We start from the raw sequence: 286,006 nt of genomic DNA, 5'->3' as shown, positions 1-286,006 counted from the left end.
TAACGTATAACGTTATGTAGCATGACGTTAGAACGTATAACGTTATATACTATTACCTTATAACGTATAAAGTAATGTAGCAATACGATATAACGTATAACGTTATATACTACTAACTTATACCGTTGTACGTTACATACTAGTACCTAATACCGTTATACATAATTAACTGTTATCCTGTAACGTTATACGTTATATACTATTATCTTATAACGTATAACGTTATATACTATTACCTTATAACGTATAACGTTATGTAGCATTACGGTATACCGTGTAACGTTATATAATATTACCTTACACCGTTATACGTTATATACTATTACCTTATAACATATAAGGTTATGTAGCGTTACGTTGTAACGTGTATCGTTATATACTATTACCTTATAACGTATAACAGTATGTAGCATTACGTTAAAACGTATAACGTTATATACGATTACCTTATAACGTATAACGTTATGTAGCATTACGGTATACCGTGAAACGTTATATAATATTACCTTACACCGTTATACGTTATATACTACTACCTTATAACATATAAGGTTATGTAGCGTTACGTTATAACGTATAACGTTGTATACTATTACGTTATAACTTATAACGTTATGTAGCACTACGTTATCACGTATAACGCTATATACTATTACCTTATAACGTATAACGTTATATACTATTACCTTCAAACGTTATACGCTATCTGCTATTACCTTATAACGATTTACGTTATATATTGTTACCTTATAACGTTATACGTTTTTATGCTATTACCTTATAACGTATAATGTTATATACTATTACCTTATAACGTATAACGATAAGTAGCACTACGTTATCACGTATGACGTAATATACTATTACCTTATAACGTATAACGTTATGTAGCACTACGTTATCACGTATGACGTAATATACTATTACCTTATAACGTATAACGTTATGTAGCATTACGTTATTACGTATAACGTTGTATACTATTACGTTATAACGTATAAGGTTATGTAGCACTACGTTATCACGTATAGCGTTATATACTATTACCTTATAACGTATAACGTTATGTCGCACTACGTTATCACGTATAACGTTATATACTATTACCTTAAAACGTATAGCGATGTATACTATTACCCTATAACGTATAACGTTATGTAGCTTTACGTTATAACGTATAACGTTATATACTATTACTTTACAACGTTATACGTTATATACTATTACCTTATAATGTATAACGTTATATGCTAATACCTTATAACGGGTAACGTTATATACTGTAACCTTATATCGTATAACGTTATACGTTATTACCTTATAACGTATAACGTTATATGCTATTACCTTATAACGTATAACGTTATATACCATTACCTTATAACGCATAACGTTATGTAGCATTCCGTTATAACGTATAACGTTATGTAACAGTACGATATAACCTATAACGATATATACTATTACCTCATATCATATAACGTTATGTAGCATTATGTTATAACGTATAACGTTGTATACTATTACGTTATAACGTATAACGTTATGTAGCATTACGGTATAACGTATAACGTTATGTAGCATTACGTTATAACGTTATACGTTATATACTATTACTTTATTACGTATAACGTTATATACTACTACCTTATAACGTATAACGTTATATAGCATTACGTTAGAACGTATGACGTTATATACTATTACCTTATAACGTTATACGTTATATGCTATTACCTTATAACGTATATCGTTATATGTTATAACCTTGTAACGTATAACGTTATATACTATTACCTTATAACATATAAGGTTATGTAGCGTTACGTTATAACGTATAACGTGGTATACTATTACGTTATAACGTATAACGTTATGTAGCACTACGTTATCACTTATAATGTTATATACTATTACCTTATAACGCATAACGTTATATACTATTACCTTATACCGTATAACGTTATATGCTATTACCCTATAACGTATAACGTTACATACTACTACCTTATAACGTATAACGTTATGTAGCATTACGTTATCACTTATAATGTTATATACTATTACCTTATAACGCATAACGTTATATGCTATTACCTTATAACGTATAACGTTATGTAGCATTACATTATGACGTATAACGTTATATACTATTACCTTATAACGTATAACGTTATATACTATTACCTTATAACGTATAACGTTATATGCGATTACCTTATGACGTATAACGTTATATACTATTACCTTATAACGTATAACGTTATATACTATTGCCTTATAACGTATAACGCTGTATACTATTACCTTATAACGTGTAACGTTATGTGACATTACGTTATAACGTATAACGTTATATACTGTTACCTTATTGCGTAAAACGTCATATACTATTACCATATAACGTATAACGTTATGTAGCATTACGGTATAACGTATAACGTTATGTAGCATTACGTTATAACGTTATACGTTATATACTATTAATTTATTACGTATAACGTTATGTACTGTTACCTTATTGCGTAAAACGTCATATACTATTACCATATAACGTATAACGTTATGTGGCATTACGTTATAACGTATAACGTTATATACTATTACCTTATAACGTATAACGTTATGTAGCATTACGTTAGAACGTATAACGTTATATACTATTACCTTATAACGTTATACGTTATATGCTATTACCTTATAACGTATATCGTTATATGTTATAACCTTGTAACGTATAACGTTATATACTATTACCTTATAACGGATAACGTTATATACTATTACCTTATAACGTATAACGCTGTGTACTATTACCATATAACGTATAACGTTATGTAGCATTACGTTATAACGTATCACGTTATATACTATTACCTTACAACGTTATAGGTTATATATTGTACCCGTATAACGTTACACGTTATATACTATCACCTTATAACGTATAACGTTATATACTATTACCTTATAACGTATAACGCTGTATACTATTATCTTATAACGTGTAACGTTATGTGACATTACGTTATAACGTATAACGTTATATACTGTTACCTTATTGCGTAAAACGTCATATACTATTACCATATAACGTATAACGTTATGTAGCATTACGGTATAACGTATAACGTTATGTAACATTACGTTATAACGTTATACGTTATATACTATTACTTTATTACGTATAACGTTATATACTGTTACCTTATAACGTATAACGCTGTATACTATTGTCTTATAACGTGTAACGTTATGTGACATTACGTTATAACGTATAACGTTATGTACTACTAACTTATACCGTTGTACGTTACATACTATTACCTAATATCGCTATACGTTATACACTGTTATCCTATAACGTTATACGTTATATACTATTACCTTCTAACGTGTAACGTTATATACTATTACCTTATAACGTATTACGTTATGTAGCATTACGTTAAAACGTATAACGTTATATACTATTACCTTATAACGTATAACGTTACGTAGCATTACGTTAGAACGTATAACGTTATATACTATTACCTTATAACGTTATACGTTATATGCTATTACCTTATAACGTATATCGTTATATGTTATAACCTTGTACCGTATAACGTTATATGCTATTACCTTATAACGTATATCGGTATATGTTATAACCTTGTACCGTATAACGTTATATACTATTACATTACATCGTTATACGTTATATACTATTACCTTGTAACGTATAACGTTATGTAGCATTACGTTAGAACGTATAACGTTCTATACTATTACGTTATAACGTATAACGTTATGTAGCACTACGTTATCACTTATAATGTTATATACTATTACCTTATAACGCATAACGTTATATACTATTACCTTATAACGTATAACGTTATATGCTATTGCCTTATAACGTATAACGTTATATGCTATTACCTTATAACGTATAACGTTATGTAGCATTACGGTATAACGTATAACGTTATGTAGCATTACGTTATAACGTATAACGTTATATACTATTACATTACATCGTTATACGTTATATACTATTACCTTATAACGTATAACGTCATGTAGCATTACGTTAGAACGTATAACGTTATATACTATTACCTTATAACGCTATACGTTATATGCTATTACCTTATAACGTATATCGTTATATGTTATAACCTTGTAACGTATAACGTTATATACTATTACCTTCTAACGTATAACGTTATATTCTATTACCTTATAACGTATAACGCTGTATACTATTACCATATAACGTATAACGTTATGTAGCATTACGTTATAACGTATCACGTTATATACTATTACCTTACAACGTTATAGGTTATATATTGTACCCGTATAACGTTACACGTTATATACTATCACCTTATAACGTATAACGTTATATACTATTACCTTATAACGTATAACGCTGTATACTATTACCTTATAACGTGTAACGTTATGTGACATTACGTTATAACGTATAACGTTATATACTGTTACCTTATTGCGTAAAACGTCATATACTATTACCATATAACGTATAACGTTATGTAGCATTAGGGTATAACGTATAACGTTATGTAGCATTACGTTATAACGTTATACGTTATATACTATTACTTTATTACGTATAACGTTATATACTATTACCTTATAACGTATAACGTTACGTAGCATTACGTTAGAACGTATAACATTATATACTACTACCTTATAACGTATAACGTTATGTAGCATTACGTTAGAACGTATGACGTTATATACTATTACCTTATAACGCTATACGTTATATGCTATTACCTTATAACGTATATCGTTATATGTTATAACCTTGTAACGTATAACGTTATATACTATTACCTTCTAACGTATAACGTTATGTAGCACTACGTTATCACTTATAATGTTATATACTATTACCTTATAACGCATAACGTTATATGCTATTACCTTATAACGTATAACGTTATGTAGCATTACGTTATAACGTATAACGTTATATACTATTACCTTATAACGTATAACGTTATATACTATTACCTTATAACGTATAACGTTATATGCGATTACCTTATGACGAATAACGTTGTATACTATTACCATGTAACGTGTAACGTTATGTAGCATTACGGTATAACGTATAACGTTATGTAGCATTACGTTATAACGTATAACGTTATATACTATTACCTTATAACGTATAACGTTATATGCTATTACCTTATAACGTATAACGTTATGTAGCATTACGTTGTAACGTATAACATTATATACTATTACCTTATAACGTATAACGTTATGTAGCATTACGTTAGAACGTATAACGTTATATACTATTACCTTATAACGTATAACGTTATGTAGCATTACGGTGTACCGTGAAACTTTATATAATATTACCTTACACCGTTATACGTTATATACTATTACCTTATAACATATAAGGTTATGTAGCGTTACGTTATAACGTATAACGTTGTATACTATTACCTTATAACGTATAACGTTATGTTGCATTACGCTACATCGTATAACGTTATATACTATTACATTACATCGTTATACGTTATATACTATTACCTTATAACGTATAACGTCATGTAGCATTACGTTAGAACGTATAACGTTATATACTATTACCTTATAACGTTATACGTTATATACTATTACCTTATAACGTATAACGTTATATGCTATTACCTTATAACGTATAACGTTATGTAGCATTACGTTGTAACGTATAACATTATATACTATTACCTTATAACGTATAACGTTATGTAGCATTACGTTAGAACGTATAACGTTATATACTATTACCTTATAACGTATAAAGTAATGTAGCAATACGATATAACGTATAACGTTATATACTACTAACTTATACCGTTGTACGTTACATACTATTACCTAATATCGTTATACTTAATTAACTGTTATCCTGTAACGTTATACGTTATATACTATTATCTTATAACGGGTAACATTATATACTATTACCTTATAACGTATAACAGTATGTAGCATTACGTTAAAACGTATAACGTTATATACTATTACCTTATAACGTATAAAGTAATGTAGCAATACGATATAACGTATAACGTTATATACTACTAACTTATACCGTTGTACGTTACATACTATTACCTAATATCGTTATACTTAATTAACTGTTATCCTGTAACGTTATACGTTATATACTATTATCTTATAACGGGTAACATTATATACTATTACCTTATAACGTATAACGTTATGTAGCATTACCTTATAGCGTATATCGTTGTATACTATTACGTTATAACGTATAACGTTATGTAGCCGTACGATAATAGCATATAACGTATAACGTTATAAGGTAATAATATATAACGTATAACGTTATACGGTAATATTATATAACGTTATACGTTATAAGGTTATTGAATACAACCTTATACGTTATAATGCAATGCTACATAACGTTAAACGTTATAAGGTAATAGTATATAACGTTATACGTTATAAGGTAACAATATATAACGTATAACGTTAGAAGGTAATAGTATATAACGTATAATGTTATAAGATAACAGTATATAACGTATAACGTTGTAAGGTAATAGTATATAGCGTTATACGTTATATGGGAATAGTATGCACCGTTATACGTTATAAGGTAATAGTATATAACGTTATACGTGATATCGTAGTACTACATAACGTTATACGTTATAACGTAATAGTACACAACGTTATACGTTATAAGGTATTAGTATATATATGTAGTATATATAGCGTAAAACGTTATAAGGTAATGGTATATAACGTATAATGTTATAGGGTAACAGTATATAACGTATAACGATATAAGGTAATAGTATATAACGTTACACGTTATAAGGTAATAGTATATAACGTAAAACGTTATAAGGTAATAGTATATAACGTATAATGTTATAAGGTAACAGTATATAACGTATAACGATATAAGGTAATAGTATATAACGTTATACGTTATAAGGTAATTGTATATAACGTATAACGATATAAGGTAGTAGTATATAACGTTATACGTTATGAAGTAATGCTACATAACGTTATACGTTATAAGGTAATACTATATAACGATATGCGTTATAAGGTAATAGTATATAATGATATGCGTTATAAGGTAATAGTATATAACGTTATACGTGATAACGTAGTGCTACATAACGTTATACGTTATAACGTAATAGTATACAACGTTATACGTTTTAACGTAATGCTACATAACGTTATATGATATAAGGTAATAGTATATAATGTTATACGTTATTAGGTAATAGTATATAACGTATAACGTTATAAGGTAACAATATATAACGTATAACGTTATAAGGTAATAGTATATAACGTATAATGTTATAAGGTAACAGTATATAACGTATAACGATATAAGGTAATAGTATATAACGTTATACGTAATAACGTAATGCTACATTACGTTATACGCTATAAGGGAATAGTATGCACCTTTATACGTTATAAGGTAATAGTATATAACGTTATACGTGATATCGTAGTGCTACGTAACGTTATACGGTATAACGTAGTAGCATATAACGTTATACGTTATAAGGTAATAGTATATAACGTTATACGTTATAACGTAATGCTACATAACGTTACACGTTATAAGGTAATAGCATATAACGTTATACGTTATAAGATAATAGTACATAACGTTATACGTGATATCGTAGTTCTATATAACGTTATACGTTACAACGTAAAAGTATACAACGTTATAATTTATAAGGTGATAGTATATAACGTATAACGTTATACGTGATATCGTAGTGCTACATAACGCTAGACGTTATATCGTAATATTATACAACGTTATACGTTATAAGGTAATAGTATATGACGTTATACGTTATAAGGTAATAGTATATATCGTAAAACGTTAGAAGGTAATAGTATATAACGTATAATGTTATAAGATAACAGTATATAACGTATAACGTTGTAAGGTAATAGTATATAGCGTTATACGTTATATGGGAATAGTATGCACCGTTATACGTTATAAGGTAATAGTATATAACGTTATACGTGATATCGTAGTACTACATAACGTTATACGTTATAACGTAATAGTACACAACGTTATACGTTATAAGGTATTAGTATATATATATAGTATATATAGCGTAAAACGTTATAAGGTAATGGTATATAACGTATAATGTTATAGGGTAACAGTATATAACGTATAACGATATAAGGTAATAGTATATAACGTTACACGTTATAAGGTAATAGTATATAACGTAAAACGTTATAAGGTAATAGTATATAACGTATAATGTTATAAGGTAACAGTATATAACGTATAACGATATAAGGTAATAGTATATAACGTTATACGTTATAAGGTAATTGTATATAACGTATAACGTAATAAGGTAATAGTACATAACGTATAACGTTATAAGGTAATAGTATATAACGTTATACGTTATAACGTAATGCTACATAAAGTTACACCTTATAAGGTAATAGCATATAACGTTATACGTTATAAGGTTATAGTATATAACGTATAACGTTATACGGGCACAATATATAACGTATAACGTTGTAATTTAATAGTATATAACGTTATACGTTATAACGTAATGCTACATAACGTTATACGTTATAACGTAATGCTACATAACGTTACACGTTATAAGGTAATAGCATATGACGTTATACGTTATAAGGTAATACTATATAACGTATATCGTTATACGGGTACAATATATAACGTATAACGTTGTAAGATAATAGTATATAACGTTATACGTTATAACGTAATGCTAGATAACGTTATACGTTATAAGGTAATAACATATAACGTTATACGTTATAAGGTAATAGTATATAACGTTATACGTTATAAGGTAATAGTATATAACGTTATACGTTATAACGTAATTGTTACGTCGCGTGAGTCGGTACCTGCGACGTCCCTCATGGTCAGGCCGCCGAGGCCTGCACATCGTCACACTGACCCGCAATAAACCCAAGGAATCACCATAGCCCACATCTGTTAACAATAAAGTTATATTCTTTGCATACATTCGGTCTATGAGTGGCCCCTTAAATGGGTCCTTAGGTTTATTGCACGCTCGTACTCATTACGGAGAAAGCGAAGGTTTGCCCAGCGAGGTAATGGGTTTTTCCCAAGGACAGAAACAAACGTGATTCATATTTGCCGAGGACTGTCCCCTCGTATTTAATTCATTAACATTGGGAATACCCAATGGGCATCGCGGATCGTTACCCTCACTTTTCTACCGAAAAGTGTGAACTACGAATCCGCGTTCTTAGTTCATCAAGGATACACCCACGACGAGCTTTCTTCCTAAATAGTACGAGACGGGTCAATCACTGTTCTACTAGCCTTCAGACAGTCAAGTCCTCTGCTTTAAGATCCTTTGGACAACCAAGTCCACTGTTCTACTAACCCTCAGACAGTCAAGCACTGCTCTAAGATCCCCTGGACAGTCAAGTCCACTGTTCTACTAGTCCTCGGACAGTTAACTTCAAGTTCTAACATGTCAATCAAGCTCTCGCCTCTATAACTACCACGTCTAGCAACCTTCGGGTTCATCAACACGCTTTCCAAACACGGTCTGTTCACATCAAGTGGTGTAATCCAATATAAATAAATATATATATAATATAACTGTGAAGTCCAGTTATATTCCAACCCAATCACCCCTTATTCTCCCACAAGAAATAAGGGGATCGTCTAATTCGTGGTGTCGATTCGTGCAATCGTAGCGGGAATTTACGACTCCCGTTGACGCGCTATAACGCGACGTCTCCCCGCGACTGGACGAAAATACAGTAATGCTACATAACGTTACACGTTATAAGGTTATAGCATATAACGTTATACGTTATAAGGTAGTAGTATACAACGTATAACGTTATACGGTAACAATATATAACGTATAACGTTGTAAGGTACTAGTATATAACGTTATACGTTATAACGTAATGCTACATAACGTTATACGTTATATGGGAATAGTACGCACCGTTATACGTTATAGGGTAATAGTATATAACGTTATACGTGATATCGTAGTGCTACTGTCACGTCGGAGGCACAAAAGATCGCGAAATTAACAAATCGCAGGTGATATCCTCGCGCCGCGGCACGAATGAAACGATTCTTTCACAAGTAGGGTGAAGAAAATAGAATTTGATACGCATAGATCAAATTTATTATAGAAAATCCAACTGAGTAACGGTTACAACGGATAGATTCGAAGTATCACAATAGACTGTATTTGCGCTCGTTTAGGAAGGTCGCTCTACCGAGGATCTAGTCCCTTTGGAGGGGGTCTCGTTAATCCATTGTTTCAACGGGTGTGGCCTTCAGAGTGTTCGGTCTATTTATTTACTAATCAGATGATTCCTTGAGTGTGTGACATTCCCCCCTTCTTAGATTCGCTTTACTCCGTGGAAGCTTATGGATCTGGTGGGTCGTCTGATTTGGATGACCCCGCTATTTTCATCATCTGCGATGATTTGGTAAGTGACCGTCCTTGGTGCTGTTGATGTTTGATCGATCCTGTTTACTCGAGCGGTAGGACAGAGTATTCTGATACATACATTTTTGGGAAGTGATCGGTGTAGACATTCGAAAAGTTTACATTTGTACATTTTTCGTAGGAATGATAATATAATGGTTTCCTGTCTGCAAAGGCACGAACATCAATCCTTCCAATTTGAAGACAGCAGTTGGGCAAGTTTTGACTGTCTGTTGATTATTAATTAATTCTGACCCGCATTCTGGTGAATTTTATTGCGTTCGGTTGAATTCTTTTAGAAATGTGGATGATTGCTGTTCGTTTACAATATTTGTCTAGGTAGTGACTATCGGTTAAGATGTATTGTTCTGAGTTGGTTAATATCAAGTCAGTTTCCATTATACAGAATTACAGAGAATACAGAGATTTGTTTGAAAGGTATCGGATAAATTTTAGTTATTTTACATTCATTGTGGTTTTCAATCTTGTGTATATTGTTGGCAAGGTTTTCGAGTTGATCTGTTTTGGTGTCGTCTACCATGCGTTTGATAAGTGCGGTTTGGTATTTCAATTTCTCGCGCACATTGTATAGAAACGAAACCTCGCCGCCTCAACAATCAAGAATTGACTATTATTTCACTTTAATATAATTTGTTCTAATTTTGTACGTTTATTTAAATCATTGATTTTGTTTTGTACAGTTCATTGATTAATTGCAGAAATGAATAATAGAATAATTAGCATTCTATTCTATGTTTTTTTTTTTTCATACAGTAATGTTTAGTAACATTTGATTTATGATATGACAATCATGTATACCACATATATATATCAATGGTATAAATATATACATAGACATATTTAACGTAATACAACTAAATTATACGTAATTCTATGGTTTCTTTTAAGAATACTAAGGTGGAACTAGGCGCAATTAAACAAGAAATTATTACTTTCAGAGAGTTCAAATATCTTCAACGTTTCTTTTATTTTAAATAACTTTTTTCCTTGATCTGTATTGCAAAATAGAGTTTTGAACAATTCGATAAAATAATTAATACATTCTCAATTGAAATTAAAATAAAAATTGAAATACTTTTTTGATTTTTTTTTTTTTTTTTCTCTCTTTTTTTCTTTTTTTTTCTTTTTTCTTTGTCTATCGCTTTCTTCACCATCGTCATTTATAAAGTCTTCGTAACGCGTAGTTCTGGCTCTAGTGCTTCGTCGTACAGACCGCGAATCTCCTTTTCTACTACGTCGTTTTACGTCAGCAAAAGTGCTTTCATCAGAAGATGTTATATGGTCATCAAAATATTCTTCTTCTTCGGAACTCGTACCTTTAAAATCTTCGTCACTTTCAGGATCATCTTCGCTGCTTATATCGAGACTATTCAGCTTACGATGTTTCTTACGCGACAAGAATTTCTTTACTGCTCCTTTGTGTTGTTCTTCTTCTTCCTCATCAATACCATCCTCACATTCCATCTTATACTCTTTATCGCTCTCTTTTTCTGATTTTTTGTCAATGTCATCTTTACCTTCTGGAGCTTCTTCAATGTTTGATACTTCATTCTTAAAATGCAGCTGCGCTTCTTCTTTTCCCGCATTCACTATAGTTGCAATGTCTTTTCCTCTTCCTTGATTTCCAGCTCCCTGAACTGCTTCTACTTCGTCTTGGATTGCAGCATTGATCATGGCATCATAGTCATTAAATTTATATTTGTTAGCGGATCGTCTTTCACGTAACTGATATACAGGTTCACTTTCTTCACTACTAGATGTTTCTGTACTTGTCGAAGATGATGCTGATGAAGATTCATTATCAGATTCTTGGCTAGAGGCTTTTGATCCTTTCTGATGACGTTGTGATTCATTTTTGTGAAGAACATTATCTAGACTTATACCAACAAATGCTAGTCTCTTCTTTCTTAAAACTTCATTTTCATGTCTTTTCGTCAATTGATCGTACATTTTTAAGCTGTCTCTTAATTTAATCACTAGTAAGTTGTGCTGACATGGAGGACAGAACCAATCACCCTCTGGTATTAACATGAGAGCAGGTCTCAAGCAAGAACAGTGCCACCCTTTATCACAAGAATCACATAAAAGTATCCATTCTGGATGATCTGCCTTACCACATTTTTGACAAGCATACTCATCATCTGCCTCTTCAACATCACTTTGAGCCTTTTGCACAGTCCTTGCCCTTCTTAATGGCTCTGATTCTTGATCTTTTTCAAGATCACTTTCGGGCGAAAACTCATGATCGCTTTTAAAAAACACAGATCCTTCGCTTTCTATTTCTTCTTCTTCATCCTCTTCTTCATCATTCTCATTTTCATCATCACTACTAGAACCTGAAGAACTCTGCCATGGATTTGCTTCATTAAATTTAGCAGACATTTTCTTCCTTTTCCTTTTTCTACGTTTCTTTATAGATTTCTTTTCTTTCTCTATTTCTTTTATTACTATTTCCTCTTCGCTTTCAAGCTTTGGTTTCTTCCGCTTCTTTCTTTCCTTTTTATTTGATTCCTTTTTAGATAATTCACTTTATATTACTGTTAACAATTCATTAACTGTAGAGTTGTTTAAACTTTTTAATTTTTGTATTAAATTGTACTTTTTAGGTTCATCAATGAATGTCACAAAACTAGCTATTTGCAATAAATGTTCCCCAGGATAAGGATTTGAATATAAATATCGTAATGCATTGAGATAATCTTCTCTGTCTGTGTTGGAGATCATAAGATTTGGCATATATGAATCTAATTCAACAGAATATGGAAAATATGCATTAAAATTTTTGCTACATTCTCGATGGGAACTTTTGAAATTTTCTATTTCTTTATATAGTTCTAATACATTTTCATCTACAGAAGTTCTAAAATATAAATAAGTGTCATTTACTTCATCGTCATTTCGTATTTCTGGATAAACACATAAGAGAGCTTTCTTTTGTACTCTATAAAATACTTTGAGCATTTCAACGTGTTTCTGATATATGAACTTTTGTATAGATTCTTTCATTACTTCCATTACATTATTTAATAATTTGATTTCAAAATTTTTCCAAATAAATGCCTGTTTCAATAATATTTCCTCGTCATTTGAACATAATTCATCACAAAATGTATTAGAATCTTTCATATATTCTGTGAGATGAGAATTCAATTCTTCTAGAATGGAAACATCTGTGCTATTTTGAACATTATTTGAGATAGTTATCAGAGTATCAGCAATTACATCACTCTTTTTCTGAATTTTTTGTTCTGAGTCTTGTTTCTGCATTTCATTATGTACAGTACTTCTAGAAATGGTATCTTCAGAATGTACATTAATATTCACGTAATTATGATGGAAAGATTTTTCTGTATTTTTACTTTGAAAATTATATTTTGTAAATTCAATAATCATATCAATATTAGAATTTGATAAATCATCTTCTTGTAAATCTGATAAATCAACTTCAGATATCACATTTTCATTGTTTTTCTGCCAGCTGGAAGGATTATTGATTGAGGCATCCAATGTAAAACTATGTATAATTTTGGGCTTAGACACATTGTACGACATGATTGTAGTCTCTTCTTCAATCCTTCGTCTATCTGCTTCTTCTTTAATTTTTAATTGTGCTATTCTTCTAGACTGCCTTACAGGTGTTTCATCTTGAGTTAATCCTGTTTGTGTTTCAGGAACAATATCTCTACCTACCTCTAGGCCCAACACCATTTTTCTTTTCTTTCGTTTTTTCTGTGAAATTGGTGTCATATTTAAGGAATCGTTATTGCTTGGTGTTTCATCAAGATGGATCTCAGATGATACCTCAGAAGTTTGAATACTCTGAAATTCAGAATGTTTTGGTCGAGCTGAACGTCCACTTCCTCTATAACGCCTTCGTTTTCCTCTAGGACGTCCTCTTGTTTTCCTTCCAATTGCAACCGAATGAGTAGTACTTTGGTCATCGCTGACATCCTTAACTTCTTGATCTTCTGACTTTTCAGGACTACATTTTACAGCCTCGTCTTCTGAACTTGTTGTTACAACGCGATTTTCCTCCACAGATTTTCGCAATTGTTTATCAGGTATTCGTTTCGCACGTAATTTTATTCTTTTACCTCCTATTATTTCTTCATCATTTTGTTTTGCAATTATATCTTCAGAATTTGATTCATGGGAACTATTACGTCGCTTATGGGATACTCTTGGTGATTCAGTGGAATCCAGTTTCCATTCATCATAAACAAGTTCAGATACGGGTTTAACCCGTAACCCTATTTTTGGAGTAGAGATATCACTCTGCTCGTTATCGTTTAATTTTTTAAATGTATCATCGTCAGTACATGCTAAAGGATCCATTTCCTCGGGAACTGTACTGAATAAATTTTCATTGTCTACTTCCATTGAATCGTCAGATGATACAGGGACTGTTTTCGCTTCGATACTTTGAATTTCTGAGCTCGTTTGGTCAACACCGATTGCTAAAGCCGTGCTCGTGAGCGCTTGGTCAGTTTCGATGTTGTACCTTAGTTCCATAGCCTTTGCAAGGCCTCGTATTTCTTTGGCCTGACTTCTATCACAAGTTTCCACGAATTCTTTTATATTCTTAATACTTTGATCAGTATTACTTTTAAGGTTTCTGAACTCGTGAGTAAGAATTTGAAGTTGTTCGATCACAGTCATAATTAATTCGCTCTGCTTTGCCGTACTCATGTCAGTTGGATTCATCTTGATAGACGCGATATTTTCGGAAGAGTCACTATCTTCAGAACGTATTTTGGGTTTAGGATTTCGATAATATTCGAAAACCAGCTTACCGAGATTCTTCGTAGATCCTTCTTTTGATCAAAGAGGTGACCGTGGTCCTTCGCTGTAGAATCCGTAGACTTCCCTTTGAAGTTTCCCCTTGATGCGATGAATGGATCGTGGCAGGATCGCCAATTTTGTCACGTCGGAGGCACAAAAGATCGCGAAATTAACAAATCGCAGGTGATATCCTCGCGCCGCGGCACGAATGAAATGATTCTTTCACAAATAGGGTGAAGAAAATAGAATTTGATACGCAAAGATCAAATTTATTATAGAAAATCCAACTGAGTAACGGTTACAACGGATAGATTCGAAGTATCACAATAGACTGTATTTACGCTCGTTTAGGAAGGTCGCTCTACCGAGGATCTAGTCCCTTTGGAGGGGGTCTCGTTAATCCATTGTTTCAACGGGTGTGGCCTTTAGAGTGTTCGGTCTATTTTTTTACTAATCAGATGATTCCTTGAGTGTGTGACAGCTTAGTATCCCGCCGCATTTTCGTGACAGACTGAAACTCGAGAATCTCCTATCTAATAGACACCGGCGCTGATATTTGTGTATATCCGCGCAACAAAGTACACGGATCCGCGAACAGAAGTGAGTACGAACTGTTCGCGGCCAATGGGACACGGATCGCAACATACGGCACCATCGCGATTAATCTAAACCTGTCCCTACGACGAGCCTTCAAATGGCACTTTACATTAGCCGACGTCCAAACGTCCATCATCGGCATGGATTTCTTTTTAGCTATTATGGGTTGCTCGTGGACCCGCGAAACAAAAGACTCCTCGACACGACATCCCAATTGTCAACAATGGGATACGTTGCCACGGCCACCGAACTATCGATGAAAACCATTATCAGCGAATCAGTATACCAGCAACTCTTGGCGAAATTTCCGGACCTAACTCGTCCACTCACTTTCGGAAGAAAGAAGACTCGACAGGGTGTGGTACAGCACATCGAAACCACACCCAGCCCACCCGTCTACGGCAAACCCTGCCGCCTCGCACCTGATCGACTTAAACAGATTAAGGCGAAGTTTGAACTGATGATCGAACAAGGCGTGTTGCGACCATCGAAAAGCCCGTGGGCATCATCCCTGCACGTTGTACCGAAGAAGGACGGAAACCTGCGACCATGTGGCGACTATCATGCGCTGAACTCTCGCACAGTACCCGACAAGTACACACCGCCACACATCGAAGACTTCGTACACCACCTACACGGTAAGAACATCTTTTCCAAAATCGATCTTCATCGACATCGAGAAAACTGCGATAACGACACTTTTCTTACTTTTCGAAGCAGCAAACATAATGTTTGGACTTCGAAACGCCGCGCAAACATGTCAGCGATTCGTCGACGAAATCACACGTGGTCTCGATTTCGTCTACTTGTACATCGATGATTTTCTCATAGCCTCGAAAAACGAAAAACAACATCGCGAACACTTGCGAATACTGTTCAACCGCCTCAACAATTACAGCGTAGTAATCAACCCTAACCCAAACAATTTGGTTGTTTCTTTCGAGTCAAATAGTTATTTTAATGTCGTTCGCAAATACTAATATTTTAAGATAATTCCTACTTAAAAGAAGAAATTATAAGAACTTTGTTAAAGATTATTATCAAAGAAGATAATTGATAATGGTCGTTTTACCCTCGACTATTAAAACGATGGCTGTGTTAGAATTTTGACCGCCTTTATTCTGATCCGTCTGTCATCATGTCACGCAAAGCAATACAAAAATGCACAGCGTTGAACAGGTACTGAAATAATATCAATTTCTTATCATACGTTGTCATAGATTAACCTGTTAATTGGGGAAAACCTAACGTCGTTTCATATCATATAAATATATCATATTTACACTTGTAAAGTCTAAAACCAATCAAAATGAAATTGGCTTACCTTTATTAACTTCTAATTCCCTAATGACAGAAGTTGATTATTAGGAGGCGATTCCATTGACAGGTTAATTCTCTTATTATTAGACTGAGAATGTTTACATATTTATATCGATTAATACGAAAAATTGAACAAAAATAAGAAAAACTGTAAAAGCCCGTAGAGTATAAAAGGTAGAATGCACGTTACAATATACAGAATATCAGACATACCTTTATTCGTTATTCAATTCTTAATCACTGTAAAAATATAAATCTCCGAAAGCCGCGATATACTCACGATCATAATCATTAGTGGCATTACATAGTTGAAGTGTGCAGCATTAGACGGATGCAAAATGAAATTCTTATGAACCGACGTTAATATTCATATAGCAAAACGTTCTTTGAAAAAATTAAAATTATGTATGTACAATAAGCTACATATTCAGTTTCTCATAAAATGGCTCTTATTCGCAATACGAAAAGCTATAACTTGAACAAAGAACGAAGCGTTACATCCAGGAAATCTGTCAATACGAGTTCCTTTTAAGACAAACCCACATTCGTCTCGATAGTATCGTTGTAGTATCCTGTTTATTAGTTATAACTGATACAACAAAAAGATGAGAACAGTAATCAAATGTAGAGAAATTACAAGTAGAACAGTTCGTACGATACACAAATTGACAATCTAGCAACGCTTCTGTCTCATTTGTTTACGTTTTAAAAAAGTTTCACTTTTGGTGTATAAATATTCTCATCGACACAATTAGTTTTGAAACTCCACGCATAACTATCATTTTGTGATGTCTAATCTCCACTATTAGCTACTTAGACACATTTATTTTGGCTCGTCTTGTACCATAGCACTCAAACCAGTACAGAAGAACAGAGCGTTGGATACAAACTGCAATCGTATCAATTCGTTACTTACGTACATATTATTCTTAATTAACCTGTTAACCAGAGAAACGAGCTAGTTAAGCAGGGAAAAACTCATCACGACTTGAAGATAGCAGTCTTTCTACTTAAAGGCTCTCTACATTCTTACGAATCATTTTATTTGTGTTAAAAGCGAATTGCAAACACTAAAGTCGACCAAAATGATTTTCCTGTGTTAACCTAAAATTTTATGGACATAGAAGTTACTCATTAAAAGGTCAACAGATTAATTCATTTGTTATTAGATTACCGACGTTCATATACTGATACCAAGTACAAGAATGCAAAAGTAAGCAAAAGTCAGCAGAAATGTCTTACCGGGCAAAAGAAAATGCAAAGTAAGCTCTGTCATTAAACCAGAGACAGAAAGTGTTACTGGCTTCTGATAAACCAATACATTCAGTATGTCCTTCTGCGTTTCTAAAGACTGTTCATACAAATTAATATCATACGCACTTCTTGAAACGTTTTCGCTTTAGGAATTATACAATATTAACCATACGTAATCAATTATACTTAACATAACTGTACCTATGTAAATAATTACGCATAAACACTCATTACATCCTACACTAAATCAGCTGGCCACGTATACATGTAAATGTGAATGAGAGAGAATGAACTGTGACACAAGAACTCTATCTTCGTAACTGCTGGAATATCCTGTTCACAAATGGCATCATCGATTCATTACGTACTGTCGGCAAAACACCATACGTTATACTTAATATAATTTATAAAAACTACAATCAATATAACTCCCAATCCTGTCACGAAAAATGTTGCTAATAATAAAAAATAAAATACTATAAAGCGTAAATAGCCGATCACCCTCCTTAAATATAATTGTTTTTTAACACAATAGATCAACATACATATCAATCATTTTCTCGATTTCCACGGCGAAACATTCGAACCTTGCGGCAGAAAATCACATTATACGCTGTAATATATTTTTAATATTAATGCATTTTATACGAAGCAAATATTGCGAAAACGCAAGACCGTATTTACTTGCGAAGAATCGGTCTTCTTCCAACATATAAAAGTCTGAACAACAACTACAGTGCTATATATCATGTGACAGATACATCTAAACAGGAAAGTTATATCGTCTAAGTATAAGGAAATGGAATATAACGAAGGTGCAAGAAGCATGCACGTGCTGATAACAGCACTGACATGTAGATCCTTAAATCAAAGAGTAGTCGTGTCATTTGTTGCTACTGTCAGGAAGCGGCCAACAAAAATTTGAAACTAGGCTAAACTGAACAAACTGGATTACTCTCTGCGGTCTTATTTGTTTCAACATAATTTCAACAAATCTCTTATGAATCGAACTAAACACGTTGTGATTCGCATAATAGGAAGAAACGTCCAGGTTCTTGGGAGCCAGGAAATTATTACTTTCTTTTAAACGTAATTACCTAATCACAGTTTTGCCGTTGTAAAATTTTCCTATACGCAGAAGTTAATCAATAAATGATGCACATAATACGTAGAAATAACAGGTGGCATTGAGACTTCCTAGAAAGTATTTCTCTCAATGCTAATTGACTCGACGATAATAATTATTAATTTCATTATGCATCAACGTCTAACACGCTATTAGACGGCACCAAAGGAAGGTTATTACGCTCAATAATTCGTGTATCAAGCCATCTCTTCGAGGTCTCATACAGCAGAGCACTCACAACAAAAAAAACGATAAGTAGAACAAAAAACCAAATGTTAATATGATCGCCTAGAACATGTATCGACCCGTGTTGTTTCTTTGACAATTTCAATTTCCCCCCGAGGATATTATTTACTGATAAGGCAATATTTAATAAATGTGTAATAACAAATATACGTAGCAAACATTTCTGGGTACGTGAAATCCACACGCATTAAGAGTGAGGTGTTGTAGAAGTAATAGTAGTTTATGGAGTGATAGTGCGCTACTGCTAGTGTAGATGTCGCTGCTGGAATACTGCTACTTTTTTCTTATTTTTGCATCGTGGATAGAAAAATCGGACTACAATCGCCGGGATTTGAAACCCGGGTCCCGAACGTTCGTAATCTTTTTTTTTTTTTATTGATTGTTTGTTAAATTTTTACAATTTGTCCAGAAGGACATTTGGTAAAATATTATAGCTTAGAGAATAAAAGAATAAAAAAAAATAAAAAATAAAAGAAATAAATAAAAATAAATAAAATATAGCATGTGGATGGTTACCCCCAGCGGGGTTCCATCTTCTAGGTTTTCTATTGCATCTCTATTTCGAGGTCTGCGGGATGCTTCCTCTTCAGTCTTCTTTCTATTTTGGTTTTATTTGTTTCAGCAGCCAGCTGGTTTGGGTGTGCTGCAAGTCTTTCTTTGTACTTTTTTGCGTATCTAGCGATTTCCTCTTTGACTGTTGGAATTTTTAGATCTTTTCGTAGGTCTTCATTTCTGACGTACCATGGAGCGTTAACTATTGTCCTTAAAATTTTTGCTTGCTCTATTTCTATTTTGCTTATGTGACTCATTGCTGCCGTCCCCCATAATGGGACTCCGTATGTCCAGATTGGTTTGATTATTGTTTTGTATATATTTAGTTTATTCATTGTGCTTAATTTAGATTTTCTATTGATTAACCAGTACATCTACTTCCTTTTTGCACTTATTCTGTTTATTATTGATTTTATATGGTGCTTCCATGTAAAGTGTGTGTCTAAATTTATTCCTAGATATTTGACTTGCTTTGTTTGTGCTATGTGGGCGCCGTTCAGTTGAATATCTGGTGTTTTTCCTTTTCTAAGTGTAAATGTTATGTGGTTGCACTTGCTGGTGTTCACTTTTATTTGTTTGTTTTGCAGCCATTTTTCTATTTTTGTAGTGTGTTCTTGTAGTAGTGCGGCGGCCGTTTCTAGATTTGCATGCCTCACTAGTATGGCCGTATCGTCCGCAAACGTCAGTGTTTTACTGTTGACAGTTGTTGGTATATCTGCCGTGTATAGTGTGTATAATATTGGCCCTAAGACACTTCCTTGCGGTACTCCTGCCTTGATGTCCTGAATTTCAGAGTATGCATCATTTATTTTTACTACAAAGGTTCTGTTGTTTAAGTAAGATTTGAGTAGTTTGTAGATTTGTTCTGGAAATTGCTTTTTGATTGTTTGAAGAAGTTTTTCATGGTTAACTTTGTCGAATGCTTTTTCGATATCCATAAAGAGTGCTGTGCAGTATTCTATATGCAACAAAATCTTTAGGGAAAGGATTGCGTGGTTTGGGGGAAACAGTTGCATCTAGTTTAACTGGCAATTCAGTATCACCAGTAGTCATTAATAATACCAGCAGTGACGTAATCCAACCAGGAGTGATTACGATATTAGATCTCCAAGCAGCAAAAGAGGAGAAAGAATTAGATGATGCGAATATAGAGACTGTCGTTGCTCATTTTACTGCCCATAGTGATGCAATCGTTGCTATGACTTTTGATTTAAGTGGTGCATTGCTAATGACCGCTGACAAAAGGGGGCATGATTTTCATGTATTTAGAATTCAGCCACATCCAGGTGGTCCCACTTTGGCAGCAGTACATCATTTGTATATTCTACATCGTGGAGATACTACTGCGAAAGTGCAGGTACATATCTCTTTAAATCAAATTTTAATGTCTGTGCTTTTAAGACTTTATGTGTTTTAAAGATTCGTGTTTTATTATAATAGGATATGACTTTCTCGAGTGATACTCGATGGGCTGCGATATCAACTGTGCGGGGCACTACTCATGTGTTTCCTGTTGCACCATATGGTGGACCAGTAGGAATACGAACTCATTCCACACCTCATGTTGTAAATAGACTTTCAAGATTTCATAGAAGTGCAGGTTTAATGGACGACGGCACCAGATCTCATTCTCCCGTATCTCATACAGAGTTGCCTTTATCGGCACGAAATATTAATATAAATATTAATATAATATATAAATATTATTTGCCATCATTTCCATCCATTTTCTTATCTGAATCAGCTGATTATTGTTTTCGTATTTTCAACGAATCTGCCCGTTAAACAAAATTCATTTTTTATAACCGCAGCTACGCCTACGTCCCCTTGCTCTTTCAAACTTTCGACCCTTAGAGCGTACCAATGGTTTTGTATGGGAATGTGGTACGCCAGGTGCAGGTCCGAAGTGCTTAGCTGCTTCACGAGCTTTCCTGCGACCTTGCATAAGAACAGTTTGTTTGCCGGTAGGTGCACGTAATGCTAATTGATCGAATGTGATTACTTCACCTCCAGCTTCTAATATTCGTGCTCTAGCTTTTTCAGTAACACGTAGAGCACATACCTATAAAAAATTATGAAATTATACATTAATAATTTTTCCAACCAAATACAAAATAACATTTTATTTATACAAACTCAAAATTAAATTCTGATAATTATTTCTATTGCTTACTATAAGTCTAGGAATTTCAAAAATCCTAGCATCATCTGTCACTGTACCAACAATTACTGCAATTGCATATCTTCGTTCAGGTTTCTTCATAAACCTGACAATACGTGCAAGAGATATGGGAGGACGATGTATTTTACTCATAAAAAGTCTCTTAAGAACAATCTTATTAAACTTAGAATTTGTACGTCTTGCTAGGAAACGGTAAAGCTATAACAAAAATAAAACCATATACTTCCATATTTTTATTGTATAAAAAAATACTTTGATAAAAAATCACAATAATGTTTTACCAGTTTCATTGCGAAATTATAAAAAAAAAAAAAAAATACAAAATACAAATAATGTATCATTTCCTAATTAGAAATATGAACTTTTATAAACTTTCTGAGTAGCATTGTGTCAGCTAATATAATCGTCTTTTACATAAAGAAAAAAGACGGAATAGGAAAGTTGACTAAATTTTTCTAGCGAACGTTCAAATTGGATCAGACCATAATAGTACTGACACAGAGTGCGGTTCGCAAAAGAAATTTATCTGTTTCAAAACTCACGTGTTTATGACAACAATATAGTATTACATCAATTGTAATACGCAATTAATTTTCAACACAAGTTACAAGAGTAGCGTTAGTTTGTAAATAAAATACAAAATACAACTGGTACAAAATTAAAGAGGTAATAAGAAATATATATATTTAGAAATGCATGTAAAACACTTACTTTGACGAGAAGTCGTAAGTAGACATCTTGCGACTTAGGTTCTGTGCGCCGAACTTTCCTATCGTGTTTGTGGTTTATATCGATACCCTGTAAAGAAAATAATTTTTGTTAACTTACTTTAATATTTTTCAAATTTAACAAAGAATTTTATTTATATCGATTAACACAAATGAATCAAAACTCTATTGATTTTATAAATATAACAACGCCACTGCGCCACCTTACCATGTTGATACACCGGAAAAGAAACAGAGGAGCTTATAGACAGATCAGATAGACCCGTGGAAACGAATGTCCAAGGGGGCGCTGTTAGACAATGGAAAATTGGCACGATGAATACTATGTAAAAACTATGGAGTGAACACCTTAATGTACAAATTTATATTAATTTTTCATCCAAATGAAAGTGGAAATAAACTTAAAAATAAACAAATTTATTCATTATTTAGGTTAGTAATTTTGATATGTATATAAATGTATCACTAAATCAGAATTGCCAAAATAAAGAAAAAAAATTATTTAAAATAAATTTTAGAAACTACTATATACAATCGTTAAAAAAATATATTATATATAACTTTTTTAAACACAAACTTTTACATGAAGAAATAAAACAATCATTTTTTAAATATTTAATTTAAGCTACGTACAATATTCAGTAACGTGCTTAGTATATTATACATACATATGTTTGGATACAGTTTAAATTAATATAAATTTTTATTTTTTTTTTTTTAATCTATTTTTTGAAGAAATTAATTTATAATTTTCACTCGATATTATTTATGTAGGAATAAATTAATTTCTAAAAGGAAATGTATTTGTTTCATTTGGTAAAAGCAGTAAATAAGATGGAAACAAGTTTTATACGTTTTCAATTTGTTTAATGATAAATACATTTATATATATATATATATGTACAACTAGAACAATTTTTTTACATATAGTACAATATATGTCGGAGAAGAATATAAACTGAAATTAAAACTGAAATATTTATTTAGTATTATTAAAAAAATATATATCATATTGCACCTGTAGAACAGTAGAAATTCACTTTCCTTTATTTACGTTTTACATTAATGTACATTTTATTTATTTGTTAGAATAGTTCTTTTAATTTTTGTCCTTAATTTCAGAGTATGCATCATTTATTTTTACTACAAAGGTTCTGTTATTTAAGTAAGATTTGAGTAGTTTGTAGATTTGTTCTGGAAATTGCTTTTTGATTGTTTGAAGAAGTTTTTCATGGTTAACTTTGTCGAATGCTTTTTCGATATCCATAAAGAGTGCTGTGCAGTATTGTTTTGTTTCGAGCGACTGTAAGATTTCATTGACGAGTCTATGCATTTGTTCTATTGTGGAGTGTTTATTCCTGAATCCAAATTGATGGTTCGGTATTAGTTTTTCTTTTTCTATTGTTGGTTTTAAGCGGTTATATATTATTTTCTCTAATAATTTGGAAAACGCAGGTAGTAATGATATCGGCCTGTAGGATGCAGTTAGATGTGGGTGTTTGTTTGGTTTGGGTAACATCACTATCTGTGCTATTTTCCATAGTGTAGGAAAGTACTGTATTCTTAGAATTGCGTTAAATATTATCGTTGTTAGTCTTATTGCCTTTGGGGGAAGGTTTTTTAAGATTTTCCCATTGATCAAGTCAAATCCTGGTGCTTTACTTGTCTTTGTTGCCTCAATTAAGTTTTTAACTTCTTGCGCTGTTGTGCTGAGTATGGTGCAGCGTTTATCAGTTGTGTTGCTGGCATTTTCCACTTCTTCATTTGTTTGCCATCCAGGGATGCTGTTATTAATTTCATACGGCGAAAATATATTTTGTAGGTGCTTTGAGAATTCTTCTGCCTGTTCTTCGTTGGTTCTGGCCCATGTGTTGTCCATTTTTCTGATTGCTGGGATTGTTTTTATTGTTTTCTTAATTTTGTTAGTGACTTTCCATAGGGAGTAGTCGGTATTCTCATGCGCGGATAATGATTCGATGAATTTTGAGAATTCGTTATTATGATGTTCCCTTATTTTATTCTTTAGTTCCTTTGCAAGTTTATTTAGGTTTTTCTTATTTTCTCGTGTTCTCTGTTTTTGCCATTTTGCTTTCGCTTTTCTTTTTTCCCTGATTTTGTCTAGGATGTCCTGCGGAATAATTTTTGATTGCCTGCTATTTGTTTCATAGGTGGTGGTTGCCCACGCTGCTTCCTGTATTATTTCTGTCAAAGTTGCTACTGCCTGCTCAATGTGTTCAGGTGTTTTCAACGGGATATTGCAGTTGATTTTGTTTTCGATCAGCTCTTTGAAAGTTTGCCAGTTGGTGGTTTTATTGCAAAGCGACTCTGACTTGTTATAAAGTAGTGGTTTGCTTGTATATTCTATTATAATTGATGTATGGTCGGAGTTAAGCTCGAGGCTGGTTGCTATTTTTAATTTGCTTACATTTAGCCCTTTTGTTACTGCAAAATCCAACAGGTCAGGTATTTTATTGGGGTCTGTCGGCCAGTACGTTGGTTTTCCTGTAGATAGTACGTTGAGGTTGCTGCTTCTAATGTATTTTTCCAATGTTCTACCTCTCGGCGTGCTAATTCTCGAACCCCATAATGTGTGCTTTGCATTAAAGTCTCCTGCCGCTATATATTTGTCGCCTAAGGTTTGAAAGTACTCTTCCCATTTTTTAAGTGTCATTTTGTGTCTCGGAGGTACATATACTGCTGACATCTGGAAGTAATTGTCATTGGTTTGTATTGTGACAGTGGTTGCTTGTAGGTGTTCTTGATTTGTTTGACTATGTAAGTGATGCTTGATGTCATTTTTTATTATTACTTCAGTTCCTCCATGTGCTTTACCTGAGGGATGTTTGGTATCGTATATGGTGTAGTACGGTATTTTCATGTAGTTTTTTAGGGTGAAATGTGTTTCTGAGACAAGTAGTATGTCAATATTATTTTCATACAAAAATATTTTAGTTTCGTGGGCTCGCTGTTGCAAGCCATTGGAGTTCCAGACTGATATTTTCAAAATGTCCATCTCTATTTTTTACTTAACAAGTTAGTGAGTAGTTGTAACATGATTGTTGTTTGTTGTGCTTGTTGTCTTAGTATTGTGTTTAGATCACTTACCATTTTTCCTAACATTTCCATACCTTTAATGGATTGTTTGAGCATTTCTTTAATGTCTGTAACGTCTTCGATGTTATTGTTTTCATTCTGATTGATTGCAAGCGTTGCTTTGCTAATGTTTTTAGTTACTTGTGCGTAGCTTCGGTTACCTTGGGGATCTATGTTTCTGTTTATAGCGTTTAGTTCGTATTGTGCTTTCAATGTTGTTTCGTTATCCGTTATACTTTGTTGTGGTTGATGGTTATTGTGTGATCTGTTGCGAAGTGGAGGAAACAGTTTACGTTGTATTTGTTTCCTTATTTCACATCCTTTGTAGCTGGCTGGGTGGTTTCCGTTACAATTATAGCATTTAACTTCTTCTATTTTTCCTGTGTATGGGCAGTGTATTGTTAGGTGATTTTTTGCACATTTAACACATGCCGGGCTTCTGTTGCAATAATTTTTTGTGTGTCCGTATTGTTGACACCGCATACATTGTGGTATATCTTTTTTGTAGCGTGCTGGTTCCACTGTTACAATTGTATTTAGTATTTTTTTGATTTCATAAATTTCCTTGTTATTGGTTCTGGGTTCCAGTTCTATTAAGAATAATGGCAATGGTTGCTTCGTATCGTATCTTGTCATATTGTTTATTGCTCTTGTTTCATGGCCAATTTTTCCTAATTCTTCACTTAATTTTTTTGTGTTAGTTTTTGGATGTAAACCTCTTATAACTATTTTATAGCTCCTTTCTGTTTTGAGTTGGTACGTGTGGTATATAGCATTTTTTTCCTTTAGTTCATTTATCACTTTCCTATAAACTTCTGGGGTGTTTGTTTGAATTTTTACTTGTTCTAATTTTGTTTGTTTTATTGTGTAGTTATCCTTCCCGACTATATTGTTTAGTAGATCAATAAGCGGGTCTATTATTTGGGCCTCAACAAATATTGGTGGTGGTTTTGATATGTAAGGTGTTTTAGTTGTGGTTTTGCTTGTCGGGTCATTGTCTATTTCTTCCGTTAATGAGCTGAAGGAGTTTCTTAAAGGTAATTCTTGCAGCCATCGCTACTTTTCTGTATCTGGGTTTCCTGCAGCATTTGTGCCTGGAATTATTTTACGTTTTTTGCTAGTCTTTGCTAGCTTCCAGTTTTCGTCCTGGTAACTTATTTCGTTGTCGTGTCTGCACTCCTCCTGTCTCCGCTGCTCTTCCATTTCTTCTATTTCCATATCATTTTGGTTGTTATTATTTTGCTGTTGTTGCTGTAAGCCTGGTAAATCTGACGACCCTTTTATGTAATATTTTTCTCCATTGGTTGCTATCTTGATCGTTGATATCTGCTGCTGCATTGTTTGTCACTATCACTATTCGTAGCACTTCTCTGAATCACTTGACTGGAGCACACGTTTGCTTACACACATCTGTTCGCCTCGGTTGCCCGAGCGAGACTCGTTCGTAATCTAAGGCGCTAATCACTGCGCTGCCGTCGTCCGACACTAGTTGCTGTCGTCCGGTGGTATTTGCTGTCGAGTACCGCCACAAGAGAAGGTCCATGCAGGATTGTGCACCATCATATTCTACTAACGCAGTGCAAAAACACTTGACCTTGCTGTTTTCAAAACAGGTGGGTCGATCGAAAAGAATCTGTGCTTTGGCCTGCTCGGTCCCCAGATTTAAATCCCTTCTACTTTTATTTCTGGGGACACGAGAACACAATACGACAAAATTTTAAAAGAAGAGTCAGGCTCTGTTTACAAGAAAACGGAGGACATATCGAATATCTATTGTATTTTGTTGTATTTTTTGTGGACACATGCTGCCGCGATAATCGCGGTGCGTGTGTAATTTTACTGAAGACACTCGCGGGCGGGACAATTGCAGTTTACATCTTGCAGGAGTATTCTGGCCGACTTTGAATTGTCAATAATTAAAAGACAAAGCCGAAAAGGCAATTTTTTTATTTTTGATTTTCGTCTTATTTCAGATTGAAGAATCGCCCCTTCAATTTCCTGACACCTGTAGCAGAACACCCTGTATGTGGTTTAGACCACATTGTTTTGTGTTTTATGCGTTTAATGCCTCACTACTAAAATTCGAGTAAAATTAGAAAATGATATTGCAAACGGGCATTCGTGCAGCGTTCGGCGAAAAAATAAGCGAATTATTTCATGGTACATTTTTGCATCTTATACATGTTTGGTTATGTTTAAATGACAGTTTCGATCACAGGCGTTTCGTTTAAATGACAGTTTTGTTCGTCGCAGAGGCATAACCACACTTTCATTTTGTAGCGGCACTCGACAGTAAACTTTCCAACGGTTTCTATTCCGTGGCTCGCTACACAAAGACTCTATTCTTCGGATAAGATGATTGCCAGATGTCGATACATCCTCACAGAATATTTTCAGCTAGCCTATAGACCTGCTATAAATCTTAGGATTTATTTAGCTAAGGTTCTCCCAAGAAACAAACAGTCTTTCTCTTAGCAGTCCCTAAATGTATCACCTACTACGGGAAAATACGAGATATCTGCTTTTCTCACGTACGACGCTTCCCGCTAGCAACTTTCTTTCAAGAGCTGTTAGCATCCTTTTCCAACCACCAACACAAAATTAGCCAATTAACAACGACGTCTATTTCCCTCACTTCCCGAACCAAGGTTTTCCTTAACGAATCCGATGATCTCGCATCCTTAAATACACCCCATCACAGTTTTCCTTCGCGGCATCATCGTGGCGGAAAGTCAGTCGTTACATATCGGTCCGAAGTAATAGCTGGTAGTTCGTAATAATTTTTTTTTTTTTTTTTTTTTATTGATTATTTGTTAAAATTTTTACAATTTGTCCAGAAGGACATTTGGTAAAATATTATAGCTTAAAGAATAAAAATATAGCATGTGGATGGTTACCCTCAGCGGGGTTCCATCTTCTAGGTTTCCTATTGCATCTCTATTGCGAGGTCTGCGGGATGCTTCCTCTTCAATCTTCTTTCTATTTTGGTTTTATTTGTTTCAGCAACCAGCTGGTTTGGGTGTGCTGCAAGTCTTTCTTTGTACTTTTTTGCGTATCTAGCGATTTCCTCTTTGACTGTTGGAATTTTTAGATCTTTTCGTAGGTCTTCATTTCTGACGTACCATGGAGCGTTAACTATTGTCCTTAAAATTTTTGCTTGCTCTATTTCTATTTTGCTTATGTGACTCATTGCTGCCGTCCCCCATAGTGGGACTCCGTATGTCCAGATTGGTTTGATTATTGTTTTGTATATATTTAGTTTATTCATTATGCTTAATTTAGATTTTCTATTGATTAACCAGTACATCTGCTTCCTTTTTGCACTTATTCTGTTTATTATTGATTTTATATGGTGCTTCCATGTAAAGTGTGTGTCTAAATGTATTCCTAGATATTTGACTTGCTTTGTTTGTGCTATGTGGGCGCCGTTCAGTTGAATATCTGGTGTTTTTCCTTTTCTAAGTGTAAATGTTATGTGGTTGCACTTGCTGGTGTTCACTTTTATTTGTTTGTTTTGCAGCCATTTTTCTATTTTTGTAGTGTGTTCTTGTAGTAGTGCGGCGGCCGTTTCTAGATTTGCATGCCTCACTAGTATGGCCGTATCGTCCGCAAACGTCAGTGTTTTACTGTTGACAGTTGTTGGTATATCTGCCGTGTGTTCGTAATAATTGATCAGAGTTCCTCGGCATCTTAAGCAATCATCATCCGAATTTATATCGCGCATCAAACGCATCGACCAGAAGTCGAACTTGTAATTGCGAATCGCGAACCGTTAATAATAATAATCACGAACCGCTAATATAATAATCGCGGGTTTTACGCAAAGTGTATATATTGAATATATTATAATAAATTTCTATTGTTAAATATACTCAAGTGTTTCTTCCTATCACTATCACCATCCATCACCTCAATTTTATCAAATTTTTCTAGAGTTGCAGAACAACGAACATTCGCCCGGTTGGTCTAATATCTAAAAGTGTAAGACTAAACGCACCATTATCATAATGCAAATGAAATATCACACACTCAGTGTTACGACCGTCCGCGGAGAGACGCGGTCGCGAGGAAAACGCGTCAGCGAGAGGCGTAAATTCTCGCTACGATTCGGCTAATCGACGCCGCGAAATAGTCGTTCCCCGTGTTTCGGTTAGGATAACAGGGGTGGTTAATTGAAATTAACACTGTGTTAACAGGTTAATATGACATATATATTCAACAATGGATTACACAATATTATGAGCGTCACAAGTATTTGACGATGAGTACAGCTTATGCGTTACAGAAAATATGACCCGACTTGACGATATCTCTCGATGAGTTTAGTTAGACTTTACGAAACGGATTGATTTAAAGGTAGAACCGTGGTAGACTAGTTGACTGTTCTGACGACGAAAATGAACTGCTCTGAGAGTGACGATGCTGTGTCAGAGGAGAGCTAGGAAAGGGTGTGTCTAGCGCACGGGATCATCCGATTTGTTGATGATAGTTTTTGGCCAGGAAAGCGAGGGTAATAGACATTGTTTCTATTGGCTATTACGATTGTTGGTGGACTAGGAGGGGCCTTACCGCCCTCGATGGAAGGTTGGTGGTGGGAAGCATCGCACGTGTGAAAAGAACTAATTTTAAAGTGTTTTCCGGACACAGACCAGAAATCTTAGAAAACGCCTTCGTAGAAAAGATCTTTGTTCGATCTGAATGACTCTAGTTGGAATTTTCTAAGATTTATGGTCGGTCCTTGAGATTCTTAAGGGTACGCAATAAGGATGTGCAGACATATGGTTGCATAACACTCACATTAACACTCAGTTAAGATACATATTTGAAATTATTCTGTAAATGCCTAGTTACGGCACATAATATATATTTGTTGAATTCAAGCATTGAATATCGACATTACAGACAATTGACTCTAGAAGAAAGCTTAATTCCAAAAGACAACGAGCCCGAACATCGTGGTAACATAATCATGTTTGCAGAAAATAAAATAAGGAAACTCCATTGCTACAGTAAATTGGCCATCTGAATCTTCGTACGTCACATAACTTCTTCATATATGTATATTTTTTACATGAAAGACAAATTTTCATGAAGATTCTCATAGATACAATTTGCGATTACTTCTATGGATATCTTTCGTAACAAATTTTCCTCCATAGAGCTTAAAGTGAAGATGGATCTCCGACCATAATACGCAATGCGTTAAAGTATGATAAAGACGTGTATAGGTACTAGAAAAGATAAGAAAATAATTAGTACCTAATCATGAATGCAAGAATGCAACAAACGTATTACCTTCGCGTAATGAGACAGCGAAAGTTGCGGTACAACACCGCTGATCCCGATAGTTTCAAGTTTTTGAGATCTCAAAATAATGTGGAATACTTTTCTTTGTACGCTGATATCTCTGTTATACCAAGCCGTGTCGTAAACGCTTGCAGCAGCTCTCGCACTCTACGGTAAAATGAAATTGAACGTTTCACACTGTTAATTGAAATATGCACTGTGATTATTTCATTACCATACGCATCATTCCATCGGCTGGCCAAGCGTACATGAAAAGTTCCACGCTGGCACTGAACACTACGATAGCGTATAGAGTTTTCAAAATTAAAGGTTGATTCTATATAAAATTTCGAAGCCATCATTTATATATTCGACTATCGTACTTAAACTAAGAAACGTTTACTTACTGCGATTAAGTTTAAGCTACCAAAAATCACGGCGATAGTAGTCGTTGCGATTGTCGCCAGAACTAGATACTTGATAGATAGGCGGATTTCTTTCGTATACCTAAATATGTATATCGAAGTTGTGCAAATTATGCATTATTACACACAATATTTTCAATTAACACAAAAATGTGCTACTGATAAAAAGTAAATAATGGTTAAATAACTTGGTCTTAATAATTGGAAAGTACATGAAAACCAAGTGACTCGAATTGAAGATCAAGTTACTTGCTCAAATTCGAGTAACTTGACTAATCTAAATGGGGCTTTATAGATGAAGCATATAATTGAATGATTATTCTAACGCGTAACAGACGCATCGTATAGTATTATATATTTGACAGTCATTTTAACATAAAATAGCTTGTAATATTATACCTTAAAATTTCAATATGCTTCTGTATGCAGGCATTGACCTCACTATTGGTCTTCGCGTTGCGTAATTGGATTCCTAAAAGCTCGAATCTGGCAGTTGCGTATCGTAAAAGAAGAGCAACTTGAGTATCGATGCCCATACCTGACGATGCTTGAAAACCAACCAACGATTGATGGAAGAAAATTAGACTATTACATGGTTGGTGCTTCACTGAAAACGGATATATCGCATGCGTGGGAAACGTTTGAGACGAGTATAGTGGGCCACATATGACGAAAGCCGTGGTTATGAAAGACCATAGTACGTAAATGCAGTGAAAATATTTATATTTATCCACGTATCGTTCCAGGACCATTCTTTCCGTTTTTGTGGCATGCTTGCAGAAATTTTCCATATCGAAGTACAACATCTGAAATTATTTTACCGACAACGTTTAATTAAAATATTTTAATCGGTCCTCTATTTATTATTATTATATATCATTATATATTATTAGAAATTATAATTACACGATTACATTTCTCTTACTTCGATTTGAAAGTTGGAAACCAATAATTGCTACAAATAGATAATAAAATAGAATGATATGGCGATACGTGAGTAAAATAAAATTCAAAAAATATAAATACACGGGAATGTCATATTCAAGCAGCTATGGAAACTAAAAAATTTTATTTCTGTTTTATCCGAAAAAGAATAATTGACTTACTTGAAAACGTTTCTGCTGCAAACGACATATTATCATTTTGATTACCACTTGGGCAACAGCCGAGGCAAGACTCACTGTTTTTCCAAGAATAATAGGACTTTTGTGGTACTCGTAAATCGCGGCCAATAATGGTAAGAATAACGCCACAGAACTAGCAAACGCCGTGCACCATAATGTATTAAATAACAGAAGTCGATTTTTAGTTGCCAAAGGAGAAGGCGGCCAGGAACACGTCAAAGCAACGCTGAGTTTCGTGAAGAAAATCGCTCTCTCTAACTGTGCAACTCGTTTTACCATCTTGTTTTTATGTCGACTGCGTGTATATTAAAAAGACGTTAGTACGATACACTAGGTATTCTATTCTAGCTCTATCGTCTAAGTATTCTATTATTTTCCACGTGGAGACTAGTAATTCACAAAGGGTAAAAATGTAATGCGAATGGTACTTTGCAATCAAAGTACATACACACATACACAAATAGGTACTTGTCCATAAAAGCTTGCTGTATTTTTTAACACTTTGATTAATGATCGAATATTATTCCGATCGATACTTGCAAAATATAAAGTATTATCGGTTGATAATGTTCACTGTTACTACCAACTTGAAATGGTACCGTACTTTTCTTCGTATTCCATCAAACGGGGCATTAATAATACGCGATAAATAACGCGTAGCTTGTATACCATGTAATCAAGATTCGTGGATGGGTGTAATTATTTTACTGCTTCGTAAGAATACAGCGTGTACTTCGAATATGTAAAATCAACGAAATAATAACTGTTTCTTAGACGATGCCTATTTCCAGTTATCAAAGAGAAGTTCTGCAGTGTACTGCAAACCATGCGAGTTAAAGGATAGATATGTAACGATAGCTAGTAGTAATGAAAGAACTTAATGTCTTGTAGACTTACATCTTGGTAGGACTTTGCTTGGTTATAGATTGTAAAAAGATCCCGAAAAATCTATGATCATTATAGATTCAAATAACACTGACAAACAAATTTGAATTTTTTTCCGATTTTGTAACCTTCGCTACACGATACTTCTAAATATTTGTGAGTTAAATACAGATTTTTTCAAATTGCAAATTTTCAAGTTTGAAAATGTTTTGTGCTTTTACTATAGCTTCTATTCAATTGCTATTGAAACAAAAAAATTTTGTGGACTTTCCCGAATAAAATGGTATACATTAGAAAAATTTGTGTTCCAAATGATATTAGAAAGTGCAATCATGTTTTGTTTCTAGTATTAAGGCCAAATAGTTTGGCAAAATATGCGGCGACGGCGACAGTGATACTCAATGCTGGCGATTAACAATCGCATACGTATAAAACGGTTCCGTCGTGTCGAGCGGAAGACAAAGCATACAGTATCACTAACTGAAAAGTGAAAATCGTTTTATTGCAACGTATTCTACTCATCACGAAGAACAAAAGTATTAAACCAACCATAGTTCGTAAATGACCTCGTTTCCTGGAAGAAAATGTTACAGTTTTAATAATTTTCAAACTGGCTTTATTCACAATGTGAATTTACATTTATATTCACATTTAATAAGAAAGTAGCATGCTATTTACAAAACAACAAGAAATCATGGATTCGTGAAATCGAGAATATCAAAATATGGGAATAATGGGAGGTCTCTGCGTTCACAAGATATTTCGTGATAATGCGATTTTCAACTGCTAAGTTAACTAGGTGATCAGAAATTAGTATTGTATACAAATGACTATGCATTCGAAGGAAAATTTTACCGTTGAGTGCTACATAAGTTGCAATGGATTCTGCATTTTTTTTATAACGTGTATTATTTACGAATGAAAGTTTACGGACGAAATGCAAGGATTTGAACTTAAAGAAATTTACATGCAATAGTTAATGGATTTAACCACGAACGATTCGCCATAAACGTATGGGCAGAAATTATTGGATATTATATTATTGGCTGTATCTTTTTACTTACATCAATTACAAGTGCGATATATTTGTGACTTTTACGCTCATACCTTTTAACTGAATTATGCGAAACTATACCACGCCAAAGTTGTCATTTCATCCATTTTATGCACTCTGGTATACGCCTTCATCTCACTATAGCCGATCGGTATGACAATTTTTAAACAAAATGTTTGGCTAAGACGCATATCTGTTCCTCACATGCGGTCTCCTGGATTATGAGATTTGACAACAATGGATCTTTTTCTTTTAGAGAAAAATTGTTTATAGATCCAATAAACAAGTTACATGCGTTAAATTGTTACAACATCTGATTGAATGTTGTTTTTACTGCACAAAATCAATACGTAATCTTGGGAAGGAACTTGGCAAAATGACAGAGGAAAGGAAGATATGGAATATACAATGGTGGATCTGGAGCGATAATATTTACGTGCAAATAAATCTGCGTTCTAACTGCAGAATGTAAATACATTGTGAATAAAGCCATTTAAAAAATATTAAAACTTTAACACTCTTTTCCGTGATAAATAGATTATATTGCAATAAAACAAAATGCTGACCTTGAAAATCATGCTCAAAGTCAATTTTTTTACCAATTTCTATCAATCCAGAGGTGTAAAATTACGCTACGGTGGTTTTTACATTTCATTTTTATACAATCTGTATAAGAATCAGCTATTGAGTTTCGAACTGAGAGTGTAATATTAAAGGTTGCTTATAATTGAGAATTTATTTACAAATTTATATCTTAGGTGGGTAAATTCTCGTACGTGAAAGGCATATAGGTAAAATGTGGTTAAAGTGGGTCTCTATACGCAGCAATCTCCACATGGTGAGACCTGGGCAATCGATATTATTTGATATTTAATTACTATTTTCATCACTGGGTGATGCAATTGTAAATTATATAGCAACTGATACGATCTGATTGACTGCAAGCACGATTACGTTTTTATTCAACTTTAATTCTAATTACCAGAAATAGAATTGAATCTTTAAGGTTCTGTGCTCCATCGGTGGATGAATCTCATTCTGCGCTTAGTCGGTAATGTTGGAAATGACACAAAATAGAAGAGTAGGATAAAAAGATTTATTAGGTAATACATCCATGCTATATCTAGTCTTTCGTGTAGACATTATCTAAAAATAATAAATCATTATCGATAGATAAAATGAGTTAAATTTGAATTATACAAAGTTTTATTATTAAACTTTAAAATCGAACAAGAAGTAGAGAAAATATTATAATATTGTAATTTCTATATTACTTAATATGTATGTATAAAATTTATTGGTTTTTGTTTTATTTCATAGATCAGATTTTACAGAAATTATTATAACTAGAAAATACGACACGTAACATATTTCATTCTAAATAATATTATTATTTAGCATAACTTATTTCCTATAATATATTTACATGGAATATTAGTGTAAGATTTTATGCTTTGTACATGTGATTCTCAGTATCGCGTACACAGGAATCTTATAAATGAAAACATTATAATTTAACGTCATTACGCTAATTAGTTTCACAACAATTAATCTAGCAAGTATAATACTTATATTATGTTTTTCAATCTTTATATTACTTTTGTTATTAATATAAGCATAGAGAAGCAATATTAATATTAATATACAGTTTCAATTGTTTGCAATATGAAGTTAAGTTGCAAAAATCATTATTTAGATTTATCCTAATAAATGCCCGGAGAACTAAAACTAAGCTGAATTATTTGTAATAATTACGTACACTTATTGCTCCTCGCAAGGATTTGTTTATCCGCATTCCCGAAAAGATTATAAATTAATCGAGAGTAGTTTCACTATAGATAATTAAAACATAAACTTCTTCTTTAATAAAATATACAACTTTGGTCAAAGTATTTATTCTACTACTTTTACTATCTACTCTAAAATTTTTAAACATCTTCCACTTGTTTCGCTTCTATCATTCTACATTTTAGATAATTTAGATGTCACGAAAATACCTTTAGAATATTTTTATTACACAAATTTCGAATAATTTTCATTATATCTATGTCGTGATATTTATTAGTACCCAAGTAGATAAAAAAAAGTCTTTCAAACAACAATAAACCGTCGATTAGAATATAAAGTTATTGAATTTTAAGTGGCTTGAGGTGACGATACTTTACTCGAATGCGAATGCGTCGGTTTCGGTCCAGTGGTCGGTAGTTTGCTAGAAACTGGACACAAAACTTGCTTATAGGCCTCTCTGTACAGCTTGTTAGTGCCAGCATAAATGAAAGGATTAATTACAGAGGAGGCCCACGCAAGTACAGAACCTATCACATGAAAAACCGGGACTTTTATTTTGTCATCGATCACGTTGACCAGCATCAATGGCATGAAACACAAAAGGAAACACAAAAATATGGTCAACATCAATCTGGTCACTCTAGAATCCTCTCTTCGTTGAAATCCTCCAGCTTTCCTCCTGGAGGCTCCAGTATGAGCCTCCAGATTCTTTCTGCTCTTTCTTACACGCCAATAAATGCAAAGATAAGATACGCTTATAACCACGCAAGGCACGACAAATCCTAGAACGAACAAGAATTTCTTTGGGCTCGCACCATTCTTCTTTAGAATCGTACAGGAAAATGTAGATGGTTCTAAGCCGAGTGTCCCCCAAAAACCGAGTAATGGCGGCAAAAGTAGGGAGAAACTCAGCGTCCAAATGGCGATCAGCATTAGAATGATCCGTTGCGTGGTGTATAATTGAGCGTATATTTCGGATCTCGAGATCAGTATATATCTGAAATTTATCGATTAATCAGTTTTATATTTAGGGTTCCTTTCCGAATAATTTATTATTTATTTATTTGAGCTATTGCAACTGTTACTAGAAGCGGATTTATTCTAACACTTTGGCAATATATTAAAGTCGCTTATATTTATAGAAAAAAGAATATCGATGTTAATGCAGTTAATGTCTGTTCATAATTTGGCGGACTAAAAATCACAGTGATGTAAGTGAAAATTTTGATTTTCATTTCATTTTTCATTTCAATTCTTAAGAGTATCGTTCCTTTAGTTTCATAATTACTTACGAATGCAGAACTTTATTCTTTACTACGATACGTTTCCATGGTTTAGAAGAAATATGATGAATTTTATATTATAGTAGATGCGAAACATTATTTTGCAAAAAATATCAGCGGACTGACTTGTGAGTCTCTAAAACATTTCTTCAACAAGCAGTTGTAATTTTTTAATAAAGGTATCGATGCAAATTCAATGAGGCCGATAATTTAATACAATATCAGGAGCAGCTGTTGGTATTGGATTTATCATGCGTACACTTGATCCTATTCGGATGAGTAATAAACGATTAAGTTCCATAGAAGTATGCTGACTTTGTAAAATCAATAGTATAATTCGTCAGCATATCTTAAAATAAACTGAACCAAACACTTTGTCGAGACCAGGTGTTTCGTTATACGCCAAAGTATTAGAAACAATAGAATAATTATTAATATGCTCTAAGTCTATAACGAATATGATTAAATCTATTTTATACAAACCGATTGATCGTAATCGCCACCATACTGAGCAAAGACACTGCTACATTCCCATAAAAAAAGAGCGGAAATATTTTGCATAGGGTTTCACCCAGTACCCACGCCTCGTTTAAATATCTGCTCGCAGTTAATGGTAAATTTACGGCAGAGAAAATCAAGTCTGAAATACTAAGACTTATCACGAATGCGGTCGTAGCATGTCGTCTCAACCTTGTATATTTTAACAGTGCTATCACCGTTACCAAATTACCTGAAATGTAAGAAAATGTTTAGGAAAGGAAAAAAGGTAAAGTGGAAGCTATGTCTTCATTCTTAAGAAATTCATTCAGAGATTAATGATTAATTATTCGAATTTTAATTCAACGCTCTGTCATTCTCAAACATGTGAATAGTATTGTGTTTAAAAGGATATACAGAGAAATTTAACAACGAATTTCTGAAAGTATTTCTTCAAAACAATTCTCGTGATTGCAACTGAAACATTGCCACCGTAAAGAGAGTGCAGACACAAGTGAACAATTGAAAAAGGAGATATTAATCGGTCTAATTCCTGACACTCTCTGGCATAAATTAGGGGCGTTAATAAGTCATAAACCGAGAAACGCCACCCATGGGTCAACGAGGACTTAACCATAGAATTTAAACTTCCAATTAAGGGTTTATCCATTATGAACTTACATCTGTAGGCTACTTTCTTCGTATACTATAACAAATATCTCTAGAACTTCTTCCAACAATAAAATCTCTAAAATTAATTTTTCAAACTTTTACGAACGTTATGATCAAATTTAATTTTTGCTCTAAGTCGTATTTCGTAAACTTATGAATGACTTAATTTTCTGTATCTTCCATATTTGATTAACTAATTTTGTAATTTCGTTGCAGCTTTTCTATTTATAGTTTGTGACAAAGGGTAATGTGTACGCAATTACGATAAGGTAATTTTTAAAGAACCTCATTCATAATCGCATGTATTACAAGCGTAAAGTTGAAGAAACTGGATTTTACCCGCAACTCCGACGATGCTAAAAATTATCGCACAAACCGCAGCTGCGATAGTAACTGATCGTGGAAAATGCTTGAGGCTCTCATCTCCGGATGCGAGATCGAAAATTGTGCCGTTTGTTAGAGAATCGTCCATTTTGTATCGTGTTCATGTGCTCCTTCGTTGTGACAGGTTTTCAATAAGTGAAATGCAAAACGGAATGAACACGCTTTAAAAAAAGGAAATGATATCATTAAAGAACACTTGCGCTTAATAATGGCAAGATATTTACAATATACTCTGACCGTTGTAGAAAATTTATAAATTTTCATTTATATCTTTTAAATGAACGGTATTAAGACGTATACGTATATATAAAATTCTAAGTAATTTTTTAAATTTGAGTTAAGTATATATCGTACTTACGTGTCGGTATCAATATTAGTCATCGTATCTTCACGTAAAATCACAAGGTCTCGATTCTCTTCTCTTTAAAATTCATAATCCAATTATGTACTTCGAAATTTTTGTACGAGATTCCATTTACGTCGTACTCAATATTTTTAGCATCGCTGCATAAAAATACGTAAAACAAATATTTACCAGGCAAGAATTTTCCAATGGTTTCCATTGACTCCACAAAAAAGTACCTCCTCTAAAACAGAAGTAACCACGTACTGTGATTAAATTTATTATCCATAATTAATAGAAAATCTCCATTTATTAATCAAGATCAATAGCAACAAATTTTTGATCGAATCATTTTCGAGCGAATAGCACTTTTCATAACTCCAAAACTTTCCTTCGTTACAACATCAATCCTTTCCTTATCTTTATACACGAATTAAAAAGATCCATACGGTATCAGAAAACAAATTAGTTTCATTTATTTAAAACATACTAGCGTCACGTTTCCATGAACAAGATGATCCCTTTATCCAGCAATTCGGAAACGGAAAACGAAATCTGAAAATCCAACGAACCGATTAGCCACAACATTTCTTATTATTCGAACGACACACAAATGCCACTCTCGATTTGCATATGCATTCAACGATACAGTCGTTGCTCCGACGACCCTCGACAGTGTCTGGAACGATAAAACGCACGAGGGTTCCTTATCCGAGGCAAACCATTCAAATATGATTCTCTCTACGCGTTTCGTCTTCTTTTTGCTCGTTAGTTAGCAGCTTCGTTAACTCGTTCTATTCGTATCGTTCGTCGATTTTCTTGCCATCTCTGTGGCGACGTCAAAAAAACGGGACGAGAGAGTCCTTTAGACGTTGACCTCGAGGAAAGAATTTCCTCTTATAGCCCTTTCGTCTCTCAGGCGGGATTTCAACTTGTTGCGACAGCCGCCTTCTACTCTGAACTATCAGAGTCCGATGAACTTCGACCTTGTCTTATTGAAAATAATTGATTTTCGCCGCTTTCTCGGAAATACTGTCGACGCGTTTCCTCTGATACGATACGTTCGTATTTGTTGATAATCACTTTCTTCTTGGTCTTGAGAAACGCTTTCGTAATCTTGAAAAGCAATCGGTGAACGTATTGAAAATCTTGGATCGTTCTTAATTTTTAATTTGTCCTAATAGTCTTACAAATTCCGAATTAAGTATTTTTAAATGAATTAATATCGTAATAGCGACCTATCGATTCCTTCGTTCGGCATCATCGCTTTCACGATTCTAGCTTGATTAAGCAAATCCAATCGTAATTGAAAAGATAATCGCTCGATGATAGCTATTTTGGAATATTTTCAGCCATCTATGTGGTTTGAATTTCTCACTCCTTCCTTCTCTTTTTATATCAAATCACTATCGATAACGCTTCACAAAGGGTCGCATTCAGTTCAAATGCCTGTTGTTCAGTAGCACACTCTATTTCACTATTCCATCCTTCACTAGCAAAACAGCTTTAACGTACGGGATAACATGTTATCCTAATTCTATAACCTTCATTTGCTCAATCAATCGTAACTCGACTATTTATATCATCTTCATTAATTGTTCACAAAAATATCTAAGCAAAAACAACTGTCGTTTACAATTAACAAAAAAAGGAAACTATTTGTCATATATAGTATCGATACTATATTATAAAATTCTAAGGCACACTTTGTCCATAAAAAGAACCTTGTACAATTATAATTTACTGCAATTTTCCGACAATTCTTCGAGACAAGAACACTTGTTGAGTCTTGTAATCTAGCTGGCACAACGAACATTCGTCGACTGACCAACTTGGTCGACGTATTACTCCCCTTTTACACGAGGAATACACGAGGTCTCCTTATCTGCCACTTCTTTCACTTAACTCTCTCGCTTCCTCCGCCGCTGCCTTTTTTCGGCTGTTTCGTATTCCGCTCTCCGAACCCTTGCCTCTTTCACTCGAGCACCACTGCCGCCAAGGAATCATAATTAATTAATCTCTCTTTGGAGATCATTGTTAAGTACAAGCATCGTTCAAGTACAATCGAGCGAAATGATACTACTCCTCGAGCTATGCCGGCCGTCGCGTCATGTCGTGAGAATTCTTGGATCCTTATTCTGCACCTTTCAAACGATTTCTCTTTCATAGCAATGGAATTCTTTCGATTTACATATTCCACATTCTATTATTTTTTATTTCGATAGTAAAGCTTCGCATACTTTATTATTAGACAGCAAATCCGTATGCAAATTCATATTCTCACAAACACATCTAAAAGCTAGAACCTAGGTATAGATTTGTTTCACCTACTAAATATTATAACGAATGTTATATTGAATATTTTATATATTTCTATGTATTATGTACATTCTATGCGTCTTAGCATCTACGAATTCTCCATAGATGCATAAAAGTCGGCTATCTATTTATTATTCATTCCCTCCGTTTACTTTTTTCTTTTTTTTGGGGGGGGGGGATTTATATGTGAAATTTAAAGATATGCTTATAATGGGTCAGAACTAAATTTAATACAAAGAATGAATATTTAAATTATAAAATATAGGAACTTTTCAATTTTCTCATTAGCTATAATAAACACTGTTATTTCTATGCTAATGAAACAAAGCATTCAATTTGATCTTCATCATATGCAATGTGAAGGTAAAAATTGTGAATGGACATACTATATTATGCAAAGGTGGAAAAATTACTACCTACAAGTACACATTTCACGTGTTCTATCTAATCTGCTAAAATTGCTTCCTTAGGAGTTTGCGTAGATTGCGTAGGCTTAATAGTCTGCTAAAATTAGCATATTGTCTGATAGAAAATAATAACTTCGAAATCAAATTTGTATAGAATTTAAGACATTCGTAAGATTCTATTTATTTAATATAATATAATCGATACGAAATTCCGGATATTCTTCCTTTCTACAAAATTTTTGCTTTACAAGAATTTTTTTCGTATATGGATGGCTATAAATATATAATGGGAAAACTAGAACAATAAACGTCATAGTAAAATTTGATGTTCCAATTTATTTCTTTTCTATTGCCATCGTCCATGCACGAATATGACACGATGACTGCATTATTGTGTAATAGAAAAATAATGTAAAATTACAAAGTGAATGATTTAAATATTTCGACTATTCGTGTTAAAGGAAAACAAGAATGTTTTAGTTGTATAAAATAAATGTGGATCTTTTTTTAAAAATCAATACTATGTATGAACATTACGTAAAAAGATAACACGTAAATAGCTAAAAAGGGAATGATATTCATAAATTTAGAGAGTCTTCTATAAAAAAAAAGACTTAACGTCACGAGGGTAGATAATAGCGATGTGCATTTCTCTCTTCTACTTGATGAATATATGCTGGTGAAGTCACTTTCTTTAATTTTGCTCTACATTCATCTTCTTTAGTATTATTTACACCTCATGATTGAAATTTCATATATGATTTAAACCACATTTTTCTTTACTTTGTAGTACTTCCGCTTTGAATAGCAGCAAAGCTCTAAACAAAAAGATAGCCCAGGTGTGCTATCTTTAATTTCTCAATGACGCGTGTAAAGTTTTTCGTCTGTAACGTATAATATCAAAACATTATGAGCTCAGAATATGCGGTTCGTTGAAAATAATTAAAAATATTATGAGGTTTAGTGTGTAACAAAAAAAATTGTTTTATTTTAAGAACGAAATGATAGCACATGTGCAATAAGAAAATAATAATCAACATAAATTATAACTAACAATAATTACTTATCAAACATATATATTTATTTAATAATGAGTAGATCCTCCTTTATTTTCTATTACTTCTATTGTATGATTTGCTATCGATGTATATAGTTTCTAGATATAATTTTGGTTTAACGCATCCCATTCGCGTACGATTGCATTTTTGAATTCTTGTACGTGTTGATACTGCTTTCCATTCGCATATACGCCGTGAATAAGTTCTGCCCAGCAATTTTCAATAATATTAAGGTCCGGGGAGCGTGCAGGCCACGGCAAAATAGATATATTATTTTCATTAAAATATGACTGGACTAATCTTGATGTGTGTACAGATGCATTATGTTGTTGAAAGATGTAATCAGGTTCAGAAATGCGTTCTGCATGATTATTTACTTGTTCTTTGATTAAATTTATGTATCGGACACTATTCATTCTCTCATTGATGAACTTGATACATGTCTTACCGAAATAACGGATGCCGGTCCAAACGATCACGCTGCCTTCTCCTATTTGTCGTCGAATTGCTGATATTGTTTCTTTTCTTATGTCATGAAAATAATATTGGAATCCATCAAGACCATCCAAGTTGAATCTTTTATTGTCTGAAAATAGTACCCTTCTCCATTTCTTTTTCCAATGCACTCTTTCTTTTGCAAAGCGTAAACGTTCTACTTTGTGTTTCGTTGTTAACGAGGGTTTCCTTTTCAATTTTAGTCTCTTAATATCTTTGCGGGATAGTAGAACTCGACGAACACTTGAAACACTGACATTAACACTAGATTTTTCCATTGTTAACTTCGTTGTTAACTGCGAGTTGGAAGCTACACACTCGGATCGGATAACGATGACGGTCGTCCAGTACTTTTATTTTTGCCATAATCTTCAACATTTTTAAAGAAATTGTGTATCACTTTATTACTTCTTCTTATTACTTTCGATATTTTTGCTACTGATAACTGTTGCTGTTTTAGTTCAAGAATTTGTTTTTTTCAGACTCGTTTAATTTTTTTCCACGTCCCACACTTACAAATTTATATAATATTGTACTGTAATCTTTACTCGTTGATAGATCATGGAGTACTGAGCAATTTCTAAACATATTAACAGAGTGTGCTAGCATTTCAATCTTAATATGGAACAGTTTTCGTTGTATACAAACATCTACGACATTGTGACTTATTTCCAGCGAGCCGCATATTCTGAGCTCATAATGTTTTGATATTATACGTTACAGACGAAAAACTTTACACACGTCATTGAGAAATTAAAGATAACACCTAAGTTATCATTTTGGCGAAAAGGTAAGAAATCTAGTTTAGAAAAGATAAACTGTGAAAAAATGAGATATAAAAATTATTTCTAGCATCTACAACGTACATTCAGATCAAACAATATTTAAATAAATTGTTTGCTATTCGTTTATACAAATAAATAATAAAAAATTATTTAGATTTAAGAAATGTTTTACTTCTCTCAAATGAAAAATTGCTATATAAATATAAATATAAATAAAAAATTGTATGTATTGAAAAGTAACTATTTTCCTTGATAAAAATATTATTTATGTTGTTGATGAATATACTACTTTTTACAAATAATCTACAGAAAAAGATTGCGTAAATTACGATTCTCAACATAACAAATATTGCGACAATATATTTATAAGTCTTTGGCATTTACCTCAAATCACCAATTCTTCAATAGCATTTTTCTCGATTACAATCCGTCCTTCTACTATATCTAATACTACTTTAATTGAATAATTAAATAATAATTAATTACTACTTTAACTAAATCCTACTTTAATTAATCGAAACACAACTGCATTCTTTTTCACATAGAACTACAAGTCACGTCACATTCACATTTCTCTTTTTCCATGAATCAATTTACTTCAATGTAAAGGAAGAAACATGTAACACAATTGCAGTGACAAAAATCGGAAGGGAATTATTTCTTTGAATTATTAAAGTCTTGCTTTTTAACTGTTATTAATGCGTTGAAAGTTTCACCCTGTAAACGACTCGTTTGAAAACACAATCTCTAAAGTTCCAAGCTTTACGGTTGGTTCGTTCCTCGCGGCACGCGTTTCACGTACTGACGGTTGTTCCTTATAGCGAGATCGGACTGATGGTGAAAACAGTCGAGGGATCGGTGGTCGAGACACGATTGGCACGCGCTGGAATTAACGCGTCAACCGGCTGCAAGAGGGTGGCGACGAATGGCAACGTTTGCACATTTTTCCTCCTGCACGGGCCATTAATTCTTCCATTAATTTAGTGTATCGATTGGACATTATTGGCGCAAAGTGTCGAGTAATAACTTACTTACATTGTTATCAGCCGATTATCCGATGAAAATGTAATAATTCAATTGGAAAACAAGTATGTAATATACTTGATATTTGAAGAACGAATCGTATAAAAATCATTGAACTTTCGATGGAGATTAATTAATTGATTCTTCATTGGATACTCAATAGTCGGATAATTAAGTTACTTTAATTTGTTTAAACTCTTCCAAACTTGTTCTCAATCGAGAATTATTTTAAATTTTCAATTAATATATTGTTGCACTACTCGATCATTTTATTTGAGCCTTTAAACAGTAATCAGTTGTTAAAATTCAATTAATATATGGAGCATGAACTACGCCCATACACAGACGAAATGTGAAATAATATTTTAATAATATCCTGATTATTATTTACGTACTACGATAGAAAATAATCGTATAATTTTTACTAGAGTTAGGACAATGCAGTATTATTATTTTACCATATCTTTTTATCCACAGCACGAGTCCCATCAAGCGTACTAAACGTAATTATGCGTCGACTTTCTCATGAAAAATTTCAATGCAACTTAACTCCCCATTGATGTTAAAAGATAGCTATAAAGACGACTTACCACCCCGGAGGCCAGCTGTTGGCGGACTGGGCACAAAGCTAGAGCTTAACAATCGAAAGGAACGGTCCAACAAACAAAACTTACCCTCCGCGTCCCTTTCATCCCCTCGATAAGTTTCACCTGGTCCTCTACCCTGTGATTAAAAGTAAACTTGGAAAATTCTCGTTGGCCTGTCGATCCTAAATCCGAGAATCATTAATTCGCAAAAACTAAGAGAAATACATATCTGTTCTTTTTATTCCAATTTTTATTATTACCTTTTTTTCTGTTTCTACATTTGTTAATCTACCTAGAAAATTTAATTAAACCAATGTGTAGCAAAAATACGTATTTAATTTCAAAACGATGTAAAAAATAATATTAGGACTGATTAATAGCGTATCAAATTTTAAAATTGCTCTTCCATAACAAACGGAAGATTTGGCTTGTATTTAAAGTATAAAAGCTTGAGGAAAGTATAATATAAATCGTTAACATCAAATTCTATAGAATTTATTTCCAAACCTTAAAGCTAGACACACGTCTCATACCTTTTTGTTATAGAATATTCTACTAATTCCACTAATTCTTCTTTTTATTTCTTTCGTCTTGCTAAACATCTATACATTTTAATGCAATGCTTTTCTTCCGTTCCTTTGTCAGGAAAATTCCATACGAATTCGTTCTTTTCTCCAAAGTAACACGAAAATACCAGAAAATCGCCTCGCCTTCCAAACCGAGGCTGTTTTGCATAACCAACCCCGATTGGACCGGTTCACGTAACCTGCCTAGTAAAGGAATGCACCGTGAGAAGAACAGTATTCTTATAGCCGTTTTCAGGACAACGAAGACTAAACTTTTAAACTTAGGGCGAAAGGTTCGTGTAATCAGACTGTGCATACAATGGACATTTTACCTAAACCTTCGCTATCGTTACAACAATATTTCATCTTTGAGAAGAAAAGGAATTCATCTCGTTATTTTCGCTTTCGTCCTTTCGAAAATAATTTTCTATTTACATAGCATGTTGTTTTATGATTACAGGAAGGTTTTTGCGTCTATAAACTAGCTAAGTTTTACATCATTGGCAAATATTCTTGAGAATAGAATTGAAATTGTGTAACTACTACGAAAGGACTTTTTCGCTGAAAATATCTCTTAAGATAAATTATATATCGTAAATATGTGTCTGAACCATTGAAAATTTTTCAATTGCATTTATTATCGATTTTTATCCACTTATTATTTATTTCTTATCGATTTTTTGGTTGTGTTCCAAATATTTGAGGCAAATATATAGATAAAGCTAGTGTAAAAACGCCGGAATTCCGTCGTCTATATTTATTACCGATAAGCTATCTACGATAAAGCATCCAAAAGCAGGCCTCGTCTTATATGCATTCACACTTTCACACTGATTAATTTTTTTCTATTCAATAACCAGTGGTGCTTTTAAGCTTTAATATAGAAATTTCACTATTTCACTCGAATACATACTATAATAGTGTATTATAACAATAATCGAATCATACACTACGAGTAAATTTAATAAACAATTATTTGAAAAAATGATAAATTTCGTCTATAATTTAGCACTTTTCAATTATTCGATTAAATATAAATATAAATATCGATAACATCAAATACGATAAAAATATTAGGACGAAACAGAATAAAATAACCAACAGCGAAAATGACCACGTTAATATTTACAATGATTTCCACATATACTTGTAAGAAAGTTATTTTACTGCCTACGAAGTATAATTAACGATTTCTTTACGGCAACCGATTATAACTTTATACTTTACATCCTGATCGGAGAGACTAAGAATCTGACCGTACATAATGCTTACTAATATATATGCATTTGCAGATAGTCATAATCTTCGTCCAATAAAAGTAATCGGTTTTATAAGTTTCACGAGGCATCAATGATAAAGGTCGTGAATTGTGCATTGAAAAACTCTTTGTTAATGATGAATCACCATTAGACCGAGATACTTTCCTCTGTATCACGAATCAAAATTACGCGTTTTCAATTTCCACTAAACGATTTTCACATGCGTAAGTAAATGATCATTTTTTTAAATATATGTACTTGCTTGAAGTTGTTTAGAATTTCAAAATTCTGTTTCTAATAGTAATGTCGGACAACCACTGGTGCGCGTTCTGAATGAACTCATTATGCATAGTACCATGAGCCCATACACCATTTCAATTCAACAGTGCTGCCTATTCACGAAATACTACAGCGTCTGAAGTCGATTCTAAAAGCCAAAAGGCTTAAGCACAAATAGGTGCGTCGAAATAATGAATGAAAAAGATTCATCTGCAAGAAGAGAAGTCTTCGACAATTGATATGTAAGTGCTTTTTAAAACATAACCATAAAAGTTCATCATCATAAAAGTTTTATCTTGATGCGTGCGTTCTTTACATTTGGTTTCTAACAAAACGACAATAATTTCAGATATATGTTTATAATTCTTAATTCGTTTATTTAATTGTTTCTAAGCTTCTAAAAAATAAAAAGAATAATAAAATCACGTGGAAATAGAGTAAAATGAGAACCTCTGTTAGATTCGACACGAATCGAGGAAGTTCAAATGCAGACAGACGGGACACGATGTCAAGATTTTTGACAGGGGCACGAAACAGCGGGGTGCACGTGTAGATCGAAACCAGACTCTGCGATAATAAACTACAAATACTATTTTTATAAAGGAGTCGTTACACATGTATCAACCAAACTGAAATATTCTGGGAACTTTCCTGACAACCTATCCTAATTTTCTCTTATAGGAAGGACTAATAATAAGTACAAGAAAGATTCAAAGTTGCTAAATCCATTTTATGAAAAATATTTCAAATAAGAGTTTTTTGTTCACTTATGATATATACCAAATAATTTTTCATGCTAATAATGCTTCGCTTTAATATGCTGTATGATTAATGATATACTTACGACATAGAGTAAATTCGAATAATACAGAACATACCAAGGTCATATTTTAACACGGGATCTTTATTTAAAATAAAATCCTAACAACGAAAATATTTTATCACCGCGGTTCCATGTTTCCGGCAAGTCCTTCCGTCTTTTGACAGCGACACAGCCATACGTTAAGGAAATATTGTTATCAGGTCGAAATCCACGATATTTCATGTTATCGTCGGATAAGATTTTCTTTGTGTTTTCAAATTCAAACAAATTCAAAATAACGTTAAATATAACTTTTTAATAAATGAAATGAAAAATTTCGTCTTTTCAATATTATTTATTTTTTTTTAACCTGTATTTCTCTCTCGTTGTACAAACGTAGCTGTTCATTAAATACAATTAATAATCGTTTGGTTCGTTTAAAGCTTTGTTCCATTTCTCGTCCGAACAAGAACAGATATGCAATAATGGCTGTTACTGACAATATCAATAGTTCGGTTGTTACTCTAAAACATTGATTTATAAATAACTATAATGCTTTTTTCATCGAGGAATTCTCTTTTTGGTATTTTTAATAATTTCCTCGACACGTATTATTCGTACATTTCAAATCTCGTAGCTTCCATAACATAACACATTTATACAACTGCCTAATATTCTACAATAATTTATCGAAATTCTATTATATTCATTAAAAATATGTAATCAGTGGAAAAATGCAGTTTTGCGAAAAGACGTAATAATATATTTACAAACTATTGATAAAAATTTTATCTATCTATTGCACCCGTGTCTTATTACAAATGCAATGTATGTAATAAATGCAACATATTTTATATAAGTACAAATCTTATCTTGAGATGTATAAAACAATAACATTTATTGTGAGTCAGGTATCGATATTGATACTTTAATTTCTATTATATATTAACTAGCTCAATCATTTTTCTCGAATAGTAAACGGTTTATGCGGTGTTCGGTTCATTTCAAAATGTTTGGTCCATGATAATAAATGCAATGAAAAAATTCGATTTTCGTTTATTGGCACTTTTTGCGGTTATTTGGAAAACGATTTAAAGGATTCTCCATTATTAGATTTTCTAAAAGTTACGTACGAATGCGTGTATAAAATACGTAGTATGTCAAAAAATAAATGGCCCCTTCGTTTACCATTATGGCACTAGAAAAATTGTTTCCTTCGTTTCTTTAGAATCAGTATACTTTATTATAGAATCCGAATAATTCTTAGGAAAAATAAGTCTCGGTTTAAGATTTCACGATCCTCTCTTTGAAGTGGCCTGTATTCTATATATTATTTCTTTATATCCTCATTCATTCGGTCATAGTAATGTATGTTACTTCTTTACGTTTTAATTACAGTCACTCAAGGAGTACAGTGCTTGTACCGTTGGGCTTTTTGTTCGATTTCCGCCAAATATTTCTCCATCTCTCCATTTAAAGAATCAACCTCCGCCATCAAATCGGATAGCATTCTTTCGTTATCTCTGTAGACACTCTCCATACCGTCCAAGTCCTTCAATTTCGTCGAAGTATCGGCTGTCAACTCGGAGGCTTTTTGTAAGAGCTTCTTCGCCCTCGATATATTCCCTTTGCTCTTGTTTGCCCTCGAATTCAACGCTTCGTCTGCTTTTCTGTATTCCATAGCGAGTTCCTTCGTCTTAGCATCGACCTTTTGCGCTTCATCAGCTACTTTCCGCGCCTCGACCCTGATTTCTTCATTCAAAACAAAATCGTTTCTGACCGATTGCGTTTGTAATTGTTTCAAGCGAGCGTCCAGAGAGTCGACCGTCTGAGTGGTGCTGTTTGCCTGCATCTGAGCTCCCCTGGTCACCTCCGCTATCTCTTCCAAGTCATTTTCGAATCTCCTGACATCGCGTTCAGCTTGATCGATCGCTGCTTGAGCTCGATCTTGAGCTCTCTGAGCATCACTTAATAAAATTACCACTTTGTTAGCTAGATTTTGTTTCGCAATCGCTTCCTCTTTCGCTTTGTCAGCATCGTTCTTTAACTTTTCGGCCAACTGAAGGTCGTCCCTGGTATCCGCGAGGATTTTCTCAGAATCGGTCAAGGAACCGACGATGCTCTTAATACGATCGGCTAATATTTTGATCTCGTCAGGCTTTAGTTTGATGTTTTTAGCCAATACTTCGTTGGCCAAGTCTCTGACCATAGCTGGTGTGGGTTGGTCCTCCTCCAAGATGTTACGGAGTCGCTTGTTTATGTCAGCGAGATCTTTGCTCAAGGTATCGGTTAGATTACGAGCTCTTAAGGCGTGATTGAAGGCATCTTGAGCATTCGACCTGGCTGCCGTTGCGTCGCGTTTCACTTGAACCATCTGGACAAACAAAATTTGAATTAACATAGAAAACTTCGAAATAAAAGATCCGTTTTAGCAAATTTATGAAATAAAATTGAAAAAAATATGTCAGAACTTACATTACGAAGTAACTGTTCAGCCTCGTCCTTGTGGTTCTTAATCTCAGCAGCCTGTTTCTTAGCTACGTCCAGAGCTTGATTAGCCTTGGTCACAGCACCCGCATCGCAAGACAATCCACCACAGAAACCACAGCCAGCGCCACCACAGACACTGCTGCAATCCGTCACGTTATCTCCACACATTTCAAGATTTAATCCTGGCATAATTCCATCGAAGTTTTTCAATTTCTCATTTATTTTATTCAATGACTCTTGGTTTCTCTCCTGTGCCTCTATCACGAAGGCACGATTCTTAGCTAACAAGCTCTCAGTATGTTTGCGGAATCTTTCAGCGTCGGCCAGAACGTTGCTAGTGTCATTGGCCATTTTTTCCGCTTGTCTAGACTGTTCCGCCATTTGCTGGGTAACGTTAAGAGCGCCTAGGACATTCTCTTCCTGCAATCTAGTCGCATTTTCTTTGAGATCAGCAGCAGCTTGGTGCAAGTTGTTCGTTCTATTCTTCAAATTTTTAAGAGCAGCATCCCCTAGATTTACTCTTTGACTGACATTCTCCAGAAGATTGTTCACTTCTTCTAATTTCTTGGTGGATTCTAATTTCTTATTATTCAAATCTATAGCCAAATCATTTAATTCGTCCAAATCTTGACTTCTGATGGAAGCGTTACTGATCAGTGCTTGGACTTGATCCAGAGATTCGACCATGTCGTCGAATTCTTGGCTGTAGACACCGGTCGTTCCAACCTTTTGAATTCTCGATGCCTCTTCGATTACAAGATTCGTCTTGTTTCTCAAACCAGTCAGCGTCAAGTCCCAATTGTCGAAACATTCTCCGCAAGGATTGCACTGAGGCGCATTTCCATAGTAGCCACGATCGCACTGATCACATTTTTCGCCACCGATTCCCTTGTGACAGACGCACATTCCTGTTTCTCTGTCGCACTGCTGGCTGGCAGAACCGGTTAAATCACAATCACACGGATAACATTCGACATTAGGGTTTCCCCAGTAGTTGGTTTGGCACTCGTTACAACGTCTTCCTCCGAAACCTGGTCTGCACTCGCAAGTACCGTCGTACGGGTTACATCTATAGACGAAAATAGTGGAAAGTACATTTTAAAAATCGATTTTTTTTTTAGGCAAATTTGTTTGAAAATATTTAAATATTTAATAAAAATTGGACCTGTCGGAAACGCTGCCAACTGCGTCACACTCGCAAGGATCGCAACCTTGGCCACTGGCGATTCTCCAATGATTCTCTTCACAAGAATCGCAGAGTAAACCGATAACGTGAGGCAAGCAGGAACACTGTCCAGTTCGATGGTCACAAGGACCAGCATTTCTATCTGTACCCAAAACGTCGCACATGCAATCCTCGCAATCCTGTTCCAGAGCATTTCCGTAAAATCCTGCCTTGCAAATCTGACAGTTGGCTCCATCAGTGTTATAGAGACATTGAAGACAGCGTCCAGTCTCAGGATCGCAATTTCCGGGTCGACGTAAGTCCGTGTTATTGTTGCAATTACAGGGCTCACAGCTACCACCGGGAACTTCAGGATTACCGAAATAGTTCTCCGCGCAACTTTCACAGCGCGGACCGGTGTATCCATCGAAACATTCGCAAATCACATCGTGAGTCACCGGGTCTAGGGAACAACTCTCGGCGTACGAATGTCCAGAGTCTATGGTTCCTGTAAATTTGTGAAAAATTGGCGAATGAATAACACTTTAGTAAATAAAAATTATGCATGTGGGATCTATATAAAATAGCCGACAAGATACCATGGAAATTTTATATCTATATATAGTATATATATATTACTATATTATTTATATTTCATTACTAATCTAATCCAACTTACCCGGACAAGGGCACGCTCTACATGGAATATCCACACCGATCCTAGGATCACCGTAATACGTCTCGATGCATCTATCGCAATTGTGTCCGGTCGTGTAGTCCCGACAATTTATACAGGCGCCAGTCTTGGAATCACAACTTTCAGCATGACCATTACACTCGCACCGTTGACAATGAGGGAAATTCCAGAAGCCAGGCTCGCATTGACCGCAAGTTCTACCATAAGTATTTGGTCGACACTTGCATCGACCTGTTTCAATGTCGCAAAAATTATCCAGCGCTCCTACACCGTCACAATCACAGGGAATGCAACCCTCTGGACTAAATCCGTAAGTACCAGGCGCGCAACGATCGCAACGCCTGCCAACAACGTTTTGTTTACAAGGACACGTGCCTCCGTAATTTTCACACAGCAAACTGTGCGATCCAGTCGGATTACACTCGCAAGAATGTGCTCCGTCATAAACGTAGTAACCGATACTATTTTGATACTTCTTGCAAACTTCCGGGATATTATTCGTTATGGCGTTAAAATCGTTATAGAAATCACTACAATGATATATTTCGTATTCCTGCCGACGAAGTTCGCCAACTACAGGCGTTTTAAAGAAAGGAATGGAGTCTATTTTCGGTCTCAGAACGATAGAGTCGACTAAAATGGACGCGGACGGTGTATCCATGTGATTATTGAATTTACGGAATTGTAACAGAATATTGTATCGTTTCCCTGCTTCCAAACAAACGGATGGTTGCACAACGACGCTTCTCGATCTTAAAGGAAGTTGCGCATATAGTTGATCGTACTCGGGTCTCCATTCGGCGCAAGGACCATTCGGATCCACTGGACTTTCTCTCTCGATGATTATTTGAACATTCTCCCAAGATCCAGCCTGAACTGGTTCATATCGTACAATGATATCGTACCACAAACTTTTACGTATATCGTCGATCGTGAAATTCAACACTGAACCTTCGAGCGCTTTCATAAAGCCAGTTCCGGTCCACGTACTATTCCTTCCGTCGCGATAGGGCTCTCTTATCACGACTTGGCAATTCTAAAATAGATTGTATTACAAACAAAGTTATTAAATATTCGCAAGAAGAAATTGTGTTCTACATTTCGGCAATCTATAAGTTGACCTTTTAATTATTTTTAACCAGAAAAAAATTGAATAGTTACATCGCTGGCTCTGGATAATTCACCCTCGTAAATGAGAAAGTCTAACGATCCAGTGTAGTAGCTTTGTTCAGGTTGGTTACAAGTTCTGCCGCTGACGTGAGGTCTACAGCGGCACTGGCCAGTGACTACGTCGCAAGAATTCTCGTAGGAACCACCAAGATCGCAATCGCAAGGTTTGCAGCCGTCTGGATCTTCCGAAAGTCCCCAATACTCTGGGAGACATTGGTTACAATCGCGAGCAGTAACGTAACGCTTGCAAGTACACTCGCCAGTCACCATATTACATCCACGATTGTCGATGGTACCCAGGATGTTGCAGGTGCAAGCTAAATAAAACAATTTATTGTTACTTCTTGTTTTAATTTTGGAAATTTAAATATCGTCTGCTGCTTGAAAAATCTGGAGAAAGATTTAACCAGACGTATCCTAAATTGTAAAAGAAAAATTCGTGCCGAACCGTTTACTAATCAGTACCTTGACATCCCTCAGGATTTTCAGGATCGAAGTTCCAGAAACCATTTTTACAACGATCGCAACGACGACCTTCGACATTTGCTTTACAGTTACAGCGGCCAGATTCGCCTCCGGTGAGAGGATTGGTTATCGAATCGCATATACCGTCGTCCAAGGAACCACCTAAGTCGCAGTCACAAGCTACGAACATAAGAAAAAAGAGAGTTTAAAATTTCACCTATCATAAAGTACACTGTGAAGAAAAATTCGGAGTATCTTTAAATTTCCCATAGATGTATAAAAATCCAAAGTCTTCTAATGGAACAAAATCTATCAAAGATGTGATTGATAGTAGTAATAGATAAGCAACTTACGCAGACATGCTTCAGGATGAGTAATATCTTTGGTCACGTCGTGATAGAAGAATGGTTTGCAGAGTTCGCAGTTCTTTCCCATAGTATTGTGTTGACAGTCATCGCAAACACCGCCAGATACTCTTCCAGAATTTTCATAAACAGCTTCGTCGAAATGGCAAGAGTTCGTGTGATTGTTACAAATACAAGGTCTACAAGCGTTCGTCTGCTTTCCAACAGCTGGTTTCCACGGAAGATCATTGTAGAAGTCTTGACATTTTTCACAATTCAATCCCGTAGTATTGTGAGTACACTCGCATCTGCCGTGCACCATGTTTTCCTCATCAGGGACTCCAGGAAGCGGAAGGCATCTAGACGCGTGACCGTAACAGGAACAAGATCCGCGAATCACTATGTTTTGGATGGCATAGTAATATTTCTCCCGAATTTCTGCACGGTCGTCGAGAAGATCGTCTCCTAGAGTGTGCAACCTAGTCATGTTTATGCGAAGGTTCGTTATTTTCAATTGATTCTGCACTTCCTTGGAGTAGGGGTTGTCTATCTCCAAATTCTGAGGCAATACTCTGGAAACAATGAAGAATTTATTCAATTGTTGTTCGGATAAGTAAAGTAATTGTGTTTAACACTTAGCCAACCGCGCGCGCCACAGCGAGCTATACGTTACTCACCGCGCTCGGACAAGCCAATTTATACGCTGTCCACCGCGCATTTTTGCAATTATCGAGGACTAATGTTCACTACTTAAAAAACAAAGAAGTCTAAAAATTATTTAAGTGGTCAATTATATTTTGTGGTAATGATCTTACTTAAAGATTTCACATATCGTTTATACAAAACATCAAATCAGAAGTATATATTACAAGTATAAAAAATATAGGTAAAATTAAAAACATTAAAGATGATTAAAGATAAATAACACGACTTGAACGTAAAATTAAAAATTCATGCATTTTAATATTTTCTTACAATGTGGTATAGTTCGATTATAACTTTATTTAGTCATAATTGATAGTGTAACTTTTTAATTAATTTTAACACCACAAAATTGGTGTATTTTATCATATACTGTACTTTATAAAAGCAGAAAAAGTGGCGCAATTAATTGGGAACAATTCCAGGTAAGTAATAACTGATAATAACAAAAAAAAAAAAGAAACGCGTTGCAAAAGTCAAAAAGGGAGATCTCCCTATTCAGTTGGCTAAGTGTTAATCCATTGAGAACCAAATTATTTGTCATAAATTAAAAAATGTAAACATAAAATCATTTTCATCTATCACACTTTCTTTATACGACGATTCTTAATTATTTTCCATCAAAATAATTATATACATAAAATCATATCTCGAATTACAAGACACGTACTCTGTAAATTAATCGCTGAAAGATGTAATCATTAGAAATGTCAGTTGCATGCAACGTATCTAAAGGCAGCGTTATGCTATTGAAGTTAAATGATCCCTGGTTATCGTTATTTACATACCTAAAGATAACATCACCTCCAGACGATGGCGCCACGGCGGAATACCTCGTCTCGCAGATAACATCCGTCAGTCTCTGAGGTTGTTCCGTAGACACTCCAGGGAAGTACTTTTCGCAGTTGTGCGCGAAGTATCGATATACTTGCCACGTTTTACCAAAATCAGACGATCGTTCGATCAACATCTTCGCCGGTCTAAACGTTTTGAAACGGATGATGCTGTGGGTAAAATGGAACTCCGCTTCCAGATCGAAGCGTATCGTTACGTTCTCCACGCCATTTTCCGCTTGCCACCAATTTTTACTGTTGGATTAAACGAGTAACATTACGACGTCATTATGTAAGAATGATATAAATATAAGTAATAGCACCAAAGTAGAAATTTTATTTTTTTTATTCAAGATAAGTGTTTCAATAAAAGTGATAAAAGATATTTTTATATAAAAAAAAAAAAGGAAGAATTGAAAAACATAAACGTATAATTTAATGGATTACTTACTCGGTAACAACATTTTCGATGTTATGTTGCTTGTTGGGCGACGATGCGTCGCAAAAAAAGCACTTTTTCCGCTCCTTTAAATGCGAAACGATGCAGTACCTTTCAGGTTTTGTAAGACCGCAAGTAGATGATGCGGCCAATCGATTTTTCCGACCGATTAATAAATTTCCTGTAGAGGGGTAACACGAGCTCTGCTCGCAGGGATGCTTCCTCTTTATTTGTGCACCTACAGAGAACATAATCGAATTTTAACAAATTTCTTCACGAAAGAAGAATCGAGTTAGCTATTATTTTAGTAATTTATCTCCATCCCCTTCAGCCAGTTCAAGTATCCTTACATCGTCAATTGGTAATTACATTAATCGACTGTTTGTTATTTACACTGGGTTAACGAGATTCCCAGATACCAAAAGTTAGTGATCAAAAATATAGTGTCCAGATATAATTGCCTCAACCAAATTAAAAAGAAACGAGGAAAGAAATGTAGGATTACTCGCTGATCTTGACCTTCTGCTTCGAAAAATGAAACGTGAATGTAAGTCATCGACTTGCATAAGACAGGAAAGATCTATGTTAGATCGTTCGAACGATGTAGCAAAAATTATTTTAATCAACAAGAAGTACTGTCGATATTAATCATGTACACCTGTGATAGTTTAATCATAGAACATGTCATTCCATGTAGACAATAGATTAAGCAACGTTATCATTATAACGATAATAGAGCAGCTCTATCATGCTGGTTTTAATTATCTGTGAACAATGAGTAACGTGAGTTTTTGAAACCAGCGAGAACGGACTACCTCTTGCACTGTGAATGATCTGCCTTGGCCAATAATGGCGATCTTCGTTCACCTCCGTAGGTGACATATCTCCTCTCTGGATTGATCCTATAACACCCCGCTTTTATCTCCAATGCTCACTGCTATCTAATTCTACGTATTTTTACAAAAAATTTCTTAACGGTTGTTCCAAACTTTATTTTGGTATAAATTCTTTAAAATGAATCTTTTATTTTAATGTATATTTTGGAGATCCAAAGTATTTCCTATGTATTATGTCCTGTATATGTGTACATAAAAACTATATATGTATTGTAATTTATATCAAAAATACTAATGTTCTCAAATTGAAATGAAATATTGATCATTGAGTTGCATTCGCGGTCTGCCGATTCTTTTTATTGTTTTTTTATTATTTTGAAGTAATCGAAAAGATATTGAGGCTCACCTCTAGCTGGAATAACCCTTTCCCTGGCATATTGAGGCTCCGCGATATCTGAAAGCGGAAATGATCTGGCTAAAAAACTATTTTGTAGACTTTAATATCTCTGTACATGTTTTATCATTCGTCGTTTAAACCGATAAACACAGACTATCTTACATAAAATAATCAACATGAATTTCTTTTACTAAAAATTTCCTCGAAAATATGGGAAATCTTTTAACATTTTTTTTTTTTTAATCTACAAATCTAAAGAATAGTGTTTATTTTTTGGAGACACTGGACATGGATAATAAATATAGGATGAAAATTAATAGCTACGATTTTTCGGAGAAAAGTTTAAACGAAGATAGAATTATTCAGTTATCACGTAGAGTTCTACTACCGGTTGAAGCTATCGCAAGTAACAACCGGATGTTTATGATGTAGCTTCTCTAGAGACCGTTAAAAATGAATGAAAATTCTCCAAAACTCATAAAAAATTACGTTTTATTGATTTTAAATTTCTGATAACTCTATTATGTTATTCACTAACAAGAATTCTTACTTTTTCTAAATTCTTACGTTATCATACATAAATATTTCAATATAATATTATATAGAATATTTCACCGTAAAATTATTCTGTTCTATAACAATTATAATTTTAAAGAAAATAAAATGCTACTAGATATCTTCCCATATTTTCTTAGAATATTTAAATTGTAAATGTTGGGATAAAATGAAAGATTTAAACGAGTAAATGCTTTACAAGAACATTTTTTAATGATCTACTGATGTTAAACGCCTTTTGATCTTATTCCTTGAGATTTCTAGAGCGCTTAGATTTTGGAGACTGAAATAAACTTGAGAAATTCAGAAGAAAGGCAGGTCGAGGGGTCGAATCGCTATCTAATCGTGTGGATAAAGTGTCTTCCAGGCCACATTAAGAATAATAACTGGATAGCATGTTAAAATCAAGACGAATTTCAACTATACTGTTTTAACCTAATTTTTTTTTCTTCTTGTTCAACCAGAAGTACATATCAACAATTGAAATATTCAAAGTAAATTTTAGGAATCTTCAATTTTCTTTAATCAATCTTTATGAAGAAAACCGTAATTTTACAAATATATTAAGTTGACACCGGGAAATTTTTATTCCAATTTTTTCGAAATAATTATTATCTTATAATCTTATTCTATCTTACAAAACGTTATTAAAGTCATGTATACAAATGCTCGATAAGTATAAATGCGAAAAAATTAATGATAACTGCGGCAAACATGTGTTGAATTAAACGTATTAATAAATAATACTTACCCGACACGATAGTTATTGCAAATAATAGTATTGCAAAAATTGCCTGAAAAGATGCTCGAGCCATTTTTTCTCCTCCCCCCTATCGTTTAAATTTCTTGAACAGAATTTAAGTCATCGGCATTATATTCTGGAAACAAAAAACATTTGCTTTTTACAAATAAAATTTATTTCGTCTATGAACAACAATGGCAAAATGATATTAAAGGCGATAATAGCTGAAATTTTTCTTTGAAGTTCGATGAATAACCAAACTTATCTCAAAGTAAGTCCATTCCAGAAAGATTTGAAATCTTGGAATTCTTATTTTCTTGGAATTCTATAGAGAAAATTTACTTTGAACGCTGTAGATTTTATAATGTGTTTCTGTCAGTCATAAGTCTTTCCAATATCTGATATTTACTATTTTTTTGGAGATGTAATGAATCACCACGGTTGTAGATACCCAGTAAGATTTTATTTTCAATGTGTGTTTTGTGTTGTAAAAAACCTCCCAAAAAACTAGAATTCAGATTTCGTTAGTTTTATATCAATAATATTAATTGCTTTCGCATAAATTTATAAACATAGTAAACAAACATAATGCTCGTATATTAAACAATTTGAGCAATAAATAAGTGCAGGTTTTATCTACAATGTATTAAGAATCACGATGTTTGCCATACATATTTCGAATCGTCAATGAAGCACTTTCGATACAGAGAATCACATTAGCTATTACTACATTTTTATAAACGATAAAATATATAAAACTTTAATCTTTCAATTATTTAATATTGGCGTATAAAAAGAATCATTACTAATGAACTCCAGTTTTGTAAATGTTTATCGCGCATAGTTCAATGACCAAACGCTTTTGTAGATCTGGAACGTCTGATAAGTTGTTAAATGTTCACGTTCAACGAATATCTTTTTTTTTAATGTTTCAGATTCGAATATTTTAAGTAACGTAATTGAGATCATCCTAATTCATTATTTTAGCAATATATTAAAAAATACATATATCATCTCTCAATATTCAAGACAACTTTATATTAAATGTAATAATTACAAATATTGTATATCACAAATATTGTCTTTGTTATATTATATTCAAAATATACTACCTCTAGTATACTACACTCAAATATTACTGTACTTTATTTTATTCCAACTTCCTTATTCCAAAAAGTTTTACACATTTCCATATAAATAATTACTTCTTATCAAACCTATGTCTGAAATTTAAAATTACAAAACTCTCAATCTGCAATTCTAAAATTTGAAGCTAACTTCTAAATCAATTTACACTTTACATATCAACAATTTTTGGTCATTCGATATTTCTATTCCGAAATAATAGCTATCTTTAAACGTCAAATTCTTCCATGCAATTCTCCAGAAGGACAATGTCAACAACTAATATTTGCACAATTTGTAAACCGCGTCTAATTAAAACCACACATACGCATTCACATACATATATGTACATAAGTTTTCTTTCGTATCGGCAGATTTTTAATACATCATTACTCGACAAAAAAAAAAGCAGTAAACCGTTATTTCTAAAATGATGAGGCTTACAGACAAGTAAACGATCCTGATACGGTCGAGAGCGAAGCAACGTCGAATGAGGAAATGAGAATAGCAAGAACAAACTGCGAGAAACGTCTTACCTAACTCTGTGTATTGTGTATCTCCCTTGAGAGAGTGTCTCGTGTTGTGAGCTGGCACACGCCTCGATAGATTCACGACGAAAATCGAACGACACAAGTGAACTGATTGAAAAGCCAATGATCCGGGGGCACTCGATCCCGGCGATACACCGTTCCGATCAATGAGATGAGGAATGGACGAGAAACAAAGTCGTTGTGAACGCCTCTGGTGACGCGTCTCTCTCACGGTGTTTCTCGGTTAAGGAGAGCCTCCGACAGTGGCCAGTGCCGTACGTAGAATGAGGTCCCTTCCTTGCCGGCTCGTGACAAGGGTGCTGACACAGGCTGAGGGGCAATGCGAAGTTTCTTAGAACGATATCGGAGTGGGGGAACGAATGCGGGGGCGTCTATCAAGAAAAGGTTTACTTAAGGATTAGCCGCTTGCAATAATTTTATCTGCAAACAAGGAGACTCGTTTTGTTTCTCTTTGTTTATTTGATAGATTAAAGGATCCTAAACGAGATTAAACAAAAGGTCAAATTGAGAAAGACGAAATGATTCACCGATTATTATAGTTGGCTTAGACTTAGTGATAGGTCAGAAAAGTTGTGTATTTATTTCGAAGATTCGAAGATTCCATTCGTGGGAATTGATGTATTAAGTTTTTAATTAGAGGTCTGAGAAATTGTTTTGTGAAAGGTATTTAAAAATTCTTTAAAAATTTGTATACTTACATTTGTGTATATTTTAGATATTTTATATGTATATTTATTTTATATTGTACCTTGAAAGTATTAAAATTAATAAAATCTTTAACAATAAAGCAATATAATCTTTAAAATATCATAATTACTGTAAATTATTAATTTCAGACTACGTACATATGTATATTGAGCAAGCGTTTGATAAACTATTGTGTTTCGTTTAGCCCATCATATACTAAGAGAAACAACTTAATTTATGGCACCCTCAAATGTCTTCTCTTTTTCTCCTTAAAATCGAGGATGACAAAAGTTAGACGATCGCCCCAAGCGTCAAGGCTTTTTTACATATATACATACATATATGTATGTATGTTAAAAGGAGGAGGTAAGTTATTGTTATTTTAAAACTAAAAAACTAGATTGTCTCTGTGTAACAAAAATTATATTCGGGCATTAATAATACGTAAAAAGTTATTGTGTGATAATGCAAAATTATTGCTGATATAGTAGTATATGTACTGTATACATAAAAGATATGCTGTCCTGTGATATTCACAAGGCGTTGTGTCGCGCTGCGATGTCCATTACATCAACCAGTTGGCTACAGTTCACATGTGCAGCACACTTGTATTCGGTTTCCTTTATTTCTTTTCGCTTCGGTTTATAGCTGGCACACCAAACTGTTGAGACTGACTGACCAGTATCTCGGTTGTTGGCTATAATCGGAGGTCTTCTCTACAAAAACGACTTAGTACAATCGTTTGAGAAAATCCCCTCCTCCTTTTGAATTTAGATAGAATTACAAATATCTACAATTTTTATAACATATTAAAATTAATTAAAATATTATGCAAATAGTATTGATAAATCTTTGGTATTTGCTGTCCATGGTTATATAATCTTGTAATTTAAAATTGTTTGAAATTGTATCTTTTTAATCTGCCATATTTTGAAATATCGACTAATTTTGTTTTAAGTTCAAAATGGAACAAGAATATAATGACCTTTATAACAGAAGTGCAGTAATGAAGTAGAACTCGTACACGTGAAATGTGACAAACGAATGTGATCATCGAAAAGGAAGGAAGAGTAGTGTGGGCTGTTTTATCACTATAACGTATCCCGGTTATGATAGTAACGTACGATTGCCTCCTCATTCTTGCCTTTTCTCTTTTACATGTCTTCCCTATTCTTCTTTTTTCATTTTTTTTTTTTTTTTTTAACTAACACACCGACACAGAATCAACGACTAATAAATCACCCATACATTCGATAATGAATTTTTAAAAGATTTCTCTGAAATATTTATAACTGATATAGCAATTCCTTGAAAACTGTTCCAACGTAAAAATGACATTCTTAAATAAAATTATTATTTTAATTTGCACTAAAACAAATGTAACATCTTTATTTCGTAAAATGAAAATTAAATTTTGTTTGTGTTATACATTTTTTTTAATAATCATACAAAATATAACAATAACATTAATGTATAAAAAATATAATTTTATTGCAATTGTTCGAATTCATTAGTAGATTCATTAGGAGATTCATTAGTAAATTCATTAAGTAGTAGATCTATATAGGCATTTGCTATCAAATCTTCATGTTTTATATCTAATTTAGACATTAAGTCCTGAGCAATCTTCTCACCAGTTTCTATATCCTGTTCATCAGTCAAGACTACCTAAAATAATGACACTACTATATTATTTTACAGGTGCAAATGTGTAATAATCCATTCCTTATGGCTCTACGAACCTCTAATTCCAAAAAAGTTCCTAAACCTTCAACATCATCAATATGTACACGAGTTTGACCAATCATAAACACTTTTCTAATCTTTTTTACAATGCCTAGACAACCATTTGATGCACTTAAAATATTGGCGATACGACTACAAGCAGATTTGTTTAGGGTTACTTTTTCATAATTGGAAAGCTTTGGACCAAACTTAGTAGATCTTTTGTAGTAAATTAATTCTCCTGAGTCATCCTATGTGAGAAATATATTTATCTTATTACATAATTAGGTGACTGTTAAGATCAATAGTAATAGTTATTCTCTCTTATTTTGCTGTGTCATTGAAAGCATCGTCATTGCTTTTTGACTGGTTTTATCTTTTGCATCAGGTTCTAATATATAATATTTCTATCGAATTGATAATTACTGTTATATGAAGAGGAGAAGAAATAGAAACAGGAATTAAAAAATGTATAACTATTTATTCTCTGAAACCTTGTATAATAAACACTGTTATTTATATGTATATAGTTCTTATATATAGTAACACACACACATATATATATATATACACACATATACACATATACACATACACACACGCACACACACACGCACGCACACACACACACACACATATATATATGTATATAGAAAATAAGAAAGTAACAATCCTATATAAAAACGTAATTAATTTCTTACTTGGAATTTTCGTAATTTTAATCTTCCTTCCCTGACTTTAAAAAAAGTATCATGCTGTTTCATGACTTTCATGATACCGTTCTGCTTTGTTAATTGTATAACTCGACAAATCTTAAGGTCTGGATCATCAATTTTTGCTTTTATTTCGATATTACGCATTGTTAATGATTTATAATAATAATTATTGTATTTTGATATAAATCACTCACGAATACTACTTTTGTATACTACTTTTGTACTCGATGCTTAAACTACCATAGACGAAGCATAAGATAGATCTATCATTCAACAGCTCAACACGTATATTACGTCACATGAACCGAAAACTAGGCAGACTGTTACCATTTTCATGTCACTTCCTACATTACCGATCTAACACTGAGTAAGTTTAATTTACCACAGAAAAGATATATTTTTTTATATAAATGACATAAAACGATATTTATTCATTTTACCAATTTCAATGGTTGAATATATACATATATATCATTATCTATATAAATATAATTATATATATAATATAAATAATATATATATATAATTTGTTAAATGTAAATTTGTTACATGGTCGGTGTTTTGGTTTCCATGCTAGATCTATGCAGTACATCATCTATGATTAAAACCTAACCAATATCTCTCTACCAACATAAAGTTAGCAAAAAAATTTAAAGATTTGAATCAAGACGAGATAAGATATGAATTTAAGTTTGAAAATTTAAAAATTTGAGTGGAAGTTTGTAATCAACGTATTAACATTCTCCTTCTGACTTCTAAACATTTAATCCGAAATAAAATAAATGAATCGCATCGCTGTAAATGGAATAAACTAAACTAAATGAACTAATTAATAAAATCAAACACATACCAAATTAAGATAAAAGTAAAATAGTAAAAGAAAATAAAAAAGTAAAGAATTCAACAACCACAAAAGTGATACAGTTATCATTATCAATTTAATATGTAATAGGCGACGTTATTCTTATATTAAATATTACGTAATGTACAATGATGTGCTTGAAAATGATTTTGCTCTAAAGGAGACGTAATGTTAAAGCAATCTTTTACATTTCCTAATAGACCTTATTGTTTCTTTCTTTCCGCTTAAATCAGCGGACGAACACCTTTTAAATTCAATAATTATATGTATTATGGGGTATTAATTTAAAACATTTTTATTTTTTTCGTACCTTTAAAAATCTAGCAATTAATTAATAACATAATATATATAGATTGATTGGATTTCTATATTCTACAATAGATTGTTTGAACTTTTGATTAAAATTTTATTTCATTCAAAGTGCGAAAACAATCGTATTAACGTTCTTAATTTTTTATCGAAAGTATGTAATCGTTAAAATTAATATCGTATCGAGAAAACTAAAACATCGATTTTAATCGATCGTGGGGAGTATTCAAAACGATATCATATATCGTTTCTATCAATCAATTTTTTAATGAAATGAAATGGTAGTAACATTAAATTAAAAATGGTAGAAATTACCAGAGCGTATATTGTTTTCTCTTAAATATAGAACAGGGATGTCTATTTACGTGTCACCTTTTAACTCTTTGAGGTGGTCGTATTTTAGTGAGAGATAAAAGAGCGGAAAAAATGCATTCTCAAAATCCTTGAAAACATAGAAGACTGATCCTCAACAGCAACGCAATTTTTAATATTTAGGACATTCTTCAACGTATTTTAAACATAGAATAAATAATGAACTTTTGTTCGAGTTAGAATATAATAACGGCAATCCGATAATCGTAAAGAAATTGAAAAATTAATAAAACAAATATATTTAAATAAAAATTAATTCGTAAATTTTTTCGTAATTCGAATTATGAGATTTTTTATTTTTATGTTTACATTTTTCCGAATTTGTTACGCGTTAGAAGTTTAAATAAATGAATGCATCTTGAATGTTTCTCAACCTATTGGTTTTAACAGTATTACACATACTATCAATCATAAGTTCGATACCACCTCTTAAGAAATTAGTTTACAGAAATTTTAACAATTCACGCACAGGTCTACCTATTACTTAAAGAGGAAAAATTGTTCCTATTACTATTAAAACGACCACTTTTAACTGTGTAATTCCCAATCTAAATGCGCTTCAAACGTACCTGTCTTTGAATTCTAGTGCATTATTATTATGTGTCTCGTTGCTCAAAATAATAATTAAATCGAATCAAACTATACTGCATATATATACTGCATGCAAGTAAATGACAATTACTTGTGATTTGTAAATATAACTGTTTACTTACTATCCTTCAAATTGTAATACTGAAAAAGATAGTGTTAATTCTAAATTACTAATATGTATAATTAACTTATATTTAGGTTAATTTTATATTTTCCAGAGCCCCCTCCGCAACACGCTTGGTACGACCACCTTGGGGTTTTAGTCGGTAAGTCCGACATTACCACGCGGTCCATGAGGATTTTCCCGCATAAAAAGAAACTTGACTTTATATTTATGATGTACTGTTTGCGTGTGTGTACAACTAAAACAAGAACTTTAAGAAAAACCATAAAATGTCTAAAATATTAAGAAATATAATATACACTTTAGAAAATATAAAAACTTTTATGATAATAGGTAAAGGTGGTAATCGGAAATAAAACTTATGATCCATAGTATAGATAAACAGTAAAAGATTGAAATATAAAGCTGCATAAAGTTTATGACAGTCAGAAATGAATTTGGGCACCTCTTGTACGAAAGACCAAAAAGAGAAAATCAGTATGACACATTTACGAGTAAACGCCATCATATTTCGGCCGGATTTGTAAATATAGTATTGTACTAGTTTTCTCAAACGAAACAAGTGTTCTGCTACGTCTATTTGCTGTACAAGTGCGTTCAACGCATAGCGTTAATTAAAAGTCTTCGAACCAGAGTTATGTAAAAATCCGTAAATACTGGAGATTTGAATTAGGTCAAATAACGTACTAGAAATCCACAATTCTACAATTTTCTCACATTTATGCATAAGTGATTCGAATCTTTCTATTCGAAACGTTCATTTTATATCCATTTTACGTTACGTTTCATTCAATGTTTCCCGTATTTTCGTGAGCGTTTTAAGTACTGCATTCTCTTCTCTTTCTCCTTCTTCTGTTTAATATCATGACTACATTATATATATATATATATATATTTATATTTATATTATATATAAATATAAATACTAATTTATATTAATTATTGTAATTTATATTTATATTATATATAAATATAAATATGTATATGTATGTTATATTGTATATCTAGATTATTTATGTATATAGATATGTATCTATAAATGTAGACTATATATATATATATATATATACATATATAGCCTACATTTGTTATTCATTCGTGCCGCCGCGATAAAATTTCGCTAAGAAAGATTTAGAGTTTAGAATTTTATTCTATAACAATTTTTATATTTTTTCATCGAAGTTTCTGGAACGACATGTGTTTCACTTAAATTCCATATTTTGTAATTACTTTGATATCGTAGCGCTGTGACGTACGCGGTAAACATGTTACAAATAACCTCGGAAGCGAAAATTTCAAAAATTACAACGAGATGATCAAGCTTTCTCGGAAAAAGGATATTCATTATAGAAACATTTTAGCCGTAAAGATATGAGAATACTCTCGTGTAATATCTTCTCATATTTGATAATCATTGTTAGTAAACGGAAAGACAGCGAACAGAATGTAACGATCTTGTTACAACACCTGTCCACTGTTAATTTACTAGTTAGTTTAATTAGATTTACGTTAACAATTGTACAGTTATCAATTATTAACAATTAATTCAGCGACATTTATCATCAATGAGTAAGTTCTTACAACAAAACACATATTATCTTTTAACAATAGTATAATTATAAATTTAAAACAATTTAATAGTAGATTCTCGAATATTTTAATATGCTTTTTCAATATTTCACTTTTTGTAATCTAACGTGAAACAATTGTGAAATTATTGAACGGATCAAACGGTGCATTCAAACAGTTCCATATTCCACTTATCATGAACGAATATATGTGCAAATTCTTCGATACAGTCATACAACTTTTAATATTCACTCAGACGCATCGATCACCGTTAACTACTGTTTCGCGTATCTTTTTTCTCTTTTTTTTTTTTTCTCTCCCTTCGTTCGCTCGTAATGAAAAGGATAAAACAGCGTACTAATCGACGCCTTTAAAAGAATACAATTAACGATCGCTTATTTTCTCGTATCACTTTTCTGCCGTCATTGTGTTCTCATTTTCCTTTGAGTTACGATTCGATAAATGAACGTACAGTTTATATTTGTAATCAATGGATTTTATTATACGAAGTATATATCACGTGTATTCATTAAGTAGAGTGGGTTGAAAATAACGGTGCAATGGAGAAGAAAGTCAACTTTTTTTGTCCACAAAGAAATAGTCAAGTTCGATACTTTTCACTTCCATTCAAACATAAACTCTATAAAATTATATATACAAGACCTCAACAAGTTTTCCGATTTTTAGATTATTCAAAAATTTTGAGCAACCTTCCTTTTTTTATAAGAAGAAAACGCTTTTGTTTATTGCTTCTACATGTTCTTCTTCATTGTACCAAGATTCTTCCATCTACTCTATGCAACTTGAAACCCTCGATCTCTACCAGTGTTCTATCAATTAGGGCAACGACCTGAACAAAAACAAGCTTATCAATGAAGATTCACTTTCAGAATCGACTTTCGATCTGTAACACTTTCTCAATGAAAACATTCTATTCGACCGTATCCTTCAAGAATACAGCTACGATCAGGATTCGTTTCCGCATCTTCTTCCAACGTCGTCTCTTCCTTTTAGTCTGATATCTCGTTTTTCAACATCGACGTTTCCATTTCTATTTGTTCGAGCTCGTTGCAATCGGTTTCCACGATAACTTAAATATACTCGGCGAACATTATCCAGTAAGTTACATTTAATACGGCGAATAAGAAAGGGAAGAAGACACGAGAGACTCGATCGATGTTGAGGGCACGCATTCGCGCCCTTTGGGCAGGTGTAGGGCCTGGCGGTGGACCGGTTGTCGATTTCTGCGATCGGCCGGATAACAATATTGTGTTCTCCTGCGTGATAACGATCGCAACTTGAACTGCCGCTGTGCAGACAACGCTTCTGTGCCTCGGAGCCGCGGAGAGATGAACGCGTGGTCGATAACGCGGTGAAATAATTTTCATACCTTCCATCGAGGAACCTTCTAATTTCTTTCTCTTTTTCACCGCGCCGATAGATTTTGGTCTTGGTACGTTACCTTCAATATACTTTTTTGTTCAAAGCTGCAAAGTTGCAGATGTTAACATAAAATTGCTCAAATATCTCTTTCGTAAAAACACGATGAAGTAAAAAATATCATTGCGTCTACATTTTATGATTCTTAAAGAAGATGATTGTGTTTCAGCTATCGATTTTGAATCAAATTTTATTTAATTTCAAAGTTTCTGCAAAGTAACAAGCTCGTTCAAATAATTGTAAGAACTACTTACGTTAGAATTATCTTTAAAAATATCCGACAACCATCTGTCTGGGATGTTATTTAAAACACGATAAAAAGGCATCAACGTTTGTTGTTAAAGATGATGCGAAGGACATAAAACGTTATAAATTTGGATAAATCAACTTTCTTTAAGCCAATCATATTTTCTACGCAATTTTCAGAAACGCAAACGATAGAACGAACTTTTATCCTCCTTCTCCGAGGCACAGAAGCTGTCTGAGTCATTTAGATGTTCATCCAGGCGTTACCTTAGTAGCGATGTCGAAAATTTTATCGAGCTTTGCGGCATCGGTGCCGCTGGAAGATGGCGGCTGAGGCGGAGGTGCCGGTTTCGGAGGCGTATCCGAGTCGCCGAGAACGATGTTGACCAAGCAATACTCCATCAACGCCATGAACACGAAGACAGTGCAAACCGACATAAACGCATCTACGGCCTTTAGATACGAAACAGGAGGCAAGGAAGCTTGACTCTTCGCGTGTTGCGTTGAAAGGGTCAGCAAGGAAGTTACACCTAGCGTTACCCTGGCTGGCGCCGCTTCCGGTTTTATCCAAAAGGAAACCCACTACGCAAGATATAAGTAACTGATTTCGAAATAAAGGCAACGTTATAAATGTTACGAAATTAATAGGAAAAGTATTAAAATAAATGGCTGATAAATTGTCTTCATAAGAGTTAGAAGTTAAACGAAGTATGATTAACATCGGATCAAAAGTTTGAAATATGAAGAAAGAGATTATATCTCTAAGAAACAGATCAATTGGTCTATATTTAAATACGACAAAGTAAGATTGCAGGATTGTAGAAATGAAATAAAAAATTGATTAATCGTTATAGAAAAAATATCTAGGATGTTAATAATTTTAAAAGCATAGTGTGTTCTATGATAACAGAAAAATAAGACATTTTTTATTATCCGTATTTCAACCTCGAACTTACCGACATGATAACGATTAGACAGGTAGGAACGTAAGTATGAAACAAGTAATAACCAAGTCTACGTTTCAAGACGAACACTACCTCGAGGCAAGTGAAGTTACCTGAACATTAAAAAGTTTCAATTAATTCTATTAATTCATCTACGCTCGACTCTGAACCTTTCTTAACTTAATAACGCGAAGACACACCAGACATCAACATTTATCCACGAACAACACCATTCACTTTCAAGCGAAACTGATTCTTGCTTGGTTGACGTTCCTTTTTGATTTCGAGGCATATTTAAAACAGTTAATTAGGAAGAAAAAGAGTGTTCTTTCTTCCATGGCTAAAAACAACGTCGACACGGAGCGTCACTTACCAGTAGAGTAGACTTGCGTGCAATCGGCCGTGTAATTCTTAACCAGTTGCAGCTGTGGCAGCTCAATGTTTTCATCGACGACGAGTGGCACGTCAGGATCCCATTGGAAGATCATTTCATCCGTCGTGTGCGATACTGTTGACCGAGTTGTTTTGTTCTTGTGAAATGGCACGGCATTCACTTCGTAAAATTAAAGGAATATTCATGCAGGTCTACGGTACCGTTCCGAAATAAAACACGATTGTCCGATCTCCTTTGACTCAACTCGATTGTCGCTGATATTGGACGTCTTTCGAGGACTTTTTTTATACTATATCAGCGACACCGCGTTTTCTATCGATATCTATCGATCGTTTTCTATGTTTTAAGGAATCGTAGCGAATTGGATGGAAAATTGGAACGCAGATAAAAATGTATTATCGAAAAGTGGAGATAAAGTAGACTGTGTGATAATAATAGAAGGAAATCGTAAGAATTCCTGAAAATTGTGTATGGAAGAAACTGTAATGAATTAAATGGTAAGATTAGAGCGCAGATGATGAAAATGAATCGTTATTAAATGAGGATAAAATAAAGTGTATGGCAACGATCGAAGATATAAGATATATAACATTCTATTTTACTACAGGTAAAATATAAAGTCAAGGATTTAGAAGTTGATATAGAGGGGAAGCGTCACTCACAGCTTTCCATTTGTAATTTACACTCTTGCGTGTCGTGAGGATAGATCAGGAAGTTCATGGCACAGGATAACTTCAGCGTTAATCTGAAACATCGTACAAAAATTTTGTTTCTTTAATGAAGGAAAAGAAGAGACAAAGGTGAGAAATAAAAGCTTTCTAATCAAGAGCTAAAACAAACTATACTACTATTACTACCACTGTAAAAATAGAATAAAAATGATCGACAATAGTATTGAGAATCTTGGAGCTTTCTTTTCTTACTTGACCATGTATAAAATAGTCTTGTCTTTATACAACCATAAGTAATGATTCGGTATAGTCATCGTTTGAAAAGTCACCGATTTGGCATTCTTGAAGAACGAATCCGGCCGCCACATATTCTTCAACCAATCGACTTCCAGCAATCTTGAACGATACATTTGATAATTTTTCACGTATATTTATAAAACAGAAAAAAAATAGTATAAAGAACACTATGCCTAAAAATATTTTCCTTTAATTGGAATTTTCGACTAAGAAAACAATATTTTTTAAATTAAATCATGATAATTCCACATACCTGTATTCAGATGTCATATTTTCTGGCAACCGTAATCTGTTATCTTTCCAAGTTTGAGCGAAGAATATATCAGCTGCGTAGGTCTGCAAAAGTAAATCACGAAAATCGACATATCAAAGTTTAATATCAATTACCCATTAAAGCTTAAGTACTCTAATTTCTTTTGTGAAACAGAATATAGCATTTATGATTAAAGTAAACATTTTGAAATCATTTCAGCGATGCAAAAATTAACAGCCACGAAAGTTACGAGAATTTCTTTGAACTTGAGATCACATCCATGTTAAGGCCATAAGTAGTTTAAGAACGATGTAATGGTTAGTGAATTTAAAAAATCCTTTTAATTTAAAAATTGCACCTTACCATTGAATTTTCATCTATGGAATCAAGACCCATAACAGTAACATGGAAATAAACGATAGTCGCCTGTCCATCTTTCTTTGGCGGTCGCATTTTATCGTACAGTTTAGGATCTTCCGGCAGCAGATCGAAGAACTCCAAACTCCTCCTGAAATTTCGGGTCGCAATTTAAAAAAAGTTCAGACATTTTGTTAATCGAATTATATAGTCTGTGTATAAATTTCCACATAAATATTTCGTGTTAATATTAATCCATAAATCAGAATTATCCTCATATCTTGTTAGCACCAAAATTTTATAACGAAACAAAATCTTAAGCGATTAAAACATAGAAGTGATTTGCGCAAAATTTTTCTCGGATTCACTTCCAGAAATTTCTTTCACAAACGTTTCACTATTTTTTAACTTGTAGTTTTATACCGTCGCGAAAGAAAAATAAGATTTCACTGTATGTTTCAATGTTTCTTAAACACACTGTGTACGAAACACATGAAGCGAAAAATTACGACTGAAATTCATAAAAGCTCAGAACTGCTTCTTCACACTCTCTCGCGTTCGTTTATTATGCATCGTTGATAATCTTTTCACCGTTTTTAACACGTTGCTTTACGACACTTTAATATCATACACATATTTGCACAACTACTTGGAATTATCATTATTTTGACATGAACAACAATTTTATTACACGCTACACACTGCGCTTTATCGACTTCACTGCAATTTTGTTTAATACTTTAAACTTTTACTTCCGAGTTTCTTCGAAAGTATCTCAAATTCTTCATAGTGATTTCATCGGGTTTGGTATCCTCTGCTTGCGGTGTTCTGAAGATTTCATATACCAACTAAATATAATATTTTATTCAAATTTTTTCAGAAAACGTTTAGGTGCCTACATTAATAATTTTTACGTACGAAATTCATTAGAAGTAATCAAAAAATATCTATATGTTACAATTTCCTGAATACTATTCTGAATATGAAAAAATTGATATTTTGCTAATAAATAAAAAGCATTACAATTTTGTTTCAGATTGTCTATCGAAAGAAACCTTTTTAGAATTAAAATCTTACTCAAGGAAATAACAAAAATTTCCACTTGAAAAACCAACAAACTCTAAAACAGGGAAAAAATATAACTACAAAAACAACGGTATTCGGTATAGTTATTGCAGTATCTTTGCATCGGAGAATCCTACATTCGTGGGGAACATTTCTTACTAACAATTATTTCTTACGAACAAATTACTCGTAAGACGAAAAAATTCTACAATTACGTCCCTCCAACGAGATATGTCGTTAAGATGTTGGAATTCCCGAGAATCTTGGTACAAAGATATAAACCGAAGGAGAGGATCTGGCCTTGCGGAAGAGCTTAAGATGGCCGGCAATGTCGATTGGAAAAGCGGAAGAGGAAGAGGCCATCTACGGAGAAGAATCTTACTGAGCGTCTGCGGTGCGTCCGAGCAGGAGAAGAAGCACGATCGAGGAAAGGATTGCGGAAACCATGCTGCCTCCATGCGTCTCGTCCATCGACATTCTTCGTCGATCAGTTCTCAGCGCATCTTCCTCGTGTCAGAAGCGGAACGAACCAACAGCGAAGCGGAGAACAGCGAAGAAGCGTTCCGGACAGTGAAGACGACAGACGAACGACGAGGAAGAAGGCGAGACGGAAGAGAAAGGAGAAAAGAACGTTGTTTGCGGCAGCCCCTGGCTAGAAGACAAGGCGATTCTCAGTTGGTGACAGTGACTGCGACTCTTTTGCTTCTTTCTTCTCTCTTCCCCCTGACCGCTATTCCCCGAATCGCGAGGACGTACAACCGTCGACTGACTTCTTCAAACGACTTTGCCGAAGCTGCAGAATCCTCATCGTTGCTTCGTAGAGAGGCAGAGGTGGAGGTGGATGCTCGATGGTAGCGCGGTGGTGGTAGCGATGGAGGTGGTGGACCAGCAAGTACCACCGGAGGTACATCCCAATATACCTCGCCGCCACCCCGCCGTTTCTTCCTCTTAACTCGATACAGAGGGATGAAGAAAGGGGAAAGAAGGGGTAACTCTCTCTCGCGAGCTTGGTGACGTGTACAGAAAACGAAGACAGGGGTTGGAAAGGGTCGAGAAAGAGAGAGTACCGCGCGAGGACCGACGTGTTGAAAGAAGTGGTGGTAATCCCCGGTGGGTCCCTAAAGCGTTACGAGATGGTTCCGACGACACGAATTTACCCCAATGCGGCATGTCCGTGACATCCTCCGCTTTAGATAGGTGCCGTAATCGCGCACAACTCGCAACACACTCTACCACCGCATGTTAATTGCCACGATGAATACTACGAGGTAAGAATAACGCACCGATGAATAAGGGACCATGCGGAATTTGCACGTGTTTCGTTCGCCCGCTTCGCGTCGTTACATCATGATGTCATTACGTATTTTTCTTCTCAGTAGATTTGTTTCCTGGAATTTTAAAGCGCACTTGGGATTTAATGTTGTTTAGAGAAATTATTAAGCCATTGATAGAATAGCACGAATTAATTTCTCATACTCACTTTCTATTCTATTCTCTGTTCACAAGAACATCATACTTTAAAGCAACGCTACAGAGGTGTCGGTGGAACGGTTAAATTGTTTTTCATTGCCGGAGATTCATTAGCAGAATTCATTCCGCACGATGAAAACGTGTCTATTCGCTAGGTTTAGAATACTCCACGGAGAAGCGCGTAACGAGTGGTGAAGAACAGAATATCAAGGCACAGCTTTCTTTGATGTGGTTGCAACCTAAGGACGTATACAAAACCATCTTTCGTTTTCTGATAAGATCTCTAAGAAGAAGAAGGATCAGGAAGAAGACGTTTAATGTAATTAGCGAAAAATAATTTTTATTTGATATTTTGAAATTTCATATACAAAACATCAACAAAACGAGCCAAATATATTAGAAATATTATAAAAGCATTGAAATATTCAATCTTCAAATTGCAAAGAAGATCTAACTACGACACATATATTTCTTTGAAATAAAAAAGTAATTACAGACATCGTTGAACGCAAATAAACGTTCACAGGCCAAGATCGTGAATTTTGCTTGATGCATACATGCATTCTTAATCTCAAAATAATTAGAAAAAGACAGATTTCCATAATTGATACTTAAAACTCTCCAAAACAACTGGTACGCGATCATCGAAAATCAAAGATCTGATAATCGACAAAACGAACCCAATGAAAAATTGAAAGACCAATCGAAATTACGATGAAAACACGGGCAGGAAGAAAAAGAGAAGAGTGGAGAGGAAGCACGTCACCGTTGACGAGAGGAAGAGAAAGCAGAAGAATCGAGGTGGAAAGGAAAGGAATGGATCCTGCAATCTCTCCTCTCGCTCTCGCCACCCTCCTTAAGGGTGACTCTCAGAGACGTTAACTACCGTGCTATTTGAAGACATTGTCGTCGACCAACGGGACACGCCGCTCGATATATCGATCCTCGAAAATTGTGCCGCGAATAGAATGCTACGTGTTCGCGTCGCTCGTGCATCGTGAAGTGGACGCTCTTCGAGAAGGTATATAGACACGCATGAGCACTCTCGCGCGCGCGCACGTACACATGTTCACTCACTTCCCCGAAATTATGTATACAATCTCGTCTATAGTCACCGGACACTTACGAACTTTAAATATAAACTTCCCTAAATCAGACTTATCATAGAATATTCGATGTATAATATATTTTCGTTTTTCCTATAATACACAGACTTAATGAGTTTTAACGTCATTTAATAATTGAGGGATTCAGAAGAAAAGTAATATAACTGAGGAAATCCATAGTTTAAAAAAATCCTAAAATTCAATTTTTAATACTAAAAGGTATTAGAGGCTTATGGATACTAACATATATATAAGTGCATGGTCTTTTCGACACCTGCTGTGGAATATATCTTCATAACGATGTCTCTATTAGTCGTTAACAATGGGATTTAGAAATTTATTGGAAGCCTGGAGTATTAACAATAGAGTATTACCTTTTAGAATCCTCTTATGTAAAAGATAGGAAGCGAGAAATATTAAGTGACGAGAAAGAGATAGGCGTTAAAACTCGAGGAGATACCTGCGGTATATCTCACTATAGAAATGCACTTCTCTGCAAGGGTGGCTCGACATCAAAAGTGGTCCCGATCGTTATCAATGATTCCCAGAAACTTTGCATTGTTATCAATAGCCTAAAGCACGCTCGTCGTTGTCCTTATCCCGAAGTCATCACTTTATGTTCACCTTTTTAAGAACAAGGTCGTTATTTTTCCTACACAACATTCAAAAAGTGCATCTATTCTGTCTTTTATATGAAACGTTTGAAATATAATAGTTTTAAAATAAGGGAGGAGGGAGATATTATTTCTATCGAAAGACTGTTACTTAGAGTAGAGAATTTAATATGCATGTTAGAAATAATTGGAACCACCGATATAAAATATACTTATTCATCAGTGATACATCTCCGTATTTCCTGAAATGTTTTTCATTCGAAGTATTAAATCGTTCTTATTTCTCAACTTATAGTCAAATAATCATTACATATAACTATTCTCATTAAACGAATGATACTGATACTATCATTAACAGTGGAGGATAATCGAGATCAATGTTCTACCTTAAAATGACACTTCTTTACCACGTGACACGTAAGGAAGAAGCTGTGTTCGCTCTCATTAGTATATACCACCACAATTAACGACATAAGTTTCCTCAGAAATTTTAATACTCTTCCTCTACGTGGAACCGTAATTCACGTCACGGTAACGTTTACGAAAATTCCTCCCGATCGAATTTTGTTGGTTTACGTATACGTACATTTAATAGAGTAATGTGTAACGTCCATATTTAAAAATTAATTATTTAATTTTGGTGTAATAAAGCGATATACGTGTTTTCAACAAGGTACGAAGAAGTTTTCGTATTTCTTCATGTATAAAACTTTTCTTTCATTTTAGGAATACGAAATAGTTAAAAAGATAAAGGAAGAAAGAAGTTTTATGAAGGGCTGCAAATCATAAGATCATTGATCTTTTTATAAATGCCAGGGACCCCACAGTTTATTAAAATTATTAATTAAAAGGTTACAAACAAATTGTGAACACCCAAAATTAAACACTTTAAGAGAAATTTGATAAAAGAATGTGTATAAAACATGAAATCGCGAAGAAAAGTGGAAATTTAATATCGTCGTGTAATTAATGAATAATACTTAGTCAGGGCGAGTATATTTACTTCTACCTTGACCTCGTGACATTACCTTGAAAATGATAAGAACGAATTCCTTTTCCCTTCACTGATTCTAAGTCGTAGTATCGACCAGCCTCTTTGAAAGACGCGTTTCCACAATGCCTTTCTAATTGTTGAGTGCTGTATGCGATATGGCAACACATTGGCGCAGACATTGCTACGTCTGGATTCCTTTGAGAAGGAAAATTATCAAGAAAAATAAAAAATTCAATGTTGCTTCTACATTCGGACAGTACGATAAATATCTCTTGAAATCGGTACCTTTGTCTTTAAAGATGAGTTTACATTCTTCCTCCAATGAGAAACACTGAAATTGATTTATCATAGGATCTGCTTTAATTGTGTCTTTTATATTACATTCGAAACTTAAAACATATTAGGGTTAGCGGCCTCAAAAAAGTAAATTTTATTTATTGGAAATATTTTGCTTTGTTTCCAGTTGAGTGGTAGTGTTTCTTTAACATTTAACATTGAGGGCCAACGTTAAAACAACGGTTTGTTTGTAATCTTTTTCAATTATCTCATTTATGATAAAAAGGTGGTTGTACAAACTATAAGTAGTAAATTCTAAAGTGAATTTCACAGAATAATGTTAATAACATCATCGCTTTTTTTTTACTTTTCAATCTATGATATTGATAAGCATGATTTATATATGATTCATAAAGAGCAATAAAATACACTGCACTTTCGAATTTCCCATAAATGTATAAACATCCTAATTACTGTATTAAAGAATATAAATAACCAACTGAGATACTTCCTTTTTGTATATCTTGAAAAACTCCCTTATTTCGCTAGAATAAAACCGATATTGACCGATATTCCTAGGTTCACGGCAATACGATGACAAACATACATGACACATGCCAAAATCGGATATATATTTCGATGCGTCTGGTGACGTCATTTTTCGTAGTACTGACGTCGATACTGCAGCTGGCTGTCGTTAGAAAGGAAAGAGCCGAGAAATGGATTGCTGAAGGAGCGGTTCGAGTGGTTCACGGCATTCTGCTATTCCCAGTGGTGTTGCAGGCCCAATGACCTGATTGTCGAGGTAAAAAGAAGCTGCTCTCGATGGTTCGTTACCACGAGCCGCCCCTCTCCGTCCCCTGACAGCAGGATCATGTCTGCGGCATTTCTACCAGTGAAAAGTGTCTCGCCGTCTATTGCCACAATTTTCGGATTCATTTTTTCTATTCCTTCGAGACCGTTCCATTCGTGTAACTCGCTCGCCACTTTTAACGAATGGAGTCGACGAGCATGAATTGGAAATCTTGCACGATGCTCGATGATACATGAATAAGACGGCTTGGATGATTGATTACAGGATATGTGTAACGTTTCAGAAGAACGATACAGCTTTCTTCGGTAAGTGATTTTGTGTCATTGAAAAATACAATGGAATAGTTTGTAAAGTATTGTCCTTAAATTTCAGTTTATGAGTATGATCAAATTTTAAGAGTAGGTGTAATCTTAGTTCTGGTTTTCGGGAAAATTTCTTACCATGGAAAAGAGAAATGTTATCCGACGCAAATTATTCTTAAAATCTGAATTCTCTTAAAAGTATTATGAGGATTATTGTTGAAGTAAATACTTCAAAAAAAAGTCTACACTTTTTCTTTTGTATATCCGTGACCTGGAGAATAGAATTTAGTGAAACAAAAAATTCGAAATAAGGAGAGGTCCATATTATTGTGCCCTTGAATATAAATTTTGTTTTGGCTTACAAGGTCTAAAAACAAAAGAGCTATAAGTAGATTTCTGTTGTTGTTTCTTGTAACCTTCGGCTAGAGGTTAACCAAGGCTAATGATAATGTCCTTTTTCCTATAAATATATACTATCATAGCTTCTTCTATTGTATCGTAACACTGTAAGAGTGAGGATCTGGATCAGCATACACAATACCCGTACTTATATATTTATTTCAATATATATTCTATTACAATGTATATATATATTCATATATATTCTATTACATTCGATATATTTTCTATTACAAATTCATCCACTTGTTCCTCTATCAGACAACCTCAACAAGTATTATCACAAACTTTCAAGCTCATTCTTATATATGAGCTATTAGGAAGCAACATTGATCAACTTTGTTAATTGAAAAGTACAAAAGAGTCATATTCCTACGGTTGAAAGCCTTCTGAGAATTGAATATTAATCGTGTATTTATATAATGAAACTAAAAATCTATTTTAATATGTCAAAGATAGCAATTTTGTCGTTTCTTCCGCATGCTGTTAAACACTTTTTCTTTTGGTGAAGGTTTCCCGATAAGAGGAAGCGATTATCGGAACAAGATCATCCTATTATCGAATTTAAAGATCTATATTTGACTCGCTCGAGGATGAACGCGGGGATGAACGTTTAAAAAATCGAACTCGTCTCAAGTGGCCGAAGTGTTGCCAGCTTCTCTTCGATCACCAACGACGAAGCATTTACGTCAAAGACTGTATGACGTCACCCAATGAGCTATAGTGTCAGTTAAAAACGTTAAATATATTTTTTTTCTGCAAATTCATTTGTCAAAAATCATTTGTCTTCGAAGAAAAGAAAGATCGGTGTTGAAATGTTTCGCGTTCTAAAATCTTTCCTTTACAGAGAAAACATAGAGCTGCCCTTTTATATCGGTCGTTTTCAATCTTACTACAAAGCTGTCTACGAAGAATTTCGCATCGAGGGAACGTTGAATAATATCTTCCGAATATCAAGATGTAGAAGAAATTTTAAGATTACACATACTTTCTATTTCCTCGAATGATGGTTAAAAGTATAAGTGTCCTAATAATTTTCACAATTAGAAATTTTTCATTTTATAGTGACAAATGACCATACTTATCAAAATAAACATAAATTTCATTCTACCACAGTTTTCCTATTTTCATTTATATTGAAAGTTATACCTTGCATCTCCTTATAGAAATATATTTTCTATAAAATTTTATAAATTAGACATTATCTGTCTTCTAAACGTAGGATGACAGGTTCTTACAAAAAGTAATTGTATGAAAAAAGTGTCTGTAAAAACAATGATATCTATCGATTATTAAAATCAACAAAGATTTGTCATTGATGTCGATGGTTGAGTGCTGACTACGTTACGTCGTGATATTGCACTTTGAGAAATAAGACATTGTAACTGTGACACGTACCTCTAATTATAAGAAAAAAACTCGTTCTATGAGAATATCATAATATCTGCTATCTCCGAAAATATAAAGTTTGTCTTCACCTATAAATAGACACAACTGGTACTTAGTGGATTAAGCATCATGTTTTCAGCTATCCGGATCTCTTATGTAATTCATTCTGTTTTCACGATCGTACCATTTTTCTTTTTTAATTATGCACTGCTCAAGTATATCAACTGCGTTGTAATTAATAAATCAAGTATCATTGGAGTCTCTTTAATTGTCAGTCTTTGAATTAACAAGGGTCAATTTCGTAATATTTCCCTGGAATATTAAGGCATGATCTCATTCTACGATCGAAGCTCGATCTTAAGGAAAATAATGAATACATATCCTAACGTCCCACGAACGCGAAATCGCTTCTATCAGTCGACAGTATAAAATGAATATGTATATGCTCCTTCGTGTAAGACGTACGTTTTCGTATATAACTTCATTTCATCTTTATATCAAAGGTAATATCTCAAAATCTGCCAAATGTTTAGAGATTACACGATACCGATGAACAAAACAATGAATATTATTATATCAGAAAGAGCTTTCACCTTTTAATCAATTAAAGTTTTATCGAATTGGTGAACAATAATCCAGATGAATATTTATAGATGAATGGACAAATCATCGCAAGGTAAACACCAGTAGCAGTGTTTCGTTCGTGTTCCGTTAGATCTAACAACAATACTACGAACGCAGCTCATGCCGAAATCAAGCCTCGAGTTTGAAAATTGAACGATCATTGAAATAACGATTGACACAACGACGATCGATCGATCGATGTTACGATATTCAACGAAGCAAATATTATCGATGAACGTTGACACACAGCATGGTCAAAGGAAATTAGAGAGAATGGGTTGGAAGATCCTGCGGTCGAGTGTAAGTACACGATGACACACGTCGTGTCATCGGTAGTGTTTTTGCGATGTCAGCTGAGGTACTCTTGGCCGAGGCACATCGAGAAGTACGGTCGGCTGTGGAGGGACACCGGTCGGGCTTAGCTTGCCGTTGGAGAAGCGTTTCGAGGCAGCTGGAGACGATGCACGATAAGCACGCCCGTTCCTCTTTCTTCTGACCTCATGCCGTTTTTTATCCCCCTCCCTCACCCCGCCGAGCCGAAACTCTACCCCACCGAACGCCTGTCTATTATTTTCGACCGATTGCCAATTGTCGTGCAACTGCCGACGTAGCTGCTCCTGCTGGAGAATTCTGGTTCGCCGGAGAAAGGTAACAGGACTCCTGGAACTATCGTTGCCACTCGATCCTCCAATTTTCGCTCTTCGTAGCTCAATCTTCTATCTTCTTTCCTCTCTCTCTCTCTCTCTTTGATTTCATTCGATGACGTACCCGAAGTGGATTTTAGAAGAGATAGATCTATACAGTGGCTATAGAAAGTACCTTTTCACCATTATATTTTTTATATATTTTAGCATTTACATACTAATTGATTAAACCGTCTACCAAATTTCGTATCGATAGTACTCTTATGACTAGAAAAATTTATGCATTACGAAAGTATACAGAACTCGATAAAAAATAATCCTTCGCGAAAGAAACGTATATGTAAATACTTTTTGTAGCTACTGCATTTTTAAGAGAATAGGTCTTTCGATGATGGTGTATGGGTACAGTTTATTAGGCGTGTGATATAGATAACGTTATAAGATTTCATGGTTGATACGAAGTATCGTAATCGCTTTGTTTCGTTCTATGTGTAATATGTTGAATATTCTGTTGATTTGTTTCCTATGGGACTGCTTTGCGACTATATCTCAATCTGTATACAGAACGTGCTTTCTTTGCCAAAATTAAGGTACTATAAATAATTGTTGACACTGAAATACAAGACTGATCGTGGTAATTTACTAGAGAATTATGGCATAGCAATTATCGGAACTGCTTAAAGGAAGACATTTCGGAGAAAAGCAATAATTGATCGACGATCGAATTAATAATCGGCGGTGGCCGATGACGCGCAAGATCGCCCCGTTTTCTCGAGATTTCGAGGTCGATCACGTCCTCGTCCCAGAAACCCAGGGATGAGGATGCACTCTCCGTTTATCCCACGGAAAATGGCATACTCGGCTACTTGAATTAATTATTTCGGTGCGTCAAACATTTGACATTTTTTTAAGTGCTTACGCTTGTGAGCTTACATAATCAACAGAAACAATCTCGTAATAGTGATTCAACTGTTTTCTATCATAATCTGTCTGTACTTAAATCTTCCATGTTTCTTGGTTATGCTATTATCTTTCATTTATTTTATTTTCCGTTTAAACATATCAAAATATACTTTTGTCAAATTTATATTTCAGAATGAAATAGTAAATGTCCTATCAATCCTGCAAAACGATAAAAATGATAAAAATTGAGATGACGCGCTAAATTTTTTTAACCATTTTTCATTACCTGTAACCATGTTCTCGAATGTCTTCGCGATATAAGCTTCCTGAAAAAACGTGTTTCAAAAATGGAATGTTCGTGCTTGTCGTAAGTTCGATAAAGGAAAAAGAAATGCTTGATAATAGTAAATGCTTTAATACATACTTATCTTAAATAAAGTATTGGTATCTGAAATTGAACGAGAGCACTTAGTATAAAGACCTGGAAATAGTGACACGAAATAAACAGACGATAAAAGTCCAAGCACACGACAACCCTGTTAAGACTTAAGGTTTTATAAAACACAATTTGCGCGCAATACAATCAGTTCATCCGACAAATTTATCGTGAAATTTCGATAATATTAACATCTTAGAAAAAATAACGAAAATAAAAAGAATCCACACTTCCTTCTCTTCTCTCTTCATTTTTAACCATTTTTAACCATTTTTAACACGATTCGATACAGATTCGATCTTTCGAATGTGCTTGTACAATTAGGAAAAAGATCGATGAATTTGTAAAAATTGTCCTCGTACAAATAGTCTCACGTGTTTGATTAAGTAACCTACTCCTCTCTGAAACGAAATTACGAATGTTTGTCCGTGACATTCATTCTTCTTCCACTATTTCTGTCTCATTGAAACGAACCATCTCAGTTCGCTATACCGAAAGATAAATATTTCCACGAACATCGAGTGTGATTGTGTCTTACGCAATTGTACCATTAAAAAAGTGTACGTGACCCTTCCAGATTTGAAAAACCTGATCAACATTGATACATCGAGGGAGTATCGTTCAAAAATTCCAGCATAATTGCGAGTGTTCATATATTTGTAGGAAATTTAAAGATAAAAAAATACACACAATATAGAAAAATGTATAAAATATTCAAAGTAAAGTATTCGTTATGATATAATAACTTTTTTTTGTAATATTACTTTCCATTTCTTTAGTTACGTTCGTGTATTATATAAACATCTGCCCTCTAATAGTTAGATAAATGAAATTCTCCTTGCGTATAATGGACTCAGTATGAAATTTATGCTGAAAAACAAATAAAAAGATAACAGTACAACAGGTTACTATACGTATGATAGTCCGATGATCCGATCTACTGAACAAATCTCAGGTGAAGATTCATGTCTGGAAGAATCGATAGACAAATTAGCAGCGACGGTGCTAACAAACATTTATGTTATCATACAAAGAAATGCGTATATTGTATTCTTAAATGTGTAAAACCAAAAAATTGACCGTCTAAGTGAAGATCCCCGTTTTCTTCTTGACTTTATCTTTGTACTCTGCAAGCGTATTGCTATTATTAATTTGGTAACTCGTGTGTATTGAACGCTTCCTCCAAAAATCGGCATTCGTACCATCAAAAGACATGGAAATGCGCGTTGATTTTAAACGACTCAAAATCTTAATTTTTGCTTCAAGTATTTAAAGTCGTTGATTTACAAGGAGAGGCAATTCGTCAATTGGTAGTACGAAAGTTAAAAGCATACAGTGAATCTATTGAATTTCATACATACACATATCTGCTTGAGATTTAATCCTTGTGACTTACGACACACTGAATCGAAGTATTTGCTTAATAAACTTACTTTATCACGGCGCAGCGTTATAAACGATCGTTAGCATTACGTTTGTGGAAACACAGAAGTATCGATTATCTTGTGATATACAGTATGGACCGAATGTATAATGGAATAAGAAAGAAGGAATGTTTTTGATAAAATCTATTGAATATGGTAATATTTGAGGAAAATTATCTCCCAAAATTGTAAGTTAAGTTGAATTTTTGTTAAATTTCAAAGTTTAAAAATCAGTTCTATAAACAGTACTATTATCGACAGGAAGATTTCCTTTCGTTTTTCACGAGAGACACAATCTTATCCTTTGGACTCTATTGCCGTTTCTCAGTCCATTCTGTATAGCTTTTCTGAAACTTTCAATAAATTTCTGCTAAACGCAAAACATTTTTCGGTCGTTGGCACTTTTTAGAGATAACATTAAAGAAATTCGGAATGGAATCAGGCCAAGAAACGCATACCATTTTCTTTGCGACCTCTCGAAATGCAATCCGTCGATAAAAATTAAATGAGAAAATCGCTAAAAAAGAAAGATGAACGGAACATGTATTAAATTTCGAAGAAATCATTGGTGGACATGCTACGGCAAAATAGCTATTCGCTGTTCTCTTCATCGGATAAAAGCCAGCGAAGTCGAGAAGCATTCGAGAATTTCAAGCTCGTTCCTTCATGCGCTTATATGCCACTAAGAAAAGTCCGATAACATTCGAACAGACGGATAAGTTAGAACAAAAACGTTGAACAGAATGCGTGGAATATTCAAACACGTTCCGTTTTGTTTCGCTAAAACGTGAATGCTTCAAACCTTCGTTCGTTAACACAAGTCGCAAAAATCCTCGCAATCTCACGTAAAAGTTTTATAAAAATAATTATTGTCCTCGTAAGTTTTAATTTCTCGTGTTTAATTAGCGAAGATCTCCCGGAATTTCTGCTCGATACGTCCAATTAAAGAAGCAAAAAGAAGAATATCGACTCGAAAGCTACAGGATCTGAGAATCTCGCGTAATAGGTCAGTCGCAGAAAGCCTATGAATGGGAACTTATATGAGAAACGGCTGTACTTACTTATATAACTCTCTTAAAGCTCTCTATTAGATTAACACGTTCAGTATCCGAGATTTAAATTGACTGAAACTAGCCCTTGCGTCAGAAATATGGGTCGTTCAGAAAACACGTTGGTCAATTCCATAAATCGAAAAGCGATGGTATTACAAATATGCATCATTTGTTTCTCGGCAATTAAATATAATATTAAAAAGTAACAAAAAATAGAGTTAATTAATTTGGTTTCTCAGATTCATATATTATTTGAAATTTCATACATCCTTATATATGGCGTATATTATGACTTATTGTTAACGAATTATGAACGTGTTAATCGTTAATAAACTGCGGATATTTATGCATTTATGAGAAATATGAATGATGTAAAAATGTACAAGAACGTGTACAAATGCAAATTCTAAAAAAAATCAAAAGTATGATGCATATTGTTGCATTTAAAAAATAGAACATTATTTCATTCGAGTTGAAATTGTTTGTCTGCATCTGTAAAGACATGAATCTGCATAAAGATCCGCGGCCTAATCGTTAGCTGTTAGCTATAGATTTCGATCGGCCGATCTCTTGACAGAACGTTCATGCGACCCGGATTAATATGCAACGCGTCGCACTGCATATACGATATTAGACAATATAATTTAATGACCGTCATTGTGTGACTTGATAATGTGCATCGCGTATCGGAGCTTGCGAACTCGCTTATGATCCCTATAAAAATGAATCTCTCAACGACATGAGACGACGTTTTAGAAAGTAAAAGGTAGAAAAATATATTGCATACGCCGCTTTACCCGTTTCTCTGTGATCTCGTACCGCGTGCAGATGTGTCCTTGGAAAGCTTTCATTCTGCGTCCCCTGTATTCTTCTATTTTTCACCTCTGACACTTCGTTCACCCACCGCGGATACACGCTGAGCTTTGTAGAAACTTACGGTAAAAGGGGAATGCGAATTTTTTAACAGTCTCTACGAAGCTTTCTACGTTCTCTTATCGTGTTTTTCTCATCACATCGTTCAATCCGTCGAGTTTTCAACGTTTCACACGACGCTCTCTCACGTTATACTGGCTCTGAAATATCGATGGACCCCTTTCGCTTATGCACCGCTTCCGGAGATTCTATGTTCTATTTGTACTTTATAGTTTACACTAACACTAGCGATCGAACATTCTTCGATTATACTTTATTCTTTAACGATGCTAATTTATGCTGAAACCATATAAATAAAAACAAAGCGGTGGATAGAAGTGGATTACTATTCGTGTATGATAAAAATAACTGTAGATTGCTAAATTGAAATCGTGCCCTTTTGGTATATAATTTTGCCAGCATTGCTCCTTAGTTTGTCGAATTTGGAAGTATAAAATTGTATAAGATGCATTGATCTTGGCACAGTATCCTGGGATAAGACACCAGTGCTGATAGATTATTCTAGTATAAAATATGTTATCGCTTATTATTACACAGTAGACAGCAAACGGAAACGAAAATCTGCAACTTTCGATTCAACTAGCCGCATCAACGATAAAAATTATTTACCAAAAGGATACAATTTACAGCAATAATCGTATAATTTGCAGATATTAATTTCCAGATTATTAATTTCCAAATATTAATGCAAGAAATGAAACTATTCTTTTTCTAGATCACACACTTCTATAACCAATGAGGAAAATCAAAACGAAGAGTAGGGGGTCCATCGCGCTGCAACACGGTAATAAACTCTTCCCAACAGACAGAGCACCACTTTCATTCTACGCGACTACGACACATTCGAATAAAAAACCTCGCTTATTAAATAAACTCCTTCCACTGTTGCTTCTTTGCCTTTCGAACCATTCCAAAATTTGAATCTTTTCGTTAAACGTCACGCTTGCAGTAAAAGCAACACTCGAAGGGTCATCGTGGCTGATCAACTTCGTGCTACATTGCTTTCTCGAGTCCGGAAGATGCAGATCGCGAGCACGATTCCTGAATAATTTATTCCTTTACTGTTATATCTTTTCTTTTTTTTCACGAACCTGAAAAGAAGCGGCCACCGAATCGTTTCGTTGTCGAATAATCGACCAAAACACCGAAAGAGGAGGAGAGATTCGTTTTCGCTATCACACTCTCATCGTTTTCGTACAGCGTTCGATCTTGTCGTTCTTTCAGAACCAAGGAAACCCTTGTGTCCTGTCAGAACGAATTCTGAAAACGTTACGCAGTGATTCTTTCCGTTTTCCATGTTCTTTTTTTTTTTTTTTTTGCCGTTTCTTCTTTTTCTTCGACTGTTTTTTCTCTATCTTTCAAACGTGGTGCACATTTACAAACGCGCTCTCGATTTGGACTGTTACACGACTTTTACAGATGGATCGATGTAAAAAAAGGGAATGGTTTCAAAAGAATCGAAGGAAATCGACAGATAGAGAAAGATACACGGCTCTTTCGTTTCTGGCCGTTCGCACGATACAGCATTCTCCGCATTCTTTCGCATAAAAGCAACTCGATCATTCCTGTATAAACTGATCTTATCTGTACAAATGTGTGATTACACTCTGTTTTCTTGGTTTCTTGTCTTTTTTTTGCTTTTTTTTTTCATTTTTTCCCACTGTTCAACAATTTTTCTCGGTGTTTTTCTTTTCTTTTTTCCTTTTTTATAAAATGTCGCGGTTTCCTTTACTTTTTTTTTGTTACTTCCTCTTTTAAATATTCGTACTAAAAATTGGTCATCGAACGATACGAGAGGCAGTCATTGGATCTTCTCTTCTTCTCCATACAAAATCCTCGAATGTAACAAGAAAATCGAACAAAATTGACAAGCAGTTGAAAGTTAAAGCAAAAGAAAAATTTGTATAAACATTCACGAGGTTACTATCAATCCTCAAAATGATCCGAGAAAGAAACGAGAGGAACCTCCTTGTAATAAAAAAAAATGCGCCATGACTGCAACTCGTATAGTGGCATGAAACTAAAAGATTTGAACGATAACCGTAACACGTCCCAATACCCTCTCATTTGGCGCGTAGAAAGGCTAAAATTGTTATCAATAAAAGAAGAAATGCATTGATTAAAAGATCAAAGAACATTTTTCAAGCTCCGTAATAAGCAGCAAATCTCGTTATATATGTATAGTGATAACAATCGAATCTCGCGCTTACGCTTAAAGAGTATAAAATGCAATTGTATCCTTTTTTTTTTTTTTTGTTTGCTTTACCACTGGAAGTAGAATATTTTTTTCTTTTTTTTTTTTTGCTTACATTCGTCATTCGGTGGTTACCAAAAGCTACGTAATATACGAAGATACGATTAAAAACGGTCGGTTATCATGCGTAATTACCCTTATTATATAAAACTTTCAAAAAAGGAAAGAAAAGAAAGATTCAGCGATTTTATATCACCTCGCATATTTTTTTTTCTTTTTTTTGCTTTTTCTTTTTTTTTTTCTCTCTTAGTGTTCTAGAACAGCATGTGCTATTCAAGAACGAACAAAAATAACGCTGTTCGCTCCTATGCCACTGAATTTTGTACAATCTTATATGATGCACTGACCGAAGCGTTTCATGGCCGGAAAGAAGAAACAAATTTATTCGACTCCGTTTATCACTTTCCTTTCAACTTCTACGCATATCTAATATCGTACGAAAATAGAATACTTCACGCGTTGCAAAATTGATATCGTGTCTCATGTAAGCAGACTTTTTTCTTCTACACCTGGGATTCTCAAACTGTCATAATTTCCAGCACGGTTGCAGGCTATTTTTACAGAAAATTGTTCACCAGCGAAATTATTTTCATAGGAAATTTTGTCATCACAATTTTTAGCATTTATTTATTTCAGTATCACTCTGAGTTTTATATGACTGTAACACCGAGTTTTTTTTATAAATAAATGAAGTGATCTTAGAATGTTTTTTTATACGAATGTAACGAAGGATCGCAGATATTTGAATTATTATAAAGAAGAATAATAACTCGCGACAGTTTGGGAAACCCTGTTGTAAGTCTTTCGCATAGTGGTTATCTTTTTCTTTAACCCACTCGATAACAGTCTCAATTATTTATTATATAAAATAAAATTAGCCTGAAGGAAATGTCGTCCTTCATCGAAACAGAAAGCGTACTCATCAATGTAATGGATACATTGTTTTAATTATCATGGTCTGTTCTTTACCAGTAAACATGTTAACAAATTCTATAGTCGATTAACTCGAATTAACAGACCTATCAGATCAATTAAAAGTTCGTACAAGATACGTATCTATATAAAACCCCGTGGAATATTTTCACGATAATCGCTCGAACCTTTCTTGATATTGTAGATCATAGATGAGTACTTCTGTTCCAATCTAACGGTACCAGTCGATAAATTAATCCATTAAGAAGATAGAAATATACGAAAAACCCAATTTTAATGAGAAAGCGATCAACGTATATAAATAAGTAAAAATGTAAACCTTATCTTATCTAAGTGTTAAAAATTATCCTCGAAACAATTTCTCCGAAGTTTCTTCTTTCCAAACGAACGTCTCGGTCGACTCGCGTTTTCTCTATAGTCTCTCCAAGAAAGTTCGAGGTAAAAAGAAATTTGGTTACCGCGCGAGTATCGCGTGCAAATTTTTTGGGAGAGGGAGGAGAAAGCTCACAGAAATGGCACAGCGGTATACTTCCTTTTGTTGTTTCTTTAGTTATGCTTTTCCTTTTTATCTCCGCAAATCCCCGGCTTGTTTGAGCAGAAAATCGGAATTACTTGCAGTGGCACAGAGCCAGTAACGATTCTCGTACGATTTATCTGAGACAGCGCAACCATTTCGGTAACAGGGCTGCGCATCTCAAATAATCTCAAATGGATCCGCTACTATCACCAGGAAAGACCATCATGTTTTCAGCACCATAGGAAGGTGTTGGCGAACCCCTTGCATCCAGGGAAGCTCTGCTTGCCGAACTAAAGCTACTCGAACTTAGGTCCTCGTAACTGGCAACCGATTGGCTACCACCTGCAACAGATAAAACCAGTTTTTCTTTTTCACGTCTTCGTATCTATTGATTTTACGGCCATACATTTACTGATTTATATGTTTCGCCTAAACATTCATTTTTATCATTCTAAAATATTCAATCGACGTGTTAAAGAATGTTGGAGTTGTATTTCCTACATAATGGAAGATCTCAATTGTTAAACAAGAAACAATAAGAAAATTCGTAATTATCATTTTATTAAAATCAATTTTCTGAGATCTATTTTCGTAATCGTAGTTCTATCGTTTATTCGTTAGTGGCTTTTACTTACTAGAATTCAAATTTTATCTCAAGTAATATCACGATTAACGTGTATTTTGTACATACTTGCTTTAGATAACTAATCGACACACACACACACACAGTGTGTTTACATTCAAAATTGAATTACGGATTCTCGAATTTCTTCTTATCAGTGGTGACACAAAAATCAGGAAAGACAAAATTGTTGTATGCTGAAAAGCGGGTAGCTTCCCAAAATGAAGCAGACTAAGCCTGGGTGCGACGCTAATATTTTTATTTCTGTCGTATTCTTCTGTGCTCTCCCCTATTATAAATCTATTAATATCGAATTGCTCCTTTTCGTAAATAAAGATTCTGCGTATCAGTTTATCTTTGTTATACTTCTCTTTTTGTTCACAATTATCTTTAAAAACAATTACATACATATATATATGCATGAGTATCGTGCACTTTACATTACAATAGATCTTTTCCCCGGACATTCGAAATTCAACCTCAACTATTCGGCTGTCAACAACGAATGAAAACGATAGCGTCGAATTTTTCGTTTTTTCCTCATTCCTTCTTTTTTACATTCTCACATACGATCCGTGTATTCTCGTACGACGAAACTGACTGTTAGATTCAGTTAGGTAAAAATATATAATGAAATCGCTAGACACATTAAATACGCAATAGATACAATTCAATCATATAATTTCTCTTTAGCGTGAACATTCGTCTAAATCGCTATTGGTCGTCTAATGGATCGTAGGATATTTAGAACAGGTTGAAACATTAATCACTGTTATCATGATTAATTTCAAAACTACCAGAATGATCGAAATTAGCAATTCGTATTCTTTTTATAGAAATTTTGTAAATTCGTTAGCGTGCCTCTTTGTTTTCTCTTTGACACAAAGACTTTATATTTTAGTCTTAGGTAGTTCTGATGTTGATCTCTATAGTTTATTGTGCTCTGTAATATAGCGATCTATCGAAACGGGATATAATTTTATGAGGAAGAGCAGATTTACATGTGACTTAATGCGAACTAGTTTCTAGCATGTTTCGCGTCTTATTTTACTATCTTAAATGTTCATAAATATTTGCGCAGTGATCAATGTCCTGTCCTATGTCGCAGAAAAATTTTCCTCTTTTCTTTACGATTCCTCTATTAACAAAGTAAATACATTCGTGACAGAAATTTACAAATTTTCTACGAACATTGGGCATTAACTTTAAATTATCACACAACGTTCGAATCTCTTATTGTTAGTCGTTTGTCATTCGCAAAACACAGGTTTCTCAATCACATAAAACTCGCTTGATAAAGCTAATTCGCAAGTTATAACGGAAATAATATCCGAATACATGTAATCCAGTAATTATCTAAAGATTCATCACACGCGATCGTAATGCAAGTTATTAAACTAAGTACTTCGTCGAAGCTGCTTAATCTTCTAGCGACCGGAGAATAATTACGACGTGTCGTGTTTGGGACCTCTTAAAATGATAAATTAATAGTACCACTTGTTTCTGATTTGTTCTCTGATTGGCAGTTGTTGCAGATTATCACCGGGTATAACTTTCTGTTTTTAACCCATAGAATCGGCAAAACGATGACGCAAATCGATAGCACATTAACACAAACACGATATTACAATCCATACGTACACATACATCGAGTATAATAATTACATTCTTCATTGTTCGTATGATAAAGAAAGCTACGCGTAAAACGCATTTCGCTAAAACAATTGCTAAATAATTATATTTTCTCGTTATATTGTTATGTATTTATAAATCGTCAATTATTACTCTAAGTAATTGGTAAATATTATTATCAACGCATCGACTGCCGAATAGCTACATTTTGTACGTGTTCGCTTTATTAGAAACTAAGATTCTTTAATCTGTTTACAATTCGTTTAATACAACCGTCCCTCAATTTACGCGGAGTATCCCTTCAATGTGCATTCATTTTCACGTAAATTCAAAATCGCGTAAATAAAGTCTATCAGTACAAAAGAAACAATATATACACGTATGATGACTAGCACAACGTAATGTACTTTTATTCTTATCTCATACAGCACTGACGAGTTTCAACGGAATAAGTTACACTTGTTACTTTTCAAACTTCTAGGAAAATATATTTTCTGGCCGCGTAAGTTGAGATCGCGCATAAAAACTACCGCGTAAATTGCACTATAATCTTTCGCGTAAATTAAGGGACGGCTGTGCTTTATATTGTACCATTGAATAATTATCGAAGATTTTCCCAATATGACTGTTTATTTCATCTAAACCGCTTTAATTAATTCCAACATGGCCAATAACAATCAATGATGATTAGAAGGTCAGTGACAACTATAGACTTTCAGAGCAGTCAACGTGTTGATCACGCATAGACCTATATAACGTATAAAATACACACTCCTCGAAGCTACCTACGGTCCACGCGACTCTCACCGGCGTTTAGAGGATTAAATCGCCGAAATAAATACACTACTATCATCTTTCTTCGTCGAAAGAAATATGGGACAAAAGTGAGTGGCTGAGGTAGTGAAAATAAAAGAGAGAGAGAGAGAGAGAGAAAGAGAGAAAGAAAGATACGTGTGTTATACTGTAATATGAAGAAAAGGAAGTTGCAAAAAAATTTCACAATTTGCTGTTAACTTGTGATCTTTTTTTTTCTCTCGAAAAATTAATTCTTTTGCTCGAAGCAGAGCAATGCACTTGTGTCTGCTATACACTTTATGCAAAAAAAAAAAGAGTCACGCGTTTTACCCAGAAATACAACGTTCCGTATTTTGTTAGATACTATGTGTATAATTCGTCGGTTTTTTCTTTTTCGCATCAAGTTGTGAGTATTTATAATAAATTCGATGCATTCACTCAAATAGTTTCGTATTTTTTCGTCCGTTACGAACGATTTTTGCGGAAATCGAAGGAGGGATAGAGGATTCAAGGATTTGCAGACAATTGGTACCTAAGTTTATTCGATAAAGGGACGAATATGCTTTCGCTTGAATTATACGTGTAACTTTGCATTCTAACGAAACCTCTATAATACAAAATAAAAGTATTCTGGTGGTATGCACCATCATTGAAATCTCTGCGTTTTTTAATACCAACGAATGCCCTCGATGACACTGCATTTGCTACGTCGAGAGAAGCACAAACTCTTTTAGTTATCGAACAGTAAATCCATCTAATACTTCATAATACAGAATCATTGTTCTCGTTTTATGAGAAAAATGACATTTATGGCTCGCCTTTGATTATTTTAAAAGGTTCAATTACGAACTACGTACCTAGAAATTTAAATTACTAATAAAACAACTTTTGAAATATTATCACGTGCGTCGCATGAATTTATATATTACTAAAATATTCCTAATAGACATTAGGTTGACTTTTGATTAAAAAATAAATTTTAATATTAGTTATTTCATAACTAGCAACCAGCTATGTTTACTGTATTAGTCGCTATAAAGAAATGCAAAACGAAACATTCAAACTACAGATATTTTCTTCAATAAATATGAAAACAAATAAAACGAAAAATATTCTACTTTCGATATACAATAAAAATCTATCACCAAGTTAGTAAATTATATTATATATTCACTGAGTAATTTATATTGAACACATAAAACGCGTTTAAAGACAAAATTCTTTCTAATATCAGCCAAGATTATTTATTTTTATATTATTCACAGAATAATAGAATGATCTTATTAAAATTAATTTTTTATAATTATATATACCTATGGCAGAAATCATCATGTTATTACTATATCTTGATAAAAAGATGATTTATAAGTTACCCTAAACTTTACAGATTTTCACTTGAGACAGATGTAATATTTATATTTTGATATTTAATACTTCATTATAAGATTAGTATTTTTTTTATACATTATATTTCTATAGAATCGCGATAATTCTATAAATATATTGATTAAGAAGAAAATACTAGAATGCACATATCCACAAGATTATTCCACAAAAATGAGTGTTAGCATAAAAAGTTAAAAATGTAACAAAAAACATCACATAAATTAAATGAAGGAAACCTACTCACACTCAAAAGATTGTACTTTAAAAAAGACCTCAAACACTATACATATAACAAAACAGTAGCACTCTCATGATAAGTATGATTGACTTTTAAATTAATGTATGAATATGAGTCAAGAATATCAGAAACAAAGAGTAGTATGATGTATCAATGCTGATTAGTACAATCCCCTTATTAAAAACTAATTTTTATTTTTTTTAATACCACTTTTGTTATTGGCAGTCAACGTTATGATTTTGTAAGTGAAGATCATAAATTTAAGAGAAACTCACGATTTTATTATATGTCTATAATTACTGCATTTAGTAACATAAATGAATAAAAAACAAACAGTAAAAAGTAATATATGTTGAAGTAATTCTCACTTCTAGGAAAACTCTACATCTTTCTTTTGTATACCCGTTACCTGAACACCGAAGGAAATAGAATTTAGTAAAGCAAAAAAAAAAAAATAAAAAAAAAAGCAATATTATTGTGCCCTTGAATGTAAATAATGAGCTATAAATAGATTTTTATTGCTGTCTCTTGTAACTTTCAGTTAGAGTTACATACCAAGGTTAATTTTTTTGTAAATTTTGTAAATATATCAACGTGCTCTCTATCACCTTCAATTGTAATGTAATTATTAAAATTGTAATGTACTTATATTTATAACCTCGACAATACGTAATAATAGAGGATACGATTAATTTAAATCTAAAAAAAACAAAACAAACAGCATCATAGCAGATGTTTCTGCAAAACTAACTACTGGTCAATCTCATCGTACAAAATTTTATTTACTCCTTCGATTCTTGCTTTCCTTCAAGACCACACGAATTGGAAAAAATATAAAAAAAGAACGAAGCAAGGAAAATGTTAACAAAAACAACTCATCGCACCAAGAATAGCGTACACGTGATAAATAATTACTCTAAGTAAGTTACTGCTAATGATTGCCCCAACTCGAATTAATAAATACTTCTTCCTTTGGTAAAGGAATTGAAGAAATCGTCGTTAAAATTCTAATAAAAATAAGCTTGAAGAACGATATCTTCGTTAAAAGCATTGCATCTACTTTTCGATTTTTGTTCGTTGTTTCTTTATGAAAAAAAAAAAAAAAAAGAAAGGGGGAAAATATGATGAGATGTTTCCCTCGACGTAGCAGCGAATAGATACAGTGAATCACGAAACATAATCACAGCATTTACGAGGACGAAAGTGATGATTAGAAGCTTTGTACTAAATCTCACGGCTAAATCCTCGAAAAGAGACCTTGTTCGTTCCACCGAAAAGATCTCAACGTTTTCCATTTGTACTAGCAACAAACTCTAACGAGTTAGAAGTTATATATATATTTATATATATTTATATCTATATAAACGAACAATCGATTTGTTGCTCGACACATGATTCTCTATTAAACACGAGAGTGGTTTCAACCGATCGGTGATCAAAATGTTCAACAAAAGGCAAAAGAACACAAAAGGAAGGAAGAAAGAAGAGATATCAGAGATTTTGGCCAAACTCTCTGAAAGAAAACATATAAATAGAACATGATTACTTGTAAAAAAAAAAAAAAAAAAAACAGGGAAACGTACAGAAAAGAATTGGACTAAGTAATAGAGTCGAAGATCTTAGTCAAAAACTTCCCGATTTTCTTTGATCGTTGGTACAATCAGAAAGCGGTAATTCTGCGTGAAAAAATAAGCCAAGAAGATAGACTAAAATTTTGCTCGAACTCTAAAACAATCATATATTTTGATTGTATGATACTTTTAATTTCTTCGGAATACACAATGAATTTAATATTGCTCCATAGATAAAAATCAAGCGAAGGTTAACCCAGATATACCAGGCAAATATTTTAAGTCAATTTTCTCGGAAACAAAGTCCCTTCTTCGTGTAGAATCAACCCTTTGCCGATTATACCACCAACTACAAAATACCTTATATGAAATGAGAACCTCTTCTCCGTGAAAGTATTAAATAGAAGATAGAAATAATAACGACATTTCTCGATTCGCGTAATACAACTGTACAGTGCTATTGTGTATTTGTTAAAATTGTTCTAAGATACCTATTTTCACTAAGGATCCGCGATACTAACATCTTCTCCGTAAAACTAAACGAACAATTCTGCGGCATAAGCTATTATTCACGAAATTACATGTCATTTGGATTATTAAAGTGCTGAAAATAAAACTATAGTCCCCACACTACTAACGTTTCCGCTTATGCAACTAATCGATTACAACCCATCTTTGGCTCTTCAGGAATTCTTTCTCCTTTTTTTCCAAGGTTACCTAGCAACACCTAATTCGCGGTTACGGGTTTAAGGAGGGTAGTTATCTGTGATGAAACGTGTCAAAAATATATATATGCTATTTTGTTGTTCGTGTGATCTAACACCTACGCAGAAATTGTATCGAAAAAATATCGAGGTAAGAGATTATAGCAAGAACCTCGAGTATTTACAATTTCGAAAAGTTTCTGAAGCCACTGATATCTATCACACGATAAACGTAGTAATCTGGAGAATTGAATCAATGGGATGAGTTTATCTGTTGCGTCCTTAGTGAACGGAAACTATTAAGATATTAAATATTATAAATTCGAAAGCTTTTGAGGAGAACCAAGAACGTGCGTACGTAACCAGGTACGACAAATGAAAAGATTATCTAGCATACTGGAACTGAGATTCTGGATCGATATGACATACATACAGAATCCCGTTTCCCTTTTCAAACTCTTGCTCGTATACAATGCAAGAATTATTACGTTCGTACTTTACGCACATCGATATTACATGACAAACCCTTGCTCGTATACAATGCAAGAATTATTACTCTCGTACTTTACGCACATCGATATTACACGACAAATTCTTGTTCGTATACGATGCAAGAATTATTACGCTCGTACTTTACGCACATCGATATTACACGACAAACATCCAATCATTATATGAATTATGGATTTATACCATCGATAATTTTCACAATAAAATATGCAGTGAATGTTCACTTGTTTCGCACGATTTGTATTACAAATCAACTAAAATCCTTTGGATTCAAAAACAAATATTTTTGCAAAATAGATTTACGTTAGATTTACATTATACGTAGATACGCATATATGTATAACGCAATGTAATACAATTTAGGTATACTTTATATAACACTTATTTTATACGTTTCATTCTACCGATACCGTAGATATTCTAAACTACGCGTTATCAACGAATTTCTTTCATTCAGAAAAAAAAGTTTCCACGAATATCAACCAAAGACCATTTCCTCGTTCGGATATACGATTGTCGATATAATAATCGACAAAAACGAAGAACAACGATTTTTCAGTTAATTTTATCCAAGTCTGAACACCACTTAGCGAAACTCGATCTTTTACTATATTAGAAATAGATATCTCACTTCGCAATATACAGGGCTGTTGCATAAACAAATCGTTAAAATTCCCGGAGAACTCGGAACAGCCAAAGGGAAGTTTTCATTCGTTAAACGCGATTAATCGGTTCGAACAAATTTCCTCTGGATCCGTGAAAATATATTACGGATGGCTTTCATGGAAAGCATGTCTCGACGGTGGATATAAAAAATAGAGACGAGCGCGACGATTTCGATCGGACATATTTTTGTATGGAGGCGGATGCGAGTAGCTTTGTGCTAAACCGAAACGTGTATTGTAATGAATCTGTGAAAAGCCACACTGATCGAATTCCACTTTTTGTTAATTTATATAATTTCACTACATAAATTCATGATTAATGTTCAATTCTTAAATTCATTTATCACAAGAAGATGACACAAATAATAGTAAACCTTAAGGCAAATCTAAGAAACAGTGTTTATAACATCACTTTTCTATATTTTTCAATTTACAGAGTTGATCAATGCGGCTTCTTCTGAACCGCTCATATGTATACAACTTGCTCGTGCTATTAGTTCTCAATATCTTTTTCTCTTTTCCTCTTTATTTTTCCTAAATAATAGATTTTTGATAGCAAAATAGGAAATGACAACGTTTAGTCAATTTTTATACGCAATACACTGATGATTATGAATTTATATTCATTATCGTATGAATGCAATTAAATTCAATTTTAAAATTCAATTTTAGAATGAGAATTTCCACTTTTCCGTCCTTGTAACTACAGTAGCTCACAATAATATTTGAACACTTATGGAAACATTTTGTGAATATATTGTATGTTTTATAAAAAAACATTTTGAAATTTTATTAACATTGTAATGAGACACGACTATTGCGGTTATTAACAAGACGCAATAATTAGTGAAACTATCTTTAGACTAACTGTATGTTTAAAACCATGATTCATGCTGTATAGTAATTTTTTACTAAGTGTTATGTTCGTAAGAAATGTCTTGTTACTTTTATATATAGTTTTGGATTGATTTGGTTTTCAAATTTTATAAAAGCAATCACGACACCGGTATCACTACAATGATAATGAAATTTTAAAAAGTTTCGTATATCGCACATAATATATTCATAACAATACTACTGTACATTCTTTGTGTTAGGGCTGCACATACTTATTACATAAAAACCATGTCAGATTAAAGAAATTTGTTCGTTATATCGCCGATAAAAGGTAGTAAAATTTTAATCTTTTCTATTCTCTTTCTCCAGAAAGTTTCATATCATTTATAAATAAAGATTCTTGGAACTAATAACGTGAAAATCCTTTAACAGTACGAATCGAAACGCAAGGCAGTCGCCGTATTAAAGAAGTATTTAAAGTGCTTAAATTATCGGTGAATAGCTGCGAATCGATTTGTCCATTTCATCTGAATTTCATCGATGGTAATAAAAAGCTAGAACACTTCTCGTATGCACCACACGGACAACGTACAACGCATTCTCGTTCGACTCGACGTCGATGTAAGGCAGTCGGAACAGAAATCGCTATATGTGTTTCATTTTTTTTTTTTTTTCTCATTTTTTCTCTTTTTGATTTTCCTTTAGATATCTATGTGTATGTATATATATATTTATATATACAGGGTGCATCACAATATGTGGAACCTACTGCAGAAGTGAACAGGGGTCACAAAAACAATGAAAAAAGTTCACATATGGACATAAATCCGACCTGGTTTTCTTTCGAATTTATAGCCACTTTAACGTTTCAATAATCCGCAACTGTTCAATGAAATGACTACCTTCGTAGTGTCAAAGAATTTCGTAATTTTTCAAAAATTCCACGTGTATGTCGAATAATACAAATCGAGGGTGGCCATTGAGTATGGACCATCTTCTATGAAGATAGGTAGTTGTGGACTTAAAATGAAAAACGGCTATAAATTTGAAACAAGGTCAAATAAAACATATGTTGATATGAACCTTGCTCATTGTTTTTATGCCTTCTGTCCACTCTTAAAGTCGGTCCCATATGATATACTTTGTATATAGAAGTTTTTGTTTCTTATTTTAACATTTAGCCAACCGAATAGGAATATCTCTCCTCTGTGAGTAACATCGTTACGTGACCGAACGGAGAGATCTCCCTTTTTGACCTTAGCATCGTGTTTCCTTTTCTTTTTTGTTGATGTTGTTATTATCAGTTATTGTTTACCTGGAATTGTTCCCAATTAATTGCACCACTTTTTCTGCTTTTATAAAGTACAATATATAATAAAATATACCAATTTAGTGGTGTTAAAATTAATTAACAAGTATAACTAGTATCAATTATAAATAAATAAAGTTATAATCAAACCATACTACACTGCAAAAAAATATTAAAGTGCATTATAAATTTTTAATTTCACGCTCAACTCGTGTTACCTTTAATGTTTTTAATTTTACCTATATTTTTGTATAATTTTAACATATACTTTTAATTTGAGATTTTGTATAAACAATATGTGAAATAAATAAAATCATTACCGCGAAATATAGTTAATCGTTTAAATAACTTTTAGACTTCTTTGTTTTTTAAGTAGTGAATATTAATCCTCGATACGTAGAAAAATGCGCGATGGACAGCGCATAGGTTGGCTTGTCCGAGCGCGATGGAAACGTATACCTCGCTGCGGCGCGCGCGGTTGGCTGAGTGTTAAGTGTGTATCTCGTATGTGTGTCTGTATTATTTCCAATTGTTTATTTGTTCCACAAATTCGAATTGAATATTAGCGGACGTAAATCCAATGATTACAGCCTTGCCCTTGTTATTATCATAGGAAATTTCATCGAGTGCCTCTAGAACGTTCTTTCATGTTGATTCTTTTCTAACGCGGTTACTAAATCAAAATATATGTACTACTGCTATTTCTATTTGTTCGATAATTCCTCTTTTCTCTTTTTTTTTTTTTAGAAAATATTTTCAAAAATATCAAATCTGACAAGATGCCAGACACTTGTCGTTCCATGAAAACGGAGCTACAGCTTGCTCCACTCGTGAAAAGTGATTATATAACACGTGCTTCCTAAGATAATTGTTCTTCGATAAAACGACCATGCTAACTTGATTAGAATGAAAATCGGAAACGCGAATTGTTCCCGGTCTATACTCCTGCTAATCAACCCCAGTTACTTGCATCAGGAGTATATAAAGGGCAAGGCTGGCCCTAGGTACATCCATGCAATCCTCTACTCATCTGCGTTTTTTTTTCTTTGACCTATTGCCTTTCTTGGACGTGGCACAAACTGAGGTGTTCGTCGCGCTTCTCTCAGCTGTCTCACGACCCGAATACTCTCCTTCGACGTTCGTGACCACGTTTGGATTCAACTCGTCCGAAGAAGTCGAACGTTCAGGCACGATCTCTTGCTCCGAATCGCTCCTCTTCTCTGGCTCGGTATCTCTTTCAGGTTCCGAGGAATCTTCTTTCCTAAACGTTGCACCTACCAACGGTCCACCGACGTCCCACTTGTTTGAATCGTTTGGATCTTTTTCATCGATCTCGCTTACAGCTTCTAATTTGGAAACTTTCTCGGATGAGATGCTTTCACTTGTAGATGAATTTGTTTCGTGCTCATTTTTAGTTTCCGACAAATTGGTCGGTAGATCCAGCTTTTTGTGAATTTTCTGTTCGCCAATTTTCTTTCTCGTAGACTCGCTTTCTGTGGTGGAAACAGGTTTTTTCTTAACGATGAAACTCCCAGATCCTTCCGTTGCATGTACAAATGGTTCTTCCACGGTTGTTTCCTTAACAGTTTCTTTCAATTGATCCACCATCGTTGAGGATGGATCAGTCAAAGATTCCTCTTCTCGACAAATTTTCCTTTCTTCATTGCTCGCATCTTCCGCTATTGGATCGAGGTCAGATTCCTTCTTTGTCTCATTCTCAGCAGAGAAAGTGTTTTTCTTTTTGACGATGGAGCTCCAGGAAATTTCCTCTTCGGGATATAATTCCAAGTTACCCTCTCGAACTTTGTCTACCATCTGAGAACTCGAACTCTTTTTGTCTAAATTCTTTCTCAACGAAGACTCGTGTATCTTCTTCTTCAAAGACTCTATTTTCTCCAAGATAGGCGTGCACGACGAGACTTCGATAGGATTGAACGATTCGGTTTTCAGCTTATCCTCGACTTTATCTTCTCTTCGCGTTTCTGACTCAGCCACGGGAGAACCATTTTTCTTCTTTACTACAGCGCTCCAGGTAAACAATTCAGGTAACGGTTCTTGCGAACTTGATTCCTTTGAAATATCTTCGACAGGTTTTACAGGCTCGGTGGAAGCTTCGGAAATTTGTACGTTGCTTTCGTTGGTGGCTTTCTTACTCTTTCGATACTTCTTCGCACGAGTCCCACAGACCTCGGGTCCAGCGAGGATCTTACATTCAGAAACGGATGTAGTATCGATTAGTACTTTCATCTCAGCTTTCTGCATCGCGTCGATGTCGATTATCTCAATTCCTGCTTGCGATCGTTTGGATGCGACGTTTGAAGGAGATGTTTTAGCGGAACGAACCTTAGTTTTTCTTAGTGGACTAACATTTTCAGTAGCCGGGATATCTTTTGTGTTATCAGATTCTTCCAGTTCCTCTTTTCTCTCTGTATTCTTATTCTTCCAACTATCAACCGGTTTAAAGATTACAGTCACATCAGCATCCGATGTGTCGCTTTCGATCACCACGATATCCTTTGTCTTCTTAGCATTCTTAGATGCCAACGCTGATTCTGCTGTAATCTCCTGAGATCTCCTCGTGCTTCTTTCACACGCATCCTTAGATCTTTCAGATGGTACATCATAGACGTCCGAATGGTATATGTGTTCCATATCGTCGTCAGACGACGAAGGTTTGCTCCTTGTCGTGGCCGATTCACTATCGCTAGCTTTACTAATTTCAAACTTCGAATCTTCCTTGCAAATTTTGTCAGATGTTTCTACTAGTTCAGAAGCATGTATGTACTCTATATCGTCATCAGATATCGTATTCTTGCTGTTCTTCCTCTGCATAATAGGTGAAGAACCTGCGCAACTTATCACGTCCACGCATTTATCGCTGTCGATGCATTCAGCCTGCTGTAATTGAATGATCTCGGAGCTTTGGATATGTTCAATGTCTTCGTCGGACTGAATCGAAGTACCATGTTTGTTGCAACAAGGTGTATCGACGATGTGATATTCACTGGAACTGAAATCGTCGTTCGAGTCCGATGTCGATGATTTATATTTATCAGTTTCTTTAGTTAATACATCCGCACTTATAGTCGGCTTGAAATCTTCCTTCTTACCGGTTTCTTCGATTACAACATCCATTTCTATGATCGGTTCTACCTGCTTCAACGAATTGCTTTTATTTTCCACAAGAAATTCAACTTTTTCTTTGTAATTCTGAGCCGTGGAAGACTTTGATTTGTTTTTACATTTCCCAATTACAGTTTCTTTCGAATACTCTCCGCTTTTACTTTCAGAAATTTTACTGTCCGTATCTTCGATCACGCTTTTTCCGCATCCTTCCTTCTGGCTGCAATTATTCTTAGAATCGTCGCAAGTAATGTCTTCGATAATGATACTATCTCCGTGTTCTTTTAGGATATACTTCTTAGTCCCGGTTTGTTTACTAGAGGATACAGACAACCCAATCTTCTCCGACTTCTTCACAACCTTTTCAAACTCGCAAGTTTTTTTACTCTCAGTTTTACAATGCACCGATGTATTCTTTTTTTCATGAGCAGCCTTATTTTCCATCAAAACTACATTACCCTCGTCATAGTTGACTACGTATTGTGCCTCGGATACATTCCTCTCGTGAGTCCCTCTGTCTTCCCTTTTATCAACTTTCTTGCACCAAGCAGCTTCCTTTGCCTGGGTCATAGGACTGCTGGGGATTTCACCCTGTTCTACGCACAGACTCAAGCTGGTCGGTACATCGCGGAAGGCTTCTTCTTTCTCGAAGTCAATAGTAGAGTTCCCAGGGTTCGTAATTGAAGCGATCTCGACGCACAACGCTTTTCTTTCCTTCACCTCGCAGATGTTCTCATCCGGCACGCTGTCGATCGCAGGCTCGCCAGCTGAGTGCATTTCCGCGCAGATCTCGGTGAGATCGCGCAGAGTTTGACTCTCCGGCTCGAAATCGCCGAGAGAAGCCGGACCTTCTTCGGCGCACACGCTCCTAGGTGGTTCCGGCACGTGGCTCTCCTTCGCGAAATCGAACTCCTGACTGGAGTTAATGTCCTCCTCATCGGCCGATACAGTAATCACGGTGCCCAGAGGGTTGACGACTTTAGTTACCGGTTGACCCACCCTCTCAAATACCGATCGCCTCCCTAGTAACAGAAAAAGCCGTTGGCAGGTATCAATATCGAGTCACAATATCTCTCTTGTTTGTTTTTCTGTTTGGCCTTTTTTATGAGATACATCGCCTGAGGTATAATGAGGTATTATTGTTCTCGATACGGTTCGGCAATGGAGAGAGATTTTAAGTGACATCATCGAATACTAATTCAAATGTTGCATCGTAAGGAAATACAGAGTTACGAGAACGGGGTACGTGAAAGATAAAGAGAGAAAGAGAGAAAATAAAAGAGTAATTAATCTTGACTTCTAATGTAAAGCTGATATATATACTCGATCCGAGTCGTCACACTGCACACCACAAAAACACAAACTTCACGTCACAATATACGTGTCGAGATCGAATGATACATTGTAAAGAGAACAAGTTAGAACAGTTGCTTTCAACCTATGTAATTTCTTTCGTGTTCATTGGTACTTCAAAAAGGAAAAGATTCTTATAGGATTAGTAACTGCGACTGCCCGCAGCCATTCGCAACTGTTTACCTCGACTTAAAGGGTAGACGTTGATAAAATGTATCGTTGTTAGTGATTAAATGTAGCATCGATAAAGGGGAGGGGGGGGGAGGACGGAGATACCTGCCTCTGGCCAGTTCTGTATCCATACAAACTTACAATCTAAGAATCATCCGTCACCAAATGCAGAAAACACGAATATCGTATCCATATTTAAAAATATTTGCTTGGAAAAATTATCAAATACTCCCACAAATTCAAATTACAAGATTCTAGAATAAAGTAAAACATGATCTATATTTTGCATTTTACAATTTTTTCAATCAAGACGTAATTGCAATCAGTGATGATCTGATTTAAACAGATAAAATTAATTTAGTCGCGTTGGAATTAACTTTACTGCATTTAGCAGGAAGATCTTCATGATTGTAAGAACCATAAATTCAAGAATCTATTAAAATCGCGTATTTGAGGCACTCAGAAATATAAGTTTCCAAATATCCAAATCATATAGAATGCTTTCGTTCTTCTTACTAATCACAACAATGTATAGAAATTTTACGAAATATCGGCAATTGGGATATATCAGGATTCGTGATCTTCTACTTCAAAGCAAAGCATCACAAGTTCTATGTAATTATTAATGTAATTATTACTTACCTGGAGCACGGTGTGGTGCGATCGATGTCTCTAGCATAGCTTCAGCCAAATCTTCTCTCAATTGATTTTCACCACCGCCAACACCAGCATTTTCACTATCTAAGGGATCACCATACGCTTCCATAAATCTTGGAGACTGCTCATAACTGCCTAAACAATAAAAGGAATCCACATGAACGTGCAGTACAAATATTAAATGAATTGAATACAAATTTAATCTTAACAACAAAAATAAATATGGTAATATAATATTTAAGAAATAATATGAACTTACTTCCTGATCCATCAATGACCACAGGTACCAATGATCTGGATGCAGCATGCGGCATGTTGACTGGATTTGATCTCGCAGGACGAGATCCACCGGTTACTCCAATTTCAACAGCCTCTGCTTCGACAAGATTGACAGTAGCTCTACATTAATAAAATTTTATTGTAATGATGTTACAATCTTAAAAACAATGTTACATATGTTACATCTCTAGAAAACTAACCCACTAGTTGCATTATAGGTTTTAAAAACAAACTGAGGTCCCATCCAAAGTCGCCTATGTGGACCAGCGTGTGTTACAATTTCTACTTGACTTAACCAACGATCCTCCGCTAAATCGCTATCTTGAATGTCTTTCGGTATAATATTGACATTTAGTAAAGGGCTAGACGTTGGCAAAGGTGGTACAATCTCTAAAGAATTCGGAGATCTTAGAAGAGGCCATTGACCTTTGGCTTCGACCTCTAATTCTATCATCGTATCGTCACATACTTTTTCTTTTGGTATACCTAAAATGTGTCATTAAATAGTACTTACATATTATAATAGATATATATTGACATTAATCCTGACCTAAATTAATATTTTATTCACCTGCAGCTGGTTTGGGTTCTAAATCATATTGTATCATATTTCCGTGACATGCCATAATAAACAAAGAATCAACTGCTCTCTTCATAACTTTTGCAGTAGATTCCCTTTGCGCATACATCCAAGCTCTTGGAGGTGCAAAACAAGCACATATTTTTAATGGTAATGTTCCACTATCGTCCGAGTGCAATCGTTGTCGTTGCTGTGGCCTGCTATATAATATACAACAAATAAATTTATTCAATAATAGTAAATTCCGTAGATAATAATAATTACCTTTGTTGAACTTGACTGTTTATATGATTTAATGAAGATGGTTGTCGTATCTGTGCCAGAGGATGTAGTACAGTTGGATGAGGATACGGAGGGAGTCTTGGATTAGAATATGGATACACCGATAAAGGCAACTCTGTATGAGATACGGGAGAATGAGATCTGGTGCCGTCGTCCATTAAACCTGCACTTCTATGAAATCTTGAAAGCCTATTTACAACATGAGGTGTGGAATGAGTTCGTATTCCTACTGGTCCACCATATGGTGCAACAGGAAACACATGAGTAGTGCCCCGCACAGTTGATATCGCAGCCCATCGAGTATCACTCGAGAAAGCCATATCCTATTATAATAAAACACGAATCTTTAAAACACATAAAGTCTTAAAAGCACAGACATTAAAATTTGATTTAAAGAGATATGTACCTGCACTTTCGCAGTAGTATCTCCACGATGTAGAATATACAAATGATGTACTGCTGCCAAAGTGGGACCACCTGGATGTGGCTGAATTCTAAATACATGAAAATCATGCCCCCTTTTGTCAGCGGTCATTAGCAATGCACCACTTAAATCAAAAGTCATAGCAACGATTGCATCACTATGGGCAGTAAAATGAGCAACGACAGTCTCTATATTCGCATCATCTAATTCTTTCTCCTCTTTTGCTGCTTGGAGATCTAATATCGTAATCACTCCTGGTTGGGTTACGTCACTGCTGGTATTATTAATGACTACTGGTGATACTGAATTGCCAGTTAAACTAGATGCAACTGTTTCCCCCAAACCACGCAATCCTTTCCCTAAAGATTTTGCTGCATATAGAACAGTTGCTGTATAACTTTGAACTCCTTCACTTTCGCAACCACCGCTACTTCTTTTTGCTGGTAGTAACTTTTTTTCGCTAAAAATATTTTCTATTATAACAAAACGTAATTTACTTTAAATAACTGCTAAGATTTTATAATCATGGGGATTTTTACCTGTAAGCAAGCCATCTTGTGCCTAAAGTAACAGGATTTGGATTTGGACCAGGACTGGCATAGCAAGTAGTAACTGTTAATACATCTTCCAATGTTCGAGCATCGAACACCGCGATCTTTTCTAAAAATGTTACTACTATGGATCGTTTATTTACCAAAATGTCACAAACAGGATTTTTAAATTTTATGCTTTTAGCTTGTTCCCCAGTTTTTAATGAAATGAAACTAATGTTGCAAAATTGTGGTCCAGGTCCAGCTGAATCACATATTGCTACCATTGGCCGTTTCAATTCAAACAAATCAACATGTTCATCATCAGTCTTTGGATTTGGTAAAATTCTCAGAGTACGAACGACACCTTGTCGCCATGATAACACTTCAGTTCCTTCTCCGGTTGCTGCTATCAACCATACCTATATTAAATAACTTGTTACTTTGACTTTACAATATCACTTTTAAAACAACATTATAATATAAGATACAACATTATATTCTATAATAATTATGAGTTTTCTAAACAAAGTTTAAAGCATAAATGCTCAACTTAAATATATGAATTCTTTTATATGATCAAACTTCAAATATCATATTATTATCTCTGCAAACTACATGTACCTTGATATTTTGATAATGAATGTGCTTGTTTACATATTATGCCTCCTAGATAAAATAAGATTCAAGTCATTCATAAACACAGACACAGTTTTAAAGCTACTACACAAGAACAGTGTTCTATAATTAGAAACTTGATAAATCTATAAAGACCCCTCATGCTCAGTATCTAATATGTACACTTAACTTAAATCATATTTCAATTGATACATATTCATATATGTTCTTTGAAGAATATTTCCTACTTTAAGACTGTCTAAATTGCATATAACTTTTAAAGAACACCAAAGACATTGCAAAAAATTATTTTAACACGCAATCTTTTGCACAAGTAATGTAAATACTTAAAGAACAAGTGAACAAGATCAAACCTGAACTCCAGTTGTATAGCCAAGTACCAATAATAAAGGTGGTGTATTAGAGCCTTCATTGTAGTCTGGATACAGGGTAGGATCATTAATGTCTGCATATTCAAACCTTGCCCATGATATAGACTCTTTGTTCTCAGAATTTGGTGTGCCAGTATAAGCCTATATTTAAACAATATAATATGTATCTTAATAAAAGATCATCAACAGAATATTTTAATGTACCAACCTGTGGAACAATATCATTAATTATTCCTGCAACACTATCTATAATTGAACGATCAACTATTGGCTGAGGTGATACAACTTGTACTCCTTTATGCACACCACGCCTTGGAGAGTCTGCAGACATTTTTTCTTTCCCAAACTGAATATTTTTACCTAACAATAAATACATATAAAGTAATATTAACTATATATTACTGCATTAAACAATAATAACATAATCATTTATAATATTTAATAAGTCATGAAGAAAAGAAAATTATATTAATATCATTATGGATGAATATATGGAAACAATATTGTACATTTATTTTTATTATATTTATTATTATAAAAATATAATGATCAAACAATTTTTAATAATTTCCACAAACAATAAATAAACTGTAATCTCAATAAACTCGATATTTTGTGTTGTTAAATCTTCTCATTAAAAATTTATTTAAAGTTAACAAAAATCGCTATATAACAAGGTCATATTTCAATTATAAATATCTCTGAAGAAACATAATTTAAATTTATGATACATTACGTACATTGTGTTAATATGAAACAGAAAAACTTGTAAATTTAAACACCAAAATATTACATTATATAAACCTGAAACAGGTATTTAAATTAAAAAGTATAGTAATGTGCAAAAAATATAGATTAATAATCTGTATACATTACATATTCATAATTTATTTGCATAAATATCAAATATATGCAACACACATTTCTATTAATAATAATATGAGATATAACAGATAAAAATTAAGCGAAACGACGAAATAAATAATTAATCAAAGATATTGTTATTATTTGTATAAGGAAATTTACGAAATATTATATCTGTATATTTGATAATATAAAAATGAGTAACAGAAAAGTAGTGGGAGAATCTATTTTACTTATTAAAGAATATTACACAATCCAACTACAGCTGTTCGTCGTGTACGCTCAGGGACGATTAGTAAAAAAGAAACACAAATGTCAAAAGACGATGAAACGAAAACTTTCATGATCTCTGTTGCAATAATACGAATATATTAAATTTGAATAAAATAAATGAACACTGACATTAAAATAACGACCCTGACATTTCGTCGAACAAAGGGGTAGAAAGCAGTTTCTCACAACAAAGCTATCTCTCCTTTCCCGACCATCGTTATTATTTGTCTTACGAGCAAATTTTTTCCGCTTCGATCGTTTTTGAATTAACAGAAAATAGAATCTCCGATTTACCTCGCCATAAAATTGTATTTTCATACTGGGAAGCTCGCCATCTCTGAGACGACCTTCTACTGCGTCATTCTGTAAGTGACTGACACAACACAACCAGAAAACGATAGTGATGTCACCCCGCCCGCGAAACGTTAATCTTTTTGTTCGAAATATTCAAGCGCGTCGATGGTGTTCCTTATTGTAAGAGATCGTCTGATCCGCTCTCCGTTTTGACGCGCCGACGAGTTCTCCCGGAAAGACGTTCGTTAAAAGGTATCACGTATCATAACTACTGTAACGGGCAGATTCGTTGAAAATACGAAAACAATAATCAGCTGATTCAGATAAGGAAATGGATGGAAAGGAGGGGAGAATAAGAGAAAAGCGAACTCTAATACTCGTATCTAAAATACATCTAGATGGCGTAATCGATGTTCAAATTTCATTTCATCTGTATTGTTAACGGTAAATGTATATGTAAATGGATGATTGCGTGTTAATCATATCTTTTGTTTTAATGGAAAAACTATTTAAACTAAAACTACATGGCTCTACATTGATTATAAATAACAGAATTTTTCATGACATCTTTCTCAATTCTAGAATGCAAGAAAAAATATAAGTTATAAAGATTAACTTAAGAATGTTGAAAAAATTAAAAGAACTATTCTAACAAATAAATAAAATATACATTAATGTAAAACGTAAATAATTTTATTTATTATTATAGTGGTAGCACTGCGCAAGTTTGTATTGTACAACCTGAAATGTTATGCTGCTAAAATATCTTAATATTATAAAATGAAATTATCATCTTTACCACGTTTTATTATCATGTTTCAAAGTGCTGATTAAATATTTAATATAACGCAACAAAATGCCATGATGTTAGTGAGGAATATAATATAAAGTTATATATTTTGTGTAACATAAGCTACCATTGAAAGAAATTATGAATATATACATATGTATGTATATTATATCAATCGATGCATTATTTTCTACGTGGAGACTGATGCATTCATTAGTGTTTTATCATAAAAATTACTTTACAAGAGCGGTGTTTTTATAAAATTCCATCACTTGGTGCTAACGCCACCTAGGAGTACAATACTATTTAAATTGAATCGGTATGTCCACAATATGCATACATAATAATTGATATTTTATTTAAGGAGTTACAATAGCAAATTTAAACTTTATATTTAATCAAGCCTATAATTTTCAAAAAATGAATAAAAATATTTTTTTCTATACATTTTATTTTATTTTATTCTATATTATCACTAATATATCACTAATATCACTAATTTTAATTAAGCTGTTGAAGTAATTACTTCAAGAAAAACTCTACACTTCTTCTTTTGTATATCCGTGACCTGGAGATCGCTGTTATGAATAGAATTTAGTGAAACAAAAAATTCGAAATAAGGATATTTTATTATTGTGCCATATTATTGTGCCCTTGAATATAAATTTTGTTTTGGCTTACAAGGTCTAGAAACAGAAGAGCTAGAAGTAGATTTCTGTTGTTGTTTCTTGTAACCTTCGGTTCGAGCTACAAGGCTAATGATAATGTCCTTTTTGCTATAAATATATACTATCATAGCTTCTTCTATTGTATCGTAACACTGTAAGAGTGAGGATCTGGATCAGTATACGCTATACCTGTACTTATACCTATACCTATACTTATTTCAATATATTTTCTATTACAAATTCATCCACTCGTTCCTCTATCAGACAACCTCAATATGAGCAATTTTAGCATGTCTATATTGCGTGTTACTTCATAATTGTGTCATTATCTATAGACACGAACATTTTACATGGTATATAATTATGACAAAACATAAATTTGAGAGGGACAAAGATATAAATGTATACATTTTTTAATGGAACATATTTCATTTTTCACTGATTATGTAGATGAATTTAGGAAGCAAAAATTTCAGATACGTATTCTCTTTTTTCAAAAATTATTAAACGTAAAAGTTATAAGCAATTAAAAATTAAACAATCCGAACGTTTCGGATCACGTATCGAATATATCGGAAGAACATCATGACGTCACAAGTGTGCGACGGCGCTATACAACTCGCTTTCTTAATTCGCTATACAACATCGGACTGGCGCGCGTACACACCAGAGCATGATCGAGTACGTATACGATCATGCAGAAAGGCATACTCGTGATATCACAAGGATAGATGGCAATCAAGAAAGGCACATTCCAACGCCACTCAAATATCAGCAAAGTTTTAATTTATTTACTTTGATTCGATTTATTAAGTAAATATATGTAACGAAAACATGACCTAATTGTTTCTAGTAATCCAAAGTTTTGTTTTCAGTAGTATTTTTAACCAAAAAGAATGCAATAACCGGAATTAAAATATACATTTCTTAAAATAAAATATAAAATCAAATAGAGAAAGATTTTTCTACGAGAAAATTTCTTCACGAAAAGGAAAGGAAAGTGAATTTCTACTATCATAAAATAATACGGAAGTAATATATTACACGCGGTCTCGCTATCCATCATTCAAATAGAAAAGAAAGAAATAGCTTTCCTGCTGTCTCATAATCGATTTAATATGTACAATGATTAAATTTATATCTTTTGACAGGAGCTTCATAATGTAGTAGGATTATAGTGCAACTATTCATGCAACTCGATAAATCGTGCTTATGAACCATAGTACCGATACACGCAGTTATAATTGCAGAATTTAGGCCAACGTTAATATTTCATGTCGGTAGGAAAACGTAGGAAATTCTTACCGTATTATCCTTAGACTACTAGTGTACTGTAATTATCTGTGCGTGTATTTGTGCAGCGAGAAGCCAACTTAATCGGTAGCGTTTGCGTGTTCTCCATGTCACCGATGTCCCCGTGCAATAAATCGGAAGGGAATGGTCCTCCTCCTCCGAGATATTCCGTTACTACAGTTCCTTCCTGCACTTCGTTCGAGACAGATCAAAGGAATAGTAACTTAAATCCAGTGTTATTAAAAAACAAAATATCTTGATTTTAAAAAAAGTTTAATATATTTCAAACATGATGCGACGAAAAAGGGTACTTTGCTCTTTACCCGCGTTCTTCCGATCATTGCAAACTATAATTAATTTTTAAATTCCATTCTGTTCGTGTACTTTAATGAAATGATTTAAAATCTTCGATCATTAAATAGATTACCATTAGATATTAGATAGACTAGATAAGTCTATTAAATGTTAAATAGATTATTATTATCAGAGTCTGAGAACTCAAAAATGATTAATTTTTTATAGGGTGGTTTAAAGACTGTGCGGAAGATGGCTAAAAAGACAACACCGGCGGCATTACAAACTGAAATTTCTAATAACGAGGAATGGGAGAAGCTTCTTACAAAACCAGGATTAATAGGAATGTATAAGTTACCTATTTAAAACTGAGCTTGGATAGAAACTTAAAAAATGTTACGTGTAAAGTTTTTAATAATCTTTCAGTGGTCGACATATATTCAGAATGGAGTGGGCCCTGCACAGGGATGGTAAGCACCCTTAAAAAAATCAAAATGGAAATTGGAGGAGATACGTTGAGTTACGCCATGGTAATTTTATAATTGTAAATAATTATAGATGTTAAGTAAATAATTAATGTGTATTGCTATAAATATAGGCAATGTGCGATTATATCACGAACTTAGAACGTTTTCAAGGGAAAAGTGAACCAACATGGATGTTCATACACGTAAGTTTAATATATAATTAACATAAATTTTAAAGCTACAATAAATGCAATCCTACTAGAATGGTCGAATGGTAAATCTTATATTTGGTGCTGACTGTCCACAATTATTAAAAGTATTAACAATGGAATTGCAACGAGTACAAAATAACGAGGAACATGAGTATGTAAAATACATAATTTTTAGTAAAACAAATAGCCATTAAAAATTAGCATTGTTGAAATAGAAGTTATTAAAATAAACGCACACGTGTAGGTTTTCTTTAGATGTATCGGAAAGAAGTCCAGAAGAAATAAAACGATTAAAAATTATTGAAGAAACTAGAATAGCTAAAGAAACGGCAAAGAAGGCTCGAAAAGGTTTCGCAAGATCTCTCATAAAAAGGATACAGATATATTACTATAACGATTACCCTGCACGTACACACAAACAGATCATTATTTCTTTATTTATTTTAAATTTTACATAAAGAAAAACCTCTGTTGTCCTGGAGTCACATAATGCACGCTTTATTTTTTAATTGGTTATTAGATATATATAAATATAACACCACAGTGAAATATCTAATTTTCATTATTTGTAATAACAAATTTTCGTGTAATTTCTATTTAATATAGAAGCGGAAGCTATAGCACGATATGAAGCCGAAATGTTGTATCTGACTACTTCACTAAGCAAAGAAACTTGCCTTTTACTTTTTCCGTGGGTTTTTAAGGATGAAGAATGTCATAAAAGAGATAAAAGATCTAGCCCTCCGTACATAGAATTGGTTGAAGAAATACTAATAGGAAATTACACCGTCGAACAAGAAATACGAAAACGACTCGATGAAGATATTCTATCTACGATGTTTAATGAAGTAATATATTTGATATGTCACTAACAAAAATTATTCAGAAGCAGACATTCCAAATTAAACAATTTTACAGTCTCATTACGTATTATCACCAAATGCTAAACAACTACTTTTAGATGGGAAATGTATGTTTATGCGATTAAAAGTTAGCGAAACAAAGCCAGAAATTGATATTCATAAATACTTGTTAAATCTTTTATTTGGAGAACCGGAATTACCCAATACGGAAACAATTCTTAATGAAGAATGGTACGTAAATACATAGAACGTATAATATTTAAAATTATATATCTTTCATAAAAACACAATTTGTGGTAGGAAAATTCTAAAATTAACTTTCACATTAATCCAAATTTAAGCAACTTCCTTTTTTTCTTTAGTTACGCTGGTCGACATCGTCCTGCGTATATAACAAGCGAAAATGAAATTTTTCCAATCGTATGGACACCACCAAATTGTCGAAATAAGGCAATTGTTTTTCGCACTATTTTTCCAACATATACCAATACTACATATCACGTAAGTTTTAAATTTAATATGTCTAAAGTAAATATTATATGTCACATATTATAATTTTAAAGTATGAAGATAAAGCTACGAAGGTACCTATAGTAGTATTCAAATATGACTACATGAGAAAGAATGAGCTGAAAATGGTTTTGCAAGAATTTGAAGATGAAGTAGTTAACTTTGGCATTTTCGAATCTGATAAGCCACTAGAAGCAAAACTTATAGCAAAGAATATTACGGAATTTGAATTGAATACAAGGGAAAGAACAGGGTAAATATTAAGAAAAATTGGAAATTTATAATTAAAGATAAAAATGTAATGTCGATTTTCAGATACGAGATATTTGTATGTGTTGTAAAAAAGGTAGGATGTGAAGCGTTTTTAGGATTTGCAGGTATTGGACCTTATCATGTAAGTGAAAATCTGGAAAAGGGTATAGAGGAATCAAAACAATACTTCCCAGATGTTACTACTTCTGAAGAAACACAATCAGACGACGAAGAAAAACCGGAAGAGTTAATAGAAAATGCAGCAGAAAACAAAAATGGAACGTGAAATATTACTTACAGGTGTATCTAAATTTACATCTTATTTGAAATTATAATTTCAATTGTACATTTCATAAAAAGTGACGGAATTAATAACATATAAAAATGTTGTTATGAAGCCAACATTTATTTTCCAGCCGCCTAAACTTGTTATATGAAAGATAGTAGAAATAAACACATTGTCCAAATATTGCAAATCAATGTAAGGTTATGGTACAATAAATGATGGCAAATAATATTTATATATTATATTAATATTTATATTAATTTTTCATCCAAATGAAAGTGGAAATAAACTTAAAAATAAACAAATTTATTCATTATTTAGGTTAGTAATTTTGATATGTATATAAAAGTATCACTAAATCAGAATTGCCAAAATAAAGAAAAAAAATTATTTAATATAAATTTTAGAAACTACTATATACAATCGTTAAAAAAATATATTATATATAACTTTTTTAAACACAAACTTTTACATGAAGAAATAAAACAATCATTTTTTTAATATTTAATTTAAGCTACGTACAATATTCAGTAATGTGCTTAGTATATTATACATACATATGTTTGGATACAGTTTAAATTAATACAAATTTTTATTTTTTTTTTAATCTATTTTTTGAAGAAATTAATTTATAATTTTCACTCGATATTATTTATGTAGGAATAAATTAATTTCTAAAAGGAAATGTATTTGTTTCATTTGGTAAAAGCAGTAAATAAGATGGAAACAAGTTTTATACGTTTTCAATTTGTTTAATGATAAATACATTTATATATATATATATATATATATATATGTACAACTAGAACAATTTTTTTACATATAGTACAATATATGTCGGAGAAGAATATAAACTGAAATCAAAACTGAAATATTTATTTAGTATTATTAAAAAAAAATATATCACATTGCACCTGTAGAACAGTAGAAATTCACTTTCCTTTATTTACGTTTTACATTAATGTATATTTTATTTATTTGTTAGAATAGTTCTTTTAATTTTTTCAACATTCTTAAGTTAATCTTTATAACTTTCCTGTTGCACCATATGGTGGACCAGTAGGAATACGAACTCATATAAATATTAATATAATATATAGATATTATTTGCCATCATTTCCATCCATTTTCTTATCTGAATCAGCTGATTATTGTTTTCGTATTTTCAACGAATCTGCCCGTTAAACAAAATTCATTTTTTATAACCGCAGCTACGCCTACGTCCCCTTGCTCTTTCAAACTTTCGACCCTTAGAGCGTACCAATGGTTTTGTATGGGAATGTGGTACGCCAGGTGCAGGTCCGAAATGCTTAGCTGCTTCACGAGCTTTCCTGCGACCTTGCATAAGAACAGTTTGTTTGCCGGTAGGTGCACGTAATGCTAATTGATCGAATGTGATTACTTCACCTCCAGCTTCTAATATTCGTGCTCTGGCTCTTTCAGTAACACGTAGAGCACATACCTATAAAAAATTATGAAATTATACATTAATAATTTTTCCAACCAAATACAAAATAACATTTTATTTATACAAACTCAAAATTAAATTCTGATAATTATTTCTATTGCTTACTATAAGTCTAGGAATTTCAAAAATCCTAGCATCATCTGTCACTGTACCAACAATTACTGCAATTGCATATCTTCGTTCAGGTTTCTTCATAAACCTGACAATGCGTGCAAGAGATATGGGAGGACGGTGTATTTTACTCATAAAAAGTCTCTTAAGAACAATCTTATTAAACTTAGAATTTGTACGTCTTGCTAGGAAACGGTAAAGCTATAACAAAAATAAAACCATATACTTCTATATTTTTATTGTATAAAAAAATACTTTGATAAAAAATCACAATAATGTTTTACCAGTTTCATTGCGAAATTATAAAAAAAAAAAAAAAAAATACAAATTTTGCATTAAAACGCAATAATGTATCATTTCCTAATTAGAAATATGAACTTTTATAAACTTTCTGAGTAGCGTTGTGTCAGCTAATATAATCGTCTTTTACATAAAGAAAAAAGACGGAATAGGAAAGTTGACTAAATTTTTCTAGCGAACGTTCAAATTGGATCAGATCATAATACAAACCACTGACACAGAGTGCGGTTCGCAAAAGAAATTTATCTGTTTCAAAACTCACGTGTTTATGACAACAATATAGTATTACATCAATTGTAATACGCAATTAATTTTCAACACAAGTTACAAGAGTAGCGTTAGTTTGTAAATAAAATACAAAATACAACTGGTACAAAATTAAAGAGATAATAAAAAATATATATATTTAGAAATGCATGTAAAACACTTACTTTGACGAGAAGTCGTAAGTAGACATCTTGCGATTTAGGTTCTGTGCGCCGAACTTTCCTATCGTGTTTGTGGTTTATATCGATACCCTGTAAAGAAAATAATTTTTGTTAACTTACTTTAATATTTTTCAAATTTAACAAAGAATTTTATTTATATCGATTAACACAAATAAATCAAAACTCTATTGATTTTATAAATATAACAACGCCACTGCGCCACCCTACCATGTTGATACACCGGAAAAGAAACAGAGGAGCTTATAGACAGATCAGATAGACCCGTGGAAACGAATGTCCAAGGGGGCGCTGTTAGACAATGGAAAATTGGCACGATGAATACTATGTAAAAACTATGGAGTGAACACCTTAATGTACAAATTTATATTAATTTTTCATCCAAATGAAAGTGGAAATAAACTTAAAAATAAACAAATTTATTCATTATTTAGGTTAGTAATTTTGATATGTATATAAATGTATCACTAAATCAGAATTGCCAAAATAAAGAAAAAAAATTATTTAATATAAATTTTAGAAACTACTATGTACAATCGTTAAAAAAATATATTATATATAACTTTTTTAAACACAAACTTTTACATGAAGAAATAAAACAATCATTTTTTTAATATTTAATTTAAGCTACGTACAATATTCAGTAATGTGCTTAGTATATTATACATACATATGTTTGGTTACAGTTTAAATTAATATAAATTTTTATTTTTTTTTTTTAATCTATTTTTTGAAGAAATTAATTTATAATTTTCACTCGATATTATTTATGTAGGAATAAATTAATTTCTAAAAGGAAATGTATTTGTTTCATTTGGTAAAAGCAGTAAATAAGATGGAAACAAGTTTTATACGTTTTCAATTTGTTTAATGATAAATACATTTATGTATATATATATATATATATATATATATATGTACAACTAGAACAATTTTTTTACATATAGTACAATATATGTCGGAGAAGAATATAAACTGAAATCAAAACTGAAATATTTATTTAGTATTATTAAAAAAAAATATATCACATTGCACCTGTAGAACAGTAGAAATTCACTTTCCTTTATTTACGTTTTACATTAATGTACATTTTATTTATTTGTTAGAATAGTTCTTTTAATTTTTGTCCTTAATTTCAGAGTATGCATCATTTATTTTTACTACAAAGGTTCTGTTATTTAAGTAAGATTTGAGTAGTTTGTAGATTTGTTCTGGAAATTGCTTTTTGATTGTTTGAAGAAGTTTTTCATGGTTAACTTTGTCGAATGCTTTTTCGATATCCATAAAGAGTGCTGTGCAGTATTGTTTTGTTTCGAGCGACTGTAAGATTTCATTGACGAGTCTATGCATTTGTTCTCTTGTGGAGTGTTTATTCCTGAATCCAAATTGATGGTTCGGTATTAGTTTTTCTTTTTCTATTGTTGGTTTTAAGCGGTTATATATTATTTTCTCTAATAATTTGGAAAACGCAGGTAGTAATGATATCGGCCTGTAGGATGCAGTTAGATGTGGGTGTTTGTTTGGTTTGGGTAACATCACTATCTGTGCTATTTTCCATAGTGTAGGAAAGTACTGTATTCTTAGAATTGCGTTAAATATAATCGTTGTTAGTCTTATTGCCTTTGGGGGAAGGTTTTTTAAGATTTTCCCATTGATCAAGTCAAATCCTGGTGCTTTACTTGTCTTTGTTGCCTCAATTAAGTTTTTAACTTCTTGCGCTGTTGTGCTGAGTATGGTGCAGCGTTTATCAGTTGTGTTGCTGGCATTTTCCACTTCTTCATTTGTTTGCCATCCAGGGATGCTGTTATTAATTTCATACGGTGAAAATATATTTTGTAGGTGCTTTGAGAATTCTTCTGCCTGTTCTTCGTTGGTTCTGGTCCATGTGTTGTCCATTTTTCTGATTGCTGGGATTGTTTTTACTGTTTTCTTAATTTTGTTAGTGACTTTCCATAGGGAGTAGTCGGTATTCTCATGCGCGGATAGTGATTCGATGAATTTTGAGAATTCGTTATTATGATGTTCCCTTATTTTATTCTTTAGTTCCTTTGCAAGTTTATTTAGGTTTTTCTTGTTTTCTCGTGTTCTCTGTTTTTGCCATTTTGCTTTCGCTTTTCTTTTTTCCCTGATTTTGTCTAGGATGTCCTGCGGAATAATTTTTGATTGCCTGCTATTTGTTTCATAGGTGGTGGTTGCCCACGCTGCTTCCTGTATTATTTCTGTCAAAGTTGCTACTGCCTGCTCAATGTGTTCAGGTGTTTTCAACGGGATATTGCAGTTGATTTTGTTTTCGATCAGTTCTTTGAAAGTTTGCCAGTTGGTGGTTTTATTGCAAAGCGACTCTGACTTGTTATAAAGTAGAGGTTTGCTTGTATATTCTATTATAATTGGTGTATGGTCGGAGTTAAGCTCGAGGCTGGTTGTTATTTTTAATTTGCTTACATTTAGCCCTTTTGTTACTGCAAAATCCAACAGGTCAGGTATTTTATTGGGGTCTGTCGGCCAGTACGTTGGTTTTCCTGTAGATAGTACATTGAGGTTGCTGCTTCTAATGTATTTTTCCAATGTTCTACCTCTCGGTGTGCTAATTCTCGAACCCCATAATGTGTGCTTTGCATTAAAGTCTCCTGCCGCTATATATTTGTCGCCTAAGGATTGGAAGTACTCTTCCCATTTTTTAAGTGTCATTTTGTGTCTCGGAGGTGCATATACTGCTGACATCTGGAAGTAATTGTCATTGGTTTGTATTGTGACAGTGGTTGCTTGTAGGTGTTCTTGATTTGTTTGACTATGTAAGTGATGCTTGATGTCATTTTTTATTATTACTGCAGTTCCTCCATGTGCTTTACCTGAGGGATGTTTGGTATCGTATATGGTGTAGTACGGTATTTTCATGTAGTTTTTTAGGGTGAAATGTGTTTCTGAGACAAGTAGTATATCAATATTATTTTTATACAAAAATATTTTAGTTTCGTGGGCTCGCTGTTGCAAGCCATTGGAGTTCCAGACTGCTATTTTCAAAATGTCCATCTCTATTTTTTACTTAGCAAGTTAGTGAGTAGTTGTAACATGATTGTTGTTTGTTGTGCTTGTTGTCTTAGTATTGTGTTTAGATCACTTACCATTTTTCCTAACATTTCCATACCTTTAATGGATTGTTTGAGCATTTCTTTGATGTCTGTAACGTCTTCGATGTTATTGTTTTCATTCTGATTGTTTGCAAGCGTTGGTTTGCTAATGTTTTTAGTTACTTGTGCGTAGCTTCGTTTACCTTGGGGATCTATGTTTCTGCTTATAGCGTTTAGTTCCTGTTGTGCTTTCAATGTTGTTTCGTTATCCGTTATACTTTGTTGTGGTTGATGGTCATTGTGTGATTTGTTGCGAAGTGGAGGAAACAGTTTACGTTGTATTTGTTTCCTTATTTCACATCCTTTGTAGCTGGCTGGGTGGTTTCCGTTACAATTATAGCATTTAACTTCTTCTATTTTGCCTATGTATGGGCAGTGTATTGTTAGGTGATTTTTTGCACATTTAACACATGCCGGGCTTCTGTTGCAATAATTTTTTGTGTGTCCGTATTGTTGACACCGCATGCATTGTGGTATATCTTTTTTGTAGCGTGGTGGTTCCACTGTTACAATTGTATTTAGTATTTTTTTGATTTCATAAATTTCCTTGTTATTGGTTCTGGGTTCCAGTTCTATTAAGAATAGTGGCAATGGTTGCTTCGTATCGTATCTTGTCATATTGTTTATTGCTCTTGTTTCATGGCCAATTTTTCCTAATTCTTCACTTAATTTTTTGTGTTAGTTTTTGGATGTAAACCTCTTATAACTATTTTATAGCTCCTTTCTGTTTTGAATTGGTACGTGTGGTATATAGCATTTTTTTCCTTTAGTTCATTTATCACTTTCCTATAAACTTCTGGGGTGTTTGTTTGAATTTTTACTTGTTCTAATTTTGTTTGTTTTATTGTGTAGTTATCCTTCCCGACTATATTGTTTAATAGATCAATAAGCGGGTCTATTATTTGGGCCTCAACAAATATTGGTGGTGGTTTTGATATGTAAGGTGTTTTAGTTGTGGTTTTGCTTGTCGGGTCATTGTCTATTTCTTCCGTTAGTGAGCTGAAGGAGTTTCTTAAAGGTAATTCTTGCAGCCATCGCTGCTTTCCTGTATCTGGGTTTCCTGCAGCATTTGTGCCTGGAATTATTTTAGGTTTTTTGCTAGTCTTTGCTAGCTACCAGTTTTCGTCCTGGTAACTTATTTTGTTGTCGTGTCTGCACTCCTCCTGTCTCCGCTGCTCTTCCATTTCTTCTATTTCCATATCATTTTGGTTGTTATCATTTTGCTGTTGTTGCTGTAAGCCTGGTAAATCTGACGACCCTTTTATGTAATATTTTTCTCCATTGGTTGCAATCTTGATCGTTGATATCTGCTGTTGCATTGTTTGTCACTATCACTATTCGTAGTACTTCTCTGAATCACTTGACTGGAGCACACGTTTGCTTACACACATCTGTTCGCCTCGGTTGCCCGAGCGATACTGCCTGAGGAAGGTGTCAGCCTCTTCTTCGCGTAGTGGAAAGCGTTCATCTCCGTAATAAATTGGTCCCGAGTCTTAACGTCGCTCGTAAGCGCTATTTTCTCGACACGCTCGTCGCGTAGACTCAGATGATGAAGAACGGTGGCGTTGACTATTTTGACTGCTGTCAGATGGTCCCACCTTGCTACAAGGAGGAAACAGAGGCGTGTGCCATAGGCTCCCAGAGATTCGCCCTCCAGCTGAGGTTCGGCTAGCATCTTCATCAACGCTGAGGTTGCCGTCTCTTTCCCGCCAAAACGTGCAAGAAAAAGTTCTTGAAACCTTGGCCAAGTGTAGTTTTCGTCGACAGGTATCTGCGTGAGCCACTGCGAGGCAGTACCCTTTAGTGCACGGCTTACGGTGAGAAATAATTCGTCGCCTTGAATGGGCCTTCTCTTCATGAACCGGTTGGCGATTAAGCACCAAAAAAGAGAATACGTATCCGAAATTTTTGCTTCCTAAATTCATCTACATAATCAGTGAAAAATGAAATATGTTCCATTAAAAAATGTATACATTTGTATCTTTGTCCCTCTCAAATTTATGTTTTGTCATAATTATATACCATGTAAAATGTTCGTGTCTATAGATAATGACACAATTATGAAGTAACACGCAATATAGACATGCTAAAATTGCTCATATTGAAGTTGTCTGATAGAGGAACGAGTGGATGAATTTGTAATAGAAAATATATTGAAATAAGTATAGGTATAGGTATAAGTACAGGTATAGCGTATACTGATCCAGATCCTCACTCTTACAGTGTTACGATACAATAGAAGAAGCTATGATAGTATATATTTATAGCAAAAAGCACATTATCATTAGCCTTGTAGCTCTAGCCGAAGGTTACAAGAAACAACAACAGAAATCTACTTCTAGCTCTTCTGTTTCTAGACCTTGTAAGCCAAAACAAAATTTATATTCAAGGGCACAATAACATGGACCTCTCCTTATTTCGAATTTTTTGTTTCACTAAATTCTATTCATAACAGCGATCTCCAGGTCACGGATATACAAAAGAAGAAGTGTAGAGTTTTTCTTGAAGTAATTACCTCAACAGCTTAATTAAAATTAGTGATATTAGTGATATATTAGTGATAATATAGAATAAAATAAAATAAAATGTATAGAAAAAAATATTTTTATTCATTTTTTGAAAATTATAAGGCTTGATTAAATATAAAGTTTAAATTTGCTATTGTAACTCCTTAAATAAAATATCAATTATTATGTATGCATATTGTGGACATACCGATTCAATTTAAATAGTATTGTACTCCTAGGTGGCGTTAGCACAAAGTGATGGAATTTTATAAAAACACCGCTCTTGTAAAGTAATTTTTATGATAAAACACTAATGAATGCATCAGTCTCCACGTAGAAAATAATGCATCGATTGATATAATATACATACATATGTATATATTCATAATTTCTTTCAATGGCAGCTTATGTTACACAAAATATATAACTTTATATTATATTCCACACTAGCATCATGGCATTTTGTTGCGTTATATTAAATATTTAATCAGCACTTTGAAACATGATAATAAAACGTGGTAAAGATGATAATTTCATTTTATAATATTAAGATATTTTAGCAGCATAACATTTCAGGTTGTACAATACAAACTTGTGCAGTGCTACCACTATAATAATAAATAAAATTATTTACGTTTTACATTAATGTATATTTTATTTATTTGTTAGAATAGTTCTTTTAATTTTTTCAACATTCTTAAGTTAATCTTTATAAGTTTCATGTTGCACCATATGGTGGACCAGTAGGAATACGAACTCATTCCACACATGTTGTAAATAGACTTTCAAGATTTCATAGAAGTGCAGGTTTAATGGACGACGGCACCAGATCGCATTCTCCCGTATCTCATACAGAGTTGCATTTATCGGCACGAAAAATTAATATAAATATTAATATAATATATAAATATTATATTAATATAAATATTAATATAATATATAAATATTATTTGCCATCATTTCCATCCATTTCCTTATCTGAATCAGCTGATTATTGTTTTCGTATTTTCAACGAATCTGCCCGTTAAACAAAATTCATTTTTTATAACCGCAGCTACGCCTACGTCCCCTTGCTCTTTCAAACTTTCGACCCTTAGAGCGTACCAATGGTTTTGTATGGGAATGTGGTACGCCAGGTGCAGGTCCGAAATGCTTAGCTGCTTCACGAGCTTTCCTGCGACCTTGCATAAGAACAGTTTGTTTTCCGGTAGGTGCACGTAATGCTAATTGATCGAATGTGATTACTTCACCTCCAGCTTCTAATATTCGTGCTCTGGCTCTTTCAGTAACACGTAGAGCACATACCTATAAAAAATTATGAAATTATACATTAATAATTTTTCCAACCAAATACAAAATAACATTTTATTTATACAAACTCAAAATTAAAATCTGATAATTATTTCTATTGCTTACTATAAGTCTAGGAATTTCAAAAATCCTAGCATCATCTGTCACTGTACCAACAATTACTGCAATTGCATATCTTCGTTCAGGTTTCTTCATAAACCTGACAATGCGTGCAAGAGATATGGGAGGACGGTGTATTTTACTCATAAAAAGTCTCTTAAGAACAATCTTATTAAACTTAGAATTTGTACGTCTTGCTAGGAAACGGTAAAGCTATAACAAAAATAAAACCATATACTTCCATATTTTTATTGTATAAAAAAATACTTTGATAAAAAATCACAATAATGTTTTACCAGTTTCATTGCGAAATTATAAAAAAAAAAAAAAAAATACAAATTTTGCATTAAAACGCAATAATGTATCATTTCCTAATTAGAAATATGAACTTTTATAAACTTTCTGAGTAGCGTTGTGTCAGCTAATATAATCGTCTTTTACATAAAGAAAAAAGACGGAATAGGAAAGTTGACTAAATTTTTCTAGCGAACGTTCAAATTGGATCAGACCATAATAGTACTGACACAGAGTGCGGTTCGCAAAAGAAATTTATCTGTTTCAAAACTCACGTGTTTATGACAACAATATAGTATTACATCAATTGTAATACGCAATTAATTTTCAACACAAGTTACAAGAGTAGCGTTAGTTTGTAAATAAAATACAAAATACAACTGGTACAAAATTAAAGAGGTAATAAAAAATATATATATTTAGAAATGCATGTAAAACACTTACTTTGACGAGAAGTCGTAAGTAGACATCTTGCGATTTAGGTTCTGTGCGCCGAACTTTCCTATCGTGTTTGTGGTTTATATCGATACCCTGTAAAGAAAATAATTTTTGTTAACTTACTTTAATATTTTTCAAATTTAACAAAGAATTTTATTTATATCGATTAACACAAATAAATCAAAACTCTATTGATTTTATAAATATAACAACGCCACTGCGCCACCCTACCATGTTGATACACCGGAAAAGAAACAGAGGAGCTTATAGACAGATCAGATAGACCCGTGGAAACGAATGTCCAAGGGGGCGCTGTTAGACAATGGAAAATTGGCACGATGAATACTATGTAAAAACTATGGAGTGAACACCTTAATGTACAAATTTATATTAATTTTTCATCCAAATGAAAGTGGAAATAAACTTAAAAATAAACAAATTTATTCATTATTTAGGTTAGTAATTTTGATATGTATATAAATGTATCACTAAATCAGAATTGCCAAAATAAAGAAAAAAAATTATTTAATATAAATTTTAGAAACTACTATATACAATCGTTAAAAAAATATATTATATATAACTTTTTTAAACACAAACTTTTACATGAAGAAATAAAACAATCATTTTTTTAATATTTAATTTAAGCTACGTACAATATTCAGTAATGTGCTTAGTATATTATACATACATATGTTTGGATACAGTTTAAATTAATATAAATTTTTATTTTTTTTTTTAATCTATTTTTTGAAGAAATTAATTTATAATTTTCACTCGATATTATTTATGTAGGAATAAATTAATTTCTAAAAGGAAATGTATTTGTTTCATTTGGTAAAAGCAGTAAATAAGATGGAAACAAGTTTTATACGTTTTCAATTTGTTTAATGATAAATACATTTATGTATATATATATATATATATATGTACAACTAGAACAATTTTTTTACATATAGTACAATATATGTCGGAGAAGAATATAAACTGAAATCAAAACTGAAATATTTATTTAGTATTATTAAAAAAAAATATATCACATTGCACCTGTAGAACAGTAGAAATTCACTTTCCTTTATTTACGTTTTACATTAATGTACATTTTATTTATTTGTTAGAATAGTTCTTTTAATTTTTGTCCTTAATTTCAGAGTATGCATCATTTATTTTTACTACAAAGGTTCTGTTATTTAAGCAAGATTTGAGTAGTTTGTAGATTTGTTCTGGAAATTGCTTTTTGATTGTTTGAAGAAGTTTTTCATGGTTAACTTTGTCGAATGCTTTTTCGATATCCATAAAGAGTGCTGTGCAGTATTCTATATGCAGCAAAATCTTTAGGGAAAGGATTGCGTGGTTTGGGGGAGACAGTTGCATCTAGTTTAACTGGCAATTCAGTATCACCAGTAGTCATTAATAATACCAGCAGTGACGTAACCCAACCAGGAGTGATTACGATATTAGATCTCCAAGCAGCAAAAGAGGAGAAAGAATTAGATGATGCGAATATAGAGACTGTCGTTGCTCACATTTTACTGCCCATAGTGATGCAATCGTTGCTATGACTTTTGATTTAAGTGGTGCATTGCTAATGACCGCTGACAAAAGGGGGCATGATTTTCATGTATTTAGAATTCAGCCACATCCAGGTGGTCCCACTTTGGCAGCAGTACATCATTTGTATATTCTACATCGTGGAGATACTACTGCGAAAGTGCAGGTACATATCTCTTTAAATCAAATTTTAATGTCTGTGCTTTTAAGACTTTATGTGTTTTAAAGATTCGTGTTTTATTATAATAGGATATGACTTTCTCGAGTGATACTCGATGGGCTGCGATATCAACTGTGCGGGACACTACTCATGTGTTTCCTGTTGCACCATATGGTGGACCAGTAGGAATACGAACTCATTCCACACCTCATGTTGTAAATAGACTTTCAAGATTTCATAGAAGTGCAGGTTTAATGGACGACGGCACCAGATCTCATTCTCCCGTATCTCATACAGAGTTGCCTTTATCGGCACGAAATATTAATATAAATATTAATATAATATATAAATATTATTTGCCATCATTTCCATCCATTTTCTTATCTGAATCAGCTGATTATTGTTTTCGTATTTTCAACGAATCTGCCCGTTAAACAAAATTCATTTTTTATAACCGCAGCTACGCCTACGTCCCCTTGCTCTTTCAAACTTTCGACCCTTAGAGCGTACCAATGGTTTTGTATGGGAATGTGGTACGCCAGGTGCAGGTCCGAAATGCTTAGCTGCTTCACGAGCTTTCCTGCGACCTTGCATAAGAACAGTTTGTTTTCCGGTAGGTGCACGTAATGCTAATTGATCGAATGTGATTACTTCACCTCCAGCTTCTAATATTCGTGCTCTGGCTCTTTCAGTAACACGTAGAGCACATACCTATAAAAAATTATGAAATTATACATTAATAATTTTTCCAACCAAATACAAAATAACATTTTATTTATACAAACTCAAAATTAAATTCTGATAATTATTTCTATTGCTTACTATAAGTCTAGGAATTTCAAAAATCCTAGCATCATCTGTCACTGTACCAACAATTACTGCAATTGCATATCTTCGTTCAGGTTTCTTCATAAACCTGACAATGCGTGCAAGAGATATGGGAGGACGGTGTATTTTACTCATAAAAAGTCTCTTAAGAACAATCTTATTAAACTTAGAATTTGTACGTCTTGCTAGGAAACGGTAAAGCTATAACAAAAATAAAACCATATACTTCTATATTTTTATTGTATAAAAAAATACTTTGATAAAAAATCACAATAATGTTTTACCAGTTTCATTGCGAAATTATAAAAAAAAAAAAAAAAAAAATACAAATTTTGCATTAAAACGCAATAATGTATCATTTCCTAATTAGAAATATGAACTTTTATAAACTTTCTGAGTAGCGTTGTGTCAGCTAATATAATCGTCTTTTACATAAAGAAAAAAGACGGAATAGGAAAGTTGACTAAATTTTTCTAGCGAACGTTCAAATTGGATCAGATCATAATACAAACCACTGACACAGAGTGCGGTTCGCAAAAGAAATTTATCTGTTTCAAAACTCACGTGTTTATGACAACAATATAGTATTACATCAATTGTAATACGCAATTAATTTTCAACACAAGTTACAAGAGTAGCGTTAGTTTGTAAATAAAATACAAAATACAACTGGTACAAAATTAAAGAGATAATAAAAAATATATATATTTAGAAATGCATGTAAAACACTTACTTTGACGAGAAGTCGTAAGTAGACATCTTGCGATTTAGGTTCTGTGCGCCGAACTTTCCTATCGTGTTTGTGGTTTATATCGATACCCTGTAAAGAAAATAATTTTTGTTAACTTACTTTAATATTTTTCAAATTTAACAAAGAATTTTATTTATATCGATTAACACAAATAAATCAAAACTCTATTGATTTTATAAATATAACAACGCCACTGCGCCACCCTACCATGTTGATACACCGGAAAAGAAACAGAGGAGCTTATAGACAGATCAGATAGACCCGTGGAAACGAATGTCCAAGGGGGCGCTGTTAGACAATGGAAAATTGGCACGATGAATACTATGTAAAAACTATGGAGTGAACACCTTAATGTACAAATTTATATTAATTTTTCATCCAAATGAAAGTGGAAATAAACTTAAAAATAAACAAATTTATTCATTATTTAGGTTAGTAATTTTGATATGTATATAAATGTATCACTAAATCAGAATTGCCAAAATAAAGAAAAAAAATTATTTAATATAAATTTTAGAAACTACTATGTACAATCGTTAAAAAAATATATTATATATAACTTTTTTAAACACAAACTTTTACATGAAGAAATAAAACAATCATTTTTTTAATATTTAATTTAAGCTACGTACAATATTCAGTAATGTGCTTAGTATATTATACATACATATGTTTGGATACAGTTTAAATTAATATAAATTTTTATTTTTTTTTTTTAATCTATTTTTTGAAGAAATTAATTTATAATTTTCACTCGATATTATTTATGTAGGAATAAATTAATTTCTAAAAGGAAATGTATTTGTTTCATTTGGTAAAAGCAGTAAATAAGATGGAAACAAGTTTTATACGTTTTCAATTTGTTTAATGATAAATACATTTATGTATATATATATATATATATATGTACAACTAGAACAATTTTTTTACATATAGTACAATATATGTCGGAGAAGAATATAAACTGAAATCAAAACTGAAATATTTATTTAGTATTATTAAAAAAAAATATATCACATTGCACCTGTAGAACAGTAGAAATTCACTTTCCTTTATTTACGTTTTACATTAATGTATATTTTATTTATTTGTTAGAATAGTTCTTTTAATTTTTTCAACATTCTTAAGTTAATCTTTATAACTTTCCTGTTGCACCATATGGTGGACCAGTAGGAATACGAACTCATATAAATATTAATATAATATATAGATATTATTTGCCATCATTTCCATCCATTTTCTTATCTGAATCAGCTGATTATTGTTTTCGTATTTTCAACGAATCTGCCCGTTAAACAAAATTCATTTTTTATAACCGCAGCTACGCCTACGTCCCCTTGCTCTTTCAAACTTTCGACCCTTAGAGCGTACCAATGGTTTTGTATGGGAATGTGGTACGCCAGGTGCAGGTCCGAAATGCTTAGCTGCTTCACGAGCTTTCCTGCGACCTTGCATAAGAACAGTTTGTTTTCCGGTAGGTGCACGTAATGCTAATTGATCGAATGTGATTACTTCACCTCCAGCTTCTAATATTCGTGCTCTGGCTCTTTCAGTAACACGTAGAGCACATACCTATAAAAAATTATGAAATTATACATTAATAATTTTTCCAACCAAATACAAAATAACATTTTATTTATACAAACTCAAAATTAAATTCTGATAATTATTTCTATTGCTTACTATAAGTCTAGGAATTTCAAAAATCCTAGCATCATCTGTCACTGTACCAACAATTACTGCAATTGCATATCTTCGTTCAGGTTTCTTCATAAACCTGACAATGCGTGCAAGAGATATGGGAGGACGGTGTATTTTACTCATAAAAAGTCTCTTAAGAACAATCTTATTAAACTTAGAATTTGTACGTCTTGCTAGGAAACGGTAAAGCTATAACAAAAATAAAACCATATACTTCTATATTTTTATTGTATAAAAAAATACTTTGATAAAAAATCACAATAATGTTTTACCAGTTTCATTGCGAAATTATAAAAAAAAAAAAAAAAAAAAATACAAATTTTGCATTAAAACGCAATAATGTATCATTTCCTAATTAGAAATATGAACTTTTATAAACTTTCTGAGTAGCGTTGTGTCAGCTAATATAATCGTCTTTTACATAAAGAAAAAAGACGGAATAGGAAAGTTGACTAAATTTTTCTAGCGAACGTTCAAATTGGATCAGATCATAATACAAACCACTGACACAGAGTGCGGTTCGCAAAAGAAATTTATCTGTTTCAAAACTCACGTGTTTATGACAACAATATAGTATTACATCAATTGTAATACGCAATTAATTTTCAACACAAGTTACAAGAGTAGCGTTAGTTTGTAAATAAAATACAAAATACAACTGGTACAAAATTAAAGAGATAATAAAAAATATATATATTTAGAAATGCATGTAAAACACTTACTTTGACGAGAAGTCGTAAGTAGACATCTTGCGATTTAGGTTCTGTGCGCCGAACTTTCCTATCGTGTTTGTGGTTTATATCGATACCCTGTAAAGAAAATAATTTTTGTTAACTTACTTTAATATTTTTCAAATTTAACAAAGAATTTTATTTATATCGATTAACACAAATAAATCAAAACTCTATTGATTTTATAAATATAACAACGCCACTGCGCCACCCTACCATGTTGATACACCGGAAAAGAAACAGAGGAGCTTATAGACAGATCAGATAGACCCGTGGAAACGAATGTCCAAGGGGGCGCTGTTAGACAATGGAAAATTGGCACGATGAATACTATGTAAAAACTATGGAGTGAACACCTTAATGTACAAATTTATATTAATTTTTCATCCAAATGAAAGTGGAAATAAACTTAAAAATAAACAAATTTATTCATTATTTAGGTTAGTAATTTTGATATGTATATAAATGTATCACTAAATCAGAATTGCCAAAATAAAGAAAAAAAATTATTTAATATAAATTTTAGAAACTACTATGTACAATCGTTAAAAAAATATATTATATATAACTTTTTTAAACACAAACTTTTACATGAAGAAATAAAACAATCATTTTTTTAATATTTAATTTAAGCTACGTACAATATTCAGTAATGTGCTTAGTATATTATACATACATATGTTTGGATACAGTTTAAATTAATATAAATTTTTATTTTTTTTTTTTAATCTATTTTTTGAAGAAATTAATTTATAATTTTCACTCGATATTATTTATGTAGGAATAAATTAATTTCTAAAAGGAAATGTATTTGTTTCATTTGGTAAAAGCAGTAAATAAGATGGAAACAAGTTTTATACGTTTTCAATTTGTTTAATGATAAATACATTTATGTATATATATATATATATATATATATATATGTACAACTAGAACAATTTTTTTACATATAGTACAATATATGTCGGAGAAGAATATAAACTGAAATCAAAACTGAAATATTTATTTAGTATTATTAAAAAAAAAATATGGAGAAAAAATATATATAAAAACAATCAATCTTAATTCTACAGATTAGATAAATCTATAATTTATAAAGACAATTTATAAAGAAAGCGAACTATTTTTTTAAGCTTTAGTAAAAAATCACAAGTATAGTTTGTAGAATCGATATAGTAAACTCATAAATTAAAATACTAAATGTCAACGATCGATTGATATAGCCCTACTCAGAGCCGGTATTTGGAAATTTTATGTAATATGTACATATATATATACATATATTCTGTAAAAATAACAGGTTTTATATATCTAAAATGAATTATTATATGAACCTTTTTTAAATATACTACAAAACAAGAAACAATTCTTACATTGTACGGTCCTGAACAGGGCCCCAGTTCCTTATCTACCCCAATAGGTTTTAAATACCTGTTTTGATTGTCGGAACATGTAAATTTAACGTTTCGTAGAGTTTACGACTATTTTTATGACTTCGTCAACTCGTTTTTGCCAACTGTACAAAATCTCACCGTCATACTAAATATACATATGTAGTTTCCTTGCACAAGAAACATGTCGGTGAATTGCAATTTACCAACACAAGGTAGCGCTGGGGTGCTCCAGGAATCGGTCCGTCAAGTTTCAAGTTTCACATAAACAGTATATGCCGTGATTTCGGTGTGTTCGAAGCAGTTTGATGTTCGAATGCGCGCAAGTACAGAAGAAGCCGAGATAATGGTGAGATAATTTCTTTTAATCGAAATACAGAATAGTGTGAGTTCGGAAAAAACCTTGACTATGTTACGTGGTCGCGATTTAAATACCGTCCTCCCGTAAAATGGATTCTTTAATGAGAGATAATGTTATGAGTGTATTACTCTGGAAACTGCACGTGCTTTATTAAATTCGCAACACAACAGTTCAAGTAATTAAATGATGAAAAAATGTCTGAGAAAATGAAAGAATCTAGCAAGAGAAATTAACTCGTTAAGTGAATTGGGAACTCTTTCTTAAATGGAATGGTACGAAGCAACAATTCTTTACCGTGGCAATAAAGGAAACTTTATCAAGATAGGAAAGAGATGTCTGTTTATCACGTGCCTTAATTACTACGATAATGATCTTCTTATGGTATAATTATCAATGTGATTGGTGTATCTTATTGAATGACAGACAATCATCAGTGTGTCATGGAGGACGGTGGTCAAGTGCATTCTAACACTCTTCTTGAGGAAACATTTTATGTTACATCGAAGAAAAACACTTACTACAAGGTGAGACTAACAGAAAAGGGTCTCAGCTTGGAGAAAGACAATAATGGTGCGACGAAGGTTGAAACGATTGTTCTAAACGACATAATAGGGTGCAGATGTATGCGTTCGAAACGCAAAAGCGCGGGAAGCTGTGTTTGTGGACCAGGTACCTCGAGATCTCAATTTAAGCTGGTCGAGTCTGTGGAAGCATATCAATCCTACGACGAGTTTGACACTTCGGCCTATCTTTATATTTATGCGTACACGTTGAAGAAGGCACGTATGAAAGGTATCAAGAGACGAGAAAGGACCACGATCACACTACGATTCCGCAGCTTTGACAAATACGAAGATAATCTACGAGAGGCCAGCAGGTGGCGATTAGCTATAAAATGTCTCATTGTTGGTTTGCCTGTGCCTAAAAGTTTTATGAGCCCCAGTCACGAGAATCTGGAATCGTTGATTAGCGGTGAGTTCAATCTCTTTTTCGTTTTCTTTTTCTTCTTCATCGTAACAAGACATTCACATAGCGATAATTCGATAAATTATGTTTCTTTTGCCACCCTTCTAACGAAAACGTTTAAGGTAGGATCATGTTAGGTAATCAATGCTAGAAATTACGAAATAATAAAACGTGAAGAAGCTTCATTAAAATTTCTTCTACATATTTACGCTAATGAACTTATACATTATGGATGAATCTAAGTACTAATGATTGAATGTTAATTTCAATAACATGATTGTGTCTTATTGAGATGAAAATAGTTAATAAATCAGGAATGATATTGTAACATGGGATGAAAGGTAATTTAATATAAAATATTGTTTATTAATGGTAATTAACATTTGTAAATATAATCAATTATTTTGCAAATATAGTTTAAATTATAGTAGGTACATTGTTATATATATAGTCATCTCAAATGCTTTCTATTATATATCTAATATATGCAAGCCAAACGCCAATATTTCTTTTCTTGAGTAGGTCTAGATTCTAGATAATGTGTATTAGAATAACTGTACTTTCATTTGCAGCAAATGCTTTTCTTTCTGCACATCATTTTTAACATTTATTTTTTTCCTTTTTAAATACATTATTGTTTATTGTTTATAGAAATATATTCGTTTGAATAATGATAGTTAAATTTTTTAATAATCGATTACATAGAATTCTACTTAATGTTCCAGTAAGACAATATCGAAACGGAGGAAGTTGTATGTTGTCGTTATATGAATACATTTTTACAATGATTAATATATCTGAAATTCAACAAAAATGATTGTATGAATAAAAGAATCCCAGGTACGGAGTTAAATTATACGCACGTCATTCTACGCACAATCTCCTTAATTATATCTAAAGGAATATCAAATTACACACACACAAAACAATTTACAAGTTTCTTACGTAGATTCATGCAAAGATTAATATTTTTTATTTGTATTTCCAGAAGAAATTTTTAATACGCACACTATCAGTCATTTGCAATATCATACGAACGAATTTCCACGTACATTCATTTCAGATAAACGATGCAATAATTTTCTATATCTCGATACATAACCATTGCAACTTATTTAATTTTTAAATTTGAAAAAATTTATTCATTTAAAACGTATTCATAAAATTAAACATTGGAAGAAATTTAGATTTATATCACCTTTAATTACTTCATTCATTTAAAATGCATTTACTCACCATATTTATAAATATTGCAGTCATGTGGAAATCAAAGATTCATACGCACACATATTTTTCAATGTTTGCTTTCATTTGCGAATCGTAGGTATTCGTAGGTATTCGTTTCAATATTTCTTGTACTTACATTTTCTCCAGAAACATAAAAGATGCGTTAGAACTATTAAATACATTACTAAAAAAGTGTTTGCGTCAAAGACGATTTTATTGCTTTAATTGGATTTAAAACAATTTAAATGAGTAAACTCCAAAGTTTTAAATCAGTGTCCTGAAAGAAACATTTATGTACTGTAAAATTCAGTACAGATCAATGCTTAGAAAAGATATTGTGTCATTTCGTGGAAATAAAATGTTCTAGTTACTTTGAGCAATATACTTTAAAGTTTTTTAAACATTTTATTTAAAGTTGCAACGGCTACCATATGGTCATCTTTAAAGTTGTATTTACATATTATTAGAATAAGTATGTCTTGTCTTATTAGTGTTAGAACACTAACAATTGAAAATTTTTACAGATTTCGCGTTTCTTCTTCTCTCAGATTTCTGCTTCAAACTTTTGGACTATGCCCATGCTCTTTTTGAATTTTCGAAATATCGTAAAACAAAGTTTCACCTTTTACGTATCTGTTCCATTTTGCCTCCTTAACCTTCTTTTACGCAATAGAACATCTGCAATTGAGCAAAAAAATCATTATTCACCGTCTCTGAATCGTAATTATAATTCTTGCAGAATTTATGTTTCTTCTCGTCCTACTTCAAACTTTTCGAATATTGTTACCCTTCTGTATTTTCGAAATGTCTGCCAACATATTTCCATCAAAAGTTTTTCAATCTCCTTTAATGCGTCATGCTTACCTCCGGTTATTAAAAGTTTTCTGGACATTAAGAATCGACAGAGCGAGAGTTATATTTTCGCATTTTATTCTTAAATAATATTTATTTTGACTGAAATATTTCTCTGGTTCACAATGTCAATAATGTTATGTTAATTTAGAAGCTACACAGGTTAACGTCGTGTTGTATATGCGTGTCGTTAAAAGGTGTAAATCTCAGAATTATGTAACTTCTAATGGAATCTGATTGTGCCCATTTATAAATTAAAGGCAATAAATCGCGTCTATATTGGGAATTTGTTATTAAAATTTCGAAATAGAAAAATTAAGCATTATTGTATTTTTTAAGAACAAAAATTTATATTTATCCTCCTAATGCTCTTCTTGTACCATATTCTTTTTATCTCTTATTTAAAAAGTAATTTTAAAATTATGATTTTCGATATTTTTGGTATAGACTAAAAATAATGATATGATAATAATAGGACTTGTTGATTTACTAATTACTCGTATGCTGTAATTATTACACTTTCCGTATATATACATGCTTGTCATTCAAGAACATTGCTAGTCATTGCATTTATTTGCAAGACAGTATAACAACATGGTAATAATAAGCGTGAATGATGTTTTTCAGGAACAGAACTTTAAACGAAGTAATATTGAATAAAGTCATTATGACTTCCCCGAAATTGAACTATCTTAGTTTAAAAACTAAACGAAGTTCAGCTTCGCATTTTTCCTCGTTTAATTCATCTTTGCTGTATGTTTCTACATAATTCTATGTATATATTGAGTACATTATCCTTTTTATATATTATTATACAGTAACGATAACTCAGTTATAGATATACATTTTTAGAATTAGTATTAAATAAATTGCTTAAATAAATAAGAAACTGGTTATTACAAGTCATCGGGCACTTTATTTCTCTTTTTGCTTTTCAATCAATTTTGTTCTTACGTCAGTAAAGTAAGTCTGTAAGTCAGAATTCTGAGAATTTGAATTAATCATGTTTTTCAACTGCTGAAAATATGTGTTTAGTTTTGCAGTAAGCATCATTTTATCAAAAAAGCAGTGGTCTGGCATACGTCATTGTAAATTAATAATTAACAACATTACATAATTAAATCTTATATATCAACAAAATATTCCTATAATAATGCTTGTGAAATCGCTTATGTCATAGATAATGTAACACGTTTCTCATAGTCAATATTCAAAATAATGATACTACTTATCTTGTAAACAGGATATGATCGTTTTGTGATTATCCATTAAGTGTTGAAAATTCCAAATGTGAAAAAAATGTGAGAAATGAAAAACTCAAGTGTTTGTTAAATTTTTAAAAAGTCAATAAAATTCGTAATCATAATTTATTTTCGAAAAAGTTTTAATCTTTTGTCTTCATCCTTTTTCAATATTATTGTATTACTAATTTTATTACTAATTGAAAATCAGTAAATAAATACACAATACTTTGTTGAAATGTTATTCGATAAAAGTTATTCATTAGATTCAAGTACCCCGTTTTTTATCAACTTTCACGTTCATAAATATTTTATTCATTGAAAATTGATATCAGATTCCCTTGCTTGATAACTCGGCAAGGCTTCGTGAAATATTTTAATTTACCGCAATCGAATGTGATTCACTTTGAATTTTCACTTCACTATGTGTATACAACGCATATGTTTTCACTTGAGAAGAAAAAGACGTACAATTGTACACCTTTTTTATAGCACGATCCGCTTTGAAATTTAGTTACACAAATTAAAGCGGTTCAGTATAAAGTATGGAACACAAGAGAGTAATCTTTTCACCACATATGTATTTAACAAAAGTTTCAAATAAGTTATACTTTGTAATGATAAAATACACGATGTTAATAAATGATGAAAATTCAGAATAGTAATAGTCAATAGTATCTAGTATTTCGATGTTTTATGAAATGTTATTTTAAATAATAATTAGTATTTACTGATAATTGCAGTGCTGTTGTTATTGTTCGTTATTGGCTCGTTATTACAAGCATTGTGTTGTGCTCTGATGCATGAAATGTTAGTTTTCAATTGTATAACGCAATAAAAAGGTCGTGTAATTGTATCTGGTATGATGCAACTCTGTAATAAAGATACATTTTTATGAACTCGAGGAAGAACTGAGTTTGCACAGAAAAATTTAAATGTAATAATTATTTAAATTTTGTTTATTATTTAATATTATTTTAAAGAAATATATATATATATATAATATGGCATGAAATTATGCGTTTAATAAATTTAGATATAAAATAGAAATTTATTAACCCACTACGAGATTATTACCATTCGGACTTTTAAAGGTAACTGATTCCAAGATTTTGCTGCATCAATGCCAAGATTTTGTCTCTTTAATAACACCAACAACCTGTGGAATAGTGAGAATTGTGTGACTAATGAATCGGTTTCTTTATCGTCAAAAATATTTGATGATAATATTTTTGTATTTTTATCCTACTCGATAAAGAAGTTATTTTAGTAAGAAATTGAGTTTGATTAAAATAAAGATAGTTTAATACATTAATAGCAGCAATATTTTTGATTTATATTCTGTTTATTTTGAATTCGCGTAGACAAATTGTATACTATAAGAAAATTAGGAACTATGGGAAAATGGATTAGAAATAAATGTTTGCTATTAATCTTTTCAATTTTGAACAACAATAATAGCAAATAGTAATTAAATTACATACAATATTGTAAATTGTAAAGTATATAAATAATTTTAGTACTAATATTGCTGTGAATGGTACTGTCAATGGTGTTAGTCTAACATTCCAATACTATCAATAGTTTGGTTAAATATTATTTATAATAGATACATGAATTGATTTTTTTTATTTACAATTGTCTGTATCAGTATTACAATTTATGATATGGCATACTTTTCTATTGCATTATATGATTCTTCATTTTAAAGATCTTTTATTTATTTAAAGTCCTGTATTTACTTACCATTGATTATAATTCTTTAATATGACATCTAGGAATACAATTATTACTAAGAAAAGTTGGTTAATGTCAATAATAATACTATTATAATTATAACAAAATCTAATATTTTAATGATAATGTAAAGCTGTTTATTTATAGACCTATGGTTCTTAAATTTTCAAGTCAAATTATATAGAATTAAAAATAAGGTTTAATTGGTATTTTCGATCACTGATATAACCATAGATAAACATATATTATTGATTAAAAAGTGATATCTATCGGAGCTAATATCTTCAACATTAGCAAAGTTCATAAAAAAAAAATTACAAATTGTTTTATAACATCCATTTTACGTCACTTTGCGCAAAAACAGTACATAATAGGCTAATTTGAACGTTACATGACGCACTAAACTTTAATACGATAAAAATGTTATTTATTTGATACTGATATTATCAATAGAGAAAGACTTTTAATAAACTATGGAAATTTATTCGCATCGATATACATGTATTTTAGTTAAAAAACAAATTAGCAAATCTAGAGAAGACAGACTTTTGCAGTAATCAAAACGTTATTGTGTGTTAGTAATATTTTATTTTATCGTTATTACGCTTACAAAAATTTATAATAACCAGAATCTTTTTCCTTTCTTTTATTATGCTTATGAAATAATTAGTATTTTCGAATCGTGAATTTTTTAAACTAATATTTGCGAAGCAAAGGAAAAACGAATTTTATTGCATAAAAAATATTTACGTCGGTCTCGCTGATTATTACGATTAGATGCATAAGTATTAAAACGCCGTCATGCCATGGTTGCTAAAAATTTATCGCATTTATGTCCAAGGCAAGAAAATTATCTCGTCAGTCGGACTCGGTCGAAGTTCGATATTTCCAATGATCTACCGATAGCTTATTCTTTCTCAGATTGAATATTTTTTATTCGTTAATGTTTGTAAACATACGCACATGTTTAATGTATTGATGTTTGAATCTATGCATATCCATATTTAATATTATAAAATGTATAATAGTGTAAAATATATAGAATAAATAAAATGCAATAATAAATAGTGTAATATAGTAAAAAGACTAAACCAAATCGCATAAAGTAAACAACCAAAAAACCAGCATATCTTTTTTATAGATGAATTATGATACTTGCACGACGCACAATAATGAAATAATTCACCAACGTGTAGATTCTGACCGAATGAGTGAAAAAGGTTAATTGTCATTGCAGCCTATTCATTTCGTGTTTTTCCGTCACTTTTCTCAAATAATACCCATGTATTTATTTGATATAGCGTGAATTTTCATGTTAATATCTTATCGAATATTCTGCCAGCGGTTAATTTATAAACAAAAACGTTTAATGCTACTTATATAAGTACTACATACTACATACATACATATGTGTATATATTTGTATATGGTTCGATGTTGCGTGTTACAAAGTATATACATATCAAGTTGTAATCAATACAAAATCTCTGCTCGTCAATGGTTCAGTGTATTAATACTATAATGTATATACCATTACTATCTGCACTAATGAAATTTTTTCATTACAATATCTGCCAAAATCTACTCGCTGATAGTATAATATTATGCATAGTACAATGTTATACCATTATAGTTTTTTATTCATATCAGTAAAACTGTTATAAATTTTTTGGCACGGAAGCTATTTGTTGATAGTACACAACAACGTATCTCCGAGTTTTCATCGCTATTTATCTTCAGTGATGAAATTTTCACATATTTTCGAATGGCTGTTTCATACAGAATGACCAAATTTAATATGTTTTAATTTGATAATTTAATAAAATCGAATTGCATTCGAAAAATAATAAAACAAACATACACATTTTTTTCATCTCTCACGAAATCAATAATTGAGGCAATATTTCAAATATCATGTTTTCCGGAACATCCTGTTTTCATCCAGACAATTTCGCTTTATATCAAATTGCAGGTTAATTTATATTTTATTGTTGGCGCAAAGGCAATCGATATTGGTTAAGAGGAAGAGATTTATCCTGCATGGTAATGTTTGACCATTAGTTCCAACGTGCGTTTCCGTTAGAATAATGTTTTACCATGGGACATGTTTGAAACTCTCGAAAGGGAGTAACTTTAATGGAGCTCTGAGAATAGAAAAGAAGATTAAACGAGAGGAAATACATATTATGAAAAACGTTTTTTACTCAAGTTTTGATCTTATTTTCTTCTTCTCTTTGTTTTTTTCTTCAAAAGGATACAGTTGCAAGGATTAATTTCTCCGCTTTTTATCAGTCTGTTGTTCAATAAAACACAAGGCCTCGTACTAAATACATTGAACTATTGCTGTGCATTTCGTTTACGTCACTCTTTGATTTATTGTGCATTGACGAAAATAACCATCCATCTACTCTGCTCCTCTTTTGACACAGTCCTTTGAGATCGATGTAGTTCAATAATTCACACTAATTTTTGAAGATAGTCTCGAATATACAGATCACAGTGGCTGATATATAGGTACCTACATATTGTACATATATTTTATACTAGTCGATATCATATAATTTATTTCAAGTTTCATATTAGCATACTTAAAGAACTTTTATGTTTAATAAAGTATCGTTTATATTATTCAATAATATATGGCGAATGGATGAATGGTGTGTTTATTTTATATTGGTTTAGTGGATTAGATATATTAAATAATAAATTGATCGATGCTATACGCTGATCACATGTTATTTCACATTCCAAAGTGTGTTATTTACCTGTATCGATACATACTAATCCCTAACATCAACATACTGTTGAGTTTATTCCACAAGCGTAACATTAATTCAGTACGTCTAGCTTACTTTAACGTATAATGTTAACATAAATTATTTATGTTGTAATAAGTAATACATTAAGAGTAAAATCATTACCATTTTTTCACGTTCCATATTTTTGTTGTAGCTTTTATAATGCTTTTAAAAACTTTTGTCCATATGACATAATACTATAAAATATGTTGGAAAAATTTATATGGAGTTCTGCTATTACATATCTAATATTATTTATTTTGTTATTAAGTAATATTTAGTAATATATTACACAATATTATTCACTGCACAATACATACCGTTCTGAATTCGCTAAGGATACGTTTCGCTTAATAATGCTTTCTAAAATTTTTTTGGAAACTTACACTTGGCACGTACCGTTCAACCCTAAAAATGCTCACCCTCGCAAATATATAAATATATTACACATTCGCGTATAGCTTGAGTATTGTGGTATGTCCATGCATTCACAGGGTTCTAATTTCTAAACCCAACAGGCGCATACTTTCCTCTTCAAATATTCTCTCGTGTGTCGTTGCAACGCTGGGACACAAATGATTACCAGAGTGGAGCTAGAATATTTATTCGTGTGTGATTTTCTGCTTTTTTAGAAGGCTTTAAAGTGACGCCAGTTTCATGCGAACTACAGACTTTCAAGTCCTGGAGGTGCTTTAAAGTAATAACTTTAATTAAAATGCTGTTGTGAGTCAAGCATATTTAAAACACGGATGCTACTTATATCTTACAAAAGTATTGGAATACTTAGTATAGAAACTTTTTATCAATAGGATCGTAAGATTCGTTTCAAATTCTACCCTTATAATTACGAGCCGTGTTTTACAGTACTAATGAAATTTCAAATTGTTTTTTTATATGTTGATAGCTTCCATAAATAGATACAGTAAACATATATAGTATAGTCTATCAAGTTTCTATAAGTAGGTATTCAAACACTCTCGTGAAACAATGTGTTATTTGAAATGCCAACAGTAAAAAGAGCAGTAAAAAATAAAACATAAATTGGTAAATAGTCGAAGTCCGTAGGTCCAAACACGTAACAACGATGATGAACGATCTCTTCTTTCTCCATCTATTCGAGATATGTCGCGAGAATACGAATAGCATTCGGAATCGGAAATAATACATTCATAGCTTAAATCTGACCACCGGTTTGAATAGTTGGTGATCAGGATACGCTAAAAGTTTCATAGCGACTGGCTGATTCCGTCAATTCTCAAATTGTTCTCTTGACAAGTTTGTTTACAGTGCGCGTTTAAATGGTCACGTATTACTTACGTGGTCATCCGTTATATAACATTCAGCCATATGGATAGATCCTTTATTTATGAGCTTATCAGTAATATCGACGTGAAACAAATGTGGCAAACCGTGCGTACATAAGATGCAAGACAAAAGAACAATTGGGTCGTGTATATGTCGCGTCTTCGCGTCGCCAGAAGTGTTTCGACATTTTTCTCAAGCAACGGACCATGTGGCTACCAGCCAAATTAATTCAAAATGACCTACATAAAATTGCTGATTGCATCTCGTTACAGGGATCGATCGTTGTTCGTTGTTTGCGGTTATCGAATATTGGTTCAGTTGCCCAAACTCAAAGCTTTTCGGTTTGTTGCTCCTCGAATCGGAGCCGATTCTGTGATGGAATTGGATAAGGGCGAAATTTATTTGCATATTTGGTCAGGAATCGTTTCACGATATCTGTTATCTTTGATAATATATTTTTTTGCACTTATGTATCTATGCATGTATATATACGTATATTATAAATATAGGTATAGCATATGGCGTAGATCAGTATGCGAAAGATGGCCGGTGGTATGAGAATAATCTGTGCAAAATACACGTGTACTTTATTATCGTCGACCTTCAATTCTAATTTGCAGAAAAAGTGATTTTTATAAAGCGATGCTAAAATTTTTTGACTTTAACTTTGATTGAAAACTGTTTTCAGTTTCTAGTAAAAATTGTCGCAAATGGTTTTAATAAATTCTTATCTTCCTATTAAAAATCTTAAATAAGTCAAATTAGCCATAAATACATTTTGGAAACTAAATCGCGCATGTCATATTTTTCGCAAGATAATTTTGCAAAGTTTAGCATAAAATGGTAAAGAGATTAAGTAACAGAGTCACGCACGACGATTATGTTATACCTTTTTTATCCGCTATGCTGAATACAATTTTTGTCAAATTATATAAATAAAGCTACGAGAAATGATATAAGATGATATACGTTTAATTCACTCCAAAAGTTTTCTCTCGACTCTCAGACCTTTTATAGTTGGTGTTACCTTATCTGTACTTTCACTAGTTGCGTTTAACGATCCATAACTCCTAGGTTTACGTAAATACAAGCAGAGCCTGTTTAAATTGCTGCTCAGACAGAAAATAGTAACGTTCGTAAATTTGGTAACCTATTTTCTCCATTTTTCTCCCGGAAATGTAGGCAACACATTTTTCAGAAAATGAACTTTTTCGTTCTATAAATTCGATCGAACACAAATTTTTTACGTTGTTAGGTTTTATATAAATAAACGCAACCATCGGTATAAAATCTGTTTTGCAAAGTCGTACCAAATATTTATTTGACTATACCACACATAATTTTAAAAAATTTGTTACTATGTACTTTTATAAAATCAGTTACCCACATTTATATAAATATTTAGTAGTAAGCTTATTCCAATGATAGTCCATACATCTCGATTAATTAAGAAATGTTCAATTATTATCGCAGTAATCAATTCCCTTGTTCATCTTTTATCGTATTTCAATCTCAACTAATTGCGAGCAAAGGAATCCTTCATGTAATTCAGAATTATTAAATAGGAAATATAATTTTATAAAAATGCATAAATTATAAGCGAATTAACCAATAATCGTATATAATTAACAGAAAATTGTATCGCAAATATTTTACGCAAAAATAAACAGCATACTTCATGATAAAATAAAAACTAGGTATACATTAAAATACATTTGTAAGAAATTATTCAAGATAATCGAACACGACTGAACTGCAGAGAAATCTCTGCAAAGGGGTTTGCTGCGGTGGCGTCTGCAGGGGCGTCTTCTAAAGATTAAAACACGCTCGTTGCGTTACACGTCACGTAATCATCCAGGGGTTTCTTGCTTCGTAGAAATTTTCTTTACCCTCGATTAACTTCTCCTTATTGTACGAGATTATATGGCCAAAGATTTCTCATAAAATTTTCAAAGATATTCTAGACCTCAAGATTAACAAAATACAATCAAACTCGGGTCTGAAACATATATAGATTCTAGTCTTCTACTGTAAAATTGAGAAAAAATATTTTAGCTTTTAAAATTAACGGAAAAGTTTCAGTAAACATAAACACGAAGACCACAAAGAACCAAAAAGAAAGTAAAGCCAATTTTAAGTATAGCATGAATTACTCGCGTGACTTCGAAGCTGAAATGATTGTCAAGAAAACGGTCTGTATTGCAGCACTCAGGAATTGCAATGACGTGCACAATGTGCCTACGGTTTCATAAGAAATCACCCATAAATTGTACGCGTAACACGAGTAAACGTGATTGTATCTTGATACATTACCAACTAAACAAGTCAAATACTGAAGAAATATTTTTAGAAAAATTAATACAAAATATATGACATAATATAAACTTGGAAAATAATAATAATAGTCTAACTTTTGACAAAAGAAAATTTCTGTAATATATAAAGAATTGTTTCTCCTAAAGTAGCAGTCTCCGCTTTCATTAGATTCATTCATTTTTTATTAAAAAAATCTTTTAGTTTTTTGAAGTTATGAAAACGTACCACGGTTAAGAATAAAGCTATAACTTAATTAATTATGAAACTAAAGTTAAATGATAGTTTTAATATTTGAAACATAACTAAATCCTAATTTTCAAAATCATCGCTTACATTACTATGATCTTCAACCCGCCATATGACATTGCGGCGTACAAATGAAAAAAGAACAGGAAAAAGGAAGCAAAAACTCCTTTGAATTGATTGCAGCGTGTCCAGGTGAACAACGAAAGATTCTGGTGTTGCTGAATCCAAAGTCGGGTCCAGGAAGAGGTCGAGAAACGTTCCAGAAAAGGATCCATCCGATTTTATCGGAAGCTGAGAGGCCTTATGATGTTCACATCACCAAGTGTCCCAATTACGCACGCGAGTTCGTGCGTACGAGGGACATCTATCAATGGAGCGGGCTGCTGATGGTCGGAGGCGACGGTATCGTGTTCGAAGTAGTAAATGGGCTTTTTCAAAGGCCTGATTGGGAGAAAGCTCTGAAGGAATTATCCCTTGGTGTGATACCCTGTGGTTCCGGTAATGGTCTGGCGAAATCCATCGCGTACGCTAAACAGTAAGTCTCTTTTAGGATCATCCGGGTTCGTGATTTATTTTATGTGTCTGGCTCGGTCGTTCCGAGGAAGTCGTTATTTCCGCCCGCAACCGGCTCGTTCAGTTTATATGCATGCTCGTAGAAAGGCGTTTCTGCAATTTCGGCAAACGATGGATTTGTTTTAATAATGATTTTACTAAAATCTTCGACAAAATTCTTCTCACTCGTATATACCTTGTATTTATGTATTATAGAATTTCTGTACTGTTTAATTAAGTTCAAATATATTAAATTTAGTATCATGAAATTGAAATATACAACCTGATAAAAAACCTGTTTTATTGGCAAATAAGAATATTCTTTTTCTAATCATTATATTTTGTAGCCATCTTTTTGTACTATATAACGTACTGTAATTTTACACTATCCTTGTCTCATTCTTTTAATTTTCTGTTGAAAAATGTTATAATCTTATACCGTTACCGTGCTTCAAACATGTTGTTGGACGATAGAATGATAGTTATATGTATGTTACAAGAATGAAATTATTTTAGAAAGCACTTAAAATAAAAATTGAGTGATTTGATAAATAAATTGTTATAGAATATCGAAGATCGCATAGAGAAAACAGATACAGGCGTCATTTAAAGAAGATATTAGTAAGCGAGTGCATCAATCTGCACCATATTGGTTCATTGTATCGAATATTGTTGCAGAGCAAAGGGTTAATTATACACATGTGAGCGACATAACATCGCTTAACAGGCATCACTGTTATCAATTTATTCTGTGAATTAGTATGAATTTCGCGACAGGCAAGTTGCAATCTTCGAACATAGGCATTGTTACAAGCACATAGTCTGTATCATTTATTTTAATTTTCCTTAACTTTTAAACAGAATTTTAGGATAGATAGATAGGATAAAAAAGATTTAAATAGAATGAAACTAATTTTCATAAACGAAAATTTATATGCAGTAATCTATTTATCCTTTCATTAATACATACATAAGATGAAATATTCAAGGTCTACTGGCTTAGATTTATGATACGATGATTAACTCGGTGCATTGCAAATTTTCCGATCAATGAATTTGTAATTTTTCAGCAGCTATGACTAATCTACAACGTGATAAAATTTCATGTTTTTAAGGATCGGACGATAACTCGGATGAGCACCGTAGACTAACGATAAATCGACCTAATTTTCGTTTAGCCATTAAAGCGTCGAGGACTACACGTGCCCCTGCATTTTTCGTCAAATTCAATTGCTTTCATTATCTTTCATTTAGCTTTTCCTCTCATTCATATTTCCTACGTCATAACAAATTTCTAATATCTATCCCACATCATATTCATAAAATGAATCATGAAACTATAAAACGATTATGATATTATCATCGTTTTACCGACGTTAAACATTTATTGAAAATATTTATTAGATAAAAAATTGCAACAAATTATAAAACTGCAATATAATTTTAAACTCCTATTTATTTTTAATTTCCTTTAAGTAAACTTATAATGTAATAACATTGTAATATAACGATTGCATATATATTTGTTCTTTGAAGTATTATCGAGTAGATAGTATCGAAATAAGTATGCTATTATTTCTTATGAAATAGCTGACGCATATTAGAGTAATCAGCATCAAGCTAACAAGAAATTTGCACATTTCTTGATATCCGTGGGTTTCATGCCTATTTAAAGAATCAGGTGGATTTTTCCGCTTGTTAACTGCTCACCTGTTACCGTCAATAGTCGTAAAAAATTCGTTAAAATGTTGTATAACTAGACGATATATGCGATAACGAGATATAAATATGTTTTAGAAAAAAATATTCATATACTTTTGTATTGTTATCGTTTATCATTATCGTTACTGTTGTTAAAGATGCGTAAGCCACTTGTTGAATATCTGTGCAATAAAGAGTAAAAAAAAAAAGTATTGCACAGTCAGTAACATTCTACGCTATAGTAGATATATTGAATCTTCATGTCTGAAAGCAATATTGTTCTAATAATTTAAAAACGATCGTTTGTTCATTATATTTTCATTAATATTTTTGAAATTAAGAAACCAATACTTTAATTTCATGAATATTAAAAAAAAGTAAGTTGCACATTATAAGATAATAATTATTTACATTAACTTATCATTGTAATGAGAGAACTACATATGTAGTTAGTATCAGTCATCGGGTGACGTTACGTATCTTATGTAACTTAAGAGAACACTATCATATCGATGTAAAACTAAAGCGTTTTTTACTCCCGCACGTTTAATACTAATGTGTTTTAACGTTTCAATGTGTTTCACCATCCTTGAAGTATACTTTCCATTCTGTAATTATGATCATATCAAGCAACAACCGAGATGAGAAATACCAACAACAATATTCATGGTATATGGTACAGATAATGAAAGAAATTTGCATGATCGAAGAGATATTTAACGTAGAATATCTTTCGAACTACATATGTAGCTTGTTGATGACGTTGTACACAAGTCGATACCTAGTACGTGAGTCTTTAATTTTTTGTTCGAACTTTGTTCTTTAATTGTAACGAGAGGTAATGCGTTGTAAATGACCTTGTTTCATTTCATTCGATATCGGTCTTTATGAACACGATTTTGGTTTCTCACAACACTTCGTTTTATAAAACATACGCTATTCTATGAGTCATTTGAAACTACTATTCGTTTCGTAAAATTTGTGTTGATTATCTAGGAAAATTATAGACTTTGCGGTTTAATTATTGAACATTTCTTTTCCTATAAATGACCCCCATCCACACACATACACACACAGACATATGTAAAATTTGTAAAATGTATGTGAAAGAAAATTAAATATTACAAAGCTCCAATTGAGATTATTCTGCGTTTCCTGTTTTGAGCACATAGCTTAGTATCGATTTTACATTGAGAAATAGAGGCAATTGGATGAAACGCGACGATAACGACAAAAAGTAGTTATTTAATACGCGTTTAGCGAAAAGAGAAAAATTGTAAAGGAAATTTCATTGTTACAAAATTACAGTAATTATGATATAAGGACGGAAGAAAGACGCCATTTTCTTGATGCAGCATTAAAATAAACTAGATAGTCGATCATTATTCTCTTGTGGTCATCCGTAATATTATCGATTCTTAGTTACAAAACACAAACAGCTCCAAATTTCACATTTCATTTTCGTACACAGAAAATTAAAAAACCGAATAATTATATTAATAATAATAAAATTAACCCTATCGTTCTCTTTAGCATTTAAATATATCACCCGAAATAGATTTTATATCTTTCAATAGATATTACTAAAATAGAGAAATATTTGGTGTCTATATTCAATATAATTTTACTTACCTTATGTATACTTCACGTTTTTTATGAGATAAAGTACCCTAAAAAAGAAAACATTTGTAACGATACAAACGTATAAAAGAAGTGAGGAGAATAGCAGGATCAATGGAAATCGTGCTATAATTAAATAATTACAATTATTTTATTTAAGAAAAATCGTAATTTGCTTTAAAAATAATAATCATGCGCATTTACCAATAGTAACGGATTCTATTTCAGGGAGCCGTACGATTATAATCCTCTTCTCGTCAGCGCACTGTCCGTGGTGAAGTTTAAAAAGGCACAGATGGACCTGGTACGCGTTGAAACGAGGAATCAGATTCTATTTTCGTTTTTATCGGTCGGCTGGGGTTTACTCGCCGACATTGACATTGAGAGTGAACGTCTCCGTGCAATAGGCGGTCAAAGATTCACCATATGGACTATCGCCCGACTGATAGGTTTGAGGACATACAAAGGAAAAGTATCTTATTTAGCTTGCGATAAAGTACCGTCCGTGGAGAATTTGGGTAATGGCAAGGCCTACAATGAGTACGCACAGGAAACGCAGATATCGCATTCAAGGAGCTGTGGCGATGATTTAGATCGGTACGTTATTGCCTTATCACGCATTACCTCTATTATTTGCGCATGAAAATTGCCAAGTGAAACAAGCATCATGTTCGACAAGATAATTCTTTGACAAAATTCTGAGATCAAATGGAAAAGATGGAGTGAAAATTTTCGCTTAATAGATAACAGACTAGTACGAATACAAACTTCAATTATCTGTTCTTTGAAGTAACGATACTCTTGTGCAAACATCTTATTTTCTCGCAAAGTATTATATCGATTAACGTATTATAAAAGTAGTAAGAAATATGTAAATACACTTGTCAAGTTTATGTAAGTTTATAGAAACTGAAATAATACTTTGCATATGGATGTCTCGAGTTTACGTAACATTCTGAATACATACATATGCATTGTAGTTACACGAGATACGGTCTCTATTAATTTTATATTGACCATGAAATAAGAATATCATTATCACGAAAAAAGATTTACGTAGAATGTCTGTAAAATAACGCAAAATGTCAAACGAGAGATATTTTTGTATTCAGTATCTGGAATATTGGGGAGATTTTATTTGAATTTAAAATGACATATGATATAATTCGTTCAAAGTTTCATCTGCTTTGTGAATTTATTCTTAATAAATCCGATAAAAATAACATCGAAAATAATCGTTTAAAGTCTCAACATTAGGAACTCATAAAAATTTTATTTGTGGTTTGCATTTATCAGCATACAAATTCAATTTTCAAATTACAATATTTTGTAAATTGACGTTTGAAATGTATATTCTTAGAAAATGCTTAAATAATAGTAATAAAATATGAGTTTTTTTAATATTATTCTATCATATGTTTAGATACAGCAAAATCAGTGAATCGAAAAGCTTCCATGATGCAATCGATGGAGATCCTGCTATTTTTGATGGATCTTTTGATAGCTGTGACGATAACGAAATAATAAGCGATAATATCACTCTGGAAACAGAAGCTGAGAGAAGACAGAGGCTAGACAGTTTCTACTCTGCGACATCCGCAAAGTCAACTTATTTTAGTACGGGATCAGTTTCTAGTTACCATAGCATCGATGATACCAATAATGAAGATATTGGTAAGCTTTTAATTCATACATTAATAATTTTCATATCTCGGCGAAACGTTTTTCTTATTGTGTGCTGTTACTCTCATATCATATTTTTACCTTATCTACTTTAAGATGCTCGTTTGTAAACGTTTTATGTATTATTACATATTATGTTCTTAGAAACTAAGAGTAGATAAAAAAATTGGTCTAATTTCTTGATTAATTTAGTACATTACAAGCATTTGAATTAATTTAAAGTTGCTGTACTCTGTACTTCTTCCTAAAATAACAATATGTCTATAATTAAGATCCAGAGAACAGTAGTCAAGTTATGTATGGCCCATCCTCCAGGCTGCCCGCTCTAACTTCAGAAGTATCAAATTCTTGGACGCAAATTGAAGGTAATATCTTTAATAGTTTCTAAAATAACAAATAATAATTTTTATTATTTTTAATAATTCCCTTCTAAGGTAGTAAAAAGTACCGTTAAAATAGAGAGTAATATTTAATGTCTATTACCTAATGCATATGAAATCAGATGATAAGTTACAATTTATGCAAGGCAAATGTATGCTAGTTTAGCCCTTAATAGTCTGCATGCATCTTACGTTGCGTTTCTTTACACATTATGTAATTCGCAGCTTTATCTGCCACGATGCTAAACTTGATAATGCTGGTACACTTGCTTCCCGTTGAAAAATGGCATCGGGAACAGCATCGCAAGGACAAACATTGTTGCAAATAGCATTACTAACCATAATCCATACTTGTACATAGTGTACACAGTTAGCTTGTGAGTAAAGCTATGAAAATGCGTACAATATAAGTAGAACTGGAATATACTAAGAAAATGTGCAAACAAATGTACCAACATTATTATGCCATTTATACAATAGTATCCTAGACTTAAGCGCTTAATTTAAATGATGTTATAATAGGATATTTTAATTTGAATGATATTTTCAATATAAATCAATGAATATATTATTTAATGAATTTGTTTGTGTGCTTGAAATTTCAGGAGAGTTCATTATGGTTCACGCGGCATATCAGTCTCATTTGGGCCAGGATTATTTCTTTGCACCTCGTGCCAAATTGGCGGACGGTGTTATTTGGCTTATGATAATAAAAGCCGGAATTACTCGAGCTAATTTACTCCAGGTAAATAGTTCGATTAAAAACAATGTCTCTGGCTTATCTAATTCTAACTCATTGCCAAACAAATGAAATGTTTTTAAAAGCGAAACGCTTATTAGGTGCTTATTTATTGATAAAGTAATTTAACCCTTTGTGATCTATTCGTTGTTTTAAGTAATACAATGAACTTCCATTTCTCGATTTATCTTAGATATATACCCATATATATAAATTATAAAGAACATTATCATAAAAACATATCTGAGCTATGTTACTGTCACGTCGGAGGCACAAAAGATCGCGAAATTAACAAATCGCAAATGATATCCTCGCGCCGCGGCACGAATGAAACGATTCTTTCACAAATAGGGTGAAGAAAATAGAATTTGATACGCAAAGATCAAATTTATTATAGAAAATCCAACTGAGTAACGGTTACAATATATAGATTCGAAGTATCACAATAGACTGTATTTACGCTCGTTTTGGAAGGTCGCTCTACCGAGGATCTAGTCCCTTTGGAGGGGGTCTCGTTAATCCATTGTTTCAACGGGTGTGGACTTTAGAGTGTTCGGTCTATTTATTTACTAATCAGATGATTCCTTGAGTGTGTGACACTCCCCCCTTCTTAGATTCGCTTTACTCCGTGGAAGCGTATGGTTCTGGTGGGTCGTCTGATTTGGATGACCCCGCTATTTTCATCATCTGCGATGATTTGGTAAGTGACCGTCCTTGGTGCTGATGTTTGATCGATCCTGTTTACTCGAGCGGTAGGACAGAGTATTCTGATACATACATTTTTGGGAAGTGATCGGTGTAGACATTCGAAAAGTTTACATTTGTACATTTTTGGTAGGAATGATAATATAATGGTTTCCTGTCTGCAAAGGCACGAACATCAATCCTTCCAATTTGAAGACAGCAGTTGGGCAAGTTTTGACTGTCTGTTGATTATTAATTAATTTTGACCCGCATTCTGGTGAATTTTATTGCGTTCGGTTGAATTCTTTTAGAAATGTGGATGATTGCTGTTCGTTTACAATATTTGTCTAGGTAGTGACTATCGGCTAAGATGTATTGTTCTGAGTTGGTTAATATCAAGTCAGTTTCCATTATACAGAATTACAGAGAATACAGAGATTTGTTTGAAAGGTATCGGATAAATTTTAGTTATTTTACATTCATTGTGGTTTTCAATCTTGTGTATATTGTTGACAAGGTTTACGAGTTGATCTGTTTCGGTGTCGTCTACCATGCGTTTGATAAGTGCGGTTTGGTATTTCAATTTCTCGCGCACATTGTATAGAAACGAAACCTCGCCGCCTCAACAATCAAGAATTGACTATTATTTCACTTTAATATAATTTGTTCTAATTTTGTACGTTTATGTCTACGTCTAAATACGTTTATTTAAATCATTGATTTTGTTTTGTACAGTTCATTGATTAATTGCAGAAATGAATAATAGAATAATTAGCATTCTATTCTATGTTTTTTTTTTTTTTTTTTTTTTTTTTTTTTTTCTTTCATACAGTAATGTTTAGTAACATTTGATTTATGATATGACAATCATGTATACCACATATATGTATCAATGGTATAAATATATACATAGACATGCAATATTTAATGTAATACAACTAAATTATACGTAATTCTATGGTTTCTTTTAAGAATACTAAGGTGGAACTAGGCGCGATTAAACAAGAAATTATTACTTTCAGAGAGTTCAAATATCTTCAATGTTTCTTTTATTTTAAATAACCTTTTTCCTTGATCTGTATTGTAAAATAGAGTTTTGAACAATTCGATAAAATAATTAGTACATTCTCAATTGAAATTAAAATAAAAATTGAAATATTTTTTTGATTTTTTTTTTTTTTTTTTTTTTTTTGTCGCCATGAATTATCGCTATCTTCGTTATCTGAATCCCATGTAGACCGAGATTTTTTTTTTTTTTTTTTTTCTCTCTCTTTTCTTTTTTTTTTTTTTTCTTCTTTTTTCTTTGTCTATCGCTTTCTTCACCATCGTCATTTATAAAGTCTTCGTAACGCGTAGTTCTGGCTCTAGTGCTTCGTCGTACAGACCGCGAATCTCCTTTTCTACTACGTCGTTTTACGTCAGCAAAAGTGCTTTCATCAGAAGATGTTATATGGTCATCAAAATATTCTTCTTCTTCGGAACTCGTACCTTTAAAATCTTCGTCACTTTCAGGATCATCTTCGCTGCTTATATCGAGACTATTCAGCTTACGATATTTCTTACGCGACAAGAATTTCTTTACTGCTCCTTTGTGTTGTTCTTCTTCTTCCTTATCAATACCATCCTCACATTCCATCTTATACTCTTCATCGCTCTCTTTTTCTGATTTTTTGTCAATGTCATCTTTACCTTCTGGAGCTTCTTCAATGTTTGATACTTCATTCTTAAAATGCAGCTGCGCTTCTTCTTTTTCCGCATTCACTATAGTTGCAATGTCCTTTCCTCTTCCTTGATTTCCAGCTCCCTGAACTGCTTCTACTTCGTCTTGGATTGCAGCATTGATCATGGCATCGTAGTCATTAAATTTATATTTGTTAGCGGATCGTCTTTCACGTAACTGATATACAGGTTCACTTTCTTCACTACTAGATGTTTCTGTACTTGTCGAAGATGATGCTGATGAAGATTCATTATCAGACTCTTGGCTAGAGGCTTTTGATCCTTTCTGATGACGTTGTGATTCATTTTTGTGAAGAACATTATCTAGACTTATACCAACAAATGCTAGTCTCTTCTTTCTTAAAACTTCATTTTCATGTCTTTTCGTCAATTGATCGTACATTTTTAAGCTGTCTCTTAATTTAATCACTAGTAAGTTGTGCTGACATGGAGGACAGAACCAATCACCCTCTGGTATTAACATGAGAGCAGGTCTCAAGCAAGAACAGTGCCACCCTTTATCACAAGAATCACATAAAAGTATCCATTCTGGATGATCTGCCTTACCACATTTTTGACAAGCATACTCATTATCTGCTTCTTCAACATCACTTTGAGCCTTTTGCGCAGTCCTTGCCCTTCTTAATGGCTCTGATTCTTGATCTTTTTCAAGATCACTTTCGGACGAAAACTCATGATCGCTTTTAAAAAGTATAGATCCTTCGCTTTCTATTTCTTCTTCTTCATCCTCTTCTTCATCATTCTCATTTTCATCATCACTACTAGAACCTGAAGAACTCTGCCATGGATTTGCTTCATTAAATTTAGCAGACATTTTCTTCCTTTTCCTTTTTCTACGTTTCTTTTTAGACTTCTTTTCTTTTTCTATTTCTTTTATTACTATTTCCTCTTCGCTTTCAAGCTTTGGTTTCTTCCGCTTCTTTCTTTCCTTTTTATTTGATTCCTTCTTAGATAATTCACTTTGTATTACTGTTAACAATTCATTAACTGTAGAGTTGTTTAAACTTTTTAATTTTTGTATTAAATTGTACCTTTTAGGCTCATCAATGAATGTCACAAAACTAGCTATTTGCAATAAATGTTCCCCAGGATAAGGATTTGAATATAAATATCGTAATGCATTGAGATAATCTTCTCTGTCTGTGTTGGAGATCATAAGATTTGGCATATATGAATCTAATTCAACAGGATATGGAAAATATGCATTAAAATTTTTGCTACATTTTCGATGGGAACTTTTGAAATTTTCTATTTCTTTATATAGTTCTAATACATTTTCATCTACAGAAGTTCTAAAATATAAATAAGTGTCATTTACTTCATCGTCATTTCGTATTTCTGGATAAACACATAAGAGAGCTTTCTTTTGTACTCTATAAAATACTTTGAGCATTTCAACGTATTTCTGATATATGAACTTTTGTATAGATTCTTTCATTACTTCCATTACATTATTTAATAATTTGATTTCAAAATTTTTCCAAATAAATGCCTGTTTCAATAATATTTCCTCGTCATTTGAACATAATTCATCACAAAATGTATTAGAATCTTTCATATATTCTGTGAGATGAGAATTCAATTCTTCTAGAATGGAAACATCTGTGCTATTTTGAACATTATTTGAGATAGTTATCAGAGTATCAGCAATTACATCACTCTTTTTCTGAATTTTTTGTTCTGAGTCTTGTTTCTGCATTTCATTATGTACAGTACTTCTAGAAATGGTATCTTCAGAATGTACATTAATATTCACGTAATTGTGATGGAAAGATTTTTCTGTATTTTTACTTTGAAAATTATATTTTGTAAATTCAATAATCATATCAGTATTAGAATTTGATAAATCATCTTCTTGTAAATCTGATAAATCAACTTCAGATATCACATTTTCATTGTTTTTCTGCCAGCTGGAAGGATTATTGATTGAGGCATCCAATGTAAAACTATGTATAATTTTGGGCTTAGACACATTGTACGACATGATTGTAGTCTCTTCTTCAATCCTTCGTCTATCTGCTTCTTCTTTAATTTTTAATTGTGCTATTCTTCTAGACTGCCTTACAGGTGTTTCATCTTGAGTTAATCCTGTTTGTGTTTCAGGAACAATATCTCTACCTACCTCTAGGCCCAACACCATTTTTCTTTGCTTTCGTTTTTTCTGTGAAATTGGTGTCATATTTAAAGAATCGTTATTGCTTGGTGTTTCATCAAGATGGATCTCAGATGATACCTCAGAAGTTTGAATACTCTGAAATTCAGAATGTTTTGGTCGAGCTGAACGTCCACTTCCTCTATAACGCCTTCGTTTTCCTCTAGGACGTCCTCTTGTTTTCCTTCCAATTGCAACCGAATGAGTAGTACTTTGGTCATCGCTGACATCCTTAACTTCTTGATCTTCTGACTTTTCAGGACTACATTTTACAGCCTCGTCTTCTGAACTTATTGTTACAACGCGATTTTCCTCCACAGATTTTCGCAATTGCTTATCAGGTATTCGTTTCGCACGTAATTTTATTCTTTTACCTCCTATTATTTCTTCATCATTTTGTTTTGCAATTATATCTTCAGAATTTGATTCATGGGAACTATTACGTCGCTTATGGGATACTCTTGGTGATTCAGTGGAATCCAGTTTCCATCCATCATAAACAAGTTCAGATACGGGTTTAACCCGTAAGCCTATTTTTGGAGTAGAGATATCACTCTGCTCGTTATCGTTTAATTTTTTAAATGTATCATCGTCAGTACATGCTAAAGGATCCATTTCCTCGGGAACTGTACTGAATAAATTTTCATTGTCTACTTCCATTGAATCGTCAGATGATACAGGGACTGTTTTCGTTTCGATACTTTGAATTTCTGAGCTCCTTTGGTCAACACCGATTGCTAAAGCCGTGCTCGTGAGCACTTGGTCAGTTTCGATGTTGTACCTTAGTTTCATAGCCTTTGCAAGGCCTCGTATTTCTTTGGCCTGATTTCTATCACAAGTTTCCACGAATTCTATTATATTCTTAATACTTTGATCAGTATCACTTTTAAGGTTTCTGAACTCGTGAGTAAGAATTTGAAGTTGTTCGATCACAGTCGCAATTTCGCTCTGCTTTACCGTACTCATGTCAGTTGGATTCATCTCGATAGACGCGATATTTTCGGAAGAGTCACTATCTTCAGAACGTATTTTGGGTTTAGGATTTCGATAATATTCGAAAACCAGCTTACCGAGATTCGTAGATCCTTCTTTTGATCAAAGAGGTGACCGTGGTCCTTCGCTGTAGAATCCGTAGACTTCCCTTTGAAGTTTCCCCTTGATGCGATGAATGGATCGTGGCAGGATCGCCAATTTGTCACGTCGGAGGCACAAAAGATCGCGAAATTAACAAATCGCAAATGATATCCTCGCGCCGCGGCACGAATGAAACGATTCTTTCACAAATAGGGTGAAGAAAATAGAATTTGATACGCAAAGATCAAATTTATTATAGAAAATCCAACTGAGTAACGGTTACAATATATAGATTCGAAGTATCACAATAGACTGTATTTACGCTCGTTTTGGAAGGTCGCTCTACCGAGGATCTAGTCCCTTTGGAGGGGGTCTCGTTAATCCATTGTTTCAACGGGTGTGGACTTTAGAGTGTTCGGTCTATTTATTTACTAATCAGATGATTCCTTGAGTGTGTGACATTACCAAAAGATCTGCACATCTGAATTCCATCATCTGAATTTCACAATTTATACACATAGTTCAATGGCGGCTGGTTCAGGAATGAGAATGCTTCTGCAATTCAAATAGATTTACGGATTTTTCAGTGACATAGCTCAACTGTGATTCAAAACAGGCTTTAAAAATATACGAGCTTGATAGATAAATGAAAAGTAAACAAGATTATGCTTGCGAATCAAACACGTGCTTAGAATGTTTTAGCAATTTATCAAGTTATTATTAACGAACAAATCTAAACAACTTTATTGAAACACATCTTGAAACAATTCGTACATTGCCAAAACCTTGATCACAAAGAACTAGCCAATTTTACTATAAGAAATCTAAATTAACATATGAAAAATTTTAACCATTTCTAATGTAAGTAAGAAAATGCAACTTTTTTTATAAGGTATTATGATGTAATTATGATGGAATTAAAATGAAGTTAGAAGCAGATTCAACATATTATAAATACGATATCAACATATTAAGAATTATTTATTGTGTCTGTTAGTTCCTGTTGGGATTAAATAATGGTACCCATGTAACACGGTCTGGCGTCGACATGATACCGGTAAAGGCGTTTCGAATAGAACCAGAAGAAGGAGCGAACGGTTACATTACGGTGGATGGAGAAAAAGTAGATTATGGACCTTTGCAAGCCGAGATATTCCCATCTTTAGCGTCGGTAATGTCTCCTTGATACAAATTAGCATTATACTTCGTACAGAGTTAACAATGGAAATCAAATTGTACAATCCTAAAATCTTAAGTTCAATAAGATATATGTTATGGTAGCATGGTCCTGGTGACAATACTGTATTAATAAATTCCAGTTCGCAATACGTAAATATGATTTAGCTCAAAGAATTGCGATAGATGTACATCCTAAGCTATGATATTAAATCATTTCATCAGATGTATACGAGTACATATGTATAAATTAGCGATATTAATGTAGCTATAATTTGTATAGGCTCAACTTGTTATTTTCTAGAGGTTTATCGTTTGTACGACATAATCCGATGCTGTTATTTGAAACTTTACAAACGTGTTTTACGCATCAAAATTAAATACATTGAAAATACTAATTAAATTAAAACCTTTTTTTATTTTAATTAATTTTTTTATCTCGAGATAATTTTATATCAGCAGTTTTAACTATAATAAAAATTAAAGTATTCCCCATGCATTTTTAAATACATTCCTAATTGCATCTCATAAATAAAACTCGATTGAATTTGCATCCAAAGGAGATACAAATTTCAAAAATTCATATGATTTCTCTCCTACAACGCACTTAGTTTTCAAAAAAAGTCATTTAAAGATTAACGGCTATTTAACATTCCTTTGTATAACTATAAAAATTGTATAGCTTAATTCACTTTAGAACCTTTCAATTTATTAATATTATAAGTATCTTAAGCACGTAAGTTTTTTAATTGTTTAAAATGTATAAAACGTCTAGAAATTTTCGAAAGCGATTGATGAACCATACCATGTAATACCGTTCAATAGTGCTTACTAACTAATTATCTGTAATTTTATTAATTAGCCTAAATCCTATGCGACGTATAATAGTATAACTTTAAAATATTTCATGGATTTTATGCTTGTTTTCAAGTACTATTGTTGAGCTTGATAACGTACTGGTCAAATGATGTACACCTAATCCTCGATCTACACAACGAATTGGTCATGAAAGTTAGATATAAATCGAAATCAATATTATAACAATATAATAATAAGTTGAGTAATTCGATGATTAGATGTATCTTGCTCCTCGTTATTTACCAAAGGGTATCATTAAAATTCATCAAGGATTAACGATCATTTCCTCCGTTCAATACCTTCTGGTTGTTCTTTCAGTGATGTAAATAAATATATGTATTGTATTTCTTAAACGATTGTATAGTATATAATACGTTGTAGCTTCCATTGTAAGCATAAAAAAATTAATTTCGATCTTCTCGATCGAATTTGTAAAGATTCTAATTTTTTAAGCTTGTATGTATTTTATCGACCAGGTTGTTATTGTCACGTGGTCTAAATGCTGGCATACAGTATTGATTTAATCGCGATAGTTCTCAAATCTTGTACATTTAGACGCATTTTAGATTAAAGAAAGAACATGTTAATCTTTCGATACAACGCACAGATACCGTCTTTTGATCTTACGCTTACGAAATATTTTTTCGATTCATCATTAGCCGCAATAAGAACGACATAAGAACATATCATGATAATTAACAGATAATATGCGGCACGTTAATATCTGATTCATAAGAGTGCATAATTTAAAAAGAAAAGAAAAACTAATATCGAGGGGACACTAAAGAGATATTTGATACTGTTATATAGTTGCGCTTTAATATTGAAACGAAGAACTTTCATTTGTTATAGAAAAATTTCATCGATGTTCTCTTAGTTGCTAAAAGCATTTTTATAGAGATAATCGATATAACGTTTAACAAATATTACGATGATTATAATTTGTATAAATTGTATTATTTTATACGTGTAAATTTGTGCCAAGAGATGCGTAAAGATAATTAAGAAGTATATAGATGATTTTCTTTTTCTCTATATTATTTCTTTTGAGGTTTTATTATTCTTTCTTTAGTTTCGTGCCAAATCTTGTATTTATGCTTGTGTCATAAATGCCAAGGATCATCATGTACATTCGCATATATTTCGAGAGGTAAAAACTTTTCACAAAACAAAGAAACCAATTATATATATTTATTATTTTATTTATCGTTACATGCTGTGCAGTACAAAAGGATTTGTAAATTGTTAATGTTTTCCCAAAAATCAAAGGAACACAAGAATTTTATTCACAAAAGGCACAAAACAAAAGAACAGTAAATAATATTGACATAGTTCCATTTGTACTATCTTCAGACAATCAATTTCATTTTATAGTACAGTCAACAAGAAAAAATCAAAATTATCACCTTATAGATTATGTACAAAATATATTGCAAATTCAGTATGAATAAGATTTCAATGACACACATGTAATAGAGAATTAATGATCCTTTATAATTGCGGATATGTTTACGATTGCTAGGAAGAGTTCTAGTTGATCCTTTCTAGTCACATAACACATTTGTATACTCCTTGATGCTATCATTTTGGTATCGATTTAAGTATATATAAAACTTTTCCAAGAAATGAATTTACTTCAATTAAGACACATTTTTTCACAATGTATGCACCAATATAGTAATGAGCTAAGAAACAATTGTAAATATTGAAGAATGCTTAGAACCTCTAAGGATCGATAATCAAAGTTTTGAGGTTAACTATAATGATTAAAGAATTATTTTATAAAAATGTTTTTTGTAGAAATGTGACTAATAAGGGTTTTTAACTTAAAGCATAAGGCTGTAAATGACATTTTTGTTCGATATTTGTTCCAAAATTTTCAACAAATGTAATTGTGTTACACATGATCTTTTTCTAATTTTTTTCATTTCTATTAGTTCCCTTCTATATATATTATGCCATTAAAAATAGGAAAAATAGTCATCTCGTTATAAAAAAGTAAAGAAGCGCTACATTTTTGCATATTCTTAGAAAAACGCTACATTACCGCTCAAAGGAAAAAATTTGTCATCGATGAGATCAATATTGTAATGTATATTGATTTTTGTTATTCCGCTATTTTTCGGCGGAACGATCGTTAATGTTTTTGAGAATAATGAAAGTTATTTAGTATGATAGCAAATATATATGATAATAAATTTCTTTACATAAAACCTCTGTCATCCCGTGGTTTGCTTAGAACTATTGTAGTTAATGAATATTATTTCTGTGCCTAAAAATTGCATATTTATAGTTGCCAGTGTGTAACATATTAGAGTATACCAATATAAATGTGAGTCATCCTGAATCATATTTATAATTTGATGAGTATTACAGAAGTTGCAAGTTATAAAAAAGACATTACTCTCTATATTTAACGATGATAGCACAAAAATTAATTACAAATTATTTATAATTTACAAAAACATTAACACACTTATAAAATTATGTATATAAAAAAGAAACTCTAGTTTATTACTTATTTATTTCGATATTGATACAAGGAAAATCACTACAAAATTTCTTTCAATCTGATTAATCAAACCAAGCTTCTTTCAATCAGATATAACTATAATTTTTCCAGTGTTATACACACTTTTATTTGCATACAGTTACGACATAACCAGAAAAAATGAACGAAAAGGAACTGATATATATCAGAAAGGAATATAAGGAAAACTCACAGTTTTCTTTAATACACTTGATTGAAGTAGCTTATACACGGGGAAAATTAGAGTTTAACATAAATTCCTATGAAACAAGGTACTTCTTTTTTTATTTATAGATCTGCCGTAAGTACTGCTAACAGGGAAATCATTTATTTACAGTTCATATATAAAGTAGTTACACATAAGTTGCTTATAAGTTTATATATGGATATAGAACACAAAACACGATCCTTCACGATTGTCAGTTCTAGTTTTACAAAAGTATCGCAACCATAAATTGTATTTCCATCATAGCAAAACTCGTATCATGATATATATAGAACTTAGCTTTCAATAATACACTAGAAAAATCATTCTAATTCAGGCATCATACACCATACTTGAAAAATTACACCAATTTTCACTATCATCTTAATATTGTATAAGAATAAAAAGTACTATAAGATTCAAACAGAATTTCATTTAGTTAATATCATTCAATGTTATGTAAATGAATAATTTGCAAGAAGTCATACAAAACCTTAATTATGTTCAATGTTAAAGATTAAATATTTCAGTTGAGAATATCAATGTAAAGATATATATTTACAAGGTAAATGCTAACAATTTGAATTTCACATAATTTGTTCATATGTTCACACATTTATATAATTCTCATAGTTAGTGTTGAGGCTGCAAACAGAGTGAAAGAATATATACAATAATGCGACAACTACAATATTTAACAAAATTGACACACTGTTGTAGCACACAATATTTCATATGAGAATCGAAATATTTTGAAGACGTTTATTAGGAATGCACTTTAAGATTCTATTTGGAATTTTTTATGAAAATGAATGAGAATATATGTTTAAATTTTAAAAATGTCATATATCCTAAAATAGTAATGAAAATACAAAGTATGTATATACTACAATATATCTTGCAGCCTACTTTTATATCTTTATTGTTTTGTATTGGTTGAAAACCTAAAAAGGGGGACATAAAGTTCAATATCAATGAGATATTTAATAACTCAAAAGATATGTATAGAAAATATTAATATAAAAAGAAATTATTAAAAAACAAAATAATATACATGTAAATGTGTATATTATGTAAAATAAATATATAAAAAATAAAACAAAATCCTTTTTTCAAAATATATAGAGATAAATTTACATAAGCAATCTTACTCTATCAATATCTATAAATTGTATAAATTTCAGCTTTCATTTTTGCACTCTATTTGCAGCTTTATAAACTTAAAAAAGTTAATGTAACATATCATGTTTTAATCGTCTTGGAGAAAAACTATTTGCACATTATATGCATAACAACTTATCAAAATCAAATCATATTAATTTTTTAAATTAATAACCCTATTGTTATTTACCCATTATTATTTAAACCAACTAGTTGAGTAAAGAAAAGGAAAATACAAACTTTCATATTAGTGTATAGTTAATATATAATAATGAATTGAAATTTATGAGGATTATGGTTTGTATCAAATACATATTTGATATAATGATGTGATATCCTACGATTTATTTTTTTGTACTGTATGGAATCCGCATTAAGTTTTGTAAATACAATAAATCCAAAACAATAGTAATTTAAAAAACATGAAAATATAGCACACAAAAATATAATACTCTGAGGCCAAGATGAAATTTATAAAATGCGTTTCATAAAATATTTATAGCTAATTATCGAAACTTGATTTGTTTTGTAGCCCATAGAAACATACAGAATCAAGTCAGAATAATAAGCGAGCGAAATATAGTTTGACTATAAGGAAATGTAAATATTTCTTTTTATCGTCAATGAGTCAAAGTTGAAATAATGCAGAGCGCAAGGATATCGACAATATCACAAGCATACATAAATAGAGCTACCCAATGTAATAATTACATACTTCCTAATCCGCGATGCTTTACTTTGTTAACATTCGCACAACTTTCCAAATTATAGCTCTACTCTGTTCTACTGTATATCAAAACTTTACCGTTATCTTGCGCACTTATATAAATTAGAAAAAATTTTTTCAGTGTGTAAATTAATTGATTAAAATGAACTCATTACGAGCAACCTAAATTTAACGCATACTGTTAATCACTTTTTTAGTTTTATATCAATTTATTTATAAAACTATTAGTTTGATAAAGTGAATAAGTGATTACTGTGTTATAGATAGAGCATTTAAATTAGCCAACAAATCTTTCACATCATCCTGAACTTGATTCGACGTGTTTGATAAAGATAAACGTGAACACAAACTATTCAAGATTTCCATATTTTTGTGAGTATCTTTATACTTCTGTAAATATGCCAACAACATACTAATTATACTTTGCACTTCCTCTTTGATCTTCATCATATCTTTCCCTTTACAGTTTTGCAATAACTTTAATTTTGTTTGTGCTAAGTGTAATGGATTATAACCATATTGATCCAAGCATAAGGGATCCGTTCCGGCATTTAAAAGGAGTGTAACTACAGATATTTTGCTTGTCACGGCTGCTAAATGTAATGGTGTATTACCTACAGAATCACGAAGATTGGGATCTGCACCATGTTCCAATAACAAACGGACCATTTCTGTATAACCCCTGTAATAGTATATAATATTACTACTATGAAATATTTATTAAAAATTGGTAATTTAGTGTTGGTTATGCGGGTCAAATTTACCTGCAAGAGGCAAGATGAAGAGGAGTTCGTCCTTGTTTATCACAAGTATTAGGTGAAGCACCAGAATTTAAAAGATTTCTCATCATCATGGTGTTGTTTGTAGCTGCTGCAATTCTCATTCTATGTTCAATAAGACGAGTGTGAACATCAAACACAGGAAGAAGGTGACGGTTTCTACGTTTTTCATTAACAAATTTTATTTTGCTACAATAGACATATCCTAAAAAGAAGAATGCAGAACATTATTATAAAAAGATAATTATGTTGTTGAAATATGTATAAGGTAATCATTAATATTTTCTTGTTATATATATATTTTGTTAATTATTATTGCACAAAAATTTGGATTTCTGTAATTTGAATTGAAGGTACCAAAATTAGAAAGGATTTACACATTAACTTACTATCTATTAAAAGTGTTCTAGCTGTTGATGAATCAATAGAATGACACTTGCAAGGAAACTTAATTTCTAAAACCTGCAACAAATTATTTTTGATGACATACTTTATACATTATATTGTGATTACTTCTCAAAATTTGTACGATATTTTCTTAATAAGAAAAATAAGTAATTATATTAATCACCTCTATTTTATTATACGTAATCTAATTATTCGCTATAATTTATTGTAGCATAAATTAATAATTTCATATACTAACAATAATTAGTATGTAAAAATATTTTATATAAAAAAATAATACTTACATTAGGGGATACATCAACACATGGTCTTGAACTACTTCCTGCTGTAGAATTTTGAACATCATCGTGTATATTTGATAAGAAAACAGGCCAATTTGGATTAAGTTTAGTGTAAGTAATGCCGGGTTTAATTTCTTGTATTTCATTCTGATTATTATTGCAGGTTATTATTGCAGGAGTTGAACTGGCATTACCAATTTCTTCTATTGTCATATCTTCACTTTGAGCGATCGAACTATCGTCTGAATTATTACTTGTTTCGATTCCTGAATCTACAGATGTCATTTTGCATTTAAACATTCACCAACGTATTAGATACAAAACACTTCTCTTCCTAAACCCAACTTATACTGCGTATATATTCTCATACCAGGGGCCAGGACTCAAGACTGTGTCGGTAAGACAATAATAACAGTTCTGAAATTAGTCACTTAGGTTTACACCATATTGCCAACTTTATAATTCGTTTTAGTCTACCACAAAGTGAAATCAGAAGATTCTTTGATGGTGTTGAGTGGCTTTCCCAACAGTTGGGGAATTTGGCACGGTTGCAGCCCGTGAAGTGCTGAACCACTCTGCTCGTGTTGCAACTTCAAACAATTCGACGTTTAAATGAAGAAATACATAACAATAAAGATTAACTCGAACAATAATTTTTTTTAAAAACTAAGTATTTATAATAGATTGACTATTTTAACAAGATTTGTACTTCAATGAAATTTATTCAGACACTGAGCTCAGTGTGACGGTTCTAACGATCCAACGATTCTAACGTTTCTCTAATTTTTTTAGGTCACAGAGTGACCCATTTATTCGCTTGGATTTACATTAATTTGTTATCCAATAAGACAAATTCTCACTAACTAATGCTAGTAAACATTATTTTGATTGGAATTTACAATATTAGAAAGCGAGCGATTTGACAATGCCTTGTTGACAATGTTCTTTCCCATGGTAACGAAAATACATACGAAATTTGAGAGTAATCACAGTTGTTACTGATAAATAATTTTAAAATTTAATCAATAAATTTGTTAAATAACTTTTGTTCGTTGCATCAGCTACGCCGCTGCACAGTTAAATTCGCGACATTAGAATTTACCCTATATCATACAAAATATTTACACTAAAGGGAGCCACCAGTAAAGTTATGTATAAAAAATTTTGTTTTTAATATACATATAAAATAAATAGGTACAGTATATAAAAAATATTAATAAATTATATCTTTATGTATTTCCTTTATCACGTAAAATATAAACATTAAATGTAGTCTACCTCATTAATACATATTCTATGGTTTATGTACCTAGTATCACCAGAGGTATCACTTAAATGAACTGTATTATAAATATAAATAACTGTATTATAAATATTCCTTAAAAATATTACCGAAATAAAATGTCTTTATATACGGCAAAAACAATACTTCGAACAAGCTACTCGACGCGTTAGTGTGAAATAGTTTTTTTAGTTTCTATGAGTAATTATTTAAAATAGTTATTTAAAATAATTACAATATGATGAAATAATTACTCTACCAAAACCATATATATATTCCATCACAATTGTTAAACTTCTTTTACTATTTTTATACAATAACCAAAAAATTTGTTCAGATATTAACTATCTTTTTGTTTTTTAGATTTTACTGTTGCTATCAATAAATTTCATACATCTTTCCCAGTATATTTGGATCAGAAATGGAGGGTGGCGTAAGGATAAATTTTATGTAACATATAAACTTATATCTATATATATTAGTTGTGAAATGTCATATGATTTAATAATTACAGAAGAAATTTGGCAAAAAATCCAAATACTACTGGTCCATTGATTACTTTGTCTGATTATTCTTTCAAAGATAATAAACCTGTCCCATATGGTTCAAGACAGTTGAAGCGTATACAAAAGCATCAAGAATATATGGTATTATTTCAAACATCATTTTCTTAATAAAATTTTTAGCAAAATGGTGTAATAAATAAAATGCTTAATTTACAGAGAAAAATTGTTAAACTAGTTGGAGAAATTGATTTTGCAGTTGAACGACATAGTAGATTATTGAAAGAAAAGGAAGAACAAAAACAAAAAATTTTGGATAGTCAATTGAAACCTAAAGGTGTGTTGCCAATTATCAATCAATAATATTTTTTAATTCATTTCACAATTTGTAAATAAATATAAAAAGTAAAATATGCTATATGAATTTTACTGCTTTATTTTTCAATATCTTCCCATTACTTTCATGTGACAATTTATCAAAATGAAGCAAACAAATTTTTTAAAATAGTATGATAATTTATTTTAAATCTATATATATATATATATACAACTTTATTTGAGTTGGTAATCACTGGGATATTTTATAAGTCGTGGAATTTTATCTCTTTCCTCTTGTGGAATATCACACAGTTTAACTGGAACAGATCTTAATTGTTTGATCTGATTGGTAACATTATCTAACATTTCTTTGGGTACGTTATCATCAGGAAAAATGTGTAACCTCTGCATGGTATATCTTCTTTGCAGAGTTCCATCCATTGCTTTATAAACTGCTTTCTTAACAATCTATATGTTATAAATAAAAAAATATATATAGTGTAATAATATATTCAAATTTTTTAATATATTAGTAATTTATAGAAATCTGTTAATTACCATAGTAGGATCTTTACTATGTAATTCCCATGCAAGAGTCCAAGTAGCTCCACCATGGAATCCAGTATGATGAAAATATACTCGCTTTTGCCACTCATCTCCACGCAATGCAATTTCTTTGCTATTTATTACTATTACATGGTCACCACACTGATCTATATAAAAATTAACATTTGGAATATCATTTATGCCAATCTTGCAATCTATGCTATTATATGTATATGTATGTATTTCATTTAACTCACTCATAGGATGATATATAGGTTTGTATAATCCCATAAGGTATTTTTTTATCAAATGTGCACTTTTATATGGGTCTTGCCAAGTTGCATCGAAAATATGCCAAACACATGCAAAAGTACCCCAATGCTAGAAGTGAAATAAATAGATGATAAATTAATCAATTAGTGTAATATCAAAATGTAGTGACAAACATTTAAGGTGCACTTAACGAAAAAATTTTTAAAGATTGTTTTTAAATTCATTAACCTACAAAATTTAAGAAAACATATAATGAAATGAAGTAAATAAAACAACTAACCTGTCCTTTACGCAGAAGAGACATTCTGCAGTTTCTATTCAAAATTTAGTTTTGAATGTACAAATAATAATATATATTTTTAGATTGTGTTAAACATCGTATTTTTAGGGTTAAATTCTTATATCAAGTGTACGATCTTCTAACTAAAATTTTCCTAACGTTGGTAATACTTGGACTATAAAACATTATTACCATCTAACGGTGAATGGATGGAACTAATCGAGGTGGTAAAATCAGAAAATCCAAATTTTTCAGCTGCTGGACAGCATTTTTTAACTTTTGAGGGCTAAAATGAAAGTTCAGAATCTAAGGAATCAATTAAACAAGGTTAGTTACAAGCAAGTTAGTCTAACCAAGAATTTTTAATTTTACTGCCTGTCGATAAAACGTGTAATATAATCATGTGATTTATATCCTTCCAATTTAAAATTACTCTTTCGTTTGTAAGATACCACTTCAAGGTCATTGTAATTAAGTTGCCAAAGTTGTTTTTACGTATATTACAATATCGCATTATGCAAAATATATGTTGACATACAAACAAATTTTAATGAAACGTTTGAAACACTACCAAGATGACCTTCACAGGCCTTTTTTTCGTCACAACCAAATGCACACATCGAAAACATTTAAGTCCTCTTTTAGTCTTTGCCTTAATAATGTCGGAAATAATTTAAATATTTAATTTAAAATTAACACTCTATATACTTAATAATACACGAAATATTTCTGTTCTTGCGCAACATTATCAGATAGATAAGTTTTACATTTATTTACATATTTAAAATATCATTTTAGAACCAAATTACAAAAGTTATTAAAATAAATTTGAAGAGGAGTTTTTTTGGTAATGATAATGAAACTGTATTTCAAATGTGTTGAATTTGTCTATTAATACAGACAAAATATAACATATAAATTATTGAAACTAATCTTTATATAATATTCAAGTATAAAAAAATTAAAGTAATAATAACAAATTAAATCTATTTAGATCCTGACTTCCTGATACTTTTATCAATACCTTATGATGTAAGTTCAAAACGTATAGAGTAATACATTAAACAAATTTAAAATTATAGAAAAATAAAGAATGCTAGGATTTCTTTGTGCAGGTAAAAGAATGTAAAAAAGTTACAAGATAATTTACAATTTATAAGTATTTTAATGCAATAATAATATAATAATAATAATAATCAATAATATCAACTAATAATGTTATTAAATACTTTATACATATACATAGTAATGTATTTATAATTATTCGCATTTTATCATTAAGGAATTATTAGTATTTAGTAGCAAAGATTTTATGTAAACAGGTAAGTCTTTTTCGCACGATCAGTCCTTTGTTACAAAAAGTAGTACATTTTGTCACTCCAACTGTGTTTTCTAATTCGAAAGTATCATTGATAAACCAATATTAGTATTAATTAAACGGCAGTAAAATATTTTTTATAATATTTCACCTATGCATGATTCTATATATTTATTTATTATAAATTCATTTGAGAAAGTGTTTTACATTAGTTATAGTGTTTTCTTATCTATGAATATTGATAATTTTGAAGTTACCAATCATGTTCAGGATTCTACAAATAGTATACAAATCTTTGTTTACTTTCTTATTTCTATTTCTAAATTCCATTATAATCAAAAGAGGAACTTGATTGTTCATTTAGGCAAGTATAGCACCAAGAGGTAAATATTGTTTTCCAAAGCAAATGTTGTTAGTAAATAATATGGAAAAGTCAACAGGATAGATACAAATTCATAAGTTTGTTCTCATGTTTATACAGTTTTACATAATAATGAAAAGCATCATTATATATACATATATGCATACTGATTGTATAAATGGCATGGACATTAATTTTTGAATTTCGTGATTTTTCTATAATAAGTAAATACTATTTTATAAATTAATTTTTACTAAAAGGAAGTCTTGTTGTAAAGAAAGTAAAAGGATTTAATTTTTCTCTCTTACAAAAGATTCAGAATGTGTGATTTATGATGCCTAATGCATTATAAGTAGGTACATTTTAATTATACTTCATGAATTATTACTTAGAATGGTTTGGTTCTAAACAATTCTTTAAATTTTATTACAAGTTCGTTATTAGTAATATGTATTAAAAAATTCTTAAATACTTTTTGTAAACAAACTTTTATGATTCTTTATGTTAGATTTTATGTCGAACTAAATGCTTGTGCTTTTCAAGTTATTAAGAAGAAGGTAAAAAGATCAGAAAAAACAAGGGTTAAATAATTAAATAAAGTATCGACAAAAGAATTGAAATGAAACTATGAACTAATACACTGTATTAATGTGATTTATAAATTTTAATAACTTAATTGTTTTTCTATCTTTTAAAAGTTAAATACATTTAACTATATATTAAGAATAAAGTTTTTAATAAATTTGTTGGTCAAAATTTAATTATTTTCAACTCATTGTTATTGTAAACTATTGGTAAGAATATAGAATAGAATTATTCTTAGTATTATATGAAATTCAGCTATTTCATTTTTGTTTTACTAACTTTAGTAAATTTTTGAATTGACTTTACATTGGTTTAAGTTATTGTAATTGTTGTAAAAGTACTATAAATTATAAAAATAATACTTCAAAGCTGCAATAATTTTAATAATAATAATCATAGTCATGATAATAATAATAATAAATATTAGGATGCAAACACATTTGCCTTATGTTTTGTATCATAACAGAAATAATATGATATATTATGTTAATAATTACCATTAGGTGCTTTTCGTTTAATTGATACAATTTAGAAATCAATCAGCATTTCCGCCTCTGGATCGAATATCCTGAACATTTGGTTACGAAATATAAGGAAAGTATGTAAAAGCGTGTTATCAATGATAACTAGTTGAAAATCGTTATTTTCCATTAATATATGTTTTGCATTTTTTTATATACTTTGAAATATCGACGCATCTTCTGATCATATATCTTTATATAAATGTAAATTATATTTCATGACTATTGAATTATTATAGTAACACAGTTGGTTCCAAATATGCCATAGCAGATCACAAAAGGTAGTTTCTTGAAACGAACGACTAAGTTGCGCTAAACGTATACAACACATTTACGTAAATGTTTCTGTATAAAATGCACTAGTAATAAGTATTTCATAGTAGCTTCGAAAGAGTTGACTTGTTTCCTAAAAAGCATCTTAAGGAAAGATTTTCAGTATACAATCGATGTATATAAAACAATATGTTATAGAAATCGATATCATTCAAGACATGATTTAACAAATTTTATACAATAAGTATTATTAGAGTACTATAACAGTGTAGATTTTAAAATAATTCACAGTAAAAGAATTCTTCAATAATCATATAAAGCTCCTACTTAAATTATTAATCTATGTATTTGTGTGTAGTATATGTGTGTGTGTGTGTGTGTGTGTGCGCGCGCGCGCGTGTGTGAAATAGAGAGAGAGATTAAACTTGAGTTATAGCAATCTATATGGGATTCTCTTTTTGAACAGATTTCCTTCACCATATTATTTCAGAAATTCCGTCGTTATACTATTGGTAATAAAAAATTTATGTAATTTCCAGTCATTGATATAATATGACGTATGCGCGCCATGCTACTACGTCATGTAGATCCAGTTACATAAAATCTTTGGCAAAGGTATGATTAATCATTGACCCATGACTCTGTAAATATGTATCTAATATTATTGTATTCCATAAACAGCTACTCGCCATTTGTCATTTTTTACATAATTTTGATTTCTTCCAGTATGAGCATTCGGAAACGATCTTGCTCGTAAAATGCACCTGGTCGACATTATTTTGATACAATAATCATGCACGTTTCAACCAACACTATCCCCCATTACTATTGTTTCTGTTTCATGTTCTATGTGTTCCGATTCTTCATTTGTCTCAGATTCACCACGTGCATCTACAAATTCCTGTGAACAGAGTAATATTAAATTTGACATAAATAGTCTAAGGAGAAGTTAGAAATGGGATTAATTTACTAGCACGATAAATTAAGATCCTTACATCACGAGTGGGATCGTCAATACTGCTATCTGCATTTAAAACTTCACCTAAAAACCCCCCCAAAAAAAGAAAGAAATTAATATTCCGAGAATATCTTTATTCCAAGAAATGAGGTGCTTTGTAAGTATTATGATTCAAGCTATTGATTCTATAGCGGACAACCTACTTATGTACGTTGCAGCTTTTGTAATTAAAACAAGTAAAATTTAATTTCGTCAACCGTACGTAAGTATATGGTCGTCATTGTAGATCAACGAACATTATCAACCTACATTCTGAAAAATTGAAAAAGTAATGAACTAACTGGATTTCGTTTGTGTTTGACTTGACACAGTGCATGTTTCTGAAAATTCACGACGTTGTATATCTGCATCAAGGGCATGAAGACGTTCTCTACTTCTGCGTAACTCTTTTCTCAACGTTTCACGTTCCTCTTCCCTTTCTTTTATAATTTCCTAGAATATATAAGAAAATACATTTTACTGAAAAAGCATTGTTTTTTTTAACCTTTTCTTTAACTTTAAGTATTAGGTTGTCCCAAAAGCTTTTTTCGTTTTATAAGGAAGTAATAGATGCACAAAATTTTTTGCTTTATTTTATTTTACTCAATTATGTATGGTCCATTTGATTACAGAACAAAACATAAAATGTTGTTCTTTTATTACTTCTAACTATAACTTATTACTTCTTTATAAAACGAAAGAGATTTTTGGGACAATCTAATACACAGGTACATTGTCAAAAGTGGAGTATTACCAGTAATTGTGACAATTGAGAGGTCAAAGAGTGACACACTGGTTGTAAACTCGCAATTGATATCGCTGGTTGCTGAGGATGAAGGTGCAATCGTGGTGATGGACAGCCAGTTGCTTCGCAACTTGGTGGTGTTGCTAATGCCGATACCCCACGCGATGCAAGAACAGTTTCCGTTTCACTTACATTTAACGCGGAATTTAACATTCCTACTAATTGATTCGCTGCGAAAATAAAATAAAATATTACATATCTCTAGAAATATTGATAGGATTAATAGACTAACAATTTATTCGAGAAATTTCTGAGAGATAATTTATATATGATGATAAAACAAACATTATTTATTAATAAAAATACCTTGACTAATAGCAGCGAGTATAAGCTCAGATGGTTCTTTTTCCATGCTCGATGGCTCGGACGCCATGTCTGCCACATGTTCGAAATCTTCTTTCGGAATATTTAATATATCTGCTACCAATAATTGTTTTTCGATTAAAGCTTGTTTAATAATCTCGTCTTTTCTTCTAAGACATTCTGAAAATTTAGAGAAAATAATCGTGTCGCTTATGAAATATCTATTATATCAACTGTTAAACTAACAAAAGAGATACATATCATATAATAAATAAATAACATACCTATTGGTGTAAGCACCGGTTCCGCAACATGTACAGGCGGTACTTCTACGTGAACTTCAAGAGGGTCAATTAACGATGCTTGTGTACAAGTAACTAATCGTAATGGTTCTCCTGTACCAAATACAAAAAAGAATATCACACATTATGTAACAAATATTCTACACAAGATAATCTTTAAAATTTTACTTCAAAAAACAACAGAACAATATACTAGATCATAATAAAAGACACAAAACCTGTTGTCGAAGGTTCAGACGAGTGTTGGTGTGGCTGTTGCTGTTTCGTTTGATCAGTCCTTGAAATCTCAGGCCCAGAAGTATTAGGCAGCTCTCCTTCTTGCTCCACGCTAGTATCTTGCGCAGATTCCTTTGTTTCTAGTTCATGTTCCTGTTCGTGATCCGTTTTATTAGGAATATTGTCATGTTCCATCGAAGAAGGATCTTCAATCGTAGGTCCAGGTTCTTCTGGCAGTGTAGTAGGCGGAGTAGGTCTTCTACCTTGCTTATCACGAGCCTTATACGCTTCAGCTGCCTCGGAGATGTGCTTAAACCATTGCTTTTGTTCCGCAGGCGAAGCTGCGACTAAATCGTGGATTTGCGCACCGTTTTGCGATGTGTTGACCAGATAGAGAGAATTTTTGTCCACGGCGTTATTCCTGACGAGAACAGTGGATACCTTTACGATAGGACTCAATACAGAGTTCGCTTGGTTTGGGTTGATGAATTTTAGCAGGTACTTTTCGTCCTGTCGATGCAACAGGAGTATCGTGTCGTCGAGTAACACCACATGCAGATCGACCGGTTTCGCTCGATTTTGTTCAGTTCTGCGCCACTGCAACGGACCTTCGTATATCAATTTACGTTTTGTAATGTCTAGATTCTTGAATTCCTGAACGGTCGGATGATCGAATTTATCGAATGCAGATCTATCAATTGTACGTTGGATTTCTGCCAACCTTTGATAATCTTCAGCCTCGCGTACGGCTTGGTTAACACAACTGAGAATTTCCTTGCTTCGATCGAGACTTCGCAAAACCGCGGCTCGTTCCTTTTCGTTACTCTCCGGCGTGAATTTCGCCAAATTCTCAAAGAGCAGAGGGTATTTGGTCAATCGAAGCATTCCCGTCAGGATATGATCTTTGAGCTGTAGCCTTCGACAAAGGGGATTAGCCTCGATCTCGTTCAGAAAGGAATTCAATTTCGGATCCTTGCGACGACGGTCTCGCAAGGCATCCAAGGCTACTTGCTGTTTCGCACAGTAGGTGGATGCGGCTCTCTCAAACGCCTCTCCGTTCTCGCCGTCGAACATCTCTAGGAGAAGATCTCCGACATCACCAACACACGGGTTTTCCTTCTTCTTGCGTTTCATTGTTTGATTGAAGCGCGAATGAATCGTTAACATTTCGTCTAAATTGGAAAATAGTAATTGTATTTGGTCTAAGGGAAGTACTTGAGATTCAAGGAGCGGCTTGTGGAAGACGTGTGACAATACTCTAAGCGCCCGCACGTGAGATCGCTCCGTGTGAAAGAGTTCTGAAAAACAAGAAATACACAGAAATTACGTTTTACAGAGAACTTTTACAGTAACTATTCCTTGTTCCACAAGAAATATAGAATAATGTCTAATTTCTAAGATAAAGCCTTTATAGCAAAGTACAAAATAATTTTTTAATAAAACTAATTCGTAATTATTAATAATAATAATTAATAATTATTAATAATTATGAATTAAATACAGTATCACATCAGGAATAATTTAAGAGTTGTAGGGAAAAATAGTGTCATCATAAGGGTTAAATAAAAAAAAATGGACAAAGGGTCGTCTATGTATGTCACAATGAAATAGAAGGAGAAACAAACCATTGATAACTTCTTGTCGTTTTTTCTCCGCGTTACTGAGTCGCGCAAGTACATCCTCGGCAACGCCTTGACTCCAATCTGGTGGATCCGGTTCAACATCAACATCGCTGTCCCACGAGGTCGATGTGTTGGTTGCAGAGGTTGCTGGGTGTACCTGTTCCAGGCTGGTACTGGGACTGTCCAAACTTCTCGTCGACAGGCTACTGTTCGACGAACTGCCCGCTGAATTCCCAGGAAATGTCCCAGCTTGCTCGCAGTCACTGAAACCAGCCCTATAGTCAATCGTTAGCGAATGAAGCATTCTACTACGTTTAAACTGTACCGCTACCACAGCCATTTGAAACCTTTTCAATACCTATACGCAAATTCGCTGATCTCACTGCCAATTATGCTTCCTCGGATTTCCTCGGAAATTAGACTATCGTTAAATATATTTTATAACAAAGAATACTATATCTATTTCTACTATAATATTTTCTTTTCTTTATAATCTTTCTTTTTCTTAAATTGAATATTTGTTAATTGTATCTGACACGATTATTGAGTCAACCTAATGAAAGCAAGAAATACGCTTTTATCGATTTTGTATACTTATAGGTATGATAAGGTATTTTGCGATCAAATTTTCTATAAATCACAAATGTTGATCAATGAACTTTTCTCACAGTTTCACTAAATTTTCACTAACTCTGATAAATTGCCCAAGCGTCAAACTTCACTGCTTATCAAAAGCAAATTTATACAACATCAAAATTGTACGTATTAATTTCCCCTTTTTTAAATCTTCGACTTTAATTTCTTTCAAATTTCAATCTCCAATCACCTACACTGTCTAATATCCGCTAATTTTTTATAAGAATATATTTATTTTTCAAGCAATAATATAAAAGTTGCAAACTTGTAGATACAAATCAATCATCAGGGTATCAAACAAGTAACAAAACGTTAGATAAAGAATTATACCTCTCGGACCTTGTACGACGTTCATTAACACCGCGTCTCTCGTGATTAGGGGCGTCGTTAGGAAGTTCTTGTAGCCGTTCTTCGATGTTCGAGCAGCCCGGTGAAATGTCGTTTGACTGATCAAAGGGGGATGACGATTCCGTAGAGGATATCGGACTAGTTAAATTTTCGTTGCCGCGAGAATTAGGTCGAGGACGGACACGTCGAGAACCACGTTGTCTCATCTTTTATATCTCCTTAGCCCTAAAGGGCTTCCTCGATGGGGTAAAGCTGGCAGGCATGTGCTGCCTCTGCTGTAAACGCGATGATGTTACGTATGGACATTTTTGTGCGGGACTTCCCCAGTGGAGGAATATTACGTTAGATCCACGAATAATTCCACTGATTCTTTTCTTTCGTTTTCTTTTCTTTTTTCTTTTTCTTTTTCTTTATTCAACAACGTATACGATTTAAGATTTTAAACGAGAGATTAGAATTTGTATTATTTAAGACTAGAATTATCAAAATGAGACTTTTTGTATACTTTTGTATTCTATTAATTTAATTTTATTCATCTATGTATAGGATATTTATTGTAGCGTATGAAAGGTCGGTCATATAGAGTTAAAGTGTAAGTGGCAATTAGATTGGATGAAATTTGGTGGTGTATGAAGATGAAACTGTTCAGTTCGTTAAGATACCTTTTTAATTTGTAGGTACTTTCCGTATTAGAGCAATAAATACCAAACGTTTGAAATAACCCATAACTTCACTGACAAATAAATTTTGTAAGTGGATTGGTAGAAGCAAATTATTATGTTAGAAGATTTCACCAGCTTAAAGGTTACGCGTTCTTTCTACGTCAAAAGTCGGTTGACAGTACATTGGCATTTTGGCTAGATCGTCGCATTTATTATACCTTTGCTTGTATACCCTTTCCACCGAGTTCCAAGACAATTACCAAAAAGCGAGAAGATCTTAAAGAAAATACTATCCCTTTAATGTCTCGGTTATTTTTAAAATTATGACATATTTAGTCACGATCGATATACGAAAATATAAATTTAATCAGGAAAAATAATTACTTTCATATTTTAAAAATAAAACGATTCAGATCTCAGTTGCTAAATAATTGATTGAACGATTTTCTCCGGATTTTCAGAGATTTTTTGTTTATTTGAAATAATCGAATAGCGAGGTCGATAAGATGTATCAAGTAAAAATGAGAACTTAATTGACATCGATCAAGCTAAGGCTTATCGAAGCCGCTCCTTCATCACTTTAATCAACTCCGTAGATATAGAAATGACATCGACTTGTGGCTGATACACTGCCTTGTGCATACAGTTGTACGTACTCATCAATGGTACCACTATTCTTCCGAAGTGTACAAAATTGACGTATATAGTTCTTTGTTTGGCGTTGATGCCTCCTTTAACAAACGTTTGAAATTTGTTATGAAATCCTTTGAAATCACGCGCAAGAAATCGAGCTTTCTTATCGACTCGACAAATTTTACCAAATTAATGATTTCTTAGCTAGGAATTACAATATATAATTTTTTACTGGGCGAAATCATCGATCGATGTTTATCGATAATTCGAATAGTTTCCTTCAATTTGAAGATACTAGTCAATTGTAGCTGGCATAGTCTCAAAATTTAATTGAGACATCCAACAATGATGAATTATTGGTGGCGATTTTGATTATGAAAAAATTGACGCGTGTGAATTAACGCAGAATGGGCCAACGATAAAGAGGCTGCAAAAGAAGCTAAGCGTAAGGCCGATGTATTGATTCCAAAGTATCGATTGCCTCAAAAATAAAGGACAAGACATCTATCCGTAGCCTGATATCGTTTTGGTTCTCGTTTACAGTCGTGTACACGTATTACGGCCGGATCGATACAAAACGGATCACTTTCTTTTTCCTCCCCATTTATGCGCATCGATCTTTTTAAAACCAGATGCATTAGCCGGCTAATTCATGCGAATCGTACTAATAGCCATGAGATATTAATGACTAAAAATGTATACGTGGGATAGAGGAAATAAACTCTCTATTGCATTGCATTCATCTATAACCTTTTGGAAGCATTAAGCTTTTCGTTTCGTCTTCTATTTATTTACTTAAATTAAAAATGATAAAAAAGATATAAAATTATATTAGAAGCTTCAGAAAATATTATTGACATTATGGTGTTTGTATTTAATTCAAGCCCATGATTGTTTTAAAAGAGAGAAGAAGAATGATTCTGGGAGATAAGGAAATTTGTCAATGTCATGAACATTTTCTAATTGTTGTTTATTGATTTTAATTGTGATGAACGTGACCCATATGTCGGACAGTTATTCCCAGAAACCTATCCCTCCATTATGCGAAACGCGTTCATATCAAGTTAATAATTTTCAATGAACTAATTGCCCCCAAATCGATTCTATGCATCACTAAGCTAAGCACTGAATCGTTGAGAATTTTTTTTCTCCGTGTTTGATGGACGTAATCAAATGTTTCAATAAGTCGACGAACAAAGAGAAAGACTAGGGTACGATAAACAAAAAATAAAAGGTATCGTACCGTTGTTGGCGGAAGAGAAAGCTATAAAAGAGTAATTAACCATAATGTACCTCGCTGAAATTAGGATCCAACGTGCTCGACTGCATGTTCTATCGAACAGTCATAAAAGGGATGGCTATTTCTAATTTAAGATTTAAACGATATTTACTTTAACTAATTACCTTTAAATATTATTTTACCAACAGATCGAACATTTTTCCTTCATTTAAAACTCTAATAAGAATAATAAAAAATTTTTTATTAATGCCTATTTATCCACGAGATATTTGCAGTAATTTCTATACTCACAACAATCCAACCAGATTCTAATATTTATTGAATGACGTTTAAACACAGACGTCACTGACAGCGGTTCAAACGAAAATAAAGTCCAGATACAGTGAAATTCTTTGCAAGCACTCTTTCTCTTTTAAAAATTATGAGAAAAGAAATAAAGAGACTTTCATCTCTCTCATGAGAGACGATTTATAACATTCCTACTCCCGACGCGTGCTTGTAAGGCGTTTTACGTCTCTCATGCTCGAATCATTAAATCACCAACGCATTAGCCGCAAACCTTGCTACACGTGTATTTTTACTAGAGACAACGAATGCGCGCGCCGTGGTTTGATTTTTATTAATGATATCACGAAATTATTATTGTTCGCGTTTTTCCAAAAATAAACGCACGACAATGACGAAGATACCGACACCAGTTATTTATTTATCGAACCACGGACTCAAAGAGCCGCAATGTAGTTTCATGCTTCATCAAGTAAAAGTGAACTTCACAGTTGTTCCGTGAGGTCAATAATCTTGTGTAGTTTTTCAAAGAAAAAAAAAAAAAAAAGAGAAAGGAGACAATAAAAAAAAAAAAAAAAAAAAAAAAAGGGAGAAGAAAGAAAGAAAGACGGGAAAGAAGAAAGTAAAAATACACCAACGATTGTAAAATCCTCAAGGACATTAACAATCCGCGAGTACAATTCATTGGTAGATTAATCGTCGATTCATTGGATTTTAAACGCGAAGTAATAATTATTCTTCCGTTTCCTCATTGAGAATTGACATCGACTTAAGCTCTGGAGCATTACTGTACACGAGGGATGCGATGTCACTACCATGTCAAGCTGATGTGATTCGACCTATATTTCCAATAATGCGATACGAAAGTATACCGCTGTAAGTGATAAACAAAAATTGCAACGATGCTGCAGATTTAAAACTACTGTAACGCACTTCATAATTGTAGAATTGTAAAATAATAAAAAATTGCAGAAATTATCAGTATGCAGAATTTAAGTATTGAACATTCTTTGAATTTTCTATCGAAGAAATTTGCTCCTAAAGATGAATACTGATGAAAGAATGTTTCGTAATAAAAATAAAGAAAATGTAAATAAAATTTTCAATCCAATTTTAAAAAATTAGGTAAATAGTAAACAACGAATGATTCTTTGTCGTTTAATGTAAATGTTCAATTTTATTCATGCTATGAGGTAACTAAAATACAATTAATTGTAAGTATTCCAAAGTGCGTTATCATGTTCATTGACGTAGCGTCACCAATGCGAGAATCATAATGACATCGCATCGCTTGTATGCACCTATTGTTCTTCATAGACTGATAATGGATGAACAACTCGCGAAATACAATTTAACTGTTCAGATATGTTTCTAAAAAATGGAATGAAAAGGTTTGGATTCTGAATAAACGAGTTAGTTAGTTAGTTTTAATAGGATAAAATAGATGAATTCGATAAAGTACTAACAACTTGGAAATTTTGGACAACGAAAGAAATTGTAACTGGAATTATAAATGATTGTGAAATGTCGGTATGGTCAATTGACTCGTTTGTTCTTTTGCATTCTATTATAATATTGTACTTATTATAACAAGATATCAATTTTCTTTTTAATTTAAACGTTTTAATAAAGAATTCCTGAAATTTACGATCAAACAATTTATAACACCGTGTGTAGCGTGTAAGTGACAATGTTGTGTGTGATTAAAACGAGTGACATCCATATGCGTAGTTTAGGAATAATTTTCACTTCCTTTAATTTCACTAATTTAAATACTTTTATCTCATGGCGCTAATGCTTCGTACAATTGTAGTTATTCTACTTAATTCGATTTTTACTTTATTAGGACGTAAATTCTAATAGAAGTATGGACTTGTACAATATTACTATATTATAGGATATCTTTATATAACAATTCCGTGTGAAAAATTTCAATATACATTGCCTGAAGAAAAGGCATTGAAGTCACCAGATAGAGACTCGAAATTTTTATGATATTGTTAAAATCATCTGTCAAAAAAATTAAGAAAGGTTCTTTACTAAAACATTTTGCAGTATCTGAACGACTTAAACTTAACAAAAGTTAACTGTCAAATGAAATCGATCGACCCGCATGATCTTATTCGAACATTAAAAATCGTAAATTAAATACTAACTTCGTCCAGTACAACATTTTAATTCTGATTACTGTACATTTAAATAATGCCAACGTTTCACAATCATCGTCTGTTTATTTTTAAATTAATGAAAACCTACTCTCGTTCCCTCCAAAAGTCCAATTTCAGCCGTCGGTGCTTAACTACTATTGGCTATAATTCCAACTGGATCAATCATAATATGCATCACGGCCTCGAACAATTATATAATCTAATGTACGAAGTTAAAAATTTGTCTGGCACAAAAAATGCGATCGTTCGATCAATTTACACGAAGAACAAATCGATCGATAGACACCCCAATGAGTTTAATCTCGATTCGCGGACAACACGAGCGATCGTCAGAAACGATCAATTAGAAGTCAAGTCGACAGACAGAAGGAAATCGCGAACCGAAACCGTGGAACAACAATCGATGTTCGATGCGTTTCGGGAAAACGGAACGGGTGAGCGCGTGGGTGTTTCGTACTGTCGAAGCGACGCAATAGCTACCCGCGGAATTGAACGTTTAACGTCAGACTGAAGGTCTTCTGACTGGCATGCATACACACCTTTGCCAGAGGAAGAGCAACGAGTCGAGTCTGCGCTGTTTGCACGTGGACGTGGATCTAGAGCGTCAAGAAACAAGAAGTCGCCGGTTAAGAACCGGAGGACTCTGCCAAAAATCTATACACGGTGTGTCTGCAAAATTCCAGGCCCGAGTGAAAAGCCGGGAATAGACTTTCCAGCTGATCTTCGAACTACGGATCAAACGTGCGTCTGATATTATGGACGAACAAAAGGAGGAGATGAATATGTCAGGAAATAAAGGAAGGTATTAAGGACTTTATTAGATATTTAACTGATTAGAATATGTTGAAATTGTGGATATAAGTATAGTCTTCGAAACTATAGTGTTAAAGTAAGATAATCGAATAGCTTTTTATCTAATGAAGATATGACGAAGGAGATGACGTAAAGGAATATATCTGACAAATGAAATGTAGGTTTTAGTTTTGGTAAGTCAGTTAGTTATAATATTACATAAAAATGAAATACCCAAAGATAGTAAAATATAGAGGTAAACAAATCTTTATGATGTCTTTTCCCATTACTCCTTACATTTAAAATTTATTATTTTGGCATAGATTATTCTGTCCGTCTGTGGTCAACATGTCATCAACGAAATATTCGAATAAAATATGGGAAACGTAAGAAATTGAGCGAACTTGTATATTTCAGCTTTCAGAGATAAATTGCACGAGAAGGTAGGAAAAGTATAAAAATTAGAATAATCAAAGTAAAATGATGGAAGTTCGTTATATGTTATTCGACCAATTAATATTGTTGCTTCATAAATTTATAAACAGTTTCAATAAAATGAAATCGTATAGAGTAGAGTCATATTTCTCAGTAAAGGTTTCTTATATATACATTGGGGAACGCAAGCTATCAATGTGAAATACAAATTCGTTTGGAAATAGTGTCGAACTTCGTAACGTTTCTATTTTGGCAATTATACAATTGCGTAATAAAGCAGCAGTGACAGTTTGACGGAGCAGTAGAAACAATTTGAGAAATAGTTTATTGTTTCGCATCGACAAGAGCGTGAGTATTTCGTTAAAATAAAATTTATGGAAAATCTGTGAAATATTAAATCTAATAAACTATCGAAATTCTACGAGTAAACTCAAATTTTTATAGTTAGGAAATTAGAGTTTTCACTAGTATTATCAATTATCATGAATATATCAAATACATTGTTTACTTACTTTGTTTTGGAGAGATTTGGATCGCTGGTCTTCCTCTTTTCCCGTAACTGTCGCTACAATGAAAACAGTCACATGATATTCAGACATACATACCAACGATAAATACTAAATTAATTCATCCGAAATGAAATCTCGTTTCATCGAAGTATATAAGTTTTCATCGAAGTAAAAATCAATTTTGCGAAACTCAAGCGATATTTCCGGTCTCGAAATTTTAATTCGTTCGACGAATCATCTGTTTATACGTTACACGCTAGAAAAATTTTGAAATAAAAGTTGTTGGAATTCTTACCTTGTGATGTATCCGCTCCTTGTAACTTTCAGACCTGTTTATGTTTGACGTCTTTGGCTTACTGGAAATATTTTGCTGCACCCTAAGTAATCGTAATTAATAAAGCATAAATTAATATCTATAACAAAAATCAGCTGAAGGACTGCGATGAATAAAATGAAAACATATTGATGAAACTATAATACTAAATCAAAGCTCTTCGAAAATCACATATTAGAAAAAATAACGCGGATCTTATAAATACAAAGTTATGAAATTGATGAGATAACTACGGGATGAAAACAATTTGAAAACAAATTTCTATAATATGCTTGTATCGTTGAACGGGTTAAAAAATTGTTATGACGAAATATGAATAAAAGAAACGCAAGGATTTGTTACAAGAATTCCTATAAGTTGCGCATGTCTTTTTATTATAGGGATCAATAGAACAGGGTTGAAGCAATTCAAAGAAAATGTTCTTTTTAGCAATCTCATGCAAGTATGAAGTGCATACATTTCAGAAATATCTTCCCGCGAAGAAGGATTGTCCATACTATCGGCGTGATCGGAGGCTCCGCTGTAAGCGGAAATGCGTCCTCTTTCGCTACTACTACGCGTGTTTCCGGCTATGACGCCCCCGCGATGTTCTCCTAAAAACATGAAATAAACGAACGTATTCATTAATTATTTCAATATCTGTACTAGTCTAATACACTAATTTGGCTAATCGCCGATAAATATATTTTCAATTTTAATTTACTTATATTCAATCAACTTTGTTTTATATTATATAGATTACTTTTCCTATACATAATGTTTATGGAATATCAAAGACTCTTCTAGACTTTTCAGTATAATTTGAATATAGCGTTAGAAGAATCGATTGTAGTTTTCAATACGCGTTTATTGTATCTTCCGTTTTTGTTAAGAAATGAAAGGATTTAACAGGATAAAAAAATCGTAGTATAACAGAATCGGTGACACAGTATAGTTAAATTATTTTGATTCGCATGATCGCACCATAAAAAAGGCCATCGCAGGTGTGTTACAAACGAACCTATCGATTTTCGATACTATACTTTTGTACGCTTACTTTTCCTTCTCGGATATACTGTTCTTTTAAAATGCATTAAATTTATAAACAGTGCTTTAAAAATACAAATGAATCTCTAAATACTCATTGTTATTATAGAAATTTCTCCAACTTGTAAAATTCACACAAATCTATTGTAATAAATGTATTAAGTATAAATTAAAAAAAAAAAAAAAAAAAAAAAGAAAAAAGAAAGAAACGTAATTGAATTTAACGTGCATGTTACTTGAAGAATCGATTAGAGACAATCATGATAATTAGACAAGGTCGCTGTTCTTCGTTTTTTTTTTTTTTCCACAAATTAGAGTATGTCGAATATAAAGATATGACTAATTTTGTCCAGAAATTCCACATAATAATACGAAAGAGTCTTCCTATCGCAGCGATAATGGAAATGAAACGAATATTTCGATTTAACTCATCTATTTGATGCCAGCAAGCATCAAATTAACACGGTCCATGATGTCTGGCATTTCTCCAACTATCCAGTCTTATGTGGAGGCTTATCAGGTAAGGAATGCGGTTCAGGGTAAAAGCAGATCATGAGAGCGTGTGCGGAGAGGGTGGTTACATTTAATCTCCAGCTAAGCAAATACACAAATCAAAACCGATTTATTACGTCAATAAAATACCGTAAATCGATCAAAGGAACATAATTCTAACGTAATTCTCTAACTATAGACAACATGCAATCAGCTAAATTAAATAGGTATTTTTGAACTGACTAAATACACGAGTGTATAGTATTATATCCGTCTATGATCGCCGATTTAAAATTCTTGGTAGAAAATTTCGCATTCGTTCCGTTCAAAGAAAACTAAGCAATTGTTCGATAATAAGTAAATTATTTTGCCACAGCCGTGAGGTCTAGAAGGCTGTCACTCACTAAATTAATATCCAACAATATGAATTTAACTAACGCTTGTCACAATTCCTTTCCTAAATTATCTGGAAGACCAAGTGGACGATGATTAAGCATCGCTAACCCCGTGAAATTTGAAGATCGAGGAAGGAGGTCAAATAATCCGAGTGAAATCGTAATATCATCAAAGACCACCGATGTCAGCATTTCGCTGACTGGAAAAAAGTTAAATGTCTAAATAAATATCCAATGAAGGCTCGGTACCGCCTAAAAATACCATCGTAAAAAAGTTGGTGTTCTTGAACCCCGTAAGCAGACAGATAGTTATAGATCAGCAGGGGTAGGTATGCTGAGGGGATGCAACGAAGGAAAAGCTTAAGTCTCGAGTATTTTTAGATAGGGCGATGTAGGCGCGTGTCGCAGAGGCCGGAAATCGTTTTGTGGGCCCCTCCTTCCCGTTTTCTTCTTCGTTGTTGTCGTTGCCGTCTGCGTTCGTGCCGCGCAAGATCTATCTTATTTTCTTTCCTCTCGTTTCAACGCATACTTGCCACATAGTTACAGCAAATGACAATCATCATTCAAATAAAGTCACTCAGTCAGAAATGAAAACTGGCGATCCAACTATCGGGAAATCTTTTTCATACGAAACAATTTTTCATACCTTAGAAATCTTTAAAATCTGTTTTTACATGCAAATTATTTAATTACTATATTAATAATATATCATATGTTGCCATTTGAACTTGAGATAGAGAAAAGAAAGAAAGCGTCTTTACCATACAGAATTAAATATATGACCTCTGTTCTGTACTCTGCATTTTATATACAAGTCACGGTCACACCTTGATATTTGCTTCGAACTATTTTAGATATTTCATCATAAAAATTATCAATGTATTATATTTAATACAGGACCAAAATACTCGTATCTTTATATAAGCTTAAAATACTTTTCTGTAACAGTATGATTACGGTAATTATGTCTGTATATACTCAATACAGAACGATGAAATTTATATTAATGAAAGAGTGAATTCAAAGGTTGAAATGTTTCTTTACGAGGAAGAAATCCATGTTTTTCTTCAATGAAATCACGAAGAAGCATGTATAGATGCAAAAAATAAACAATTCGTCTACATGACTGCGTGCGATTTCCAGTACATTCTGGTCTAATTTTGTCTAGACACGTAGTATTTGTATAGTCGCAAGGTTCCGTTCATGAGATATCTGCCGGAGAAAAGCCAAAGATGACGACAAAATCGCCACCCATATCATCTTCAATGTTGGCTTTATAGACGCTGTGAAAATTTATGAACGTATCTGACAAGCAACACGCGGCAAGAATTCCTACTGAGTGGCTTATTAAAGCTTCGCAATTCCTGTTTTTAACTTCTACGACTCCGCCGAAACATTCCTACGCGCCAGAGAAACATTCCCTTCCGAAAGTTCACAACTTTCAATGTTACTAATAAAAATTTGATCAATCAGAGTTTACCATTGCCGTACAGATCAAAACTTTTAGAACGTATCCAATTTTATGAAAATTTGCAAAGATCGATAAGTAATCAAACAAATTGAATCTGTTCAAAAATATCGCAAATCAAACTTATAGAAGTAGTTACAAGACTCGAAGAAATACTTCAAATTTTATTTTCGATTTTATATTGATCTTCTTGGTTGATTTTTCGTTTTTCACATTCATCCGATACATTTATTTGGCAGACGCGAAAGACAAAACGAGAACTGTTGAAACAAACCTGTCTCTTCCTCTACACCAGTAATTTCCTTCAAACCGGTGTCGTCAGGCTTGCTCGAAGAATCAGTCTCATCGTAGAATGCACTATCGTTCACGTTTTCACAACACGTTGATACACTTAGACGATCCAAACCAACGATCAAAGCCGTTTCTATAATTTTGCTCGGTTCGCGTGTCTTTCTCACAGCGGCAAAAGTCTCCCAAACTTTACCGGCAAGCGAGCTTTTGCTCATGTGTGGCACCACGGTTCTCTGCTTGATCGTTTTCAGCTTCGTTTTCTTTGCAACTTTGTCTTTGCTTACTTTTTCGCGCACCACTGTCGAACCTAATCCGATTGATATATTTTTCTAACGTTTCTCGCGAATCCAAACATTCATTACAGAATCCATTTGAAATTCGAAGAATCTCCATTCGTGTTTAGTAGATACGTTATTATTTAATTAATTATTTCAAAAACTGATTCTGAGAACTGCGATTCCTTGCAATAATTTATGAATTATAATGTGAAACACAACATACGCTAAAAAATTACAAGTTACAATTTCTCATAGTCAAATATTAAATAGTAAACTTCTATATTGATAAATTCTATTCACATCGGTATAATTAGTTTCCATTCCTAAATTAATTTATCGCTACAATCTTTAACAATAGTATTCACGTAAAAATACATATCAGCACAAACTTTACTATTTCAGTAATCTCCGTATTTCCTCATGAACGTTCCGATAACGATATCGAAACGACGATAATGAAAACCAGAATGTTTAGTCACTAACATCACGTAATTATTAAAAAGAAGAAAAAATATAATAAAACGCGCCGCCTAGAGGAGGCTCTTCGATCCAAATGAATTATTAGATATTCACGCCATCTTTACCGTCACCCTTCAGCTTCCGATTGAATCTGTTCCTGCATCTTCCCGGGGAAAGCCTGAAGCTAGCAAAGCCAGCGATCAGGGGCGAGGGGTTGGTGGTCGTTGGGTAAGGGTTGCAGTCCGGTTCCCCCTCCAAGGGATCGCGCAACTGTTGCACCTCGACCATGTGCACACCTCGATGTTTCACCACCGAGAAAATAATAATCGGGGTTGTTTCTCTACTTCTCGCGGCAACAACCGAGCTGACACTAATTTCCCTTGAAGCCGCTCTCGCTTCTTTTCCTCGGAGACTGCCGTTGGTTTCCGGTTAGACCCCACCAAGCCGCCCTCCGCTCGTTTTACAACTACGTTCACGCGTAAGTATATTCACGAATGTACAAGGTGTGCGTGTGATTCTGATTTTCAAATCCCTCCGACCTAACCCTCGGGGAATATCAAGGACGATCTTCACGTTCAAGATATTGATGTACTTAAAGTCTCTCTTAAAGGGTAGCTTTCTCTTGCTCAACTTTTCTTCTGTTACCTCTTACAGCGCCGAGAGATACTACTTGCCAGACCCCAGCTTTGTTTTATTTGTTTACGTTGTTTGTTACGAGCGTAGAAACTTTAATGAGAAAAGTGATCGCTGTGGAATTTTTTGTAGCTTATTGAGACCCTTTTTCGTTAATTTTGTATACGTAGTCGGTTTTATGAATGGATACTTTTGAGAAATTTCCTGATTCGTATTTAACAGAGGATAGATTGTGATAACATGTACAAGGTTCTCCAAATATTATAAAATTCTTGAAAATTAATATAAACAGTAAGAAAACAATAAGTGAACAAGTTAACAAAATGATAATTGAACTGTTACAAGTGTAACTCGTTTAATTTATGTGTGCAACTCAGAAAACTTACAACAGAAAGTTTTTGTAAGATAGTTATACGTATTATCTTTAAGCAAACAGCAAATTGCTTATACACCCTGTATATAAATACAAATCTATGTGGTTGTGATTCTAGGCCTCTTTCCGTGGTTTCCTCTCTCCTCAGTTCTTCCTTCCTTCCTCTTCTCTTTTATAAATTCAGTAGAAAAGAGCGCAGTGCACAACCAACACAATTCGTTTTGCAAAACTTCCTTATCGGACAACGCGATTATTGTAACAACGAAACTTGATAAAAACCTACACTCCGTCTCAGACATATGAAATATCGATTATGTACTTTAACATTGACACTCTTCTCTTTAATTTTTTGTTTTAAACGATTGTACAAATATTAAAGAAAACGAGAATATTGTTATTAATATGCATAACATTACATAAAATAATTACTACTTTCGATAGAATCGTCACTAGAAACGTGAAATAATCCTTAATATTTTTGTAGCGAATCGATGTATTTTTACAAAACTTGCATATATTCACGAAAACGTTTTATCACGCCAACACACTATCAATTTAAAAGGCTGAGGAGAGGATGTCGATAAAGAACCATCGAGGGTCGTGACAAACAATTTTCAACGAATCTTTCAAGTGGGAATTTTTGCACAACTAACTTCTTTACACTTCTTTCACCATTGGCGATATGCTTTAAATTATTTTTTAATGAAAGAGAATGAGAGTTATCATTAATTTACAATAAATGTTAAGTGCTCCCGACGAGACAAACAATCGTAACAATGGCTGATGTGTGACCTACGTTCGTCAAGGAACGCCTCATTCGAAATGAAGACAGTAAACTACGAGATAACGGATAACATTAACAAAAAGGAAGAAAAATATATAGGAATCACACTTACATAGTCAAACAAGCATACGTAATTGAAGTTGCAACGACAGTATGATGTACAACAAAACATTGCGAATTGATATAAATATTATCGTCATGGAAAATGTATGTTTAACGAAAAGTTGAATTTATTTGTACTTTGTCACTCTGAACAAAGTACGTATACTTGTATTTGGCAGCACAAAATTATTTATGGTGCATCGTGTGCGGTGCAAAATATAGATTTTGTTCTGAGAAATACACTAAAATTAATAGCATTTGGCAAGTTATCACGCTATGTAACGAATGAACTGATTAATATAGATGTATTCTTATTTTATATATAATATAAAAAAAGGATTTATTGTCGATTTTCCATTAATTAATAAATTTGACTATCATGAGATTTAAAAAATTTTAGTATATCATTATATATTTAAAAATAAAGCAATAAATATGTTATTGTATACTACGAGATATAAAATATCAAAATTTATTTCCTTTGATTGGAACAAAATATAGCTACGAAAACTTTGTAGATAACAAACAATAAATGATTAAACAATAAATCATGACGTTAACGCAACGGCGTATGTAGTTACAAATACCATTGTTTTATACGATTACTGCAGTTAAAAGTATATTTTTCTAATATTATTTCATTTAATAGTTTAATGCAAGTAGCAAACTTACCATTTTCACCATCAGTCAATGTACCAGTATCTTCTTCGCTCCTTTTAATCTTGTCTGTAACAATAAGATATCCTATATTATAAAAATAAACTATTAAAAAACAAAGAAACCTACAGATTTCACATTTGTACATTTTATTTACGATATACGTGTACATAGAAGGGAAGAAGTGCAATAAATATTTCTAAGTCATAGAGTGTAATGTAAAATTCGAATTATTTACCATGAAGCATGTGATTTTGAGGATGATGATGGTGTGATGATGGTGGTTTCCTTTCAGGCCTGATACGCTCCATCAATTTGCTTATACGATCATTGCCTCTTTCCTTTCTAACCAATGGTCCAGGACAATTTTCTTCCACTACTCGAACACATTGACGATGAACACTTAGAGAACAATCTGTAACAAAATGGAAAAGTTGTTTCAACTTTTAACTGTGTCGATATTCACACGTGACCTCAAATTTATATTTTCTAATTTTTAATTTAGTAATATCTATATAAATTTACACACCACTACATAAATATCCTTGAGGTCCAATTCCACCAATGATAAGTTGACAATGATTACAATAAGTAATAGTAAAGTATTGATGAGCTACAAAATGATGACCTCTGATTGTCATTTTTCTTGTTTTTCCTGTAAGCAGGCGGACTTTGAGATTTGACTTATCTTTTGCGACAAAAGTAGGTACTCGGTCAAGTGATACTGGTCGAACTTGAAAAATTTTTGTTAATATTGTTGCCAAACCAGCTGCTGTTGTGAATTGTCGCAAATCTACGTGTTCTTTTTCAATATCTTCTCTGAAACATTATATAAATAATAATGTAACGCTATATGCCATGATATGTTAAGAATTAAGACTATGTATATTTTTTTGTTAATGAACTTACAAATAAGGCTCCATTTTGGGTAAGAGGTATGTTTCTATGATTTTTGTTTCTCGTGTCTTATCAGATGCGCTTTCATCCAACTGAGCGTCGCTTGGACCAAATAACGTACCTAATCCAGCAGTTCTCTTTTGTTGAAAGTCTGCAAGTTGCTCGTTTAGCTCTTCTTTTGCACGTGTACGAGCTTTCCAAAATATCTGCCAAGAATACAATATTTTATATAATCATATCCAGCAAACGATGCGTGTATACTTTTGCATAACACATACTTTTCGTAGAATCTCTTCCTTATCAGATTCCTTTAAAAGAACGTCGTCTATTTCATGTGCTACATTTTCGTCTACATTATGCAGACGGAGAGGCTATATATAAAACAGTTTTGAGTTAAATACGATCTCCATATATTCAAGAGAAAAAAGATAACTTTTTCAAATTACTTACTGCACCAGGTACTAAAAAACTAGAATGAATTTCATATGCCCACTTCCTCATTTCTTTTGCATTGCCTTCTTTGTACAGATCCGTTACTAAGTAGAACAACTAAAATAATATGAATAATTTAAAATGACTTTGGGTAATAAAATTCAATATTCGAAGACATCACCGCTATATATCACGTAATACTTACCAGACTGGAGGGATCACTGTTTGACAAAACATAATTAATAAATACAGCAAGGTGTGCATGATGTCCCCATAATCGAGACAAAGATTTGAATGGTCCATGATCTTCTAACTGTCCCTACAACGACAATTAACATAGTAATTATGAACCCATATGAATGATTTCATTTACAATTAAAAACAAAGAACTATATATAAAATTTATAAAACTCACAACTTCTTGATCACTCATATCATCATCTTCCATTGACATAATTGGCTGCTGTAATATTGGCAGTCCAGGAATGCCTTCATTTAATATTGTCTAAAGAAGGAAAAATACATGGTTAAGTATCACAGATTATTTAAGAAACTCAACTTTTTGATTAAAAACTTACATCATTAATAGTAGAACTGGAGGTATCATTTCCTGGACTAGCAACTGGATATGGTGGAGGTGGAGTTCCTGGAGGAGTGATATGAGGTAATTCATCTATATCAATGTCACTATGCCTTACATGCCTTGGAGGAGAAAGATCATTCATTGACTCTGATGCTATTAAACGTCTACTAGCTTCTGATGGAGAAATAGTTGTTGTTCCCAATTGTTCTGGACTGGATTTCGTTCGTTGATGTTTATTAAGTGAATTTGAAGAACCCAAGTTTGCACCCTGTGAAAGCTATAAGGAAATTAAATACTTATTTATTAAATAATAGATAATCAGAACATTATATCAGTAAATTAAATACAAGAATAAACTAGAATATTGTGTGATTCATTATGCAGAAATACTATAAAATTGTACTATATGCATTTCATACCACACACCATAAGAATTGCTAAACACTGCAATCACAGTAAATGAAATAAAACATATACTTAACAGACAATGTTTAAATGTACATACTGCATAACCATAAATTTTTCTTAGATCACATAAAGTATATTTCAGTACATATCACAAACATACTTAAATTACATTACTTAATAAAATATATTACTCAAGCAACACTTCAATGAACAAGCACAGTTTCTAAAATGTAATATTTGTCATAAGTTTTTGGTGGAACTACACATAAGGTATTTGCAAAAGAAGCAAAACAAAGTATTATTATAACATAGGTACTTGATTATTATTTAACATAATTGTGATAGATGTATTAAATGATATGAAATTTAATAGGAATGATATTTATAAAATATATTTTAAAATATAAAAGTATAAATTGTCCAATATATAAATATCTGTTAAAGGTATTCACATTGTGATTCTTTGGTACTTCTCTTTTACCATGCATACATTGATATAAATTATTTATTTAATGACTTAGCGATTAGACTACTTACAGAGTTAGGTATGCCATGACTGGTGGTTGAGGGCGTTAAATGAGTCAACAGATGACGCTCCAGCTCCAACTGGGCTACGTGGTGCGTATTTGTAGTAGGCGGAGGTCTGGGAGGCAATGGTGGCGGAGACAGGCTTTGCATGGACAAGGATTTACGAGATGGTAGAGGCGGTGGTACATCACCACTGCTACTACTCAAGGGTGAATAATAACCCGGGGAACACGAGGTGTTTGTTACCAACGAGCAAAGCTGTAAGACACAACAAAAGCTGGTTAGATAAAGTTAGCAAAAGCTTAAATACATCCCTATATGGCTGCATTTGAAAATTTCAATTGTAATACAAGCACACATTGTATAAAAGTTGTATTTATACAGCTCAAAAAATATACGTATAAAAGCAGAACGTAGGCTTTGTTATTTCTTGTTGTTTACCATAATATACTGTAAGCTATTAATAAATATATCAAAGATTACCGAACTACTATAATAATCAATGATTAAATTTATATTCATACTCTCATCATTATGCTTTCCATTCATAAAAATAAACATCTCAATAATATCATGCCGAGCAACTATTTAATACACTGAATAGCATAAACTGGAACTGTCAAACACTGACATAAAAGCAAGACACAATAAAATATATAGGGACATAAGAAATGTTAATGAATGTAAGGGTTAAAACGAATTCATGTCTTTATGAATAAGATTATGAATAATAACATAATATTTATGATGTAGTATATGTATGAACAATGAACAATTATAGTTTACTGGTATAAAATTAATGCAGGATATTAATGCAATAATTAGAAATTTTCAAAGTAACTTGAACGTATTATTAAAGCATACCATAAAATTTAAAAATCATACCTGTTCATTGGTTGTAATAGCAGCTAGCTGGTCCTGCAGAGTGCGTACCCTCCTTTCGGCGCCCGCTAGTTCTGTTTGTCGTGCTACAATATTAACATTACTACTACCAGTACTAGCTTTCGCGAGTTCGCTGCGAAGCTTATCAACGTAACTTTGTTCTTTCTCCAACATAAGCTGGAATGTATGAACGCGCTGAGTTTCCAATTGCCGTTTTTTCTCATGCTAAAATATAAGAAAAGGATTTTTATTATATTATACATTTATTATATTAAAAAGCTATTTAATTCAATTTATAAATCCCTTCATAAATAAAGCAAAAAACATCGACTTACATCAACGGGTTGAGGTCCCGTAATACGTGCGTTACATGGTGCACCGGTCGCTGGAGCAGTCGACGCCCTGAGTAAGGAAGTCGCCGGTTGCGAGGGTGATACCATCGTGGTACCGGCCGATAAACTAACTGGTCGCTGGTGTCCACCCGCCAAACCAACTTGCAGCCCTGTGGCCGTCGTTGTCGCGCTATTCGTTGCAACTGGCTTCTGCTGTACCGTCAGTACCACCTGCGTCGAAGCTGCAACAAGGGTTCAAGGACGATGATTAGTCACCTTTCGCATACCTCCGCCGGTCCTTCCCCCGCGTTTGACCCTCCACCTTTCTTTTGAGAGTTGCTCGAACAGTCAATACTTGTATTTTCTTTTACAACAATTTAGATTCCTCTTGACTACTAAATGTTTTCTATGGATGATCTGTGTACGCTAAATATTACGTAATTAGGAAAATTTGTCAATTGAAATCATCAGTAATATTGTACTGTACTGATTTTAAGATTTTGGCATGCCTTTATGCTTAATGTAAATTGTGTTTTTTTTTTTTTTAATTATTTTTATGTATTTAATAAACGATCATGCAATCGTTGATACGCAATATCTGATAAGTAATCTAAAAAGTACAGGTCTTGTATACGATATTGCAACAACCAGATGTTCATTAAGAAATCGTAAAGTCATATAGAAAACTTGTAAGCAAAGAATTGGAAGTAATCTTGGTCGTGGCTATAATTCAAATATTCTTCAATGAGTATATATATATATATACTTTGTAAAGGATTAAACTGTTAAAATTTATCGATGACAAATTTTCGATAAACCTAAAACTACTTATCCAAACAGAGTATAAAAGAATTCCCATATCTCTTATCAGACAAAAGAAAATCGTAATAGTGAATAAAAATGTAAACACAATACATTTATCATGAATAGAATGTTTATATAGAACTAACTACGAATCTAGTCTCTGCTTACGCTGTCAATGACTCATTCCTACGCTCAGCTGAGACGTATGACGTCATTATATTTTTCTAATTCTGGAAATGCATATCCGTATCAGAAAATTAATTAACAAAACAGACATCAAAATCGCAAATCCGATATACAACTCCGCAACGACGGCTTGAATTTCGAAAACGCGAGTGTATCGTGGTATCTCTTCCTCAAAGTTGTTGTCTAAACAAGCACTCCGAAAATATGCACAACTTGCCAAATATTTGCATTTTTATGGAATCAGAGGATGTAAATATTACTCGAGGAACCTGCAACTCTACACAGTTTGTAACAGATGCAATTTCGTATTTCTCTGATACGAAGGAATCACAAATGATCGTACGGGAAATAAGTAAAATTCCAACGAACAATAATCCGTGTCCTAACGGTAAAATTACATAATTGCGAACATGAACGTAAACGTTTCAGAAGAAGCTGAAAATACCAGAGTACGCTTTCGCACGAGCTTTCTTCCAAGCTTGCCTGAGGTCATACGTAGTTCGCGTCTTCATATAGATACACAACGTCGACGAGAACAAACACGTTCGAACCGGTAAATCGATCTTTCAATGAAATTTTCGTATCAGCGATTCGGGGATGTACAGTTTCACGGAGAGATATCACGCGCATCGAGAGCCGTGTCGTCTGCAAAACTGCGTAAAACGATTGGCGATGACCGAGGCGATACGCGGAGCAGTAAAGACATTCGTACCGAGAAACTTGGCCCCAGGTACGTGTATTAATATGAATGACGAGATTCTTATGTTTACACGCGCGTATACGACTAATCCTCGATATATGACCAGATCTCGTCATTTGACTATATGCTATAACACCTCGGTAAACCCACTTTAATACTATAATTCGTTTTTGCAACGTAAAAATCTCGATAACTGGGAATTACTAGGAAATAGATCTACGGATGTTTTCCTATCGTAACGATGGAAATCTCCTACGTGTGTGTTTTGTTTTTCAGCAAAGCTTACTTTTTGTCTTTTATTACAAGGTATTGCTGTAGTTATTTTTAGTTTCAATTACTTTCCTAGACAATTTTTCATAGAAAACATTTCAAATGAATGAAGATACGTTTTGTTTACGATAAGGAAGTACATAATTTCCTTTTAGACCTAATAATCAAATTTCTTAACCTAAGAACTTTAATCTATAAAATAAAAAAAAGTTTATGATACAAGATTGGATTTTCTTCTTAAAAGATTAGAATTTTCCTGAAACTTTATATAAACTTTATATCTGGTAAAATTAAGATGATTTTTCTTTCCATTTTTCTGTATGATTGAGTATTTGAAACGTCACTCTTTCTTTATCGAAATACAAATTAGCATAATGATTTGGAAAATCCCGAAGGAAAGATTGACTCAGCTGTAAATGGCAGTGATTTAACGGTCAGTTAAGGATGTTCTCGTATTCTGCACATGAACGCCTTCCTCATAAAACTATCTTTATTTATTTTCACAAGACAAAAGTTACTTCAACCAGTAAAACGTTCTAAAACGGTTAATTCCTGTTAAAATACTCATACTAGTCTATACCCTGTTTGTTCTCGGTAATTTTCACGCTGAACATCTGCAAGTTTTCTAATTTGCAAATCCAAATTATTTTACCGATACATCTTTAGAAGTGCGTTTATTACGCGGAAAAACTTCGCCAACTTTGGTATACTGTTATGACTTGGTATGCAAATGAGATTTTTATTATAATTGTTGAAAAATGTTTGTGTTGAATCGATTTTAAATATTCATGAGTCTAGCGAAATCTGAATACGTGTAAGAGTTCCTGCCTTATGAAATGATTAAGTAGGACAGTTAGCGTACTTTGGAAAGTTATTAGATTTGGATACACAACACCATCTCACATTCAAAAAGTGTTAGATTACGCGACATATTGCATCCGGTTTCGAAATCTTTTACATGTTACAAACTCTTTTACAACTCTCTAATTATTTATTTTACTTTTGAATTATTAGCTAGCAATAATGATTACAGAGTGAATACAAACATACAAATGAACACGACATAAAAGGAAAACTATTTGCTTTCTACACAAAGAAACTTATTTTACTCCAGTATCTCGAGGAACTAATCGCAACGTGATAAAATAAAAGGGAATAACGCAACCTGAAACAACTCTCGTTTCATTTCGTTCACGCGTTATGCCTGAAACGTAATAGAATTTTGTGGAATTACAGCACAGTTAAAACTACGATGGAAAAGACACGTTTATAGTCATTGTGTTGTACCTGAATTGTTAGGAGGAGGAAGATAGACTCTATGAACCAACCGTCACCGCTATAAACTCGCATGCTTACATCACTGGAAACGTCGCCACAGAAGCTTCGTTGACGTCGGTATATCCAAGATAAAATCACCGACAATCATTCGTGATCTTTATAAATGTCTCTTTTCTCAAATACAACAAACAAACTTAACTCTTTTTTTTCGATTTTTTTTTTTGTGATATATAAACGTTGGTCATGCGTCACTGCACTTGACAAATCTCTCTAGATACTTGCTTTAATTTAGAGAAAAGACAGAGACAGATTGCTCGATGGAGTTTCGCATACTCAAACGTTGATTATCCTAACTACACGTAGAATGAACTTCCTTTCGCAAGCCTCCGCGCTTCCTTCTTTTTTTACGCAATGTCTGTGATACAGCTTCAAATTAAATTGCATTGCCCGCTCAAATCGATGAGCTTTACGAATCAATTTCGATAAAAGCTTTCCAGACATGGAATATACTCCGACAGGTTTTGATCAAGCACCAGTTTGAGTATGGAAAAACAAAAAACATTGAAAAGCAATATGAGGTTTGATTCTACTTTTACTCGATTTCGCTTAATTGAACAGAGTTTTGTGAGAGCCAAAATAAATGAATCGTAATGTAATTCAATAAAATTAAATTGCAGTTTAATCTTGTTCAGACAAACATTTATATCAATAAGATATCAATTATAGTTCTATTAGATATACAACGATTTATTCAATTTACATTTCTTTTTTTTAATATCTACTTAATATTCTAAATACAAGATGCTTTTATTATCTAAAAATAATTAACCATTTTACTCTTCAGTCTCAATTTATTACTTTGAAGATAATTCTTTTAAAACGTAACACCTAAGTGCTTTACTACTTTTATAAAATACAGGTCAATGGCCTGGCCTGTACTAAGCTAGATTGAATTACACGCACCCCTTGTGATGATCAACGACACATAAGAATACCTTAGAAAGTATGAACTACCCCATGTGTGTTTATATTATAAGTTTACTAGACTGACTACGTAAAAATGCTCAATCGACGGGAAAATCCTATCATGGAGAAAAAATGTTCTTCCCCTTTGTATTCGTGAGTATATAAAGGAAAACTAGAATAGGAAATAATATTGTTATTAATAAAATATTAAGCGATCAAATTTTGATTATATTAAACAATAAAAGATAATGAATATCATTTGGTACAAAACCGAGATCTTTCTATAATCTCTCTATAACGGAATTAATACTTTCCGCTATTGATAATGAAAAGTACTTTGAAACGTTTTAACATTTAGATAGTGTCCGATTCTATAATATGTCGGTCTCTTCACAGAGAAACATTTATTCCGTTTCGTTGCCAAATAACGTACCCACGTCTTGAAAATAAAAGAGAAAGAACAAAAAAGAGGTCGTAGAAAAGAAAGAAAGTATGTAAACTTACACTTTATGAGCTGTACAACATCCGTATGCGTGGACTGCATTACATTCACGCCGTTAACCTGGAAATACCAATCATGGTTATAAATAGTGAAAATATATCGCAGGAAATACACATTTTATAGACGCAAGTAATTTAAATTCACACATGGTACGCATTTATTGATCGTTTAAATTTTCGAAAATAAATATTTCGGTTTATAATTTACATTCGATCGATAATTTCACAGGAAATATCTTAGTTAGTGTTACTTTGCGATAACGTAAATTCGAAATAGGCTCACCTTGATGATTTTGTCGCCCGCGTGAAGGCCAGCTCTCGCGGCTGCACCGCCTACAATATATCATTGTTGCTTTTAACTCTTTTCTTTATCGAGACATTTAAGTATTAGAAAATTTTCAAACAATTCAATAACCATTTTCTTAACCAAAATTATAGCTTAACTTTTTTCACTTTTTACAATTTACAGACAATATTGGGAATAAAGATTGAATAATTTTCTGATACAAATACAGACATGATGCAAAAATAATTTTGTATGTGAACCATTATAAATTTTGTGCATTGAAAAAAAAATTCTTTATATAAAAATTGGCACAGATTTTATATTATGTTATTTATAAATAAATTGAAAGTATTTTTTAAAAGATAAAATTTTTATCGTGAAAACATACATTACAATATTGGTTTAAACGTAATCTAAATTGTTTTACATCCCACTAATTAAATAAATTAATTTCAGTGGTAAATGTGTTAAGTATCTGAACATAACTCGATGAAATGTCATCACTTTATGTTACTCAGGACAATTAGTATCATACTAAGTAGTAGTAACACTTGTACTATTAATACACTACTAACTTGTAATATCAGTATTTTGTCAACTTATTGTTACAACTAAATAAATACAATTAATAAATTAAATGTAATTAAAAGAAGATGATAATACGTATTAATGTATACAAAATGCGTTAAGAAATACATAATGCGTTACCAAAAACAGTAACATATACATTGAATATATAAATTATAAGACTCAACAAAATACCTGAAACATAATAACAAAAATAAGGACACTAAATTCGCTCTAATATTCAAACCAAATTAAATTTGTATAATTTATTAAAATTTTCGAAACAAGATATAATAAATAATATAAATTCAGTATATTATAATAATAGCTCCACTGGTTCATATCTTGCACATTATTATTTAAAACATTCACTAAAAATACTCAATATATTCTGCCAGTATAATTTTCACCGTCTATTTCGATCAACATATGTAATATCATATCCCTAAACCCTTTTGTTAAGGCCACCAGTGAAATCGATTCTGTTATGATTATTATAATCCAATGTATTAACATATTTCTAAACTGTTCTTTTTTAAAAACGAAAAACCGACTATATGCGAATGTTAAAACTCCAACAACACACCTTCCTTCACAGATTGAACATAGACAGGGTTATCACCGGAGACTTTCATCCCGTATCCGGCCTCGTCCTTGTAGACGACGAGGGTGGCAACGGGTGCTGGTTCGACGGTTCCACCCCCGGCGGCGCCTCCGCCACCCCCGACGCTGCGTCGCAACGCCGCCGTTCCATTCATCCCTTCTTCGATCTCCGCCTGGCCTCCCCTCACCTCTGCCCCGGCTGCAGCACGACTGTATGACCTGCAACCAAAATGAAATAACATTAACAACTTTCCGAAAGTCGAATAATCGTCATTCGATAAATTATTGCTTTTTTCCAATTATTCTCTTTCTTTCTGCGATTCGAACAATTGCCACGAGAATAATAAAGCTTCTGCGCGAAGAGCAGAAAAGTAGGGAGAAAATACAGTTGATGGGAAACATCGATTTCGTAGACCCTTTTAAACAGCAGAGGTAGGAATACGAGTTTTACCGTGTTTTTAACCTCTTAAGAGTTCACTTCATTTTAGCAAGATGCGACAATATTTTTTTTAGTTCGTTATATAAATGTTTATAGAAATGTAATAAAGAAGATTTTCTGGAAAAAATGATAGTTTTGTATTAATAATAAGAGATTGTATATATATGCAATCCAGTTACATACATAATATTACAGAAATAGAATGTTAAGTCACGACAAATGTAATATTAAAGAGATGGATTTTAAGAAAACAGAACTATTAATGTTGATATTGACTTTAGAAAAATGATAAAGAGAATGTTGTATATGTTATAGTGATAATTAATATTCTATCCTTAGATATTGGATGAACGAAATTAAAATAACAAATAATAAGATTTACTATCACATAAGATTAATGAATATTGTAGATGGCCGACTATTTGAAGATTAAAATTTTTTGGAGAAAACAATAAAAGAGAACATAGGGAAACTTTCAGTGTTTAATAATTTAACATGTAACAAAATTTTCTTTCCACCAGAATTTTTTCAAGTCTGAAAATCTGCTCTTTGAACTTAATTCTCTCTATGGAAGTTACGTAATCATTGGATCGTCATTTTTTTCACTTGCAACATTACCTCAATGCGAAATCGATAAAATATGGAAATTATCTAATATATAAAATTCTATAAATTTATTCTACTGATTTACAAAGAAATTGAATAAAATCTGTAAAATCATCTAAAATACAGTGACAACCAAATTTGTCGAATATAAAATATTTTGATTTAATTAACAGATCATGATTTAAAATGAGGGTATGTATCTGAATTAAAACAACTGTTATATTTTGAAGAATAATTGCTCCTTAACGAATGCAGGATGTTTGATCATTTACGGCGTACGAAGCTAATAAATAATCATGTCCCCTTATCAACGGGATTATGTCTATCGTTGCTGTGTACTTTCACGAGCTTATAATCATATATATTTTACGTCCCTGTTTAATTATTATTATTACTGCGTCGTCCATCAATATGCCGAATTTATGTGTTGTACGATTTTCAATTAATTGTCATATAATAAAACCTAAAGTAATGAAACTTCTTAAGAAGTTTTGTTAATGAAACAATGTAAAATTGAAAAAATGAATCGTTATTTAATTCTTTGGTAATATAAGATGCTTTTTAGAAATAACGAGCTCAATAAAATCTTATTAAAAAAGTGCCTTTTCAGTTTATCGTATTTAAAAAAAAACAATCAAAGAATTAAATTTCTACATAATATTTATTACATATAAAAGTATCGTATATAGAAGACGTGTCTTCTAAGAAGTACTCAACTTTTACAAGATTTACTCGTACTTTCAGCAGTAAAGACAATCCATCCAGATTTATTATTAACTGTCCCATATAAATAATAATTCTAAAAGATTCTAATAACTATGATAATTATATAATCATGACTATAAAAGCTTATCGAATCATTGGTGAAGCACGATTAGAAAGAGTTAACGATTCGCTTTGTGCACATCGTAATTCTTTAAAAGAGAACTTTTATATCGAGATGTTTATTACACTTGTATTCTTACAGACAAATCTCTAGAATCCAATACTTTATCCATTTTGTCTTTTTCAATAAAAAATTGCTTTCCTATAGAAGATCGATAATTACATCAGGATATATTCGATGCTATACTTGTTATTCTGGAAATAGCACAAGACTGGCCTACTAGATGCATATTTAACCCTTATCCGACTGAAATATTTTAAGAACATGTCCCACTGAAATTTGTCCAGTGAAGACAAATAAAATAAAACTGTATACGACATTTCAGTTTATATACGCGGGAATCGTATCGTTTCTTTTGACAGAAAATGCGTGTAATTAATTAACTTCTAACAAACAAATAACTCAATGGTACCATAAATACAATTTTGAAGATTTAATGGTTAAGAAGATTTAATGATTAATAAGATGGTCGAGCATAAATTTTCATGTTATGCTCCTTTATAGATCGATTATTATAGCTACTGAAGCTAGTTTAATAGAACGTAAACAATGGAATAATAATTGCTTCTTTACTAACGAAGTAGATTTTTTGTACAAATAATTTCTTTATTACTATCGTGCAAATATTATTATCATGCTAAAAGTAAGCAAATTGATTTTATTAGCATGAAAATTATTTTATATTTGATTTCGTGAATTTTCTCGTTACATTTTCAGAAAAAAGATTTTTATTCTTTGCTTTTGTTCCACGATATCGATCATTATTTAAAATAATAAAAAAATGTTTAAAGCACATCCGACTAAAAAGAAAAAAGGTTCTCTATAAATGCCTAAGTATGAAACGGTATAACATTACTGAAAATTAAATGATAATTAATTCTGTATAAGTGATATACCGTAATATAACATAGTGTTCAAAGAAGTTAATGCACTCGATGCCTAGTTTAAATTAAGGACGAGAACATTTCAATGCGATTTTGCGATTTTATTCTTTTGCCCACAAATTCTTCTCAATATCTAATGGAACTTATGGTAATCTGTAAATAATTTTATACCTCATTAAAGAAAGTAACTGCAATTATTACAACTCGTAATTTAATTGAGTTAGTCGTAAATTATGTGATATTATACACCATAATTTACATTTTAAAAAATTAAATATCATGTTAATAAATAATAAACTATGATAATAAAACAAGAACTTAGAATATAATGCATTTTATATAGATTTTAAAAATAATATTTCATTATATACTTGTCGAGTTATACTTGTCGTAATGCGAGAAACGAAAATTACTTTTTTTATAATAATTGCATAGGAAATTACCATAAAATCATCATATAATTAAAATTACCATGAAAGATAAAAACCGAGGAATAAAAATCTTACAAATTACTTATTAAATTATATTATATCGTAGTACATCTTAAAAGCATTCGTCATAAATAGCAAATATAGTCATTGAAAATTTTCAATTTTTTGTTTTTAAACTTGGTGATACATCACATTAATTTATCGTAAGGTCGGTTTAGTAGTAACTTCGATATCATATTGGTAATTTACACACATGTTTTGTGCAAAACATGAGCCGAATCCTCTTACGACGAATTTTGAACAAATCGTGCGCAGTAATGACATTCTGAACAACTTTTCTTTCTTGTTAACAATGTACTATCAAGATCACCAACTTATTAAATCACTTTTTCATAACGAATGATTATAATAAATATTTAATTTGTGATAAATTTTGTTGTTTTTTTGGTACTTATAAAAATTTAATATAAAATATTTCTTTCTTAAATGTCGTCTATATATTATAAACGAAATATTACTCCTCAAAAAAGTGAAAACATTCGCATAAAATGCAATATTAAAGTTATTATATAGATCATTATATTTAATTTAAGTAGAATAAACAGAAAATGCTGATTCCAAAATTTTCTATATATTTATTCCTGCCAAAAATTATGTTGAGAATAAAATAAACAAAGTTCCATAAGACATCAAATTAAACCGAAATATTTTTCTTCTAACAACGCACTATGATTAAATTTCATTACTAATGTTACTGCCATGTTTAGTTTGCTTATTCTCGTCCCTGAACTATAAGACTTTTTATGTTGAGGTATCGTAAACAATAGAATTACGCGGATAAGAATTATATTAAAGCAAAGTTAAAATAAAAGGGTAAAATCAAGGATTTATTTCAATAATACATCGCAACAGTAATTGACGATCATTAAAGGGCTACCAATTGAAAATCATACGATTCTAAGAAATTATAAAACAATGACAGCAACTAAAATTGAAAGAATATGTCAAAGAAAAGCTAAGAAACCATATATGACATCACGTTAATCGATATAACAGGTTAATAGGTCAGTCGGTTCTTATACTTTGTAAGCACAAGGAGCTATAGAAAAAGACAATCGAAAAAAGAGAAAATACACGAATATACGGTTTCAAGAATATCTCGTGAATAGGCGTACCGAAGATAGAGCAAATACATACATACCTTTCATTTAATCTATTTTGTAGTGGAACGAATCTTGTACAAAACACTAGTGACGGAATAGAAGCGCAACAAAGCGAGATATCACTTCACCTTGGCACTATATTCCACAAGAATTATATCACAATTGTCATAACAAAAGAACACATATGAATATGGCTGGTGACGGGTAATTATTCTGCCTCTAGCACTTTCACGGCACATTTTGATATCTCTTGATAATACATGATAAGGGAACTATTTGGTAAAAAAAGAAAGAGCACTTCTGTACTAGTTGTACAAACATGCACGCATCATACGTGAATACGAAGGCACTGATTTTTTTATAAAATACACATTTGATAAAACGAAAATACACTACTAACAAGTGTCAGCCATCTTGTATTGGAGCGAAGCACAACCCAACGTCCCATAGTGCAACACGACAGCTGCAGGAGCTCGTACCATAGACATATAGCTCGTACCAAACTTATAGTGGCAAGATTTTAGAGAAGAGACAAACCAAGTTTGATTGGCGAACGATTTAAACGGACGACTCTTATTGGTTAACGTTATATTAGTAAATTTTCTTTCATATTATGATGATTCTTTTGAAATGCGTTTGATGCAATTTTTAACCAATCATTTAATATTATTCTAAAATATTACTGAATCATTGGATAATGTATCTGCAATAATATGCACATATATAAGGATAGATGCTATTAAATCGTTGACTGAACTATGCAGATTTCTTACCGGAAAATATTTATTAAAATATTTTTTCTCAATCAAAATAATGATCTCTAGCTTTTATTACCTTTTCTTATTTTCACAATAGGAAAATGCTTATTCTTTGGATGTGAAAAAATTATCAATTCAATTCTTCACTTCATGGTCATTTTTGAAGAGCTACACTTTCAAATCGTTGCATTAATTGAAACAGGTAGTTGTCCAAAAGTACACTAACTGAGGAGTAAGCAAGGTAAGAAAAAACTCATCCCGACTTTGATATAGTTTCAGAGGTGGTTTTAATAACGTGCAATCCAGTATTATCAGGCTGCAAGATTACTTCTGACCGCTTTGACACCAGTAACTATAGAAAAACGTTTCTTCTTTCATTTTCTTTTCGTCAATCGGTGACTGTAAGTGCACCTTTGAATGTTTTACCAAGCATCAAATATTCATAATAAATTACACTTTTTCCATTCTACGGTACACAGAAAGCTATTTTATGATCGTGGATGTTGTGTCTTGGAATATATCAAGTATATTTGCATCCAAATAACTTCATTTGTAATAATGTATCCACTTTTCGTCTCATGTAATAATGCAACTCAAAAACTTTTCTTTTTGAAAAACGGAAATGGTTAATTTTCGAGAAACGGAAGAAAATCGGCGCGAAATATAAACTGCTATAGCCCACCAGCATCTATGAGTGATTCGCAGGACTTAGTTAACGATTCATACATTTGAATACAAAACAGAAAAGATTTTGATTCAGGAACAATAGATTCAGAAAAAAATTTTTTAATTACATCGGCAATAACAAAATATTAAAAATTAAAAAATATAAATATATGTATATTTTTTATTACTAGGGGAATGAAACAAGCTATTACAAAGTACTTTCCATTTATTTATTTTAAACACACATTGTTTCATGAGTAAAATAAATTAAATGTATCATAAAATAGTAATTTTAGTATTTTATACAATTTCTCCTTCTTTTATTTACAAATGTAAAATTACTTTTATTCTATCCCATGTGCATAATTTAAATTGTAGTATGTGTCTTATGTACTTTGATGAAACATACATTTTGATAACAAATTGGTGTAATCATTGAGATTTTGAAATCAATAAGATAAATTATACAAAATCACACTTTTAATATTATAGTAAATAAATATGTATCCTAAGTACAAAAATGAAATATATACTTTAATAATTAAGATCAATAAGATAAATTGTGCAAAGCTACAGTCAATATTATACTGATTAAAAAGATACTTGACTTAATACAGGTTGAACTACTCAAAAAAGGGTAAAAAAAATCATATGGCAAAGTAACATCTAAGTTAGGTCCTCCTGCAAAGTAATACTTTGATGGCTTTGATATATCATGAAATGTAACATAACTAATAATGTCTGTTTTAAGTATATCTGAACAGTTTTCATATAAACATTTAGACCAAGACATATTGGATTCTGCAGAAAATTTAATACCAATCCCTACTATAATGTAATTTTTTAATGTTTCGGATTTTTTTAAAGCAGAATATAAAATGTTTAAATGTATAGATGTTATTAGTCCTGAACAATATAAACGACCATTAACAACCTGTGCTACTGTAATATTTTGTGGTATTCTATCCAGTAAAATTTGTGTCCAATCAGTAATATCATCACTGGAAAAATTACCTGTCTTTGCAACATAAATATTGTACTGGTCCGTTTGTGTAACATTAAATAGAGTATCTTTCATTAAGAAATGCATAGTAAGATTTTGTAACTTTATACAGGACATTGTACTAAAATTATTAGTGTGTATAAATACAGAGCATTTTAGCTTAATATCTTCTCCAAAGGTAAGAGTATACCTGTCGATTTTATTACATTCGCCAGCTTTTGTAGCTATAGGTAATGTCAAAAAACTACTAGTTTTATTAAAGTTGATGTATCTAGTTTCCACCTTATTAGTCTTATTTATTTTTAAAGTGCCAATAATTAAAGGTCTTCCAATAATATAACCAGGATTACCACTCAGAAAGAAACTTTTCTCTTTATCCAATTCTGCCCATTCATAAGTTACTTCAAATTGTTGATAAAAATGTCGAGAAACATTACCTATGTTAAAATATACATCAACATTATTAATTCCCATAGAGCCATTGTGAACAATCAAGTACTTTACACCTGTTACAATGTTATAACACTTTCCATTGGAACATGATCCTAATACAGTATTATTGCTACAAGTTTTCCAATAATGTTTACAATAATAACTAGTTAAAGATAAACATACATTTTGGGGGCAAACCTGGAAATTATAAATTTAAATGTTATTAATTTTTTTGATTAATTAATATATAACTTTTTAAAGATAGTTACTATCTTTTATATACCTGATCCAATACTTGAATATATGTTTCATTTAATAAATGAGGAGATACTATAACTGTAAAATTATTAAATGCCATAGGAAATAAAAACTTATTTGTGTTAATTAATTCAGTTTGCAAACACTGATCTTTCCAACCATGAAGATATTTTAAAGTTTTCTTAAAAGAACACAATGGAGTAAATCCGGATTGTAGTATTTCTAAATTTATAAAAAAAAGATATTGATAAAGAAATATTAATTTAATAAGATATTAATATACTAATAAAAATAACATTATATATAGTATATACCAAAAGGTTGAATATAATTATTATATACTATCCACATAACACTATCATCTAGATAATGACTAAAAGTATTATATCCAGGTACATGTAATTGGTCTTCCCATTTCCACATTGGTCTATTTGAATTTATTGCTTTTCTTAAATCTTTTTCGGTTTTTATATCCTATATAAAATAAAGTAAAATAAAAATTATAATTTTACAGTAAAATGTAATTTGACATGTATACATTCTAATCTTACCAATTTATTGTTAATATCATAAGTAGGTGGAAGATTATCATATAAAATACAAAAGAGATTGTTTGCCAATTTTTCAAGTATAAATGGAGTATTATTTCGTTGTATAAAATTTGTATTATAACAATAACGTTTATCAAATAATTCTGGTTGATGACTTTCACAGTACGAAAACACAGTAAAATGGAAGCTGTTACAATCTTTGTCACAACAGCAATTAATGTCACAAGATGATACCTATTATATAAACAAAAAATTTTGAATTAACTTAAAAAAATTACGTGTTTAATCCAAAATTGTATAAGGTATTAAGAAACAAAAATTTACTGTTAAATCACATTCACATATATCAGAATGCATTTTATATACACTTTGGTTTCTGAATTCATTATTGAACTGTATTTTATGAGGCATCTCTGTAGTTGGTATTATTTGAGTTTTTGGAGTTTGCGTTGGATACACAGAACTACTGATAATGTTATTAGTTGTGTTATAAATATTTTCAGCAGTAGCGCTTGAAGTTTCTTCTAAAATGTCCTTTTCCATTAGTTCATCACATTCCGTTTCATTCATACATGTAAATATTTCTTCAAGTTTCTTTGCATATATTGATTCATTTAATATAAGGTATAAAACCATTAACATAAATTTTGTTGTAAACATGTTGACTTTTGTTTCTATATGCTTTATAATTTAGGATATATTTATTGACAAATAAATTCTTATTCCATGTTCTTTAACTATACGGTATATTAAAATAATATACATTCATACATGACATCCATATTTTTCAAAATTTCGTGCAATTATATGCAATTCAATTTTTACTGTGCCCATACTTTCTGTAAGTAACTCAAATCTATCCAAGGAATTAACTAGAACACTTGGTGATTTTAATTGTAAAGTTATTCCCAAAAACTTATCTCTTAATCTATCTTTCCAATTACCTATATATCAGGAATAAAATAAACATAAAATATAACAAAGTATTAATAAAATTTCATTAAAAAATATTCAACCTACCAATTGGTTTCCACGTATGACACTTTATTGAATGCAATCCAGGAGATAAAGGGATATTACAAACACCATACGACCCAAATAATACTCTTCCATGTGTGTCTCTATGAAATATTTGTAACAAAAGTTTTGGTGAATTTTGAAGAGTTTGTGTTGTATAGTGTACATCTATGGGATGGTCCCAAACTGGCTTATTTGTATATAGATCACAACTTTCTTGAGTTTGTCCCTCTTCACAACCATCTAAAATTTTCCATCCACTACCTATGAAAAAAATAAAATTATCAAGTATATGATAATAAATAATAATAAACGTTTTAAATGATAATGATTCCATTACCGGCATGAAAACTCCACTTGCATAAAAGTCGTGTTTGTGTGAAATCTTTTGCGGACGAAATTCGACCAATTATATGCAATTCAGCCATTCCATAAGATCATTTCATTTTATTACATATTGTAATGAATTAATAAATTGGTGTCATATGTGGCTTTAAACATACTACGCTTGTATGATATAGTACACATGTTTTGTAACAAAAGTTTTGTTAGTATGTAATCATTATTCGTTATCGTATTTCTGATCAATACATTCTTTACTTTATCTCCAGAACATAAGGATTACGAATGAGAAGTTGAAACTACTAGTTCAAATAACAAATGTTTAAAGAAATATATGTGATACTATTATACATACAAATATCTTATTCAAACAATTGAAAATAAATCAATGATCATTCAATCTTTGAATTACAAATGTATTATGATACATTTGTTGACACATTCAGGGCGCGGTGTACGGTGCATCATATAAGTACGCCCTCTTGTCAAGTTTGAATTATATAGTGCATTATAAAATTTTCAATTTTATTTTTTTCAATGTTATACATGCTGTAACGTCCTATAATGTTAAATGTAGTATATTTAGTATTTAAACATTGTATCGAATATTACAGATTGTATTCATTTTTATTACAGATATCTTTTACCATAAACGTCCTGTAAAATCGAAAGTATTGTATCGTTTTCTTTCATGTTTCTCTCGAACTTCTACAATTATAATACTTATAACTATTTTTGAATTTACAAAATAAAAATCAAGAAAATTAGCAGAATGCTTCTAAAATACTATTTTTAAAGATAATCTAATGCTTTTTGTTAAACTATCGATTTGGTAAATCGAATCGAATTGAATGTTATGTATATTATGTATCACAGGCGCAGGTTATATGTATTTTCTAAGTGACATTTAGTGATAGCTCTATTCTCATTTGACATTAATAAAGATTTATTTTTGTAAACATCTCTGCTATTTATCTTTCACAATCTAAATGGAAACTAAACCAAAAAGTGAACATCTACTAGAATTGAAAGGTAATAAAAACGATTTTGATGTCATTTTAAATTAAAAGAAAACAAAACATATTGTTTATTTTGATATATTGACTAAGACTATCATATAGTACTATGTATACTACATATAGCACTAATAATTGTATCTTTATTTTTTATCATTTTTAGTGATGAGATTAACACGACCTATGCTTGCAAGTCCAGTAGTTATTACTTGTGATTCAACAGATCTTCCTGGTAATACTTTAAATAATGAGCTTAAGAATGATTGTACTGCATTACAAGGAATGGAAACCCTTGCAGTAGGACAGTTTATGGTATTACCGCAAAGTTTTGGGTATGTACATGATTACATATCATAATTAAAATTTATTTTAAGCTTTTGAGCTACATAATTTGTAATTAATTATCCATACTTCGTATATGAACAATGATAATTATACAATGTAATAATATATGTATATGATTATTTTACTTAAATATAATTTCACAAAAAATAATTTATGTCGAAATTTTATGTATATATATTCTTTCAGTAACATTTATTTAGGTGAAATATTTTCAAGTTATCTTTGTGTACATAACGGCAGCAATCAGATCGTAAAGAATGTTATTGTTAAAGTAAGTTAATTGTACAAATAAATTAGTCAATAAGATGTAATAACTGTATGTATATTATGTGTCATATAAAACTTATAAACGATAATATATTTCATATTGTAGGCAGATTTACAAACAAGCACACAGAATATATCTCTTTGTGGTAATAGTGGAGAAATGAAAGATTTAGCACCTGACAGTACAGTTGATGAAGTCATACACCACGAAGTAAAAGAAATAGGCACACATATGTAAGAGGCCAGCCATTAAAATTGTAATATGTGTTGAGTAAATAATTAATCAATGTATACTTTTCCAGATTAGTATGTGAAGTAACTTATACCCCAGGAAATTTAAGTAGCACTGCACAATCATTTAGAAAATATTTTAAATTTCAAGTGGTAAAACCATTAGATGTTAAAACAAAATTTTACAATGCAGAGGTAATATTATGGTAATAATTCTTTTATAATAGCAATATATAATTGATTAAAATGATATGTATAATCTTTTTGAAGTCAGATGAAGTATATCTGGAAGCACAAATACAGAATCTCACAGCTGGCCCAATTTGTTTAGAAAAGGTTTCGCTTGAATCATCTCATTTATTTAGTGGTGGGTTCACTTAAAATGATTGATTTAGATGATTATGAACCTGAATTTGTATAATAATTATTATATTTCTAGTATCAACATTAAATACAAATGAAAAGGGAGAATCTATTTATGGATTAGTTAATATATTAGATACTGATTGTAGTAGACAATATTTATATTGTTTAAAACCACAATTGAGTTTATTGAAAGATCCAAAAATGATGCATAATGCAACAAACATTGGAAAGTTAGATATTGTTTGGAGAAGTAACTTAGGGGAAAGAGGAAGATTACAAACAAGTCAATTACAAAGAATGGTTTGTAATTTATCATTTCATTTGTAATTATATCATATTTGTAATCCTTTACCTAATTTTAGGCACCTGAATTTGGTGATATACGAGTTACAATGAAAAATATTCCTCTCACAGTATACCTTGAACAATCAGTGAATTTTAATTGTCATATAATAAATACGTCGTAAGTATTTATATCATGTACATATATATGATACAGATAAGAAAAATAGTTCTAAATTCTAATCGTTGTACCGATTAAAATTTTTATTTCATTATCATTAGTGAAAGAAGCATGGATTTAATGTTAAGTTTGGAATCAAGTAGCTCTATAGCATGGTGTGGAATATCTAATACAATGATAGGAACATTGAAACCTGGTGTTTCGATAGATATTCCTTTATGTTTAATTCCCTTACGTAGTGGTATAATAGTAAGTATTTTTGTATAAACATTATAATGATGTTACGTTATGATGTGCGTTACGGAAAGTAGTACATTTCGTTTGTCTTGTGAAGACTAGCACATTTCATCATTTCCATCAATAACTAGCATGTTTAACATTAATCACGATAAGGAGCACGATTCACAGTACACCACGAGCAATATCATATTTCGAACATTACGGCGAAGAGTGGCAGGTTTTATTTGTCCTATGAAGATTCAAATGAAAAAGGTACGTAAATGAAAATTTTGAAACGGTACGTCTCAAAGTAGGATATTATAGAACATACGTTATAAAATATATAAGATGCAAAAATTCAATTATTAAAAAAAAAAATTTATTAGCATTAGTGCTTAAAAGGTCTTATCCTAAGGAAATGTATTCAATGTTATAGTAATATTATTAATTAAATAAATTAGTTTGTTTATATTTGATTAAGTTCTACTTATTTTATTAAAGACATTTATTTCACTTAAAAGAACCGTTTACCTTTTTATTCTTGTAGTAGAATGTTAGACAACCTATTTAATATTATATTTTTGACAGTTACAAGTGGAACATGTTTTTCGAGAGAACTACTGAAACGTGGTAATTTTCATAGCGAAAAAACAATACGAGTTATTCTTTGTCGCTATAAATAAGAACATGTTACCTTTCAATTTAAAATTGAAACGCGCTGCTTTTCGTGGTCACAGAATCCAAAGAAAGTTGTCTTTGTAAGACAAATGGAACGTACTACTTTTCGTAACGCATGTCTATAAATATTTCAGCATATTATTTAATATTATTATATATACTTTAGACAATTTCGGGATTAAAATTAACGGATACATTTTTGAAGAGGGTATATGATTATGATGACTTGGCACAAATATTTGTTAGCCAAATAGACTAGTCAAAAGGTTAAGTAGTTAGTAAAATTGCGTTCATTAACCTAATATATTTTACTAAATAAATAGACGTTTATTAATATATTAAGGAATACCTATGTGGAAAGGAAAAAAAAAAGAAGGACAATGATTTTTATAAAATAAATTCTTTAAAAATAATCATCTATTGTAGACATTTTTTCAGTTTCACTCATTGCTCCTATAGCACAAGCAAGTAAAGTTTGAACATCTTGAGGTTCGTTGCCACCAAAAATATAACCATTAGCCTTATCCACTGCATTTTTTACTTGTAATAACAATGTTTGATTAGAAATATCTAATGGTATAAAGCTAACAAGACTATAATCCTCTATGAGTGATACAAATGCTGCATTTAATTTTTTGTATCTATAAATGTAAAATATTTAAAATTTTATACTTGGATTGATTCATAGAAATTTATTAATATATATATTTATTTAAAAATAATAAAATTCAATAGAAAATCTTACTTTGACGTAAAAGGGCCTTCGTCCAATTTATCTAGCAAATAGTTCAAATCCAACACTTCTGTATAAAAATCTATATTAAAATCTAGGCAGTGACTAAATTTTTTCATTTCATCAAATTTGGTCATCACATTAACATGAGGTAAACCTAATTTTAACATAGTTGTTGTGCAAAGAATTAAAGAAGATAAGTATTTACCTATAATAAAAAAAAGTTATATAATATCTTTCTTAATTACAAGTCTGTCAAATTATGGTGTACTACATATAGCAATTACCAGCATCGCTGCAATGATGAGAATCAACAAGGTGTACACTGCATAATCTTACTAAATTTTGTCCTAATTTTTCGGCAATTACACTAACTGAATTGTGATGTGTATATAACTCAACCTATTAATAAACATGAATACAACATGTAATTATCTTAATAGTATAATATTTATATATGTATATAAACACAAACCTGCCCTGGGCAATCAAATATAAGATAATGATCTTTCAAATTTAAAATTTTTGTAATTAACCATTTTATGTTAGCTTCTAAAAATTCCATACAGTACACCAGTGCTCCATTTGGACCAAGTCCATAGTGTGACATTACTTCCTCATGTTTAATTAATTCAGATATGTCTACTGTTGGTGTATATTGCATGTTTTCATTTGCCGGATCTGTAACATAATAGTATGTATTTAAATACACAAATGTAAGGTTTCAATTACTATTAATCATTAAAATACTATTAGCTTTTACCAATATTAATAACAGCCACTTTTCTTCCAAGCTTCTCCAAAAATTTGGTCATAGCATAACAATATGTAGTTTTTCCACTCCCAGGTGGACCAATAACTAATTGACCAAATATTAAACTCATATTTGGTTCTCACTCTTTCATATCATTTATAGCTGCAACTATAGGTTTTAAAGTATCTGGTTCATAATCCTTTAAGGATATTGAAATTAATAATGGTTTATCTACATTAATTTGCTCTGCTATATATCGAGCAGCTGCTACAAGTTCAACGTCATCTTTCCCAAACAATACTCTAAAATCAATGTTATCATTTAATGTTAAAATAATTTGAAACCACAGATACATTACATAATGATAATATTACTTACTTGGTAGAATATATACTATTATTACACTGATTGAATGAAGATCCACGGCTTATGGCTATCAGTGATCCAAATTTTTTAAAATGTGTTATGATTAATAATATGCGATTACTGAAAACAAATATAAATAGTTATCGATTTAAAAAAATATTCTTAAGCAGTTTAAATCTATAATTTTTATCTAAAACAAATACAAATTATGAAAACAAAAATGAATATATTCTTTATTCTATTACCTATAAATCTTCAAAGCAATATCGGTATGATGACCGTGAGTAATTACACAAGAATGATTTTTCATATTTCATAGGTTATCTGTAATTTAAATTACAAGTATCGAAAAATTTATAAAATTTATAGTACTGATAAAAACATAATTTAACGAATAAAACATACCTATATTATATTAAAAACATGTTAAATAATTTCTGTTAATTTCATACAAAATAATCACTCAGTTTACACTATATGTCTCTAGTACATTTTAAAATTATAGTAAGTATTGTCTACACTGGTAATATTATAGTAATTTTCTTCAAGTTACATTATAATGTTATGATAACAAAAGCCTAATATGAATTAATAAGCTTGATATAAAAAGAATTAGAAATCATAAAATTGCGGAAGTAATTAACGAGAGAAATGAAAATTTAATCTAAAAATTAAATGCACATGAAAATGAATAAAGGTAAGCCAATCAGTAACTCAAACAGGGAAATGCATTAAATTCATGTGTACAAAGTTTAGAAGCTTTACTTCGAGCCGATTCTACAACGATTCTTATTCAACGGATAATCCATATTACAATTTCACAAAGGTGTTCCGTTTTTTTATTAATGTTGCGTATTTATGAATTTAAAATACATTATATGAAGTTGTAAATGCACATTTTACGAAATTTTTTGTTATATTAGCTTACATGATATGAAATTCTGAATTATTTTTTTAACATTAGTAATTTAAGAAGTTAACCTAAGGATAGTATATATGTGTGAATAGTTTAAACAGACTGGTTGATGTTAAGGACAATGTCATTATTTAATAAACCGAAGAGAAACATCCGCCGTCGACCTTTCAACGACGATGATGAAGATAATGAAAATAGGATGGAAGTGGAAGACACCCAGCCTGTAAAATTGAAAACAAAGAAGAAGGATAAACCAAAGCAGACGCTCCTCAGTTTTGGAGAGGAGCTGGAAGAAGGTAATTTTTTGAAGATTGTACATGCACGTACATATGTACAGATGCATTTATCATAAAATGAAAATGTGTTTCGGGATTTTTTGTTTAGTCGCATACGATATTAAAATTACGAATTTCGTTATATTTAATGTTGAGATCATAATAAAATAGAAAAAATTAATGCAATCAAATTCTAATCACAAACCCTTTTAATAATCAGTATATTTTGACCAATGCAAATGTATATGTGTTTTTATTTTTAGAAATAAATAAAACATTTCAATTAATTATATTTTATTCAGTCATTATAAAATTCTTTGGAAAGGTTCCAAATATTACATATAATAAAAATCTAATAATCTGTTATCTTACAGCGGATGATGGAGAAGTCTTTAAAGTGAAGAAATCATCTAGGAGCAAAAAATTGATGAAACAGCTAGATCACGAAAGGAGAAAAAAGAAAGGTGAAGAGAAAATGCAAATGGACTCTGAGCAACCACACATGTCCGTTAAAGTGGAAAAAGAATTAGAAATAAAGACAGATGATCTAGTAGTAAGCTATTTCTATGATGTTTATTATTATTAGAATTTCCCAGACGTAAAACATTTTGTTATTCTTAAATCAAAATTTATTTCTTTATAATACTTCATATTTAGTATTTACTGAAAATATAACAAAGATTGTCAATATCTGCAAATATAACTTTGTTAGAATTTATTTTTATAAGCTGTGTTATTTTTGAAATGTGAAGATGTTTTAACATATTTTATGTGAAATGTGATTCTATTAACAAGATAAATATACATTCATATAATGCAATATAAATAAGTTCTAAATGTATTAAGTACGTATGTACATATAATTATTAAAATATGAATGTGTACTATTAGTTAAATATTTTTATAAGGAAGATTTTAATATTACATTTTAACAATGTTTAATGAGTTTTTACTTTTCTAAAATACAAAAATACTTTCTAATCTTTCAATATAATATGTTATTAGCTATGTCTGTTCAATAATAATTATTAATCAATTAATTGATTAAATTATTATTTCTTCTATTAAGTTAAAATCTTTTATTATTAGGTAAAAATAAAAAATGCAGGACCTTTAATTCTAAATGGGCGAGCTGCATTGGCAGCTGGAAAGGATGATTATACATCTGATGAAGAGGAAGATGAACCACGTAGTCATAAATTTAGAAGAAATACAGATAAAGCTGACACAATGAAAATTCTTCTTGAAAGTATGTAATGTTTTTATTTGTATCTATAATGTTCAAAACTTTCATTATTTTGTATCTTTTATGTTTATTTTTTTAAATATTTTAACAATTGTTGTTTACGAATATTATTTTGTATCTATAAGGTGGTTGCATACCAGATGCTGCAATGATCCATGCAGCTAGGAAATGCAGACAAAAGGCAAGAGAGTTAGGAACTGATTATATTCCTATAGAAGAACAAAGGTAATATGTTTTGTAGCATAATTAACATGCCCCTATAGTATAGCCCCTATACAATTTGATTAACTACTATTAAATGTTGGATTTATTTTGCAAAACATTTGATAACTATGTTAATTTTTTCAGCGATGATAAAGGTAAATCAAGACTTATTAGGGAAGAAGATCATGATAGAAGTGATGATGATGATTCACAAGACCGAATTGATATGACTGTTAACACTGAAGCGCGTGATAAAGAGAAAAGGAGAGAAGCCTTCCTTGCTTCACAAGTACCATTAAAACGTTAGGTTTTGGTTATTTATTATTCACGACTTTTTCTTAAATAGATAAGTGAATGCATTGTATGTATTTTTTAGTTTCTGATGATGAAAGTGAACACGAAAACGAAGAAGAAGAGTGGGAAGCTCAACAAATTAGGAAAGGAGTGACTGGTGCACAGGTAACATTTGTATGAAAAAATTGTGCAGCATGCACTATTACATTTATAATATAAATAAAAATGTTTAGATTGCAGCAGCGCAACAAGACTCCATGATGCAACAACAATATTCAATGGGTATGAACGTAAACTCAATGATGGGAAGTGGAATATCTTTGGAAATGGTAATGATGCCAGCTCCACCACCTCCTCCAGTGATTCAACCCCCAGATCCTACAAAAATAGTACCAATCACTCCTCAAGAGGTTGTGAATAAAATGCGTGCAAGGTAACAATAACTAAATTAAAATTTTGATCTAATATAGTTTTGAAACTTTTAAAGTTTATAAAATATGGAAATAGTTTTTATTCCTATAAAATCAGAATGAAAAATATAATTTGTAGATTGGACAGTTTAAAAGAAGTGCATCGACGTCATCAATTAGATCAGGATCGTTTAGAGCAAGAGTTAGGACAAACTGTGAAAGAACTGGATGATGCTGAAATTCGTGCACCGCAGCTTGCGCAGCGCTTCAGATATTACCAAGAGTTGCGTGGGTATGTCACTGACTTGGTAGAGTGTCTTGATGAGAAGGTGGGTTTATACGCTGTCACGTTTTTTTATGTGCACTGGGGTTTTCCATGCAATTTTTGGCTGTATAATTACTCGGCCATATTAGAAATATATATATAATGCATTTTTCTTATTAAGTAAATTTCTTGATGAAAAATATGCAATATAGTTTTCCTTTAGAATATTAGAATTTTTGTTTTTAAATATTTTATATTGCTAACACTTGTGTTATCTATTCATTGGCTAAAATTATAATTGTTGCTGAGTATATAATTAATTAAAAAGCACTATATTCAAATACTAAAAGATGTAAAATATTCTTTTAGCTTATATGTAAATTTAAATAAATCATAAAATATTAAAAATATGTGTTACAAAGTAAAACTTAAAGGATATTTTATGTATCTATTAATGAATTAGAATTTCTCTCTCTATTATTACATATTTTTTGTATTATTTTGATATTTAATTATTATTAAATATATTGTTTTGTTTTATTTTGATATTTTTATACATATCATAAGATTCAGAAAAGAAGAAAAATGCATATTAAACTAAAGAATGGAATTTGCAAGAAAAAAGTATAGCATATATGTAATGTATATTTGCATTGCCGGGGGTCTGTATCTTCTCTGTATAAAGAAATTATTTACTGTGTAGTAAAAATATCTTTAAGTATTTATAAGAATTGAAAAGATATATTAATATGTGTGGTAAGTAAATTGTGATATTAATTTCCAATTTTTTAAGCAAAAGATATCCAATGATTGTGGAATTACAGATTAAGTTCCAGCAAATGTTAAAAACGTATATTGTTTCACCTTTTATAAATTATTTATAATAAATATTAAGACATATTTATTAAAATATTACTACTTTGATATGAATATTTTCTGGAACAAGCACAGTTCTCAATGTCATTGAGTTAATTTACTGTGTCAATGTTAACATATAACTTTTTTGTTAGTTGCCGCTGGTCATTGGATTGGAGCAACGCTGGTTAAACCTTTATAATGAACGTGCAATAGAACTAATGGAAAGAAGACGACAAGATACAAGAGATCAAGCAGAAGAGATTACAACAGCTGCAAGTCAGTTATTTCAGTATTATATATAATTATCTATGTCTGATAAAATATATATAATGGAATATATAAATATAATGAAAAGTGTATTTTGATCAATATAATTTTAGATATGAATTATCTTTTAAATTACAGGAGGACAACCTATACGAAGAGGGCCAGAAGTTGAAGCTCGTATCCGTCGAGCTACAGAGAGAGAAGGAAGAAGAGCTCGACGAAGAAGAGCTAGAGAATTAGCTCCTACATTACCAAAACATATCGATGGGATGTCTAGTGATGATGAAGTTACTGAGCAGCAAAATCTCGCGTTTAAACAAACAAAAGGTTGTACTTTAACAAGTTTAATCAAATATAGTTTACGAAGAAGTAGAATTTATAATGTTTACTATTGTCTATCAAGTATGGATTAACACCATGTTCTAATTCTTATCTTTTATAAAATGTCTTCTTTTTATATTTATTTTCAGATGAAATTGATAGTGACAGTAAAGAAATATTTTCTGACGTCATGGACGAATATTGCACAATAAGAGGAATACTTTCAAAATTGGAGTCTTGGAGAGAAACTGATAGAGATGCTTATATGGAAGCTTACGTATCTTTATGTATACCTAAAATTATTTCTCCGATTATTAGATTACTATTATTGACATGGAATCCTATTATGGTACGTGCATTATATCAAACCTTCATATATTTTAGTTACAAATGTAATAATAACGGAATAAAATACTAACTCTAAAGCAAAATTTTTCCTTTTTTAGGAAAGTGCAGATATAGAGAGAACAAAATGGTATAACACTTTACTTTTATATGCATTAAATAATAAAGAAACAGAGGAGTCACTTAAAAGAGATCCAGATGTCAGATTAGTACCATTTACAATAGAAAAAATTGTTATACCTAAATTAACATGTAAGATTATTTTATTTGGTATAATTAAACTGCCAGTTAAGAACTTTGCAATAATTTACAAAAATTTTTTATTTATAGCTATAGTTGAAAGAATATGGGATCCAATGTCTACATCACAAACGTTACGACTTGTAGGCACAGTAAATCGTCTTATTAGGGAATATCCAAATTTAAATGATACAAGCAAGCCATTAGAAACATTATTTAATGCCATATTGGAGAAAATTAAATCAGCAGTTGAAAATGATGTTTTTATACCAATTTTTCCAAAACAGTTAGTATATAATATTCATCTTTATTTGAAGCTATTAATAATATTTTTGTAACAAAGCTAATAATTTTTAATTTTATATTTTAGAGTCTTAGATACTAAACATCAATTTTTTCAAAGGCAGTTTGCAATGGCTGTGAAACTTTTAAGAAATTTATTGAGCTGGCAAGGTCTTCTTGGAGACACACAATTAAAAAATTTAGCTCTTGGTTCATTATTAAATAGATATCTTTTAGCGGGTTTAAGAGTATCTGTTCCGACTGATGCATTATTTAAAGCAAATATGGTATGTTCATACTGTTCATTTCAACATATTTCATATAACTTTAAACTTTTAAGTAAACATTACTCAGAAAGTATCTTTTTATAATACTATGTTTTTATATAATAGGTAATGAGTACACTCCCTCGTGCGTGGTTGCAGGGTGAAACAATAGAGCATCTCAAAATGTTTGCAACACTTATCCAACAACTCAGTGAACAATTAGATCAAGCAAATCCAGCGCATAAGTAAGTATAAATTTTATAAGCTTTTTTATGTCAGAGTCGTAATAGTTTATTTTTTATAATATATAATTGCTATAAATAATTAAATAAATAATACATAGATATTATATCTGATATTTTAGATTTTGTATATTGAGAATAGATTATTTTTGTATATATCATATATATCAATTTCATCAATAACTTAAATTTTCGCGTATTTTAAATTAATTATTCACTTTTACAGCGAAGCCTGGGAATATTCGAAGTCCATCTTAAAAATAATCAAACCTTTGTAATGTATTAATTATGTATGCATTTCTTAATCATATTTTATGGTATTTTTATTTTATGATATTCATTAATAATGCCTATCTATAATTTTATACTCGTATTGAAAAGATCTTGTATATGAAAAATTGCAGTACAATTAGATGTATAATATATAAAAGTGTAATTTTTTGTATAGAAATAAATTAAATAAGATTCTGATTATATAATATACTTTCCAATAGTAATTGTAAATAATGAAAATAGAAATATATCAAAATAAATATGTAAATATTAGATTGTGCCTATTATAGTTTTCCTATTATAACTAAAGAAAATATTCTTATAAATTTCTCATTTTATTTATTTTACTGTATAGTACATAGGCTAATATATATTTCTGTATAATAGTGACAGTCACATAGTTATCTAAATATTTTTGTTTTCAGCAAAGTTTCTAATGTATAATCCTTTTAATATAACTTATTTTGTAGAAAAAATAAATTTTGATTTTTTTATTATATAAAAACAAATTATTTATTATATAAAACTGATGTACCCATTCATATAAGTAATGTAAGTATGTTGTATTATGCTTTTGTAACATTTGTTATTATGAGTAAGATTATACTATAATTAAAATCTATTGAGGAAATGTGAAATTTAAACATTATTCTGTTTTAAGTTATTGTTTGAAGTGATTATTTATATGATTAAGGAAAATTATGATGTATGATTTACACATCGCATAAAAGTATACAGAGAAAATGTAGTAGGCTAATTTATACGATTGAAGATAATTTAGACAGGAGATAAGTTTTATTCACATAGATAGTGAAGAAGTGTTCATGGGTCACAGAGATAGGGACAACAAGGGTCATCTCTTGACTTCTATGAACTCAGTTCATTTTTGTTAAGCTACTGTTGCACACCATGAGATTCACAGGTACAGAATAAACATTTTTAGTTATATATAACTCAAATTAAATAGTGCAAAAGCCATATTACAAAATATTCATTGTTGTCATTTTATAAATAAGTAACTTTTACTTAAGTACACATATAATTAAATTTATATAATCTTCATAATTATAATGTATTATGAATAGTGTAATTCGTTGAATTTATTTAAACATTGAAAATAATTTAATATAGTTGAATATAAAATAATGAAATCAAATTACGTGGAGCAAAGATGTTCAGCCATTATTAATGTAAAATATTTACTTACAGATATTAATTATGTGTTACAAATACTAATGCACAAATTAAAGGATATTATATTTTTATTTTTTCTTTTCTGTAACAGTCATGTTACAAATGGTATATTTCAACCAGGAAAAGAGTATATATATTCGTACAATGCACTTTCAAGTTCTGGTGTTTTGTTACCATCTGGCGCATCATCTTCATGGGGTTTTAATGGAAAACTTAAAATTCAAGCAGAACAAAATGTTGCTACAATGCAGGTAAATTTTATAACTGATAAATAGCAAAATTTGAAAAATTGATTTCATATTTCTCTTTGCTTTTACAATATTATTTGCAACAATATAACAGTAAAAATAATTAATTTTATTAAAATCTTTTATATATGATATTTACATACAGTTGGAATCATTGAAAATGACTATTTGGAATGGTAAAATTCAAGAAGTAGGAGAAGATCAAGCTGTTTCAGAAGATGTGACTGATCTTCTAAAACCATTTCAAATTATATACAGAAATGGTCTTATTGAAAATTTTAGTACAGAAGCAATATCACCATGGTCTGTAAATATAAAAAGGAGTATAGCAGGAATTTTACAATTAGATCTGTCTAACTTAGAGAAGGAAACAGCATTTCATTCAACTGAAGTAAGTCATTATATTTAATAAGGATTTTTACACATTTTTTAAAGTATACTAGTTTTATATTTTTATTTTAACTAATATATTATATTATAGAAAAATCATTATGGTCAGTGCAATATTGAATATGTTGTCAATCCTGAAGAAGAAAATGAATGGATAATAAGAAAATTTTTTGATCCACGTACTTGTATTGGACATCCTCATTATACGTGGTCAAATGTTCCTAACATGTTGTGTCCCAATGGAGATCAAGTATGTTATATGTACCTTTATTTATTTTACCAAATATCTTATTATTTTCTGCCATAACACAATAAATTTCATATATGTGTAGAATCCAATATTGAAGTCCAGTGAGAGATTATACAAAATTAAGATAAATGGATCTTTAAATGAGATTTTGTTTGTTAATGCTTCTGGAGGTATATATGTTCAATCTTTTCAAAGTTTTGGAGAAGCACATTTTCATTTTACAAGGTATGTTTAAGAAATGAAAATTATTTTATTCTAAGAAACCTGTTATAATAAACAAAACTTTCATATTAATTTCTTGATATACACAGACAGATCTTTAAATTAATTTCGGTGAAAGACACAGTAGATAAGATACCCATTAAAGATTTATATTTTAAAGTTTTACAACATGAACTTCCAGAAGTTGATCTCACTCAAAGTAGAGGTAGTCTTGACAAGAATACTGTTTTTAAATCTGTAAGTTATTGATTAAAAAACATTCTTCGTTTATAACTGATATCTAATAATGCTATTAAATATTTTATAGATAGGGACTTTATTAGATCGATTAAGTCTGAGACTTGAAAATCCTGGTTTAGATACAGAAGCTGATAATTTACATAATACGACGATAACTGTATTACTTTATTATCTTCAAATGCTGGATGTTGCTGATTTACGTAATGCATACACAAAAATCTCAGGAACAAGTTATAAAGAAGAAACAATACGGTGTTCAAAATTTTTAATAATTCTTTAAAGTTTTAGTAATTTATATAACATATAAAATATATCGTTATTTTTTTCATATTAGAAATATGTTCCTTGAAGCACTTCCACAAGTTGGCACTAAAGAAGCTGCATTGTTTATATTAGAATTAATCCAAGATAAAAAAGTTTCGGATATGTCTGCAATTCAACTTCTCACTCAGTTACCATTTCATATACGAAAACCTGACGTTCAATTATTAGTAAATTTACAAACATTTCTAAATTTGCCAGAAAAAATTTCTGTTGAAGTGCAAAATACTGCTATTCTTACATATGGGACATTGATTTACAAGACCTGTTTATTGTACTGCCCATATGAGATGTTAGATGATTACGTACGTTTATATCTTGATAAATTTACAGGTACGTGATAAATATATATTAAATAAATTTCACATATTTGTTTTAATTATTATTCTAGTATTATAATAAAACAATAATTCATAGAGACAAAGGAATACGAAAAAAAAATGATTTGGCTAGAAGGATTAGCAAACATACAGTTAGGAAGAGTAGTTGAATTCTTAGAACCTATTGCAAGTGGTAGCAATGCAGAATCACGTCATTTTCGTGTTCTTGCTGCATGGGCATCACTTTCAACTGCTCCTTTAAGACCCGATGTTGTAAGTAACTTCTGGTAATAATGTAAAAAATTATTAAACATTACTTTTTTATTTTATTTTATATCACAGATATATCCTGTCTATTGGCCAATTTTAATAAATAGAACTGAGCATTTAGAAATGAGGGTAGCGGCATTGACACTACTTATTGTTTCTAGTCCTACACCAAGCAGATTAATATCATTATACTGGTATATGCAAAGTGAACCCAGTCAACATTTATATAATTATTTTTATACTATTTTGAAATCTATGGAACGTACCACCCATCCTTGTTATGTTCATATGTATGTAAGACCATAATTCATACAATTCCTTTTTGGAATAATAAAATTCTGAAATACCTTTTTCATATATGATTCTAATGTGTAGAGGTGTGATCGCTGCACAATTTACACGAGTACTTCGTCCAACTACAAATTCATATTTAATTACTGGTAACTATTTATTTGACTATCAAGATACATATAGAAAATTTGGTGCTATGATACATGGTATTGTTATTGCTAATCCTTTAACAAACATACCTGAGGTTTTATATGTAACTGTAAATACTTATGGTAGTGGAGTTATTATCAATCATGTATCTGTAAGTATTTGATTTAAAATTATTTAATTAATTACTATAAGGTGACATATTTTAATATTTTAAACATTATGTATATATAGTTATATATTAAAGCTGAAGGTCTTCTACATTCATTATCAGCACATCTAGATGGTCCAACACAAGTGAAGGATATATTAAAACAATTTAAGTTAGATGAAAAGCAAAATGGACCTGTACATTTAGAAGTAATTGCACGTATTCAGGAAAAAACAGTTTTATGCCTTCATCTCAACGAAACAAATATTATTAAAGGATTTAAATGTAAGTTTGTAAATTATCTGTCCCAAAAATTTCGAACATAATTAAATATTTATTGCTTTTTATATTTATAATTTTATGTATTTTTTTAGATTTGTCTTCTTTACCTGATAATATATATCATATATATCAAAACATGGAGTTTCATGTTAATCAACAACGTATTAATATCCCATTAACAATGGAATCAGTGCAAGTTACAGATCTGGGAGCAAATGCTAGACTTGCAGTTATTGCAACATCGTTATTCTCTATGAGAGGGAATTTTACACATGTTTCAGTTGGTCGTAATAATCATGTTATACTACGGTATAATAGAATAATTTATAATTTCACTTGTTTGTTGCAATGTTTTATATTATACAATTGATATTTTCAGAACATCTATTCATAAATCAGAAATAATAGAAAATTATAATCCTTTAATTGATACATGGCATAGTGCAGAAAGGGCACATTCTATTCATGGATATCTTCCTATCAATATTACACTTGGATTTAAAGATCGTCCATTTATTTCATATAATACTCCTGGAGGTATGATATTAATAATATTTAGATATAGAATTTATTAAAAATTTTATTATTTATACTATATCTTTTTAGAACATCTTAAAATGGGCATTACAGCTCATGTTAGAACATCCACTAATATAAAAGGATTAAATATTAAGTCAAAATTACATCAAATTTGTCCTACTTGTCCTCAATTATATATAATTACAAAATCACCAACATATAAACCAAAGGTAGATACTAATTAAAAGTTTTATTTTCTATAAAAATATTATTCATTCAAATATTAATTAATCCTCTCTTACAGACAATAGATTTATTTCAATTTGAATTATCAGAGTTAGGAGGTCAAGTATATGTAAAACTTTTTGACTGTGAAAATGTAATATCACGAGAGAAACTAATTCAAGATGTGTTTTCTTCACATCGAGCTAATTATCCGTGAGTTAAATATTAATATATCTGTATATTCTTTGTTATAAACATTATTAGGTAATAAATATCATTTATTGTATGTTTATTCTGGATTGTTTTAGTATATGGCCATTTTTGGAGTTTGCTTTAACGGCCCTTCATTTCTTAGATTATTACACATATGTACCACCAAAAGGTAGCTGTGGTTTAGCTGCATATATTAGTACAATTGATGCGCAGCGTACTCAAGTTAGTATATTAAAATTTTTTATATTTTAATTGCGAACAAAGTAATAAATTTTATATTGAACGTGTTTTATTAGGTAAAATTTGAATATATTAAAGGTTCAAATCATCATATGTTGTCTTTAACACATCATAATATAGAATCATCACAAATTCTTCACCAGTGGAATGTAGCCGCACTTTACGAGATTACCAGCTGGATATCCGATACGATTAAAATTAAAGCGACTAAAGTTATGCCAGGTCAAAAGATTTTAAAGGTAATTTATATGCAACATTATAATTAAAAGAAATATAAAACAAGATAACAACATTTTTTACTATTTAGTTCTGTTTAGAAGCAGAAAAAGCAATACCTTGGGAATGGGATTTCCTAAGCACTAAGCCAAGTGATCCTGCTAGAATTGCATTAAATGCTGTTTGGGGGTATTCTGATACAGCAAAAGGCAAATGTGATGGATCTTCGATTACATTAGATTTACTTGGCGAAATTAGTGAAAAGCAGCTACAAATTGCTAAAGAATCACAATGGCCTTATGAAGAATGTCGAGAACAATCTAAAAGGAAACGTTTTACTCCATTCTCTGATGCTTGCTATGAAGCTTCAAGAGAATTATCAACCTTGAGAAAATATCAAGTTATTGCACAACATGAAAATGTAATTTTAATAATTTAAATGCAATTTTAATAATCTATAATTCAAAATATTGTTTTAAATTAATCTTAATTATGTAATTACAATCAGATACCACAAAATTTAATGAGATTAGCTTGGAAATTTCGAGCTTTTTATGACCTAATTGGTGGGAACAGTAGTTCAGATCCTAATTCTAAAAAATTTATTGTGACAGCAACATTTCCGAAAGGATCAGATATTGGTGAATTATCGCTTAATAATGACAAAGTAGCAATTGAATATAATTATAATCTTATAGATTATTTTTTAACTCGAACTAGAATTCATAAATACATGGATCTGTCAATATTGAAGACCTTTTTTGGTAAGCTATTCTTCTTTTTTTATTATTCACAATTGTTTAGAGAGATAGTTCATTGCAGAATTCATTCTATTTGATTACAGTACCTTACCTGTCTTAATCACTTCCAAATTTAGGCACGTGTGTCGTGACACCAGACTATATAAAATCAATTCACAACATCACTTATCCTTTTCGCAATAAAGGTGAAGTTTTGTTGCTTGGCCAGTGTTATAGTGAAAATCCAAAATATGCGTTGACGGCACGAAATGATTTATATGGTATTAATATCAATATATATGACGAAATAGATACAGTACGAATTATACCTAATCAAACTGGAGGAACATTATACAATAATACAATATATATTCCATTGCCACAAAGCTTTATGTTTCATTCATTAGGTTCAAAAAGGTAATTAAAAGGACTATAGTAAAAAAACAGTTATAACATTTTATACTATATTAAATACTACAATAAACACATATTTATATTATATTTAATAAGTTTTTATTATATTTCAGAGTAAGATTGGACAGCAATACTATTGATATTATAATTCCTAATCTCTATTTATATATGCATTGGACACAAGAACAAATTCTTCTGTTCTTTCCAACATATCTGTTAGAATTTACTTGTGGTATATGTGCATTAGGCACTCTTGACAGTAATAATTTATATGAGAAACTATAATTTTTATGAGAAATTAATATCTTATTTATAAAAAATTGGTTTAATATAAAAAAACTATTCAACGTGACTTAATATTTACTTTGTAATTTATGTTCGTACATCAACATACAAGACATTTTAAACATGATTAGAAATTGTTGTTTCTAATGAATATATGATTATAAGATAAGAAAATGTATTGCAAAAATTGTACAAAAGTTTAATATTGTTATTTACAAATATACTTCCTTTATATATTAATCTATAATTAATTTCATTGTAATTTATTTTTCTAATATATAAGAAAATTTAACATCAAAACGTAATGTATCAACTTATTAATTATTACGTCCTATTTACTGTAATGTACTTAAGTTAAAAGGAATATATTTTTCGGCTTTTATTGTATATTTATCAAATAAGATAATTTAATTACTATTTTTAAATATGAAACAGTAAGATTTATAGAAAAAATGTTTATTAAATAATACAAAACAATAGAGTATACAAAATTTTGGGATTTAGATACATATTATAAAATAACATTCATATCACTTTGCTTCCATACACTTATTAGTTAATACAAATCATAGTGAAATGTTATAGATTTATTGTATTCACGTATTTGTGAGACATAAATCTAAATGCTGATTCATTTGAGATTCTGTTATTAATTTCATACAAACAGGACAAGGATATTTATTCTGTTCAATTGATATTTCAGGAATTGCATTCAAAATTTCGCTATTACTACAATGAATCGATGGAGATATGTCGTCGTTAAAAACATTCCCAATACAATCTTCTAAATGATCATTTAACGAGACTCCAAAAGGAATGAATTCATTACATACTAAACAATTATGTGAAACAGTATTCATTACATTATTTTTTTTAACTTTTGTATTCTGATTAGCACTTTTCGAATTTTCGGTAACTGAGAAACTGGATGAATCATCACTAGACGCACTACTAATAGAAATTATACTTTCGTTTATGCTTGTATTATTATCATCTGTATTATCTAATTTAATAACTAAATTATCATCTGTTTCTAGAAGACACTTATCAATATGCTCATTTATATCTATAAGATTAAAACTATTACTACAAATAGGACAATTTACTTTCCTAGAATTTTGTAACTGATCTAATTTTGGCTGTTTGCTTGAAAATGTACTTGATTCATTTTTTCTTTTTTTAGCAGATGGCGAATTACTTGCTTTTATTTCTAAATTTGCAAAATTACCATTATTAGAATTTTTTATTGTAACTTGCTCTTTACTTTTATTTACTTTTTCATTTCTTGAACTTAAACAAAAATCTATGTGTTTATTCATCTCATTATTTGGCACAAAATTATTGCATATTGGACATTTTACAAGTTTTGTTTGTACTTCATTTAATAATTTACTATTTTTAGCAATTGGCTTCTCCATTTCTACAGCATTAATTAATGAATTTATTGTTTTCCTTGGTGTAGTATTTTTATTTAAAGCCTGATTATAATTAACATTATATAATTTGTTCAATAAATTACTTTGGCCTATATTAGAGCCACCAACAACTCCAGAAGATGAAAATTTAGGTGTACTAGAAATTTTAGTAATACTGCTAGGACTACCATATTTTTGTGAATTACTTGAACAGTTTGGACCTCCTGTACCCCAACCATGAACATTGTTTGTACTATTTCCAAGTCTTTTAAATCCATTTAAAGAATTTTGATTATTTACAACTGATTTGATACTTTTTGGAATGGATACAATTTTTGATTCTGTGATAGGTGAAGTAGTTTTCATAAGCCAATTGAACATAGTATTTGGTTGATTATAATTTTTAGGAGAAGGCTTTGTTTTCTCTTTACTCTTTGAAGATTTTGTTTTAAAATTCTCTGGTTCTTTAATTTTAATGAATTGGCCACCGCAAGTTTGTTGATGTTCTTTCCACCAAAAATCAGTTGGACCTGGAGCACGATTCATAGCTCTGCGTACTGTTCCAAAGTATGGAGCTTTCTTTTGACAAGGACCATTACATCTCCACCAATGTTGTTGATATAATCTAACTTCATCATGAAAATTGTGATATATCTACATAAACATATATTTAAGAAATGAAAAAATTGCTAAAATTATATAACAAATTATTATATTTATTGTATTACAGATACATACAGTTATTTTTGTACCAGCTGCTTTATTTATTCTGTCCATATGTTTACAAAACTCTGGACCATGTCCATCTCTGTCACGATTATTGTTCGTGAGGAACAAGTACCCATGAATCATTTCATGCTGTAATACATATTCATAATATTCATAAGGAAAGCTAATAAGTTTGATTAGATTTTTTAATAATTAATTAAAGATAATTATACTACAAAAATCTTACTAGTAAGGTCTCAACTAGATCTTTCCTTGGTCTAAGTTTTAATAATGGTGCGCTAAGTGAAATTACACATTGTCGATTTCGAGAATGAAAAGTACATATACCAGCACAACTGTAATGTATAAGAGTAAATATAATATATGGTATAATAAACACTTTATCTTATTTAGTATTCCTTGAATGAAATAAATTACCTTGTCATTTTAGGACTCCATTTAACTTCCACAGGAAGCAAAACATTCCAGAAAAAACGCTCATTAAATTGTACAAACAATGTATGAATATTAGGTGTTGGATCAATTAATTCCAAGGTTTGATCAATTAATGTTCTTGGTTTATAATCTTCCTTATCTTTCTAAATTTTACAAAATCATTATAATATAAAGTGTCACGTACAAAGTATATATCAATTATTAACGTTAAATGATAATATAATAGCAAAATACACTTACATTTTTTGGTAAGACTGCATTTTCTGTTAATCCAAAACAATTATCTTGTTGATGTAATTTATATGCCAATTCAAGGTCGCGAGATTTTTGTGATTGTATCATAATTTACAAATGTTAATAAAGACAATACAGTATTAACTTAAAATATTTGGCTATATATACACAAGCTGGAAAATTTCATTTATTAACCTTAATTCATATCAACAGTATCCTTTGTTAGTTACGTATACGTGCAGTATTAAATAGTTTTTCATTTTACTTTATTAATATAATAAACAATGTCATTGCAGCGTTCTACATTAACAGAAGAGATAAGCGAATAATTCTGGTTCTCTCTGGATACTTATTTACAAGACGGTTACCGATTACAATGACAGTGATACATGCCAAAATCAACATTCTATGCACATTTTATATATGCGTATATACCGTATTTTTAATATCATATATCGTATTTCTATTGTTTAGAATAGATTTGGGGTAATACAAACTTAAATTTTAGCTCAATATTACAATATGATAAATTATTGGTGCAGAAATTGTAATCAACATCTATATAATTTATTTGTGATTTAAAAGACAGCATATAATGTAACTGAAGTATGTTAAGTTGGTATTATATATATATATATGTATTTGTGTTATGTATTTACTTATATGATAAACATACTGTGACATACCAGGAAATTTCAAAACGATACCAATTCTATAATATCACCTAATTCATGGTACATTCATTTCATATCTTTCGTCATGCCACGCGTCAGAATACTGCGCCCTCTGTTTGTAATCTCATATTTATTGTATATGGAAGATTGGCCTATGTAAAAATTGTTATTGGGTTAATCGTACAGCATATAACTAAATAATTCAGCAAAATGGTAAGAATTCGTCTATCATTAATTTAGAATCGTTGACAATGTACGTAAATTGTAAAAGATATTTATGACAAGGCCGTGCGGTACAAGTTGCCACAGATGTCAATCACTGCTCGTGGTTCTAAACTAAACATATAAAAAATTAAAATGTATTTCAACATTACATTATTTTTTATTATTTTAGGTACTTATTGCTGCAGCAGTCTGCACAAAAGCAGGCAAAAGTAAGTAATACTTATTTCCCCTGACCACACCTGTTTATACATATATGTGTGTTCTGTAGATGTGTTGATATCAAACATTATTACCGTCTTAATTGTCGGGCAATCTTGATCTTATTTGTTTAATACATTGAGCTGTTTATTTTGTTTTATATATACAGTTACTTTTCTAATTCTTTAATTGTAACATTTATAAATTTAGTGTTGAATTAGTTATTTAATATTATTGTTATATATTATATAAATGAATAAACAGATATTTTTAAATAATGTAAATTTAATAATTTATGTTTAATTATTTTATATAAATTTTTAAATACTTATTAAATAACAATTTATAGTTAGTATAGTAAGTATGCTTAAAATATTGATATTCTATGATCTTAGGATAGGAGGTATGTGCTATATGATGTTTCTTCTATATGAATGCATCTTTAAATATTACTTGTAATTAATGAACAAACTAATAATCTTTATGAATTTTAGCTATTATCTCTCGCCAATTTGTTGAAATGACAAAGGCCAGAATAGAAGGTTTGCTTGCTGCATTTCCAAAGTTAATGAGTTCTGGTAAACAACATACATTTGTAGAAACAGAATCCGTGAGATATGTTTATCAACCTTTGGAAAAAGTATATATGCTATTAATTACAACAAAAGCTAGTAATATATTAGAAGATTTAGAAACATTGAGGCTTTTTGCAAGAGTTGTAAGTATATTATAAATTTAAAATTAATACAAGTATCTATTACTTCAATTTTGTATATTTAATTGATTCCTAACTAATGTTTAATAATTTGGTTAATAAGTTTACATAATAAATTTACAGATTCCTGAGTATTGTATTTCAATGGATGAGGTTGAAATAGCTGAAAATGCATTCAATTTGATATTTGCATTTGATGAAATAGTTGCATTAGGATATAGAGAAAGTGTTAATTTAGCACAGATTAGAACATTTGTAGAAATGGATTCACATGAAGAAAAAGTTTATCAAGCTGTAAGAATGACTCAGGAAAGAGAGGCTAGAAATAAAATGCGTGAAAAAGCAAAGGAATTGCAAAGACAAAGAATGGAAGCAGTTAAAAAAAGTGGTCTTAAAAGTCCTGGATTTGGTAATTCTTATGGAAGCAGCGGTAATTTTACATCATCACTTAGTGTGAGAGATACTACCAATTTTGTACCAGAACCAGTTAGACCTTCATATACACCAACACAGTAAGAAATAATATGATGTTAATGTAATTTTATTAAAAACTATATTCTACAACATATCTTTATTTTATGTATATACAGAAAGCCTGTTAATACTGGACCAGGAGCAATGAAATTAGGAGGGAAATCTCGTGATGTTGATTCTTTTGTAGATCAGTTAAAAGAAGAAGGAGAGAATGTTGTAACAACACCTTTACCTACAATAGGAGCAAAATCAACATCACTTACACCACAGATAATAAATACTGAACCGTAAGATATTAATTAGTTTAATTTATTAATTTATTATTGATTCATTATTAATTAATACGTATATGTACTATCAATAAATTTTAAACAATTGCTTTTTTGTGTTAAGAGTCCACCTGCGGCAAGAAGAACGTCTTAATGTAAAAATTGGTCGAGACGGTGGCTTACAACACTTTGAATTGCATGGTTTAGTAACATTACATATTTCGGATGAGAAATGGGGTCGAATTCGCGTACAATTAGAAAACAGAGATTCAAGAGGAATTCAATTACAAACACATCCAAATGTAGATAAAGAATTATTCAGGACACGTGGTCAAATAGGTTTAAAAATTCCTACAAAACCGTTTCCATTGAATACTGATGTTGGAGTATTAAAATGGCGATTGCAAGCTCAAGATGAAACAGCACTACCTATTTCAAGTAGGAATAATTTGCTAAATACAAATTATATATAGCTTTGGATATATTCTTTATCCATTATTGTGTAATAAAGAAATAATCTTCTTTGCTACTTAAAACAGTTAATTGTTGGCCATCTGAAAATGGAGAAGGTGGATGTGACGTGAACATAGAATATGAATTAGAACAAGTTAATCTCGAATTAAATGATGTTCAGATAAACATTCCGTTACCTATGGGATGCAATCCCATAGTAAACGAATGTGATGGTCAATATACATATGAAGCACGAAGAAATATGCTTGTATGGTCTTTACCAGTGGTTGATGCAACAACAAAATCAGGTTCAATGGAATTCTCAGCACCGTCGTCTACTCCTGCAGATTTCTTCCCCCTTCTTGTCTCATTCTCATCCAAGACATCATATGTCAATATAAAAGTACGCTCTCTTGTATTCATATTACATATATAAATATACAACAAGGAATAAAATTTCAACATTCATATGTTCATAAAAAACTAAATAATTTTATATTTTTCGTAGGTAACCGAAGTTATACTTGTAGAAGATGAAAGTCCGGTTAAATATTCAGTGGAAACAGTTTTCTTTACTGATAACTACGAAGTGGTATAAAAGTATCTATTAAAGAGTAAGATAATTGCTTGTGCTATGTACAAAAATACAGGACACTATCCATTGGAATTTTGAAGATAAAGATTTTCAGCTTATTTATATTCAGGTTACAATTTTATTGTCACATAAACTTTATTTTTATCAATGGATGCTTGAATGTATTTCCAGCAATTTACACACACTTCTGAAACGATTTGTTCAATTTAGTACATATCTAACGTTGAACTATTGAAGAAAAGTGTATACAGATGTTTTGTAATTGGTAAATACAGAATACGAGAAGTTTTATGAATTACACTTATATCAATGTACAAGAATTATGTTATATTAAATACTTTTATTTAATTTTCGTATACATATATACACATACATGCACAGATACATGAACATTATAATTAACTACAAAGAAATAATACAAACATAATTGGTAGGTTTTTAACAAAACATTAATTTACTCTTATATTTGCATTCACTTATTCTTGTTATTTTCTTCTAATATTATTATTAAGAGCATTTAATATTTTGATATTCTTCATTTTTGAAAATGCAAAAATATTTTTTTATTTTCAGGTCTAGTACTTTTATATACTTTTTTGCTAACTTTTTAATAAAAAATGACAGATTTTTGTAGATAAAAAAAAGAAGGGAATTAATGTAGTCAATAACTGCATGTAAATACTTTTAAAAGAATTTTATTTAAATTAGACTTTTATAAATAAGAAAAAACTTATTTACCATTTAATTTACTTATTAAATATATATAAATAATCAACAAATTGTCCGTAAAAGAATATTTGTTTGTAGGAGAATATAAATTTCATTCATATGCTTTTTTTCAGGAGACATTGCTATAAATAATTATATAGAATTAAAAATAAAAAATATTTATTAAAATACTCGGGTGTAAATATCACTATGTAATTTGTACAATTTTTTAAAACCTATACACATTTTAAGATTATAATTACGTTATTTATATTGCATTACTTTATTGCAATATATTTGGTGATATGTTTACCACTTGTTGTATCAAATAATTTTCAATTACTGCTTTAGCTAAAAAACAATTAAATCAAGCAATTTTTTAAATATTTCATATAGCATATCCAAATATTAATTGTATGATTTTTGCTTACCTGTTAGTGAATTATTTAATACTGCTGCATGATAAGCACTTATATTATACATATTACGACGCGTTATATCCGCGCCTCTAGATAATAATTCGTAACATACATGTGGATGATCTCCATTTGCTCCATATATCAAAGGTGTATTTCCTTCCTTTATTATTAAAAACAAAAAATCAACATTTTAAATTTTTATTTGGTAAGAAAAATTACTATATGTAACATGTACCTCATCACTTGCATTGGAATCTGCACCATAGTTTAACAACAATTTTACAAGATCATGATGTCCATAAGCAGCTGCTAAATGCAAAGGAGTCTCTCCATTGAGGCCACGGTAGTTTTTGTTCGCACCAGCTTTAAGTAATTGCCTTGCACTGCCTAATTGCCCATATCTCGCAGCCCACATAAGACCAGTTAAACCCTTTTCATCAGGTGTATCAACAGTACCTTTATAACAATTTATTAACAATTATTAACTACAATATGTATTACCATTTGTTTGTAAAAAAATAACATACTTGGATGTATGTGTTCAGGTGTAAGTTCACCTTGGCCAGCTAATGTATGGAATGTAATATCGCTACCACCATAAAGTTGAGATATTTCTGTTTGTGTATTACCTCTTTGTAAATTAGTAAGTAACGTAGGAGGCTAGAAAAAATATTAGGTTAGGGAAATATTTGTAATATGCCTTTTATTTAAACATTTGAAATAAGATATATATAGATATTATATATACCTTATATGGTTGGAAGGCACTGGTTCTTGTAGCATCTTGCCATGCTCCTGGAGCCCAATGCCATTTAGTTTCTATAGGTTCAGACTTGCACCCAATATTTACATTTTCTGGCTTACAAATTAATGGTCTTGGTCTGATACCAATTGTTGATTCTCCATCACGCACAATACTTTTAGTTTCATTAGTAGGAGTATCACATTTTTGTTCTTTTTCTTCTTCATCATCTTCTTCTTCCTCTTCTTTTACAATTAGTTCAGAGTGAATTTGATTTTCCATACTTTTCTATTCCATACATATATTTACATATATTCCACACAGAGTTATATTAAATAATAAATAAATGTAAATAATAAAACAGTACACTGTTGTAAATTTAAAAATACTTTAATACAAATACATTACGTTTACAAAATTTGATTTAATGCAGTATTTATATAAATGATCTATTTGAATAACAAAAATTAAATACACATATATTTCATACTAAAAATGAAAAGTTTACCTCCCGAATCTTTTGTATTTAAAAAATATACACAAATGATTTATATATTTAGCTGATTATCGTAATTAAATGTCTATATACATTAATGAAAATGAATTTAAAAAATTTTTAGAGGATTTATAACAGACTTCGTAAAGAGGTTATAATTTCATTGTTGTTTGACATATACCATTATTTTTATAATTCTTATAATATATTGTATGTCATGGATGTAAATACTTTGTAAAAATTTGAATTTAATTAAACGATACATAAATATTTTTGTGAAAAAATATAGAATAAGTAGAAATGTACATATGTCGTAATGACGATACGGACAAGGTTTTCCATAGGATACTGTAAAGGAGTTTTCAAAACTTATATTTGTATTAATCTTAATGGATTTTATGCCTTACGGATTAAGAGATCTATTTTAGAATAATTTTTATTATTGCAGCATGAGCAACTTCATAAGGACTGTAATATTTAAAAAGGTATCATTTTAATGTTATTACCTTGGTTATGGTGTTTAATATCTTAAGAAGTTTAAAAATACATACAGTTTAAAATTGATTTCATTTTTATAATTCTGATTATGTTTTATATTTAAATATACTGTTTATTTTTATTTAAACAATTAATAACGTATGTGTTACATATGTGAATGAAATAATTTTATTGTTACATGAGAGTTATTTAAATTTTGAATTAAACGTAACTAGCATTAACATTATATTTACTCATTATAAACTTTTATATCGTAAAGATCATATTTAAAAATTTCCTACGTATCTATAATACAATAAATTATTAAATTATGTGTAATTATATAAATTCATTTTCTTTTAGATTATAAAACAACTACAAAATATAGACAATGCATGTCAATATAAGATTATGTCTAATTTGCATATCACATTTAATAAGGAGATTGATACATATACCTTTGTACTTCCTTTAAAATCAAAAGATTATAATTTAACAAATAAAGTGAAAGATATTACAGACAATGATTTAAAGGGTGATTTTGATAATGTTGCAGTTCAAAATAATGCTATACACTTTAGTGTGCTAAGAGATAAGTATATAAAGCAAATTTTAGAAAGTAATTTTTCTGGTGTTAGACCACCACTTGTGGATGTTAATAAAAACATTATAGTAGAATTTAGTTCACCGAACATTGCCAAACCTTTTCACGTAGGACATCTACGTTCTACAGTTATAGGAAACTGCATTGCTAATTTAAATAGTTTCTTCCAAAATCAAGTTACAAAGATAAATTATTTAGGTGATTGGGGTACACAGTTTGGTTATGTTTATATAGGAATGAAAATGGCAAACATTGATAATATAGAAATGCAAACAGATCCCATTAAAACATTGTACACAGCTTATGTTAATGCTAATAAATTAGCTAAAGATGATCCAAGTATAAATGAGAGTGCTAAGGAAATATTTAGACAACTAGAATTAGAAGATAATGAAGTTTATAAAAATTGGAAATCAATCAAACAGTTTACTGTCTTAGAATTGGAAAGAACATACAAAAGAATAGGTGTAACATTTGATCGATATGATTGGGAATCTATGTATACAGCTAAAAAAATAAATAAGATAATTGATAAGATGGGAGAAATGCAGCTGTTGAAATTAGATAATGAAAATAGGAAAGTAATGCCTTTGAGTGAAGGAAAAAGTGTTCCTATTATAAAAAGTGATGGTACAAGTTTATATATAAGTAGAGATATTGCTGCTGCTATTGATAGATTTGAGAGGAACAAATTTGACGCTATGTATTACATCGTAGAAAATGGCCAGACTGACCATTTCACTAATTTAATCCAAATTTTAAATAAAATGAATTTACCTTGGGTAGATAGATTAAAACATGTTAAGTTTGGAAGAGTACATGGTATGAGCACACGACAAGGTACAGTGGTATTTTTAGAAGATATTTTGAATAAAGCAAAGGAAATTATGAAACAAAAACAATTGGATGGAAAGAGTAAGTTTATATTATGTATAGTTATATATAAAATATAATTGAAGAGTGGTAATGAAATATATCTATATTATTAAATTACTTTAGCAACTAAAATTCCATTGGATAAAATAGATGAGACTTCTGATATTTTGGGTGTTTCTGGTGTAATTATTCAAGATTTAAAACAAAATAGAATGAACAATTACAAGTTTGATTGGAATTTAATGCTTGATGTATGTTATTTAGATAAGTTAAGGTCTTTTAAAGAATATTTCAAAGCTATTTAGTGATATATTGTTGTTTAGTGAAATATATATTTTAATATCAGATGAAAGGTGATTCTGGAATAAAATTGCAATATGCTCATTGCCGTTTATGCAGTTTGGAAGAGTCATCTGGTGCTACATTAGTAATAGAGTGTGATCCAAGTCTTTTGAAAGAAGCAGAAGTTGATCAATTAATTTTACTAATTAGTCAATTTGATGAAGTTGTGCTTAAATCTTATGAAGAATTAGAACCGTGTGTATTAACAACTTATCTTTTCCATTTATGGTTAGTATAAATATATGAAATAGGTATATTAAAAATTTTAATACATTAATTTTATATAGTCTTTTCTATACATTTATTTTTTATATTTTTCTTCTCTAGTAAAGCTATTAATATAGCTTGGCGCAAATTGAGTGTAAAACACCAATCAAATGACTTAGGAAACCAAAGATTATTATTATTTCATATAGCAAGAATTACTCTTGCCCAAGGTATGAAATTACTTGGCTTAACACCTCTTGAAAAAATGTAAATGGAAAACTAAAACTTTTATACAAAATGAAAATGTTATATAATACAATTAATTTAATAAATTTAAACATCATGGTTATGCATGTGTATTATACAATGTTTTTCAAAGGTTAAGGATAACATCTTAAAAAAATTTTAGTTAATAATTTTATTGATGAATCATTTTTTGTCCCATTTTCTACAGAACATCTACTTTATATTAACATGCATTTTATCTCAAAATGTTTAATTGGCATTTTATAAAAATTCATTCAAATTTAATACATAAATTTCAGTGTGCGGAAAATTAAAAGGAAAATTAACGCTTTTTCCACGTAAATTTTCTGCGAGCTCCTTCCTGACCCCACTTCTTCCTTTCACGTCTCCTCCAGTCATATGTTAGAAGGCCAGCTAACGGAAGTAATTTTTTAATAATTCTCTTGTATAAATAAATTGATAACTTGTAAAACTAAACAAAATTTTATTAAATTTTGAAACAACTAAAAGTCTTGAGGATAAATTCAAATGACATTTCACTTATCAATCGATTCCATTATTATCGAAACAACAAATAACAAAAAATTCAAGTTATAAATTCGACTAATTTTCAGTTACATCCTTTGAATACACAGTAAATTGTAGTGAGTGTATTATCTGCAAAAATCTAATTTTAATTAAAGAATATTTTATTACGTGTCATTTATAGAGGACATAAAAAGCGTATATTGTAGTAGGTATATAAACTTTTTTTAGTATGCTTTATAACATTGTAATTCTAAGGGTTGTTTGATATACTTCTTGAAATTGTACAATAGTACAGAAGAAATTTTTCAATTATAATAAATATTACATTTCATTATAGCACATAACTATTTAGGAATTTTACAAAACGATAATTTGACTATATACTTTTTGGATTCGATTAAATAATCATAGCTGAATGAATTTAGTGACTGACTTTATTATAATTATAAATTGTATGTAAAAATCATTGTTCTAATAGAGGACGTGCAGTTAATTGCACAGTAGTAAGATTTTTCATTGTAAAATATAATTTATATTTCTGAAAAATAAATTACAATTTTTTTTCTTTTCAATAGCTTAAAATAATTAGGTTCAAGCTGAAAATTAATTCTTGCTAAGTGACTCGTTTTAATTCCTTTTTAATAGTTTAATTTCAGGGTGTTTTTAAATAAAATTGTATGCTATCAGAAAGAATTTAAGTAATTTAATTTGTAATTAGAAAATCAATCGATATTAATTAAATTTTTTATAATCCAATTTTTCTGAAATATTTTCATACATATTTTAGAAAATCAATGCATTATTGAATATTTGCACTATTAAAATACATTCGGTAAGTTTAAAAAATTCACATTTTCCATGAAATCAATTAGTACAATTCCTATATAATATAATTTATATCTAGAAATTGAACAATTACCGTAATAAATAAGTAATTAGGAAATTGTGTTCTCCTTACCAAGTCTCATTCTTTCTCTCATTTGACTATCGACAAAGCTTTGAAGCCCACTTGCAATACCAAATCGAATAGCGCCAGCTTGTCCAGTAGGACCCCCACCAGAAATGGTTGCTTCAATATCAACTTTGTCAATCATTTCCGTAAAAATTAATGGAAATATGACCTGTAATCCAAAATAGGTTCAGTTAAGAATAATTTCTATTGCCTCTAAAATTAGCAAAACTTAAGCGTTCGTTTGAGAATCATTAAAATGTATGTACCTCAGGGCGTATCGTGGTTACTTTACTATATAACGTGCATAAATTGAAGATTTTTTATACCTATATAAAAAATTTCTGTTTTGCAAAAGTTTTGAACATTAAAAAATGCACTAGTCAATTTAATTACCTAATCAATGCAAAATTTCTTACAGTGAAATGTGTCCATTAGCAAAAGGTATTGATTCTTGGCAAGTTTCCTCTCCCTTTAAAATGTTGCGAACGTGATGTACTTTATATGTTTAACAAACATCGTACTTTGAATAATGTACTTTGAATAACGTCGCTACATTTTCTCATTATCAAATACTTATCTATATTTTTATAATTACTATTGCTGTAAGTTTAATGTCTATATTTGATAAGTATTATAAATATGGAATATAAAAGAGTTTATCTAAAAGGTACAAAAAGAAGAATAGAAGTTAATACCATGAATCTTAATGTCTCATTGTTATTAAATATATTTCTCTTTCTACTTTCACTTTCACTTTCGGTTCTGTGCCCCCCCATATGTCACTTGTTATAATACTTAAACTTATGATATTTACATAGAAAGTTAAGTCGATCGATTTTGTCGGATTTCGATCGACGCATTAAACATAAAGATATGTTTTTGATCATTTGCAATCGTTCACGTGCACATTACTAACTAACTACAGTTAAGGTGTGTCCACGGTTCCCAAAGATTAAACTACATTTTGGTAATTTCAATTCAACCAGTACCTAGCTGATCTCAATTATTCTTTTCCTTTGTCAGATTTTTCACAACACTCTCCAGCATTTTATTAGTATCTAATAATTGCTCCTTCAGCAACATGATCGTGTCCTCGTAGGACTGTAGTTTGTTGGCCAGATTCTCGATAACAAGTTGTAAATTTGAGTCAAAGCAGTCCTCGCTCTGCTGTCTCATCCTCATTACATGGTCACTCAGATTAATGTTATCATCGTTCATAAACGGTATATTTTTCTGTGCGATTTCATAAGCAGCTTTTAGAATGTCCTTCGGAAGCCTTTTCTCCAAAGGATTCAACGGTTTCACTACCAAAACCCTTTTTCTGTTTTCCACGTTAATCTTGTGATCGGACATCCACTTTCGAAAAGCGTATGGAATCGAACTATTATGTAACACCATCTCCGTAAACAGGATCAATTTTGTCTGGCGTACAAGCTTTGTGAGACCAGCATGATTCCTTAATCCTTGAATATCGTGAACAGCGATCCCAACCAACAAGTTCATTAAGATCACTGTGACGAACACGATGAATAGCGTGAAGAGGATCTGAGAGCATACCGACAATGGATGATAAATAACGAAAGGTCCCTCGGAGCTTCCTTCTAAACCTTCATCGATTTGCGTAATCAGTCCCTCGAAGTCCAACTCTCCGGCCATCATCGCCAGTACTTTAATGAGTCCTGTGAAAGGGTTGCCAAAAGATGGTTCACCGACGAAAATTACGCAAAAGCTAATAGTGAACCCTATCAGTAATCCAGAGTAAGCGAGCAACAGCTTGGCAAATTCGAACTGTATGTGGGTAAACATCGCTACATACGTGCCAAAGGCTGGAAGTTGGCCAACCATCAACATTAAGTTTGTCCAGGCGCATAGTATCGCGAATGCTCCGACGTAATTTTGCCAATCGTATGTACGTCCTGTGTACACGAATGACGTAACAAAAACGCTAATTATAACGATACCATCTAGCACGTTGTCAATATTGGAAAAGTACTGTTTCGCGGATGTGTACACCATGAAACCGAATATCTTTCTAGGAATGGAGATGCAAGTGAAGATTAATAAGAGGTACCATTGGATCTCGATCACTGGTCGTCTGAACAGAAATCCAGAAATACGTTTGCTGCTGCAAATCTTGGAGCTATTTGCCTCTTCGTAGTTGTAACATTTGTAAGCTAGCGCCGTGAGCACGTAAGTCGTCATACAGATCACGGTCATGGCGTAAACTAGGATCCTGAGTAAATAAAATTTTCTTATCTTTTCCCATTTTAGGTGCAAAAAAGCCATTACCAATGGGTGCGACAGTAAATCTTTACGACGTTCCTGGACAAACGTGTTTATGAAGCTGGTCTCGCATTGATTGCCACTGGGGAAGAGTAGATCGAAGTGCAGTCTCATTTCGAACTCTCTGTTATGAGGAACGGGTCTTCTGAGTGTTATTGAGGCATCTAATCTCTGTCGAAACACCTGAAGAGATTCTGGTATCTTCCTAAGTATAATGTTCAAGGCAGAAAGTCCGGCACTGGTGGTCGCACTAACGTCTGCACCAGCCCAAATCAGTACATCGACACAGTGAGATTGTTCGTTTAGGGCTGCCACATGAAGAGGAGTGAAGCCAGTTTTGTCTGCGGCATTCACTAGGGCACCATGTTTTAATAGAAGTTCTACGAGCTTTGCAGAAGAATAAGTAGTCATCACAGCGAAATGTAGAGGAGTTCTATGAGCTCGGTCCACCGCGTTGATGTTGGTACCAGGCGAATCTAGAAGTAATTCAACGCATTTTATCGACTGAATGAAACAAGCTACGTGAAGCGGCGTCTCTCCCATGTGATTCTTTTCGACAACGCTTGCTCCATGTTCCAACAATAACTTCACTATTTTTACAGCTCCTGCTCTGATAGCGCAATGTAAAACTGGTTCGACTGTTTCCTGATAAAGATACGTGCTCGGTTTTGCGCCGTTATCAAGAAGTATTCGCGCTACATCCGGCGAATTTCCGAGGACAGAGAAGTGAAGAGGCGTATAATGATTGATTGGATTCCTGTAATTGATATCAACGCCCCTCTTTATCAAATGCTCGATGCAAGCTACGTTACCGCTTAACGAAGCAGCTAGGATGGCGTTCATGCCCGTACAAGGCTCCACGTAATCGAGTCTCGCGCCTGATTGTTCCAATTTCGGTAGCAGATGTACTAAACCACGGTAACAAGACCACATGTACGCTATATTTCTCATTCGTTCTCCCGGCGGCATCGCCGGCAAAGTATTGCATTTTTCTAGCTCGAGCAGTATCTTCATTTCTGCAGTCGTAAAGATCGACCACATGATCGATCTAAGATCGTTACTGTTAATCTGTGCTTGTTTAAATACGTCGAGATTATCGTAGAAGAGAGATTCGTCAACTGGCGGAGGTGTACCGGCATCAATTTCCACGTGATCGTTCGTGGTTTCGATCAAAGGGATGTCATCGATCACGATTTTCTCCGAGCTACTCGACTGTCGATATCTGACAGATCTAAAGGAAGCCAATCTAGTGGATAGGAGATCGTTTGATGGATCGTTCAAATTCGACAAAGAACAATGTATCGTTTTTCCTCCACCAGGTAATGGTAGCCTCAAAGTTTGTGTCGTTTTGTCTTTAGCAGTCTCGTTAACACCCGTCTTTGTCAAGATATTTTTGTCATCATCGAAATTGAGACAAGAACGGCGATTTCTTAATCTGGTCAAAGAATAATGCCTGGTCCTTTTTTTGTGATTAGCCAGCGGCTTCATTTTTGACTGACTCGTTTTTTCAACATTTTCGTGTGCTCCAGCGTCTCCTTCTACCGTTCTCCAGTAATCGTTTTCGTCAACCAAGAGACGACAATCTTTTAAACTGGTTAACGAGTATCGCCGCAGCCTTTCCTCGCTAACCTTAATCGTTGCACGCTGCACGTTAATCTTCGGTATGTCGCTGGAGTTCTCGTACATCTGTTTATCGTCCATTATCCGTTGGAAAGGAATTTTTTTTCGTCTGTAACCAAGATGATGAAGAAACTGCGACGTAACACAAGGCACACTCTACTATCGTGGATCACCTCGAAAGAACGTTCCAATCGTCATACCTCGGCCTCACTCTTTTCTTCGTTTATCACGTCACGTCCCAAAGTCATTTAGATCACTTTAAGAGAATGCTCTCGTCATTGCAACACACGCGACTACCGGAGTCACTCGCCCGAGTGACTTATATTAGTCGACTCGTATGGATTCATTCTATATATAAGTTCAAAGGAAAAGACACGCTTCCGTTGGAGGAGCCAGTACTCCTTCGAATAGGGACCTTGAACTTAAAAACTAAACGAGATAGAGGTCATATCAACCTAAACTAACGTTGCGGTAAATAATTTTTAGTAAATTTCCTTTTCTTATTTATTTATTGTACACGTGAATTCTTCTGATTTCTTCTTCATACTGTAAGTTAATCACTCTATAATCCTTGGTAGAATAAAGATTTCTTCGAGAAAATTAATGTTTACATATGCATGTTAGAATTTTATATTATTTCATTATGATAATTATTTATCGTAGTCTTAAATTTAGAATTTATAATCATCGTTTTTACCTAAAAACAAAGGATAAAACTTGGATTATGTAACAACGATGACCATTATTTACGTTATATGCTGATTAATTTTTTTCGACGTTTTAGCAACGAAGCCTGTATTTACATTCTATTAAGGCTATCATCTCGCAATAGAACAAGTGGCAGTGATAACGAGAAAATGTGTTTTAAAGTTCAAGTATTATGAAAAAATGCTTTGTTGAAATATGTTAGTGCTAATTTGATATTTCCTGGTTTTATCAATTATTTTTTTAAATTTAATGCAATGTATATCTCAACAAATTTGAAGGAAATTTAAAAAAAAGAGAAAATTATTAAGTAATTCTTATTTTAATTCTTCTTTGCACTTCAATTATGAAAATCACTGGATTTAATTTTGTATCTTTTTCCGTCACTCTGTTTGAGTGTATTCCTCTTACTGTTCGAATACTTTTTATGGTTTTTTCTTCTCTCCATTGTTGTCTTTATTTCAACATAAGAATCCAACATTAACACGCAACGATTAAATAAAAAATCACTTATATTTTCTATTATAAATCCTCTGTTATCTCACTGCCTATTTTACAAAATTTTCCAACTTCGATGCTTTTCCATCCAATTTTACAACTTCCATTTGCATTTGCTATACAGGATCATACACAAAAAAGTTCACTGTAACACTCTGTGACAAAAATTTATTAGACGATAATCCTACGATTTCATCTACGATCAACAAAAAATTAAAATTAATCGATAATTTATTTAAATACTGTGGCAATTAATACAGAGAAAGCCAGTGTCACGCAATATTGGGTACCGCTTTCTAAAACCGAAACACCAGACGTTGCAAGAGATCGCGCGTATGTGAGTCTTTTCACAGATTCGCCGCTCTTTAAGATGTTCCCGTAAAATCTAGACACACTCGTGGACGTGAAACTTAGTGTCCTTGTTCAATTCCACCGTGATCAGTAATTATATTCTATCATTATATAGGCTGTATATATGTATACCAGTTTTTCTGATTTTCTACGAATTGGAACCGGTTCCTCCAAGTAGTTCTTGAATATCCCGTGAATACCAATGACTAAATTTGAATGCGTCCAAAAAAGACAAGTTAAAGTAGATTTATAGCCTACGGCGATTTAAAAAGAAAAGTATATATGATTTAATACGTGAATTATCTCGTGGGAAGAGCGAAAGGCATAATGGAATTTGCTGTTCTCTCGTTGTATCGATCGATCAAGTAGGAAACCAATGTAACTCGAATAACTAAAGCTGTTAGAGTAGTCGGTACCAGTTAGGTAACTTTTTTGCGTTACTGTATACTTTTATATGTAAATTTTGCCGTGTTGAAGCATATCGATTCAATTAACGATAAATCGGGGGACTTCAGAATCGTGCTTCTTGCTATAGAAATAGATTCTTTCTTTAATTGGTGTGAAAATTCTAGATCACGTTTAAAATTTATTACGAATTATATCAGATCAAAGGGATAGATATCAAGAGAAACAATTGAAAAAGCTTTGTAAGAAATAACAATTGAATCGCTGAAAGATTAATTATCAGTCAGATTCTCAGAAACGGTTAAGTGTTTTCATAGGTGAAGACGTCAATAGTCATTTCAGAAAAGCACTTCTTTCGGACTATTGGTTAAACGAACACAATTTTTTGTTACAATACAATCTTTTCTTTTTTTGTTTCAACATGGAAACTACGAGTTGAAAGTCATTGTTAGGACAGAGGTATTGTTTCCAGTGATATTGTCAGGTAAATTAAAACACTTAACATGAGAACCTGAATTGACTGTCACTGTTACGTTAAAAACATCGATATTTTAAGAAAGATCGGTAGAATATATTAAAAAGCATGACGAATATTTACTAGATAAAAAATTCCATTTAAAAAAAGTCATTATGCGAGGTATGGCAGGATTAACCCATTTGCATCATGGCTCTACTTAAGAGGACTAGACCCTATCACCACGCACAGTTAGTCGTAGGTGTAGTAAATGACAACCGAATTCTTCATGGAATTTATCGAAAATTTACTGTTCAAAACGATTGGTAGACAATGTTACTTCGCAAATATCGAATCTTACATTTTTTATAACAGAGGAAAAAAGTAAAAATTATTTATTTAAAAAAAAAATTATTTAGATTAAAATGGAAATAAAAAAAGCAGTCGCAGCGCGCGGATTAATCCGCGCTTGGATGCAAATGGATTAAAGGATCATAAAAATCGTCTTCCTATAGAATACATAATTAATATATCGATTTGTATTCTCCGTTTGAAAATGTTTCTTGAAGTTTGATACTTGCACACCTTACGAAACGTATTTAAGCTTATAGGAATATCGTTTCTCCAATGTATCCACAAGTATGTTGGGCAATAACGTGTTTCTTGAAATTGCAGAGTGGACAAAACTGGATCATAATATTTTGTCTTCAAGAACGAAAATATTTATTTATTTATTTTTGGAAAAAGATATAATATAATATTTTATGATATATAATAATTATATTTTATGAAATATAGTATAAATATTTTTTTGGCATAATAGAAATATGTTTAAAATACTTGTTAAATATATACACGTAGATTGAATAAAGCTAAAAATTGCAGTGTTCAATAATTAATTGTTACTTTCTAAGATAATGAATCATTACCACGACTGAATGCTATCGCGAATTCCAATCACTGTCATGTAATTATATTTACGGTTAAAGTTGTAAACAGGTACATACATAGGTCGAATACATACATACAGAACAGTATGATTCATATATGGAAAAAACTAAACTTCAACTTACAATTATAATTATCGTTGTCATAATGTTTATACAATCATTACACTGTGATTATTATTATATATGAAAAACAAAATTAAAGTTAATATTGTTAGCAAAGTCGTTCAAATATCGAAGGTAATATTTAAACGAAGCTACTCTAAACTCGACGTACAATTAACTTTAAAAGATTTTACAAAAGATACGATATAATAAGTTTTTAAAGCTTCGATGCTTGTGTCGTTGCATAAATTGTACCTTTTGAAAGATTTCATTATATAAATATTTATATTTTCTTTCTTATATATCTAGACATGAGTAATTTCCAAACATCTATCGCACTAATTACTTTGATGAAACTCTGTTTTCTTAATATTGTTGTAAAAAAAATATTTTTCTGTTTAAAAAAAGTATATATTTTTCAGTAATAAATTAAGATTTTAAAAAAAGCTAAAATATATATTATATGGTCTTATTTACACAACTTTTTATACAATTAAAATATTCTTATAAGTATAAAATTAAATAGTATTAAAATACTTTGTTGTGTTCAGCTTATTCTGTTAATTCTCTATCTGATTTCTACATATTTTTATAGGTTTGTTCATAGTATGGACGGACTTTAATGCGTTGTAATACAATATTTTACAAATATTGGGTACAAACCCATACATCAAAATATAATCGTTATATTATTATTTAAATATTTCATCTCAAGCTTCTTTTTCAACTTTTATCACAAATTTATAATGACGTTAAGTAAATCGTCGTGACATTCTTGACACGCAAAGGATTTAAAATCACCAATCATGAGAATTATAAAAATTCAGAAAAGAAAGGAAGGGAACAAATTTAGTAGTTAAATTACAATGTTTCCACTCCATATATGACTCTTTATGAATTTTGCTTTAAAAATATGCAAAACATATGTGTAATCAACGATCCTCAATGTTGATTACACACGTTCGTTTTAATCATTTGGATTTTCCATTTTATATTCTCTCTCATTGCCAGAAGATTATGTTGCGTTTTATAAAATTTGAGCGAAGACTCGGTAGTCGATACACATTGATCCAAATATTAAAAGCACGTAATTGTCATCTTCTATAAGCGAATCTTCGAGATTGTGAAAAATATAGTATTATCAAATGGCCTGAGGATTACTCTTAAAATTCTAAACGTACGTATGTACAATTCCTGCATTTCTAAGGTCGATTGGGTGATTTAAGCTTCCTCAGATTATTCACACGATATATCTTTGTTATTAAGATTCTAAGAATTCTCAGAGTAAAAACTTAATTATTCTCATCCTTTTCTTTGTTAACGATGCGCTTGTCGTTCATCAATGCCATCACAACATCTTGAAGAAGTTGGTGGTTTTTATCGCAAATCTTTTTCAATTCTGTCAAATCTCCTTTGACCGAGTAATCATCGACGGATACGTCTTCTTCTGGAGAACGTCGACGAAATGTCGAATATGGCTCGCTTTTTAAATACGTATATGTAGTAGCGTTGCTCTTTCTGCTGCACAATGTTCCAGACATATTTTTCCTATCCTTCACGATCTTGTGCGCAGCAGATAACAAATCACGAGGCAATCTACTCTCTCTCGGGTTCAGAGGACGAACAGTTAAAACTGCTCTCAAGGGTGAAGGTAGAAGCAGAGCTGTCCATCGTAAAAGTTTCGTTAGTCGTTTTGGTATTAGTCCGAGAAAAAGTGCCGTTTCGACGTCGCAAATAAGCTTCGTCTGGCGAACGAGTTTTGCAAGTCCCGCCGTTTTCTGTAGTCCTTTTATATCGTGAACTGCGATGCCTACCAGTAGATTCATCAACACGATAGTAACGAACAGAAGAAACAACACGAATGACAACTGTGCGGAAACTTGGAGTAGAATCCAAGAGGTACCGCCTGAATCGATCGATTTCCCATCTTCTTCCCGAGGAAAGAACAGGTCCTCAAAATTTAACTCTCCGGTCATCATGACCAAAACTTTAATCAGACCAATATGAGGGCTGCTAAACGATTTCGAGCGTGGAAAAATCACACAGAAGCTTGCGGTGAAGCCTACTAAGAGACAAGCATACGCTAGCAAAAGCTTGAATACTTGTGCTTGAACACTGGTAAACATAGCTACGTACGCTCCGAATATTGGCAATTGTCCTATCATTAGCATAAGGTTGCTCCAGCCGCAAAGCACGGCGAATGCACCTACGTGGCTTTGCCACGCGTACGTTCTGCCCGTATAGATAAAAGAAGTGGCAAATACGCTCAGGATCACGCACCATTCGACCATGTTTTCGGCCTGCGTGAAAAACTGGCGGACGGAAGGATACGTTGGAATGCTGGTCAATTTTCGAAATGCTTCGAGAATTGTGAGCACCATTAATGCATACCATTCCATTTCGAGTAAAGCTGGGTGCCTGTAAAGAAACCCGTTGATACCAGTGGTATTTGCACATAATGGTGGCTGGGTGTTGTCTAATTGACCGTGCGACTCGTTGTAACAGTTATGCGCTAAAGCAGTCATTACCCATCCTGTGAGTATGAGAACGTAAAATAGATAGAAGACTAGCCTACCCACGTAATACTTTCGGATCTTCTGCCATTTTAAATGGAGAAATGCCTGACAGAGCGGATGTTCTAGAATCTCTTTGTATCCTTCTTTCACGAATGTCCCGAGATATCTTATTTCGCCTTGTTGCTGGTGCATTAGCAGAGGATGAAAGTCGAGACGAAGCTCCGCCTCCCCGGTGGCTGAACCATGCTGGTGAAGCGTTATCGAGGCATCTAATCTTTGTTTAAAGACGTTCAAAGAAGTCGGCGTTTTACGTAAGATAATGGATAATGCGCTAGTCCCGCCTTTCGTTCTAGCGCTAAGATCCGCTCCATGCTGTATCAGGATATCCACACACTGAGACAATTCGTTCAGAGCAGCGATATGAAGCGGTGTATAACCGTATTTATCGGTTTTATTGATATTTGCCTTCCACATTATTAACAATTCCGTCACGTCATAAGCCAGCAACGATCTACCTAATGCGAGATGTAAAGGCGTTCTTCCGTCGCTATCTTCGATATTAGGATCACAGCCACCTTTCTTTAACAATATTTCCACGCATTCCAAGGAATGAGATCGAGAAGCTATATGTAAAGCTGTCTGATCTCTATGATTCTTCAAGTGAACATTTGCACCTCTTTCTACCAACAGATCGACATTTTCCACACAACTAGACTCCGCTGCAAGATGTAGAGCAGTGTCACCCTTTTTAGTCATCAGATCTAGCTCACAACCTGCGTCTAGTAGTACCAACAAGCCAGCTGGATCTCCTCTGTCCGCTGCGTGGTGTATAGCAGCGTACCCATTACAATCTAAATTATTCAAAGTATGATTATTAGATGCCAGTAGTTTTAATACGTTGTAAGCGTTTGATCTGGCCGCAGTGTGTAACACGGTCTCTTCTCCGCAAGGAGATTCCTGACTGACGCCTAGCTGAAGGAAATATTGAGCTACTTTAAAAGCATTTCCAAAAGCAGCGTAATGGAAGGGTGTATGAGTTCGTCCCAGATGAATGTTGGCACCGTTAGTGAGCAAATATTGTACACTCTCTAAAGAGTTACTGAATGCGGATAAGTGTAACGGAGTTAGTCCTTGTCCTTGTTCCGAGTGGTTTAAATCCGCTCCGCACTTGTGCAATCCAGCAATCGCTTCTATCCGACCAAGGAAACTGGCGTGAAGTAGCAAAGCGTTTACTTCTTGTTGTTTATAGTATTTTACGAAATGCTCAGGATTCTTTAGATCCGTTTTATTCTCCTCCAGATCGTCAAGCAGTTGCAACCGACCACCGATGTGTCTCATATGCTCCACTAACAGATTCTTGATTATATCTTTGTTTACCTGCAAGGTGCAATTTATTTCCTCTGTACAAGAGCTCTCACTGGCACACATAGAATAGCAATGTGGCTCTTCGATAGGAGGCGGAGTTCCGTATTCCAAACTTTGATCGTCAGAGGACCAATTTGTCTCTACTTCTGTATGATGCGGGCTCTTCGACGCCAACCATCGTGTTAAGAGCAGAGAAGTCATAGTCGTACGCTTTGAACTATTCGGAATCGATACCGTTACGTCCTCCATATCGATGATCCTTTCCATTTGTACTTTCTTTTTCGCCGGTGGCGAGCTCGAGGCCTGCGAATGGTTCATCTCCATCCTTCTCGGTTAGCGCTTTACGCGATTACATCATCGATCTACAAAGAGCATTGTCGTGAGTAGTAAAAGGGCTCGCGAGGTATTAATTCATGAATGAAGTCGATGGAGATTCGTGAACGTGCATTGAGTAGAAAATTATGTGACGTCGCTTTGCTTAATCGATCGATCCTGTTGAATCTTATTCATCAGACGCATTTGTATGTTGAAAAATTGTCATTTATACTTCGGATCGTCCAAGGATCCTTTAAGAAAAGCTCGATTGTTTTAATAAATGTGAACTTCGATTGGAGCGTTCGTGATACGTTTTTTTTTTATCGTTAAAATTATTATTAAATTCTATACTTTTCACAGGTTTAACAGTTTCTTATTATTGTTTAAGAGTCATCCTTTGATTTTACTAATAATCAGCATTTTATTAAAGTATTTTTCAATTTAAAGTAAAAAGAAATCGTTCTATTTCGTTTATAGTAGATTTCTGTATTTCCCGAGAATAACATTATATAAATTTTTGCGATCTATATTTTATTATTCTACAAATCCTATAAATCTCTATCTTATTATCCTATAAAAATGTATTTAATAATATTTCTAGATATGCATCGTGGACTCAATTTAGTAACTATGGTGTTATGCAGCAAAAGTTAAAAGGTAATAATATCATGATTTCGAATACAATTTGTTTCAATTATGTTATTAAGACACTTATAGCATTTAAAGTCGCTCAAAAATCTTACAAATGCGAACAAAGTAAGTGGAAAAATCATTAATTTTACAATTGATCGCAATCATCATGGTGAAATTTATTTAGTTTTTAAACATTTTTCAAAGTTTTATTTCAATTTTACCATCAATAAAGTATAACATGATCTTTTTGATGACGTCTGACTGTGTATCACGCGAGGCGCGAATGACAATTGGAAAATCGAGCACATAGACTGATGACTGCGAAGTGCTGTGCCGTTACCTTTAAACTGATATTATTTATTTACAAATCGAGTCCTTCAAGTATCGAAGACAAAAACATTCTCGACATACCGATTCAATTTTGAAAGCATGACAAAACTGTATGGAATGACGTTTACACATATGTATTTCGCGTTCTTAAATGATTAGAATCCAGGATGTAAGCTTTTAACTAAAGTAGAAAATATATAACGTTTAACGGAAATACGCAACGAAGAAGGAATGTACGAATTACGTAAATTAAATACATCTAACGATAGCGAACAAAGAAAGCTCATTTTTTAAATATTAAGTGATACGTAACCAATTAAAATATAAGTTAATTTTATCAAAAGTTTCTTCTAATAAAAATTCTGCAAGTTTCCTGAAAATATTAATATTCGTAAAGTATTCTAAATTAAGTTGAACTAAAATTTTTAAGTCGTAGTTAAACATTTCTTTTAACTCGACGATAATTTTTTTGTTACTCTGAAACACGTTGATGATTCAATATCACAAAAACAGAAAACACTTGAAAAATATTATTAAAGACAAAATTGCAATAACCGGATGTAACTTTATTTCGTCACATTACATTTATTGTATGTCCAAAATCAAATCCTGCTTGTACATACACAAGCTTTAAACATTTACACTTTACATTATCAACTTTCATCGTTCGAGATTGAATTTGTATATTTTTAACAGATAATATTTAATGTCCTTTTTCGTATTATCAGATACAATTATTTCAAAATTCATAGGATGGCTCTTTAAATTCGAAAAAAAAGTTTTCACTGACTTTCCATCACAAACGCGTTTCGATGTTCGGCGCATGGTGCAAACTTTTAACAATTTTGTCTCTTTACCGATAGCTTAATAATATCGAGAAGAAAATCGATCACTGTTCTTCTCTCCGTTCTTCACTTCTCGATCGTATTCACGTGCGAATACGATCAATTTCATCGAACGAACGACCGTACTACTCAATGTGACGGTGTTATTGTTACAACATCATAAGCCTGTCGTTCTATCTGACGACTCGATTGATACTGAACTCGAATCGAGCTTCTTAGACGCATTGTCTGTTCTGAGATCGCGAAGACCACGATAAATCGCATACATCAGAAATATCAGCAATTCGCGAGGCTTGGTTTCGTTTCCATTTATAGGGACTTTCTCATCTTTGTATCTTATGTTTATCCTGTATTCATAAATTTTAATAATGAATATACCATAAAATTTGATCGACTGGTATTTATTTTTACTAGTTTTCGCGATACCTTGCACATATCTTTTTCGTTGCGATTGAAGAAAAGGAAAAGACACGTAACATTGCGGGAAACAGAAAATTTGAAATATTAATTAAGAATTAAATTACGAAATCTCAAATAAACAATAATTATCATTAATAACTTTTTTGGCTCAAATTTAGTTAAAATCTTAAAAACAAATCGGAGAAACATATATTGTTTCAACATCATCATTGGAAAGTTATTTATCCTTGAAATAACTGTTTAATCAAATTCCATTGTATGAACCACACACGCATTCTTCATTTATATATTATAAATTTTAGTATAACTTTTAATATAACTTTGAGATCAAACAAACTAATTTTAATATAACTAACTTCTATATATCTCTATATGTACAGTATAAAATAGTATTAACTACTATGCATAATTATCATTATTTTAAACAAAATTGTTTATATGTGCATTAGAAATTGATATGTTATAAATTGAAATTAATAAGTTTGACTAATACTTTGCAACATAATACGTACTTACCTCAATTATGTTGTATAACAGTATCAACTTATATTAATTATTTAGAATACTTACCTATTTTCATACAAAAAATATGTATTGTAATTTTCTTATCAATATTCATTTTTTGTGTATTGTAATTTTCTTATCAATATTTGTTTTTTGTGTATCGTAAAATGATTTTTCAATGAAATCGTAATTATTCATATGTAGAACACATACGAATATTATAAATAGTTACTTAAATTATTTTAATAGCGAACTATTATTACATTTTGCAAAATGAAATTATTTATACTGTTTTTCGTACTTACCTGTTCACGACATTGCATATCATCAAAGTATGTGAGATCTTTTCCATTAATGGTAATTTTTCCAGATCCATTGCCTATTACTTTAACCTCACCTCTTGTACTTTTTCTTGCACATCCTATAAAAGAGTCATGATTTTGAATTTTGATATTAATAAACAATCTCCTTGGAAATAATTTTTCTAATTTCGAAAATAATATTTTAATATTCTTAAACCATACAATTACAATATTATGGGAATAATATTGATAGTTTATTTTATACTTACTGTCGACAAGTACAAAAGGCCTGTTATCACTATCATATTTAAGCTATAAAAAAATAAAATGTATGTTCATTTTTAATGAGAAAAGAAAGATAGTTGATACAACAAAAAATATACATACTTGTGGAATTTTCATATCCTCATTAATATTTGGTAATTTTCTTCTATATTTCATGATAAAAGATTCTGCATGCTTTGATACAGGATGATCAACTAATCTCTGCATACTTTTTATAAAGTAATCATACTAAAACAAATTAATGAATTTAGAGTATTATGTTTACAAAATGAAGCTAAAGAGCCATATATAATTTATTACTTCTTTGTCTAAAAGTTCTTCAAGCAATATCTTTTCTAAGTTCTTCTTCTGTAGCCATTCTGAATCACTTACATCTCTGAAAAAATAGCAATAAAAAGAAAAAATATTACTTTATCTACGATCTATAATGAGTTAGAAATATAAATATAGTCAAAGTAATTGCACATTTACATTTTATGCTCTGGTGCTGATTGGATATTTCTTTCCAATATCTGGTCCTCTATTTTGTTTAAATGAATCATTGATTTCGCAATGTTCTACATGTAAAAATATTTGTTTAATAAAGAATAATGTGTTCATATGAAATGTACAGAGAAAGAGATTTAAAAAAGCTTACATGAAGTATTTCATAATAATTAGGTTTAGTAGTGTAAAACAAAAAATGATGTGGTCTGCCAGTTTCATCAAATTCTGCTTCCTTCCTATTCCCATATAGATTTATAGGGTGAAGCATCATAGGTCGAGCTTCTCGGTCATATAAACCAGATGGAAATAAGTACCTTACTGCATTCTATTAAAAATAATAATTCTTATATAAATTCAAATTTTAGCATATAAAAGTAATTAAATTTAAAAAGATATCAATTCCTTGTATTATTCTTTTCTTATTTGCAATATATAATGTAATAGAATCTAATATATTAGATTTTTATTAGTTGAAGATACATAAATACTCAATTTTAATAATATTGATAGTTGATCAAGAGAGTATTAACTATAATAATAAGAAATATAATTTACATTAATATCTTTTTCTGTAAAGTTCTCAGGATCTTCACCCATTATATTAGCTAAATATCGTTTTCCAATATCATACTCAGCTATTTGTTTTTTCATAAATTCCTCTAAAAGCAATAAATAATTATCATTTAATAGATTTGTTTTAAAATTTTCGAATTACTTGTACCATAATATGTTTATAACTTACTATAGTCTTCAGATCGTTTTAAGTATGCTCTCATAGCACTACTAATTTTTTTTCCAGTTAATTTTGCAGATTTATGAGGAATAATCTCATTATTAATGTTTATACAATATGGTTTAGAGATAATGTCCTAAAATCAAAAAATCTGTATTACTGTCTAGTTTACTATTACTTTTAAGGTTATAAAAATTATTTGGTAATTAAAGAATACTTATTCAAAGACTTAATTAACATTTTAATATTTTTAATTTACCGAGCATTGTGTAATATTTAATATACTTCCAATAGCACCAAAATTATTAATATTTATTACGTTTCGTAAATTTATAGAACGTGTGAACATCAACACAGCCATTTTTATCGATTAATAACTAAAATGGATTTCTGAAATAAATAATTATTACGTGCTCCAGGAAGATATGAATCTAATGACAATATCGTATGTCTTTTTATTTCACATTTTATGTATTATCATGTACGATTATTGTTTGCCATACACTCTTGCTGAATAAACGTTCTGTATTTTTGGTGATATCAGGCCGATATTAAAAGTAAATATTAGTAACTAAATATGTATCAATACTACCTGATACAAACATACATATGTATATGTATATTTCACACACATAATGTTTAAAATTATATCTTTTCTCAAATAACTTTTTAGTTTAAGAATAAAAGTTTATAATTGTACCATATATATTTTTATTAAAAAATGTATCTTAAAGAAGAAATAGTAAAATATTATAGATTTTTATTAATATTATTGTAATTTAGTGGGGGAATAGAAAAATAAATAATATATTAATTATACATTGTAAAAAATTATGTTAACATTATTTATCAAATAAAATTGTATTATTGTAATTCAGTGGAGGAATAGAGAAATTATAATATATTAATAATACCTTTTAAAAAATTATATTAACATTATTTATCAAATATAATCGTGAAAGATAATATATAATGAAACAAATAATTATAAATCATTTATAAAAATATTTTAGATTAGAAAGTAATTTAAAAAGTTTTAATTTTAACATTAACTGTAACATTTTCTCTGTGACATTAAATAAAAATTGAGACATTACACAATTTAAAATATACATATGTTCTTATATTTAAATACAAAGTAATAAAGTTTATGCTTATTTAAGTTAATGTCTACTAATAAAGTCTTACAATGAACATTAATAGTAAGTACATTGTTTACAGGTATAAAAGTGAGGATCAGTGTTTTATTATTTATAGATATTTTATAATTTTTTAGATATAGGTAAATCGAATTATTAATGTGTAAAATTTGTATTCAGTGAGAAAATTATCAATTATATTTATAAGAAAAGTTTTTACAATTGGAAATATGAAAATTTTTTCTTCAATAAAACTACGAGTGTTTTACAATAATATATAGTTATAGTAATAATTTAAAGTATTATGCTGAGAAGTCTTTTTTCAATTATTATGAAATTTAACATAAAATGGATCATCATTACCTATGAGTGTTTAAAGTTTAAAGTAGGAATACTTTACTTTGTGTTATAATATATTTTAAATAGAAATTTGTATTTTATGAAAATCGTACGTTTTTTCGATTTCATTTCAGTGGACGGAAAGTTACTAATAATACTTGTATAATACTTTGTTTTATAAGAAAAAAATATGGAAGTATAAAATAAAAATCTATAGTATAAAAAAAGTTATAAAAAAAATATAAAATCTAGTGTACATAAATTACATGCAACGGTAACTTTAGAATACATAAAAATAGATTTTTAAAGATACTTAACAAAATTGTTATATACAATACATAATGTCACATAAATGCATGAATATGAACACTTATTTATTAATGATATTAATTTAATTCTAATTCTGGGATATATGGTTCAGTAATTGCAGTGACTGGACAAATGCTTAAGGTTTCCTGAAAATGCAAAATAGAATAGTCAGACCAAGAAATAGAAAATATTTTATTTCTATGCATTTAAAATAAAATGAAACATAATTCTTACCAATCTTATTAATTCTGCAAATGTTGGTCTTTCCTGACTTTCCATATTCCAGCAAGATAACATAACTTCGTGAAGTGGATCAGGAGTATCTGGTAGTTGTGGTAATCTAACTCCTCGCTCAATTGCTTCTTCCACTTCACTATCAAGTGAAAAATTAGAATATGGTGTACCACCCATACTAAGCATTTCCCACAAAAGTACACCAAAAGCCCAGACTACTGCTGGTTGGTGTTTTTTTCTATTACCAAGGCACTCAACAGACATCCATCGAGTATATTTTATATCTTCTAAAGCATATTTGGATATTCCATGTCCCATTAGTTTAGGTATCCATTCATTTGAGAGACCTACACTACGTGCACAAAGATATTCATGTACAATTTTATAATTTTCAAGATGTTGCAAAGCAGATGCTATCATAGATCCTATAGGTAGAATATGTTCAACAGGAAATGTGTTCCCAGATCTGGCAGCTAATAGACAATTTTTTAACGTCTGAGGTGGTAATTCAAGTACAACGTGTAATGTATCATGAGTTTCACATGTTCCTATAAGATCTGCAAGATATTTCATAGGAGATGCTTTAATACAAACATCTAGTTCTCGTAACATATGTCTTTTGTCAGATACTTTCAATAATTTGTCAGCTATACTATGAACAGCTACACTACAAGATTTGTCATTTTTTTGAATAACACCTGTATGTACTGTTCCAAATCGCCCTCTACGTATCGTAGTGTCATTAATCGTCAATAAGTTTTGTGGTATAATCCATACCTTCTTTTTCAGTTCTTGATAATGATTTACCCTTTCAGGTACATCCTCTGGAATATATGCTAAATTGTCAACTTCGTACAATGGACCTTGCAATGTAAGTTCTTGTTGCTCTGGAAGTTTCCTTATCCGAAACTTTTCATGGCGTTGTCGCAATGTTAAATAAAGTATTATTGAACCTATAAGTAACGTTCCCAAAAGACCAATTGCAACACATAGTATGATAGTTGTCAAATTTACATTGTTATTTCCATCTTCATTATAATTTGTCAGCTTGTTAATTAGATCTGAGTAAGCATACTGCACTTGTCTTTGAAATTTAGAAACTACTGTTAAGCCTATTTGTGGCATTACTTGAGTATTTAATGGTGCATTATAATATGCGCCAATCATCCTTCCATCTCCTACTATAAATTTTGTATATTTGTAAAATTCTGAAGATTCAAATTCTCCAGTAGTATAATATCCTAGACTTTGCTGTATTGATGTTTCATAATTGTAATAAGTTACATTAGGACCTGATGGAGGTATTGTACCAGGTTGACAAACAAATACTTGGTAGGTACTAATAGGACCATATTCACTACTTCCCTCTGATAATAAAACAGTTATTGTGGTACTTGTTTGTTCTATTACTTTTGGCATTACTGGCTTATTAGGTGGCCCTATTAAAGTCCATCCCAAAATATATGTAGGTTCACTATCTGTTTGCGTGTTTGCAGCAGTGATTGATACATTATACTTTGTGCCTGGTTGTAAGCCTTGTAAAATGGTACTATTTGAAGCTCCTCCTTGAATCTGACTTTCTATGGCTGGTACTAAATTTGAAGCAAATGTTTCAACAACCACTGCCTTTAAAGTATAAGATGTAATATTTCCATTTCTGATATTAGGCGGTTCCCATGTAATTTGCAAATTATTAAATCCACTGTGAATTATTTGTGCACTTCTTGGTGGACTAGGACCTCAATATATATGTTTTTAAGTTTATAAATATCAAAATAGAATGGAAGTATATAGTATTTTTAAAAAATATACCTGTTTGTCCAGTTGAATAAATACTCATTGCATCTTGACTACCACAATAATTGTTCTGATCAGCAATACAAAGAAAAGTACAGGAAGTAGATATACCTTTCCTACCGTACCTACTACCACAAAAGCATTGTTGACCATTCATTAATCCTGCAAACCTATTAATTTTAATGTGAATTAATATTAAATTTTACTTTAAAATTATTAAATATTATAACATTCGTAACAAACGTTATAGTAATATTACAACAATAACTTACATATAATAACGTGAACGACATTCTTTGATACATTCTGTAGGTGCATTAGCGTGATTTAATATCAAGGTTGGTAAATCGGGATCCAACACGGAACTTCGAAAACAACCCTCATATTTTTGGCTAAGTATATGATCACAGAAATAGAAAAGTAGAAATAATATTATCATTATATATTGTAATGTTCTATAAATATAATTTCTATAATTCAATTTTTATTTACACTACTAATTGTAAGTACATTGCAGATATTAGTGTGACATTCTTTCAGAATAGTTTAAATCTGAATCACTAAATGAATGGTGACATTATATTTAAAACGAAGAAGTAAGGTTAACTATGCACTGATCTTTATTCTTCGTGATTATTAAGATAAAACAATATAGTCTTTGATTTTTTATCATTTTTTTTATTAGTGACAACTTTTAAGAATCCTTATACTGAGTGAGATATTAAAATTCACAAAATATTTTACGGGTGTGGTAGCATCTAAGTACGTATACTTATTTACTACCTATATCCATTACTATGATTATGATTAATGTTCATTCACTTGTGGCGCTAGTAATATTTGAAATTTAAAGTGATATTGTAATAGCATACATATTAGATATTAGTTCTACATATCGTGTCATTTTTGTATTTAATATTTATTCTTCACAAAATCTTTGGACACCTTTCCTTTATTTCATTTTGATGCTTACAATAATTTTATACCTTGATCTTTTGAAGTAAAAAAATTGAGTATAATTTCATTAAAATATTCATAAATTTTATATAGTGATAAAGCACAATAAATTCCCTTCTATTTAATGTAATCATATCACATCAAAAAATAATTTTAATATCTTATCTTACTAATAATAGTATTAATCATTAACTAGTAAATATGTAACTATAAATAAAAGATAATTAAATAAATTTATTTAAACAATATATTTTATATACTTTATTTTATATTTTTTCAAATACAATATACAATAATATATAAAATGTATGATAACATACACATATAATTAAATTCTATACCTGGTATATATGCATTATTTTTGCTATTTATTTATTATTCATTCATACTATTAGTAATCGTCCTGATTAGAATGCAATACAAATTAGCAAGTAAATTTTATTATATTCTTTTTATAATAATCTTGTTGACAATACTTTAAGAATCTTGTGCAGTGCTGTTAATAAATATATATGTATTGTTTGCTTAATATAGTAAATGTTTAATCACATATTCTATAACTAAATTAGAATAATATTCATGAAAATAAAAAAAGCTCATGTCAGGTATCTTACATTAGTGAAATATAATAAATCAGAATATGATGAAATACTAGCATTATAAAAAAGATTACAAATGCACATGTATTTATTTAATTACAATACACTTTTAAGTCTTTAACAACACTGCTTTTCTGGCACAGGTACATGTAACTTAAAAAAATACAAATTAGTTATCACAAATTTACTGTAAATAAATCGACGGTTCCATCTATACATGGCTCTTATGATATAAATATATACAAGTATCAATTGTATTTCATGTAACAATGTTATGTAAATATTAGATCTGAATCAATACAAATTTAATTAAGTTCTACTAAAAAATGACATAAGATAATATTACATGAGATATTGCAACATATTAAAAGCATAACTGTGTATTTTCTAGTTACATGTTGTACATATATAAAATCTAGAACCAAATAAAAATATTAATTGTATTATTTATACTACACACGCATTCCTGTTGATATATTGTAACTATAATAACAAATATAAACTGTTATATTTTAATCATATGTAAGCATTTAATGGCTTAATACTGAGTATTAATAACAGTTTACAGTTGTATTATTTTTATCTACATTTCACTACTTTTAATTGTATTATTTCAAAGTATACTACAACTTCGTTTATATTATAGACAATATTTAGGGACTCTATGCTTGAATATATATCTTGATACTTCGAAGAAATCTTTTACGTAATTTTTGCTAATAAATTAATCTCTATATTTTTATGAGAATTAGGAGTAACTCATTTAGGACTCTTAGAAAGTATTAGATTATTTTAGCAATGTCCGAATATAATAAAATAGTTTACTCACAGTCACTTATAACTTACAAAATAATTATAGTAATAAAAAAGAAAAAAAGATTAAATATAATTTAAACATTAAAACTATACTTTATTTTAATAAAGCAACTTAATGAAATATTGACATTATCTATTCAGCATATCATGCTATTGACTCATTTTATAAAATAAACAAATAACTCTTAAAAGTTGATGAAACGTGTTTTCCATGCAACATTCGGATCATTTGTTTATTATGACATTGAGTTGCATAGTTTTTATATGCAAAAGTAATGATTTCTCATTATTGTGCCTGTTAGCAAGTCTTCTTTGAATTGTATTGAAATTATGTTCTTAAAGGAAGCAATGTAATTGTTTTAAAGTGTCCACTGAATTATTTATAATTATTTGTTCGAGATACAGTTACTAAAAAAAAAAAATCTTATATTAATATACAGTTTGTTAAACAATAAATCATGATATATAAGCAGTCTTACAAAAGTTGGTGCTCTAAATACACCTGAGACATTCCTAACAAATGAAATTTTGTCCTTTAAACAGGAGTTTAATCAAGAGTATATTCTTATAAAATCTAAATGAATTAATAGGAAATAATACTTAATTCATTCATTATTTAGATAACTCGTTTGTGATTCCATTGTTCAAGGAATGAAAATGTGTAATATTTAGCAAAATTTGTCATACTCATGTTGAGGGACCTTTTTTTCTTTTGCTGCTTTGTATTTGTTTGTAAGATTTTTTATTTCCAAGTCCTAATAGATCATATATAATGAATTAAAAAATGTAAATATATAAAATATAGATAAAAGTAGAGTTATATAAATAAGAAGAATTTGAGAAATATCTTACGTTTTAATTGAGCCCCTCGGGAACGTGTCACACGTGGCGAAACCTTTGCTAAAGAAAGTGTCAAGGAATTTTTCTTTTTTAATTGAACTATTTGTTCCATAGCTGGTGTCATCCATTTTGTTTTAAGATCTCTGTTTAAAAAAAGAATTATTTTACACTGTTATTGTACATAATTTAAATATACTTACTCTAATGCTTTTGGTAAAGATTTATGTCGAAATGCGCCTGATTGTTTCTCTTTCATTCTCTGAATTACGCTTAACATGGCATATGTAGGTAAGGATGGAGGAGGTGGAGATGGAGGTGGTGTAAGTGGTGAAGGTGGAGTTTGTAGACTAATTTTTGCGAGTTTATCAGGATGGAGCGCTAGTACTGCTTCCCAACAAAATTCTTTTCGTTCAACTGGATATTTAGGTTGCGTATTTCGAGTTATGCGTATCTAAAAGTAATAATGCATATTGTTTTATTGTGAAATAAAATTTAATACTAATAAAGAATATAAAAGTATACCTCGCCATTTACAGGTCTACAAGGTTTCCTTTCTCGTAAGTACGGTCGTTTAAAAGACATGGGATAAGAAATATTTTCATTAGATTCTCTCAAAGGGTGCAAACATGTAGGAACATTATTTTTTTGCCTAGAACCAGACTGAAATAAACTACGTAGATAGGAATAGTTAGGTTTAGTTTCAAATCCCAATTCAGTAATATATTTCATATACTCCATAATGGCAGCTGGTAAAAAATATTAATTATTAATATTTAATTTAAAAAATCTGTTAAATATATCAGTCATGAATATTTTTAAAGTAGCAATTTGTCTAATTAAAGTAGAATGGATTTACATTATTTTTCATATTTGAGTAAAATTAAATTTAAAAATATTTGAAATATTGATATACAGAATACAATAACTTACCAGGTGGTTCTTTTTTATAAGGAAAACATTTATGCATAAATAATGATAAATTTGAAAGTAAAATTTCTTTTTGTGCATGGACTTCTTCCGGATCCATTGCTGATGTTACACTATTATCTTCTTTTTCCCAAGGTAATTTGCCACATAACCATTGTAGTATATTATACCCTAATGTTTCTAAATCTCCTCTTCTTGAGTGTGCTACAGTAATAAAATAAAGTGTAATTATGTTGTAAAAAATGAAATATACATAACAAATTTATAAAACTCACTTCCATGATGTGCATCTCTTGATGTGAATTCTAATGTTCCTTCATGAGCTCTTCTTTCATCATGAACAAATGGCTTATGCACACCTGCGCTTGTACGGAAACGATAAGCCAATCCATAATCAACCAAATAAGCTTGAAATTTTTTTGTTGTTACATTTTCTGCACTTAAAGACAACAAAATATTCGATCCTTTAACATCTGCATGAGCATATCCTTGACTGTGAATATATTCAAGTGCATCTAACTATAAAAATGTGAAAAATGATAAAATTACAAAATTATTAACTAATTTCTAAATTTTCTATTTTTATAGTAAAGTACCATTTGAACAGCTAGCCTGTTAACAAGTTTGATTGGTAATTTTCTCCCATTTGATATAAATAATTTTCCAATATCAATGCCATATCTTGGAATTACTAAAAATCTATACTTTTGCCCTTGATATATGTGAGAACCAGATCCCTCATATGTTGGAACACCTATTCGTCTTTTTCCTTGTGATTTGCACCAGGTATCAACTAAAATTCATAATAATGGAAATATATATGAAACATAGGTTATATATGTTATATACAACTAAGTTACTTACTCATATGTTTACGTGATGCTCTTATATAAAAATTCATTTCAACAAATAGTGGACCGTTATTATGTGGTTCAATTTTTATCACATATTTTGCATCTTGTCCAATTGGAGCATTAATGTCATTTGATGCTGTAATGTAAAATTTTTAAATTTAATATTAATAGCAACAGATAATGAAATAGTGAATACAACATTTAAGTAATTTATAAAAGTGTGTTTCTGTTTGTTTGATCGCGGTTGGCACTAATTTTATTTCAATCAAACGGTATTTGAATAAGGAATACTACCTAAGTATATATCACCAAATCCACCGTATCCTATTGCATGTCCTAGTTTCCATTTGTTTTGAGTAATATCTGTTAATATCTCTCCAGCTGGCAATTGATCAGGTAATTTGCAACCTAATGCTGCTACTCTTTTAACAGATATCTCTTCACCTCGTCTTGGTGCCATTATCACTATATAGTTATTTATATAAAATTCAACGTTCCATTAACTTGTACACTATACTACGATGGAAATATTAAATATTTATTAAGAATAAAAGATTGGACAATATTATAGTTTATTATAAATTATGTATAATTTCACAAGAAAATTCTTTCATACATAAAATTATAAAATGATCAATTAATATAGCCACAAATAATTGCTTTTTATATGAATTAAAACATTATATAGAATAGATTATATTTTTAACCTATATTCAAATTTTATATTTGTTATGAATACACTAATAGAAAAGTTCAATATAAATAAGATATAAAAAATAAGTATAATCTGGTTGAATGCAATGAGTTTATATATAAATACATAATCCTTTTGATTATTTTTTGATTATATATACACATTGTTAATTATACAAAAGAAAAGTTATATATTTATGTACTGAAACATATAAAATTATTATTTTTATATATATATATTTAAACTGGATAGAAGATTTTAATATATATTATGAAATTACAATATGAAAATCTTTAAACTTTTACACCAAAATAATAATACATTTTATTCAAATTAATATTTGAATATGTATAACCTATACTGTAAACAATTTCATTTTGTATTATAAATGTAATTAAATTTATCTTGTTTATTCCTTTAATTAAATAAAATAATAATTTGACACATAGATATGCATTACTACATAATAATTAATTTTATAATTCAATACTACAGTACAATAGGAGTGATGAAAAAAGTAGAAATGTGTTTTCTATATTTTTGTACAACAGTCGTCTCTAATGCAGTAGAAAATGCATTATTTAAATACTACCTAATAAGGTTTTTAATAAATTCAAATTACGTAAATATTATTATAAGAATTGTCTTCGCTTTTTCTAGTACTTTTCCAAGAGTTCATATATAATTTGCTACCTTGGTTTTCAAAATATTGTTTTCTATTTGTGTAAATTAAACAAAAAAATATAATTTTAAGGATTTCATGTTCAACTGTCAACTAAAATAATTAACTAATAAAAAGCTTGTATACCTCAGAAGACGGATTAAAGGACATCGCACAAAATCTCTTTAATTGTTTGGCACATCGGAATCTTTAATAATTTAAAGTATTTCTTTTTTGTGTTTTGAAACTCTGACTATCCTCCAAAACGATTTCACCTAGCATAAGAATACACCACACTGCCATTTCATGAACTAAGAAGTTTAACGGAAACCGATCAACTGAAGAGGGCGTCCTTAAATTTATATCTTCTTGACTAAGCATTTAAATAACGCTAATGTTGATAAAAATCCCGCTGTATTATTTTACTATCCACTACATTGTCTATTATATTTTTAATATTTTAATCTAACATGATGAGTTATGATTGTTACATAATATATTCATTTTTATTAATAGCATCCGTTTTAATAATTGATTTACTATGTTATAGATAGTTCATTTTTAAAAATGTAATGCCAAGAGAAAAGAGAATTAATAAATTTTCTTACATACAAATATTTTTTAGTGTATTTTTTTCTAATGTAATAATATTATCATTGGTAGCATCTGGTAGCATTTACAAGTTTAGATGACCATTGGATATTAAAAATTTATATAAATTTTATCTATATAAATAAAAAATGTCAAATGCATTTTAATTAATTTTCTTAATTGACTTTGTATAAAAATATTTATTTAAATATCTAGTAATGCTGTTCAATGTTTTTGTAATTATTTTTTACATTTTCAGTATAGAGGTTATTAAGTAAATAATGAAAAGTATGATAAGAAAAAAAGAATTACAACACAATTTTAAATATTTCGCAAATCTGTAAAACAATATTGTAAAGAATTATATGTAAACATTATATAATTATAATACAATTTAATGTGTAAGTAAACCGGTTTTTCTGGCATTATTTTATTTAAATATAGATTTCTTTCATAATATTTTAATGGTATTTCTCGTACAATAAAATATGATAATGAAAATGAAAATTGAAATTAAAATTAAAACTAAATGCTGTTCTATTGAGGAAATGATATAATTGTATATAATTAAAAATATATAATATTAATTTATTTTGTTTTAATATGCTGTATCAAAAATTCAATAAATTACAGAGTAGAAGTCCTAAGTTGCTGCATATGTAGCTTGGTTCTTTTATGATGAGTCTTCGAACCCATGGGAAATGTAACATCAACCATAGCCTTCTAGAAGCAATCAGCACATGAAGCCGTAATGGACGAAAAGAAGTAATTACTAGCTGACGGATTGTGAAAGTGGAAGTTTCAGTTCGTGTGTTTATTATAATATTTCTTTAGCTTTAGAGACCTATTAAAATGACGTAAATATTTGTTAAATGATGGTTGATGCTTTATTTCTATTTTCAAATATATTATGTAAGTACAGTATTGGTTCTTTGTTGAGATCATTTTAATGGTTAGAATACTAAAGCATCCATTAGAGTCTTCTCTGATATCTATAACTATTACTACGAAAAACATGTTTTCACACAGCAAACTTACATGTTGAGTAATGTTTATATGTCTATGCATAGTTCAAATATTTGTTTTATAATATTGATTACTAGAGTATTAAATTCATACTTGTATTTTATTATATCTCAAGAAAGTGTGCTTAAGATTGTTATGTATCAAAGGTTATTTAATGTCAATTTTTTAAATATTTCAAGTACAATATGATTAAAATATGGTTTTGTAACTACATAATACAATTTACAGACATTAAATTTCATTTATTTGCAATCATTAAATTTTTATTTTTAAAATTTAATAATTGTAAGTATGGATTATAATAATATATCAGTATTAACAAAAGTTCTATGTTGAAATAAAACTGTATCTTTTATATATTACTTCTACTAAATAACTGTATTACATATTTTAGTGAGGACACTGCCATAGTATTATTTAAAATAAGAAATGTCTTACCCTGGTCAGCCCCCAATGGGAATACCAGGCATGCCACCAATGCCTTACATGGTTGGTGCACCTCCACCAATTATTGGTGGTGTAATGCCTATGGCACATGTAAGTAAATATAAAATTAAATATTCTAAAATTTGGGCATGTTTGTTTTGTATGCTGTTGGTAAATTTATGATTTCATGTTAACAATCGTTTGCACTTGCTGTTAATACAATTTTCAATAGTTTCAATTGAAGAAACTAATTATTTTATTAACTAAAACTCTAATACAAAGTAATGTAACTTAATATAATTTCTTTGTTAGATTGATCTCCTAATAGTTTAATGTGTCATTTTTATTATTCATTTTAAATGATAACGATTATATATTAAATAATTAAAATAATAATTAAAAATTGATATATTGTTTAATTTGTAATAATGCAATTACCTTATATAACCTATTTGTTTTTTAAATAAAAGATAAAAAGTAATATATTCAAGTGCCAGAAATGTTAAAAGAAAAATAATAAGCATCTTTAGTTACTGTAAAAGAAAAATCAAAAGCATGTAATGTTTGATCGTATTAATGCTGTGTAAATAAATTAACATGTTAAGTAATAAAAAATCACAAAATAGCCTTATATTTTTAAACATCACTAATTATATCATAATTAAACATTTTTCTATATGTTAATGCAGTTGTTTTGTATAATGTATTAACATTCTATATTTAAATTACAATATGAATGGAATGCATATTACTTAAATATTTATGCTATAGGATTATTGTATGAGATATTTTCTAAAAGTTATGTTTTCTGGCACAAATTTTCATCTTAAGTTCTTTTTATTTGATATATGCATGTCTTACCTTCATAATAAAATATAATACAAGGAAAAAGATTAACATACTATTAGGGGGAGGGGAGATTCTGGACTGCATGAGTAGAGATGTGCATTATTAAGAATACTACCATTTATAAAACATAGATGATTCCAACACCCGTATCTGCGATGCAGACCTCAGCTCCAGCTGTTCGGTATGCACGTAACCAAAATCGTCATGACAATAATCGTCGTCGTGAAAGAGAATCTGGCCCACCAGTTACCGTATTTATTGGTAACATTATGGAAAGAGCACCTGATGTGATGATTCGACACATTTTGGGTGCATGTGGTCATGTGCTTTCATGGAAAAGAGTTCAAGCATTTGGATTTTGCGAATATGCAGGTCCTGATGCAGGTCTTAGAGCAGTTAGATTACTTCATGACATGGAAATAGGTACAAAGAAGCTTGTTGTCAAAGTTGATGCAAAAGCTAAAGTCGTTTTGGATCAATTCAAAGGTAAATTTAAAATACTTGCAGTATTTATATACATACATATTAATCATTTATTTTGATTTGTTACTTCTTTGTGTATAATAGCAGAAAGAAGGAAAAAATTAAGAGGAGGCCAATCACCTTTACAAGATGAAACATCAATTGAAGGGGCAGAAGGAGAAGAAGGTGAAGATTACATGGATGAGGGTATGAGAGTAGTGGATGCAGATGCCCTAGCACGTATTAATCAAATCATAGCTGAACATGCCGCTGATTTAGAAATGGCTCAAGCTGCTCCTGGTAGTGTACTAATTCTATTCATAGTAATGTATTGAATTAAATTGGAGAACTAACAAATATTCTTTAATTATATGTTATAGAAGAACATCAAATAAAAATGGTCGCTAAATCTTTGAACCTGGATGATGCAGAAATAGAAGAAAGTAAAAGAGACTTGATTACACGAGAAATTGGAAAATTCAGGGAGGTTATGAAGGTAATTATTTTCATAATTATTTTAGAAATCTTGTTATGTCATTCCTACTTTTCTGCCCTTCTTTTTGGTCGGATATGATATACCAAGATATTAGAAGGTATTATGAATTGTGGTCTAATAGGATTGGGTAAAAACGTTGCAAAAGTTTAGGTATAAGAATGCTAACAATTATTGTAAAATTGTTAGTGTCGATTATGTGAACTTTTTACGAAGCATTATAAACATTATTCTATAATATATTGTAATCTTCTCTAAAAAGAATTATTTTATGCGAAAAGCTATATTAACTAATTTAAATTATTTTAATGGGCAATAGTGTTTGTTACACATTCTTCTGTGTATATGATAGGCAGCATATTTAATTTCTTAAATTTTTTGGTGGAAAAAATATCTTTTAAAGCAAAATTTTAACTGCAATATATTATATTACCATAGAGCTTTTATTTTTTTCTGCATTTAATATGTAAGTGTTATAGAGATAATATTTATGTTTCTGTTTTGTGCAAATGATTAAGAATATGTTTGTAATACTTTGTAGTATTTATTCTATTATCTTTAAAAAACATGATATGAATATTCTTTTTCGTTTTTCAAATAAAAAAATAAAATAAATCACTTTACAAATAGGAAAAAATGGAATATACTAACTTCTTTCAAAACTATATATTTAATAAAAAAAATGTGTTTTTAAATTATAGTTGTAAAGAGTTTGTACTAAGTTTAACAAGTTTATCATACTTTTTGATTATATCAACGACTAGTGAATTCATGAATTGTATTTAATTCATTTTTAAATGGTTGTATTGTTACTAAGTTACAATTTGTATGTGACAAATATTTAGATGTTTCTATGCTTTAAATACTATAATGAAATGCATTGTAAATATGTATTATAAACGTTTATACACGTTTTATGCATTTGATTATATCTATGTTTCATGTTAGACAACTATTGATCGAACTCGCAACATATTTATATAGAAAATTAAATACATTTGGGCAGGCAAAAGAGGATTACAAGTGTATAGTTGTAAATTTTAGCTTTTAAGTATATTGTGATAAAGTGCGTGTGTGCTATATTAGCTCTAAAAAATTGGAGCCGTGACTCGTTGCTATAATTATAATAACAGGCAGCGTGCGTCGCACACAGCAAACGCACACGCCTAGGAATGCTGTGTGTGGGGACCACTCTTTCACTCACTCATTGGCTCTGAAGGGAGTCAATCACAGCACATCCCTCGTATTTTCGCAGGCAGCTGCAGCCTCGTCGGTAAGTCAGAGTATATCCAACCAACAAAACATGAAAAAACAAGAAATGTGCAATATTAAGACGGGAGAATCTCGTAACTCTACAACATGCTGACATCATGTAGCCAATAAATCTGTTTCTATTGAAACTCCATTTTCTTAATTCATCGCATATAATTCTGCATTATATTAATAGCATTAATGCTATTGTATTTTGAACACAAGTTATTCCATATAATCAAATTTCTTTACCTGTTTCTATAGTTATTGTGCTAAACTGCTGGCACCAATATTGTTATAAAAATGCAATGTATTTTTATATAACATGATGTTTAGTTTTAAAGAAATGACATTACAAAATCAATTCTTATAGTTCTAAAAAATAAAGAACTTGTGTAATAGTATTATAGAATGCAAGATAATAAAGGATAAAGAGTTGGAAGGCTTTAGTAATAATATTTTAATGTAAATGCAACATTATTATTATATATTTGAAATTGTAATAAAAAGGTTTTCTATAACACAGATGATTCTCTCATTAATTGACTCAATGGAAGTGCTGTCAATCACTATGAGGATTATATATTCTTTGAGTCAATTAGCAAAAGAATTACTTTATATAAGGTTAATATGAATAAGTTTAAAAAATAATACTAAATTGATAATTATAGATTACTATATTCCTAAAAAATTTGATTATTTAATTTTTCATGGAGTGAGACTATAAAATTAATTAAGATTATTGTATTATTTGTTCGGTTTTTTATGAAAGATAATTATAATTTATTTTTATATTTGTATTAATGTCTAGCAGTTTAGTACAGATATATAGAAGATCAGCAAAGTGCCATTCCATTTGTTTTTACACATTGTTTAGGATCGGTAAAAAATGTTATACAGTGAACAAAGAAATTTGACGCTGACATATTTTATAATATATTCTTAGATAGATTATTAATAGGATCGAGACTTTCTGAATCCTACACACAATGAAATGATTTTGTCTTCACAATGGCGACTGTTCAGTTGTTGTCTTTATTTTGTGTAAACAGCTTCTGTCAGCGTCTCGATCAGACATGTAGTACCTAGGTGCGCGCTCCTCCATTCTCCGGTACCACCACACTGACTGACCAAGTCAACTTCACACCGTGAGTAAACTCCACAACCATGAGCCAACACAACCATTCGGTTCTTGTAGTTTTGTTAGTGAACTGCCCATCTGAATACCTATGACCACTGATATTTCATGTTTCAACAGTCTGTTTTTTTCCTCATATGTGCATCTACTTTTATGCACTCAGTTACTATATCCTTATTAGATTAAAATACTATGGGTTATTGTATGGATATTTAATTTTGAAAACTAAGAGAAAGCAGTTCATAATTTTGAATATGTTTTTTCTTATATAGTATAGTCCATTGATAGCTTTATATAGGGTTTATTAACAATGTCATAAGCAGGAATAAGCAGCATTAGGTTTCATAATTTTTTGTCACTAAAAAGTAATATTCATTAGAGTCTATGATTTAGGACTCTCCAAGCAGTAACCCATTATTGTTATTATTATATCAAGTAAGGATGAACCATATTAATTTATTTCTAAGACGTTACGTTGATAATACGGGACGATAAGGGTGGGCAAACTATTGTGCATTTGATATCCAACAGTTTGCTGCATCAACTGCATAGCCAGAAGAAAACAAAGTTGACAGACGTGTGACAGTTTCTTGGCAAAAATGAAAGATGTTTTGGTGGAATCCCTTCTTCGTGATGACTCCGCTTCTGATTGGTATAATACTTTCTAATAATTATTGAATATTGACAAGAAATCTAAATATCACCCCTTTCGACTCTTAGACTTATATAGCTTTAGACACTATTGATTTACAGGCACATTTGCAATGTTGTAAGTACATTGGGTGGCCTCTACAATGCGTCTGTTAGCATTAAGGTATTCTTAATTTAAGTAGAGCTTAAGAAATTTCTTATGCTTGTTTCCAAAATTTATACCTGCACTTAGGTAATTGATATGTAAACAAGATTTCGTGTAAGATGCTGCTGAGCGAGCATACTCCAGCGGAGTGAGTATACTATATTGAGATGAACAGAATTATGATACTTGATATGTGATTAATTTTTGTACAACTAGTAATCGTTCAACATTGCAATCTTTGTAATGTTAGAGATACTAAAATTAAAGTAAAATTTGTATACAAAATGTAAATGTTAAAAAAATATACAAAATGTTAAAAATATTTTTTAAAAGAATTTTCATAACGAATTAAGACTTCTTTTTGAAGTATTTATTTCAAGTAATCATTTTGTTAATATAAAACTCCATCTAATATTACTTTTTAAATAATATCGATTGTTTGTGCAAATATTTTGTATGTATCAGGGCATCTATATTTTGAATTTAAGAAAAGAAATGATAATACTGCACTGTTATAGTGTAGTGATATTTTACCATTTTTATATTCATTAACTAACTTTACACTTACAGTAACCTTTTTCTACCCTTTAATTTTTATAACTGAGGAGGATATACGATTGCTAGTTTTTGCGTTTTATTATCACAGCCTGATAAGTTTGCTTTGAATATTTGGTCTCACCTATTTTTTTATTTTTGTTTTTTATAGAAGCAGGAGGAGGAGAAGGCTCAAGTTAAACGGAAGAAAGAAGCTGTTGAGAAAGAAGAACGGGAGAAACGTGAAAAAGAGCGACGAGATCGGCATGATGGCAGTAACACTAAAGATGATCAAGACGGCGATCCTGGTAGTCCTACGTCTCATAAAGGTCGCAGTAGTAGTACCGGAAGTAGTAGAAGAGACAAAAGGCGATCTAAATCTAGGTATTAACATTTAACAATTTCCGGAAAGTGTTTAAATAATTAATTCATTAATTTACAATATAAAATTTATTGTAAGTATTTTCTATCTTTCTTAAGATCTAAGGAACGAGAGAGGGATCGTCAGAGAAGCGACAGAGATCGTGATAGAGATAGAGATCGAGAAAGAGATAGAGAAAGAGAACGAGAAAGAGATCGTGACCGCGAAAGAGAGCGTGAAAGAGAACGTGAAAGAGATAGAGAAAGGGAAAGGGACAGGGAACGAGAAAGAGAACGTGAAAGAGAAGAGGCAAGGAAAACTGAAAGAGAAATTATGCGTGAAAGGGAGGAAGAGGAAGAGGCGAAGGAGAGGAAAAAGAACGAAAGAAGAGCGAGAGAAAAAGAAGCAGCTTATCAAGAACGTTTGAGAGCATGGGAGACGCGGGAACGTCGCAAACAAAAGGAATATGAGAAAGAAGCGGAGAAACGCAGAGCAAAACGGGAAGCGAGAGAAAGAGAAGCAAAACGCTTGAAAGAATTTCTCGAAGACTATGATGATGAAAGAGACGACGCTAAATATTACAAAGGTAAAGAACTTTCACGTCGTCTAGAAGAGAGAGCACTGGAAGCAGAAGCCGATTCGCGGGATCGTTGTGCCGAGCGTCAAGAGCTTCAACGTCTTCGCGATAAACTGTATGCTGACGCTTCTCATCCAGATCCAGCGGCTGAGTTTGAAAGGGTAAAATGTTCCTAAATAATGTGATATGACTAATTACAATATTGATTTTTATTAGGATATGGAATATACATTTATCTCTAGTTGTATGTAGACTATTCCTTCTACATGAAGATATTGCTTATTTCAGTTAAAAGCTGAACGGGAGGAACAGTATAAGCCTAAACCGGTTATCACGATAATAGACGAAGAGGATGAAAAAGTGGTGAAAAAGGAAAAAGAAGTTATGCCGCCCATAGAAACTGAACCAATTGAAAGTGATAGTGACGAATGTGTGCAATTTGATGATGTTTCTCAGTCAGAGGCACCATCTAGAACACCACCGCGGCATCACCACCATCATCGAAGGCATCATCGTCATCATCAGAATCATCATCGTGATGGCGAAGAAACTGAAGAAGTTATAGAAACAGATAGAGAAAGTGTAAAGGGTACAAGATCGTCACCTTCTAATCAAACAGTAACAACACCAGTTCAGTCCATTCCACCCACATTAGATGAAGATTCGCGTATGTCTCTTGTTAGCGAACCAGAAAAAACTGGTAGTAGTGAGTAAATGATGTGATTTATTTAACTTATACAAACACTTTATTTGTGTGTCATATTTTACATTTATTACAGGTAACTTTGTGCCATTCGCCATGGGAAGCGGAGGCAATCGTGGTGGTGATCATGGTATTGGTAATAAAACTCCTGCTAGTCCAAGTACGGCTATTAATGTTAGTACGCAACAAACGAATCAGAATAAAAAGAAAGGTCGGATCGATGTTAAAGACGTATTTAATAATGACGATGATGACGATGGTGCTAATAACGCAAAGAAGCGTAAACTAGTTCCTTTAGGTAATTAAAAAGTATAAATGTATTTTTTGTTTAGATAATGTACAATCTTACAATTAGTTTCTTTAAAATGGATTAAACAGGTGTTGGTTAAACAGGAAACGATGGTTGTTTAACGTGAACTAAATGCAATAACGTGCTATAATTAAGACAACTAAATAGTTAATTTGCAACTCTCATCACCACGGTTCCAACGCTCTTTCTCACGCGGACCACTCTCTCGACAACGCAATTCGCACTCTTTGACTTCTCGATTTACATTCTCTGACTTCTCAACTAACACTAACTGTTAATTCGTCTTTCCCCCTTGGCATCCCTTTGTCTCTTTTCTTAGCCCCACCACGCACGTGTTCCGCAACCGTTCGTAGCTAGCGTCGCGGAGGCCTTTTACGCGTAACTATTTGATCGAAGGATTGATGATACACTGATGGACCTGTTGGCACTTAGGCTTTCTCGCGACATTGTTTATGGTTCGCCCGATATTTCTTAGGGCTCTCGTCCACGATACTACAATAATATACGATTTTTATATGAATTCTATTCTAGACTATGGTGAGGAGAAAAAGAAAAAATCTAACGAAGAAGCTCCTAAAGCTGGAAAAGAAGAAAGTACAAAAAGTCAAGAAGAGAAAAGAAAGCACATAAAATCCCTTATTGACAAAATACCTACGGATAAAAACGCTTTGTTTGGCTATCAACTTGATTGGGCAGTAATAGATAATGTAAGATATATATTATGAATGAATATTTATGAATTAATTTTTCATCAATTTTTGTTATTTTTATAGACATTAATGGAAAAGAGGATAAGGCCGTGGATTAATAAAAAGATTATTGAATACATTGGAGAACCTGAACCTACATTGGTAGATTTTATTTGTAGCAAAGTAATGGCCGGCAGCTCGCCTCAAGGCATACTTGATGATGTACAGATGGTAAATAATTTTTATTTTATTATTATTTATTATTTATATAATATTTTTGTTATTGCTTTTATAATATCATATGTTGTAGGTATTGGATGAAGAAGCAGAAGTTTTCGTAGTCAAAATGTGGAGGTTATTAATTTACGAAGTGGAAGCTAAAAAAATGGGCTTAGTTAAATAAATGAAATATCAATTCAAAAAAGTACTAATCGACTTAAAAATTTATACTACACATCAAATTCCTTTGGTTAAAAATTGTACTATTTAGGTTATGTATCTCAATACATGATTACTTACATATAATTTGTAGGATCTTTCGCTAGACGAAAATCATCATGTTGCTCGATTGATAGATAAACTAAATGTGTAGCAATTGAAATGTTAAATACAAATTGTAATTACGATTTATAATATTTGAGTTGTGTCTTTCCAAATTTGTTTATTCGTAGTTTTAAAGGCAGTTCTAACATGTTTATAAATGTTAGATTGTTTACATTTTTCAAGTAGCTTGACGGATTTAATTTTAATGATTATATAATTTCTTCATTTACAAATAATTTTTTCAAAATTTGTACATAGATACAGTAAAAACAACTGATTGTTATCATATGTGTACATATATAATATATATTATTATATATTATTATTATTTTTACTATTATTATTATTATTATTATCATCATCATCATCATCATCATCATTATCATTATATATTACACGCGCGCGCGCGTGCCATACACACGTAAGTTTTCTGTTTTCTGTTAATATTTTTTTGGTTTGTGTCAGAATAGTTTGACGTTAAACTAGTTATTAAAAAATGAATAGTGATTGCTTTTACTGAACAAGGATTATGATATTTAAAACAATTGTTTTTACTGTAATATAAATGAAGGAAAGTTATAAATTTGTATTGAAATTATTAATACGAGGTGGTATGTATGAAATAAATTTTTTTGAAGGAGGTAAGTAGCAGTAAGGAATATTTAAGAAAACTGGAAAATTATTACGATAAGATTCAAATATATTAAACTATTATTGTATTAATTAAATAATAAACGTATTTGTGCTTTTTATCTCTTTTACATTATGTTGTAGTTTCATTAATTTTCTAATCTAATTAAAAAGCTAAGATCCAATAATTTTTTAATCCCAATTTATTATGTCCTATTGTATTATGTTAATGTTGATTCATCATATTTCAGTTTTTTAATGTGAATAATTCTTAATAAATTCTAAGACATTGATTTACGTAAACTTTTATTTTATATTTCCTAGAATAACAACTTTTTAAAAAAGTTTCCTAGAATAACATTATATAATTTGGAATAACACTACTAATTGCTGAAGATTTCGGCCGCCTAAAAATATAGATAAGGTTTCTAATTTTACTTAGAAAATTGTTAATTAGTCATTGAACGCATTATTTTTATGTTTTATAGCTCTTCTATTCAGCTCTATCTGTGCAAAGCTCCCAATTTACACGTATTAGATTTAATGGATCAGTCTACAAAATTAGCATTGTTTAAGATATTTTCTATTAAATACATTAAGTTTGAATAAAATCTGTAATTTCAACTAGATTTCATGTTTGCGGTTGTCAAAAATAAGAAATGTATAACAAGTGATTTTAAAAATCAAGGAAGATTGCCACATCGAATTAAAAGCAAGAAAAGAAAACGGTAGGTTTCGTCAAAAAAGAAAGCTGGTAGGAACAATTACGAATTCTATTCTGTAGGTACTGAAGGCGAGTGCGTGAAATCTGTAGTAGAAAGTTGGCGAGACGGGTGTCCCGGCTGCGTAGTACCACTTCTCATATTATTTGTCGTTAAGTGCATGAAAGCTTTTTTCGAGGGCTTAATACAAGCTCTCGGTTAATAGCGGAGCATTATTGTGTTCACGGGAACCCGAGTACGGCTCAGCTTAGAGTCGCTCTCTCGCTCTCCTCTCTTCTCTTTTCCTCTTTTCTCTTCTCTTCGGCACTATACGAAAAACGCAGCAGCCCAACCTTTTATGGATTCTTTGTCGCGACGCGATTATGTACCAGCCAGTCTTCTCGTCACCACCTCTTTTTCCTCCCTTTTTCTTATGTATTTATACACACGAGCCTCGGTGAAATACACGCGTGTTTCCTTTTAAAGCGGCCTCGACGCAGTCTTACTGATGCACGACTGGCTGTGACCAATTTTTTCCCGGTCGTCGAGGAACAATGCTTTTGTGGACGAAATGCATTCTGAATACGATAAGAATAGTGTGTATTAATGATTTGAAAGACAGACAATTGACAATTGCATTATATCTACTGGATAAATGATATAAATACTTTACCATGATGGAATTTTTTAAGAGTTTTATTTAAATGTCGTTTCTTTGTTATTATTTGGTATTTTTATACTACTAATTTTAATATCATTAATTTTTAGCAGTTTTGCCAATTTTTTTGATTATTTATCGAACAATCACAACTTATTCGAACATTTTGAATTTCATCGGATTCAAAATAATACTGTTGTACAAATACCGTTTCATTTCTATTGTAATGAAGTATTTGACTTCAATAAATATTAAATTTAATATTTTAGTTACTTTGGAGCATAAAATTTAAGCATTTTATATATTATATATACATTATAGAATTTGAGGAAGATTTATATTAATAATTCGTCGCTTCATATTTTCTAGTGTGTTGTAATATCTAGGTAAACAGCGTAGAGAGGAGAGGGATAGGAAAACGAGCAGAGCAAGCTCTCGGTTTACCACGGCCAATTCAGTGACTATGGTATACTGTACAGAACACATTACCTGCAACAATTGCATTATACGCTAGACTATTGTGTTGGTACCACATCCACATTAGATTTGAAGACGCTCCGGTTTAATGAATTTTGTTGGCGATTTTGGAAGAGCTTCTAGTTAAATATTTACAAATCTGTCGGGTAATTTTACAGCACGATGAAAATTCCCATTATATAGTATAGAAACTCTGCAGAAGAAATTAATTCTTACTCTACTAACACTAATATTAATACACTAACAATAATATAATATTAACATTAATATTTATAACGCAACAACCACATCGAGTAACAAGATGGGACTTAAATAATGAACGAAAATAATTTGTGAATTAACCAGTTGAAAAGGGTGTAAATATTATTTGAAAAAGTTCATCGCGATATGAAAGAAATTGTTTGGCTCAACCATCAAAACAGGAATCAAGCGGCTTCGTACACGCCACGTTAACCTCACCAACCTTTCAGGAAGATACAAACGAGGAAGAGAAATTCCCTTAAGAGATTCCATTCAGGAAAGACAGGAAATTATGTCTGTCGAAATTAATCGTCAGCGCGTTAACACGTAGTCGAGAACGATAAGGCGCG

General features: G+C 31.5%; 34 protein-coding genes and 4 long non-coding RNA genes across 59 annotated transcripts; 14 read left to right on the top strand and 24 right to left on the bottom strand.

Annotated features, from left to right (window-relative positions):
• The first annotated feature begins 16,182 nt into the window (after positions 1–16,182).
• LOC139988834 (breast carcinoma-amplified sequence 3 homolog) lies at positions 16,183–22,205 on the top strand. Its single transcript, XM_072006597.1, has 4 exons — positions 16,183–16,553; positions 21,400–21,814; positions 21,898–22,166; positions 22,202–22,205. Exons 1-4 carry the CDS (start codon positions 16,183–16,185, stop codon positions 22,203–22,205), a joined length of 1,059 nt encoding a protein of 352 aa, XP_071862698.1.
• A 40-nt stretch (positions 22,206–22,245) lies between these two features.
• LOC139988988 (large ribosomal subunit protein eL18) lies at positions 22,246–23,671 on the bottom strand. Its single transcript, XM_072006821.1, has 4 exons — positions 23,576–23,671; positions 23,351–23,437; positions 22,631–22,837; positions 22,246–22,519 (listed from the first exon to the last, which is right to left on the bottom strand). The coding sequence occupies exons 1-4, from the start codon at positions 23,576–23,578 to the stop codon at positions 22,250–22,252; spliced, it is 567 nt and encodes a 188-aa protein (XP_071862922.1). The 5' UTR covers positions 23,579–23,671; the 3' UTR covers positions 22,246–22,249.
• A 7,596-nt stretch (positions 23,672–31,267) lies between these two features.
• Positions 31,268–35,368, bottom strand: LOC139988833 (odorant receptor 13a). The gene is made up of 7 exons (XM_072006596.1): positions 35,316–35,368; positions 33,278–33,590; positions 32,571–32,977; positions 32,154–32,253; positions 31,982–32,083; positions 31,756–31,914; positions 31,268–31,691 (listed from the first exon to the last, which is right to left on the bottom strand). Exons 1-7 carry the CDS (start codon positions 35,366–35,368, stop codon positions 31,623–31,625), a joined length of 1,203 nt encoding a protein of 400 aa, XP_071862697.1. The 3' UTR covers positions 31,268–31,622.
• A 1,114-nt stretch (positions 35,369–36,482) lies between these two features.
• Positions 36,483–42,390, bottom strand: Tre1 (Trapped in endoderm 1). Its single transcript, XM_072006478.1, has 5 exons — positions 40,668–42,390; positions 40,197–40,420; positions 39,794–39,999; positions 38,789–39,035; positions 36,483–38,019 (listed from the first exon to the last, which is right to left on the bottom strand). Exons 3-5 carry the CDS (start codon positions 39,924–39,926, stop codon positions 37,371–37,373), a joined length of 1,029 nt encoding a protein of 342 aa, XP_071862579.1. The 5' UTR covers positions 39,927–39,999; positions 40,197–40,420; positions 40,668–42,390; the 3' UTR covers positions 36,483–37,370.
• Positions 42,391–50,040: 7,650 nt separating this feature from the next.
• Lanb1 (laminin subunit beta-1) lies at positions 50,041–62,474 on the bottom strand. 3 transcript variants are annotated; one of them, XM_072007399.1, is made up of 13 exons: positions 62,258–62,474; positions 60,606–60,732; positions 59,309–59,356; positions 58,882–58,968; positions 58,079–58,304; positions 57,583–57,882; positions 56,102–56,664; positions 55,749–55,928; positions 55,275–55,600; positions 54,096–55,149; positions 53,417–53,924; positions 52,237–53,320; positions 50,041–52,135 (listed from the first exon to the last, which is right to left on the bottom strand). In XM_072007399.1, the coding sequence occupies exons 2-13, from the start codon at positions 60,667–60,669 to the stop codon at positions 51,164–51,166; spliced, it is 5,412 nt and encodes a 1,803-aa protein (XP_071863500.1). In that variant the 5' UTR covers positions 60,670–60,732; positions 62,258–62,474; the 3' UTR covers positions 50,041–51,163. The 3 variants fall into 3 exon arrangements, with proteins under 3 accessions (XP_071863500.1, XP_071863501.1, XP_071863502.1); XM_072007400.1 differs by lacking the exon at positions 58,882–58,968 and having other exon boundaries at positions 62,258–62,472; XM_072007401.1 differs by lacking the exons at positions 58,079–58,304; positions 58,882–58,968; positions 59,309–59,356; positions 60,606–60,732; positions 62,258–62,474 and adding an exon at positions 56,770–56,841 and having other exon boundaries at positions 57,583–57,724.
• Positions 62,475–62,743: 269 nt separating this feature from the next.
• Positions 62,744–63,366, top strand: LOC139989267 (uncharacterized). The gene is made up of 2 exons (XR_011800302.1): positions 62,744–62,935; positions 63,109–63,366. It is a non-coding gene; the product is annotated as an uncharacterized lncRNA (long non-coding RNA).
• Positions 63,367–64,332: 966 nt separating this feature from the next.
• Positions 64,333–65,646, bottom strand: LOC139989260 (uncharacterized). The gene is made up of 3 exons (XM_072007452.1): positions 65,386–65,646; positions 64,702–64,935; positions 64,333–64,627 (listed from the first exon to the last, which is right to left on the bottom strand). Exons 1-3 carry the CDS (start codon positions 65,542–65,544, stop codon positions 64,448–64,450), a joined length of 573 nt encoding a protein of 190 aa, XP_071863553.1. The 5' UTR covers positions 65,545–65,646; the 3' UTR covers positions 64,333–64,447.
• Mrpl52 (mitochondrial ribosomal protein L52) lies at positions 65,628–170,645 on the top strand. 3 transcript variants are annotated; one of them, XM_072007456.1, is made up of 4 exons: positions 65,628–65,631; positions 170,082–170,151; positions 170,233–170,365; positions 170,441–170,645. In XM_072007456.1, the coding sequence occupies exons 1-4, from the start codon at positions 65,628–65,630 to the stop codon at positions 170,582–170,584; spliced, it is 351 nt and encodes a 116-aa protein (XP_071863557.1). In that variant the 3' UTR covers positions 170,585–170,645. The 3 variants fall into 3 exon arrangements, with proteins under 3 accessions (XP_071863557.1, XP_071863556.1, XP_071863558.1); XM_072007455.1 differs by lacking the exon at positions 65,628–65,631 and adding an exon at positions 169,772–169,886; XM_072007457.1 differs by lacking the exon at positions 65,628–65,631 and adding an exon at positions 169,783–169,919.
• Ort (glycine receptor ora transientless) lies at positions 69,545–79,204 on the bottom strand. Of its 3 annotated transcripts, none has more exons than XM_072007430.1 (9): positions 79,113–79,204; positions 73,836–73,980; positions 73,473–73,555; positions 73,175–73,318; positions 72,914–72,996; positions 72,231–72,365; positions 71,870–71,970; positions 71,181–71,495; positions 69,545–70,504 (listed from the first exon to the last, which is right to left on the bottom strand). In XM_072007430.1, the coding sequence occupies exons 2-9, from the start codon at positions 73,923–73,925 to the stop codon at positions 70,319–70,321; spliced, it is 1,137 nt and encodes a 378-aa protein (XP_071863531.1). In that variant the 5' UTR covers positions 73,926–73,980; positions 79,113–79,204; the 3' UTR covers positions 69,545–70,318. The 3 variants fall into 3 exon arrangements, with proteins under 3 accessions (XP_071863531.1, XP_071863528.1, XP_071863529.1); XM_072007427.1 differs by lacking the exon at positions 79,113–79,204 and adding an exon at positions 75,277–75,667; XM_072007428.1 differs by lacking the exon at positions 79,113–79,204 and adding an exon at positions 75,277–75,666 and having other exon boundaries at positions 69,545–70,471.
• LOC139989233 (uncharacterized) lies at positions 100,608–112,443 on the bottom strand. Of its 4 annotated transcripts, none has more exons than XM_072007395.1 (11): positions 112,088–112,443; positions 110,865–111,016; positions 110,639–110,797; positions 109,656–110,068; positions 109,099–109,576; positions 108,675–109,015; positions 108,402–108,610; positions 108,031–108,316; positions 107,811–107,950; positions 107,537–107,686; positions 100,608–106,392 (listed from the first exon to the last, which is right to left on the bottom strand). In XM_072007395.1, exons 2-11 carry the CDS (start codon positions 110,985–110,987, stop codon positions 103,274–103,276), a joined length of 5,418 nt encoding a protein of 1,805 aa, XP_071863496.1. In that variant the 5' UTR covers positions 110,988–111,016; positions 112,088–112,443; the 3' UTR covers positions 100,608–103,273. The 4 variants fall into 4 exon arrangements, with proteins under 4 accessions (XP_071863496.1, XP_071863499.1, XP_071863497.1 ...); XM_072007398.1 differs by having other exon boundaries at positions 108,402–108,607; XM_072007396.1 differs by lacking the exon at positions 112,088–112,443 and adding an exon at positions 111,923–112,071.
• Positions 113,905–117,951, top strand: LOC139989264 (uncharacterized). The gene is made up of 11 exons (XM_072007458.1): positions 113,905–115,145; positions 115,361–115,473; positions 115,557–115,662; positions 115,731–115,802; positions 115,862–115,962; positions 116,056–116,159; positions 116,418–116,659; positions 116,730–116,905; positions 117,037–117,175; positions 117,238–117,437; positions 117,500–117,951. The coding sequence occupies exons 1-11, from the start codon at positions 115,128–115,130 to the stop codon at positions 117,720–117,722; spliced, it is 1,494 nt and encodes a 497-aa protein (XP_071863559.1). The 5' UTR covers positions 113,905–115,127; the 3' UTR covers positions 117,723–117,951.
• LOC139988956 (large ribosomal subunit protein eL18-like) lies at positions 118,901–120,238 on the bottom strand. The gene is made up of 3 exons (XM_072006773.1): positions 120,033–120,238; positions 119,296–119,502; positions 118,901–119,184 (listed from the first exon to the last, which is right to left on the bottom strand). Exons 2-3 carry the CDS (start codon positions 119,434–119,436, stop codon positions 118,915–118,917), a joined length of 411 nt encoding a protein of 136 aa, XP_071862874.1. The 5' UTR covers positions 119,437–119,502; positions 120,033–120,238; the 3' UTR covers positions 118,901–118,914.
• On the bottom strand, positions 126,704–128,026 carry LOC139988935 (large ribosomal subunit protein eL18-like). Its single transcript, XM_072006744.1, has 3 exons — positions 127,831–128,026; positions 127,099–127,305; positions 126,704–126,987 (listed from the first exon to the last, which is right to left on the bottom strand). The coding sequence occupies exons 2-3, from the start codon at positions 127,237–127,239 to the stop codon at positions 126,718–126,720; spliced, it is 411 nt and encodes a 136-aa protein (XP_071862845.1). The 5' UTR covers positions 127,240–127,305; positions 127,831–128,026; the 3' UTR covers positions 126,704–126,717.
• Positions 129,146–129,969, top strand: LOC139988818 (breast carcinoma-amplified sequence 3 homolog). Its single transcript, XM_072006581.1, has 2 exons — positions 129,146–129,541; positions 129,625–129,969. Exons 1-2 carry the CDS (start codon positions 129,383–129,385, stop codon positions 129,967–129,969), a joined length of 504 nt encoding a protein of 167 aa, XP_071862682.1. The 5' UTR covers positions 129,146–129,382.
• LOC139988951 (large ribosomal subunit protein eL18-like) lies at positions 129,963–131,292 on the bottom strand. Its single transcript, XM_072006767.1, has 3 exons — positions 131,097–131,292; positions 130,358–130,564; positions 129,963–130,246 (listed from the first exon to the last, which is right to left on the bottom strand). Exons 2-3 carry the CDS (start codon positions 130,496–130,498, stop codon positions 129,977–129,979), a joined length of 411 nt encoding a protein of 136 aa, XP_071862868.1. The 5' UTR covers positions 130,499–130,564; positions 131,097–131,292; the 3' UTR covers positions 129,963–129,976.
• On the bottom strand, positions 132,403–133,748 carry LOC139989262 (large ribosomal subunit protein eL18-like). The gene is made up of 3 exons (XM_072007454.1): positions 133,538–133,748; positions 132,798–133,004; positions 132,403–132,686 (listed from the first exon to the last, which is right to left on the bottom strand). The coding sequence occupies exons 2-3, from the start codon at positions 132,936–132,938 to the stop codon at positions 132,417–132,419; spliced, it is 411 nt and encodes a 136-aa protein (XP_071863555.1). The 5' UTR covers positions 132,939–133,004; positions 133,538–133,748; the 3' UTR covers positions 132,403–132,416.
• On the top strand, positions 135,331–164,252 carry Sk2 (Sphingosine kinase 2). 2 transcript variants are annotated; one of them, XM_072007415.1, is made up of 7 exons: positions 135,332–136,270; positions 148,170–148,521; positions 152,088–152,456; positions 153,283–153,533; positions 153,815–153,907; positions 154,528–154,667; positions 161,309–164,252. In XM_072007415.1, the coding sequence occupies exons 1-7, from the start codon at positions 135,715–135,717 to the stop codon at positions 161,495–161,497; spliced, it is 1,950 nt and encodes a 649-aa protein (XP_071863516.1). In that variant the 5' UTR covers positions 135,332–135,714; the 3' UTR covers positions 161,498–164,252. The 2 variants fall into 2 exon arrangements, with proteins under 2 accessions (XP_071863517.1, XP_071863516.1); XM_072007416.1 differs by lacking the exon at positions 152,088–152,456 and having other exon boundaries at positions 135,331–136,270.
• Positions 146,919–154,040, bottom strand: LOC139989266 (uncharacterized). Of its 2 annotated transcripts, none has more exons than XR_011800301.1 (4): positions 154,026–154,040; positions 152,064–153,926; positions 148,074–148,514; positions 146,919–147,423 (listed from the first exon to the last, which is right to left on the bottom strand). It is a non-coding gene; the product is annotated as an uncharacterized lncRNA (long non-coding RNA). The 2 variants fall into 2 exon arrangements; XR_011800300.1 differs by lacking the exon at positions 146,919–147,423 and having other exon boundaries at positions 148,431–148,514; positions 152,064–153,689; positions 153,781–153,926.
• On the bottom strand, positions 162,463–169,034 carry LOC139989253 (ankyrin repeat domain-containing protein 54). The gene is made up of 4 exons (XM_072007442.1): positions 168,440–169,034; positions 168,137–168,209; positions 167,733–167,952; positions 162,463–167,650 (listed from the first exon to the last, which is right to left on the bottom strand). Exons 1-4 carry the CDS (start codon positions 168,734–168,736, stop codon positions 167,218–167,220), a joined length of 1,023 nt encoding a protein of 340 aa, XP_071863543.1. The 5' UTR covers positions 168,737–169,034; the 3' UTR covers positions 162,463–167,217.
• A 107-nt stretch (positions 170,646–170,752) lies between the features above and the next one.
• Positions 170,753–171,805, bottom strand: Mrpl13 (mitochondrial ribosomal protein L13). Its single transcript, XM_072007453.1, has 4 exons — positions 171,639–171,805; positions 171,343–171,466; positions 171,098–171,252; positions 170,753–171,007 (listed from the first exon to the last, which is right to left on the bottom strand). The coding sequence occupies exons 1-4, from the start codon at positions 171,660–171,662 to the stop codon at positions 170,774–170,776; spliced, it is 537 nt and encodes a 178-aa protein (XP_071863554.1). The 5' UTR covers positions 171,663–171,805; the 3' UTR covers positions 170,753–170,773.
• A 3,531-nt stretch (positions 171,806–175,336) lies between these two features.
• Rhogef2 (Rho guanine nucleotide exchange factor 2) lies at positions 175,337–208,982 on the bottom strand. 4 transcript variants are annotated; one of them, XM_072007402.1, is made up of 27 exons: positions 208,612–208,982; positions 204,148–204,383; positions 202,992–203,041; positions 202,712–202,769; positions 198,007–198,245; positions 197,675–197,896; positions 196,799–197,047; positions 195,849–196,130; positions 195,686–195,775; positions 195,476–195,589; positions 195,289–195,387; positions 195,117–195,209; positions 194,851–195,044; positions 194,471–194,760; positions 194,180–194,356; positions 193,957–194,010; positions 187,441–187,576; positions 186,945–187,026; positions 186,653–186,705; positions 178,945–179,216; positions 177,322–178,617; positions 177,086–177,196; positions 176,805–176,981; positions 176,448–176,668; positions 175,996–176,146; positions 175,692–175,738; positions 175,337–175,597 (listed from the first exon to the last, which is right to left on the bottom strand). In XM_072007402.1, exons 2-27 carry the CDS (start codon positions 204,317–204,319, stop codon positions 175,499–175,501), a joined length of 5,028 nt encoding a protein of 1,675 aa, XP_071863503.1. In that variant the 5' UTR covers positions 204,320–204,383; positions 208,612–208,982; the 3' UTR covers positions 175,337–175,498. The 4 variants fall into 4 exon arrangements, with proteins under 4 accessions (XP_071863503.1, XP_071863506.1, XP_071863505.1 ...); XM_072007405.1 differs by having other exon boundaries at positions 178,945–179,204; XM_072007404.1 differs by lacking the exon at positions 196,799–197,047 and having other exon boundaries at positions 208,612–208,981.
• LOC139989269 (uncharacterized) lies at positions 175,595–176,120 on the top strand. Its single transcript, XR_011800304.1, has 2 exons — positions 175,595–175,811; positions 175,941–176,120. It is a non-coding gene; the product is annotated as an uncharacterized lncRNA (long non-coding RNA).
• Positions 208,983–209,129: 147 nt separating the features above from the next.
• On the top strand, positions 209,130–209,931 carry LOC139989268 (uncharacterized). The gene is made up of 2 exons (XR_011800303.1): positions 209,130–209,736; positions 209,815–209,931. It is a non-coding gene; the product is annotated as an uncharacterized lncRNA (long non-coding RNA).
• A 274-nt stretch (positions 209,932–210,205) lies between these two features.
• LOC139988832 (tectonic-3) lies at positions 210,206–214,029 on the bottom strand. The gene is made up of 8 exons (XM_072006595.1): positions 213,599–214,029; positions 213,262–213,522; positions 213,009–213,185; positions 212,566–212,927; positions 212,242–212,475; positions 212,005–212,164; positions 211,716–211,912; positions 210,206–211,630 (listed from the first exon to the last, which is right to left on the bottom strand). The coding sequence occupies exons 1-8, from the start codon at positions 213,684–213,686 to the stop codon at positions 210,545–210,547; spliced, it is 2,565 nt and encodes an 854-aa protein (XP_071862696.1). The 5' UTR covers positions 213,687–214,029; the 3' UTR covers positions 210,206–210,544.
• A 283-nt stretch (positions 214,030–214,312) lies between these two features.
• Positions 214,313–217,598, top strand: LOC139989250 (trafficking protein particle complex subunit 13). Of its 2 annotated transcripts, none has more exons than XM_072007434.1 (10): positions 214,313–214,632; positions 214,780–214,948; positions 215,148–215,232; positions 215,335–215,462; positions 215,531–215,654; positions 215,730–215,826; positions 215,899–216,125; positions 216,188–216,288; positions 216,390–216,537; positions 216,623–217,345. In XM_072007434.1, the coding sequence occupies exons 1-10, from the start codon at positions 214,590–214,592 to the stop codon at positions 216,650–216,652; spliced, it is 1,152 nt and encodes a 383-aa protein (XP_071863535.1). In that variant the 5' UTR covers positions 214,313–214,589; the 3' UTR covers positions 216,653–217,345. The 2 variants fall into 2 exon arrangements, with proteins under 2 accessions (XP_071863535.1, XP_071863534.1); XM_072007433.1 differs by lacking the exon at positions 216,623–217,345 and adding an exon at positions 217,352–217,598 and having other exon boundaries at positions 214,323–214,632.
• Positions 217,585–219,557, bottom strand: LOC139989254 (GPN-loop GTPase 2). Its single transcript, XM_072007443.1, has 8 exons — positions 219,444–219,557; positions 219,284–219,362; positions 219,051–219,158; positions 218,682–218,974; positions 218,394–218,599; positions 218,206–218,320; positions 217,931–218,126; positions 217,585–217,826 (listed from the first exon to the last, which is right to left on the bottom strand). Exons 4-8 carry the CDS (start codon positions 218,800–218,802, stop codon positions 217,589–217,591), a joined length of 876 nt encoding a protein of 291 aa, XP_071863544.1. The 5' UTR covers positions 218,803–218,974; positions 219,051–219,158; positions 219,284–219,362; positions 219,444–219,557; the 3' UTR covers positions 217,585–217,588.
• LOC139988831 (proteasome assembly chaperone 3-like) lies at positions 218,812–219,348 on the bottom strand. The gene is made up of 3 exons (XM_072006594.1): positions 219,284–219,348; positions 219,051–219,158; positions 218,812–218,974 (listed from the first exon to the last, which is right to left on the bottom strand). Exons 1-3 carry the CDS (start codon positions 219,346–219,348, stop codon positions 218,812–218,814), a joined length of 336 nt encoding a protein of 111 aa, XP_071862695.1.
• A 41-nt stretch (positions 219,558–219,598) lies between the features above and the next one.
• LOC139989240 (PAX3- and PAX7-binding protein 1) lies at positions 219,599–225,948 on the top strand. Its single transcript, XM_072007413.1, has 17 exons — positions 219,599–219,735; positions 220,047–220,250; positions 220,604–220,782; positions 221,319–221,478; positions 221,601–221,700; positions 221,824–221,981; positions 222,056–222,138; positions 222,207–222,406; positions 222,523–222,712; positions 223,659–223,782; positions 223,912–224,100; positions 224,244–224,443; positions 224,541–224,691; positions 224,770–224,965; positions 225,050–225,248; positions 225,354–225,472; positions 225,696–225,948. Exons 2-17 carry the CDS (start codon positions 220,064–220,066, stop codon positions 225,745–225,747), a joined length of 2,487 nt encoding a protein of 828 aa, XP_071863514.1. The 5' UTR covers positions 219,599–219,735; positions 220,047–220,063; the 3' UTR covers positions 225,748–225,948.
• A 577-nt stretch (positions 225,949–226,525) lies between these two features.
• LOC139989237 (uncharacterized) lies at positions 226,526–233,160 on the top strand. Of its 2 annotated transcripts, XM_072007406.1 has the most exons (22): positions 226,526–226,664; positions 226,952–227,187; positions 227,330–227,575; positions 227,666–227,824; positions 227,907–228,049; positions 228,136–228,283; positions 228,354–228,538; positions 228,621–228,940; positions 229,025–229,200; positions 229,270–229,487; positions 229,573–229,789; positions 229,870–230,071; positions 230,161–230,377; positions 230,448–230,605; positions 230,675–230,817; positions 230,892–231,025; positions 231,121–231,247; positions 231,322–231,504; positions 231,573–231,902; positions 231,990–232,245; positions 232,359–232,638; positions 232,749–233,160. In XM_072007406.1, exons 1-22 carry the CDS (start codon positions 226,652–226,654, stop codon positions 232,918–232,920), a joined length of 4,263 nt encoding a protein of 1,420 aa, XP_071863507.1. In that variant the 5' UTR covers positions 226,526–226,651; the 3' UTR covers positions 232,921–233,160. The 2 variants fall into 2 exon arrangements, with proteins under 2 accessions (XP_071863507.1, XP_071863508.1); XM_072007407.1 differs by lacking the exon at positions 232,749–233,160 and having other exon boundaries at positions 232,326–232,547.
• A 195-nt stretch (positions 233,161–233,355) lies between these two features.
• On the bottom strand, positions 233,356–236,340 carry Mh (DNA-dependent metalloprotease SPRTN). The gene is made up of 5 exons (XM_072007414.1): positions 235,740–236,340; positions 235,482–235,642; positions 235,291–235,399; positions 235,074–235,193; positions 233,356–234,989 (listed from the first exon to the last, which is right to left on the bottom strand). The coding sequence occupies exons 1-5, from the start codon at positions 235,839–235,841 to the stop codon at positions 233,517–233,519; spliced, it is 1,965 nt and encodes a 654-aa protein (XP_071863515.1). The 5' UTR covers positions 235,842–236,340; the 3' UTR covers positions 233,356–233,516.
• A 127-nt stretch (positions 236,341–236,467) lies between these two features.
• Deltacop (coatomer subunit delta) lies at positions 236,468–239,640 on the top strand. The gene is made up of 8 exons (XM_072007426.1): positions 236,468–236,620; positions 236,802–236,841; positions 237,325–237,548; positions 237,669–238,057; positions 238,136–238,306; positions 238,413–238,726; positions 238,828–239,144; positions 239,250–239,640. Exons 1-8 carry the CDS (start codon positions 236,618–236,620, stop codon positions 239,337–239,339), a joined length of 1,548 nt encoding a protein of 515 aa, XP_071863527.1. The 5' UTR covers positions 236,468–236,617; the 3' UTR covers positions 239,340–239,640.
• A 567-nt stretch (positions 239,641–240,207) lies between these two features.
• Positions 240,208–241,487, bottom strand: LOC139989255 (uncharacterized). The gene is made up of 5 exons (XM_072007444.1): positions 241,212–241,487; positions 240,991–241,123; positions 240,699–240,919; positions 240,476–240,623; positions 240,208–240,395 (listed from the first exon to the last, which is right to left on the bottom strand). The coding sequence occupies exons 1-5, from the start codon at positions 241,485–241,487 to the stop codon at positions 240,328–240,330; spliced, it is 846 nt and encodes a 281-aa protein (XP_071863545.1). The 3' UTR covers positions 240,208–240,327.
• Positions 241,463–244,511, top strand: Argrs-m (arginyl-tRNA synthetase, mitochondrial). 2 transcript variants are annotated; one of them, XM_072007425.1, is made up of 6 exons: positions 241,463–241,553; positions 242,150–242,186; positions 242,542–243,697; positions 243,782–243,909; positions 244,005–244,228; positions 244,328–244,511. In XM_072007425.1, exons 2-6 carry the CDS (start codon positions 242,151–242,153, stop codon positions 244,476–244,478), a joined length of 1,695 nt encoding a protein of 564 aa, XP_071863526.1. In that variant the 5' UTR covers positions 241,463–241,553; position 242,150; the 3' UTR covers positions 244,479–244,511. The 2 variants fall into 2 exon arrangements, with proteins under 2 accessions (XP_071863526.1, XP_071863525.1); XM_072007424.1 differs by lacking the exon at positions 241,463–241,553 and having other exon boundaries at positions 241,717–242,186.
• Positions 244,512–244,610: 99 nt separating this feature from the next.
• LOC139989238 (small ribosomal subunit protein uS9m-like) lies at positions 244,611–262,619 on the bottom strand. Of its 3 annotated transcripts, XM_072007410.1 has the most exons (11): positions 262,295–262,615; positions 262,045–262,171; positions 261,858–261,961; positions 261,454–261,627; positions 261,288–261,373; positions 261,117–261,192; positions 260,919–261,044; positions 260,801–260,843; positions 260,535–260,650; positions 245,940–246,102; positions 244,611–244,867 (listed from the first exon to the last, which is right to left on the bottom strand). In XM_072007410.1, exons 1-11 carry the CDS (start codon positions 262,394–262,396, stop codon positions 244,776–244,778), a joined length of 1,209 nt encoding a protein of 402 aa, XP_071863511.1. In that variant the 5' UTR covers positions 262,397–262,615; the 3' UTR covers positions 244,611–244,775. The 3 variants fall into 3 exon arrangements, with proteins under 3 accessions (XP_071863511.1, XP_071863510.1, XP_071863512.1); XM_072007411.1 differs by lacking the exons at positions 244,611–244,867; positions 245,940–246,102 and adding an exon at positions 257,380–257,544 and having other exon boundaries at positions 262,295–262,619; XM_072007409.1 differs by lacking the exons at positions 244,611–244,867; positions 260,535–260,650; positions 260,801–260,843; ... (5 more) ...; positions 262,045–262,171; positions 262,295–262,615 and adding an exon at positions 246,923–251,270 and having other exon boundaries at positions 245,961–246,102.
• LOC139989239 (transient receptor potential channel pyrexia-like) lies at positions 254,214–257,188 on the bottom strand. Its single transcript, XM_072007412.1, has one exon. The coding sequence runs from the start codon at positions 257,153–257,155 to the stop codon at positions 254,594–254,596; it is 2,562 nt and encodes an 853-aa protein (XP_071863513.1). The 5' UTR covers positions 257,156–257,188; the 3' UTR covers positions 254,214–254,593.
• A 517-nt stretch (positions 262,620–263,136) lies between the features above and the next one.
• Positions 263,137–266,667, bottom strand: LOC139988727 (putative inactive tyrosine-protein kinase Wsck). Its single transcript, XM_072006420.1, has 4 exons — positions 266,126–266,667; positions 265,869–266,023; positions 264,057–265,795; positions 263,137–263,968 (listed from the first exon to the last, which is right to left on the bottom strand). The coding sequence occupies exons 1-4, from the start codon at positions 266,290–266,292 to the stop codon at positions 263,900–263,902; spliced, it is 2,130 nt and encodes a 709-aa protein (XP_071862521.1). The 5' UTR covers positions 266,293–266,667; the 3' UTR covers positions 263,137–263,899.
• An 804-nt stretch (positions 266,668–267,471) lies between these two features.
• LOC139989376 (serine/threonine-protein kinase VRK1) lies at positions 267,472–272,815 on the bottom strand. Of its 2 annotated transcripts, XR_011800326.1 has the most exons (11): positions 272,349–272,815; positions 271,141–271,311; positions 270,857–270,982; positions 270,589–270,785; positions 270,268–270,511; positions 269,996–270,196; positions 269,588–269,811; positions 269,266–269,516; positions 269,078–269,208; positions 268,705–268,980; positions 267,472–268,633 (listed from the first exon to the last, which is right to left on the bottom strand). XR_011800326.1 is itself a non-coding variant. In XM_072007676.1 (10 exons), the coding sequence occupies exons 2-10, from the start codon at positions 271,304–271,306 to the stop codon at positions 268,913–268,915; spliced, it is 1,608 nt and encodes a 535-aa protein (XP_071863777.1). In that variant the 5' UTR covers positions 271,307–271,311; positions 272,349–272,815; the 3' UTR covers positions 267,472–268,912. The 2 variants fall into 2 exon arrangements, 1 of the variants encoding a protein (XP_071863777.1); XM_072007676.1 differs by having other exon boundaries at positions 267,472–268,980.
• Positions 272,816–273,498: 683 nt separating this feature from the next.
• On the top strand, positions 273,499–283,040 carry LOC139989375 (RNA-binding protein 25). 2 transcript variants are annotated; one of them, XM_072007675.1, is made up of 12 exons: positions 273,499–273,704; positions 274,213–274,355; positions 275,255–275,579; positions 275,661–275,855; positions 275,936–276,051; positions 279,940–280,151; positions 280,248–280,866; positions 280,994–281,411; positions 281,485–281,706; positions 282,250–282,425; positions 282,492–282,638; positions 282,718–283,040. In XM_072007675.1, the coding sequence occupies exons 2-12, from the start codon at positions 274,248–274,250 to the stop codon at positions 282,808–282,810; spliced, it is 2,631 nt and encodes an 876-aa protein (XP_071863776.1). In that variant the 5' UTR covers positions 273,499–273,704; positions 274,213–274,247; the 3' UTR covers positions 282,811–283,040. The 2 variants fall into 2 exon arrangements, with proteins under 2 accessions (XP_071863776.1, XP_071863774.1); XM_072007673.1 differs by having other exon boundaries at positions 275,225–275,579.
• Positions 283,041–286,006: the final 2,966 nt, after the last annotated feature.

This window comes from Bombus fervidus, chromosome 7 (genome assembly GCF_041682495.2).
Source record: "Bombus fervidus isolate BK054 chromosome 7, iyBomFerv1, whole genome shotgun sequence".
In the NCBI taxonomy this organism is placed as follows: Eukaryota; Metazoa; Arthropoda; class Insecta; order Hymenoptera; family Apidae; genus Bombus; species Bombus fervidus.
This window is presented reverse-complemented; position numbering and strand designations above follow the sequence as displayed.

What these genes read in the sequence shown, in the direction of transcription:
- LOC139988834 (XM_072006597.1), top strand. Translation starts at nt 16,183, where the DNA reads ATGGGATACGTTGCCACGGCCACCGAACTATCGATGAAAACCATTATC. An exon ending in TCTCGCACAGTACCCGACAA is followed by an intron (nt 16,554 to 21,399) that starts GTACACACCGCC and finishes ATATCCATAAAG; the next exon opens with AGTGCTGTGCAGTATTCTAT. An exon ending in ATACTACTGCGAAAGTGCAG is followed by an intron (nt 21,815 to 21,897) that starts GTACATATCTCT and finishes TTATTATAATAG; the next exon opens with GATATGACTTTCTCGAGTGA.
- LOC139988988 (XM_072006821.1), bottom strand. An exon ending in ACTTACGACTTCTCGTCAAA is followed by an intron (nt 22,838 to 23,350) that starts GTAAGTGTTTTA and finishes TTTTTGTTATAG; the next exon opens with CTTTACCGTTTCCTAGCAAG. An exon ending in TTGAAATTCCTAGACTTATA is followed by an intron (nt 22,520 to 22,630) that starts GTAAGCAATAGA and finishes AATTTTTTATAG; the next exon opens with GTATGTGCTCTACGTGTTAC.
- LOC139988833 (XM_072006596.1), bottom strand. Translation starts at nt 35,368, where the DNA reads ATGAAGGCGTATACCAGAGTGCATAAAATGGATGAAATGACAACTTTG. An exon ending in AAGCATATTGAAATTTTAAG is followed by an intron (nt 32,254 to 32,570) that starts GTATAATATTAC and finishes ATACATATTTAG; the next exon opens with GTATACGAAAGAAATCCGCC. An exon ending in GTAGCTTAAACTTAATCGCA is followed by an intron (nt 32,084 to 32,153) that starts GTAAGTAAACGT and finishes AATTTTATATAG; the next exon opens with AATCAACCTTTAATTTTGAA.
- Tre1 (XM_072006478.1), bottom strand. Translation starts at nt 39,926, where the DNA reads ATGGACGATTCTCTAACAAACGGCACAATTTTCGATCTCGCATCCGGA. An exon ending in TAGCATCGTCGGAGTTGCGG is followed by an intron (nt 39,036 to 39,793) that starts GTAAAATCCAGT and finishes CTTACATTTCAG; the next exon opens with GTAATTTGGTAACGGTGATA. An exon ending in GTGGCGATTACGATCAATCG is followed by an intron (nt 38,020 to 38,788) that starts GTTTGTATAAAA and finishes GATAAATTTCAG; the next exon opens with ATATATACTGATCTCGAGAT.
- Lanb1 (XM_072007399.1), bottom strand. Translation starts at nt 60,669, where the DNA reads ATGGCTCGAGCATCTTTTCAGGCAATTTTTGCAATACTATTATTTGCA. An exon ending in TGCAATAACTATCGTGTCGG is followed by an intron (nt 59,357 to 60,605) that starts GTAAGTATTATT and finishes TTCCGCTTTCAG; the next exon opens with ATATCGCGGAGCCTCAATAT. An exon ending in AAGGGTTATTCCAGCTAGAG is followed by an intron (nt 58,969 to 59,308) that starts GTGAGCCTCAAT and finishes GGGGTGTTATAG; the next exon opens with GATCAATCCAGAGAGGAGAT.
- LOC139989260 (XM_072007452.1), bottom strand. Translation starts at nt 65,544, where the DNA reads ATGCGTAATATCGAAATAAAAGCAAAAATTGATGATCCAGACCTTAAG. An exon ending in TAAAATTACGAAAATTCCAA is followed by an intron (nt 64,936 to 65,385) that starts GTAAGAAATTAA and finishes TTTCTCACATAG; the next exon opens with GATGACTCAGGAGAATTAAT. An exon ending in GAACTTTTTTGGAATTAGAG is followed by an intron (nt 64,628 to 64,701) that starts GTTCGTAGAGCC and finishes TCATTATTTTAG; the next exon opens with GTAGTCTTGACTGATGAACA.
- Ort (XM_072007427.1), bottom strand. Translation starts at nt 75,371, where the DNA reads ATGTCGATGGACGAGACGCATGGAGGCAGCATGGTTTCCGCAATCCTT. An exon ending in ACTATTTTATACATGGTCAA is followed by an intron (nt 72,997 to 73,174) that starts GTAAGAAAAGAA and finishes ACGATGTTTCAG; the next exon opens with ATTAACGCTGAAGTTATCCT. An exon ending in TAAATTACAAATGGAAAGCT is followed by an intron (nt 72,366 to 72,913) that starts GTGAGTGACGCT and finishes CTCGGTCAACAG; the next exon opens with TATCGCACACGACGGATGAA.
- LOC139989233 (XM_072007395.1), bottom strand. Translation starts at nt 110,987, where the DNA reads ATGTCTGCAGACTCTCCAAGGCGTGGTGTGCATAAAGGAGTACAAGTT. An exon ending in ACAAGATGGCTTGCTTACAG is followed by an intron (nt 109,577 to 109,655) that starts GTAAAAATCCCC and finishes AAATATTTTTAG; the next exon opens with CGAAAAAAAGTTACTACCAG. An exon ending in GGTCATTGATGGATCAGGAA is followed by an intron (nt 107,687 to 107,810) that starts GTAAGTTCATAT and finishes TTTATTGTTTAG; the next exon opens with GCAGTTATGAGCAGTCTCCA.
- LOC139989264 (XM_072007458.1), top strand. An exon ending in ATACCAATACTACATATCAC is followed by an intron (nt 117,176 to 117,237) that starts GTAAGTTTTAAA and finishes ATAATTTTAAAG; the next exon opens with TATGAAGATAAAGCTACGAA. An exon ending in AATACAAGGGAAAGAACAGG is followed by an intron (nt 117,438 to 117,499) that starts GTAAATATTAAG and finishes GTCGATTTTCAG; the next exon opens with ATACGAGATATTTGTATGTG.
- LOC139988956 (XM_072006773.1), bottom strand. Translation starts at nt 119,436, where the DNA reads ATGAGTAAAATACACCGTCCTCCCATATCTCTTGCACGCATTGTCAGG. An exon ending in TTGAAATTCCTAGACTTATA is followed by an intron (nt 119,185 to 119,295) that starts GTAAGCAATAGA and finishes AATTTTTTATAG; the next exon opens with GTATGTGCTCTACGTGTTAC.
- LOC139988935 (XM_072006744.1), bottom strand. Translation starts at nt 127,239, where the DNA reads ATGAGTAAAATACACCGTCCTCCCATATCTCTTGCACGCATTGTCAGG. An exon ending in TTGAAATTCCTAGACTTATA is followed by an intron (nt 126,988 to 127,098) that starts GTAAGCAATAGA and finishes AATTTTTTATAG; the next exon opens with GTATGTGCTCTACGTGTTAC.
- LOC139988818 (XM_072006581.1), top strand. Translation starts at nt 129,383, where the DNA reads ATGACTTTTGATTTAAGTGGTGCATTGCTAATGACCGCTGACAAAAGG. An exon ending in ATACTACTGCGAAAGTGCAG is followed by an intron (nt 129,542 to 129,624) that starts GTACATATCTCT and finishes TTATTATAATAG; the next exon opens with GATATGACTTTCTCGAGTGA.
- LOC139988951 (XM_072006767.1), bottom strand. Translation starts at nt 130,498, where the DNA reads ATGAGTAAAATACACCGTCCTCCCATATCTCTTGCACGCATTGTCAGG. An exon ending in TTGAAATTCCTAGACTTATA is followed by an intron (nt 130,247 to 130,357) that starts GTAAGCAATAGA and finishes AATTTTTTATAG; the next exon opens with GTATGTGCTCTACGTGTTAC.
- LOC139989262 (XM_072007454.1), bottom strand. Translation starts at nt 132,938, where the DNA reads ATGAGTAAAATACACCGTCCTCCCATATCTCTTGCACGCATTGTCAGG. An exon ending in TTGAAATTCCTAGACTTATA is followed by an intron (nt 132,687 to 132,797) that starts GTAAGCAATAGA and finishes AATTTTTTATAG; the next exon opens with GTATGTGCTCTACGTGTTAC.
- Sk2 (XM_072007415.1), top strand. Translation starts at nt 135,715, where the DNA reads ATGACAGACAATCATCAGTGTGTCATGGAGGACGGTGGTCAAGTGCAT. An exon ending in TCCATCGCGTACGCTAAACA is followed by an intron (nt 148,522 to 152,087) that starts GTAAGTCTCTTT and finishes ATTCTATTTCAG; the next exon opens with GGAGCCGTACGATTATAATC. An exon ending in TGTGGCGATGATTTAGATCG is followed by an intron (nt 152,457 to 153,282) that starts GTACGTTATTGC and finishes TCATATGTTTAG; the next exon opens with ATACAGCAAAATCAGTGAAT.
- LOC139989253 (XM_072007442.1), bottom strand. Translation starts at nt 168,736, where the DNA reads ATGTTTAAATGCAAAATGACATCTGTAGATTCAGGAATCGAAACAAGT. An exon ending in GTGTTGATGTATCCCCTAAT is followed by an intron (nt 168,210 to 168,439) that starts GTAAGTATTATT and finishes AATTTGTTGCAG; the next exon opens with GTTTTAGAAATTAAGTTTCC. An exon ending in CTTCATCTTGCCTCTTGCAG is followed by an intron (nt 167,651 to 167,732) that starts GTAAATTTGACC and finishes ATACTATTACAG; the next exon opens with GGGTTATACAGAAATGGTCC.
- Mrpl52 (XM_072007455.1), top strand. Translation starts at nt 169,838, where the DNA reads ATGTCTTTATATACGGCAAAAACAATACTTCGAACAAGCTACTCGACG. An exon ending in GATCAGAAATGGAGGGTGGC is followed by an intron (nt 170,152 to 170,232) that starts GTAAGGATAAAT and finishes TAATAATTACAG; the next exon opens with AAGAAATTTGGCAAAAAATC. An exon ending in AAAAGCATCAAGAATATATG is followed by an intron (nt 170,366 to 170,440) that starts GTATTATTTCAA and finishes CTTAATTTACAG; the next exon opens with AGAAAAATTGTTAAACTAGT.
- Mrpl13 (XM_072007453.1), bottom strand. Translation starts at nt 171,662, where the DNA reads ATGTCTCTTCTGCGTAAAGGACAG. An exon ending in CTCTTCTGCGTAAAGGACAG is followed by an intron (nt 171,467 to 171,638) that starts GTTAGTTGTTTT and finishes TTTCACTTCTAG; the next exon opens with CATTGGGGTACTTTTGCATG. An exon ending in ACCTATATATCATCCTATGA is followed by an intron (nt 171,253 to 171,342) that starts GTGAGTTAAATG and finishes ATTTTTATATAG; the next exon opens with ATCAGTGTGGTGACCATGTA.
- Rhogef2 (XM_072007402.1), bottom strand. Translation starts at nt 204,319, where the DNA reads ATGAATGGAACGGCGGCGTTGCGACGCAGCGTCGGGGGTGGCGGAGGC. An exon ending in CCAAATCTCTCCAAAACAAA is followed by an intron (nt 179,217 to 186,652) that starts GTAAGTAAACAA and finishes GATTGACTATAG; the next exon opens with GGCTGGTTTCAGTGACTGCG. An exon ending in TCAAACACAAACGAAATCCA is followed by an intron (nt 175,739 to 175,995) that starts GTTAGTTCATTA and finishes GGGGGTTTTTAG; the next exon opens with GTGAAGTTTTAAATGCAGAT.
- LOC139988832 (XM_072006595.1), bottom strand. Translation starts at nt 213,686, where the DNA reads ATGGCTGAATTGCATATAATTGGTCGAATTTCGTCCGCAAAAGATTTC. An exon ending in TATGTGAATGTGATTTAACA is followed by an intron (nt 212,476 to 212,565) that starts GTAAATTTTTGT and finishes TTTATATAATAG; the next exon opens with GTATCATCTTGTGACATTAA. An exon ending in TAATTATATTCAACCTTTTG is followed by an intron (nt 211,913 to 212,004) that starts GTATATACTATA and finishes TTATAAATTTAG; the next exon opens with AAATACTACAATCCGGATTT.
- LOC139989250 (XM_072007433.1), top strand. Translation starts at nt 214,590, where the DNA reads ATGGAAACTAAACCAAAAAGTGAACATCTACTAGAATTGAAAG. An exon ending in GTATTACCGCAAAGTTTTGG is followed by an intron (nt 214,949 to 215,147) that starts GTATGTACATGA and finishes ATATTCTTTCAG; the next exon opens with TAACATTTATTTAGGTGAAA. An exon ending in TGTCATATAATAAATACGTC is followed by an intron (nt 216,289 to 216,389) that starts GTAAGTATTTAT and finishes CATTATCATTAG; the next exon opens with TGAAAGAAGCATGGATTTAA.
- LOC139989254 (XM_072007443.1), bottom strand. Translation starts at nt 218,802, where the DNA reads ATGAGTTTAATATTTGGTCAATTAGTTATTGGTCCACCTGGGAGTGGA. An exon ending in TATTTGATTGCCCAGGGCAG is followed by an intron (nt 218,321 to 218,393) that starts GTTTGTGTTTAT and finishes GTTTATTAATAG; the next exon opens with GTTGAGTTATATACACATCA. An exon ending in GAAGGCCCTTTTACGTCAAA is followed by an intron (nt 217,827 to 217,930) that starts GTAAGATTTTCT and finishes TTACATTTATAG; the next exon opens with ATACAAAAAATTAAATGCAG.
- LOC139988831 (XM_072006594.1), bottom strand. Translation starts at nt 219,348, where the DNA reads ATGAAAAATCATTCTTGTGTAATTACTCACGGTCATCATACCGATATT. An exon ending in ATTGCTTTGAAGATTTATAG is followed by an intron (nt 219,159 to 219,283) that starts GTAATAGAATAA and finishes ATTTGTTTTCAG; the next exon opens with TAATCGCATATTATTAATCA. An exon ending in AATAGTATATATTCTACCAA is followed by an intron (nt 218,975 to 219,050) that starts GTAAGTAATATT and finishes CATTGATTTTAG; the next exon opens with AGTATTGTTTGGGAAAGATG.
- LOC139989240 (XM_072007413.1), top strand. Translation starts at nt 220,064, where the DNA reads ATGTTAAGGACAATGTCATTATTTAATAAACCGAAGAGAAACATCCGC. An exon ending in TGGAGAGGAGCTGGAAGAAG is followed by an intron (nt 220,251 to 220,603) that starts GTAATTTTTTGA and finishes GTTATCTTACAG; the next exon opens with CGGATGATGGAGAAGTCTTT. An exon ending in ATTCCTATAGAAGAACAAAG is followed by an intron (nt 221,701 to 221,823) that starts GTAATATGTTTT and finishes TAATTTTTTCAG; the next exon opens with CGATGATAAAGGTAAATCAA.
- LOC139989237 (XM_072007406.1), top strand. An exon ending in AGAATACTGTTTTTAAATCT is followed by an intron (nt 228,284 to 228,353) that starts GTAAGTTATTGA and finishes AATATTTTATAG; the next exon opens with ATAGGGACTTTATTAGATCG. An exon ending in TTATTATCAATCATGTATCT is followed by an intron (nt 229,790 to 229,869) that starts GTAAGTATTTGA and finishes ATGTATATATAG; the next exon opens with TTATATATTAAAGCTGAAGG.
- Mh (XM_072007414.1), bottom strand. Translation starts at nt 235,841, where the DNA reads ATGATACAATCACAAAAATCTCGCGACCTTGAATTGGCATATAAATTA. An exon ending in ATGCAGTCTTACCAAAAAAT is followed by an intron (nt 235,643 to 235,739) that starts GTAAGTGTATTT and finishes TGTAAAATTTAG; the next exon opens with AAAGATAAGGAAGATTATAA. An exon ending in ATCTAGTTGAGACCTTACTA is followed by an intron (nt 235,194 to 235,290) that starts GTAAGATTTTTG and finishes TATGTATTACAG; the next exon opens with CATGAAATGATTCATGGGTA.
- Deltacop (XM_072007426.1), top strand. An exon ending in AACAGCACTACCTATTTCAA is followed by an intron (nt 238,727 to 238,827) that starts GTAGGAATAATT and finishes TACTTAAAACAG; the next exon opens with TTAATTGTTGGCCATCTGAA. An exon ending in CATCATATGTCAATATAAAA is followed by an intron (nt 239,145 to 239,249) that starts GTACGCTCTCTT and finishes TATTTTTCGTAG; the next exon opens with GTAACCGAAGTTATACTTGT.
- LOC139989255 (XM_072007444.1), bottom strand. Translation starts at nt 241,487, where the DNA reads ATGGAAAATCAAATTCACTCTGAACTAATTGTAAAAGAAGAGGAAGAA. An exon ending in GTGCCTTCCAACCATATAAG is followed by an intron (nt 241,124 to 241,211) that starts GTATATATAATA and finishes TATTTTTTCTAG; the next exon opens with CCTCCTACGTTACTTACTAA. An exon ending in ACCTGAACACATACATCCAA is followed by an intron (nt 240,920 to 240,990) that starts GTATGTTATTTT and finishes ATTGTTATAAAG; the next exon opens with GTACTGTTGATACACCTGAT.
- Argrs-m (XM_072007425.1), top strand. Translation starts at nt 242,151, where the DNA reads ATGAGCAACTTCATAAGGACTGTAATATTTAAAAAG. An exon ending in GGACTGTAATATTTAAAAAG is followed by an intron (nt 242,187 to 242,541) that starts GTATCATTTTAA and finishes ATTTTCTTTTAG; the next exon opens with ATTATAAAACAACTACAAAA. An exon ending in ATTGGAATTTAATGCTTGAT is followed by an intron (nt 243,910 to 244,004) that starts GTATGTTATTTA and finishes TTTTAATATCAG; the next exon opens with ATGAAAGGTGATTCTGGAAT.
- LOC139989238 (XM_072007409.1), bottom strand. Translation starts at nt 249,917, where the DNA reads ATGGACGATAAACAGATGTACGAGAACTCCAGCGACATACCGAAGATT.
- LOC139989239 (XM_072007412.1), bottom strand. Translation starts at nt 257,155, where the DNA reads ATGAGACACATCGGTGGTCGGTTGCAACTGCTTGACGATCTGGAGGAG.
- LOC139988727 (XM_072006420.1), bottom strand. Translation starts at nt 266,292, where the DNA reads ATGATAATATTATTTCTACTTTTCTATTTCTGTGATCATATACTTAGC. An exon ending in TGTCGTTCACGTTATTATAT is followed by an intron (nt 266,024 to 266,125) that starts GTAAGTTATTGT and finishes TAAAATTAATAG; the next exon opens with GTTTGCAGGATTAATGAATG. An exon ending in TTATTCAACTGGACAAACAG is followed by an intron (nt 265,796 to 265,868) that starts GTATATTTTTTA and finishes ATATATATTGAG; the next exon opens with GTCCTAGTCCACCAAGAAGT.
- LOC139989376 (XM_072007676.1), bottom strand. Translation starts at nt 271,306, where the DNA reads ATGGCACCAAGACGAGGTGAAGAGATATCTGTTAAAAGAGTAGCAGCA. An exon ending in ACAGGCTAGCTGTTCAAATG is followed by an intron (nt 270,512 to 270,588) that starts GTACTTTACTAT and finishes ACATTTTTATAG; the next exon opens with TTAGATGCACTTGAATATAT. An exon ending in TCTTTACCAAAAGCATTAGA is followed by an intron (nt 269,209 to 269,265) that starts GTAAGTATATTT and finishes TTTTTTAAACAG; the next exon opens with AGATCTTAAAACAAAATGGA.
- LOC139989375 (XM_072007673.1), top strand. Translation starts at nt 274,248, where the DNA reads ATGTCTTACCCTGGTCAGCCCCCAATGGGAATACCAGGCATGCCACCA. An exon ending in GCGTAAACTAGTTCCTTTAG is followed by an intron (nt 281,707 to 282,249) that starts GTAATTAAAAAG and finishes ATTCTATTCTAG; the next exon opens with ACTATGGTGAGGAGAAAAAG. An exon ending in TACTTGATGATGTACAGATG is followed by an intron (nt 282,639 to 282,717) that starts GTAAATAATTTT and finishes CATATGTTGTAG; the next exon opens with GTATTGGATGAAGAAGCAGA.